At 41.9% G+C, this 221,059-nt stretch overlaps 5 protein-coding genes across 6 annotated transcripts in view; 1 reads left to right on the forward strand and 4 right to left on the reverse strand.

Annotated features, from left to right (window-relative positions):
• kcnh2b (potassium voltage-gated channel, subfamily H (eag-related), member 2b) overlaps positions 1–21,522 on the reverse strand; it is a 319,040-nt gene extending 297,518 nt beyond the window's left edge. Inside the window, exon 1 of one of the 2 annotated variants that reach the window (XM_031298279.2) lies at positions 20,698–21,522. In XM_031298279.2, coding sequence (XP_031154139.1) covers positions 20,698–20,773 — 76 coding nt within the window. In that variant the 5' untranslated portion in view covers positions 20,774–21,522. The remainder of the gene's footprint in view (positions 1–20,697) is intronic. The other variant, XM_031298278.2, reaches the window with a different exon arrangement.
• Positions 21,523–26,461: 4,939 nt separating this feature from the next.
• Positions 26,462–174,344, reverse strand: LOC116048944 (SCO-spondin-like). The gene is made up of 119 exons (XM_035998115.1): positions 173,976–174,344; positions 173,603–173,687; positions 170,398–170,607; positions 168,285–168,367; positions 162,627–162,797; positions 161,648–161,871; positions 161,195–161,297; positions 160,290–160,448; positions 159,803–159,888; positions 159,369–159,494; positions 158,172–158,328; positions 157,726–157,978; positions 157,466–157,607; positions 157,225–157,360; positions 156,425–156,597; positions 156,078–156,296; positions 154,723–154,888; positions 154,320–154,572; positions 151,056–151,266; positions 146,850–146,944; positions 146,509–146,765; positions 146,296–146,430; positions 144,851–145,053; positions 144,601–144,728; positions 143,424–143,533; positions 143,117–143,266; positions 140,746–140,839; positions 140,438–140,647; positions 139,476–139,681; positions 139,043–139,157; positions 138,727–138,848; positions 138,435–138,608; positions 138,116–138,349; positions 137,877–137,999; positions 137,469–137,566; positions 135,213–135,444; positions 134,940–135,092; positions 134,410–134,547; positions 134,103–134,285; positions 133,810–133,960; positions 133,459–133,618; positions 133,087–133,135; positions 132,227–132,331; positions 131,940–132,067; positions 130,944–131,064; positions 128,020–128,147; positions 127,767–127,908; positions 127,522–127,653; positions 127,137–127,311; positions 126,834–126,909; positions 126,408–126,429; positions 126,105–126,225; positions 125,728–125,941; positions 125,142–125,283; positions 124,787–124,963; positions 123,401–123,595; positions 123,192–123,269; positions 122,931–123,086; positions 122,479–122,637; positions 121,786–121,950; positions 121,502–121,693; positions 121,248–121,370; positions 120,360–120,489; positions 119,947–120,072; positions 119,457–119,548; positions 119,027–119,230; positions 118,250–118,420; positions 117,794–118,049; positions 117,561–117,607; positions 117,243–117,413; positions 116,955–117,089; positions 116,362–116,498; positions 116,186–116,280; positions 115,999–116,048; positions 115,487–115,657; positions 114,692–114,862; positions 114,473–114,552; positions 114,179–114,348; positions 114,019–114,065; positions 113,564–113,764; positions 112,480–112,650; positions 111,669–111,869; positions 111,452–111,563; positions 109,967–110,187; positions 108,918–109,070; positions 108,602–108,768; positions 108,148–108,293; positions 107,682–107,902; positions 106,947–106,982; positions 106,514–106,678; positions 103,796–104,008; positions 102,555–102,722; positions 102,119–102,256; positions 101,541–101,778; positions 101,180–101,332; positions 101,006–101,052; positions 100,543–100,713; positions 98,973–99,149; positions 93,657–93,812; positions 93,427–93,551; positions 92,411–92,550; positions 92,017–92,063; positions 91,686–91,928; positions 90,114–90,275; positions 89,696–89,812; positions 89,429–89,567; positions 88,993–89,189; positions 80,654–80,824; positions 80,197–80,324; positions 79,917–80,071; positions 78,580–78,626; positions 77,093–77,257; positions 75,693–75,904; positions 74,473–74,568; positions 69,892–69,952; positions 69,228–69,358; positions 67,414–67,564; positions 65,244–65,268; positions 26,462–26,608 (listed from the first exon to the last, which is right to left on the reverse strand). Exons 1-118 carry the CDS (start codon positions 174,169–174,171, stop codon positions 65,246–65,248), a joined length of 17,442 nt encoding a protein of 5,813 aa, XP_035854008.1. The 5' UTR covers positions 174,172–174,344; the 3' UTR covers positions 26,462–26,608; positions 65,244–65,245.
• Positions 32,175–44,458, reverse strand: LOC116048952 (SCO-spondin-like). The gene is made up of 6 exons (XM_031298282.2): positions 44,020–44,458; positions 43,068–43,279; positions 41,871–41,966; positions 33,409–33,469; positions 32,781–32,911; positions 32,175–32,237 (listed from the first exon to the last, which is right to left on the reverse strand). The coding sequence occupies exons 3-6, from the start codon at positions 41,937–41,939 to the stop codon at positions 32,175–32,177; spliced, it is 324 nt and encodes a 107-aa protein (XP_031154142.1). The 5' UTR covers positions 41,940–41,966; positions 43,068–43,279; positions 44,020–44,458.
• On the reverse strand, positions 46,185–53,863 carry LOC116048951 (SCO-spondin-like). Its single transcript, XM_035997967.1, has 5 exons — positions 53,848–53,863; positions 51,257–51,345; positions 50,801–50,934; positions 46,730–46,831; positions 46,185–46,490 (listed from the first exon to the last, which is right to left on the reverse strand). Exons 1-5 carry the CDS (start codon positions 53,861–53,863, stop codon positions 46,271–46,273), a joined length of 561 nt encoding a protein of 186 aa, XP_035853860.1. The 3' UTR covers positions 46,185–46,270.
• A 23,294-nt stretch (positions 174,345–197,638) lies between the features above and the next one.
• On the forward strand, positions 197,639–207,341 carry aoc1 (amine oxidase copper containing 1). Its single transcript, XM_031298275.2, has 5 exons — positions 197,639–197,817; positions 200,124–201,662; positions 202,495–202,783; positions 203,848–203,980; positions 206,852–207,341. The coding sequence occupies exons 2-5, from the start codon at positions 200,126–200,128 to the stop codon at positions 207,119–207,121; spliced, it is 2,229 nt and encodes a 742-aa protein (XP_031154135.1). The 5' UTR covers positions 197,639–197,817; positions 200,124–200,125; the 3' UTR covers positions 207,122–207,341.
• The last annotated feature ends 13,718 nt before the right edge of the window (positions 207,342–221,059 follow it).

Consider the following 221,059-nt stretch of genomic DNA (forward strand, 5'->3'; position numbering starts at 1 on the left):
GGATGGTTTTTCATATGTGGAGGAAATTAGGATGAGGCAAAACAAAGCACTACAGAGGGCAAGATTTCAGTAGGCTACTCTTCAATCAGTGCTAGTTTATTTCATTATCTGAGTGCCAGCTACCCTCAACAAGCCCCAGAAATCTGTAAAGCATAATATCTAATCAAAATATTACTATATTCATTGTTGTCAAACATTAAAAACCTGCACATGTGCCTGGCTGGAAGTTTGTTGGTTCCCACCTGTCCACATACAGTAGCATTGTCAACACTGCATAATTGCATTACATAATTAAATAGTATACACTGTTCATGATTACGTTAACTAATCAATCAGTGATATTCACAAGATACTCTTTCATTGTTAAAATGAACTAAAAGCTATGCATTGCAACATTCGTAATAAATGTGCACACACACACACACACACACCACAATGTCCAGTTGTACCCCCCCCAGCAGTCTCTGCTTTTGGTGACATTACTGACCACATCTTGCCTCTCCCTGCAATTTCCTTCTAATAAGCTTTTGAAGCAAGAGAGGAGGGAGCTGATGGAGAGGCTGATTAAAGACAATCTGCTGCTGCTCAGGAGGAAAATACCATTTGATATTCCCACAGACACACACACTCAGAGATTCATGAGACATAAATACATCCAAATACACACACACACACACACACACACACACACACACACACACACATTTGTTTGTAGACGCACGTACACGTTCACACAGACCCACCAACGCAGACTGAATAATTCACTAAGACCAGACCTTCGGGGTTCTGCAGTCTGCCAGTTTGTGTGTGTGTGCATGCGGTGTGTTTGCATGTGTGTGAGCGACTGTGTATCTGTGAGTGTGTGCATGTGCTTGGAATCTCCCTGAGTATACTGCGTAGGCGGAGGGAGGGAAGCCCATGTTTTAGAATCACAGGTCAACACACCAGTTCCCGCCTGCTAGATACAGAGACAGAGAGATAAAGAAAGCGCAAGTGAGATTAAGGAAAGGGGAGAGAAGGATGAATGAAGATATAAACTGGATGAAAGGACGAAATAGAGACAAATATTGAGAGAAAATTAGAAAATAGACAAAGAAGCAGATGTACTGTATGTGTTTGGTGGGTTTACAGTGGCAGGCTGAAGAGATTCTTTTGTCTCTACCCATTTCTGACTGAACAATTGCCATGGAAACTGAACATTTGACACATGCTAAATTCTCAAACACAGAGAGTTGACACTCACAATACATTCAGACTAAATGTAGTACCCTTTATATGCTAGAGTGTCTCTTAAACCAGCCAGCCAGTGTCCAAAAACATGAACACAGTTCAGTTTATTCTCAGAGTTTTGTAGTAATCAGAAATCAATAGTAGCATACAAACACTGATTTACTTGTAACTGATGTATAAAGTGTGAGGATCCATTTCAGTGTTTGCATCGACTAAATAAGAAAATCTTCCACCAAACCCTTGTTGATTCTGTTGTAGATTCCACGTATTCCATCTTTAGACAGTCCGTTTTTTCTCTAGTTGTACAATTGTACATAGAGATGCTTAGTCAGTATACCGAGTAACAACGTCCACTTGTATAACCATGTACACACCCAAATATACACCGATACATACACATTTCTGTCACCTTTCAAAGATTATTTTATTGGTCTTTTGCCTTTATTGAAAAGCTCATTGTAGGGAAGCAGACAGTCCATGAGTGGAGAGAGGGGTAAAATGTAACAAAGGTCCAATTAGGTTATGGGGTGCCCCACCTTTCTATCACTTTGACTAAATAATTTTGACCCAAGGTCCACTTACAAGCTTTTCCCACAGCTTTCAACTGCAATCAGCAAGTGGAGTTGCCTCAGTTGTCATCACATGACATAAGTGTGAAACGTATGTCATTTGATCATACGGTATATGAGAGGAGACATTGTCTCTGTTAAAGGCTCTTGGTTCTTGTTCAGGGTACGTGCCATTTAACCAATTCAATTCAATACAATTCAATTTTATTAGTATTAGTATCAAATCATAACAAGAGTTATCTCAAGACACTTTACAGATAGAGTAGGTCTAGACCACACTCTATAATTTACAAAGACCCAACAATTCCAGTAATTCCCCCAAGAGCAAGCATTTAGTGCGACAGTGGCGAGGAAAAACTCTGTTTTAGGAAGAAACCTTGGACAGACCCAGGCTCTTGGTAGGCGGTGTCTGACGGTGCCGGTTGGGGGTGTGATGAACAGTGGCAATAACAGTCACAATAAAGATAATGGAACAGTGACTAGAAATAGTAGTTGTAGTAGTTCATGGTGTAGCAGGGCACTGCAGAGCGTTACAGGACGTAGCAGGGCACTGCAGGGCAGAGCGTAGCAGGGTATAACAGGGCATATGTAGTGTCCCCTACACCACGGCAGTCTTTCTTTTGGTTTGTGGTAAGTGCTCTTTGCGACTTGAAGACTCTTGTAAGATCTTCTGACAGTCTAGACACATACAGGAGTCTCACTGGGAAGCTTCTATTGGTCCCTGTTGAACAGTGTCTATCCTGGTCATAAGTCAGGGCAGGATTCTCATCATCCAATCCTTAAACCCATTGGCCCGGTATGCCCACTGGAGACAACTAAAGTAACCCCATTCACTTATGAATACCAACAGAAGTGGTTGCAAGCTCCGGAAATAGCTAGAGAGGACCCTGAGTTAGTGTTTTTTTAAACTATTATTCCATCAGTTTGTATTATTATTTCATATGATTGAATAAGTTCATGTTATGTTGTTATGTTTATGTAAAGCAGCTTTTTCTCACCTTGCACTCCACCGCTTTAGACTGCAGTTGTATTTTTGCTTTCTCTATTGGTCCAGGCTATAGAGAGTTCCAGAGAAATGATGACTAGGATGAATAACACAGTCCATTGAGTCATACTGAATGAATTGTAAGGGGGTGTTTCTAGCTCAATGCTAGTATTTTCTTAGCAGCCGTCAGATCAAAAAGAAAACTCTTCAGAGGGAAAGTGATGTGTCATCATTTTAAAGTAAAGCCTTTTGTAAAATAGAAATACAAGTTCTAATTACACGTCAAAACCCATTTGCCATTAGGGAGCATATCTGGGCATTCCCACATTGCATGTAAGTAAGTTTCCACTTCTTTCGGTTAAATAAACTTAGCACAAAAAGTAAGGACATTTGTGTTTGGTAGATTATTTCTCTGTGGTGACAATGGTTTTTGGCAATACATCTTATACAGTTGGAAAGCCTGTTTAGTTCCCTTTCAAATGGTGCCCCATTTGTAAGGAACATGCATTTGTGGGATGAGCAGCAGCGCTGAGTATGTGGGTTGCGCCCATGAAAAATTTACCAAATCTTCTCTGCCAATGCCAAACAGCTTATTCTGCCATTGACTCGTTTGGTGGACTGGATGATTCTGCCTATGGCAGTTGGATCATAGGGTCAAAGTGTGGAGAAGACGTGGAGAACGCTATGCTGATTGCTGCACCGATAGAGTAACACCTTTTGGTGGAGGCAGTGTGATGGTGTGGGGCGGCATCTCCCTCACTGGAAAAACGAGGCTTGTCATCACTGGAGGCAATCTCAATGCAAAGAGATATAGAGATGAGATTCTGCAACCAGTGGCAATCCCATATCTCCACAGTCTGGGACCAAACTCTATTCTCCAAGATGACAACGCTCGCCCCCACAGGGCGGGGTTTATCAGAGACTACCTCCAGAATGTAGGAGTGGAGAGGATGGAATGGCCTGCCAGCAGTCCTGACCTCAACCCCATTGAACACTTGTGGGATCAGCTTGGGCGTGCTGTTCGTGCCAGAGTGACCAACACAACCACGTTGGCTGACTTGCGACAAATGCTGGGTGAAGAATGGGATGCCATCCCACAGCAGTGTGTAACCAGGCTGGTGACCAGCATGAGGAGGAGGTGCCAGGCTGTTGTGGCTGTGTACGGTTCTTCCACACGCTACTGAGGCTCCTGTTTGTTAAATGAATAAATTGTTAAATTGCCAATATGTCTTGTTTCTTCAAACTTCAATCATCCAATCCACCAAACACCAAACATGTCAATGGCAGAATAAGCTGTTTGGCATTGGCAGAGAAGATGTTTTCATTGGCGCAACCCACATACTCAGCGCTGCTGCTCGTCCCACAAATGCATGTTCCTTACAAATGGGGCACCATTTGAAAGGGAACTAAACAGGCTTTCCAACGGTATAAGATTTATTGCCAAAAAGCATTGTTACCACAGAGAAATAATCTACCAAACACAAATTTCCTTACTTTTTGTGCTAAATTGTGGAACAATGCTGGAGTTAAAAACTCTTCCAAAGGACCAAGTAAAATCTATGTATACCTTTCTAATAACCAATACCCACTGCTTTATGAGCCATGTGCCAGTGACTGATAGGATAATAGACACCTTTATTGATCCCCAGCTGGAAAATGAGTGCATCGTGGTTTAATGGTGTTCTTCATATAGTACTGTCACTGTAAACCAATCCAGCCTACAGCTGTCAGCTCACGGGTGGGACACATCTGTCTGAGTCCCTCCTGATTATCATCCAATAGTCATTCAAACTCGACTCCCATCTCTCTCCCAGTGCCAGAGAAATAATTAGAGGACATCTTTCATCTGGTTTGCTTGGCTTTGCAAAAGTGTTACAGTATTTCCCCAAAATGAAAATGCTGCCAAAGCACAACATGTCTTTCCAAAATGTACTCACATTTTTGTCCCATTAGAGATGCTGGCCACACACACTGTTAGCAAGACAGAAGTGTACACTGCTGGAGGAGAAGTGCTGATGTCATCAGTGTGAGACAGCTGACAGGCGGATGGGGGAGTCCTGTCATGTTTGGACAGCCATAGCATTTCATTTCATTTCATTTCATTATTCAGTCTACTTCGGGGCCGTTTTCTTAACAGTGTGTATAAATAATACATTTCCACCAATATGCTTTCATTTATTTACTGAACAGAAAAGTGTAGCTGGCACTTTGTATTCTGTGTCAGCCCATATCATGGGAGATAAACAGCATATATTTAGGCAAATACATGAGGAAAAATAGGGACAGATATGTTATAATAGACTCCACAACTACTAAGATCAAGATTTTAGTTTTATCATTTTTGCATTTAAACTTAATAGATATTTATTATTGATGCTAAATTGGGCTCACTTTTATCATACAGGTACTATTTAATATAAAATAGTTTTTCTTAAAATCAACATCCCTGTTTCCACAACCCCAGTTTTTGGTACTTGTAATGCCAGGTTATGATGAATGAAGTAGTTTGTACATGTTGTCCTTCTATTTCTGAAGGCAAAGATGTTTAGAGCTGTTCTGAATGGCCATGCAATCATAGTGTTGCACTCAGTTGTACACACAAAAAGTGACTGAAGTCATGGAAATAGAGAGAAGATCAGATCCTGCTTCCTTTCTCCTGACAAATTGCTGTGCAAAATGGCAGTGATTGTCAGATTGCCAGTTTGGAAGAGTAACAAGAATTTTTTGGATGCAGTGAACGACTTTGGAAAGGTGTGGGCGGAGTAGGTGTCAGACACAGTTCAACCATCTGACAAGCTCCTCAATTGAGGCTTACTGACACCTTACAGGACAGCATGACTACCCAACAACCTATATGCATCCTGGTGCGGTCAAGTCACATTAAATATTTGCAAATTAAAATCTGTTCAACTAGAAGCTGACTCTTGCGTGTATTTAGGAGCCAGACAGGAAGTGGGAGAATCTTTTTCAGTGAATGTGCTGACAGAGCAGCTTTCATTAAAACAAATGGGCCACCATGTGTGTATTCCTTACCCATGGTATCCATACTGTACATTACTTGAAACAATGATTAAATGGAAATAAAGACGTGGCTAGGAACAAATCCCATGCAAATGCAATCTGAAGGTCACCGGACGGAAAGCATGGATTCCCTCATTCCACACAACTTTGGATTCAGTCATGCCACCTGGCACTTTTCAGAGCGTACACACCGGTCCAGTCCCCCAACAGTCGTTAAGAGTGATAATCCTATAATCACCGCAATCCTTAATGGGCTGTTTTGCTCTGAAGTGTCTCAGGCTACAGTGTGTACAGCGTCTCCCTCTGCCTTAACGAGGTTATGCAGATTTATGCAAATTAGGTCTAATCCCTGGAACGCTGGGGTCTTTAAGTTGGTTAGCTGGCCTTTTCTGTGTGACCGCTCTTGGGGTGACAGAGGCGTCACGGTGAATGAGAGAGGGAGTCCGAACAGGTGAGAGGGAGACAAAGGGAGAATGGATGAGAAAGGTGTGATCAAGTTTTAGAAGAAACCGGAGGAGGGAGACTTGATGAATGGGAGGACGAGAGTGAAAGGGCAGCTGCCAGGAGATAAAGCAGTGACAAATAGAGGTACAGGCAAAGGGCTGAGAGGAGAAGGACAGCAAAATACTGGGAGCTGCCAAAGCAGCCGGACGGTCGCACGTGGCTGTTTTGCTTTTATACTCTGTCAACTTTGGATTTCAAAAGATAGGAGGTGATAAACAGGCACTCCCACCCACTTATTGATCCCAACGCCCATATTTGAAGGTGATAAATTAATTTTGGGTTTTGAATTTTGACTGTTTGAGATGATAAGGCAATAAGACTGGGTAACATTATAAGACAATGTCTAGTAACATTTCATAATTTTGTTTCTAAACAGCAGCAAATGTTTTTTCTCCCTGTTTCAATTACTTATCATAAACATGCATCAGTCATGCTCGCATCACATTCTGTTTTAGATTGCTGCAGCACTGTACTGTATCAAACAGCTGTAGGCTGGCTGGGTTGTGCACTGTCATCGTGCAATAAGTAGGTTACTGGGGTTATGCAATATGTTAGTGGTGCAATACATGGGCTGTTGGATTGTTCAATATGTCGTTATGTACTGCATAGGTTATGTGGAAATGTGTCATTTGTGAAATGAGTTGGCTATTTGAGTTGTGCATTATGTCATTTTGTGCAATACATAGGCTATTGGGGTTGTGCAATATGTTAGTTGTGCAATACGTAGGCTATTTGGGTTGTGCATTATGTCAGTGCACTGTCATTTTGTGCAATACGTACAGGGTTGTTCAATTAGAAACTGCCAATGAAAGGAGGAGTTAATGTGCTTACTATACCTGTCTAATGTATATGAGAGCATGTTTTGTGTTGCATGAACGTATGTGTTGAGAGATGCTTATTTTCTGTATTTTGTGTTGTCCTTGTAAAGCTGCGGAACAGACAGAGTCCAAAACTAATTTCCCTTTGGGGACAATAAAGTATATCTTATCTTATCTATCTTATCTGTTTTTGTGTGTGCAATAGATTGTGACATATACCGGTTTAGCTGTCTAAACTATCATTATACGTATTTACTGAAAGCTAAAACTAGACACAAATGGCCCACAAAGTAATGCATTAATCATTGTCTAATGTGAAAAAGTGTACTGCATTTTATTTTTATTTTGAATCATTTTCTTCTTTTGTGCTTTGTTTCAGGGAAGATGCGGCCCTTTTTATAGCTTTACATCAAAGTGTGAAATAAAGCTGGCAAGGTGCTGTTGATGCATTCAAACTTGTCTCATCTTTTCCAAGAAGAAACACAGCAGAGATGCACTGTTTGATACTTTAGTCTGTGGGGTACACATTTTTAGAAAGGTACAGTCAATTAGAAGCTGATGATGTGGAGGGAGATATAAGTCTACCAGAGATGCTTCTGAAGTGTGTATCATCTTCTGAGAAAACAGATCGGGAGCTTGTCTTTCCCTCGTGCAGGCACAAACAGCTCTGACTTTGAAAAAAACAGACTTTTAAAAGTGTTTTTGTAAAAGCTGGACTCAGAGCATCTGCAGATTTTCATAAATTCTCACAGGGGAGCCGGCTTTATCAAATTTAGAAAAAACCCAACTGCATTGACTGATGAACTTGATCATGATGCAATTACCAAGCAACTCACTGCAACCATTAAGGGAAAGAAATAAAGCATTTGGTCTCCATGTCTATTTTCTCTCCATGGCCAATACATTTTTCTGTCCTGATCTTTATCAATCATGTTACATTACATTAACCAAATATTATATGTATTAATGTTTGTACACTACCCAATGCACGTGATCTGCCTAATTTCTAGTACGTTTGGTCAATAACACGCTTTGATTAACATGTTTAGATGTAACTACATGTTTACAAGCTTCCTTTTCCAAATACAAGTTATACAAAACTTGATTATCACACATTGAATCAACAACTTATGTATGAATTGTGCTTCGAATGGTCTGCAAGAAAAACATTTAGCATGACAGGTCATTCAAACCAGGCACATAATAAATAACATTTCTTTTCATTGTGAATATTGCATTAAAAAACACATACTAAGTTGTGTGCTGTTTGCTGTTTATATTAGTTTAGACTGTGAGGTCAGATTTGTCATAACGTTATACTTGCAGACAGCTAGAGTCAATATAGATTCAGATGTGGCCTTTATCTGTGCAAATAAATGGTCAATCAAAATTTTGGTTTTGATATCAAACTGAACTCTGTGCACCTTGTACGTGAACCTAACTTCCAAAAACATTCCAATATACACGTTATGAAATAATACATAAATGTACTGTTTACTAAGTAAATGGATTGATTTTCTTGTAGGAGAGAGGACTTCACAACTGTTGCCCTAAAATGCAAATCCTAATGGATATGATTCCTACTGTAATATATACCAACCCTTCTACAGGATCACTGTGCACCATTGTCCTGGTGGTCAAGACAGATTAATAACTGCAGGATCATAAGTTAGATTCTTTCAGCAGCCTTATCAAAGCGTCCTTGACTAGAAGCTGAAACTGCTGTGTCTCAGGGCTCCAAGTCTGTCTTATCTTTATAGTTGGAATAATCAATCAGACAATCTAAAACTCCTACATAATGATAATGTCCTAGGTTTTGGACTAAATGTTCTCTCGTGGTGTGTGTGTGTGTGTGTGTGTGTGTGTGTGTGTGTGTGTGTGTGTGTGTGTGTGTGTATGTGTGTGTGTGTGTGTGTGTGCGTGCATGTGCGTGTCGTTTTAATTTCTCCATGAACTTTAAACACAAGGTACATAAATTGTGTGTTAGCTAAAATAATTAATTCAGTTAGCAAGGCCTGATAGAGGACTTCAAAAATAAACTAGTACATCTGGCAAAGTATGCAGACATTTGGTTAAAGAGGAATACACAAAGAGACAAACGGATAAATATAAAATCTACAAACAAATTGTACTGAGATTCAGTTCAGTGATACAGTATACTACTGTAAAAAAGAGGAGGCACTGAGACAGACAACCCGCTAAAAAGGGAAATTCAAGAAAATCATAATATCTTATTATATAATGACTAAGTATGATTTTTTTTTTTTATCCCAGGCAAATAATCTTGTCAAACACAACTTGGACATATTAGACAAGTTTCAATGTAACTTGCCTTGATTTTTCTTAGCAAGATATTCAATCTACAGTATTTTTTAGCAAATGTTGACAACAAACAAGTCTGAAAAGTAATTTGCATCACACTTACATCAAACCACTATTTAAATATAGCTTATCTTAATACATGTAGTACATGTTTTTCTGTAGATGTTAAATAGATTATTGGTTGAGTTGTACTTCAGGTTTGGATCACTGCACTAATAGTTTGCAACTTTTGTTTAACTGTAGCCACAATATCCTGTAATTACAAGATAATGCTAAATGCTAAAACATAATGTAACAAGAATAAAGTTTGCTGACATTGTAAACATTAACATGATGGGGTAAGCATTTTAAGGCCACAGTGTTTTATACTGACTAGTAAGCTTCTTTTAAGAAAGTCATTTTTGCTTGCCCCATTGACAGATTTTTAGACCAATCATATTTTTGTAGTTTACAGAAATATTTAGCTTGGTTGTTGAGGGTATTTTTATGGAAAGTTTGAACTCACAAGCACACACAGACCTCTTCTCTCTCAGCACCCCCCAGCAGGTGCCATGTTGCCCATTTGGATGCATGCCCATTTGAGATGTGAAGCCAGTTATGCATGGCAGAACAGAGGGCATCTGCTGGGCACCAGAGAGATGGAGAGGAGGAAGGACAGAGAGAGAGAGAGAGAGAGAGAGAGAGAGAGAAAAAAACACAGGTTGTCAAACGAGACAAAGAGCAGAAAGAAGGAGGGAATGAGGTGGGGAAGGAGGGCAGCGAAAGAGAAGAGTGTTTACAAGCTCCAAGATTTTACAAGTCTGTGTGTGCGCTCCTGTCTGTGTGCGCGTTCTTTTGTGTGTCTGCTTGGTAACGCTTGGGTGTATGAACGAGAGAAAGGGAAGAAGACAGGAGAAGAGACAGAGAGAGTGTGATTTCACACCAATAAGGTGCAATCATGAGGCATTGGCTCACTCCTGACCTCAGCACCAGTGTGGCTGTGTTGCTGTTTACACCCTCCGAGTGAAACAGATGGGGCAGAGAAATAAAGCTAAGCACCAGAGAAAAGCCTCACTACTGTACTGGTACACTATAGTAACTACTAGAGCCTTTGTATACAGTAGAAGATATTTGATACTGTTTGATTTTCTAAACATCTGGAGGATGACCATGAAGCTGTAGGGAAAGGGTTCCATATCACTGAGACACACCAAGAGTCAAATTTGACAAATCCAACAATTGAGCCGTCAGATGGAACCCTCAAATGTCTCCTCGCAGCCTAATCCATGTATGCAAGCCAAATGCTGTTGTGTGTGTGGAACATTTGCATGTACGCTGCAGCACTTACATGTCTTTTCACAGAAGCACAGACGTCATCTCTTCCTTCCTGCATTGGGAACATCGAGGCTCTGCGCCTTATGCAACTCTAAGCCAAGCTCATCAAAGCAAGGAAGCACAGAGCTCTAAAAGCTCAGTTTGACTGACACGAGCTGGAGAGGAAAATTACAGAACATTGAAGGCAATAGATCTTTTTGACGCTTTTGAAGTTGTTACACTTTATGTTTCTTTTCAAATTTGTATACATTTTGCTAATACATGATGTCGTTGGTGGTGGTATACTGTAATTCTATTACTGGAATGTTATTCTGTAGTCCTAGAACGTTTTACCATTGATACTTTGTAGTTCTTAGTTGGAGACTTTAATTCTTCTATACATTGGAACTCTTCAGTCTATTCTACATATTTCTACAGAAATAGTGCATTTGGGGCAGTGGTGCAGGAAAAAATCTGGGTGGGGAAAGTGAAAGAGCAGCGCTTGTCCCTCCCTCATTACCACCACTGAGGTGCCCTTGAGCAAGGCATTTAACCTCCAACGGCTCCAGTGGCCAGCAGATCAGACTGTGGTTGTACCGGGCAGCTTCCAGGTATGAATGTGTAACTGTGTGAATGTGATCAGGGTGTTCCTGCAAAAGAGAGGCTTCCTCTCAGTGAACCTTTTCCTGAATTAATAAAGGTAAAACAAAAAAAACTAAAAATAAATAAGGGATATAAGGGATATCTGCTGCCCCTACTCCTGAGGTCTCCTCAATTTCTCCTGTTGAGGTTCGGTCATGCCAGAATTCAAAATTGGCAACATTTTGTGGCAAAGTCAATTAATTTAAATTGAAGTAAATCTGTGCAAATTTTTTGTGTCGAGTTCAGCTTTGATGAAACTTGACACGCACATTTAAGGGAATGGAGAGCCAGGGTCCAAAATGGAGGAAGCTATTGTAGCCTTTTACTGTGTCCGTGTTCCATGCACCTTTATTGGTCCCTCCTTTGCTGGAGTACAAACTCCTCCACAAATAAGACATGGCTTACGAGACAAGAGTCAATGGTACAAATAGGTCTTTTGAATAAACTGTTAATGTATTGTCCCTTTAGCTAGTAAGTTAAGCTTGTAAACTGTTCCACTAGTCTAAGCCAAGACCTGAAACAGTGAAGCACTAGTTGTTTTTTTTAGCAAATGTCACTCAAACTGTTTGGAACTATTATCAGCTGTGGATTTTAACACATCTGGTGCATTAGGCAGTATTTCCAGCAGCAGGATGGTGTATGTTGGATCGACTCAAAATAAATGAAAGTCTTATTATCTGATACAGTGCATGTAATGAAGGAGCATGTCACCTAGTGCATCAGTGTGGCTCACTGATGTGTTTATAATAGTTTGTGGACAACAATGGAGCTCTATGGCAAAGAGGAATAATAAGATATATCAGGCTTTGGATACATACACAATACTTGTCACTAGGATGTTCTCTTCACATTTATTACTCCATCTAAGCCATGCTTCTAATACATTTTATAAATGTCTCAGTCTCGATATTAAAGGCTCAAAAGTCCCACCTGGTTTACTCTAACATATCAGTTAGCCTAAAAGTGGAACCAACCACTTGTCAGCTTAGTCTATATGATCAGAATTAGCTGGCAAGCACTTGAATTGCATTGTAATAGTTAACATTCAGTGTACTGCACGATATACTAAAAAAAAAAAAAGTAGAAGAACGCAGTTACCTGGAGATGACTTCTATTAAGACTATTCCTGTGTGTGTGTGTGTGTGTGTGTGTGTGTGTGTGTGTGTGTGTGTGTGCGTGCATGCGTGCGTGCATGCGTGTGTGTGTGTGTGTGTGTGTGTGTGTGTGTGTGTGTGTGTGTGCGTGCATGTGTGCATGTGTGTGTGTGTGTGTGTGTGTGTGTGTTTGTGTGTGTGCATGAGGGTGACTGTGTGTATGTGGGGGAGTCAGGGGGGCAGTTGCCATGGCGATGAAGTGTTGGTACTTCAGCTGTAGAATGGTAACATCCTCCCTGGAGGACAGTGGCTTTCAGGCTTGTAATTGGGCAAGTTTTCTCTAAGGAGCACAGACAACCACACATGACCCAAAAGGTTGCTATGACCTCATATTGAGGTTGAATCTGTTGTTTGTTGTTGTCAAGGAGGCACGCAATCTGTATGTGCAGTCTAATCTGTGTGGAGCAGCATGGCATGGAGGATCACTGTACAGTAAACAGAGAGGGTTACATGCACAAAGAGTCAGTGTAAAGTGAAAAAGACAGGTCTACAGTCAGGGGATAACTGTGCACAAAATACCTTAGCTGGAAACCATGGCATGCATGCTGCATCGACTGATCCAATTAGTTTTTGTTTTAAAAAGGTGAAATCTAATTTCTTTTAAAACGTCCAAATAGAAGTATTCAGAACAAATACAAAACAAGGCAACAGTAAACACTTTGTCCCCCATGAGTTATGCATTCTCTGTTTGGGCCACTAGCTATGAGTAGGACTACCTTTGGCCAATCAGTGCAATTTCAAAATGTGCCAACGTGGACAAATGAGATAGCCTGGCTCCGCCCTCCTACGTACTTACGCTGAATTTTCATTTCCCTTCAGTACTACGTCTGGGTTCGCGGTATAGTCTTGGGTTTTCTCCAGCCAAATTTTTGGCGGTCCAATCAGTGAAGACAGGGAGTGGCTGAGAACGATGACGTTGAAGCCGTGCTCTAGAGTTGTAGTTCCGTAATAGCGGCGGAGAAAGATGGGGGCGGAGAACGATGGGGGCAGAGAAAGATGGGGGCGGAGAAAGATGCGAGCGAAGCCATTCGGTCCGTTGTGGTAACACTGCCGAATATCCAGAAGTTAAAGCCCGAGCAAGAACAATCTTTGCTGAGTTGTGTTGGTGGCCATGATGTTGTGGCCCTCCTCCCCACGGGGTTCAGGAACAGTTTGATTTTCCAGCTCGCTCCGTTAGTGGTGAAGGAGTTGGCTAAGGCTACCGCTAGCGAAATATAAGCCGATCGTTGTTGGTCTCCCCTCACGACCAAACGTTAGCGATTGGTTATGGCAGATCCAGAGTGGCTCTGGGCAGATCCAATAGTTTTAAACTTCAAGTACCCACCTTCAAGGAAGTTAACACTTGTCAACGGAGAGAGGCCAGACTCTCTGTACAAATGAAATGGACCAGAGTCTGGTAGGACCAGGCTACAAATAAGAGGCAATTTTCGTGAAAATAGGATTATCTGATATTATGCGTATCATTTTGGATATGACACAATGGAGCTATAACAGATTATTCCATGAAATTTGATCAAAATCTAATCAGTAGCACATCTTTGACACTGAAGGCCTGGAGCCAATCACTCCCTGCCTTGAAGAGAAGAAAGACATGACAAAATGAAAACAGAGCATAAGAGATCAATGTTATATTATTAAGGATATTCTTTTCTATTTTCAGTCATCATTATGTGAACACATCTGTATCTGTAATGGATAACATAAGGCCTGATCATCCTTACTAAATAATCAAAGATTGTGCTGTGCCAGTGGACACATCAATAATCTCTATGAAAAACACCTTCAACCTCTTTTCTGTCTAATAATCATATAAACATCTGTATCCTGGGTATCCATTTTTAACAGCTACTGTACATTACTGTCCAGGCTGCATGTTACCTGCTTGATTTGTATGTATTCCCTGGTTGGATCAGTGTACTTTGTACTGCAAAGGTCTCTATATACTTTAGGGAGATCATATTCCATCATATGCATTATGTTTGATTCATAAAACATACACGTTGCATAATTCTATGTTATACGCTACAATGTATCTTGATGATTGACGAGTCTCAAATGAAGTTAAATCTGAAAACACTTATATCTTTAGCATTGTGATTGGTGGAGAGCTTGGTATTTGCCTGTATGTAAAGGTACAGCTTATAAATTTAAAGGCCAAAGGGAAATCCAGTTCATCCGACCTGAGATTTGTGCTTCTCTGTACACAATTCATAGTATATTTCCCTTTGTTTTCAATTATTCATTTTATTTAAAAAAAAAACAACGTACAGTAATGGACATAAATGTTACCATTTGATGTAGACCTATGTAAAAGAGTTTGCTTAAAGAAAATTTTCATCCGCAGTCCCTTAAACATACAATACGTAAGTTTCTGCTGCTAGGGGTCAATCAAAACAAGGATTTTTTGATGACGTTGTGAAGTTGCGTTGGATCATGGGAGTTGTTGTCGTCATTGTTAAACAACCACCATTGCCGATGAAAGTGTGTCTGTTCACGGACAAGTTCATTTATTGAAGTTGTATTCAACGCTTAGTAACGTTTATTCATGTCACCCTAATGAAGTAGTCACAGTGTTTCCCACATAACGTCAATCTAACTATATAGTAAAGTTTATTCATGTCATGTCATCCTAATGAATGAGTCGCAGTGTTTCCCACATAACGTCAATCTAACTATAAAAGCATGAATCTCTGTCTGTATGTGTGCGAGTGTCTCAGTCGGTCATTGGAAAATCCTGAGAAACGTTATCTGATCTACTTCACACTTGACGGGTGTATATCTGGGTACCCAGTGCAGTGAATTTGGTGCAGCTTGTAAACACGACACGTTCAACATTAATTAACTGTGAATAAAACGAAACTGTCGTACTGAAATCAGCCGCAAGTCGTCTGCAGCAGGCTACCGGTGACTATTTTGAAATGGATACCTCTGCTGTGTATTTCAAAAATGTGTGAGTTTGTCACATTAACTTACAACACTAATAATGTTACTGACGGGAAAATAACGTTACCTAAACTTACAATTTATGCTAATCAGGTTGCACAGAAAGAGCGCACAGATCACCTCGTTCTAAGGGAAAGCACATTTACAGTGCAAATCTGCAGGACCACAGCGTATTCAGCAGGAACCATTGTGTACACAGCCAGCGTACGTAACATGAAGTCATGCATCACAGCATATACACAATAAATATGTGTGTCCATCAGCTGAAAATAAAATTCACCAAAATGATCAAGAGCAGATGAATGAATGTGCAGTGTACTACCGTGTGGAAGCCCCCCCACCATGTTTAAAGTCCAATCAATAGATGAATTTACTGTATAAAATACATATTTTCTCAGTTTTAATGTGCAGCAACAACTCTGAAATTAGTAAGGATGTCTAAACAGCTGCTAGTGTCCACTGACCCTTCGCCACTAGTTCAATACCCACAGCCATTAGAGACCATGTCATCACAATCATCAGCAGGCTGTAGATGGCCCAAAAGCCTGCAACAATCAATAGACAACTATTCTGAAGATATGAGTCACAGGGAAAGCATTTGGAAATTTATCTGCCTCTCAGTTGTAGGTTTTGTTGCCGTGTAACACTGAAGCACTCCTCTCATAAACATCCACCACAAAGAGACGCTTCCTACTGCACGCTGAACCAATGTAAATCTGCTGTAAAGAAACATTTAAGATATGAACACGGTCGGCAGCGTTCCAATGAGCAGTAGAATATGTTCACCTTTGCAGAGTTATCCACGCTCATCAGGATGGAAAAATAAGTACTGCAGGATTAATGTCAATTACCCAACTCCAACGTCAATTATTCAACTTGGCTGCACTTATGTGGAGTCCATTCTCAGCACCTCTGTGTCAGGATAAAGGGTGGTTTCGCACCTGGTTTGAAGCTCTGCTGCTGCTGTGACTCTTGGGTGTTGCGAACGCAGCAAGACATCACTTGCTGTTCCAAAGCAGCCTTGCGAACAGCTTAACCCAAGAGCATATGGTAAGTGGTGGAAGGCAGACTGCATTTTTTAGCATTTAGAAAAGGGTATCTCAAGAGTTCAATCTTACGTGCTCCTAAGGGACTGTTCATTATTTATTTCAGGGGCCACCGGAGGAGTTTTGGGACCTTTAGTCAAAATAGACCTGACCCTCCCTTCACCAGCAATAGATTTTGGATGACTCTCCAAAATGATATGGAAAACAGAGATGACCCTCCCCAACAATTCATTGATGCCTTCTGTACTGCTTTGCACTTGGCAAAGATATACAGATAACCATTGTTTTTTTGTTTTTTTTTTACAACAATGAGATATGTGACTAAACCTCTGCATTCTCATCTTACACATCCCACTCCTCTGTTATGGTGTGGTGGCCATTTCAGTAGATTTACTCACTAACATTGTTGTGGAAACACAATAAGCATGGAAACTAAATGCACACTTCATGCATTACTGCATTATTTCAAATACTAAGTTACTCCTCTAGTAAACTAGTATTCACATGAAATAAAACAATAAAACATTGAGACCATTCAGCAAAGCACACTGGGTAATTCAACACTGGTTGCTATGGACTCGTCACTAGGCTTCATCACTCATTGTATATTTTAGCTATATAGGTAAAGCTGCCAAAACTGAACATTATTCAAAACTCCATTTCTCAGACGAGCGTCAATTTGGGAGCTCGCATGCTACCACTTCTTCCTTCTCAAATTGTTGTTTATGTATATATATATAATATCACCGGGACCGAATGGATATTTGAGTCGGGTATGGCTGCAGTCTGGAGACCTCCCGTCTCATGCCCTCCCGGCTTGGTGCAGTCCGCAAGCTTTGACTTTTCAAAATAAAAGCTTGCGTCTGGTTCGTTATGTTTTTGTACGGTGTTTTGGATGTTTTTGAACTAAACGGTACGGCAATCATGCTAATGAATAACATTATTTTTTCATCAGATGTCTTAGTTACAACACGATGGAGCTAGCAAAGCAGTTTTGTGTTTATATGTGCAAGCGGGATTTATTCAGTTTGGTAAATCCCACGGTCTCTAAGCTACAGTTAAAATTGTCTGGCTGACTAAACAGGGAGGGACCCATCTACTAGCAATAGGGGCCGAAACTGAGAGAGCGACATGGAGCTACATGGATAAATATGCATCAAACAAGCCACTTTGAAATGTTGCTGTTCTTACGAATACAAAAGTTGGGTGACCCTCACCCTAGACTAAAAAAAATTGGATGACCCTTCCCTCAACAAAGAATAAAAAGACATGACCCTCCCCTATTTTCCTCCGGTGGTCCATTCCATAAATACCGAACGGTCCCTAAGGGGAGCAATTGGCATTTAGATTCTTTAAAGGTCAAATGTGTGGGAATATCTCCCATCTAGCGTTGAGATCATATATCGCAGTCAACTCTCTCGTACCACGCAGTTCAAAGTACGTATTACAGCTACGGAAGCCTTCATGCTTCAAAAAGCCAGTCTCTTGCTCTTTTCAATATCCTTTCTCTTTTACTGGGTGAAGAAGAAGAAGACTCCTGTTCCTGAAATTTGGATTTTGAATACGTGTGGTCCTCCATGTTTCCTTCTTCAAACTTGCCGGGGCCGGGTAGTTACGATACCCATTAGCAGCATTAGCAGCACCTGTGAGTTTATCATGTGACAGCAAAAACGTGAAAGGCGGAGCAGTATGTCCTGTATGTCCCTTACCGGCTAACGTATTTAAAGACGGAGCATGAATATAAAGCATCTACCCCAGTTCATGTGAATGCAAATGTTAAATTTTAAAAAAGCTAAAAGGAATTGATGGTGGTGGTAAATATTCATGAAAAAGGACAAGTTTGCGAACGGGCAACACAGATTTTGATAATGAACTAAACACGTTACACACTGGGCCTTTAACAGGACATTTAAATCTACAATATGTGTATCTTGCATGAAAAGCTGAACTGACCAAATGTGAACTATTCACATAATCCACTTTTTCCTCACACCTAACAACTATCACATCCTTATTTTTTCATCAGCCCTGTGGTGAATTTCCGCAGGGAACGTGCTGTTGTGGCTGCTGAGGCACATTTGAAGTCGGGTCACACACATTCAGAGATGGAAAAAAAACATGAATGATTTGCATCAAAGATAACACCACCGCAGGAAAGTGAGGACGGATGAAGTCTGTGTATTTCAATATATAGACAGCTTTAAATTGCATGCTCATCATGGCCTCTATGAAAAATTTAGTAGCTTGGATATATTGTTTGTTTTTGTAGCTTATACCTTATTGTAGGATATGGATTTTTTCATTCAAGGGAGAAAGAAGAAAAAATGCATGTGCATACTGGAATAGTTTTTTTGAGATGTCCAATAGTTTCTGTATGAATACTATTTTACATATCCACATCAACTGAGCCAAAGATAATAGATCCCATGCCCATGGAAGCAAATTTACAGTGCAAACCTGCAGGACCACAGCGCATTCAGCAGGAACTACTGTCTACACAGCCAGCGTACTGTAGCAAGTAAGCAGCACGTTAGCAAGCAGCAGCTTCAAGTCTGTGTCTACTACACAGTATGTGTTCAGGCACAGTATCAAAGTAAGTTTTTATAAATAACCACTTACTGTATTTGCGGGTTGCTGCTTAAATCATTGAGACAAAACTTGACTGTAAAACAGCAATGGGTTTATTTCCCCAAAACTAATTTAGGGGTAAAAAAGCAGCACTAAAGACTCCCCTCATATCATCGTTTGGTGAATTTTATTTTTGACTGATGTACTGACAAAACTGCTGACACATTTAAATATGAAGTCATGCATCACAGCATATACACAATAAATATATGTGTGTCCATCAGCTGAAAATAAAGTTCACCAAAATGATCAAGAGCAAGATACTACATTTTTCCTAAATTTGTTGTGTGGAGACAAACATTTTACAGAGAACTCAACTGAATGTAAATGCAGGAAAAGTACAAACCAATTTATAAATGAAGTCCCAGATCTGGTTGATTAAATTGTCTCTGTCGTATATACATGTACAACAGGGTTTCTTACACAATACAATATGTCGAGTGGAAACGGTCTTGGTGTGATATGTGTGGTGACAACAGATGCCCATTGTTTGTTCCTTAATCATCTCCTCTGAGGCCGAGCATCAAGTATCAATAGAACATTATTTTAAAAGCAGTCCCATCCTGGAAAAGAAATGGCTCTGCCACGCTTACTCTACCATGAATTTGGTTTTTTCCTCCCTTCACTATGTTCCGCATGAGATGGTTTCTATCACATAATGTAAAGCTGAACAAACCCAGCCTCCAGTATGAATACTATTTTACATATCCACATCAACTGAGCCAAAGATAATAGATCCCATGCCCCCAAAAGCACCTACAGTCCATGTGTTATTTTGTTGCAGATTGCTTTTACTGACAAAATTTGTCAAGACAACAGTAGCATGAGACATGAGACAAAGCGAGACGATGTACAGAAACTAAACTAATCTGATTTGTTAAAGAGTTGTACTGGATGGCTGTGATTACACACTTACGGCCCACCACAAGAATCATTTCCTGGTTGCAGCTGCAGGGTTCAGATCCACAAATAACAGACTTCAGCAGTTCAAAACTACATAAGCTGTTGTTGTTTATTTGTTTTTTTAGGAAGCCTATTAAAAATTAGGCTTTTGGCTGAATCTGGCATTTTGTGTTTATTAATATGCACTGTACCTGTCAAATCAAATAAAAATAAAAGGTAAAGATAAAGATGTTTTGATCAGAAATTAATCTGGTGGAAAATAAACCCATCTAAAGTCAGTCTCACACTGATAGTATCATGTTCTTAGGGTTGATCTTTGAAAGGAAAAGTAATGTTTTCTGACATTTTACCTGGTTTCTGTTTATCAAATGTATCACACATGTTCTAATCTCCGCTGATGTAACATCTCTGCACCACCATGTGACTATTACCATGCATCAGCAAACATATTATTGAGGCTAATTCTGGAAAACAAAATGTCAACTGGAAGCCTACTGTTGCCTACATCATCAGGATGCCATTTTCAAAGCTTTTGAGTCAAAAAAAAAATGAATTATTACAAGTGGGCCTCAGTAAAAGAAAACAGAATGAATTGTTATATAGATTATCGTACAGAAGGTAAGCAAACAATGATCTTACTTTGACTGTCGAATTTCCTGATGATGGTGTCCAGGAAGGTGTTCTGCGGAGCCACATGGCCCCTCCGGACCGGCATCTTCGCTGCGGTAGCCCCTGGACTTTGAGAGACTTTGCAGGACTTTTAATAATCTCACACCGAAGCTGTGTTTCCAGTCCCCGCAGCCGAGCGCACAATGCTCACTGCGCTCACTGCATGGAGACTCAACACTGACAGGTTCAGTGGCAGTAATCCGGTGGCCAAAGTTTCCCCAAGTTGGTCAGAGAGACGGTAGATTATCGTGGCTCTCCAGGAGAAAGTGAGGAGAGGAGAGTTCTGAAAAGGAGGCGCGATGTACGCACGGCAGATCTGGGCCGTTTCCAGCCTCCAGTTTCCAGGTTAAGAGGAGCGAAGGTGTCTGTTTCTGTCCCCCGAGGGGAGGGCCGCCTGTCAGGTGATATTTCCTCCTGGTCTCACACTCGGTGGAGCACAGCAGACCTCTCATCCTGCACTACAGCCAGCTCCTGTGAAGCAGACTGGGCGAGCTTCCCGACGAGCGTCGTTGGAGCCATAGTTGGGGCGCTGGGCTGCGCGTTTTTATTTATTTATTTCTCATTCCACCTTCTCTCTCTGCCTCTAAATATCTGTGTTTTAACTGGAGGGAGAAGGAACACAATGATGATTAACAGGAAAAAGCAGAGCGCAGATCCGCAGCTTGACTCGTCCTTGATGTGTGTTTTTGGAGGTGTTCTCTGTATCTCTCCTCCTCCTCGCTGTGCGCTCTGGCTGATGACTTCAGCTCCACCGGCGTCTAGCTGCGCCTCTTTTAACCCTTTGCTCATCGGGAACTGCTCACACTTATGATGGATGAAGAAGTAGATGCGCTCCCAGCTACCCAAATACTCGCCGAAAAAAAACCCTTTGTAGCCTATTACACCCGATGTTCCCAAAGTGGGGCCATGGGTACTCTTGTGTGCTACGGGCCCCAGTATCAATAACGAATGTTATTATAAATTATTCACGTGTTAAAATTGGGGGGAAAAATGACACACAGGGTAAGCCCAACTACTTAAGCATTTATGATGGAGCTGGTATCAGATAAAAGAGGAACGTGCTCTGTGTGTTGCACCCATAGAGTCTATGGTTACACCCAAACCTCCCCGTGAACACGTATCAATAGATTAAAAATAACGTGACATTTACACGAACTGCCGTGAGACCTGGTTGGTACACCGCAGCTTTATCACCTGCTCTGAAAGGCTGCGGCCAAACGGCTGCTGGTAACAGGTGTTTAAAGGTCGGCTTTAGGCTGCATTACTGTCTTGCTGTATGGGAGGGACTCATTTGAGAGTGAGACATAAACACACGTGCGGCTGTCTGTCCCATTGTATGTGCACTGTTTCCCCACTAAGGAACATTTAGGCCACCTGAAGTGAAGCGTCTCTTTTTTATGGTGAAGAAGTGTGGCTGCTCCTGAATCAGTGACTTTCATGTAAATATGCCGAGGAACTGCACTTATGATGGTGCTGCTTCTTTGTGTTTCAGGGTTAGATGGGGATTCCCCACTCAGGCTGCTCAGCTACGTGACGTCACATTGCCGGGGTTCCCCCCTGCCGTCATGCTTGGGATGATGCCTTTACGTACTGTCGGATATTGTGGGTTAGGCTGAAGCGCACACGAATTATTGACCAGTTCTATTTAGTCAGTGCGTTTTATATGGTTATCTTTGTATCTATGTATAACTGTTTTTCAAACATTGAATCAAAGGACTGTAATGTGTAGTCTAGTCTTTGTGTAAGGAATGTACTGCAGTTAAGCCATGTGGTTTCTGCAACTACAATTTAAAACATAGTCAACGAAATTACAGGGAAATTACACTTGATTGTACAAATTATCTAACTAAATCCACATCATATATGTACTGTACACACACACACACACACACACACACACACACACACACACACACACACACACACACACACACACACACACATCTCACAACATACTGAAATGTCATCAAATGTATGCAAATCCATCCATTAAAAATGACTTAGATGATGAATGGCTTTCAATGAGGTCATACTGTTTTTCTTTTTCTTAATGTTGCAGAATGTTGAGATTATACTAATTCTGTACACACTGGCTTCACATTGGGATGCCTTTTGAATTTTGTTTGATTTGTGGAAAGATATGAGTGGATCTATTGTTACATCATGAGTTCAAGCACCGTGGAATTATTGTTATCATTTAATGATTAAAATAATGTAGGTCATACACTGTTTTCCAGGCTCCCCGTAGGCTTCTCCCTACTTTGAAAGATACTCGATAGATACTATAGATTGATGTATGCAGATGATAGTGATTCCTTGTCCATATAGTGCTGGCCTTCAACAGTTACTAAAGGTCTGCTCCCAATATGGCTCAGACTTTGACATTAAAAAGTACAATTCTAAGAAGAGTAATATTATTGACTGCTAGAAGCAGGGAGGACAATAAACTGTCATTTCCTGCTTTCTCTCTGTCTGGTACTGTCCTTAAAGTGTGTGATGAGGTCAAATACTTAGGGCACTACATAACTGATGACCTGTCTGATGATAGGGACATTCATAGACAGTACTGTATGATGTACGCACAAGCTAATATGCTGAATCGCAAATTTAGTATGTGTTCATTGTCTGTGAAGACCACACTTTTTAAAGCTTTTTGCACTGCCCACTTGTGGCGGCGCTATAAAAAAAGCAGTATGCAGAAACTCAATGTGGCACATAATGATGGCATGAGGCTGCTGCTTAAAATGCCTCGATGGAGCAGTGCAAACCAAATGTTTGTAAGTGTTGATGTATCCACCTGTCCTGCTGTACTCAGGAATCTCATGTACAGATGTATGTGTAGACTAACATTCAACAGCATCATTGCAACACCAGTGAACCCTGCAATAAGTGCAGTTAGGTTCACTTTGAGATTGTGGAACCATTGGCGTTTTAGTCTATATTCTAATATCTGAACACTCTTTTTGTATATTGTGGAACTCTGACTGTTGTAGTAATTTTTTTATTGTATGTGTTTTGTCTTGTATTTGTCTGTCTTTTGCTATGTTTTGTATTGTGCTATGGACCGTTTTTTTGTGTCCTGAGTAAAGAATATAGTTAAGTATAGCAAAAGTAGGTTTTTTAAATCAAACAAAAATGGATAACTTAGCCTATGTAGATGGAACTCATTTAATACATTCGTAAATACACCAGCAGTAAGTGAGACAGTGTGTGTGTGTGTGTGTGTGTGTGTGTGTGTGTGTGTGTTTTTTTTAACTTTAATTCAGGAATTAGATATATTATATGAATCCAAAAGTTGCTCTGATGATGTATGAAAAGATGTGTGCTACAGGCAGATGTTTTCTTTTTCTGACTACACTTGAAGGCAGCAGCAGACAGCTGTCCCTCTGCATGTCCAACAACATCATGCTTTCTCAGAGTTTTCCCTTTAAATCCATCAGAACTTGAGTGTTTTTGTATCCATCTCTGGGATGTAATAAGCCTCGACTGAGTAATAGATGCAGGCCTAAAGCAACACTGCTGCATTTATCAAAATGACCTGCACAGCAGCATAAATGCATTCATTTTTCCAGCGATCAGTGCTTTAATGATTGGTTAGACATGATGAATTGCAGCCTTGCAGTGGGACAAGGCCTGAGAAGCCATCTATCAAAATGTGACATTTTGGTATGAATTAAAAAATGCATCAGTTCCTGCTCTTATTACATCCAGCAGTATTTACTACAGCAGCTGAAACCAGAGGAAGCTTGCTGGTCAGCCTTCCTCTCTCAACTCCCTTATTTAGTCAGGAAAGGAGAGAGGGAGGAGGGGAGGACAGAGGAGGCAAGGAGGGGAAGAGGTGAGGGGAAGGAGGAAAAGAAAAAGGCAGACAGTTTCTTGTCATAGATAAGACAGATCCCAGCCTGGCCAACTCTTTTTCTATTTACACACACACACACACACACACACACACACACACACACACACACACACACACAAAGACAATTATAGTTATAGTTTCTTAAGGAGCTCTTAATGTGTTTAACCTTGCACAATAATTAAAATGTGTCTGAATAAAGGAAGTGAATAAGCTCAAGGCTTCACTTTGACACATCACAGCATTTCCAGGGAAATCAATATTTACATTTATTTTTTCAGAACATAATGTAAATCATAGAAAATGCCCACACCTTCATCTTTGGAAATAAATATTTAAAAAAACACGATTAATTTACGGCTGATTTATATCTGGTTCAACATCTGGGCTCAAACCGTAAGTGTGGAAGTTGGCTCCTATGGAAGGATGCTTGTGTCAAGGCCAGTGTCGTGAATATGTTACATTCTATTCTGTAAAAACTCTGAACAAAGCCTTAGTCATCTGTTTTAATTGCTATCATACATTTGTGTCATCATTTGTTACACTGTTTTCCTTTCTAAAGATGTATCTGTGTGAACCAACCTTGAATCAATCCTCCCTTCTTCTGGAGCACAGTGGCGGTTCTACACAGAGGCCTAGGGAGACCCATGCCTCTGAAGACATGTCCCTAGTAAAATAAACTTTAGAAACTTTATAAAGTAAATATCATTTGTTGATCATTGCCCTCCTTAGCCCCCCTTGTAAAATTTGTCTAGAACCGCCACTGTTCTGGAGCCTCCATTTTATCTATCTACGCTCACATCATCGAGTGAATGGAGCGATTGTTAGAAAATGTATATATTTTGTGTGTCTCATTAAACCTTTAGAACATTGTGAACTGAACCCTGCTTCGTGTCACTTTGTTCTTATAATTGCTTTCCGAATCAACTCACACATAACAGACAGACACAAACAATTCAAACTAAGTTGCGGCTGCTTTACTACAACTGGATGATGGAAACTTAGGTCACCCTATAACAAAATAAATATAGTATAATTCCTGATATTTGTCTTTTGTAAGGCTATTATGTACTATGACTTTGGAAATATGTATTATGAATATTCCCTTAGTACAGCAGGTGTTTTAATTTTACTTATACCCTCCAGAGCTTAAACAAAGTGTATACACTTACAGATACATGTTTATTACAAGCAAAGCTACTTATTGCTCTGTACTGGGAAAAAGTGATAAGCCAAACACAGTTGGTGCATTGTATGGTATTAAAATATCATAAACTTTTTAAGGCAAAGGCAAAGTTGAGTGTTGATGAGGAAATTTGGAACCATTTCATCTTTACTCACAAGTCAGTGTTTCTGATAAGGTCTTGGTTTTTCTATCTGGAATAAATTGGGTGTATGTAGCAGGAGAGAAGGATGGGGGAATGAGGGGAATCGGAGGGACTGGGAGTTTTGCAACATGCTGCTGCTTACTGTAAGTGCTGTTCAAAGATATACATGATGGATATTTTTTGGAACAATTGATAATAAAAAGACAGACAGCTGACAGTATTCTGCATGTGTAGAACATGTTTACTGACCAGTCCATTGGACCTGAACTGTGAACATCAACATGAAAAAAAGATTTCATCAAACAGTGATAGTAAACTCCAACTTAAAGAAAACTGCTGGCACATACAGTTGTTTTCATTTTCTTTAAACTTACAAACAACATATTTCAATGCATAATAGGTCTTAGTTGGATTGTATCATAGGTCCTTTAATATTACTGTACAGTAGAAAAAAAGCTGTACAGGTTGAAGAATAAAGGTTAACATTTCAGAACAGAAACTCTATGATCAGCAGTAGCATCCAGTCATATGATGAGAACAATGTGTACATCAACGTTTTTACAACAATCCTTCCAACGATCTGTCTGTCTGTCTGTCCTTCCCAAAATTCATGAACCATCACCCAGCTGGCTTTCAGTGTGGCGCTCCCACTCGGCTTGGTGTTCCTACTCGCCCTGACACACGCACACGCACACACACACACACAACACGTCTGGACAAGAAGTCCTGTGAGGAAGAGAAACAGTGAGACTGATGGAATCATAACTTCACTGCTTCCTCTGCAGGCTAAAAGACAGACCTCCGTGTCTCTAAAGCAGTTTATGTTCATTTGGAAATGTCTGTGAACAGCATGACTTAATGCACGTTGAATTTCATATTTGAACTGTATTTAAAAATGTAATATATTGAATATACTGGAAATGTATAGCAAGTTATTTGAAATGCATGCATAACTTTAAACCAAAATCCCAACAGCAGTCAGAAGATAGAGCATCAGATGAGAAATGAGGAAACTTGTTGTGCCAGTTCATATGCGCAAGTGTGTGTGAGAGCGGCCACACGCTATCCAAGATTGATCACTGTAACGACCAAATCCGTCAGACGTGATGTCTGCCGGAGTGTAGTGCTGGGAGGGGAACATGAGCTGGGGGGGATGTTCTGTATAGTATTTGGCTACACCCAATTAACTAATGCAATCAGCCATGTTGATGAATGGATTAGCACATAATTGCTTCAGAGGTGGGATCCGTGATTGAATTATTCATGCTGGGCAAAAGCAAACGTATGTTTCGCTAAGATTAGCAGTGTGTGTGTCCGCCTAGCGTTAATGGAAAGTGACGAAAGTGGGTGGGCATGGTATCATGTACTATTTCGGTTTGGTACACAAACCAGCACATGCTTATGTCTGCTTATGTCTGTTGACCTAAATGATGGCTAGTGCCGCAAGAAAAAAAAATACCACATGTACCTTAAGGCTGGTAAAACAACAGAGACAGTAAGCACATGCTGTATATTTAACACGGCTTGTTATCACTGAATCCAAATGGAGAAAGTCAAGTACTCTTAGTCAACTCTTTAAAGTTGGCAAAAGATGAAATGCAAATTTCATAGTTTGCATACAACCTAACAGACAGTGTATTATGTAACGGCACAACTTGACCTTAACAAGAAGTGTTACTACAGCGTCTGCAACACTACCTGCAGTAGTTTGATTTTCAGCTTATATATATCATATATATTTTCAGCTAACATAATATATTCGGTATACCAAGGCTAGGTATACCGAAGGGGGTACTTCTGCAGTCGCAAGGAGGTGCTTGGAAAGAATGCGTCATGCCCGGCTCCCAATCCTAGTCATGCCATAGCCAGTCATGTTTTCAGTTTTCTTTCACATCCACTTACTTTGCTCACTTCCTGTTTTATTTTGAAGTTCCCCCTGTGTTTGTGTTGCAAGTCACTTTCCTTCTGGTCTTTGTCCACCTTCCCACCTTGTGTGATCACCTTCAAAGCCCTAACGTCTTGCACCTGTGTCTAATATATGACACTAAGGGACTGTTCGTTACTCATTTAAGGGGCCACCGGAAGAGTTTTGGGACCTTCAGTCAAAATAGACCTGACCCTCCCTTCACCAGCAATACATTTCAGATGACCCTCCAAAATGATTAGAAGAAAAGGGATTACCCTCCCCAACAATTTATTGTACTGGTTTGCACTTAGCAAAGATGTACAGATTCCCATTGTTTTTTTACAGCCATGACATAGGTGACTAAACCTCTGCATTCTCATCTTACACATCCCACTCCTCTGTTATGGTGTGGTGGCCATTTCAGTAGATTTACTCACTAACATTGTTGTGGAAACACAATAAGCATGGAAACTAAATGCACACTTCCTGCATTACTGCATTACTTCAAATACTAAGTTACTCCTCTAGTAAACTAGTATTCATATGAAATAAAACAATAAAACATTGAGACCATTCAGCAAAGCACACTGGGTAATTCAACACTGGTTGCTATGGACTCGTCACTAGGCTTCCTCACTCATTGTATATTTTAGCATAGGTAAGCTTGCAGAAGCTGAACATTATCCAAAACTCCATTTCTCAGATGAGCGTCAATTTGGGAGCTTTCATGCTACCACTCCTTCCTTCTCAAATGCCTTGAAAAGGCTGTCGTTTGCACATTTTCACAAATAATCACCGGGACTGAAAGGATATACCTCCCGTCTCATGCCTTCCCGGGCTGCCGGCTGGTGCTGTCCGTGGTTTCGACTTTTCAAAATAAAAACTTGTGTCTGGTCAGCTATGTTTTTGTACGGTGTTTTGGATGTTTTTGAACTAAACAGTACGGCAATCATGCTAATGAATAAAATTATTTTTTCAGCTGATGTTTTAGTTACAACACGATGGAGCTAGCAAAGCAGTTTTGTGTTTATATGTGCGAGCGGGATTTATTCAGTTTGGGAAATCCCACGGTCTCTAAGCTACAGGTCTGGCTGACTAAACAAGGAGGGACCCATCTGCTAGTGATAGGGGCCGAGACTGAAAAGAGCTACATGGAGCTACATGGATAAATATACACCAAACAAGCCACTTTGAAATTTTGCTCTACTCATAAATACAAAAGTTGGGTGACCCTCCCCCGTAGACCAAAAAAAAATTGGATGACCCTCCCCTCAACAAAGAATAAAAGACATGACCCTCCCCTATTTTCCTTCGGTGGTCCATTCCATAAATACCGAACGGTCCCTAAAGGAGACTTTTAGCGTCAATAACAACGACAAAGGCACCTGACCAAGCGTCCGTATTTTACGAGATGGGAGTGAGAATCTGTTGCTAATTGTCTCCCCTCTCCCCTCAGGTGTATATATTCACTCCCTCACCCTTTGTTCTCTGCCAGTTCGTCTTATACCTTTGAGTTTAGCGTTACAGCCTTTTTACCCAGTGTGCTGCCTGTTTTTTGACCCGAGTCTGTGTTAGCGCTTTTTGGATATCGTTGCTAGATTTACCTTTTTGAATATTACTGCATGTCTGAGTCCTGCATCATGAGTTCCCTGTTTGCCCCGCCTGACAGATTGTGGAGTAGGTCAACTAATTTGAAAAAATTTGAAGAAAATTGTAATTTGATTAAAAAGTGTCTCCAGATATTTGTGTTTAGAAGGAACATAGACACACAAATAGGATTACAGATTGGTGTGATGCTGGTCTTAAGCATTTTCATTGTCCCAAGAACCAATAAACTCCCACTTACAACAGGCTGATAGCACCAGACACACCTTACATCAAACTAAATCAGTTGTAACACTTAAACACATGCTCTGCTGTGATTGAAAGTAGATTAAAAACTGGTTAGCAAGGGATGACAGACGTCAAAATAACTAAAGGTAACAGATTAATGGTTCAAGTGTTCAGCTTCTGGAACTGCAAATGGTAGTAGTGCAAATGCAACCTTAACCAAATCTACTGAAAAAAGAAAAAAAGTGACCAGGCTTAAATGCTGACAATTCCAGGGCCAGAAATATCCACTTTAACATCATCAATAGTGTTAAATCCCTTCACCTGAACCCATCTGGAACATGACAGGTGGTGTTGATGAAGGGGTACTACATGTTACAGGACTGTCAGACAGAAAAGGTTGGGAACCACTGAGCTAGTGTAACGTCCTACATCTACCTGCCCACTCATGTGCCACCTTCACTCCATTTCAGTGGGTTTCCACCTTTAACAGGCAGCACACTGACAAAACCAAAATGACCACTGCTCATTTTGAACACCTGCTGTGACATCACTGATTGGGGTGTGGCCTCAGGGTTCTGTTCTTCATACTTTAAGTGGATAACTGAACTAAATTGTTGATTTGACACACACAGGCATGGATTTCTAAGTTCTTTAAAGCTGGCTTAGTTGGTAATTGGAGCTGTTTAAATGTTTAGAAGAACCCAAACCTGAAAAGGTGCAGCAACACATTATAGGTCAATAGTTTAAGCAAGATGGTGTGCCTTTAATCTGAGATTTTGTCAGGTTTCATTGCACAGTAATAACATGTTTACGGTGTTCCTCAGCTTTAAATTAGCCACCGTGCTCATCAGCTCAGTTCTATGATCCCCACATCAGCATGGGAGTGCTGATAATGGTGCTGAATGTTTAGTCATGTTGCCGATATTTCAAATGAAAAACAAACTGTTATCACTTTATCCAGAGCTAGTTGCATTAGAATGATAAGAATCATGTTTGGCTTACATGCTGTTAGCCTATATTAGTTAAGCCACATTTGAAGGACATGTCCAGAGCAGCAGCCGTTTTCTGTCCTGTGTCATTTAGCCTGCTCAAAGGTGTTTTCTCTTATATTTCACTATCAGTAAAATGAAAATATCATATGAGAAAAGTTGTAAAATACATTCTGCAATACACTTCTAGATTTTTCAATCAAGTTCCCTGACTCTCCCTGTTGGGAACATGCCTAGCACTTCCCTGCCATTCCTCTGTATCTGCTGGAAGCCTGGAGTGTGTAAACGTGTGCGACGCACAAACGTTTTTACATATATTCAAACTCTGGCTTCTCACACTGACGTGAGAGATGAACATGCAAATCCATTCAGCCACATTCATTCATACAGCTCAAACACAATACAAGCACATAATTGAGAATGAGGTGGTAATTTGGTATTTTTCTAACTCTTGAAATACAAAACCCCAGCCTTGGTGTTTTGCATGACAGAAGGTAGCTTCTTGGGAGTTGTGCTTGTGTTTCCAATTAGTTTAGGAAGAGGAGAGAGATTGTGGAAGGGTACAGTGGCTGGTAGCAGAGAATGATAGGTAATAGGATAAGTAGGTGAGAGGAAGTCCAGGATCAAAAACACCTTCAAGCTCTCTGTAAAATAGTTATTAATGCTTCACACACTTTGAAAAGTCCACAGTGTGTGTGCATATGTGTGTGCCTGCATGCATCGAAGACTTCAGCTGGTGGTGGGAAAGAGCATGTGATTCTTGTGAATACATTCCTGCTTCCTCCAGTCCTGCTGATCAATCCAAACGGAACTTTTCTGCAACTGCCTAGTCACTGGTTGCCACAGTAACAGGAGGTACTGACATATGTGGCTGAGCAGATGTTTATTTTCACTAATCTAAATGACTCTATTTTTACAGTGATGTATGGATGCCAAGGGAGAACAATGTCACCATGGTGATGAGCTCGCTGTCTTGCAAGGATAAAAAAAAGAAAACAAGTGAAAGCAGGGAAGACAAAAGGAGAAAAAGAAACAGATACAATCACACAACAGAATCTACATGTGACCCCCACACAAGTCTCAAATACAAAACATCTATACGTAGATCACTGTTAATAATGTATTTTATTGGTCTGCCTTCACGTGTATTTAACTGTAGCCACAGCTGACAGAAGGCAAAACAATCAGTTTGAGACTGTTAGCTGTACTCTGCAAGTGTCTTAATGGCCTGTGTTTATCTATGACGAAGTTAGATTACAGCAGGTGTGACCAGCTGCATGGGGCCATGTGTGTGACTACATTTTGTTTTGAAAACACTCTTAACACCTTGATGCAATAATTCTGATTATTTTCTTGCATATTGTGAAATTGTTTTAATGGTTAGTGGTTTTGTTAGGATTTTTAAGGACAAAATAGTTTAACAGCTTGTTTGGCCCATCGTATCCACATGTTTATAATTTAATTCTGGCACACACTTTTTTAATTAAATGAATATTGCAGAAATGTCTAACTTTAGAGGTGGTTATTGCACTACATCAGGGGTCTCCATCCAGTAGCTCGCAAGCAGGTTTCCAGGAGCTCGCCAATAGGTTGACAAACTGAGACACAAAATTACCACAATATTAAAAGTGAGGTAGCGAACTTTGTGGGCCATAGATGTGTAAAGTGGTAATTTTTTCTTGACCCTGATGGGAATATTTTCAGTGATGTAGCTAACTTTGTGGGCTAAAGAAGTGTAAAATAGTCATGAACCTTGACGTGAAGTTAAGATTTTTCATAAGCTTTGGGTATTGCAATTTCAGTAAACAGTAGCTTCATTCAGCTTATGTGTGTTATGTAAATAGATGTAAGCAATGTGATACAAGTAGCTCTTGGCCACTTTTGTTATTGTAAAGTAGCCCTTAGATGAAGAAAAGTTGGAGACCCCTGCACTACATGATTAAACATTATTAGCTGTGCAGCCCAGATGGGCAATTTGCAAACAATTATAACCAACAGCTTCTTCTTTTCCAGTTCTGATCTCTTTTAGTCCACTTTGCTGCCTACACTGATGTTCACTGTGCTACCAGCTTTCACTCATGTTAAAGTCAATACTCGTCATGTTCAGAGAGCAATATCTTGTCTTTGTGTGTTCTCTGTACCTCCAGGATGACATCTGTCCTGGACAGACAGCGTCCCTGGCAGAAGCTGACCTCCACGTTGTCAAGCCGACAGTTTCCCTTGGTGATGTTCTTGACCTGCACATAGCGACGACACTCTGGCACGGGCTCGTCTGGTAGAAACACAGAGAGGAGGGAGGGAAAGGGGCGAAATGAGATTGGACAGAGCAAAGGGGGGAACAGAGGGCAAGGAAAAGGAGATTATGAGAAACCATCATTTTTGCATGAAAAAAAGGAGGAACAATAGAAGAGACTTAGCCAGAGACTTCCTTCCAGAGAGCACAGTGACATTTCCTCCACTGGGAGAGATACAGTATTAAAGCCCCAATGTGCTGTAGTTTAAGTAAGTAGTAGTTTTAGCCTCCTATAAAATGAACTATAGAACATTTAAATCCAAAGAAGGGGTTTGGAAGTCATGACATGGATTAAAGGGAACCCGTGTTCTCTGTTTGTTTGAGATTTGCATGTTTTACAACAAGTAGTATTTTAATTGTTCCATTTATGTTGCATTACCATAGATGAGCCTGGGTTTAGGATGACAATTGAGCCACTGAACAGTCTCTAAGTTGATTTGTGATGTGTTTTCCTGCATACTGTATGTTGTACTAACCTGGAAACTGCTTTCTACAGACTGGGCAGCAGCTGCCTGGCTCCTCCACCTTGACCTCGCCCTGAGAGAGAGATAACGTAAGTTATGGCCCATTCTTTTAATCAGTCTCAGACAGATGCAGACAGAAAACAGACATATGCAGTGATGAACATCCATCCATCCATCCATCTTCTTCCGCTTATCCGGTAACGGGTCGCGGGGGTAGCAGCTCCAGCAGGGGACCCCAAACTTCCCTTTCCCGAGCCACATTAACCAGCTTCGACTGGGGGATCCCGAGGCGTTCCCAGGCCAGGTTGGAGATATAATCCCTCCACCTAGTCCTGGGTCTTCCCCGAGGCCTCCTCCCAGCTGGACATGCCTGGAAAACCTCCCTAGGGAGGCGCCCAGGGGGCATCCTTACCAGATGCCCGAACCACCTCAACTGGCTCCTTTCGACGCGAAGGAGCAGCGGCTCTACTCCGACCTCCTCACGGATGACTGAGCTTCTCACCCTATCTCTAAGGGAGACGCCAGCCACCCTCCTGAGGAAACCCATTTCGGCCGCTTGTACCCTGGATCTCGTTCTTTCGGTCATGACCCAGCCTTCATGACCATAGGTGAGGGTAGGAACGAAAACTGACCGGTAGATTGAGAGCTTTGCCTTCTGGCTCAGCTCTCTTTTCGTCACAACGGTGCGATAAATTGAGTGTAATACCGCACCCGCTGCGCCAATTCTCCGACCAATCTCCCGCTCCATTGTTCCCTCACTCGCGAACAAGACTCCAAGGTACTTGAACTCCTTCACTTGGGGTAAAGACTCATTCCCTACCTGGAGAGGGCACTCCATCGGTATACTGCTGAGAACCATGGCCTCAGATTTAGAGGTGCTGATCCTCATCCCAGCCGCTTCACACTCGTCTGCGAACCGATCCAGTGAGTGCTGAAGGTCACAGGCCGACGATGCCATCAGGACCACATCATCTGCAAAAAGCAGCAATGAGATCCCCAGCTCACCAAACTGCAACCCCTCTCCACCCCGACTACGCCTCGATATCCTGTCCATAAATACTACAAACAGGATTGGTGACAAAGCGCAGCCCTGGCGGAGGCCAACTCTCACCTGAAACGAGTCCGACTTACTGCCGAGAACCCGGACACAGCTCTCGCTTTGGTCGTACAGAGATTGGATGGCCCTGAGAAGGGACCCCCTCACCCCATACTCCCGCAGCACCTCCCACAGTGTCTCCCGGGGGACCCGGTCATACGCCTTCTCCAGATCCACAAAGCACATGTAGACCGGTTGGGCATACTCCCAGGCTCCCTCCAGGATCCTTGCGAGAGTAAAGATCTGGTCCGTTGTTCCACGACCAGGACGGAATCCGCATTGTTCCTCTTCAACCTGAGGTTCGACTATCGACCGAACCCTCCTTTCCAGCACCTTGGAGTAGACTTTACCGGGGAGGCTGAGAAGTGTGATACCCCTGTAATTGGCACACACCCTCTGGTCCCCCTTTTTGAAAAGGGGAACCACCACCCCGGTCTGCCACTCCTTAGGCACCGTCCCCGACTTCCACGCAATGTTGAAGAGGCGTGTCAACCAAGACAACCCCTCCACACCCAGAGCTTTAAGCATTTCTGGACGGATCTCATCAATCCCTGGGGCTTTGCCACTGTGGAGTTGTTTAACTACCTCAGCAACTTCCACCAGGGAAATTGACGACAATCCCCCATCATCCTCCAGCTCTGCCTCTACCATAGAGGGCGTATTAGTCGGATTTAGGAGTTCCTCAAAGTGCTCCTTCCACCGCCCTATTACCTCCTCAGTTGAGGTCAGCAGCGTCCCATCCTTACTGTACACAGCTTGGATGGTTCCCCGCTTCCCCCTCCTGAGGTGGCGAACGGTTTTCCAGAAGCACCTTGGTGCCGACCGAAAGTCCTTCTCCATGTCTTCTCTGAACTTCTCCCACACCCGCTGCTTTGCCTCTTTCACGGCAGAGGCTGCAGCCCTTCGGGCCCTTCGGTACCTTGCAACTGCCTCCGGAGTCCCCTGGGATAACATATCCCAGAAAGACTCCTTCTTCAGTCGGACGGCTTCCCTGACCACCGGTGTCCGCCACGGTGTTCGTGGGTTGCCGCCCCTTGAGGCACCTAAGACCCTAAGACCACAGCTCCCCGCCGCAGCTTCAGCAATGGAAACTTTGAACATTGTCCACTCGGGTTCAATGCCCCCAGCCTCCACAGGGATGCACGAAAAGCTCCGCCGGAGGTGTGAGTTGAAAGTCTGTCGGACAGGGGCCTCCTCCAGACGTTCCCAGTTCACCCACACTACCCGTTTGGGTTTACCAGGTCTGTCCAGAGTCTTCCCCCACCCTCTGACCCAACTCACCACCAGATGGTGATCAGTTGACAGCTCTGCCCCTCTCTTCACCCGAGTGTCCAAAACATACGGCCTCAGATCAGATGAAACGATTATAAAATCGATCATTGACCTTTGGCCTAGGGTGCTCTGGTACCAAGTACACTTATGAGCATCCCTATGTTCGAACATGGTGTTCGTTATAGACAATCCATGACTAGCACAGAAGTCCAACAACAAACAACCACTCTGGTTTAGATCAGGGAGGCCGTTCCTCCCAATCACGCCTCTCCATGTGTCTCCATCATTGCCCACGTGCGCGTTGAAGTCCCCCAGCAGAACTATGGAGTCCCCTACTGGAGCCCCATACAGGACTCCATTCAAGGTCTCCAAGAAGGCCGAATACTCCGAGCTCTTGTTTGGTGCATACGCACAAACAACAGTCAGAGTTTTCCCCCCCACAACCCGCAGGCGTAGGGAGGCGACCCTCTCGTCCACCGGGGTAAACTCCAACGTAGCGGCGCTCAGCCGGGGGCTTGTGAGTATCCCCACACCCGCCCGGCGCCTCACACCCTGGGCAACTCCGGAGAAGAAAAGAGTCCAACCCCTATCCAGGAGTATGGTTCCAGAACCGAGACTGTGCGTAGAGGTAAGCCCCACCAGATCCAACTGGTAGCGCTCCACCTCCCGCACAAGTTCCGGTTCCTTCCCCCACAGAGAGGTGACGTTCCACGTCCCCAGAGCCAGCGTCTGCTGCCCGGGTCTGGTCCGTCGAGGCCCCTGACCTTCACTGCCACCCATGTGGCAGCGCACCCGACCCCAGCGGTTCCTCCCACAGGTGGTGGGCCCATGGGTTGGAGAGAGAGGTGCCACGTAGCTTTTTCGGGCTGTGCCCGGCCGGGCTCTGTGGCAAACCCGGCCACCAGGCGCTCGCTGACGGGCCCTCCATCTGGGCCTGGCTCCAGACGGGGGCCCCGGGCTTCCTCCGGGCAGGGTCACATCATCTCTACCTCGTTTTTTCATAGGGTTTTTGAACCATTCTTTGTCTGGCCCCTCACCTGAGACCACTTTGCCTTGGGAGACCCTACCAGGAGCACAAAGCTCCAGACAACACAGCCCTCAGGTTCATAGGGACACACAAACCTCTCCACCACGATAAGGTGATGGTTCCCGGAGAAGAGTGATGAACAAAACATCTCAAATAATCTCCCTTACCCTGTCAACACTCAGCCAATTTATTGGATGGAGTTATGTTTGGGCATAATCACTTGCATCATGCATTTTACTCAACATGTGACAATGAGCACACAATAGTATACAGTAGGTTTGGTTGATGTTGCTCAAAATTAACATGACACAAATTACATGGACAACATATGAATTGTGTCAAAATTTGTCTAAAAAAACAAAAAAGGTCATAACATCATCTCTGTGAGGCTGTACTCAAAAAGTGCTTACAATGACAATGCTAGAATTCTGATGTTATAATATAATAATGTTTACCATGGTCACTATCTTAGTTGAGCATAGGAGATGCTAATATTTGCTAATCAGCCAATGCTAGTGAAAATGTCATTACTGTTGGGCATAAACCAAATAAATTTGACCTGATGATAGCACTAGATGAGAAGTTATTAAAATGTATCTATTTCATGGTCATCCATCCAATGGTTTTTGAGACGTTTCACTAAAAAACTAAAATGTACAGTAAACTCATGGTGGTGCTAGATGAAAAGCCAGGGGATCACCAAATACCCTGGGACAATTGTCTGTATAAAATGTTGTTGTACTCCATCCAATAGTTGTTGAGATATTTCAGTTCAGGATGGGTCAAACAACACAGGACTTTCACCCGGGCGAGCGGGGATCACGTCCCGCGTGTGGCGTTTTGTTTCCCGTAGTCTTCCTAATCACAACCGTCCCGTTATTGTCGCGCGTCCCCAGCGGATGTCTCACGGGGTGTGAGGTGTCCTTTCCCTGTAGTGTTTTTCCTAAACCCAGCCTCCGCCACCCCGTTATTGTGGCGCGTCCCCAGCGGCCGTCTCCTGGCGTGTGAGGCGTCCTTTCCCCGTAGTCGTGGCCGCCTCCCGGCATATGAGGCGTCCTTTTCGGCCGTCTCCCGGCGTGTGAGGCGTCTTTTCCCCGTAGGGTATTTTGTGCTGGCCACCACGAAAAAAATGAGAAAAACGTCCCCGTGAACACGTATCAATAGATTAAAAATAAGGTGACATTTACAAAAACTGCCATGATACCGGGTTGTACAGTCTGACAGCAGGCTTCAGCACCCCCACCAACACCAGCCTCAGTTCATCCCTAATAACTTCACCCAACTATAAAATGCCTCTAACACACACAACACACACAACTGTTCACCCCGAGGACTTCTCCTTCCACTCTGCACTGCCGCCAGCCTTCCCTCAGGGATGGAGGGAGCCCACTCACTTAACTGGTGGGAGGTCACGAAGAGGACCATTTTAAGCCTTTAAGTCAAGAGACTGTATGCATGTATGCATCTGTGTGTGTGTGTGTGTGTGTGTGTGTGTGTGTGTGTGTGTGTGTGTGTGTGTGTGTGTGTGTGTGTGTGTGTCTGATGCAGCAAGGGGTAGAAATGGTGTGAAATGTGGATTCCTGGTTATTTCAAATGAAAGGGCACATGTCATTTAAAGTAAAGGGTAGTCAAATGTGTGTCGTCTACAGGTTGTGAGATAGACATCAGAGCTCTAATAATGTATCTGGTACAGAAAGAAAAATGAGCAGAAAACATCCTGATAACTTTAATCACCCGATATAATAACAAACCTTCAATCTATTACGTTAAAAAGGGCCAGCTGCAGGCATATTGGGAGATTTCATTTTCTTCAAAGCATTGTGGTTAAAGGGATTATTTGCTGATTTTCAACCAACTTAATAATATAATATTAATAACAATGGTCAACTTCCCTTCATCTTACCAGTGCCATGAACTCCCTACTCACAGGCCAGAGACAAACCTCCAAGTAGGCCTGCACGATAAATCGTTATAAAATCACGATCTCGATTCACCCTGTTCACGATTTAATTTTTAAAGGCATTTTTGGCCTTTATTTTGGTAGGACAGGTCTCGCACAGTTCAGGGCTTCACCCTCAGCCAATGACAAAGCGCCTTTTAGTCACGTGTTCGTGACTAAACGAGCGCGAAAGTTCGGAAATAAACCAAATGGATATTGATGAAAACCCAGGTACTAGTGCTGAGAATCAGCCAACCCCTCAGTCCCAAACTGAACTCGTTCCAAAAAAAGACTGCATTCGGTGGTGTGGAAGTATTTTGGATTCAAGCAGGACGACCAGGGTCAATCTGATGTGATTTGCTAGGCATGCTTTGCCCTCGTTGCAGCACCGCAAGGTAACACCACAAATCTTTACCAGCACCTCAAACGTCACCACAAAGTGCAATATGATGAAGCCGTACAAGGCAAGAGGTCCGAAAGACGTTTCAATTAGCCTATTTACAGCCATGTTCAGGGCCATATTCAGCGCAGTGCATTAAACTTCTATTTTTGATAACCTACTTGAATAGCCAGTTGAATGTTACTTCTATAAAAGGCAGGCAGTTAAAGAGTGTCCTAAGAAATCATTCTGTTTTTGATACTGTACTTAAATTGGCAATTGACAAACTCCATTTCTCTAGAGACTGAAGCTGTAGCTGCAGCATGTTGATTGACATGTTTTAATGATGTAAAGACATGTTCAAGGAGTTCAGATAGAGCCTGTATCAGGGCCATATTTAGTTCAATGTGTTATATGTCACTATTTTTGGTAGCCTACTGTACTTAAATGGCCAGTATGTTCTTAATTTTCTTTATTCATTGAAGCCTCTATGTTTACAGGCTTGGGGTGATGCGCGGTGATGCGTGAGGTGCCAAAAAAATCTATGTTTGGTACTGCCAATTTGTTTTGTTTTGTCATGGTTCATGTGTGCAATAAACATTACACTTCGTGAGAAAAAAATCGTGGCAGAGAATCGTGATATCAATTCTAAGCTAAAAAATCGTGATTCATATTTTTCCCTGAATCGTGCAGGCCTACCTCCGAGTGATGCGTTTGACCCAAAACAAGGTATTTCCTAGGGCCTATTGCTTGAACTTGAGACTGGATTTCCAGTAACAGCCGCCCCTCTCTATTTCTTAAACTCAGACCAAACTTTGATTAAACTGTAAAACTTAGCAGTGCTGATCACATATAAACCAAGGTTGGTAACTGTGTATTGTCAATTTCTTGCCTAACATATTTTCAGAAAATATTTCAGCTTACTGTTTAACTCTTATATGGGTTTGTTTTGTTATCAGCCGATGTTATCAGCCCAGTCAATATGGAAAAGCTTGACGTGCTTGCATTACCCCACCAGTGGGAGTGTTTAGTGGTACGGTGCAGTTTTCTACTTTTTGAGCGAAAGGGAATATCACAGCTTCTTTTTTCTGTTTTCTCTGGACATGTAGCACCAATTTCAATAAAACGTTTGTGTCATTCTTTATGCATAGACAGCTCAGTTTTATGAAAAGATGCTCTTTCCAGCAGTAAAATACTTCTTTAACTATAAGCTGAGTCATAAATGACAGAATGCACTGTCAGTAACCACTTCTCAGGCTGTCAGGAGAGGGAACACTGTGCATTAAATGACCTTTTCATATTGGCCGGAATAAGGAGTGCTTTCACTGAGGCATTTTATACAGACCTGGTGTGCTACAGATATAAATTTAGCTTACTGTGTCAAGGATAAAGTCATTAGTGGGTAGCCTTCTAATTAAAGGGTTATGTCACCTAAATTATATAAATTAATACATATTTTCTCACTTACCTCTTGTGGTATGTAGCTATGCAGACAGTTTTACTTTTATTCACCTAGATTTTAAGACAAGAGTATCAATGAAAGAAGATCCACATTAAAAAAAAAAGTTTTTTATACTAAACAAACACGGATGTCATCCAGTTCTGCATCTGATAGACATAAGAGGGCAACTTTGCACTTTTCATTAGAGCAATGTAAACATTCCTTTTGATTGTGGCATTCCACTGAGGCTGTCATCATGGTAATTAGAAAGATATTCATGATAACTGAAATAATTTTCAGACTTAAATATGTCAACAACTATTGAGTGAATTGCCATCAGATGTTGTCCAAACATTAACACTTCCCATCAGGGTGAACTGCATTCATTTTGGTGATCCAAACTTGTCCACTAGTGCCATAATTAGGTCATAATGTTTTTATGTGGTACCAAAAGTTCCACCTGTCTCAAAATGTATTTATATTTAATATGGAGTTCATGTTTTTCTTCATCTAGTTTCTACAGAGCACATACATAATTGAACACTTGGCTCATCATCTTTTTCAAGATGACCAGCTGTTAACCACTCATACAGTATGCACATGATTTAGCTTTATTTGTGAAATGAAGTCATTTTTTTCTGTGATGTGCTCTCACTAACAATGACAAGCATGCAACTGCTACCCATAATCCCTCATGCACGACAATCCAATTACCCAAACCATATGCAAAAAGTTAATTGATGAATATTTATAATCTAAAGAAGATGCTATACTTGACATATAATGCTCTTAAATCTGACTCAAAATTTCAACTGTAACTAAAAGGTTTCAGCATTGCAAAAAAGATGATATGATATGATACGCTTATAAGGAAACCAGGTTTCAGTATTTCATGGCAGGAAGAAGGGCACGGTAAAAGAAAAAGTGCAGGCTTGTGGGAGGATCGGACAGTCAGGTATTGATCTACTCCAGCCAGCGACTTGCAGAGAACATCCCACACATTCTTCATTCTTGAGACGCTGCATGAAGTGTCCCACCTCGGGGTAGGAGTGGTGGTTGAGTGGACAGATGTGTTTGTCTGAGAGACTGATCGTGCATCTGTATGTGAACCCTGATCTCTCTTTAAAGTAAAACTCATTCAGTCTGTTTGCCAGGTGCATAAACAGATGCACGATCAGTGATATTAAATTATTTATCAGCTGGTAGAGATTTTTAAGAGCAATGTTGCAAGCAAGACATCTTTCAAGCAATATATACAGGATTTCTGCCTTAATGCCTCAGATATCAATTTAGTACTGAGTGTCAGTGTGTGTGTCTTACCTCATCACAGTTGAGTGGCGGACATCTTAACTGGCACAGTTTCTTGCCGTTCACACAGCGACATGTCATACAGCCTTCATCCCACTCTGATCCGGCCTGGCTCACGCAAACAAAAACACACACAATGTTAATATTTACTTACTAGACTTTAGAAATGCAGGTAATATGAAGATCCCTCAACAGCCTGTTAGTCTGTTAGTTCAACTGTTCAGGTTTGACAAAGTGCAACTCGTCATTGCACAGGATAAAGCTCTGCCTGCACCTTTGTGCATCATTTAGGTTATGGTGGCCCTTTATGATGCTGTAATAATAAAAAAAAGAATACAGATTACATTATGTATTTTCTGTGTGTGTTAGCTATTGGAATCATTAACAGTGCCCGGTTTTTACCCGCACAAAGGCACCAACTAGGGAGTGCCTTTGTGGCTCACACTGAGACATTTGGCTTAATAGTCATGAGGTAGTTAATTAGAAAACCATAGAGGGTCTTTATATTGACATTAGTCATCACCAGCTGACAGACAGTGAGAGAGAAACAGTGTAGACAGGCGGAAAGAAAGAAAGAGACAGATAGGAAGAATGACTGAGAGGGGTAGATGAAGGAAGAGAAAGAAAGAAAGAGGAAGACTGAGGGAGAATGGGGATGAAAGCGAGGGATTGAACACAAATCCTGTAATGAAAGCACAAGAGGTACTAGTGAGGAAAAAAACAGTATGGGTATGGGAGGAGAAATAAAAAAACAAAGAGAGAATAAAAGGCCTGAAGAAGAACGATCAAGAGGGGGATGTGACCTCTTGTCAGTGTATGATTAACTCTTATAATCCTATAATATCCCTTCCTAAATAAATAATTTCTGGCAGGCTTGCCCAGTTGCGGTCCCAGTGCTGGCTTTTTACGCCACCTCCTACATAATTGATTAGGCTGAGAGTTGGAAAGGCACTGTGTTGTAATGTGGCCCATGGGGCCTGTCACTCATCTTCTAATAGGCCCTTCTTTATGAGTAAATAACACAATGAGAGTGAATTGGAGGGAACGTAAACACCATGGTAATGGTAAGGTTCAGATGCACGACACAATGAGGCAGACACAATGAGTACAAGCTGCCAAGTTAGCTGGGCAGCAGATATGTGTGTGTGTGTGTGTGTGTGTGTGTGTGTGTGTGTGTGTGTCTGTGTGTGTGTGTGTGTGTGTATGTACCTCCCGCAGGTTGCCCTGGTCATGGCAGGGACAGAGGGCGGGGATGACACAAACCCCCTCAGTGTTGCGGTAAAGCCCCTCCCCACACACGCAGCCCTCGACGGAGCGGCTGCAGTTGACAGGAGAGGAGGAGTAAATGTCTTGGCAGCTCCTCTCGCACAGCGGGACCTCCTCCGACGCGCTCCTCTTCCACTGCTCCCCGTCAGGACACGCTACAGGGGAAGAGGAGAGGGAAAGGAGTGAGATAAGTGTAAGAGGAGGGAAGATGAGACAGAAAGATGGTAGGATGGTATTCAATTCAATTTCATTTATAGTATCAAATCATAACAGTTAGAGTTATCTCGAGACACTTTACAGATAGAGTAGGTCTAGACCACACTCTATAATTTATAAAGGCCCAACAATTCTAGTAATTCCCCCAAGAGCCAGCATAGTGCGACAGTGCGACAGTGGCGAGGAAAAACTCCCTTTTAGGAAGAAACCTCGGCCAGATCTAGGCTCTTGGTAGGCGGTGTCTGACGGTGCCGGTATGGAGGATATATTTATTGATAATTCAAACTGAAAGTCCAAAGAGGAGGAGGATAAAAGGCCCTGCTGGTTAAATCATGAGAGATATAAACCTAATCTCTTATGAAGATATGAGGGGTTGCACTTTGCGACACTCTGCTCCCCATCATCTTTTTATCTCTTTCTCCCCCTGCTAGTTTAAGATGGTATCACCTGTTTACGAAACAAAACCCCAGTAATGGCCTTTGTAGGCTGTGACTGATGTGACTGTCGCTCAGTTATTTGAGCCAACTGTTGCAGCAGCTGCTACTAACTACAGATAGGTTGACATATCTATCATGGTCCTGACAGTTCAGTTGCTGATGCTTTCAATGCTAGAACCGAGGGGCCTATAAAGTGCAAGAAATGCATTCAGTAAGAACAGCTGTGACGGAGAATCACTCACCATCACAGAACTTGGAGGTACAGTTGAACACTCCTCTTTGGCACACACTGGAGAAATAAGAATCAGGTGAGTGAAATAATATGAGGGGAAACCAGCAAGGCTGATATTATTGAACACGGAGATACCAAAGCAAGCATCATATCACACAGCTGAGCCCATCAGAATATATCAAATGAGTATCATCACACTGTGAGGGAGATGAGATGACTTACAGCATGTCTGCTGCAGCCGGACTATCTATTACAGCAGATATTGTATCAAACCAGATTGTTGTTGACTGTATAGTTTGACAGAGACAGTGAAACTCAACTCTGCCAATGCTCTGTAACACTTTCAGAAATGGACTCTGAGATGATTTGAGTAGCATTTTTTTATATCAAAATATCATTGTCAAGTTACTTGGGATATCTTGGTACATTTATGATGAATAAATTAGACCGTGGTCAACTTGACAGTGGTACTGCTTGTACTAGGGTTTCTTAAAACAACACATTCCATAACGCCCTGAGCATTTTGTTACTTCTAACCTTTGGTCGAAGGCTTTCACTTTTACTTGAATACATATGTTGTTTTTATAGGAGTTTAAATTGTTCTACCATCTCCAAAGACATATTTAGGTTTTGTGCTGTAAAACTCTTTGATTGGAGATCAGGTAGATGGGTGCACAAAGTGTCTGACTTTTAGGCTGTGTTTTTGCATCCCATCTCCTACAAACAATTAATCTTCCCCAAAACCTTAACCAAGTGTTTTAATTGCCTTCCTTAACCAAACTAGAATCAGAAAACATATAAGGGTTACATATAGGTTGTTTCGGAAGGCCTTGACATAAAAGCTGTTTAGATGTTAGGACCTTTTTGGGTCAATCATAATGTTACATTCTTAACAATGATTACTATGATGATGACGTTTTTTAGTGACATACAAATGTTTCACATGGGCTTTAAATGTCTATCACTGACATATATTTATATATATTGAAAGTATCAAAATTATTGCAAAGTGATCGTTGTGTATGAGGGATGCATGCTAGATGCATGTTGCATCTTTCATGTATTATTATATAGTAATTGCTATCTTGGAAATAAAAATAATAAATAAACATTATAGTCACATACTGTACCAAGAGATTAAAAATAAAAGAACCAGACTCAAATCACTCAAATATGAAGAGACAAAACTAAGAATTAATTTCATGAATATGTGAGAATATGACCAGGTCTAAATCCTACAGGACAGTCTGGCTGCTCACAACACAGCTGACTGAAAACAATAGTTAAATCAGTGAATGAATGGATGAAACCGTGTGAATTACCATGTGTTGTAGAGGTGCTGAATGATAAAATGAAAAATAAAATTCTATCACAGCAATCCAACTACACGCAAACACAACCCCACATCCCCACACACACATGCGTGTTCAGACCAAGGTTATAATTGTTAATGAAAACGAACAAAATAACGAAAACTAGGTGGGAAAAAAACTGTTAACTGAAATAAAAATAAAAACGAGGCATTACAAAAAATGATTACTAACTAAAACCCACTTTAAAAACTAATTAAAACTAAACTGAATTTTAAGACAAAAAGTCACAACAAAATAAAAACACACATGATTACACATGATTAACAAACGATGAATTACATCATGTCTCATATATATTTCAATACACAAACATATGTGTGTGTTTTTTCTCTATGCACACTTTACAATATATGTCTTCAGAACAGACTGTCTCAGACACATTTGAGGTCACACCTTTGACTGCATAACACTATAAATAAACGAACTGAAAATATCACTCATTAAGCTTCTTATGAGTTGCATGGCAACCACTTAAGAAAAATTCAGGAGTTATATTGCTGGGTACAACCTGAGGCGGGCAGGAAAGATTGTAGCCAATCCCGGTCAACCCAGAAACAAACTGTTTGGACCCCTCCCCTCTGGCAGGAAGCTGCGGCCCATCAAAACCAAAACCACACACCATAAACACAATGCTTAACACAGACAATGCTTAATCTACTAAAACAGCTATTTTGTATATATTTGTCTCCGTTTCTCTTCTGTTCCTGTATTTATTGTTTATTCTTATTAATGCCCTCCATGGAGTCCATGGCTTATTATGTTTGTTTGTATGTATGCACCAATCACCAAACCAAATTCCTTGAAGGGTAACCACTGTGGCAATAAACTCCTTTCTGAGGGTCTAATTAGGATGATGTACAATTGTTGGGATATTGTCAAATGTGCATGTTAGTACTTGTTCCAAGTCAAACCTGGACATGATGGCAGATCACAGTTCTCTGTCTGCATGGTGTCATCACAAGAAGGACCGCCCTCTGTATCCTGGCAAAGGCGTATCCTTGTCATCTGGCCACGCCCACAGGAAGCTGAGCAGGAGCTCCATGGGTTCCATGGCTCATACACCGGACACTGAAGCTTGGTGCACACCAGAGTGCCGTTCTCACACACACTGCAGATGAAGGGGTGTTTCGAGAGGTGAGATAACAGCTGATCTCATGCTGGCAAAGTAAGCTATCTGATCCCTAGAATCAAGTATTACAGACCTGAACAGGCTGTAAAGTCTGCTCTTAATGTTAGACATCCTCTACTAATATTACAGTTCAATTTGGATGCCCTTTTCTACAAACTCAAAATTGTAATCTTGACATTTCACATCAAATAATAAAATTCACACAAATCTGTTCTCACCAGGTGTTACAGTCCATGGAAAACTCCTCTTTAGGCATGAACTCCAGCGTCCCGTTGCCTGATGGGATACCACAGCGACACTCTGTCACTGGCACAAACAACCTGAGAAATGAAAGAATAAAGTAGTATAATGAAAGACAGATTTAAAAAAAAAAATAGAGAACAGATATGTTGGTGGCCGATCCTAACGATCCTAAGTCTTCTAAGGTACTGTTCAAGTTAAAAGTCAAAGATCACCTGGGTGACAGGCTTCTTGGAGACACTGCACATGCTCCCATAAGTCAGTGCAGCTACGAGGACATTGATTGGCACAGCTCTCTTGGTAGGTCCCCCCCCCTATCCTCACAGCGCTCACCTAGGAAACAAGGAAAATCTTTCACACTTTTCATAAATAAAGTGATAAGAAAAGCTCACTGCATGTGTCACAGAAAGTGAGGTACTTTTTTGGCAATATAGGATCTGATCCACACCTCCTTACCTGTCTGGCCTCCTCCACAACTACACCCCTACCCATACTTTCCGTTCTTCCTCCTCAATGCTCCTCATCACACCTCCTGCTGTCTTCCATGGGGTCCAGAGCTTTCAGCTGTGCAGCCCCCCCGTCTCTGGTACTCACTCCCACAAGCCATCTGTAAAACTGACTTTCTCCCCACATTCAAATCCCGTCTAAAAACCTACCTCTTCAAACTGTCATACTTAATCATTTTAAATGCTGTTGTTGTTTATTGCTTGTATTTCTTTTGTTCTTTGCTGTCATTTTTGTAATCTTTTATTATTTGTACATGTAAGGTGTCCTTGGGTGTCGAGAAAGGCGGCCATGAATAAAATGAATTATTATTATTATTATTATTATTATTATTATTATTATTATTATTATTATTATTATTATTATTATTATTATTATTATTAATAATAATAATATAAACCCATAACATACTTTTTTGACCCACAGTGATTGACCTTTCTACTTACCTTTCTGTTAACTTCCTGTAATAGCTGTAATTGTTGTAATCACCATCCACGATAACAAAAGCGTATTTACTGTTTATGGACTCCTGTACAAGCATCCTTGAGCTGGGGGAATGTCTGATTTATATCTTAGAGATAAGAGTTTCTTCTATTTATTCATAGTAAATTAAAATATATATATATATATATATATATATATATATATATATATGTATATATATATATATATATATATATGTAGATGTCTTGTATATATCTGGACTAACTATGAAGAAGTACAAAACTTCAAACATTTGACATAAGGATCAAACTGTCCATTGGGCATGGTATTAATTCAGAGACAATTCCATTCATGTCCAAAAGGGAAGGGCCAGAGAAGCATTAAGGGATGATAGAGTTGAGTTCAGGATGAATCATTCATTGCACACACATAAACCCCAAATTCAACCAACCATACAGTGTGTATCCCCACAGACACATGTACAACAAACTATTCCTTGCTTCAAATCCATTTTCCATTTTCACTCCTTTGGGAAATAATGAATAGGGCAGCGGGGATGCACAATGCCATTTTGGATACTGATTGTCATTTCTTAAACTATCTACTGATGGTAACCATTATTCTCAGCTGGCAGCAGTACATTGACACACCATTAATATTTACAGGAATAACAATGAAATCCTGGTACCGCACTTTAGAGGTGTCCATGGGTTGTCTTCAATAGGCTCAACTACTGTATTGTATTGGGTCTTTACACGTCTCTCCAAGAAGTCAATCAGGCAGCTGCATCTCATTCAGAACACTTCTGTTAAAGCCCTCACTAAAACTAAGAAAGTGGAATCCCCCTATCCCACCCTGCACTGGCAGCTGCTGCCGTGGTCCTGCTCGACGCCCTGCACTGCTACAGCTATTATTTGTAGTCATAGTTCTATTATCTTTATTGTTACTATAAGTTCCATGGTGCATCATGCCAACTGCTATAATTATTATGAATCATATTTCTGTATATCTGTATCAGTGTCTCTGTGTCCCAACCTGCAGAGCCTGGGTCTGTCTGAGGTTTTTGCCTAAAAGGAAGTTTTTCCGTGGCACTGTCGCACCAAATGCTTGCTCGTGGGAAATTGTTGGGTCTTTGTAAATTATAGAGCATGGTCTAGACCTACTCTATCTGTAAAGTGTCCTGAGATAACTCCTGTTGTGATTTGACACCATAAATACAAATTAATTGAATTAAATTGAACACACCAGTCCAGTTCTTAGGTCTTGGCCATTGACTCTAAATATTACTGGACAATGCATCTGGTTCGGCGAAGTGCTGCAAATGCGGAAGTGCCTTAAACCTGCATTCTATCTGAATTCCAGCAGAGGTAGACACGTGCAGTTGCAAAAGGAGGTGGGTTTCTGTAGAAGTCTATGAGAAAGTGACCCACTTCTCACTTGATTTATTACCTCAGTAAACAGTCTCAATCACTAGTTTTAAGTCTTCTGCAACACAGAATGATGTTCATTTTTTTAATAATGATTCTCGTTGATTTTAAAATTGGCGATAAAGCAGGTGTTTTAGGGCGTGGCTATGATGTGATTGCCAGTGAAAGTGTGTAACGTAACGTGGCTCCTCCCTCTCGTCTAAAATCGTCACATCTGCAACCAGGATGGCTGCGCCCGTAACGGCAAACTCGACGACTTATAGCAGATCTCCACAAACCAATGGGTGACATCACACATGCGCTGTCCATTAATATTAAAAGTCTATGGTCTTGGCACTGGCGTCCTGTGTGTCAAACAATAATAATCTTTAACTGAATGGTTTAGGGCTAAAATACATCTGATCTGAAACTACAATTAAGACCTCTCTGGTCTTCTGGGACAGGTCTGCTTACTAGCCCCAGGGTCAAAACTAAACATAGAGAAGTTTGAGTTTGTAAGCACGTAATACCTGAAACAAACTCTCACATGACACTATTACATTAAATTCTGAGCTATTTAGTCGTATTTCTCACTGGAGTGTAATTGTAGTGTAATTTATTTCTTCAATTTGTTGCTGCTGTTTTATTTAATTTGAGCTTATATTTATCTTTTATTTTATTCTTTAAAAATCCATTTTAGATGTGTATATTGGCTCATGTATCTCATACAACTTGTCCTAACACATTTTTATGTCTTATGTAAACACTTTGGATTCCGTTTTTGTACAAATAAATTTACCTTGCATTGTATTCCACCCAAATTTTGGCATGCAAGTATTTCCCTCTCCTCCCAAGATAAAGCCATGCTAGAGTCACTTCCTCATAACTCACTCTCTCACCCGATCTGTGATTAATTTTCTCTATGGTGCCATGCTTGTCTAGTTTTGAGTAGTTCACTGCGTTTGAGTCTGCATACAATCTGTTGATGGGATCAAAGTATCAAACTGCTGCACTTTGGAGTTAAAGGAGCAACTGGAGCTTGACTGAGGAACTGACTGCATTTCTGGACTGAGATAAACGACTCATTCGGTTCCTCTGTGAATAACCATGTTATTGCCACTGATAACTCCTGCTTGGGAGGTGCTGTTCTGGAGGAAGGAAAAGGGCACACAGGGAGAACAGGGAGTCCACTCCGACCACTCGCTGATGATGACTGAAAGAAAGAAAAAGCAGGGTAACGGGATTATGGAACTACTCCACCAGGACCCCTATAAATGACTATCATTGTCCTGCGTTCTTACCTTCACACTCTCTAATGTCACACTGAAAAGTTCCACCATGGCAAAGGCTGGAGGACAGAACAGCCAACAAACAGATTATAATCACAATATGTCAAACTGAGTCATAGACATATATCCCAGACAAACAGAGAGAAAATAACAAGTGGATGAAAAGAGAAATTGCAGAGAATGAAGAGATGCAGCAGAGGCAGAAAGACCATGGTAGCTAATACCTAATACTGCATTTATCCAATTTTATGTACAAAACAAAACACAGTTATTTAGTATATAAGTGTTTTTCAAACTTTCTGTATTGTAAGAGTTAAAAACTAATTTGGTGTAACAGACAGACTGATACAGAAAACATAAGGCCCTCTGCCATAGCTCCATGGGTTTTTAACAGCCAGTGTCTAACCAGGTGCTGCAGCCTATGGTGACCGTGGCGCCCTGAGGGACAGTGACAGGTGTGGGTGGTTGTCCTGAAGCGTGGTGCTGCAGGTGGACGCAGCCACACTCCTCTGAAGGAACACAGCTACCGTTCTGCATGCCCTAGAAAGGAAAACACACAATTCACAAACCAGTCAAGTTGCTGTTTACATCCATGTCTGTCCAGACTCATATAATATACATAGGTAGTGAAGACTTTGAAGCAATAGGCCCAGGAAGACAGCTGTTTTCAGTTCTACTGAATGCTGCTATCAGACAGGATTTTTTGCCATCAATAAAACTGGAAGTTCCCAAAAACGGCCAAAAAACACTACAAAAGTTGTCCGTACAACTCCTATGAAAGGGATGTTTTAACAACAATATGTAACAGCATAATTGACTTCCTAAATTCATGCCAGTAGCAGCCAGGTGTACACTCCCTGACACCTAAACACAGATCTCCTTGGCCCTGCAGTGCACACTGCTTCTCACAGGGCGCACCACATGCTGAGTACACAAATGGGGCTTCACAATCTAAAAACATGAAGAAAAAACATGAAGTAGATTATGAACACTATCAATATGCACAAAATGAAACACACAGAAACAAACACACACACCAACATGGTTGTTTCAACAGGAGTGCACAGATGTCCCCTGGTGGCTGGGGAGAGAGCTACATGGTAGCGCTGCTGCCTATGAGACACACACGAGCACTGGGACCAAACACTCCACTGCGACATGGGACAGCCTGCAGAAGAAGACAAGTCAACCAATCTGTCACTAAATCACTGAGAATCTGTGAAGCAGCGCTCAACTCATGTGACTCAGAGTTGGTCCCAGTGAGTCTACTGCTAAGTTAATCAGTGTATAATGGATCTATTTATTAACCAAACATTAGGGTTATCCTCTTTTACAAGCAATATAAATATCTTTTTACTGGCATCAACTACTAAAGTACAGTTAAAGCAGAAACAAACAAAAATTAAATTAGCAACCATGACGATCTGACACTAACAACAACAAATGGTTCAATAATATGAAATCAATCATTGCATTAATCAATTGTTAAATTCAGCTAAGACCAGCGATGGAAAATATATCTTAACTATTGAATTATTGAATAGCAAACCAAAATAAATGTAGTCATCAAAATACATATAATCTCTAGCTCATATAAATTCAGAACAGTTACAGCATTCTATGACATTCATCCACAAACCAATCTTTCAGTCAGCACACACAAGGAAAGATTGTGGACTAATGTATTTAAAAACATTTGTTATTGATGTAAATATATGAATGAGATTCAAGTTTTTGGTACATATTGTCTAGCCTTAAAATAAATACATGATCTCACTTCCTGACATTTAAATTAATTGATTAATTAATTAATTGTAATACTAATTAATGTTAATTTGCTGTCTCCAACACACACTGCTCTTTTTTATGAATGTCTCATTGTGTAGCCTTAAGAGAAAGAGGTGCACACACACTAGATCCCCCCCAAAAAGATTGTTCATTAAGTACAATAATGACCTTTCAACATTCCGTCTTCAGTGATAATATTCAACATGTGACCAAGAGGGCCGATATATAGACTTCACCTGACTCAACCTAGGTGTGTGGAGCAAACCAGGTCCAACTCATTACTTATGTCAACATATCATGTACACATTTAATTATTCACATTATCATCTAGTGAGTTGGGTTACTCATGTGTACCATGTGTACCAGGGTCTGGTTTTTCCGGAAATTCAAAGACAGACTGTCATGGCGGCTTGTTCAGAATACGATCTCATATTGTACTAAAATAGTTCACTGAAACGTGTTTCTGAAAACATTTTAAGAGAGAAATAGGCCGTGCAGTTGTTGAATCTGTCTTCATTTCAGATCAACAAAGGTCAGTTTAAAAGGTTTTCGTCAGATTTTGAGAGACTCTAGTCACGCTCATTCCGCTCACCGTTTCCTGGTTAGCACTCCACCAATCAGATGGGTCATTTGAGTCTGACTGCCGGCAGTGCCCGCCCCACCGATTATAGATGTCAAATCGGCCAAAATGAAGTCTGACGGCCACTCGGACGGACGACGGCACGGAACACACCGAACAGACTCGAGTCACTGACCTCACCAGACTCTCCAACAGCCGATTATCGGCTTGGTGTGTCTCGGGCTTAAGTCTGAACAGGTTTATGACTATAGTACCATATGTTTTTCAGATCTTTCAGATAGGTTTTATTGACAATTTTAATCTGTTCTGGAAACGTGGTTCCCTGTTTAGCAGGGATGGGATTCATCCCAATAGACGCGGCAGCCAGATGCTATGCGAGAATCTGCGGCTCGCCGTGCAGATGCAAACCTTCAAATGACTGTTTGTACCCCGTAATCACATGCACAAGCGCACTTCCAAGTCAAATTCTCCCATAAGCTCTCACTCCTTTACAAATAACCCCAGTAACCCAAAGACCAGCTATATCATTCCAGTAAGAACCAATAATATCAATATTCAGAGGCACAGCGCTACATGCTCCTCTGCACTTCATTTTGAGCAACCATCCATTTATAACCCCATAGTCACGGTGTCTGTCCCCCGGCTGAGACCGATTAAATCAAACGCTAACAAAAGAGGTGCTATACTCAACAACCTAATCGGAATTAAAACAACCACTGCAAGGATAGAACAGAATAGGAAAATCAAATGTGGACTATTAAATATTAGATCTCTCTCGTCTAAAGCAATATTGGTAAACAAATTGATATCAGATAACCAAATTGATTTACTCTGCCTCACCGAAACCTGGCTGGGCCGTGAAGAATATGTTAGTCTAAATGAAGCCACTCCTCCCACTCATATTAATACTCAAACTCCGTGAGGCTCAGGCCGAGGAGGGGGGGGGAGTTGCAGCCATATTTGACTCAAACCTGTTAATTAATCCTAAACCTAAACTAAATTATAACTCGTTCGAAAGCCTTGTTCTTAATCTTCAACATCCAACATGGAAAACATTACAGCCAATTATATTTGTTGTTGTTTACCGAGCCCCAGGTCCATATTCAGAATTTTTTATCATGTGTAGTCCTTCAATCAGAAAAAGTACTTATTGTAGGTGATTTTAATATCCATGTGGACATTGACAGCAATAGCCTTAGTATTGCTTTCAACCACTGCTAGATTCAATTGGCTTTAGTCAGAGTGTGCATAAGGCCACACACTGTTTTAACCACACCCTCGACCTTGTGCTAGAATATGGCATCAAAATTGACAATTTAATAGTATTTCCGCAGAATCCTCTATTATCTGACCACTTTTTAATAACTTTTGAATTCCTACTACCAGACTATACGAAATTAAATAAAAGTTTCTACACTAGATGCCTATCTGACAGTGCTATAGCTAAATTTAAGGAAGACATTCCGACAGCACTTAATTCAATGTCATGCTTTAATATAACAGAGGACCGTTATGTTGGCTTTAGTCCCTCTCAAATTGATAACTTTGTAGACGGTGCTACGGCCTGCCTACGGACTACTTTAGACTCGGTTGTTCCTCTCAAAAAGAAGATGACGAAGCAAAGGAAACTAGCACCTTGGTATAACTCCCAAACTCGCAAATGAAAACAAATCTCACGAAAACTTTAAAGTAAATGGCGTTCCACCAAACTGGAAGAATCTCGTGTAGACTGGCAAGATAGTCTGAAAAATTACAGAAGGGCCCTCAGAAATGCCAGATCAGACTATTACTCAACACTAATAGAAGAAAATAAGAACAACCCAAGGTTTCTTTTCAGCACTGTAGCCAGGCTGACAGATAGTCATAGCTCTATTGAGCCATCTATTCCTATAGCTCTGAGTAGTGATGACTTCATGACCTTCTTTAATGATAAAATTATAACAATTAGAGATACAATTCATCACCTTCTGCCCACAGCTTCGAACAACTCACTATTGGGCGTAGGGGGGCTGGAGAGAACGATAAGACCTGATACATACTTAGACTGCTTTTTACCTATAGACCTCCAACAACTAATGTTAAGGGCCTCTTCAGCTAAGCCAACTACCTGTCTCTTGGACCCCATTCCAACGAGGCTACTTAAAGAAGCACTACCCGTGGTCAACACCACATTACTAGACACAATCAATATGCCTTCATTAACAGGTTATGTGCCACAGTCATTTAAAGTAGCTGTGATAAATCCTATTCTGAAAAAACCCACCCTCGATCCTGAGGTCCTAGCCAACTATAGTCCTATATCTAACCTTCCCTTTCTCTCCAAAATCCTTGAGAAGGTAGTCACTAATCAACTGTGTGACTTCCTACATAGGAATAGTCTATTTGAGGACTTTCAGTCAGGATTTAGAATGCATCATAGCACAGAGACGGCACTGGTGAAAATCACTAACGACCTTCTAACTGCTGCTGACAAAGGACTTGTCTCCATACTTGTCTTATTGGATCTTAGTGCTGCATTCGACACTATTGACCATACCATCCTCTTACAGAGACTGGAACACTTTGAACACTCTGAGCGATCCCAATTTGTTAATATTAACGATGAATCCTCCAAATACGCCAAAGTTAGCCATGGCGTACCTCAAGGCTCAGTGCTTGGACCAATCCTATTCTCCTTATATATGCTTCCTCTAGGCAATATTATTAGGAAACACTCAATTAACTTTCACTGTTACGCAGATGACACCCAACTATACCTGTCAATTAAGCCAGACGAAAGTGGTCAGTTAGCTAAACTTCAAGCGTGCATAAAGGATATAAAATCATGTATGACCTACAATTTTCTGATGTTAAACTCAAACAAAACGGAAGTTATTGTGCTGGGACCCAAGCACCTCTGAACTTCGCTATCTAAAGATATAGCTACCCTAGATGGCATTGCCCTGGCCTCCAGCACTACTGTTAGAAATCTAGGAGTCATTTTTGATCAGGATATATCCTTTAATGCCCACTTAAAACAAACCTCAAGAACAGCTTTTTTCCATCTTCGTAACATTGCCAAAATCAGGAACATCCTCTCGCAAAACGATGCTGAAAAACTAGTCCATGCATTCGTTACTTCCCGGCTGGACTACTGTAATTCTTTACTATCAGGCTGCTCAAATAAATCCCTCAAGACTCTCCAGCTGATCCAGAATGCTGCAGCACGTGTTCTGACAAGAACTAAGAAAAGGGATCATATTTCTCCTGTATTAGCTTCTCTGCATTGGCTTCCTGTAAAATCCAGGATTGAATTTAAAATCCTTCTCCTGACCTACAAAGCACTAAATGGTCAAGCACCATCATATCTAGAAGAGCTCTTAGTACCTTATTGTCCCACTAGAGCACTGCGCTCCCAGAACTCAGAGTTACTTGTGGTTCCTAGAGTCTCTAAAAGTAGAATGTGAGCCAGAGCCTTCAGCTATCAGGCTCCTCTCCTGTGGAACCAGCTCCCAATCCCACATTTAAGAATAAACTGAAAACCATCATCTTTGATAAAGCTTATAGTTAGGGAGTGAGGAGTTGCAGCATAGTAGAGTAGAGTAGAGGGAGGCAGGAAGTACAAGACCGTTCCGGCAGGGGAGAGTACGAGCCCGGTCCGGCCCCTCTCTTTAGCCTGCCTCTCTTAGTTATGCTATTATAACTCCAGACTGCTGCTGGGGAAGTTCCTTCCTTCCAAGGACACAATGAGCTGCTCTCTCTTCTCTCTTTTCACTTGTCTCCTTTTGTGTGCATCTTAGTCCCAGAAATGCTTGTTACTAACCTAGCTCTGGGGAGTTTTCTACCCGGAGTCCCTATGTTTCTTCTTCACCCAGAATATCGCCTTGGAATAGGGTGGCACCTAGACCGGGGTCTTGGGTGCAGCTGTCGCTATGGACTTACTACACCCTGCTACGCTCTGCGTTTCCCCGCAGTGTCCGACTGCGTCCTGCTGCGTCCAACCGCGTCCACCCAGGCTGCTGTGCCACACTACACCCCATAACGCCCTGCTGTGCCCTACTATGACATGAACTACTATGACTACCATTGTGGCCACTGTTTCACTATCTTTATTATGACTATTATTGCCACTATTCATCACAACCCCAACCGGTGCCGTCAGACACCGCCTACCAAGAGTCTGGGTCTGTCCCAGGTTTCTTCCTAACAAAAAAGGGAATTTTTCCTCGCCACTGTCGCAATAGCTACTGCTAATGCTTGTTCTTGAGGCAACCACTGTAATAGTTGGGGCTCCGTAAACTACAGAGTGTGGTCTAGACCTACTCTATCTTAAAGTGTCTCGAGATAACTCTTGTTATGATTTGATACTATAAATAAAATTGAATTGAATTAAATTGAATTGAATCTTAGTAAGACATAGCCTACCATATTAGTTATATTTACTAGGATCTTTCTTTCAGGGGGTTAAGCATTTGATTGCCCCCCAGTGATAGATGTGGAATTAATATCTCTGTTTCCTGTTGTAAATCATTTGATGTGTAGATATTGATGCAAGTGATGGGCTCAGCCTGGGATTCACATCTGAGTCTAGATATGAACCTTCTTGATCATGTTGAATATTATCTGATGAAGACATAATACCAAAACCTTGTTTGTTGGTTTGTTTGTCTGTCAACAGTATTACGGAAAACTACTAGCCAGATTTTCATTAAACTTGGTGGAAGGGTAAAAATTCACACTGCATTGACATTGTAAAATAGGCCATGGCTTTCTTAGGACATGGCCCTCTCAGAGAGCTGTTCTGGTTTGTCTTAATAAATCGTAGAAGTTAGGTACTTTATGAACTCGTTGTGTTGTCTTCACCAATTGCCTGCAAAACCCTGCAACTACATCCAATTGTTCTGTTGCAATAACTCAATTTACCAATAGGAATCTGTTCAAATCCCCCTGATTATCATGGTTTCTCATAACACAAATAATTGGCGTGGAGCAGGTCTGTGAGGTAGCAAGGAACCTGGTTATGGAGGGCTTTGTGGGTGAGGAGGAGGCCTTTAAACTGGATGCGTTAGGAAACAGGGAGCCAGTGGAGTTTCTGAAGGACGGGAGTGATGTGATCACAGGAATGGGTGTGGGTGAGGAGATGGGCAGCAGAGTTTTGGATGTATTGGAGTTTATTTAAGGCTTTTGCAGGTGAACCATAGAGGATGCTGTTGCAGTAGTCAACTCTGGAAGTGATGAAGGTAGGCTTGTCACGATAACAAATTTTGCTGGACGATAAATTTTCCCAGAAATGATTGCGATAAATGATAATATCGTCGTTCTGAGACCATTTTCATCTAATATAATGATAATGGCATAATAATGCAGGTACACCTTTTCAAAGTTCAATTAACTTTTATTTCTAAAGAATGTTTAACACTGGAACTGGAAGACATTTTAAATATCCACAATAAATGAACAAAAACAATAAATAAAATGGACTGAGAGTCTCTGTTAACAAATAATGCACTGGAATAAAAACAAACAATCAAAAAACAATAAATAAAATGGAAATTTTTCCAGCCGCGATAATTTCCATTTAAAAATTATCAAGCTCATTTTTATTTATCATGCGATTAATTGATTTATTGCATATTGCGTCAGGCCTAGATGAAGGCGTGAATCAAAGTTTCGGTGGCAGAGAAGGTGAGTGATGGGCGGAGACGGGCAATGTTTTTGAGGTGAAAGAAGGCAGTTCTTGTTATTTGGTTGATGTGATTTTCAAAAGTGAGGTTGCTGTCGAAGATGACTCCCAGGTTACAGATGTGTGGGGATGGAGACAGGGTGGAGTTGTTGACAGTGAGACCGAAGCTATGGGTGTTCTTTGTGAGGGATTTCGGGCAGATGAGTATCAAGTTGGATTTATTGTAGATGAGTTGGACGAAGTTGATTTGCATCCAGGTTTGAATATTGGTGAGGCAGTTAGTCAGGGTGGAGGATATAGTTGTGGTGATGGATTTGGTAGAGATGTAGATCTGGACATCATTGGCATAGCAGTGGAAGTGAAGACCATGTTTGCGTATGATATTTCCGAGTGGCAGGATGTAAAGGATGAAAAGGAGAGGACCAAGCACCGAAACTTGGGGGACGCCTTGTGATAGAGGAGCAATGGAGAAGGTGCAGTTGTTGATGTGTATGAACTGTTGTCTGTGCGGTGCCACTGATGTTGCAGTAGGTTTCCAGTCGGGACAGGAGGATGGAGTGGTTGATGGTGTCGAAGGCTGCAGTGAGGTCAAGCATGATAAGAATTGTGAGGTGGCCAGAGTCAGAGGAGAGGAGGAGGTCATTGGTGACTTTGAGGAGGGCTGTTTCAGTGCTGTTTTGTGAGTGGAATCCAGAAAATGGTTCAAACGGGTTATTGGAGGAGAGGTGGGTTTTAATTAGGGCAGTGACAACACGTTCCAGAATTTTTGATAGGAAGGGAAGGTTGGATATGGGTCGGAAGTTGGAAATAGTGTCTGGGTTCAGACCAGGTTTCTTGAGGATGGTGGTGACTGATGCAAGCTTGAGTGTTGTGGGGACTGATCCGGAACTGAGAGAGGAATTGATAATTGTAGTGATGAGCGGGGCGATGGATGGTAGACAGATCTTAATGAAAGCTGATGGGATGGGATCAAGGCTGCAGGTGGAGCTGTTCATACCTGTGGTAAAATATGAAAGCTCCACAGGGGACAGCAGAGAGAAATGAGAGAGTGACTGAGAGTATAGAGTGGGGTTGGCAGGTGTGGTGGTTGAAGGAGCAGGGGAGGTGGTCAAGTTGTTGTAAATTGGTGATTTTGGATTGAAAAAATGAGAGAAACGAGTTGCATTTGTCCACTGTGAAGGCTGTAGAAATGTTGTCAGGGGGGTTAAGAAGTTTGTTTATTGTAGAGAAGAGAGTCTTGGGTTGTTGGAGCCGGAGTGTATGAGCTGTGAGTGGTAGTAGGACCAGGCAGTGTTTAGGGCGTTTTTGTATTGGTGAAGGTAGTCTGTATATGCATGGAGGTGAACTGTTAAATCGGTTTTATTGTAGAGTCTTTCCAGCTGATGTTTGCGGGACTTCATTTGGTGAAGTTCAGGAGTGTACCAGGGGGCTGAGTGTGTGAAGGAGACAGTTTTAGTAATGATGGGAGCCAGTAGGTCGAGACAGGAGGACAGAGTGTTGTTGTAGTAGTCCACAAGGTGGGTTGGATCATCAGACACTGAGAGGGGGAGGCAGATATTGAATTGGAGAGAGAAGCTGAGAGAGCAGATGAATTTATGGATTTGAGGTTACTGAATGAGATTTTTCGCTTGTCTTTTGGGATAGGAATGGGGATGTTGATGTCCGTGATGATTGCAAAATGGTCTGAGATATGGAGGTTGACGCTGGAGAGATGATTTACTGTGAGACCAGTGGAGCAGACCAGTTCCAGGATATGACCATGCGTGTGGGTGGGGAAGTTAACATGTTGTGAGAAGTTGAAGCAGTTTAACAGTTCCAGAAATTCAGTTGCAGATTTGCAGTTGATGTTGTCGATGTGGAAGTTAAAATCTCCAAGGATGAGGACAGAGGGTGATATAGCACAGAGCTGGGTCAGGAAATGCAAAAACTCTGAGAGAAAGGTGGGGTTTGGCTTGGGGGGGTGGTAGATAACGGAAGTGACGAGAGGACTGGGACCAGAGAGTTTGAAGGTGAGATGTTCAAAAGACAGGGCGGCTGGGATGGAGATGGTGGTTATTTTAATGTCCTTTCTGTGAACAGTGGCAACGCCACCTCCCCGTCCCTCAGTGAGTGGTTTGTCTGTGTGAATGAATCCTGTTGGTGTGATCTGGTTGAGTGAGAAGTGGTCCAGGGGTTTGTGCCAGGTTTCAGTGATGCAGAGGAAGTCCAGTTTGTTGTCAGTGATGAATTCATTCAGGATGAGAGTTTTATTACTTAGCAATCGAGTGTTGAGCAGGGCTATTTTCAGATGACGTTTTGGGATTAGCTGGGAGGACTGGGGAAGGGGACCAGCGGTTGAGCAAATTGGCATGCTGTGAATTGCTGTGTTGACGTGATGACAAAAAACGGTTTCACCATAGTGAAGGGATGCAGTTGGACGATGAGAGGTGGTATGTGAATGGACAGCCAGAGCATTTGTTTGGAGGATGGGGTGGTGACGTATGAGGCCATGGGGGAACTGGTGAGGGTGATTGATCTGGGAGCTGCCATGGTGGGCGGAGAAGAAGAAGACTGCCGGGAGGTAGGGGCGTGTGGGGTGATTAGTTACGCATGTGGGGCAGACTGTACAGCGAGCTGTAGGTTGACTGCTAAAAACGAGCAACGTAGTCTGGTTGGGTGAACTCCATCAGGCCTATAAAAAGAGCCACGGTTCCAAAATAAATTAGAATTGTCAATGAAACCAAAGTTGTGGGCACAGGTGGACTGAAGCCAGGTGTTGAGACTGAGAAGCCGGCTAAAGCGCTCTGAGTCATGGGACAGTGTTGGTAAGGGACCACTGATTAAAACCAATTTTCCACAACTTTTTAAAAGGTTGAAAAGTTGATTAAAATCGTCTTTCGTCCGTTCAGATTCCCGACGAGCTGTGTCATTGTGGCCAATGTGGACTAGGACCCTGTACATACATTTGAATAAATGTAAAGTGAATACAACTTTGATACATAATACTCGTCTTTGAACATAATTTCTGCTTGAGTCATGTCTGATTCTCATTGCAAGGTGAAGACAGCAACTCCCATAATCCCATGCTGTTTCAAGATCACCATCAAAGTCAGGTGTCTTTTATTACAGTTTTTCTCAATTGCTAAAACACTAAAACCCATTGGCTGAACAAAGTTCTCAGTTGCCTGAACTCATTTAGCTAATTGTGCAGTCTGTTGTCAATACCTTAAACCATTTCACATGGTAAAACACAATTTGCAGATCTCACTTAGACTTTTCAGCAAACCTCTAAACACGTTCTCATTCTCAAAACACATTCTGCCCTCTAATGCATATGTCATCCATACTGGTCAACACAAGTAGCAACAATCAAATACACATAGAGAACACATGTCATGATTGAACACAACCACTCAAAATTGATTTCACTTGTTTCAAATGATGTGACACAACCAACATAAGCCAGCTCAGAGAGCAAACAGGTTGTTGAAGGTGGGAAGGAGAAAGTCTGAGAATGGATAGATGAAACAATGTGAGAGGACGAGTGCATCTGCGAGGTGTCAGCGCTGGATACGGCACACAAGAGGCTTCTTCCCCCGTTGCCTCAGGAGGGACAATATTGCTTGTGATGTCGACATGAAGTGCTCTGGCCTGACCCAGCCCAAAGACAAGAAGAAGCACATTGATCACATGTTTACTCCTTTGATTTTTGTCCCTTTTAGTATTGTATACTGTAGTACAGTGCATTGTAGGCTGTATACTTTACAATGAACAAATTGTATGGCCCTGAACATTGTGCTTTCCATTTGTTACTGTAACAGTACTGACTGCTCAATAGATTTTGACTGGTTGCAGGTTCATATCAACAAAGAATTACAAAAATTACAGTATCACAGAGACAAAGGACAAGTTTGTGAGATGCAGGGTACAGTACTGTAAAAATATGGGTACAAGGAGGAGGAAGAACAAAACAAATTGCAATGAGCAAAGTAAAGTAGTAATTTCTGATCAATTTTGAGCTACTATGATAGAACATGTTTTTGTTCATCTAAAGACAATGACGGAAAAATATGAAATTTGTTTTGAGATTAAAAATGTACTTCTCGCTGAGAACTATATGTTTTGAACAATGTGTTTTCTATTTTTTGGTGTATTGTTTACTGACTGCTGTATATCATTTTGATCACTTTGTTTATGATTTGAGAGCAGTGTTTGATTTTGAACACAGGTAAAACTGTTTTGAGGCAAAAGTTTCATTTTGCAAGAGGAGTCGGAGGTTTTGTAAATAGTGCTGGAAGATGAGGTTTTGTGTTTAATGTTTTCAGAAAATGGAGCAATTTTCAAAAATTGTGTTTTAGCAATTCAGAAAAACTGTATTGTTTTGATTGAGAGACCCCCTAGTGGCAGAAATGACATGCTGTGATGTCAATTAACACTGTCAACAATCATCAATTACTTCAAAATCTGTGAGCATAAGTCTATCCAGAACGTTATTAGATGATACCATAGCATCTTATGACCACCAACCCTGGTTTTGTGCAGGGGTCATTGGTTTATGTTTGCTCTTCCTCAAAGAATCTGTTCATCAGTTTTGGTCACTCACCATGATGGTAACTCACGAATGCTGACATTTTCTTCTGTTTGCACTTTTAAGTAGATAAACCCCACCTGTAATGTGTCGTATTCTAAAACTTCTCATGTAATATTTGCTCTCCTTTGTGCAGGACCTGGTAGCCTGGGTCACAGTGGGCTTCCTGCATGTGCCTCATTCAGAAGACATCCCCAACACGGCAACACCCGGCAACGCAGTGGGCTTCTTCCTCCGGCCCTTCAACTTCTTCAATGAAGACCCTTCGTTGTCTTCCAGAAGCACCATCATTGTCCGGCCGGGACAGGACGGCAAGCCCAAGATCCAGAGATGGACACCTGAGGTCGTAGGTCACTGTGTGACAGACAAGCCATTCTTTTATAATGGCACTCTTGCAGGAGTCTAGAGGTGTTTTTTGGGTTTCCCAAAAAGTGGTTTGGCTCTAAAACTATTTTTGCAAGGACCTCAGATTATATAACAATCAATTTATAATATATAAGGTCAGATTTATTCTTAATGTCTTACAATGTGACAGCCTTATGAGATTTTGTGCAATGTTTAAATTTGTGAAAGAAACTAAATCCATGTATTAAGAAAATAATAAAGAATTAGAGCATTTAAAAAAAGTTGATTTTGTGTTTTTTTGTCGTGGCTGGTTATATATAACAATATTTTTTTAATTATTTAGCTGCAGACTCTACACATTGCAAGTTGCATAAATCACACACATTGGTTATGCATTTCTCCCTGTATCCCTCCAATCTTTCCTGCTGTGTCAAATGAAGAAAAAACATGGATTTGTAACCCAAATCATTTATATGTAAAGTTAATGTTAATGTTAAAGTTACTGTACCACCATACCAAATCAAACTGCACATGTAACCTGGCAGGGGGAAGGGGAGCACGCGGGCCTTGAGAGTTCCTCTAATCCCATGTTGGGTCTCCATGGCTGAGGTTTAGCAGCAGCAAGCATCCAGGATGCAGGATGCTCTGTATCCGCCCTGCTTGTTGTAAACTGCTGTCCCTCACTATGCTCGTCTTGTCCCCATGGTGGGATTTTTTTCTCCTGCAAAGACAACAGGCCTTACAGAGCAAACAGTACAGAGAAATGTACAGAGAATCAATAACAGCTCATATAACTGTTCCTTTATGTATGCATTCCTAACATAGCAATGTCACCTAACAGTTCTCAACCAAAAGAATAAAGTAATAAAGTGCTACATAAATTAAAATGTTCTGATCATATTGCATGTTTTTGATTTAATATGTTTCTGTATTAAACAATGATTAATACACATGTTTATGTTAGCCAGCAAACTAAATATAACAAAAAGAAGGTTGATTTAGTTACTCATTGCTCTGAACTGGGAACAAGTGATAAGCCAAACACAGTTGGTGCATTGTATGGTATTAAAATATCATAAACTTTTTAAGGCAAAGGCAAAGTTGAGTGTTGATGAGGAAATTTGGAACCATTTCATCTTTACTCACAAGTCAGTGTTTCTGATAAGGTCTTGGTTTTTCTATCTGGAATAAATTGGGTGTATGTAACAGGAGAGAAGGATGGGGGAATGAGGGGAATCGGAGGGACTGGGAGTTTTGCAACATGCTGCTGCTTACTGTAAGTGCTGTTCAAAGATATACATGATGGATATTTTTTGGAACAATTGATAATAAAAAGACAGACAGCTGACAGTATTCTGCATGTGTAGAACATGTTTACTGACCAGTCCATTGGACCTGAACTGTGAACATCAACATGAAAAAAAGATTTCATCAAACAGTGATAGTAAACTCCAACTTAAAGAAAACTGCTGGCACATACAGTTGTTTTCATTTTCTTTAAACATACAAACAACATATTTCAATGCATAATAGGTCTTAGTTGGATTGTATCATAGGTCCTTTAATATTACTGTACAGTAGAAAAAAAGCTGTACAGGTTGAAGAATAAAGGTTAACATTTCAGAACAGAAACTCTATGATCAGCAGTAGCATCCAGTCATATGATGACTAAGGACTACAGAACAATGTGTACATCAACATTTTACAACAATCCATCCAACGATCTGTCCTTCCCAAAATTCATGAACCATCACACAGCTGGCTTTCAGTGTGGCGCTCCCACTCTTGGCTTGGCGTCCATACTCGCCCTGACACGCACGCACGCACGCACGCACGCACGCACACACACACACACACACACACACACACACACACACACACACACACACACACACACACACACACTTGCTCAGCGTCTGGACAAGTCACCTCCTGTGAAGAAGAGAAACAGAAAGATTAAAAACTGGTTAGCAAGGGATGACAGACGTCAAAATAACTAAAGGTAACAGATTAATGGTTCAAGTGTTCAGCTTCTGGAACTGCAAATGGTAGTAGTGCAAATGCAACCTTAACCAAATCTACTGAAAAAAGAAAAAAAGTGACCAGGCTTAAACGCTGACAATTCCAGGGCCATTGTAGAAATATCCACTTTAAAGGAGAATTCCGGTCGATTCCAACCTGTAGCTCTGTTGTTTAAATTTGGAGTGCTGTCAGTAGCGAGAAAAACGAAAACAATCAGTGCTGCCTACACCGTGTTATCCTCCTGCTAGAGTTAGCACCCAACAGGCTTAAACAGGGCAAGTTTTAAATGTGTTTTTAGCCTCTAAACATGTTTGAAATGTCATTACAAGTGCCTACCCATGTGAAGAGATTCCTACCGAGGGAACACAGCAAATTTGACTGGAATATTGGATTGTATGAGTTTGACAATCGACTAGTGTGAACTTGACCGGAAAACAGGAAATAAACAGAGGTATGTGCACTGGCTGGATTAACACAACTTTCATGCCTTTCTGTCACATCTACAGCAGTCAGATTCATTGTGTTCCCTCGGAAGGAATCTCTTCACATGGGTAGGCACTTGTAATGACATTTCGAGCATGTTTAGAGGCTTAAAACACATTTAAAACTTGCCCTGTTTAAGCCTGTTGGTTGCTAACGTTAGCAGGAGGATAACACGGTGTAGGCAGCACCGATTGGTTTCGTTCTTTTTGCTACTACCAGCACTCCAAATTTAAAAACAACAGAGCTACGGGTTGAAATTGACCGAAATTCTCCTTTAACATCATCAATAGTGTTAAATCCCTTCACCTGAACCCATCTGGAACATGACAGGTGGTGTTGATGAAGGGGTACTACATGTTACAGGACTGTCAGACAGAAAAGGTTGGGAACCACTGAGCTAGTGTAACGTCCTACATCTACCTGCCCACTCATGTGCCACCTTCACTCCATTTCAGTGGGTTTCCACCTTTAACAGGCAGCACACTGACAAAACCAAAATGACCACTGCTCATTTTGAACACCTGCTGTGACATCACTGATTGGGGTGTGGCCTCAGGGTTCTGTTCTTCATACTTTAAGTGGATAACTGAACTAAATTGTTGATTTGACACAGGCATGGATTTCTAAGTTCTTTTTTTTTTAAGATTATTTATTTGGGGTTTTTCTGCCTTTAATTTTTGACAGGACAGCTAGGTGAGAAAGGGGAGAGAGAGGGGGAAGACATGCAGGAAATTGTCACAGGTCAGATTCAAACCCTGGACCTCTGCATCAAGGCACAAACCTCTCAGTATATGTGCGCCTGCTCTACCACTGAGCCAACCTGGCCACGATTTCTAAGTTCTTTAAAGCTGGCTTAGTTGGTAATTGGAGCTGTTTAAATGTTTAGAAGAACCCAAACCTGAAAAGGTGCAGCAACACATTATAGGTCAATAGTTTAAGCAAGATGGTGTGCCTTTAATCTGAGATTTTGTCAGGTTTCATTGCACAGTAATAACATGTTTACGGTGTTCCTCAGCTTTAAATTAGCCACCGTGCTCATCAGCTCAGTTCTATGATCCCCACATCAGCATGGGAGTGCTGATAATGGTGCTGAATGTTTAGTCATGTTGCCGATATTTCAAATGAAAAACAAACTGTTATCACTTTATCCAGAGCTAGTTGCATTAGAATGATAAGAATCATGTTTGGCTTACATGCTGTTAGCCTATATTAGTTAAGCCACATTTGAAGGACATGTCCAGAGCAGCAGCCGTTTTCTGTCCTGTGTCATTTAGCCTGCTCAAAGGTGTTTTCTCTTATATTTCACTATCAGTAAAATGAAAATATCATATGAGAAAAGTTGTAAAATACATTCTGCAATACACTTCTAGATTTTTCAATCAAGTTCCCTGACTCTCCCTGTTGGGAACATGCCTAGCACTTCCCTGCCATTCCTCTGTATCTGCTGGGAGCCTGGAGTGTGTAAACGTGTGCGACGTACAAACATTTTTACATATATTCAAACTCTGGCTTCTCACCCTGATGTGAGAGATGAACATGCAAATCCATTCAGCCACATTCATTCTTCCCCACCTTGGCAGCTGGCGCATTCGCAGCTGTGTATGACAGGCAGGACGATCGGCTCGCTCTCTCCACTCTCACACTGAAGGCTGAGGAAACGGACTGGGTTGTCAGGGTCCAAACGGTAACTACAGCACTTGCAAACTGACTGGAGGTAGGGCTCCTGTAGAGAAGGAGGGAGGACAAGAGAGAGTGAAATGATGGAAGAGGAGGAGTGAAGCAAAAGGACGAGAAGAGGTGAAAGGAGAGCCAGAGGGATAAGATGGAGGGAGCCAATTAGGAGACGAGAATATGATGAGGAGAGGGTGAAATTAGAGGAGGAGGAGTTTAATAAAGGAGGGGACATGGTATCAGTAGGATTAATAGGAGAGAGGAGGCAGATGAAGAAATTAGAACCCCTGACCTATTAAATGACAAAATGAGAGAGTGTGGACTGAATAATACAGTATTAAGGACAAATAGATTATAACTTCAATATAGGGGGAGTATATCTACAACACAACAACAGGCAATAAAATATCATCTGAAAATATAAAATCACACCAGACTATAGTTTAAAGCTCCACATGGAAATATTTTCTATATTAACAATGAATCAAATCAAGACATGTAATGTGTAAGGGTCAGTGTAACGCTTATTAGTTCAATTTTCTAAGCACAAACGGACATTTGGAAAAACAGAAAAATGGGTTGAAATATCCAATTTTTCATTTTTTTTCCACCTTGACAAATTAAAAAAAATGGATCTTTAAACTGTTTTTCCACAGCCATTTTCCCCTGTTGCCATGGGAACGTTATGAAGTGACGTAATTACGCGACATGAACATCATCGAAAAGCTGCAAACCCCGCGATGAAGCCACGATGAAACCGCAATTTTTGCAAGTTCCTGCAATTTCATCGCATAAAATTGCATAAATATCCCGCATATTCCATCGCATTTTTTAAGAAAACTTGCCGCATAATCAAGTTTTTTTGCCCGCAACAATCACAAAAAAACTAATTCGCATTTTACTGGAAGGATTGTTTTAGTCCACTTTGCTGCCTGCATTGATGTTAACTGTGCTACCAGCTTTCACTCACGTTAAAGCCATCCATTGTGTAATGTTTTGATTTGATTCTTAGCAAAAAAAACTTTGTTCTTTCACAAATATGTGCTCATTCATGTGTAATTACTTCCACCAACTAATCAAAGTATTCTCATCTGCTCAGCCACATATGTCAGTACCTCCTGTTACTGTGGCAACCAGTGACTAGGCAGTTGCAGAAAAGTTCCGTTTGGATTGATCAGCAGGACTGGAGGATGCAGGAATGTATTCACAAGAATCACATGCTCTTTCCCACCACCAGCTGAAGTCCTCAATGCATGCAGGCACACACACATATGCACACACACTGTGGACTCAAAATTTGCGCTTTTAAACTCAGTGGCACCATGACGAATGCCAGGGGGAGATTACTCGATCTGCCGGCAGATTGAAAAGCCTGTTATAGACGGAGGATCACACTGATACTTTGCTAACATTAGCTTGCATTCGTTTGGGAACCTGATAGCTGATGTTAGCAATGAAATTGTACCAAAATAACGAAAATGTAAAACTATTATTACACTGGAAGGAACACTCACGGCCAAAGTTGTATTTCTTGGAATAATACGGCCACCGTAGGAGTTAAAATGCGCTCGGAATGGGAGGGGCTAGAAAGTAATATTCAGTTGGTTGTCATATACAATTTCACCGCTAGATGGGAGACATTCTTACACAATGTAGCTTTAAAGTCAATACTCTACTTCAGAGAGTAATATCTTGTCTTTGTGTGTTCTCTGTACCTCCAGGATGACATCTGTCCTGGACAGACAGCGTCCCCGGCAGAAGCTGACCTCCACGTTGTCAAGCCGACAGTTTCCCTTGGTGATGTTCTTGACCTGCACATAGCGACGACACTCTGGCACGGGCTCGTCTGGTAGAAACACAGAGAGGAGGGAGGGAAAGGGGCGAAATGAGATTGGACAGAGCAAAGGGGGGAACAGAGGGCAAGGAAAAGGAGATTATGAGAAACCATCATTTTTGCATGAAAAAAAGGAGGAACAATAGAAGAGACTTAGCCAGAGACTTCCTTCCAGAGAGCACAGTGACATTGCCATGCTCGCAGCATGTGACATTTCCTCCACTGGGAGAGATACAGTATTAAAGCCCCAATGTGCTGTAGTTTAAGTAAGTAGTAGTTTTAGCCTCCTATAAAATGAACTATAGAACATTTAAATCCAAAGAAGGAATAAAGGGAACCCTTGTGATTTTCTCTGTTTGTTTGATATTTGCATGTTTTACAACAAGTAGTATTTTAATTGTTCCATTTATGTTGCATTACCATAAGATGAAAAAGCATTACTCACTCATGGAAATGAGCCTGGGTTTAGGATGACAATTGAGCTACTGAACAGTCTCTAAGTTGATTTGTGATGTGTTTTCCTGCATACTGTATGTTGTACTAACCTGGAAACTGCTTTCTACAGACTGGACAGCAGCTGCCTGGCTCCTCCACCTTGACCTCGCCCTGAGAGAGAGATAACGTGAGTTATGGCCCATTCTTTTAATCAGTCTCAGACAGATGCAGACAGAAAACAGACATATGCAGTGATGAACAAAACATCTCAAATAATCTCCCTTACCCTGTCAACACTCAGCCAATTTATTGGATGGAGTTATGTTTTGGCATAATCACTTGCATCATACCCTGGAAATCAAGAGTTCTCGCGAGAGCACAATTTGAATTTGCTCAGCGAGTCACTCTGGCATTCAGTAAAGATGCTCATTAACTATGCCCTTGTAGCCAAGCTGCACAAATCACATCAGTATATCTGATATAGGTGGGCCAGAGGTGAGCTAAACAGATGACGACAGTTTAATCTACCAGTTAGCTCCGCTGGTAGCTAAGCGAATGGGGCTCTGGATATGTCACCCCGTGTATTGTTGTGATTGGTCGTTGTGTTATCCAAATGCGTGCGGTGAGATTTTTAAATGCATGCTTGGTGCCGCCCCTCGAGGTGGGCCATTTTCATTACTCAGACCCTTAATCTTTCGGATTTGGGTCTGGATTTCCAGGCTACTTGCATCATGCATTTCATTCAACATGTGACAATGAGAACACATAGTATAGAGTAGGGGTGGGTTATATGGCTCTAATATAATATCACATTATTTCAGGTTATAGATGATATGACAAATTACTGAAAAATATTTCAAGAGCATACAATTGTTTGTGGTTGATTTTTTATTGTTGTACTGTAATGTTGTACTTTTCTACAGAGGCTATAGTTTTTTCTTACATACTAAAGAACTGAGAAACTTTTTGTTTCAATTTTATATTTAAAGGCAAACTGTGACGTTTATGTTGATATATAACCCTGGTACTTCTGCTTGAGATGGTAAAATAAGTTTGTTGTATTGCCCCCTTTTGATGTTACATTCTTATTGCACCTCTTACATATTATGTAACGTAGTTTGTTGTACATCTGATATTTGGTAACCAAACCACTTCCACACTACTAAAAACGCTCCCCTTTTTGGAACTAACTCTCCCACCACCGTGGAGCCGGTAGCCACTTTGCTTTCAGCCATGTTTGTTGTTGCTGTACCTAATGGTATGACGTCATTACGTCATCCATGGACATGTTTAAAAAAGCTCCTCAAACACCACCTGTTCACCACAGCCTACAACCTCTGTTTCGTAATATACAGTACACATTTTTCGAAAGGACAACATCCAATCCTCGGGACCCAGTAATACATTCTCTAAAAGAGGAAAATAAAAATGATTTAAATAAAATATTAAAAATAAACCCAGGTGAAGCATTGCCACTCGGATGGTCTTGTTTTGCCAGACCATCCACACGCTGCGGAGCGGAGGAGGGTCTGGCTAGTCCACACAGCATTCAGGTATGGGAGAGAAATGTGCTCTGGTTTATTGGCATTTCTTTAAACCAATCACAATCGTCATGGGCGGCGCTAAGCTCCACACGAAACCGCTGCAAAATAGTCATGAGAGAGAAAACTCAGATTGGACAGATAGTCTAGCTAGCTGTCTGGATTTACCCTGCAGAGATCTGAGGAGCAGTTAACCATAGTCCTCACAAATCCACCGGAGTTTAAAATTACAACACAAAGAAAGTGTAAGTTAAAGGACATCCGGCCAAAATGGACGCACGGTGGAATTTCCGGCGGCAACAGAGCAATCCCGGAAGTTGAAGGTCGTGGATATAGACTAGGACCAAAGTGGTGGGCTGACCAACCTGCCCAAGAGCTAGCATGGCTAAAAACCAATATAGTATAAAATAGACATACCAATACAAAACCTTTGAGAATTGAGTGCGTTAAGACAGACTATTAAAAACATTAGTCCCAGCTCTCACCTCCCAGAGGACTGCTGGGATTCATTTAAGCCAGTTTAGTTACCAATTTAGACCAGGGTTGAGATCCAGCATAGAGATAGGAAAAGGACCAGATATATAAAAGTCAAAAAGGTTGACATAAAGACCAAGGACACAAAGGACGTGGACAGAGGGAGCGAAGCCACTGAGGAAGAGAGATCCAGAACAGTCCTGAGAAAAGCAGGGTGTCCTGTGGTGTCCCTGTCTGAGAATAGCTGCTGTTAGCATGCAGAGTCACACACACATACAGTCTGACAGCAGGCTTCAGCACCCCCACCAACACCAGCCTCAGTTCACCCCTAATAACTTCACCCAACTATAAAATGCCTCTAACACACACAACACACACACATGCTTCTCTTAACTGTTCACCCCGAGGACTTCTCCTTCCACTCTGCACTGCCGCCAGCCTTCCCTCAGGGATGGAGGGAGCCCACTCACTTAACTGGTGGGAGGTCACGAAGAGGACCATTTTAAGCCTTTAAGTCAGGAGACTGTATGCATGTATGCATCTGTGTGTGTGTGTGTGTGTGTGTGTGTGTGTGTGTGTGTGTCTCTGATGCAGCAGGGGTAGAAATGGTGTGAAATGTGGATTCCTGGTTATTTCAAATGAAAGGGCAGATGGCATTTAAAGTACTGTACAGGTTGTGAGATAGACATCAGAGCTCTAATAATGTATCTGGTACAGAAAGAAAAATGAGCAGAAAACATCCTGATAACTTTAATCACCCGATATAATAACAAACCTTCAATCTATTACGTTAAAAAGGGCCAGCTGGAGGCATATTGGGAGATTTCATTTTCTTCAAAGCATTGTGGTTAAAGGGATTATTTGCTGATTTTCAACCAACTTTGTGTCATAATAATATAATATTAATAACAATGGTCAACTTCCCTTCATCTTACCAGTGCCATGAACTCCCTACTCACGGGCCAGAGACAAACCTCCAAGTGACGCGTTTGACCCAAAACAAGGTATTTCCTAGGGCCTATTGCTTGAACTTGAGACTGGACTTCCACATACAGAAGGAGTACTGAAGTGGAGAAAGAGTAACAGTAATCTCTATTTCTTAAACTCAGACCAAACTCTGATTAAACTGTAAAACTTAGCAGTGCTGATCACATATAAACCAAGGTTGGTAACTGTGTATTGTCAATTTCTTGCCTAACATATTTTCAGAAAATATTTCAGCTTACTGTTTAACTCTTATATGGGTTTGTTTTGTTATCAGCCGATGTTATCAGCCCAGTCAATATGGAAAAGCTTGACGTGCTTGCATTACCCCACCAGTGGGAGTGTTTAGTGGTACGGTGCAGTTTTCTACTTTTTGAGCGAAAGGGAATATCACAGCTTCTTTTCTGTTTTCTCTGGTCATGTAGCACAAATTTAATTCAAATGTTGTGCCATTCTACTGCATAGAGAGTAGAATGTTAGCATGTTAGCATGCTGACAATAGCATTTAGCTCAAAGCACTGCTGTCTCTAAGCACAGCCTCACAGAGTTGCTAGTGTGCCTGCAGAATCATAGTCTTGTTAAAAGAGTTCATTTACCCTAATCACCCTTTAAATATGGCATAGAGTTGCAGCTGAGAAACAAGGAGAGAAGATGAATTGCAAAAGGACATTTGGGAGAAATTAGTTTCATCCCATAAAGAGCAGCCTGGTGGGATGCCACCAACAATGTTAATTTTAGCATTGTCATACCCTTCTCCTCTATTTCTATCCAAAGCAGGACTGGATAGAATCTGTTTGTATGTGGTACCAAAAGTTCCACCGGTCTCAAAATGTATTCATATATAATATGGAGTTTATTTTTTTCTTCATCTGCATCTAGTTTCTACAGAGCACATACATAATTTAACCACTCATGCATATATGCATATGATTGATCTTTATTTGCGAAAATGAAGTGATGTGCTCTCACTAACAATGACAAGCATGCACTGGTACCCATAATCCCTCATGCACGACAATCCAATTACTATCTAAAGAAGATGCTATACTTGACATATAATGCTCTTAAATCTGACTCAAAATTTCAACTGTAACTAAAAGTGTGCTTTACATAACATACACGGTGCCATTCATTTTACAGAACAGGCCAAAATGTTGATATGTTGTGTTGGAATGAAATTCAATAACGCTTAATAAGGAAACCAGGTTTCAGTATTTCATGGCAGGAAGAAGGGCACGGTAAAAGAAAAAGTGCAGGCTTGTGGGAGGATCGGACAGTCAGGTATTGATCTACTCCAGCCAGCGACTTGCAGAGAACATCCCACACATTCTTGAGGGAGCAAAGCATCTCTCGCTCCGAGTAATTGAGATGTTTTATGACCAACAGAGACGCTGCATGAAGTGTCCCACCTCGGGGTAGGAGTGGTGGTTGAGTGGACAGATGTGTTTGTCTGAGAGACTGATCGTGCATCTGTATGTGAACCCTGATCTCTCTTTAAAGTAAAACTCATTCAGTCTGTTTGCCAGGTGCATAAACAGATGCACGATCAGTGATATTAAATTATTTATCAGCTGGTAGAGATTTTTAAGAGCAATGTTGCAAGCAAGACATCTTTCAAGCAATATATACAGGATTTCTGCCTTAATGCCTCAGATATCAATTTAGTACTGAGTGTCAGTGTGTGTGTCTTACCTCATCACAGTTGAGTGGCGGACATCTTAACTGGCACAGTTTCTTGCCGTTCACACAGCGACATGTCATACAGCCTTCATCCCACTCTGATCCGGCCTGGCTCACGCAAACAAAAACACACACAATGTTAATATTTACTTACTAGACTTTAGAAATGCAGGTAATATGAAGATCCCTCAACAGCCTGTTAGTCTGTTAGTTCAACTGTTCAGGTTTGACAAAGTGCAACTCGTCATTGCACAGGATAAAGCTCTGCCTGCACCTTTGTGCATCATTTAGGTTATGGTGGCCCTTTATGATGCTGTAATAATAAAAAAAAAGAATACAGATTACATTATGTATTTTCTGTGTGTGTTAGCTATTGGAATCATTAACAGTGCCCGGTTTTTACCCGCACAAAGGCACCAACTAGGGAGTGCCTTTGTGGCTCACACTGAGACATTTGGCTTAATAGTCATGAGGTAGTTAATTAGAAAACCATAGAGGGTCTTTATATTGACATTAGTCATCACCAGCTGACAGACAGTGAGAGAGAAACAGTGTAGACAGGCGGAAAGAAAGAAAGAGACAGATAGGAAGAATGACTGAGAGGGGTAGATGAAGGAAGAGAAAGAAAGAAAGAGGAAGACTGAGGGAGAATGGGGATGAAAGCGAGGGATTGAACACAAATCCTGTAATGAAAGCACAAGAGGTACTAGTGAGGAAAAAAACAGTATGGGTATGGGAGGAGAAATAAAAAAACAAAGAGAGAATAAAAGGCCTGAAGAAGAACGATCAAGAGGGGGATGTGACCTCTTGTCAGTGTATGATTAACTCTTATAATCCTATAATATCCCTTCCTTAATAAATAATTTCTGGCAGGCTTGCCCAGTTGCGGTCCCAGTGCTGGCTTTTTACGCCACCTCCTACATAATTGATTAGGCTGAGAGTTGGAAAGGCACTGTGTTGTAATGTGGCCCATGGGGCCTGTCACTCATCTTCTAATATGATGAATATCTTCTTTATGAGTAAATAACACAATGAGAGTGAATTGGAGGGAACGTAAACACCATGGTAATGGTAAGGTTCAGATGCACGACACAATGAGGCAGACACAATGAGTACAAGCTGCCAAGTTAGCTGGGCAGCAGATATGTGTGTGTGTGTGTGTGTGTGTGTGTGTGTGTGTGTGTGTGTGTGTGTGTGTGTGTCTGTGTGTGTGTGTGTGTGTGTGTATGTACCTCCCGCAGGTTGCCCTGGTCATGGCAGGGACAGAGGGCGGGGATGACACAAACCCCCTCAGTGTTGCGGTAAAGCCCCTCCCCACACACGCAGCCCTCGACGGAGCGGCTGCAGTTGACAGGAGAGGAGGAGTAAATGTCTTGGCAGCTCCTCTCGCACAGCGGGACCTCCTCCGACGCGCTCCTCTTCCACTGCTCCCCGTCAGGACACGCTACAGGGGAAGAGGAGAGGGAAAGGAGTGAGATAAGTGTAAGAGGAGGGAAGATGAGACAGAAAGATGGTAGGATGGAGAGGGGAAATGGTGGAGAGAATTTAATGATACATTGGTGGGACAAAGGAATGTCGGGGAATCAAAAGGGGGTGGAGTCAGAAAATGAGTGCATTTGAAGGTACAGTATTACTCAGCATGCACTTTATTATGACAAATTATTGTCATTACATAATAAATGCTTGGTTCACACTACACAACTTTAGCCCTGAATTCCCACTCAGCAACAGTTTTTGAAGCTCCCTGACAAAAGTCCCAGGTCAGATGCAAATCAACGTTCTCGGTGCTCGAGCACACTGTGTCAACTGTACAACAACGCTTTGAGTTTGCCGATCTATGGATGACGAATTCCTGCTATGTAGCAGGCTAAATATCTGGACCTGTCAGGGAGTCAGTCGAAGAGCTACAGCCAATAAGAGCAAGGGGTCACATTTAACACTGGGAACTTTACTGTATGTGTTGCATTTGCAAAACAAAATGGACCAAAGTTGTTGTTGTTGTACCTAGAGGAAACAGGCTATAAATAGTAAAGATGTGTGGAAACAGGTTATAGACTCTAAACCTTATTTTGTTCTTGTTTTATCGTTGCAAATCAACAATATGTAGTGTGAAAACCACGACTTCAAGACTCCTTAAGACACGGCAAACTGTCAATTTACCCCCTATCTGCTTTTTCAAGACAATAGGTTCCACACTGCCATAAACAGGAGATGTTTTATTGTTCTTTATTAATGGTGTTATTCAACTTGTCAATGAAATTCATACTTATTAAAACCATTCCCACTTTTCCAACTATTCTCACTACTTCAACTTCTTCTTACAGATTTAAGCTATTAATCCAGTTTAGCTTTAGCAATTTAGCTATTCAGCATTCAAACGCATTTTCTGCAGGAAATGCATTTTGTAGTTTCTATCTTAAACTCTCACATAAGTCTCCTAAAATGACAGTTCTATTAGGCACTACATACACAGATTTTTCCATTCTATCTAGCATAAGCACTATAATTCTACAGTGAGCTGTAAGTACTTTTTTAATCAACTGTTACAATATTCATTTTTTAGCAGCTTAGTCACAATTGATTCCCCACAATGATCAATAAAACGTCCTTCATCTCCCCTCTTCTCACTCACCACAGTCAGGGGCCATGCAGGTTTTTGTGCGGTGGTCAGTGCCCTCACATGGGGCCCCTCCGTACTGGCTGGGCTGCAGGATGCTTCTGGTGGAGATCTGTTGCCCCGTACCACAGCTTGCTGAGCACGGACTCCACTGGGACCAGCTGGACCACTCACAGTCCACTGCAGGGGGAGAGGATGGGAGAAAAATATAAACACGCTTAGGTCAGTGTTAGTTTTACATGAATGTACTTGCAGCAGTAAAGCAGCATTTAGAAGTATGTGTCAACTGAGCGCTATTCCTCAGCTCGACCAAATAAAACTACAATTACAGATATTATGCCCACATTGTTTTGTTATTAAAGCCATTTGTTAACGGCAACATCTACTACTAATACTAATAATAATAATAATAATTGTTGTCTATTATTACAATTGGTCATGATAACATTTACTCATTAACTCCTTTGTAGAGATTTGGGAATCACCTACTCTGGCAAGAACAACCACCAACTGTATTCATGCACAAACAGCTGTTTCTATTCATGTGGGAATGTGGTCACTTTGGATTTAGCCTATGTGCACCCTAGAAGAGGAGTAGCAAATGTCAAAAGATGGTTCATGACAGCAAGTTTCCCCAATTAGTAATGATCAAAAACCAAGCATATACTTTGTAGTTTGAAATGGAATGACACCATCCAATCCAGGGAGAGTAACTGCTCCACAACTAATATCTAATGTGTTTTACTGGGGTAGTTTTTTGTACATTTACACTGATTACGATTTACTGTCAGATTCCTATAATACTATTGTACTGAAGTTTAAAATTCTGGTATCGTGACAACCTATGTGCCGTCATTACCACAATCACTTTTTGTTTTTCTAACAACATGATGAATGATAAACTGAAGTTCTATTGAAAGTTGAAGAAAGCAACACTCCTTAAACACTGAGTGTGTTTCCCATATTCACTATGGAGGTGTTACGTAAAATGTTCATCATGATCAACTGTTATATAACTCCCAGGTTGACAAATACCTGAATTACCCTTTAAACTCTGCTGTTAAACACTGCTCTCTGAGAAAAGGCGGATTTCACTATGACCAAATCCAGTAGAGAGAAGACAGGAGGAGGATAAAAGGCCCTGCTGGTCAAATCATGAGAGATATAAACCTAATCTCTTATGAAGATATGAGGGGTTGCACTTTGCGACACTCTGCTCCCCATCATCTTTTTATCTCTTTCTCCCCCTGCTAGTTTAAGATGGTATCACCTGTTTACGAAACAAAACCCCAGTAATGGCCTTTGTAGGCTGTGACTGATGTGACTGTCGCTCAGTTATTTGAGCCAACTGTTGCAGCAGCTGCTACTAACTACAGATAGGTTGACATATCTATCATGGTCCTGACAGTTCAGTTGCTGATGCTTTCAATGCTAGAACCGAGGGGCCTATAAAGTGCAAGAAATGCATTCAGTAAGAACAGCTGTGACGGAGAATCACTCACCATCACAGAACTTGGAGGTACAGTTGAACACTCCTCTTTGGCACACACTGGAGAAATAAGAATCAGGTGAGTGAAATAATATGAGGGGAAACCAGCAAGGCTGATATTATTGAACACGGAGATACCAAAGCAAGCATCATATCACACAGCTGAGCCCATCAGAATATATCAAATGAGTATCATCACACTGTGAGGGAGATGAGATGACTTACAGCATGTCTGCTGCAGCCGGACTATCTATTACAGCAGATATTGTATCAAACCAGATTGTTGTTGACTGTATAGTTTGACAGAGACAGTGAAACTCAACTCTGCCAATGCTCTGTAACACTTTCAGAAATGGACTCTGAGATGATTTGAGTAGCATTTTTTTATATCAAAATATCATTGTCAAGTTACTTGGGATATCTTGGTATATTTATGATGAATAAATTAGACCGTGGTCAACTTGACACAACACAACGGTACATTTTTCGGTACTTTCCCTCTGTAATAACAGACAAATAATTTCAGTTGTAAAAATAATTCCAAACCTATTTATCCTATTTACTTAGAACATTTTGTTATTTATTAAGAACATTTTAAACGCCACACAAAATAAAACTCCCTCCCAAACCCATCCCTAAAAACAATCTAATAATTATTAATTTCTTACACCGCACCATATCTTTTATTCTTGTATTTGCATCTTATTATTATTAATTATTATTATTTTAAGCTGTTTTTATTTTCTATCTCTTTTTAAACTGCTCTTTAATGTTTAATGTAAAGCTTTTTGAATTGCCTTGTTGCTAAAATGTGCTGTAGAAATAAAGTTGCCTTGCCTTACAACCTTAGCCTGTCAGTCAAACAACAGGGCATAGTGAACACTGTGGTGCCTGCCTGTCACAATCTTAACAATGATTACTATGATGATGACGTTTTTTAGTGACGTAGAAATGTTTCACATGGGCTTTAAATGTTTATCACTGACTGAAGGAATTACAGACTGAATATATTGATGAAAGTATCAAAATTATTGCAAAGTGATCGTTGTGTATGAGCGATGCATGCTAGATGCATGTTGCATCTTTCATTCATATTATATAACAATTCCTATCTTGGAACTAATAATAATAAATAAACATTACGGTCATATACTGTACCAAGAGATTAAAAATAAAAGAACCAGACTCATATCACTCAAATATGAAGAGACAAAACTAAGAATTCATTTCATGAATATGTGAGAATATGACCAGGTCTAAATCCTACAGGACAGTCTGGCTGCTCACAACACAGCTGACTGAAAAAAATAGTTAAATCAGTGAATGAATGGATGAAACCGTGTGAATTACCATGTGTTGCAGAGGTGCTGAATGACCGTTCCAGGTGGCAGCAGAGCTTCTGTGATCTGCTCAGTACTGACATTCCAGCGCTGGTCACCAGTCGGCAGGGACAGCGGTGAACAGGGACAGTCAGCGTGGGACACACAGGAGCCTTCATGCAACACCTATGAGGGAAACAGTGAGACTAGAAAAATCAGATCTTATCGGGGGTAAAATAAAATTCTATCACAGCAATCCAACTACATGCAAACACGACCCCACATCCCCACACACACATGCGTGTTCAGACCTGTTCAGGAGGGCAGTGGCACCCAGGGGTGCAGGCTCCAGGTAAACACTGAGTGTGTGGCCAAAGGTCCTCACAGGTATATGGACAGGAACCTGAACAGTTACTAAACACCTGCCCAGTAGGACACCCTGCAACACACATGATTACATATGATTAACAAACGATGAATTACATCATGTCTCATTTATATTTAAATACACAAACATATGTGTGTGTTTTTTCTCTATGCACACTTTACAATATATGTCTTCAGAACAGATTGACTCAGACACATTTGAGGTCACACCTTTGACTGTATAACACTAATAATAAACTAACTGCCAATATCACTCATTAAGCTTCTTATGAGTTGCATGGCAACCACTTAAGAAGAATTCAGGAGTTATATTGCTTGGTAGAAATAAAGTACATAAATGTGCTCAATTTCCAATTTCAATGATGTGTGTGTTTTTGTTACCAGGCAGGCAGCTTTTGGTGTTACAGATGGTGTGCTGTTCCAGTGGTCCAACACAGGGCATCCCACCAGGCTCGGGCTCTCTAAGGACTGTCTTGTTCCGCATTGACAAACCGCCGCCACACGTGGCGCTGCACTCACTCCAGGGTGACCACTCATTCAACAAACATTCCACTGGAGAAGAAAGGGAGGACACAGACAGTGGTGGAAGAAGTATTCAGATACTTTACTTAAGTAAAAATACTAATAACACACTGTAAAAATCCTGCATTGAAAGTATTATTTATGTAAAAGTATGTAAATATCGTCAGGAAAATGTACTTTAAAGTGCTCATATTATGCTCATTTTCAGGTTCATAATTGTATTTAAAGGTTTTATCAGAATAGGTTGACATGGTTTAATTTTCAGAAAACACCATATATTTGTTGTACTGCTCATTGCTGCAGCTCCTCTTTTCACCCTGTGTGTTGAGCTCTCTGTTTTAGCTACAGAGTGAGACTGTCATGGTTTTGGTTTTGAGTTTCTGTTCTTGTTTCTGTTTTGTTGTGTATTTGTTCTGTTTTCTGTTGTAGCCCATGTTTCCTCCCTTGTCTTGTCTTATTGTAGTTCCTGTCTTGTTTTCCCGTGTGTGCCTGTATGTTCTGTTTCCTGTTTTATTTTGATAGTCTGGTTTTCTGTCTTGTCTTGTCTATTTTACTTCCTGTGTTTCCCTCCCTGGTGATTACCCTTATGTGTTTCACCTGTTTGCCCAGCCTAGTGTCACCTGTCCCTTGTTAGTCCTCGTTACCTGGTTTATTTAGTCTCTGTGTTTTCTTTGTCTGTTGTCGGATCATTGTTTTTCTGTTGCTGTGTGTTCGTGTCTGGAGTTACCGTTCGTCTCTGATTTCCAGTTTTGCGATCCCGTTCTGCGTTCCTGGAATTTGTTTTTGCCTGTTGTTTTCTGGATTTTTGGTATGTACTTCATTTCATTTAATAAACCTTCTAAACTGCACTTGGGTCCAAACCTTTCCTGACAAACCGTGACAGAATGATCCGACCATGACGGACCCAGCGGAATATTTAGAGGATGAACTTTATGATTTGACCTACACTCTTATGTGTGCTTTTGGAGAGTGGAAGAGAGCACCTAGTTGGGAGGTGAAACAGGCAGCTCTTAGGTTAGCCCACCGTGAGGTATCCACTCGGCCCTGGCTCAGGAGCTCCTTGCCTGAGTGGATACAGGACTTCCTAGAGACCCCTTGCTGTGATCCTTCATCTCAAAATGCTAACAGGTTATCTTCTCTCCAGCCCTCTAGCAGTCAGCTACCTCCCTTGCCAGTTCCTCATTTTATTCCGAGCCAGTTAGCTACCACTAGCCTGCCTACTTCTCGGCCTGCTAGCATTGTGACTACAGGATCTCTGTTTTTTAACCAGCCTGCTCCTCTGTCCACTTTACCTAGTCCTGTCGTTTCTCTGCCTGATAGTGAGCCAGAGACTTATGTGACTGTTTTCCAGAACCTAGCTAAATGTGCTAGACAGACTGAGGAGGCCGAAGCCGCTAGATTATTAGCTGATAAGCTTCGGTCCAGTTCGCCTTTCTGCAGCTCCCCTGAGCAGTCTTTTGAAGGGTCCCGTCTGGCCATATTTTCTGGGAACCGTGGAGGCCGCAAGAGAGGACGTGGTCCACATGGTTCCCGACGTTATGCACGGGTTCAATCGCTCTCCAGTGGACTGGAGCCCGAGATGTCCAGCGGACCAGAGCCCATACTGTCCAGCGGACCTGAGTCCGTGCTGTTCAGCGGACCTGAGCCTGTGCTGTCCAGTGGTTCTGAGCCAGAGGTCTCCAGTGACCTCGAGTCCGTGCTGACCAGTGTTACTGTTCCTGAGTCTACTAGTTTTCCCGAGTCCAAGTTGACCATTGTTCCTGAGCTGACGTGCAGCCTTCCTGAACCTCTTCTGACGTGCAGCCTTCCAGAACCTCTGCTGACGTGCAGCCTTCCAGAACCTCTGCTGACGTGCAGCCTTCCATAACCTCCGCTGACGTGCAGCCTTCCAGAACCTCTGCTGACGTGCAGCCTTCCAGAACCTCTGCTGACGTGCAGCCTTCCAGAACCTCTGGATACATCCAGCCGTCCAGAGTCTCCGATGACCACTCTTCCAGTGCCAGAGTGGACCGGTGTTCCAGTGCCAGAGTGGACCGGTGTTCCAGTGCCAGAGTGGACCGGTGTTCCAGTGCCAGAGTGGACTGGTGTTCCAGTGCCAGAGTGGACCAGAGTTCCAGAGCCAGAGCCAGAGTGGACCAGAGTTCCAGAGCCAGAGCCAGAGCGGACCAGAGTTCCAGAGCCAGAGCGGACCAGAGTTCCAGAGCCAGAGCGGACCAGAGTTCCAGAGCCAGAGCCAGAGTGGACCAGAGTTCCAGAGCCAGAACTGGGTTTCGTCTTCGCGGCTGGCCTTCAGAGGGGTTTCGCCTTCGTGGACGGCCTCCAGAGGGAATTCGCCTTCGCCGCCGGCCTTCTGATGGGTTTCGCCTTCGCCGCCGGCGTTCTAATGGGTTTCGCCTTCGCGGATGGCCTCCAGAGGGGTTTCGCCTTCGTGGTCGGCCTCCTGAGGGGATTCGCCTTCGCCGCCGGCCTTCTGATGGGTTTTGTCTTCGCCGCCGGCGTTCTGATGGGTTTCGCCTTCGCGGATGGCCTCCAGAGGGGTTTCGCCTTCGTGGTCGGCCTCCTGAGGGGATTTGCCTTCGCGGCCGGCCTTCAGAGGGGTTTCGCCTTCGCCTCCGGCCTTCAAAAGGGATTCGCCTTCGCCTCCGGCCTTCAAAAGGGATTTGCCTTCGCTGCCGGCCTTCTAAAGGGATCCGCCTTTGCCATTGGCCTCCAGAGGGTCTTCACCTTCGCCGTCCTGCTCGGCCACCTGAGGGATTCTGCCTTCGCCGTCCTGCCCGGCCGCCAGAAGGGTTCTGCCTTCGTGGTCGGCCGCCTGAAGGGTTCTGCCTTTGCTGCCGGTCGTCAGAGGGGTCCCATCTGCACTGCGCCTCTCTGTTCCCTGTCCCGAGTGGCCTCTTTGTTCCCTGTCCCAAGTGGCCCTCTGATTCCCCGAGGCCTCACCGGCCCTCTGTTTCCCCTAGGCCTCACCGGCCTCTGTTTCCCCTAGGCCTCACTGGGCCTCTGTTTCCCCCAGACCTCTCTGGCCCTCTGTTTCCCCCAGGCCTCTTTGCCCACTAGTACCCTGTACCCTAGTGCCTAGCAGTTCTGTTCCCAGTTCCCTGGGATCCGCTGTCCTGTGTTTTCCTGGCCCCGGATGACTCTTGTGCCTGCCCTCGCCCTCCGGGGTTGATTTATTTTGTTCCTCCGTTTGTCCCTCCTCTGGTCCCCCTCCACCCGCCCTGGGTTGACCTTGTTGCTTCTTGTGTTTTGGACATCTGGGATCTGTCCCTTGGAGGGGGGGTACTGTCATGGTTTTGGTTTTGAGTTTCTGTTCTTGTTTCTGTTTTGTTGTGTATTTGTTCTGTTTTCTGTTGTAGCCCATGTTTCCTCCCTTGTCTTGTCTTATTGTAGTTCCTGTCTTGTTTTCCCGTGTGTGCCTGTATGTTCTGTTTCCTGTTTTATTTTGATAGTCTGGTTTTCTGTCTTCTTCTCCGGGAACCATCACCTTATCGTGGTGGAGAGGTTTGTGTGTCCCTATGAACCTGAGGGCTGTGTTGTCTGGAGCTTTGTGCTCCTGGTAGGGTCTCCCAAGGCAAAGTGGTCTCAGGTGAGGGGCCAGACAAAGAATGGTTCAAAAACCCTATGAAAAATGGGGCATTGAACCCGAGTGGACAATGTTCAAAGTTTCCATTGCTGAAGCTGCGGCGGGGAGCTGTGGTCTTAGGGTCTTAGGTGCCTCAAGGGGCGGCAACCCACGAACACCGTGGTGGACACCGGTGGTCAGGGAAGCCGTCCGACTGAAGAAGGAGTCTTTCTGGGATATGTTATCCCAGGGGACTCCGGAGGCAGTTGCAAGGTACCGAAGGGCCCGAAGGGCTGCAGCCTCTGCCGTGAAAGAGGCAAAGCAGCGGGTGTGGGAGAAGTTCGGAGAAGACATGGAGAAGGACTTTCGGTCGGCACCAAGGTGCTTCTGGAAAACCGTTCGCCACCTCAGGAGGGGGAAGCGGGGAACCATCCAAGCTGTGTACAGTAAGGATGGGACGCTGCTGACCTCAACTGAGGAGGTAATAGGGCGGTGGAAGGAGCACTTTGAGGAACTCCTAAATCCGACTAATACGCCCTCTATGGTAGAGGCAGAGCTGGAGGATGATGGGGGATTGTCGTCAATTTCCCTGGTGGAAGTTGCTGAGGTAGTTAAACAACTCCACAGTGGCAAAGCCCCAGGGATTGATGAGATCCGTCCAGAAATGCTTAAAGCTCTGGGCGTGGAGGGGTTGTCTTGGTTGACACGCCTCTTCAACATTGCGTGGAAGTCGGGGACGGTGCCTAAGGAGTGGCAGACCGGGGTGGTGGTTCCCCTTTTCAAAAAGGGGGACCAGAGGGTGTGTGCCAATTACAGGGGTATCACACTTCTCAGCCTCCCCGGTAAAGTCTACTCCAAGGTGCTGGAAAGGAGGGTTCGGTCGATAGTCGAACCTCAGGTTGAAGAGGAACAATGCGGATTCCGTCCTGGTCGTGGAACAACGGACCAGATCTTTACTCTCGCAAGGATCCTGGAGGGAGCCTGGGAGTATGCCCAACCGGTCTACATGTGCTTTGTGGATCTGGAGAAGGCGTATGACCGGGTCCCCCGGGAGACACTGTGGGAGGTGCTGCGGGAGTATGGGGTGAGGGGGTCCCTTCTCAGGGCCATCCAATCTCTGTACGACCAAAGCGAGAGCTGTGTCCGGGTTCTCGGCAGTAAGTCGGACTCGTTTCAGGTGAGAGTTGGCCTCCGCCAGGGCTGCGCTTTGTCACCAATCCTGTTTGTAGTATTTATGGACAGGATATCGAGGCGTAGTTGGGGTGGAGAGGGGTTGCAGTTTGGTGAGCTGGGGATCTCATCGCTGCTTTTTGCAGATGATTTGGTCCTGATGGCATCGTCGGCCTGTGACCTTCAGCACTCACTGGATCGGCGCAGCGGGTGCGGTATTACACTCAATTTATCGCACCGTTGTGACGAAAAGAGAGCTGAGCCAGAAGGCAAAGCTTTCAATCTACCGGTCAGTTTTCGTTCCTACCCTCACCTATGGTCATGAAGGCTGGGTCATGACCGAAAGAACGAGATCCAGGGTACAAGCGGCCGAAATGGGTTTCCTCAGGAGGGTGGCTGGCGTCTCCCTTAGAGATAGGGTGAGAAGCTCAGTCATCCGTGAGGAGCTCGGAGTAGAGCCGCTGCTCCTTCGCGTCGAAAGGAGCCAGTTGAGGTGGTTCGGGCATCTGGTAAGGATGCCCCCTGGGCGCCTCCCTAGAGAGGTTTTCCAGGCACGTCCAGCTGGGAGGAGGCCTCGGGGAAGACCCAGGACTAGGTGGAGGGATTATATCTCCAACCTGGCCTGGGAACGCCTCGGGATCCCCCAGTCGGAGCTGGTTAATGTGGCTCGGGAAAGGGAAGTTTGGGGTCCCCTGCTGGAGCTGCTACCCCCGCGACCCGTTACCGGATAAGCGGAAGAAGATGGATGGATGGTTTTCTGTCTTGTCTATTTTACTTCCTGTGTTTCCCTCCCTGGTGATTACCCTTATGTGTTTCACCTGTTTGCCCAGCCTAGTGTCACCTGTCCCTTGTTAGTCCTCGTTACCTGGTTTATTTAGTCTCTGTGTTTTCTTTGTCTGTTGTCGGATCATTGTTTTTCTGTTGCTGTGTGTTCGTGTCTGGAGTTACCGTTCATCTCTGATTTCCAGTTTTGCGATCCCGTTCTGTGTTCCTGGAATTTGTTTTTGCCTGTTTTCTGGATTTTTGGTATGTACTTCATTTCATTTAATAAACCTTCTAAACTGCACTTGGGTCCAAACCTTTCCTGACAAACCGTGACAGAGACATCTCACTTCTGTTCCATCTTTGTTGGGAGTCGCACATGCTCAGTAGCTAGGTGAGGACTACTAGCCAGTCAGAAGAAGAGTATGAGGGCGTGCCCTGACAGTACCTAGGTAAGGACTACTAGCCAGTCAGAAGCAGAGTATGAGGGCGTGCCCTGACAGTACCTAGGTAAGGACTACTAGCCAGTCAGAAGCAGAGTATGAGGGCATGCCCTGACATTTCCTAGGTAAGGACTACTAGCCAGTCAGAAGCAGAGTATGAGGTTGTGCCCTGACAGTACCTAGGTAAGGACTACTAGCCAGTCAGAAGCAGAGTATGAGGGCGTGCCCTGACAGTACCTAGGTAAGGACTACTAGCCAGTCAGAAGCAGAGTATGAGGGCGTGCCCTGACAGTAGCTAGGTAAGGACTACTAGCCAGTCAGAAGCAGAGTATGAGGGCGTGCCCTGACAGTAGCTAGGTAAGGACTACTAGCCAGTCAGAAGCAGAGTATGAGGGCGTGCCCTGACAGTAGCTAGGTAAGGACTACTAGCCAGTCAGAAGCAGAGTATGAGGGCGTGACCTGACAGTACCTAGGTAAGGACTACTAGCCAGTCAGAAGCAGAGTATGAGGGTGTGCCCTGACAGTACCTAGGTAAGGACTACTAGCCAGTCAGAAGCAGAGTATGAGGGCGTGCCCTGACAGTACCTAGGTAAGGACTACTAGCCAGTCAGAAGCAGAGTATGAGGGCGTGCCCTGACAGTAGCTAGGTAAGGACTACTAGCCAGTCAGAAGCAGAGTATGAGGGCGTGACCTGACAGTACCTAGGTAAGGACTACTAGCCAGTCAGAAGCAGAGTATGAGGGCGTGCCCTGACAGTACCTAGGTAAGGACTACTAGCCAGTCAGAAGCAGAGTATGAGAGCGTGTCATGCTAGCAGCTAGGCGAGCATTATAACGTGTGTTCCAAAGTGACCACGTTTGTCTCTGAAGTAAAGGCTGGACTACAATAGAGCTGTTTGGAGCAGTTTGTGAACAGTGTTTTCTGTTGGAGATGGTAAGTCCCTTTGGTGGGACTTTGTTTCACTTTGTAAACCTATAACATTTACAAAAAAGATATATAACACAACTAGGGTCTGGTATCGTTTGGGTTGAACCGTGCTTATTTTTAAAAAGATTTTTTAAAAATATGTATATATTTAAAAAAGAAAAAAGGAGCACAAAACGACAGTCGGCGACACGGCTTGTTTATTGCTAAGGCAATATGGTCAAAATTAAATAATTTATTAAAAATGTAATAACAATAACTTATAACAATAACTTATTTCACCAGTAAATTGCTGGTCAATGACAAAAACAACCACTAGATGGAAAAAGGGTATTTTACAATAACTTTGAATGCACCACGAGGCTGGCAAGGCGAGTTTCAAGTGAACGCACCGTCTCTGTTGTTTTTCAGACAACGGCAGCTGCTGGCTGTTACGTCTCGGTGTTGGAATCCTCTACAGTGAACTACAGTCACACCATTTAACGTTAACTGTCAGCATTTTAACCGCGTTTAATCCAGCTGCTAGCTAACGGTAGGCTAACGTTACCTGCTGCCAAGTGTATTATGTTAACTAGTGTCACATGCAGTGATGTTTCTGTTGCCTCTATCGTACGTTTCGGAGCATCAGAGAGCAGCGCTGGCATTTCAGTAGCACCGAAATGAGGCATCAAAATCCGCGTACTATTCGGTCCGGTAGATACCGGTCGTTAAGGCACCGGTGCCGTATAAGCACCGGGTTTCGGTACCCAACCCTAAACACAATAAAGGAAAGGGAAAAAGCCAAAAAGCATAATATGAGCACTTTAAGTATTAAAAGTAAAACTACTCAATGCAGAAAAATCCTTACATTTTAGAAACTGGAAACGATCCAAACTGTTCTGTCAATCAAATACATGTTTAATCAGCTAATAATCTCAGCTGTACTCGTAGGCCGTAATATTGTTGGTTTGTTTAATTTATGATAAAACATTGAATTTTATAAGCTACATGTGTTTTGTGTGCACAAATCTTAATATGTAAAGTAACTAGTAACTACAGATATCAGATGAATGTAGTGGAGTAAAAAGTACAATATTTCTCTCTGAAATGTAGCGGAGTAGAAGTAGAAAGTGGCATGAAAAGAAAAGACTCACGTAAAGTAGAAGTATCTCAAATTTGTACTTAAGTACAGTACTTGAGTAAATGTACTTAGTTACATTCCACCAATGGACACAGATGGACAAAACTTTCAGCCCTGTAAGTTAAATGTGCCCTTTTAACACTAGGTTGAACTAGGATGATGTACAAATGTTGGGATATTGTCAAATGTGCATGTTAGTACTTGTTCCAAGTCAAACCTGGACATGATGGCAGATCACAGTTCTCTGTCTGCGTGGTGTCATCACAAGAAGGACCGCCCTCTGTATCCTGGCAAAGGCGTATCCTTGTCATCTGGCCACGCCCACAGGAAGCTGAGCAGGAGCTCCATGGGTTCCATGGCTCATACACCGGACACTGAAGCTTGGTGCACACCAGAGTGCCGTTCTCACACACACTGCAGATGAAGGGGTGTTTCGAGAGGTGAGATAACAGCTAATCTCATGCTGGCAAAGTAAGCTATCTGATCCCTAGAATCAAGTATTACAGACCTGAACAGGCTGTAAAGTCTGCTCTTAATGTTAGACATCCTCTACTAATATTACAGTTCAATTTGGATGCCCTTTTCTACAAACTCAAAATTGTAATCTTGACATTTCACATCAAATAATAAAATTCACACAAATCTGTTCTCACCAGGTGTTACAGTCCAGGGAAAACTCCTCTTTAGGCATGAACTCCAGCGTCCCGTTGCCTGATGGGATACCACAGCGACACTCTGTAACTGACACACAGTGGCCGTCCTGCAACAACTGTCCCTCTGGACACCGACAGCCTGAGAAATTAAAGAATAAAGTAGCACAATGAAAGAGATTAAAAAATAGAGAATCTGATATGTTGGTGGCCGATCCAGTAATCAAATAGTCTTCTAAGCTACTGTTAAAGTTAAAAGTCAAAGATCACCTGGGTGACAGGCTTCTTGGAGACACTGCACATGCTCCCATAAGTCAGTGCAGCTACGAGGACATTGATTGGCACAGCTCTCTTGGTAGGTCCGCCCCCTATCCTCACAGCGCTCACCTAGGAAACAAGGAAAATCTTTCACACTTTTCATAAATAAAGAGATAAGCAAAGCTCACTGCATGTGTCTCAGAAAGTGATGGTATGTAAATATCTAATGGTGTCCTTGAGTGTCGAGAAAGGCAGCCATGAATAAAATGAATTATTATTATTATTATTATTATTATTATTATTATTATTATTATAAACCCATAACATAATATTTTGACCCACAGTTTGCTGATTGACCTTTCTGTTAACTTCCTTTGTGTTTGTGATGGCATGTCAAAGTCTAGTTAGTTTTAAAAAGGAGCAGTTGTACCTGGGCACAGTCCTGTGTTGCAGCTCTGGGTCTGTGTCTGTTGGCTTTTACAGTGGGGTCCTGGAAGAGAGGCCAGGGGCTGTCTGTAGCGCTGCCTGATGCCACCGCTGCAAGGCTCTGCACAGGCTGTCCAAGCGCTCCACACACTCCACTGACACAGATCTGGAAGGGTAGAATGATTATCATAACCACCATCAAGTCTGTTCTCATCCTAATTAAAATGACTGTAATTGTCATGATGACTGCTGTAATAGCTGTAATTGTTGTAATCACCATCCACGATAACAAAAGCGTAATTTACTGTTTATGGACTCCTGTACAAGCATCCTTGAGCTGGGGGAATGTCTGATTTATATCTTAGAGATAAGAGTTTCTTCTATTTATTCATAGTAAAGTAACACCTGTTTATCCTCACTGAGCAGATATCTGTAGAGGTATGGTATACTATATCTGGACTAACTATGAAGTACAAACATTTCTTAAACTATCTACTGATGGTAACTATTATTCTCAACTGGCAGCAGTAAATTGACACATAATTAATATTTAGAGGAATAACAATGAAATCCTGGTACCACACTTTAAAGTTTTTCCAGAGATTCCAAATAAAAAATGTGTATACAGGGTGTGACTTTCTGACATTTTTCCTAATCTGGTATTAACCTTACTTGCAGGATAGATACTACTTTGTTTCGATCTATAATTCCACCTCCACTTCCATCTGAGCGCATAAAAATTAGGTCCCCAAGGCTCCATTCCCAGGCCTCTTCTGTGCAACCTCTAACACTATCTCCCACTAGCTCAGATTGTGGAAAACAATATATCCTACCATAATTATGTGAAGGACACACATCTTTACATAACAATATCACCAAGTCATCAAGTGACTGTAAGAATATATCAAACATTTAAGCACTTTTAGAATAGGCTCTTACAAGAATAATAGACAGACATAGAATAGACTTACAAGTCTACAAGTTATGTCAAGCTGCATCTCATTCAGAACACTTCTGCTAAAGCTCTTACTAAGACTAAGAAAGTGGAATACATCAGTCCAGTTCTTAGGTCTTGGCACTGGCATCCAGTGTGTCAAATAATAATAATAATAATAATAATAATAATCTTTAACTGAATGGTTTAGGGCTAAAATACATCTGATCTGAAACTACAATTAAGACCTCTCTGGTCTTCTGGGACAGGTCTGCTTACTATCCCCAGGGTCAAAACTAAACATAGAGAAGTTTGAGTTTGTAAGCACGTAATACCTGAAGCAAACTCTCACAAGACACTACTTATAATATATATCATTAAATTCTAAATTATTTATTTATATTTCTCACTGGAGTGTAATTGTAATGTAATTTTTTTCTTCAGTTTGTTCTGTTTTATTTCATTTGAGCTTATATTTATCTTTTATTTTGTTCTTTAAAAATCCATTTTAGATGTGTCTTGTTATATTGGCTCATGTATCTCATACAACTTGTCCTAACACCTTTTTATGTCTTATGTAAACACTTTGGATTTCGTTGTTGTACAAATAAATCTTTCTCTCTTTCGGACGAACGCCATTACCTCTGCAGATGTTAGCATCTGGACAGACCCTCTCCTCTGCCATTGGTTCTGGACATTGGCTCTCCTCCTCCTCTCTAGAGACCGGAAGACCAGAATCCAGGTCCAAACAGGCTCGGAAACGCCTCTGGATGGAGACCATGTTATTGCCACTGATAACTCCTGCTTGGGAGGTGCTGTTCTGGAGGAAGGAAAAGGGCACACAGGGAGAACAGGGAGTCCACTCCGACCACTCGCTGATGATGACTGAAAGAAAGAAAAAGCAGGGTAACGGGATTATGGAACTACTCCACCAGGACACCTATAAATGACTATCATTGTCCTGCGTTCTTACCTTCACACTCTCTAATGTCACACTGAAAAGTTCCACCATGGCAAAGGCTGGAGGACAGAACAGCCAACAAACAGATTATAATCACAATATGTCAAACTGAGTCATAGACATATATCCCAGACAAACAGAGAGAAAATAACAAGTGGATGGAAAGAGAAATTGCAGAGAATGAAGAGATGCAGCAGAGGCAGAAAGACCATGGTAGCTAATACCTAATACTGCATTTATCCAATTTTATGTACAAAACAAAACACAGTTATTTAGTATATAAGTGTTTCTCAAACTTTCTGTATTGTAAGAGTTAAAAACTAATTTGGTGTAACAGACAGACTGATACAGAAAACATAAGGCCCTCTGCCATAGCTCCATGGGTTTTTAACAGCCAGTGTCTAACCAGGTGCTGCAGCCTATGGTGACCGTGGCGCCCTGAGGGACAGTGACAGGTGTGGGTAGTTGTCCTGAAGCGTGGTGCTGCAGGTGGACGCAGCCACACTCCTCTGAAGGAACACAGCTACCGTTCTGCTGCAGCATGCCCTAGAAAGGAAAACACACAATTCACAAACCAGTCAAGTTGCTGTTTACATCCATGTCTGTCCAGACTCATATAATATACATAGGTAGTGAAGACTTTGAAGCAATAGGCCCAGGAAGACAGCTGTTTTCAGTTCTACTGAATGCTGCTATCAGAGAGGATTTTGGCAATCAATCAAAACTGGAAGTTCCCAAAAACGGCCAAAAAACACTACAAAAGTTATCATCACAACATTAATAACAACAATATGTAGCACAGCAAAATTGACTTCCTAAATTTATGCCAGTATATTTTTGCTCAGATCTCATACAGACACACAGTCTAGCAAAATGCAACTATTTTTACATGCAAATTGTGATGTTGTCAGAATTATGTCCAAAAGGTTTGTCACTTGCTCTACATTGTAAATACAGAGTTTGTATTGAGGAGAAGGAGGAGAATGCTTTGACCGGACAGAATATATTTTGATTACTCTCTTCTACATCAAGTATATTCAGATGTAGAATTATTATCTAAATATAGCAGGTTAACTGCGAGGTACGTTTACCACTGGGACGTGTGAAACATGTCAAAAAACAGGACATAGCAAAACAAATTTGATAAGTTTCCTAAAACTTTTTTTTTGATTCACATTTGTCCTCAATGACCAGCAATCAAGAAGGTGCCTTTACCTTCACAGTATCAAGATTAGTCCCACCTGCCATGTTCATTTTCAGAAACCACAATCTCTGAGGACACTGAGGACCATTTTTCACATTTTGACATTATTATAATGATCCAATTCAGGTTTGCCTTATTGTGAGTAAAGGAGTGATTTGCACATTATGTTTATCCTATACATATTGTATAAAATAGACTGGGGCAAATGAAATATTCACCTGTGGGCAGTAGCAGCCAGGTGTACACTCCCTGACACCTAAACACAGATCTCCTTGGCCCTGCAGTGCACACTGCTTCTCACAGGGCGCACCACATGCTGAGTACACAAATGGGGCTTCACAATCTAAAAACATTAAGAAAAAACATGAAGTAGATTATGACCACTATCAATATGCACAAAATGAAACACACAGAAACAAACACACACACCAACATGGTTGTAACTCACCATCACATTGACTGAGACTGCATGTCCTGCTCTCTGTTTCAACAGGAGTGCACTGCTGTCCCCTGGTGGCTGGGGAGAGAGCTACACGGTAGCGCTGCTGCCTCTGTGACACACACGAGCACTGGGACCAAACACTCCACTGCGACATGGGACAGCCTGCAGAAGAAGACAAGTCAACCAATCTGTCACTAAATCACTGAGAATCTGTGAAGCAGCGCTCAACTCATGTGACTCAGAGTTGGTCCCAGTGAGTCTACTGCTAAGTTAATCAGTGTATAATGGATCTATTTATTAACCAAACATTATCCTCTTTTACAAGCAATATAAATATCTTTTTACTGGCATCAACTACTAAAGTACAGTTAAAGCAGAAACAAACAAAAATTAAATTAGCAACCATGACGATCTGACACTAACAACAACAAATCCATCCATCCATCTTCTTCCGCTTATCCGGTAACGGGTCGCGGGGGTAGCAGCTCCAGCAGGGGACCCCAAACTTCCCTTTCCCGAGCCACATTAACCAGCTCTGACTGGGGGATCCCGAGGCGTTCCCAGGCCAGGTTGGAGATATAATCCCTCCACCTAGTCCTGGGTCTTCCCCGAGGCCTCCTCCCAGCTGGACGTGCCTGGAACACCTCCCTAGGGAGGCGCCCAGGGGGCATCCTTACCAGATGCCCGAACCACCTCAACTGGCTCCTTTCGACGTGAAGGAGCAGCGGCTCTACTCCGAACTCCTCACGGATGACTGAGCTTCTCACCCTATCTCTAAGGGAGACGCCAGCCACCCTCCTGAGGAAACCCATTTCGGCCGCTTGTACCCTGGATCTCGTTCTTTCGGTCATGACCCAGCCTTCATGACCATAGGTGAGGGTAGGAACGAAAACTGACCGGTAGATTGAGAGCTTTGCCTTCTGGCTCAGCTCTCTTTTCGTCACAACGGTGCGATAGATTGAGTGTAATACCGCACCCGCTGCGCCGATTCTCCGACCAATCTCCCGCTCCATTGTCCCCTCACTCGCGAACAATACCCCAAGGTACTTGAACTCCTTCACTTGGGGTAAAGACTCATTCCCTACCTGGAGAAGGCACTCCATCGGTTTCCTGCTGAGAACCATGGCCTCAGATTTAGAGGTGCTGATCCTCATCCCAGCCGCTTCACACTCGGCTGCGAACCGATCCAGTGAGTGCTGAAGGTCACAGGCCGACGATGCCATCAGGACCACATCATCCCCAAAAAGCAGCGATGAGATCGCCAGCTCACCAAACTGCAACCCCTCTCCACCCCGACTACGCCTCGATATCCTGTCCATAAATACTACAAACAGGATTGGTGACAAAGCGCAGCCCTGGCGGAGGCCAACTCTCACCTGAAACGAGTCCGACTTACTGCCGAGAACCCGGACACAGCTCTCGCTTTGGTCGTACAGAGATTGGATGGCCCTGAGAAGGGACCCCCTCACCCCATACTCCCGCAGCACCTCCCACAGTGTCTCCCGGGGGACCCGGTCATACGCCTTCTCCAGATCCACAAAGCACATGTAGACCGGTTGGGCATACTCCCAGGCTCCCTCCAGGATCCTTGCGAGAGTAAAGATCTGGTCCGTTGTTCCACAACCAGGACGGAATCCGCATTGTTCCTCTTCAACCTGAGGTTCGACTATCGACCGAACCCTCCTTTCCAGCACCTTGGAGTAGACTTTACCGGGGAGGCTGAGAAGTGTGATACCCCTGTAATTGGCACACACCCTCTGGTCCCCCTTTTTGAAAAGGGGAACCACCACCCCGGTCTGCCACTCCTTAGGCACCGTCCCCGACTTCCACGCAATGTTGAAGAGGCGTGTCAACCAAGACAACCCCTCCACACCCAGAGCTTTAAGCATTTCTGGACGGATCTCATCAATCCCTGGGGCTTTGCCACTGTGGAGTTGTTTAACTACCTCAGCAACTTCCACCAGGGAAATTGACGACAATCCCCCATCATCCTCCAGCTCTGCCTCTACCATAGAGGGCGTATTAGTCGGATTTAGGAGTTCCTCAAAGTGCTCCTTCCACCGCCCTATTACCTCCTCAGTTGAGGTCAACAGCGTCCCATCCTTACTGTACACAGCTTGGATGGTTCCCTGCTTCCCCCTCCTGAGGTGGCGAACGGTTTTCCAGAAGCACCTTGGTGCCGACCGAAAGTCCTTCTCCATGTCTTCTCCGAACTTTTCCCACACCCGCTGCTTTGCCTCTTTCACGGCAGAGGCTGCAGCCCTTCGGGCCCTTCGGTACCTTGCAACTGCCTCCGGAGTCCTCTGGGATAACATATCCCGGAAAGACTCCTTCTTCAGTCGGACGGCTTCCCTGACCACCGGTGTCCACCACGGTGTTCGTGGGTTACCGCCCCTTGAGGCACCTAAGACCCTAAGACCACAGCTCCCCGCCGCAGCTTCAGCAATGGAAACTTTGAACATTGTCCACTCAGGTTCAATGCCCCCAGCCTCCACAGGGATGCACGAAAAGCTCCGCCGGAGGTGTGAGTTGAAAGTCTGTCGGACAGGGGCCTCCTCTAGACGTTCCCAATTTACCCGCACTACCCGTTTGGGCTTACCAGGTCTGTCCAGAGTCTTCCCACACCCTCTGACCCAACTCACCACCAGATGGTGATCAGTTGACAGTTCTGCCCCTCTCTTCACCCGAGTGTCCAAAACATACGGCCTCAGATCAGATGAAACGATTATAAAATCGATCATTGACCTTTGGCCTAGGGTGCTCTGGTACCAAGTACACTTATGAGCATCCCTATGTTCGAACATGGTGTTCGTTATAGACAATCCATGACTAGCACAGAAGTCCAACAACAAACAACCACTCTGGTTTAGATCAGGGAGGCCGTTCCTCCCAATCACGCCTCTCCATGTGTCTCCATCATTTCCCACGTGCGCGTTGAAGTCCTCCAGCAGAACTATGGAGTCCCCCACTGGAGCCCCATACAGGACTCCATTCAAGGTCTCCAAGAAGGCCGAATACTCCGAGCTCTTGTTTGGTGCATACGCACAAACAACAGTCAGAGTTTTCCCCCCCACAACCCGCAGGCGTAGGGAGGCGACCCTCTCGTCCACCGGGGTAAACTCCAACGTAGCGGCGCTCAGCCGGGGGCTTGTGAGTATCCCCACACCCGCCCGGCGCCTCACATCCTGGGCAACTCCGGAGAAGAAAAGAGTCCAACCCCTATCCAGGAGTATGGTTCCAGAACCGAGGCTGTGCGTAGAGGTAAGCCCCACCAGATCCAACTGGTAGCGCTCCACCTCCCGCACAAGTTCCGGCTCCTTCCCCCACAGAGAGGTGACGTTCCAAGTCCCCAGAGCCAGCGTCTGCTGCCCGGGTCTGGTCCGTCGAGGCCCCTGACCTTCACTGCCACCCATGTGGCAGCGCACCCGACCCCAGCGGTTCCTCCCACAGGTGGTGGGCCCATGGGTTGGAGAGAGAGGTGCCACGTAGCTTTTTCGGGCTGTGCCCGGCCGGGCTCTGTGGCAAACCCGGCCACCAGGCGCTCGCTGACGGGCCCTCCATCTGGGCCTGGCTCCAGACGGGGGCCCCGGGCTTCCTCCGGGCAGGGTCACTCCATCTCTACCTCGTTTTTTCATAGGGTTTTTGAACCATTCTTTGTCTGGCCCCTCCCCTGAGACCACTTTGCCTTGGGAGACCCTACCAGGAGCACAAAGCTCCAGACAACACAGCCCTCAGGTTCATAGGGACACACAAACCTCTCCACCACGATAAGGTTATGGTTCCAGGAGAGACAACAACAAATGGTTCAATAATATGAAATCAATCATTGCATTAATCAATTGTCAAATTCAGCTAAGACCAGGGATGGAAAATATATCTTAACTATTGAATTATTGAATAGCAAACCAAAATAAATGTAGTCATCAAAATACATATAATCTCTAGCTCATATAAATTCAGAACAGTTACAGCATTCTATGACATTCATCCACAAACCAATCTTTCAGTCAGCACACACAAGGAAAGATTGTGGACTAATGTATTTAAAAACATTTGTTATTGATGTAAATATATGAATGAGATTCAAGTTTTTGGTACATATTGTCTAGCCTTAAAATAAATACATGATCTCACTTCCTGACATTTAAATACAATATTAATTGTAATACTAATTAATGTTAATTTGCTGTCTGCAACACACACTGCTCTTTTTTATGAATGTCTCATTGTGTAGCCTTAAGAGAAAGAGGTGCACACACACAAACACACAAAGATTGTTCAAATAATGACCTTTCAACATTCCGTCTTCAGTGATAATATTCAACATGTGACCAAGAGGGTCGATATATAGACTTCACCTGACTCAACCTAGGTGTGTGGATCAAACCAGGTCCAACTCATTACTTATGTCAACATATCATGTACACATTTAATTATTCACATTAACATCTAGTGAGTTGGGTTACTCATGTGTACCACTGTTTGTTTATGTCTTGTAATTTATCATTAACTTGTTTATAGAAGAGGGACAGGTCCTCTCTTATCTGAACAGGTTTATGACTATAGTACCATATGTTTTCAGATCTTAATAAGACGTAGCCTACCATATTAGTTATATTTACTAGGATCTTTCTTTCAGGGGGTTAAGCATTTGATTGCCCCCCAGTGATAGATGTGGAATTAATATCTCTGTTTCCTGTTGTAAATCATTTGATGTGTAGATATTGATGCAAGTGATGGGCTCAGCCTGGGATTCACATCTGAGTCTAGATATGAACCTTCTTGATCATGTTGAATATTATCTGATGAAGACATAATACCGAAACCTTGTTTGTTGGTTTGTTTGTCTGTCAACAGTATTATGGAACTACTAGCCAGATTTTCATTAAACTTGGTGGAAGGGTAAAAATTCACACTGCAGTGACATTGTAAAATAGGCCATGGCTTTCTTCGGACATGGCCCTCTCAGAGAGCTGTTCTGGTTTGTCTTAATAAATCGTAGAAGTTAGGTACTTTATGAACTCGTTGTGTTGTCTTCACCAATTAAACCCTGCAACTACATCCAATTGTTCTGTTGCAATAACTCAATTTACCAATAGGAATCTGTTCAAATCCCCCTGATTATCATGGTATTCTCATAACACACATAAATAATTCATATCATCAGACAGAGCCACCACAAAGAGGACCACAGAATGAAATTACAATGAAAAATGATTTCATTGTACAGCACACAGAGGGCCTCCTGCTTTAGACTCTGACCAGCATCAGTTTACCAAGCTGGCCAGAACCAAGAGTAGCATTGTTGAGCTTTGTCTGTACCTGGACATGGCTGTTTGTAACACAGCTGGGTCTCCTCTCTGTTCCTCTCAGCCTCAATCTCAGTGGGACACGCTGCATCTCCTTCCTCCTCACACACACACACCCGCCGCCGTGACACAGAACCTGCGCCACAGCTCTGGGAACATGGTGACCAAGGCGACCAGGGGCAAAGGTCATCTGTAGGCAAGAGATTCAATATGATCAGGTCAAATGTGAACTGTATTTACCAACTTCATGATCCTGTTTTGCTGACATCCTCCTTCCAAGATTATATATACAGTTTAGTGGCGGCTGCTGGTCTTTCAAAGAGGGGAAGCTCATTTTCGGCCTACATCATAAAAATTGTCCATTTATTTATAATATTATAATATATAATAATATTATATTATATAATAATAATATAATAATTATTATAATCATAATTTATTTTATCCGTGAGATGGTTTCATCAAGAAGCATGGCCAGCAGTACATTTTCTTTGTCACAGCACTTCCAGTCAGCCAGCTAACTTTGTCATACCAGGAGAGCTGAAAAGACCTGTTACTTTGCCCTATCTTTTGCACTCTTTGCAATCTTAAGTGTTGATCTAAGACTGCTGTTTAATTCTAAGTTTCTCCTCGTAAGGAAGACTTTCAAATGGCTTTGCCAAAACCAGGTCGACAATATTAGCATTGTCTGCCATCATGTGCAGTTTGCTAGCTGGCTAGTTCACCCCTACAACACTAGCCTAGCCTACTGTATGAATGAGTGAACAAATGATCTAACAAAACAATATTAAACTCAAAGGAGGAAATGTGGGAATTAGGTTAAACTGAAACAAGGAATGTGGTGTATACTTGTATGAAATATATGATGAAAATTGGCTAGCAATTTCGGCAAGCAAATACCAAGAAATAGGTTGCAGCAGTTCATCTTTCAACTACACTTGCAAAATCCGCGATGGGACTGAGCTGTGAACTCGAACAGCTTCGGCGATTTTTTATAGTACAAAGTCGCTGTCAATCAAAAGGAGATGCAGTCTTTCAACAGACCCTCCAATCATCACGCAGAAGCCCGGAGTCCAGGCCAGCCCACTGCTCCATTGAACCCCAGAGACGCCGAGCGTCCGTGGGCGGGACATAATCGCAGCATTTATCCAATGACCGTCTAGTTTCGAAGCACTGAAAAAAACTGCTCAAAGCAGCCCCATTGAAGTCAATGGACGCCAGGCTTCAACAGGGAAATGCACTGAGACGCTATGGGAATGTATGAGAAGGAAATTGAGTCAGCTGATTCTGAATGAACTCGTCTTCGAGATTAACGTATTCTAACTCATTTTTAGTCAATAAAATGTTAACACAATAGTACATATTTGACCACATTTTAGGGGAAGCCGAGCTTCCCTCGCAGTCTTAAAGAAATCGCCTCTGATACAGTTCATACAGTATGTATCAATGTACTATAAATGGAAATTATGCATGTCTGTTTTTTGGTAATAAACAGAACCTTTAGATGGCTATGAATGAATACAAGTATGACTAAATATAATTAAATTAAATTATAACTATAATTGTGGCATTTCTAAACAAACCTAGACATGGAGGAGTGTGACAGTCCTGTGTTTCTCTGTCCGGCCCGCTGCAGTGAGTCCCGTTGTTACGTGGAGGAGGGTTGATGCAGGCGCGGGTTCGAACCTGTGCGCCCTGACCACAGGTCACTGAGCAGTCAGACCACACTGACCATGGGGTCCAACCACCATCCACTGGAGACAACACACAGGAATTGGTGATTCACTTATCTTACAAGGCATCTTAACAACATGCCAGTCAACGTTTTTACAACCGGACAAACATAAATACATATTACACAATGTAAGATTTTCCCTGTATTGTGATCCCTGTCACAGGTCAAATGGAATTGGTATATACTCTTTCATCAAAAATAAGCTAGCAATGTAAGCTGGGTACTTTGTTTGCATCAGTGTCCATGTTATTCTACCACACTGAAGCCTACTTCATTCACTCTTTGTCTTTAAAATTGTTGCAGTGACCCACCTCTGCAGTCAATGTCTTGGCAGATATTTCCCTCTGGGGTGCATGTGCTAGGAGGAAAAACAAATTAGAGAGTGTTTGAAAATGCAAACCCTTTGAATTGCCATTTCCATTTTCACTGCAAACCATCAACAAAATATTTTTTTCAAAATATTAGTTTGTGGGCATCCATCTCACCATTGTTTACACTCGCCCTGCAGCCAGGTGTCTCCCACTCTGAGCTCCTGGTTGTCATGGAGACAGAGAGGTGGGCAGGGTCCTGGGTTGCAGTTTTTATGCTGGACTTCTTCAAAATGGCAATTTGCTCCTTCAGTCTCTGGAATCAGAGACCTGACACAACAGTGGCATAAAACGGTGAGTTTGTGTTTCTGGTTTACTTTGAGTGAATATTTGTAATTACAAAGAAATTATAAAAATACAAAATTTCCCTGAGAGGGTGGGAATTATCGTTTTCAATTAAAGAACAAAAATGTACAAATAAAGATGTGATAATACTGTTAGTATAAACAGGTATTTGTGTTTCTTCCCTTTTCTTTACCTGTATCTGGTTCTCTGGCCCTGCCCACAGGACACGCTGCACAACGCCCAACTGGACCAGGAGCTCCAAACGCATGTGGCCTGGCAGCTGTTATTGGTGCAGAGGAGCTGTCCATCTGAGCAGCTGCAGTTGTTACAGTCCACCTGATGCCAGCTGCCCGCTGCCCAAATCTGCCCCAGTGAGTCCACACAGTCACACTGCCACAGCTGAACACACACTCCATCCTGCTGCAACTGGCCTGGACACGCATGCAAAAATATGTACTATGTTAATAAACAGACAGGGGTTTTGTTAGGGCCCAGTCTTACATTACTGCAGCTGATACATTCCACTAAAAACTCCACATGTACTTTAAATAGGGTTCCTCATCCACAAAAATACATATTTTGTCACCTAGCTGTATTAAGCTGCATGCAGACTGTTTTGGTTTTTTGATATCTGTCAAAGAAGTTTGCCTCCAAAACTAAACAGTTGAGGTTAGAAAAAAAAAAAATCAACCAGGGTAGAAAGACTGAGCACACACACACACACACACACACACACACACACACACACACACACACACACAGCCTAAGTACCTTTAGGACAGCGACATCCAGGTTGACATTCGGTGGTGTTGCCATGACACTCTATGCCCTGCTGGAGGTCTGAGCACCGCTGTGGACACTGGTTGGCACACGGCACAAACTCCTGGCCTGGGGGGCACCCTTTCTCATCTGACAATACACAAAGAGGTCATGAATTTTCCCATGATACTGCAGGCATTTCTTTTGCGTCGTGCGTGCCTCACCAAGGATGCTAATCACAGGCTTACCTAGAAAAATGGCCTTATGCTGAATAAATGATTCAGCATATGAAATGAATAATTTGTCTTTGCACAGGATGACCTCTCCTTGGGGTCATATAGCAATCTAAACTCTAAACTGAACAAGCCTGCGTCTGTGTCAGTGTGTGTGTGTGTGTGTGTGTGTGTGTGTGTGTGTGTGTGTGTGAGAACATGTAGGTCTGTCTCACCGCAGGGTTTGGTGTTGCAGGGTTTGACCTGGTTCTTCTCTCCTTCACACTTCTTCCCTCCGTTCTTGGGGGGAGGGCTGGAGCAGGAGCGAGTGCGTATGGAGCGCCCGCCTCCACAGCCTTTATCACAACGAGACCAGGGACTCCAGCGAGACCAACCTCCATCCACTACACACAAACAAATATGAACATAAGCACAAAATATGACACCAGTGTTTTTGCATGTTTATATACCATGTACTAGTAATCACAAAGACTTTACAATAAATGATCATTCCAGTAAATCACAACTTGATTCTTATTTTTTTGGCCAGAATTTCTATTGGTTAGAATGTACTCACCAAAGTAACTGACTGCAGCAATCGACTTGATGAATACAATGGTATATTTTTACGGATTGGAATGATGACCGAAAAAAAAGGACCTGGGTTGTGACAAAAAGGAATTCTTTTTCATCTTTTAATACATTTTTTAAGCAAATACGTTTTTATAAAAGGTGTGTATCCAAACTTTTAGGTAAGATAAGCCCAGACCCACAGCGGTCCAGAAGGGGCCACAAGGCTCCAGGTTCATCATGTGGCAGGTTGTAGTCATTTTATTAATTGAACATTAATTCACTAAAGCACAATATAAACTGAATTAATGTGAAGGAAAGACCGGCATTATTACCAAATATTAAAGGCTAATCCTTTAGGGCCCTGAGTTAAAAACTAGTTTTAAGGCCTTTGTTATTTATCATGTGTGCATGGGGCATGGTGTGGTTAATGTTATGACAAACTGATTAGCAATTACCAACTAACACAAAAACAATGCAGTGTATGGGAGGAATTTGAGGGTGAGGGGTCATTAGGGGCCCACAGCAACAACAAAAAAATCTCTTTGCAAAGTCTTTGCATAGTCACTCTAGGCATGGCCCGGTATACGATTCTGACAGTATAATAACCTTTAGCAAAAATATCACATTTCACAGTATTGCAATTACAGCTTTAAAATGTATTATTTTTTTAAATGTCTGGGTAAAAAAAAAAAAGTTTAATTAATTTTGTGCCAATGCAGTTGTAGGTGCAGACTGATTTCAAATGTACATTACTACAGAACAATATTGCAAATCTGATGACAATTATCACTGAAACAGTAAAGCTTGAAAATCAGTCAAAGACCATCAAAGACAATGTAACGTTTTCTGAAAGGGATGAATTAAAGATTGCAGATCGACTCTACGTGCTGATCAGTTGGCTGACCTCTGCAGGGCCTGATGTTACAGAAGCGATGCTCCAGGTTTCCTCCCAAGATGTCTTCACACCACGAGCCGTTGGTCCGGGGGCGGAGGAAGGCTCGGATCCTCTGCTGCTGACCCACTCCGCAGGACCGTGAACAGGAGCGCCACTCCCCCCACTCTGTCCACGAACAGTTCCTCCCCACACAGTCTGCCCCCACACACCCATCGTCTCCATCTGGGAACATATTACAAAAGATTTAAGACTGCTTGACAGAGTCATTGAATATAGTATTGTGATGCTTTGGTTTAATTGCTGGTATCTCATCTCCTTTACAATTTCAACCTTGTTGTTACAGTTTAATATACTTACAGATTTGTTCACGGTATTTACAAGAATATCACAATATGTATTCGTTAAATTGAAAACGGTACACAGAGCTCCTTTGAAACACAGTCACAACAAATGAGCAGTTTATTAAGTTTAAGTATATGTTTCAGTTTAGGCCAGAAACACGTATGAATCATAAGAATTGTACTACTGTTTACCCCCTCCCTGGAATAAAAACTTCAAACAGTAAACACTTCAGCTGCCTACTTTGTGGTTAGATTTGATTATGTACAAATATAACTTACACAATATTCTCAAACAAGATTGTGAAATAATACAGCTTTCCTATACTAATCTCTTCTGACGTCTGCATTGATCTATGAGTAAAACAATTAAGTCCTTTCAAGAATCTGTTCTGTCGTCTCTGAGATAAGCATGGTGAAAAAGTACAAACCAAGCCACAACAAAAACAGTCCCAAACAGCCAACCAACAGATGTTATAAAACTCTTTGTGTAGAGATTTTACTGAGGGAAAGCTGCTCTCACACACAGGCTCCTAGTATCTAAATAATTCATCCTCTGTTGTCTAATATAAGCCATTAGCATGGCAGTTTTCATCTTATCACAAATGTTGCCGTCTTTTTATAATAATGTTAATGAGCAGCAGCTTGCTTAATGCTCACACAGCCACTTCATTCACAACCAGGAACGACTATGCTCTACTATGAGCTACTGAAATATTGGTAATTGAGTTATTTTCTCAGAATATAACAGGATGAAAATGTAAGCAAGCAGATGGTTTGCGAAATGTATGTTTGACTGGTACAAGGAAAGACTTGGCAGCAGTCCTGGGCAGGGCCTGAAATTAACACCCGACCATGCGTTAAATGCGGGTGAATTTTGCCATTGGCGGGTAAAACTGTCAATCTACCTGCCACCTTGGCAGCCAATGAGAATTGAGTGATTCAGACTTGATTTTTTTGCCATTGTTGTTCTTTACATTTCAACCAAGTCGGCATTTGCTTGGATTTGAGCTAAAAATGTGGTAGCGCATTACTGGGGTGAAGAGGCCGGCTGAAACAAGCAACCAACAAAAAGATGAGGATGATTCAAAGAAAAGTAAAAGAAGACAGTGGACAGTCGCGACAACGGCAAGGTTCGTGAGGTGCTGATTTATGACGGCAGTACAGAACAAATGTACTGCTGTGACGGTCGTGTGTATGGCTCAGAGAAAGAGGTGGAGGAAGAGGAGTGTGTCTGCTCCTTTTTTATGGACTCAGAGGAGCAGTCGGTATATGATAACTGTCTCTGACAGGGGAAATCATTAAATAAAAAGATAAAAAAAAATATGTTTGATAAGAGTCATTAAATATATTGATTTCGTTAATAACTTGACAGCACTTAAATGTGTATTCTTAACAAGTTCAAGAACGATGCTTGTGCATTTCCTGTATTTCACCTTTATGAGGCTGGTAAAAAGCCTGTGTGGCTAGTGGATTTTAAAATCCACCTGCTACAGTGGCTGGTGGCCAAAAAAGTTAACTTCAGTCCCTGGTCCTGGGGCCAATCCCAATGTCCACACTCACTGACTTTGAGGTGTGCTCCAGGTAAGTCAGCGAGGGCCACTGGCAAATCCTCAAGTGCTTGAAGGCTCATCTTACAGACTTCTTAAGTCCTTTATGCACACTTTACTTTAGTCTGCATCTCTGCAGACTTTCTCTGAAGGAATTACCCACAAGTCATAGCATTGTGACGTTAAAAAATGGGGTTACCAGGGGATGCCCGGAAGCGTTAAAAAACAAAAAAGGCAAACAAGGACTGGCACATGGCTGTTCAGCCTAGCATATTATTTGTCTAAAGAAACACTACCACACCGACCAACATGCAAAAATATGTGTAATCAACCACCCGAACCTGACTCGCATACCTTACGCATTATAGTAGCAGAATTGTCAGGACTGAGGACTGAGACAAGGACAGAGACGAACTGAGCGCCGCGGCGCTGGTGATTTTAACGGTGTTGGTGTGTTTGAGAGGAGATACAGAGAGAGAGGACGAGAAGGTGATGCAAATAAAGAGACATTTTGGTAAAGTCCTTATTTTTAAAAGTACATTTTAGTCTCGTCGGTTTTCCTCGATATTGCATGTTGATATGGTTACAGTTAGTGTTTAATGACGTTGGTACCGTCTCATTATCATTATCTGGTGTAAGTCATGGAAAAACGGTTGTTGACTAACATATTTCATTATAGTTTTAACATATTTCATTATAGTTTTCGTACACAATATTAACACCAAGCACCACTAGGTGATGTCAGTTAAGTCTGTGAGGGTTCAGGGCCTTGGGGGGGACTTTGGCATTGGGTCATAGACTCGGACAGCAGCAGAGAGCGGTAATTGGAGTTGTGGTACCTGAACACTGGGGCAGGTTACAGGCCTTCTCTTGGTGAGAGCTTCCAGAGCAGGGAGGTCTGATACACTGTCGATAACGGGACTTCATGGCCGGGCTGAGAGCATCAGTGCAAGTCTTAGTGCAGGGACTCCATAATGACCATGGAGAGAAGCCAGCATCCTCATCTAAAGAAGATGGAGGAGGAATTAGGATGAAACAGAGAGAAGTCTTTAAATGATTGTTTTTGTCTTATGAGGGAAAAGATGGTATAAATGGATAAAGATGGATAAAATAAACATAACAAATCTCAATACCATTTACCATACAGACAAAACAATTGCCATTAGGGGCGAAGGAAGCAAAAAAAAGCAAAACAAAAAAGAAAAAAAGTAATTTAGTAAAAAATACTGTAACAACGGAGTAGACCTAGCTGGTATTAAACTTTGTATTTACCTGGTAAAACTGGTTCTTCTGTAGGACCAACAATCACTGCCAACAACAAGCAAAAATTCAAAATCAGTACAAGTTCCACCATTACTATTGTGCACAAACAAGCAGCTGGCAGTATATACTGTCTCTGTTATTCATAATGGCTGTGAATGAAGGATACAGAATAGCCCTTTATAATTAAATTAGATTTATGATTTCATTTAATAGATAGTCTCACGTACCATCTCCCTCACCTGTGATTGCTGGTCATTGTTAGCCTGGAAATCCAGACCCAAATCCGAAAGATTAAGGGTCTGGCACTGAATAATGAAAATGGCCCAATTCGCATGCATTTGAAAATCTCACTGCACGCAATTGGATAAGACTACGACCAATCACAACAATACACAGTGTGACGTATCCAGAGCCCCATATGCTTAGCTACCAGCGGAGCTAACTGGTAGATTAAACTGTCGTCATCTGTTTAGCTCGCCTCTGGCCCACCTATATCAAACACACCGAAGTGATTGGTGCAGCTCAGCTACAAGGGCATAGTTAATGAGCATCTTTACTGAATGCCAGAGTGACTCGCTGAGCAAATTCAAATTGTGCTCTCGCGAGAACTCTGGATTTCCAGGGTAGGTCATTGTAACAAATTGTCAATCTTCGATCATCCCTAAAACCTACATACCTTACACCCATGTACACCCATGTATACCTTACATACAGTACCTATTCTACCTAAACTAGCCTCTGTACCTGGGCAGTCAGGGGCCTGGCAGTAGGTGGTTTCCTGGCGTGGCCCCTGGCAGTCTCTTCCTCCATGGGCCGGTGCAGGCTGTGTGCAGCTCTTGTAGCGACTCTTCAGTCCAAGACCTCCACAGGACAGCGAGCAGGGGCTCCAGGGGCCCCAGGGTGACAGACCACCATCAACTGGGCAATGCTCCAAGGAACAGTTCCACCTGCCATGTTCACAGGTGCTACAGAACAGAGGGGAGGAACAGTGAGGTGTGGTGCCTAATAGTATGTGCTTTTAATTTCATATACAACCGGGGAGCTTCGTTTTGATCTTCAACTGAAATACCTTATTTACTCCTTTTTTAGACAATGTAGGAACCAACAGATACCCTCTAATTGTCCAGCAGTAAATGGCAGTGTGTGTAGTGGGGAGAGTGGGACTGTATGAAATATAGCATAGCCGCAAATATTCTGAGTTTCTGCTCACCAGGTGCTGCAGTCGTGGACCAGTGTGTCTCCCGATTGAAGTTCCACTCCCTCAGAGATGTTATGGAGGAGCAGAGATAAGACTGGTGAGACAGAAACACTCTGCAGAGAGGCCAGAAACTCTTTGTCCACCAGGCACGGACACTCCTGAAACACAGAATCACATTAAATGGAGAAAAACAAATATTCACAATATGAAAAACAAATATTACAAATATTAATATACAAATATTAAATAACAATTTCAATGGTACATTAATTTAATCACTGTAAGTCTGTTTGGAAACTTGCAGTGAGTACCTTTGGACTTAAATTCAGTAATGCTCACTTTACATTGCTTGGAAATGTATTAACTATCAACTTGTTGTCATTTCAATCATAAGTGTAAGTGTTGTTCAGATGCATAATATCAGTGTATCAGAATGCTAAAGTTGCCAAGATGACAGGGAACCCACCTGCAGGCAGACACTGTGGTGTTGGTAGGTGTGCAGGGGGCAGTGGCAGCCTTCCTCGCAGCCATCGGAGTAACAGCCCTCCCTGCCGCTGACCTGAGCGCAGCTGAATGGACAGCCTTCACCTCGTTCACACTCCCTGTACAACCTGCCAGGTGGGCAGCCCACTTCTGCACAATAATATAATGTCACCATTGAGACACAGATAAAAGATGCTCAGAAACAGTTTGAAAATGAGAACTTTTCTACCAGGTTACCGTGGATCTTACAATTAATCTAACTTTGATAGACAGATATTCTACAGGGAACCAGGACTCACCGAGGCAGACTTGGGTGTTGCAGGTCTTGCTCTGGCGGCTGGGGCCGCTGCAAGGTAGAGAGCTGCAGAGGCGCGAGCGGCTCTGTTGTCCTCCACCACAGCTGACCGAACACATAGACCACCGAGACCAGGGGATCCACGGGCCCACAGAGTCTGGAAGCAAAAACACACAGAAATGTGACATATTGGCATAAATAAACATAGTAAAGCACCTTCAATTTATTTCCAAAGATTGTATATCTATTTAGAAATACTCTTTATCATATTAACCATACTGTTATTAGTATTTTCAATATAGAAATGATAAGATTCTCTATTAATGCTAACATGTTCTCCATAATTTTAAAAGTCCCCCTCTAGACATGTTTTGAAATCACATCTGCTCTTTCTCCATTGGGAAATTCTGGATCTAGCCAGGCCCCCCAAGCTGAATGACCGGCGAAAGAGTAATGTGCGGAAGCACTTCGAAGGGGCCGCAAAGTCGGGGAGCGATCTGCAGCAAAATCGGCAACTAGCACATGTATTAGAATTGTAAGGGTAGTTAGCATTTTTTCATGTTGTTAGTTTATTATTGCCATTGGCTAACACAGCTATGATGACTGTACTGACAATGCTGCTCTGCGATAAAGGTTTCAGGTTTCTTTTACGGCTTTTGCTAATTTGACAGCGATTGGCTTTTGAATGTGTGACGTTCTAAATCTAGCTTGCCCGGGGTATGTTTGAATCTCAGATTTTAGTGACGTGCACAGACATCTCCCCCCTTCAGTAGAGAAATTAAAACATTTTAGGCATAAACATATAAATACAATCTACAGTTTCATTATTCATGTGTCACTGTATGGTTGGATATCTCATTTTGCAATACAGTAAATCATATGACATGAACATACAGTAGGCAAGGACTTGTTCAAATATCCAAGAGAATGAAAGCATGTTTCAAAGGGTAATGTAAGAAATTAACTCCTCTTTTAGATTTCAGTAAAGCTGAGAGAAGTTGTGTCTGCGTCTAACAGCTCAAGTTCTAAGTTAGCTTGGCCAGACAGGACTACCTGTACACAGGTGTATGTTGCAATCTTTCTGCTGTTCAGCGACTCCAAGGCAGCCTCTCCCACTGCTCTGAGGGGACGGGTTATCACACTGGCGTTTCCTGAGCTTGACTCCTCCTCCACAAGAGAGCGAGCACTCGGTCCAGGCCCCCCATTGGCTCCAGCCACCATCAACATAACAACCAGGGACTGACTGACACCGCAGAACCCCAGCCTTGCATGTACTGAGATGACGAAGTGAGAAGGATGACAAAACACAAAAAAGGAAAATAAAGACATTTATTTTCATGGCATTTTTGTTTTTGTACATTGAAGTGACTATATGTAAGTTTTACACGTTTCTGAAACTGTGTAATGTTCCATCTGATGATCATAAATGACCTGTAACAGCAAACGAGACTAACAGTGAAAAGAACGCTGGTTTTATGTAGTCTTTATTAATGTCTCTGCCAAGGTCTGATTTTTCCTGCGAAGTCAGAGAATGATTTACGGCAGGTAGACGGAGCTACAGTAACACATTCTGAAGGGTCACAGATTTCTTTGTAACACCAGAATAGCCTGTGTTAGTGTATCCAGCCAGGTAAAAGGTAGCAGGAGATTTCTTTACATAGGCCTAATTATATTTTTATATTTTAGAAGTTATCTGCTGTAGTTATGACTGATACTGGGGCAGGACCATCACAGGAAAGAAGGAAATTAAACAAAGAACAACTAAAAGCTAAAAGGGAAAGTGAAAGACGACGGGGGAAACCCCGAGTCACACTCGGTCGGGCTTTCAGCAGATGGAGAACATTACGGGATTATAAATGATTCAAATATGTTCCAGAATTAGCCCTCAGATATGTAATATGTCTATTTCAAATTAATAAAATAACTTTAGTCTGCATGATGTGGATGTACGTCAGTAGCCGACATTAAATGAGTGTTGAGTGTTATTCCTTTTAGTCCGTGTTTGTGTTCCCTACTATTTTCTTTTCCCTTGTCTCCCTGTACTTGTGTAAAGTGTCGGTGTGTTTCATGAAATGCGCTATATTAATCTAAGTTATTATTAGGTTGGTTGCTACAACAATCTCTTAATGCTTTGGCTGGTGACCCAGTGACAGTGATACCTGGTCTAGCTCACGATTCATCCAAAGTAGACTAAGTTACCGTAGCAACACTGGAAATACAACAATGCTTCTGTTACATATTCTATTATTGTAAATGATTAATTTTCTGTCTGAGCAAAATATTCATCGTGACTATATGACCTCCTGGTAACGCTAACTCAGTAATATACAGTGGCTAATACAGCACCGTAAAGAAAAGATCTTTATGACAGCAGGTGTGGTAAACACTAGCGCTTTAGTCCAAAGCGGCTGCTAGAATCAACACAAACTGAAAGTTACATGAAGCCACATTAAATTGAATTACATTCTATATAATATACAGTACATTCATTTTATTACAAGAATCTAAATGTTGTAGAGATATTCAGCTGTGCTGTACCAGTTTTTGCAGTCACTGATGATGATGTCTCCTGGATTTGCAAACTGCCAATCAGATCCACCGGGCCATGCCCATGATGCATTACTGGAATCTAGCCCGCTGAATGTCATCACTATATCAGAGACAAAAACATATCGATTAGATAATCTCTGCTAAGTTTAACACAGTTTACCAATACAATGTAAACACTTTTTATATTACAGATTGTGGATCTAACCATCAGCAGAGCTGTTATGATATTTGCAGCGACACTCCTTCCTGGCCACACACACTCCATCCTGCAGAACCCTGTCACCCGGACAACCACAGGTCTGTCTGCACCCAGGGGAGTCCAAGCACTCCGTGTCACCATGGAGATCTGAACAGGTGCGAGGACAGGGCTTCCCACAAGGCCATTCTTCTTGGCCTCCACCACAGTCTGCAGAATGCAGGAGGAGGTAGAGTTTAAAGAGAATTAACACAAGAGTGGAGTGATGGGTTTTATGGTTAAGTATGCTTTCACACAGTTTGTGACAATATAAAAGCAAACATGACATTAGCCAGACTAGATGGAAAAGATTTTGTATGTCAGTCTGATAAAATGAGTAGCTAGTGTTCTTGTGTGTGCAGTCCTGTTAGTGCATCGCAGCAGTGCAGGAGTCTGTCACCTTGCTGCTTGTCAGTAACTTTGTTCTCATTCTGTGGGAGTTGGTAATGCACAGGACCATGGGAGGACAGGGAGAGTTCATTCATCTTTCCTTTCAGGCAGCCATTTCATATTAACAGGCCTTTTGACTTAATTTTTTCATTAAATTCAAGGAAAACCGGCTTTTTTTCTCCCAGGCTTCAACACCAGGGATAGATATAGAAATGCTAATGGATGTTGCCTTGTGTTTTGTAAGGACTCTCTTAATTTCTTTCCCTATCTTCATCAGAGCTCAAATTTCTCTCTTCATTCCTCATTTTCATCCAGTAACCTCCCTTTGAAGTGGTGCATGCGTTTTTCAACATAAATACACAATTAATATACAATCCTTTACTATGTTGACCTGAGCAAATAGTGATGTTGTCATGGCAACCGCGGCTCTGCCGGCTTTCTCCGAGACAGGGCAGCCCCCCGAACCTAGCGGGAGGACTGTTACACTCTCTGGTGCGAGTGGTCGACCCGGCGCACCCATCACACTCTGACCACACTGACCAGGGACTCCACGAACCATGGACTAGAGGGACAGGAAGGAGAAGAAACAAAGAGAGCAATGAAGAAAGAGACACAAACACATTATGTGTGATAGCGGTTAGTTAAATTTGACTGCCTGTGGGAAAGGACATCAAAAGATGATAAAAAGAAAGAGACATATATATATATATATACAAATAATATAAGCAGGAAAGGATAAAAGGGAGGAGATATGAAGAATGAATCAAGACAAAAATAGGAGTGAAAGATATTAAAATGCCACTTTATCAAGTTACCATGCAAATAAACCTTGTATCTAAAAGGAGTGACTGACTGATGTTGTGTTCACACCGGCTGCGTAAATTTGCTTCACATTGTGTAACTCGGCTAAGTTTGGTTGCTTAAGTTGAAATATTTTAACTCACGCAGACACGAGAATAGCGTGAAATTTGTGTATTGCGTGGCGCCATTCGCTTCGCCCGCTGCGAATTTGCGTCTATGCATTGATTTTGTATGTACTGTAATTGTGCTGGGCAATTGTTAGAGATTTGGAACCTGTTTCTGTTCTCCAGTCACATTAAAGGTACCGTAGGTAGGATTGCGAAGATCCAGGAATTAGCCAAAAAATATGAACATCGACAATTTACAGTTAGACCCCCCTCCTCCCCCCCCCCATCCCCCCGGCCCTGATTGGTGCATCTGAACAGGGAGCTGTGGATTTTTGCAAATCGCCAGAGGAGCCGGATTTTTTGTTTTAATGACCTGCTTCATGTAGTTCTACTGTCTGGAACATAGGGTCAGTTTCAGCAAATATGACAGAAAGTTAGTTTTATAAGAGTTACCTACTGCACCTTTAAATACTAGTTTCCTGTGGCTAAATAATTCTATTCAAATTCTTAGTTTTGATCCATTAGCTAAGCTTAGGTTTTGTCATTAGGAACCAATGATAGTGGTACCAGGACAGAAGGTGATGACAGGGCAGGGCTGTCTCTGGATTTGAACTCCGACCCCATTGTGTATTTCCTGTTCTCCAGAGCAGGCCGCTCCTTCAGCTTTGGGCTCAGGACAGCCACAGCTCCTGTAGCGGGACACCGACTCCGATCCACAGGTCCTGGAGCATGGAGTCCACTCAGACCACTCACACCAGCCACCTGACACTGGAAACGCACAGAAAGAAATCTACATTGATGAACATCCCCAGACATAATATTCCTATGCTGATTTTCTTTTAATCATGAAGTCAGAAATAAAGACGTGCGAGTCTAGTGAGTTTATTGTTGTTAGTGAGTTTAAACTTAAGTCAAAGAAAGAAAGACTGCACACAAGCCAGTTAAAAGTCAAGTTTTATATGTCGTTTTTGATCATGCACAAGTTCCACTTTGTTTTAACACATACAGCTGGTCTAACTCACCTGGACAGGGGTATCTGGTACAGTTGAGCCTCCCACCCTCACAGGTGCTGAAACAAAAAGGAAATACCAGCATAATTATTTTCCTGTTCCTTCTTTGTGGATGTTTCTCTGTTAAATATAAATGTGGTGTATGTTCTCTTTGTCTGTGTTTTATTCTGACCAGTTGTTACATCCATCAGGGGCTACAGTGGTCTCCCCTGGTTCCAGCCTTTGTCCAGTGCTGAGGTCCATGCAGGGACAGTCTGCTTTCTCTACACACACTGTCCCGTTAGCAGACAGGACCTTTCCCTCTGTACAGTAGCACCCTGGCTCACATTGCCACTCACAGTACTGGAGCACAGGAAGAAAATGATCTTCATCACCAGAATTCTATATTTTAATCCACTAAGCATGAGTTAAAGTTAAACCAGTGGTAATGGGTGGAAACATGAGTTATGATCAGTGTGATACTCACAGCCAGGTCATCACAGGAGCGAGGGCAGGAGGGACCACAGCTACTGAAAACTGTGCCTGGGACCTGCGAACATGGCGGCACTAAAAACACACACATGATGACAAATTGTCAAAACACTGACATAGAATCGGCTGTATTGGGAACAAAACTCAAACTGCAGATGTAGACCAAACACATACTCACAGCCTCATCTACATTCTACACACTCTGTAAACGTACCTGGACAGTGGTCAGTGTTACAGGCTATGACCTCGGTTCCCAGCCCCTCACAGTAGTTCCCCTCACCCTCTGGACGGGGACTGTCACACTCTCTCCTCCGGCTGCGAACCCCCCCACCGCATGACTTGGTACACTCCGTCCAGTTACTCCACTGACTCCAGCCACCGTCACCTCGAAAGATCCAACACATCATGATGAAATAGTGAAAAAATTCAATCAATTAATTCTGTATAAATCACCCAGGAAGTGACAGCAGTTTACAAAACACATCAGTCACATCACTGGATGTACAGTATGTATCTGTCAAACATACACAAGTAAAGACTGGCTAAAGTTTACATGGCAGCGAAAACAAAAACTAAGTGATCCATCCACCCAAGTAATTATTTTGTTTTAATTTATAATTTTGTATTACATCAGTCTCAATATTTAAAGAACAGTTTTATAGAAGAAAAATGTGAAACTTAAACAAGTTCCAGTACAGTAAGCCCAATCTGAAATGTCAACTTGTAAAAATGATGTGACCAGTAGCTCTATACTGTGTGTTTACTGTCAATGGTTTATTGTTATGAATACCTTTGGTTTACAGAATGTTCAGTTTATATTTCCAGGCAAACGACTCATGATAGAAAAAATGTTGTGGTCTGACTGCACTAAAATTCGAAGTTGCCTGGATGCAATCCAGTCAAAATTCGCATACAGGCTACGTAAAAAGATGACTGGAAAATGTAATACCAATGCATTTAAATATGAACAGAATACCAGTCAATACAAATTAACACAATACAAACTCACGGTCACATGAAGCAAAGATACAGATTTGGTCTTCTCTGCTAGGGCCCAGACATGGCAGGCCACTGCCAGAACGCTGGGGGCTGGAACAGAACCGGTACCGAGACTGGAGACCTGCTCCACACGACGCCGAACACTGACCCCAGGGAGTCCACAATGACCACTGGCCATCAACTGGAGAGAGTGTGTGTTTGTACGTGAGGGAACAGAACAAGAAGGATACAGCGTGAAACAATGAGGTGAAAGGAAACAGCAGGAAAAATGACGTTATTTATAGTTATGATGTTATTTATATTACTTTAACAGTACATGCTGTTTTGCATTAGCTTCAGCTTCATTTTCAATCATAAGAGTTATTCACATTGTCTGTGACTATAATTCATCAAGCTAGAAAAGGTAAGTCGTAAGTAAATAGATGAATTAATGTGGACAGGATTTTAATGACTAATGGCTGATTATTAGCATGCAAACTACTGTTAGTGTTATAAAGAAAAATTCAATGAATTTTGGCCTACCATTGCAGCTGACTTGAGAGCAGTTTACCAGCCTCCCTGCTTCACATGTACTGAAAATATAAACACACACAAGTTAAATCATCATTTTATCTTTTCTTGATATACTGATGAATGGAAGCAGATTCTGGTGGAGTTAAACTCATTATGGCTCATAGAGCAATTAAAGAATAACATCAGTTTTCCTTACCAGTTGTTGCAGTTTGTGGGCACAATATCTCCTGGTTTGAACTGTTCTCCATCTAAGTCACAGCGACAGTTAGATTCCCGCACACACACACCATCCTGTAAATATGAAGGACCATTAACAATATGACCGTGGTGCCTGTATATACGTATGTGTTTGTGTTTAGCCACCCCACCCACCTGTTGGACAGTCCCGTTTGGACACTGGCAGCCTGGTGTGCAGTTCCTGCTAAGGTCCATTGTGAGATCTGTACATGACACCGCTCCCGTCACACACTGCTTCCACTGTTGGCCTGGAGGACACACCATGCCATCTCCTGACAGAGCAACAGTCCAAGCAGGGATCAATGAAAATCTTCTCAGTGCAATCAAAAACAAACAAATCTGAATGCATAAAAAAGTAAGAAGTCTATTTTTGATCTGGTTTTGTTAAAAAACTGGAGATCCAATGCTGCCCACTACAGATATAACAAAAGCTCCATGATGCCCAGAAATAACATAACATATTTTGACTAGCAAAAGCTTGAACCCAAAACAATATGTACAGTATCATCCGTTAATCTGGCAATGAAATCAACCTTTAAATACTGATGTTGACATAAATTATGCATTCTTATTGTTGTTTTCTTGTGCAAAAACATAAGTTAATGCAATACATGTGTGACAGAGGATGTATACTACATTCTGCTGTCTTCTTGAAAAGTACTTATACAACTTATACAAATCTGATATTAAACTTGACAATATTGTTAGAGGTGTAGGTCTTGCTGTACCACAGGGCTGTAGGTTACAGGCGCTGAACTGATGAGTGGTGCCGTGGATTCGGATGGGCCCGCGGGTTCGGCTCCTGTAACCTCCGCCACACGTCACTGAGCACTCTGACCACGCACTCCATGGCTCCTTTACACCTTTACACACATTACAACTATGTTAACTTCCTTATATTTGAATCTGTGCACAGAGGAGTTAAAAAGAAACAGGTAACTCATCTTTCACATTTCAAAACATGGATTCTGTACAGTATATAATAACATTAGCAACCAAGCAACCGTCCTCCTCACTATAGCAGGGTTCAATGCTGCAGGTATCGATCCCAACTCTGTCTCCTTTGCAGGGGTGACCCCCGAAAGCTGGAGGAGGATTGGTTTCTGAACGATACCGCCTTCTCACACCAACATCACATGTTCGACTGCAAGCGCTCCACTGGGTCCAGCTGCTCCAGCCACAGTCCACTGAGAGACACACACAGGATAAAAGGTGGAGAAAGACAGAGACAATGGGAGACAAATGAGGAGAGAAGAAAGGACTTAAAGACAGCAAGAGACAAGGAGGGAGACAAGTCAATGTACAATCAATTAATTAATAGTAAAGCCACTTACCAGGACAGGGAGCTGTTCTGCACTTCATTTCTCCATTAGTGCAGGTACTGTTTGAGACACACGATGCAAGAACAAGTGACGTTTGATTTAAAAAAAAATGGCAGTTCATTCCAACACCCAAAATATTAATCTAAACTTTTAGGCAAACTTTGATCATTCATTTATAGACAGAGGTGTCATTCTGTCTACTATTTTACAATAAGTATACATTTTGGACACAGGGTAAACAGTACCAGTTATTGCAGGCATCAACAGGCAGGGTGGCACCGGCTGGGTACAGTTCCCCCTGGTGGTAACACGGACACTGTGCCAGGGGAACACAGCTGCCATTGAGTAGGTAAAAGCCCAGGGCGCAGTAGCAGCCGTCGTAACAGGCGGTGGCACACTGCACCTTTGTGGAGGTTATGTCCAGGCACGCCCGCGGACATGCACCACCGTGAGCCTCACACTCTGCTGATGTCATGTACACCATGCCCTCTGGACACACACCTGTGATGGCTGAATATTGCACAAGCCCACACAGGCATTTATTCAATGTGGTGGATAAAAATAATGGGAAGCAAAAATATAATGCATCCAATACAAAAACATCACAAGCACAATTCGATTATAGAGTAATATTATTCACACATATGATTCCATGGCCCCCCATAGCTGAGTAATAAAAAAAAACGAACATGATGCAGTACCTGAGCAAGGGTGGGAGTTGCAGTCTCTTGTCTGCATTTGTGGCCCGGGGCAGCTGCTGCCCCCATGCTGTGGAGTGGGTGAATTGCAGAATCGCTCTCTTGCTTTGACGCCAGAGTTACACTCTGATGAACACTGAGACCAAGATGACCATGCTGACCAGCTGCCATTCACTGGAAGCATACAACAAAAATCTGCTTTTAACAGCAAAAACACACCGGACGCTGAAGCGCCGCAAAGCTAAATCCTCTGCACTCTCTCTCTTCTCTCGATCTCCACCCGTGAGTGTTTGGTTGTGTGTGTGTGTGTGTGTGTGTGTGTGTGTGTGTGTGTGTGTGTCACTCTGTTTGTCTGTCTGTCTGTCTGTCTGTCCGTCAGTCGGTCTCTCTCTCTGTGTGCCTGATCACCCATCTCACTCTAGACACGGCTGAGAAGTCAAGACAGCCAAAATCACCATAAACCTGGGTGTTTTATTTTGGATATTTGTTTTATTTTATAAAGTATCTGGCTGCGCTCGAGAAAGAAATAGAGGAGACGGCAAAACGATCACTGCAGACCGTGGGCCGGTGCGGCTGATCTGCTCCTGATTGCAGCTGGTATGACCTGACAGATTGGATAACATGGGCGGCAAAATGAAAATAGCTCCGCTTCACAGCGTTTCCATATCCAGTGTGTTTTCGCTGCTAGTCTTCTTACTAACACATCATTTGTGAAAAGTGGAAGGAACAGAAACATGATGGCAGTTGTAGTTTCTGTGTGTGCATCTACACCTGTAATACCTGGACAGTGTACAGTGTTACAAGGCTCTTGCTCCTCGCTGTCTCCATCGCAGGCAGAGTCCGTGTGTATGTTGTTGAAGGGTAGGACGGTGTGGTTGCAGCTGCGAAATCGTCTTCTGATTCCAACATCATCTACATGGTTGAAACATGTTTTACTGCACTCTGACCAGCTGGTCCAGTCACTCCTGACTCCATCTGGTAGAACTGCACAAGAGGAGGACAGAGTCATCATATACTGTAGGTAATAGGCGTGTCATTGATTTACAAGACTAGGATACTGGCCAGAGAGTGACTTGCATAAAGAATTTGAAGAAAGGCTTATACTGTAAGTGTTGCTCAAGAAATAAAAGCTTCTGTATAAAAAAGTTTAACCATCAAATGTGACTGCATTAGTGTTACTATAGTGTCCCTGGGGTGTGAGTTGGTATACCTGGGAGGCAGGGACTGGAACAGGGGCGGACCTCTGAAGAGTCCCCGGCACAGGGCTGGATTCTGACTGCTCCAGCTGGGTTCACTTGAGACCTGAAGAGAAAAAGTCAAGGCATAAAGAGTCCTGATTCAAATGTAATGGGTTGTGTGGGAGCAGTATAAAAACACAAGTCCATAACAAGTGCATTAAGACATAAACTTACAGTAACGATACCTAGTAAACTAGGTTGTTGCAGCATTACAATCATATAAACATACGCAAACCAATTTTTTTGACAACTTTAAATAAGATATATAATGCAAGCATGCATCTACAACATAATTTAGAGTGTACAAAATATAGCAAACAGACAAAATAAGTCAGATTAAGTACAGAATTATTGATAAAATTCAAAATAATCACACTTCTGTTTTGAAAATCTGTGTTTTGGAAAGTGGAATAAGGAGTGTCTAAGAGTGCCTTACAAATCTATTAATTTAAACAGGCTCACCTGTAGCGTTGCTGGAGCCCCGGTCCACAGGTTACATCACATGGTGACCATGACGACCAGGCCGACCAATTACAGGTCACAACACAAAGGGAGGCGTCACAGGTTACTTGTCCATCTTTGCAAACACTGTTGGCAAATATTTGCATTTTTTACATTCCAATTAGCAGCAGTCCAGTTGTCCAAGACATTTCTAGGAAGAACTTGAGTGTGATTTAAAATATTGCTTTCTATCAACTGGTAAATATGACGACTACTCGGTTTTATGACATGAAAAATAAACAAAAAATAATTTTGCATAGTAATGAGTGATTTATTTGGAAAGTTACATTTTAGTTAAATATAATAATAAAAAAAAATAACCAGTTCTGAAAACCAGGCTCGCTATAAAAGCAAAAAATGAATCTGTTTCTCACCAAGTGGTACATTGGTCCCAGCTGACGGTCTGTCCTGGCTGTAGTGTTCGACCATCCCAGAAACAGACACATTGGCTGGCATTCACACATCGCCCATCATGAAGATACAGACCATCAGGACAGCGACACCCTGGAGAAGACAAAATGTATGTCTTAATCAGCATTTCAGCTTCCAGTGAATGAGCCTGTGTGAGCTACTATCATTCTAGAAGCTTCAGTACAGGTTTGTGGCTTTGAAAAAAAAAAAAATCCTTATTGTCTATATATAATTTAATAAAACATATGAAAAAATGTCAACCCACTGAATCACATTTCATCATCATGACCTATTCATTTAGTCCTGCTTGAAATTTCCAGTAAATGATTAAATGCTGATATTTTCTCAAAGAAATGTAATTTAAATAGCAAGAGACCTGTATAATTTTGGCAACTAACCCAAAACACCCAAATCCATGATTAAAATATGACTTTGTTTATCTCAACAACTATCACAACAACAAAGCATACATGTATAAAAGAGGATTCTTTTGTCTTGTGTTATGTGCAATAATGGATACTGAACTGAACAAAAAGAATGTCAAAATCTAAATACTCTAAACTATTCATTCACTGTGACACTGGGTCTCAGAAACTTACCCAAAATGTTCTCAATTGCTCATATCTACATGACATTATAAAGAAAACAATGATGTCACCAGGTTTCAAAATAAACTTTTCCGTCCACCAGTCAAATGGCTAGTTAATGTTAAAATTTTACCAGCCACTCAATAAGTTACCATTGTATTTTGGCTGGTGAGTAAAGTGGATGGTGCTAGTTTTGAACACTGGATGCCATTCTACAGTCTTGACCCCCATCCCCTCCTGTGTGTGACACACAGTGTGTCTTACCCGGTATACATGCTGCAGTGCAGTTGCTGGTCAAGCTGAGATGTGAGCAGGTAGGAGGACAGGGCTCCACCCTCCCAGCATGGCAGTCTGCCTCAGTCACCAGCACCATGCTGTTGACGCAGCCTGAACAACCAATCAGGGAACAAACATAGTTTGGACAGTTTACAGACTCAATCATGCAGTAATGCAATAATCAATGTGGCAATAGTATTACACCAACAGCAGGATTTACTGTTTGACAGTGTATAAGCCACCTGTCTGTGTGCTGATGTCTTTGGTGCAGGGCTGGCTGTTGCAGCTCTGGCTCTGCAGGGTCATGCCCTTACAGTCCAGCCCACCGTTCTTGGGGGGAGGAGCAGAGCAGGTTCTGTTCCTCTGTCTGACACCACCTCCACACTGAGCGTCACACTCTGACCACTCTGTCCACTCTGACCAGTGACCATTCACTACAAAAGGAGACAGGAGAGAAACCAATAAATTACAGACAGGGTACTTATGAAGGATGGGTCCTATTTGACTTCAGGTTCAGAGGACACACCTGGACATGCTTTAGGGAAACAGGCTCGACTGTCGAACTGAGCTCCACCACAGGCCCCTCCGGGCAGAGCTTCCCTCAGTAGGTCCCTCTGCCGGAACAGGGAGCCTAGACCACAGGACACACTGCACGCACTCCACGCTGTCCACTGGGACATGATGCAGTCCACTAGAGGAGAGGAAAAAGGATGAAGCAAGAATATCAGAATTTCTCTGTTTTGTTTTGTCTTATTTAGAGATGGTACGATACCTTGCTTATTGGTCGATACCAAGTACTGATCCGATAACAGTGTGTCATATATTTTATTACGTTTTGACAGCTGTATACTACTATCCCTGTATAGATGTGATATGATTTCTAAACTTAAATTAATTAGACTTTTTGTGAAACATGAACAAAAACAAACAAATTCCATAGAATGTTCTTGTATTATCCAGTTTGACAGTTAGTAATAATACAAGAGTGGACTGGAGTTAGTCATAACGGAAAATTCCATAGAACTTTCTTGTATTATCCACTATCCAACGGAAAAAGAACATAAATTAACAACTTTTAAGCAGATTTTCTTCAGGGCTAAATTACATGGTATTGGATCGGTGCATAAACTCCAGTACTTTACGATATCGGAGGCTTTTTCCAATACTGGTATCAGTACATCTCTAGCCTTATTACCACTTTTGGTGTCTTATATCTTACCACAGTCTTTCTCATCTGATCCATCCGCACAGTCCTTCTGCAGGTCACATCTGCGGTCCAGGTGAACGCACTCACCACTGACACAAGAGAATTGCTTGTGAGAGCAGAGGCTGGGCACCTGGGGGCTCTGTGGAGTCACCGCTGGTCTGGCTGTGGTGCCTGATAAGACATGAGAATGCAATAACAGAACTTTATGCTTATATACACACATATATATATATATATTTTTTTTTTTTTTTTCTCTCCAGAAATTACACATTCATTATTATTTATTTCATTTTGTTTTATTTCACATCATATTTTCCATGTGTGTGAAGTCCATCATGAAACTATAAATCTTCAATAAGGTCCCAATATCAGCAATATCATCTTTTCTACATTTACAGTGTTTGTTGAATTGAAGTAATTCTATTTCCATTCTTCCTCTAGTCTGACAGGTTGTTGATGCATACCACAGCTTTCTTCATCAGACCCATCCAAACAGTCCGGTTTGCCGTCGCACACTTGTGCCGAGTCGACACAGCCTAAAGTCCGGCACACAAACTGACCCTCCATGCAAAGCACTCTGGGTAGGCCACCATCATGGGGGGTTGTAGCGATCAACGGGGCTGAAAATAAAAATAAAAGGTTACAATATATGTCTATTCGGTAAGTGTTAATCCATGGGTCTTGCCTGGTTGTAGCATAACTAGCAAGGCTGTTGTGTATCTCACCTTCTGTGGTTTGCAACCCAGGTCTTCCAGAATGGGTGGTTGTGGGGGGATGCAGTCCAGGTTGACCTGTGGTGGCTCCTGGGTAGAGGGATGGTCTGAATTGATCAAAAATGACTTGCAAACAGACATACCCAAAAATGGAAGGGGGAGACTAATAAAAACCCAACAACAATGAGTAGAGAGTAGATTTTATCATCAGCTGATTATACCTGTACTTGAAGTTGTAGTCTTCTGAAGTCCTGTTTGACTTGTGACCCCTGGGCTAGCCACGCCAGGAAGACCACCTTGGGACCTGGTGGTATGGAGGCCTGGGGCACCTGTTGTACTGTCACCATGGAAACCTGGTCTCCCTGTGGAACTGGTCTGGTTCTGCAGCCCTGGAGAGCCTTTGGTTGTAGCCATACCTTAAGAAGAAGATGAGATGAAAGAGACATAAACAAAGACACACAAGGATAAAGACAAATGAAACAAAAGTGAGTAAGGAAGGTGCTGTATATTTCTTGACGAAATCCTTGGTTTTTAACTTCCTTTTTATCACTTTAAATTTTGCACTTAATATATTTGAGGCTTTAATGTGGCTATATGTGAAAATTTTGCTCAGACAGAAAATCATTCATCTACAATAAGATAATACGTTACAGAAGCATTGTTGTATTTCCAGTGTTGCTACGGTAACTTAGTCTACTTTGGATGAATCGTGAGCTAAACCAGGTATCACTGTCACTGGGTCACCAGCCAAAGCATTAAGAGATTGTTGTAGCAACCAACCTAATAATAACTTTACACAAGTACAGGGGTACGAGGGAAAAGAAAAAAGTAGGGAACACAAACACGGATTAAAAGGAAAACGTCCGCGATAAATGGAAGGGGAGACATCACTTTAATTTAGGCCTCTGATGTACAACCACATTGTGCATTGTAAAGTTATTTTATGAATGAAATAGACATATTACATAGCTTTTAGTTGTTCTTTGTTTAATTTCCTTCTTTCCTGATAGTCCTGCACCAGTATCAGTCATAACTACAGCAGATAACTTCTAAAATATAAAAATATAATTAGGCCTATGTAAAGAAATCTCCTGCTACCTTTTACCTGGCTGGATACACTAACACAGGCTATTCTGGTGTTACAAAGAAACCTGTGACCCTTCAGAATGTGTTACTGTAGCTCCGTCTACCTGCCGTAAATCATTCTCTGACTTCGCAGGAAAAATCAGACCTTGGCAGAGACCTTAATAAAAACTATATAAAACTAGCGTTCTTTTCACTGTTAGTCTCGTTTGCTGTTACAGGTCATTTATGATCATCAGATGGAACATTACACAGTTTCAGAAATGTGTAAAAATGACATATAGTCACTTTAAGTTCATTTTATTCTCTTTGTTTTAAATGTGTTCTGTTTTTTTCTGCAAAGCACTTTGTAATTGTGTTTTCAAAGGTGCTATATAAATAAAGTGTATTATATTATTAATAAATTGTCAAATAAATTGTCACTTCAATCACTTAACCATATAGGAGATAAAAAAAATTGGTGGTGTGGGATGACTCAAAAGAAGATAAAAAATATGCATGACCGAATATGGCTGAGCCCTCACCACAGTTGATCTCGTCAGAGTGGTCCTTGCAGTCTGGTCGACCATCACAAAGCACAGAGACGGAGACGCACTCTTCACTGCGCTGGCATGCAAACTGGCCTGGCTTACATTTCGGCACAGTCACTTTCCCACCACCAGAGGGAGATGTGGTCACACTACTGGGGGTCACCAGCTCATCTACAAGAGCAGGAGGAAAGGTTGTTTCATATTAACAATGCTGGAAGTAGGCTGAACAGTCCAGCACTAGTTCTGTAAAACAAAGAACTTTTAGATGAGCTAGTATACAAAAGGATCTAAGTCCTGAGAATTATCAGTGATATCCTTTAGTTGTGCATTCAGACTTGAATTCCTTTACCTCCTCTGCAGCCGAGTATCTCCACACGTAGGTAGAAGGTGTGTCTGAACTCCACAGGGATGATGCGCAGGTAGCGAGCTCTGACCAGCCGACCGAGCCAGCGGGTCGCAGGGTTCCTGCCCACCATCCGCACCTCAAACACCTACACCACAATCAAGAGGACACTTCCACATGAGCGTGTAATGATTAGAAAGTCTATATCGACGCTATTAATTTCTGGGATTGTTTGGTCCCGCCGGAAAACGGTGTCCCCTCATTTAGGCCAGATGTCCATCCCCTTCCTCTGTCTTTGTGTTGGCATTCTAAACTCTGGTGGATTTGTGAGGACTATGGTTAACTGCTCCTCAGATCTCTGCAGGGTAAATCCAGACAGCTAGCTAGACTATCTGTCCAATCTGAGTTTTCTGTTGCACGACTAAAACTACTTCTGAATGCGAGTTTATGACTAGAATAACATGTCGATTTTTCTTTTTGTCTCGCATTTATGACCACATCCATTAAACATTTCATCATATGAGGATAAATGTACATACAGAAAACATCTGATGATAAATAAGACAATAAATGTCCACATTAGTAGAAATACCTTAGCAGGTCCACCAGGCTTGCCATCCTCAGTATAGTCTGTGAAGAGGCTGCTGTGCAGGGCGAAGGCCAGGCGATATTTAGTGAGGTAACCCAACATGCGTTCAGAGCCCTGGGTCACCATCCCTGATATCCATGTGGGTTCCAGGAAGTCCACCTGAAAATAAGGCTGGGGATCTGTAGGTAAGGGGCTCCATCCAGGATCCATGACCTGACTGCACAGATGAAAGATGATATGGTCTGTTATTTTTCTGGATGCTTTATATTTTATTCACATTAGGATCCAAAAGGTTTTAGGTGCATGCAAAAAAACTCATCAAATGTTCAGACTAGTATATGCTTTAGGGGTGTCAACCATACAAAGATCTGATCACTCACACGTTAGGGACGATGTTAAGTCGTCCACCATCAGCAGGGTTGTTCTCACGGTGCGAGGATGAGGTCAGCTGACCATATCGAATTCTCCCATCCTCCAGTCCAAGGGGAGAGGAGCAGATGCCTGCACAATAGGATGAATTTTAACACCATCCAACAGAGACAGTTTGGGAAACTGAACACTTCAAACACAACACAATAAAACATTTGGCATGCAGTGAGATTTGAATTTTTTTAATAAGAAATTAACAGAGGCTGCTGTTCTCCAAACACAAAAAATAAATCTAAACTGCATTTAACACTCACCACGATATCCTGGGCCACCATCCTGTAAATACATTGGAAAATAAATTGAGGGTGGATATTGATATATCTATATTAACACCTGTAATCTTTGGGTCTTGTCTAATTCTGTCTGCAAGCAGTTCAATTACTGCCCTGTCTTGTACCCCTTTTCAAAATAAATGTCTCAGGCATTAAATTATTAGTATACATTTCAGCTGTAACGTTTTTACATAACAAGTTTATAAAATGTATAATATTGACTGGAAAAATTTAAAATTTTCTAATACTTTAAACCACGTGTCAAACTCAAGGCCCCTTCACTAATCCATTTCTCTTACATTTGGATTACATTGAATCAGGAATTAAGGACATATTGAGGCATAAACATCAGTGACACAGAAATGAAGAATTTGAAGGAACTGATGATTAATTGAAGTGTTCTATTACCGTTGGTGTTACTGCAGGATAAGTGACAGCAGCCTTGGACGGAGTCCTAAGAGGAGCAGGGGTAGGCGTGTGTGGTCTGTAAATTAGCACACAACATGAAAGCATAGGAAATTCCGAAAGTCATTCTTGATTATTTTACAGCACCAAGAAAGAAGGAAAGAAGAGCTTGATAAACAGAGATAACATACAAAGCAAGAAGCAGAATGCAGGAGTGGAATAACAACATGATCTATCAAATTTCACAATTACTACAACTGTTATTACCACAGCTACAAATCATAATAATATCCTCTACTACAGTACTTGTCTGACTGGGTAGTGATGTAGGGATGGCAGCCAGTTTCATCCTCTCCTTTGGGACAGTGGGGGATCCCATCACAACGTTTTACTGCATCGATGCAGCCCCCTGGTGGGGGGCAGGAGAACTGACCAGCAGGGCAGCTGCGTGGACTGACGGCTGTAGGGGATGGCTGCGTACCTGCATGTGGAGAATGGTCAGACTACGTGAGAAGGATTTCTATATTCAGTTTTGGTATGTGTGACTTACAAAGCCCATTTTAGAAAACTAAAAAGCAGCAGGATCAAATGTTACACAAACAATTGGCAAAACCGTTAATAATAACACTTTACAGTTGCATGGTTCTTATACAATTAATGAAACCAAGGTGTGTTAGGTTGGCAAGCTCACCACAGTACATCTCATCTGATCCATCCCCACAGTCATTAACTCCATCACAAACACTTCCCAGTGGACCTGCTGGCACACAGCGACCATTTTTACACTGAAACTCCTTCTCTCTGCAGCCACCTATTGGGGAGACTGGGGAGGGAGTAGTGGGGGTATTCAATCAGAGGAGAGGAGAGCATTTTAGAATCACATTTGTAGACAAAGTCACGTAACACCAGCAAAGTAGCATTGAACTATCCACTAACCATCTCCACAGCCCATGATCTCAAGTCGAAGGTAGATGCCATTCTGAAAGTCGTGTGGCAGCAGGCGGACAAACTGCGCCAACACCATCCTGTCCAGTCGGCTCTGTGCCACCCCTTCATCATCATCATTACCATGAAAAACCTGAAGGGAAAATGGTGATACATCCATTTTATGATCTGAAAAAGCAACAGCAAGTGGCCTTCGATGTATATGATGGAAAGTTGCATGGACTTGGTGGGTTTGATGTCTAACCTTGGCTCTAGGCCGGGCATCAGTAACCAGTTCTTTATAAGTGTACCACTGTCTGCCATCCTGGCTGAACTGGAGGTAAAAGCTGGACACGAATGTGCCAAACATACCACCACCCTGGGTAAGCACACCTACAGGACGGTAGAGGGATAGAAAATTTTATTTTACTGATATACAGTAGGCTACATAATCTCACATAGGAATTGGATTGCGTTCTGGGGAAAACCTGGTCTGATTAGGAGAGACGGCATTCATTCCACTTTGGACAGAGCTGCTGTCATATCAAGAATTCTGACCTGAGTCTATTACCGGTCCTAAACCATGACAACCCAGAGTTGAAACCAGGAATCAGAGGTGCAGTGCTACACGCTTCTCTGCGCCTTCGTTGGAGCAGTTACCCACTCCTGGTTCCATAACCATGGTCTCATTCCCCCAAATCAAATCAATTAAATAAAAAGTAAACAAAAGATGAGCTGTACTCAAAAAACAAAAAAAAATGTAAACTACCACTTGAAGCCATCTTTGACTCAAGCCTATTAATTAATACTAAACTAAATTATAACTCGTTTGAAAGCCTTGTTCTAAATCTTTCACATCCAACCTGGAAAACATTACAGCCAATTCTATTTGTTGTTGTTTACCGCACTCCAGGTCCGCATTCTGAGTTTTTATCAAGTTTAGTCCTTAAATCAGACAAAGTACTTATTGTAGGTGATTTTAATATCCATGTGGACGTTGACAACGACAGCCTTAGTATTGAAATTATCTCACTTCTAGATTCAATTGGTTTCAGTCAGAGTGTGCATAAGGCCACTCACTGTTTTAACCACACCCTCGACCTTCTGCTGGCATATGGCATCAAAATTGAAGATTTAATAGTATTTCCACAGAATCCTTTATTATCAGACCATTCTTTAATAACTTTTTAATTCTTATTACCTGACTATACACCATAATAAAAGTTTCTACATTAGATGTCTATCTGGTAGTGCTATCGCTAAACTCGTGGAAGTAATTCCAACGACATTTAATTCAGTGCCATGGCTTAATATAACAGAGAACTTCTATGTTAACTTTAGTCCCTCCCAAATTGATAATTTTGTAGACTGTGCTATTGCCTGCCCTCAGACAACTTTAGACTCTGTTGCTCCTCTCAAAAAGAAGGTGATGAAACAAAGGAAACTAGCACCTTGGTATAACTCCCAAATCCATAAATTAAAACAAACCCGCGAAAACTTGAAAGTAAATGGCGTTCCACCAATCTGAAAGAATCTCATTTAGACTGGCAAGACAGTCTAAAAAATAAAGGAAGACCTTCAGAAATGCCAGAGCAGCCTATTACTCATTATTAATAGAAGAACATAGGAACAACCCAAGGTTTCTTTTCAGCACTGTAGCCAGGCTGACAGATAGTCATAGCTCTATTGAGCCATCTATTCCTATAGCTCTGAGTGTGACGACTTCATAATCTTCTTTAATGATAAAATTATAACAATTAGAGATAAAATTCATCACTTCCTGATCTCAACTTCTAACGGTTTATCTTTAAAAACACAGGACCCCTAAACACAGCTTTAAGACCTGACATATACTTAGACAGCTTTTCTCCTATTGACCTTCACCAATTAATGCAAAAGATTTCTTCAGCTAAGCCATCTACCTGTCTCTTAGACCCCATCCCAACTAGACTACTTAAAGAAGCGTTATCCGTGGTTAACACTTTGTTACTAGATATGATCAATGTCTTCATTAACAGGTCATGTACTGCAGTCATTTAAAGTAGCTGTGATAAAACCTCTTCTTAAAAAACCCACTCTCAATCCTGAGGTCTTAGCCAACTATAGACCTATATCTAATCTCCCCTTCCTCTACAAGATCCTTTAGAAGGTAGTCACTAATCAGTTATGTGACTTTCTACATAACAATAGTTTATTTGAGGATTTTCAGTCAGGATTTAGAATACATCATAACACAGAGACGGCAATGGTGAAAATTACAAATTACCTTCTAACTGCTTCAGACAAAGGACTTGGCTCCATACTTGTCTTACTAGATCTTAGTGATGCATTCAACACTAGTGACCATAGCATCCTGTTACAGAGACTGGAATCTTTTATTGGCATTAAAGGAATAGCGCTAAACTGGTTTGAGTCTAATCTATCAAATCGATTGTCGTTTGTTCATGTTAACGATGAATCCTCCAGACACTCTACAGTTATCCGTGGTGTTCCACAAGGCTCGGTACTTGGACCAATTCTATTCACCTTATATATACTTCCTCTAGGCCAGGGGTCATCAACAAAATTTTTCCAAGGGCCAGAATTTTTCTAAGCAGACACTCTGGGGGCCAGAGTCCTTATGTTTTCTAGCCTTGCAGTTTTCCTTGGATTGGGGTGGCACCTAAATCATGGTTGCAGCTGCTGTGGTCTTGCTCGACGCCCTGCTGTGCCCTACAACGCCCCACTACGCCCCACATCGCCCCGCTATGCCCTGAACTGCTACAACTACTTTTCTAGTCATAGTTCCACTATCTTTATTGTTACTATAACTGCCACTGTTCATCATTCCAACTGCTATAATTATTATGAATCAAATTTCTCCTCTGAATCAGTGTCTGTGTCCAAACCGGCAGCGACAGATGCCGCCCATAAAGAGCCTGGGTCTGGCCGAGGTTTCTGCCTAAAGGAAGTTTTTCCTCACCACTCGAGGTTTCTGCCTAAAAGGAATTTTTTCCAACTGCTTGGTCGTGGGAAATTGTTGGGTCTTTGTAAATTATAGTGTGGTCTAGACCTACTCTATCTGTAAAGTGTCTTGAGATAACTTTTATGATTTGATACTATAAATAAAATTGAAATTGAAATGAAAATTGATTTAGTAAACCAGCATTTCTATCTGTACTTGTACTATGGCACCTGCACGATGCTTACCAGTGATGTTGTATGGTTTTAGCAGGTCTAGCTGTAGGTATGGACTTTGTGTGTTGCTAGTGTGTCCCTCAGGGTTCCGCTGTGGTAGGTCCTTATATTCCTCAGGCTCTGGACTCCAGCCCTGCAGATACATGTTTTGCAGATTACATGTAATGTTAATGTTGCATGTTAAAGACTTGCAAGCGATACTTTCATTAGGACTGTTGTATAAATACAGAGTTGGTGATGTAAAGAGGAAAATACTGTGCATTGACAATATAACACCATGTCATTGAGTCTTTGTCAACCATAGTTATTTGGTTTTAAAGCACTTTCGCATTAATATGTGTCAAGTTGGATATACGGCTTAGTATATACAGCAACCAAAGTGTACAATAAATACAAATAAAACCATTGAAAATGATGATGCAGAAGAAACGAGATTGCAATTCATCTTGAGGTTGGACATAAATGTCTGTACCAAAGTTTATGGCAAGGTGTCAAAACCAAAAGTGTAATACTGCTGCTGACACAAGAGGTAAAGTCAGAGGATCACCAAGGACATTCAGATTCATCCCCAGGAGACCTTGAATGTCTGTGCCAAATGCCATGGTAAAAAAATAAATTGTAAATATTACAGTCTGGAGTGGTCTAGGTACTGACTGACCGACTAACCAACCAACCAACCAACCAACAATGCCATCCCTTGAGCCTTGAACCTTCAGGCCCAGGAGACCATGTTAGCAATGCAGTGGTCAGAGGCAGAAAGAGCACATGACGAGTGTGAAGAGCAGGCATGGTCAGTTAAAAAAAACACCAGAGACACAAAATAACACCCCAAATCCCAGAAAAAAGTACCATAATATGGGCACTTTAAAAACTCAGTTTAAATTTAGTACAAACATATTTTTTTGTAACTAGTGGGGATTTAGCAACGTGACTCGAAGACATTTCACCAGGATGAACAGTATAAAGTCGGGTCGTATTGTATAAATCTATCGGCAAAGTGTACTGTACCTGGAGGTCCCTATGGGGGTCCCACCCATGGAGGCGACCTGCCTCAGGGGGGTGACCAGTCTGCTGTGACGAGGCACTGAAACTGGAGGCTGGGAGAGTCTGAACACCCAGAGGAACCCAACACTCATCTAAACAGAGGAGGAGAGGAGTTGAGATTCCAAGAAAAAAATATGAGTGGAAATAGATAAACCCTTGAATAATAATCATAGATGCTTAATAAAAGCTTATATGCTCTATAGAGCTTATAAAGCTATATACCTGTGAAATGGCATGAGAAAAACACAAACCTCCAGGAGGAAGTGGATATGTTGGAACCAGAGGTGTAGGGTCTTCTGCTGGCTTGGTGGTCATAGTGACAGGGCTTATTGTCACAGGAATGTTGTCAATTCCTTCTACAGAGTAGTTGTAGAATAAAAAGATTAATGTCATAAAACACTCACTTTATTATCGCAATGTTTGCAAGAATGAACTGGACCTTATATCTGGAGTGGCTGCAATTCTCTTGTTAAGGAACTAAATGAGTAGGATCTTTATATAGATTTTGTTTTACTAATCCTCTCTTTTCATCTCATTTTCTTCATCTTCAAAAGCTCTTGGTGCATCTTTAAGTTTATACAAAAGTAAAAATACTACTACTACTACTACTACTACTACAGTTACAAATTCTGGCACAAAACCCTGAACAATTTCTATCAGGTTTGAGATGTTTGACTCCGCAGGTAGTGTTTGATATACTGTTGGGTCTCTTGTTTAGAGTTTTCTTTAGCAGGTACAGTAAATGGTAAAATGTGGGATATGTCTGTAGTCAGAAGAAGAGGGGAGCAAGGGTTCCTCTCTCTGCCCTGGATGAGCAGAGGATTTGAGCTTTTCTTGATACAAGCAACCTTAGAAAAAAGGACATGTGTATGGACAACAAGGAAAATAAAACACTCCCTCCAAGGGGGGGGGGGACAAATAAAAAAGGATTCTTTATATCATTTAATGGGATCAACGTCATCTCTGACATTAATGATCACTCAGTGGCAACATTAGTAACCATGGAATGCAGTAAGTTGTGTATAATGGGTGAATGGAAATACTTTCATTCATCATTAAACAGGAAGACATTTATTTAGTGTAGATAGCAGAACAACGGTTATGATTTTACCTTGGCAGTAACAACACCTGTCTCCCTCTCCAGGCACCAGACTTTGGCCCTGCACAAACAAAAGAACAATCACCATTTGACTCAATCGTACGTGTTGTAGAGTTGCTATGAGACACAATTATGTAGAGGAAAAGCAAAGGCTGCAGAGGAAGCAGAGCTGTGGACAATGGCGGGATAAATTTGGATTGGACTGTTTACATGAGATAAGATTAAAATACAGATGCCTTTAAGCACATATACTCACAAACTCAAATACATATGCAAATGTACCAATGTACTGCATCATATTTCTGTAAGACATGGGCACAGACTCAAGCATATACAGTAAGTGCAGTCACTTGAATAACAACACACACGCACTTATAATCTTACCTGTGGACATCCACTGACAGCGTATGGACAGTAGGGGGAACACTGCACTGTAAGGTTGGGCAGACAGTGACATAACTGGCAGTGGTTTGACCTCCATCTGTCTCCCACAGCATGGGACTGACCCTGGTACTCACACTCATCACAGGGGTCTGTCTGGCACCTACACACACACACACACACACACACACACACACACACACACGCACACAATGTATACATGAGTAATGGAATGCATGTGTGTTTGCTCATAAGTGCATGGTGTTAGACACTAAGACAGTAGTAGTAGTGGAAAAGTCAAGTAGTAGAAACATTAAAAGTAGTTAACAGTCCCATGAGGAAAGGGCTACATACCGGCGGGCTTTCCTGTAAATTCCTCTACACGTTCTCCCATCTCCATGCTTGATGGGGTTGTTTGGGCTGCGAAACGACCACTGGACACTCTGAACACCACAGGGCCCCAAACACTCTCCCCACTCAGACCATGATGACCAGCCACAGTCCACTGAAGTATTACAAAACTCACTGTGTAGGATTGCTCAGACTTTAAGGTAAGAACTATACCCAGTTTGTGGGCAAAAGTCAACTGTGGATTTGATGTTGATCTTGAAATGAAACAACATATTTTGTGTATTTGAAATACTCACCTGAACAGTCTGGGTTAGGCTGGCATCTCTGAGGCCTTCCTCTCTCACAAACACAAATCTCACAGTCCACCTTCATTTGCTGGCCGGGCCAGTAGCGCACACCTGCCACCTCACACACACACTCCTCTGGTAACACACATTGTTGCTTATGGCTCATCACCAGGCCCTCCGGACACCAACAACCTGGAGTTAGGGACAAGTTGATTGTGAGAAAAAGTCTTGTGAGAGAAATGTTGACAATTTTAAAATGGCAAGAAGCAACCATTTATTTTAGAGCACAAGATATTCCAGATTTCTTCTGACTGACCTGAGGAGCAGGGTGCTATTGAATCACAGGTCGTCCCACTGCTGATGTGGGCACAGGACACTGGGCAGGGAGCACAGCTGTGTCTCACCAGCCCAGTGGGACAGCTGGTGTTGGCACATCCATCGTCAGGACAACGCTCTGGAGTAGGACGGGGAAGAAAAGGAGAATAGTTCTTTTTTTTTAAATCGTTTATTCCTTCTTAGCATTCACACTTTCTTTACTACTCTTCAAATTGTTTTGTTCAATTTTTGCATTTTGAAACAGCACTATCATATGAAAAATACATTGCCAACATTTTAAGATTACATCAATTTCTATCAAGAGTTTCTTTTAATAATAATTTCTTTATTCATAAAAATTATACACAGATTGATTTGGTCAAAAAACATCTGTTCTTACTAAAACGGCTATATTTTACCTCTAGTGTCCTGTCCCTTATTATTGTCATTTCTATTCATTCTGAACAGTGTTTTTTAGCCAAGTCAGTATTATTTATTTCAGTTCAACGTTAGTTTACAGACAGCTCTTACTGATTTCCATGGGTAGGTTGGATGGTCCAGGGAGCTGGGAACAGTCTTGGCCTCCATAGCGAGGAGGGATGCAGCCTCTGTGTCTGACCTGCACTCCACCACATCCGCTGGAACAGTTCGACCAGCTCGACCATGGCAGCCACTGACCATCCACTGGAGAAGGGAAACAATTTAGAAACAAATACTGTACATATTATAAACTATGCATCAAGACTTTGAGAATGTTTATTTTTGAAAAAAAATTCTTCTTTTAGCTCATGTCCATCTCCTTACCAGGGCATGTTATGTTAAAGCACTGCTGCCTCTGGAAGTCCTGTCCCCGACAGTGGCGCAGTGGATCTCCTGGAGGGCAGGTTCTCTGCCTGCTCATGGAGCCTGTACCACAGGATGTGCTGCAGGGGCTCCACGGACCCCAGGAGCTCCAGCTTCTACAGTCCTGCTCATCAGTGGGGACTCCAAGTGGTGCTAGTGAGGAGTCTGGGCAATCTACCACACCATTACACACCTAGGTAATAGAGTGGGGTTAGTGAACAGGAATGTATGTGAGGGGGGAAGCCCATTGTTGCTGCTTTTATTCATTTTTAATGTAATATAATTTTAATGCCAACATTTCTTTAACTTAATGAAATAAATGGAATGTTTTCTATAGTGCATACTGATGATGACTAATCAAGATGACTGCTAATTAAAGGTCCCATGTTGTAAAACGTGAGATTTCCATGTCCTTTTTTTATTATAAATCAGGTTGAGTTGCTATATTAATACTGTGAAATCAAAACTCTCAATCCACAGAGAAATGCACACAGCCCGTATCCAGAAACTGTGCCGAGGACTGTAAGGTTGTGATGTCACAACTTCATATAGGTAGAAAGTGCTGCTATAGTGCCGTTACAGTCATTCCCTGGGTGCAATGACGGTGCAGACGCTGTGAGTGTGGATGCGGAAGATCCAAAAAAGCTGACCAATCAAAATAGGCTTTTTTGGGAGGGGGGCTTAAAGTGATGGTTCAGAGTAATTTCACCCTAGGGTCCTTTGCACCATGACCTCGAGCCAAACAACCCCCCATAAGCCTTTTTCCCTTGTTATAACATTGGTCGAGTTAGCGCTATCAGCTGGTTAGTTTAATGCAGGCGCTAATGGATCCAGGTTTGTATCTCGTAAATTACAACACCGAAAAGAGACAAAAAATATTTATTAATTTAATTTTTTAAAGGTAAGTGCTGTAGTACAACTAGCAGGAGACAAGTTATAATTGAGGTAAGTTTGGAGACACTACCTTATTTAATCATTAAATTAATTTCAGTGTTGTAATTTGTAGACGTCCCTAAGCACTCTTACTGCCCGGTAGCAGTAGCAGCAGAGAGCAGAAGCTAGCAGGCAAGTGTTATTTAAATAAACTCCTGGTGTACTTACAAACTTTCCAATCCATCGTTTTATGAGTATATATCCTATTTGTACTACTGTAGAAGTTTGGTATCATTTCGGGCATTATTAGTGGGGTAATTTACGAGATACAAACCTGGGTCCGTTAGTGTCTGCACTAAGCTAACCAGCTGATAACGCTAACTCGCCCAATGTTCGATCCAGTTTAAAAAAGCTTCTGGGGGGTTGTTTGGCTCGAGGTCATGGTGCAAAGGACCCTAGGGTGAAATTACTCCGAACCATCACTTTAAAGAGACAGGTGCGTAAAAGGTGCAGTAGGTAAGCCTTATAAAACTACCTTTCTGTCATATCTGCTGAAACTGACCTTATGTTCCAGTAGAACTACATGAGGCAGGTCATTTAAAAAAAAAACCTGTAGTGCGATTTGCAAAAATCCACCGCTCCCTGTTGAGATGCACCAATCAGGGCCAGGGGGGGTGTCTAACTGTGTGTGAATCACTGCTCATGCACACGCATTCATTCTCCCTTGTGGGGGGAGGGGCTTAGGAGACCGTTTGGGCTTTAGCAGAAAAGGGGGGAGGGACTGAGAAGTTGTCATTGTTCAAATTTTTTGGCTAAGTCCTGGATCTTCACAATCCTACCTACAGCACCTTTAAACGGATCGTTTCAGACAAAGGGTGAATACAGGTATATTCAGACAGACAGTATGAGAAAAATGGAAGCATTTAAACACGTTCTAGTAGAAACCCAAAATACAAATATGAACCTGAAAATGAGCATAATAGGTCCCCTTTAAACCATATAATCATATGTTTTTTGTTTTCTTATTTTTTAAAAGAAAATCATTTTAAGTAAAACATTTTTTTTTAAACAGCAATATGCAATAATTTTAGAAACTTTCTGGACAATATAAAACTGTCTAATTATTTCTAGGCCTTCACCGCCTGTGAGGAAATCCTGTCCAAATACACAAAAGTGCTAGTAGAAGATGATGCAATTATGCAATGCAACAACTGGAACTTCCTCTAACATTATGGTACAAAAGAGCATGTTATCATTTTTCTTACCTATTCAATCACCCACTACTAACTAAATATGTAAAGCTTGGCTTGCTGCTGGAGGATATCATGTCAGTCTTAGACATACCATGTTAAAGGGGACACAGGATCCATCCATACAGGTAAATTCCGGGCAGAGGACAGTGGTGTTCCTACTGTCAGGTGGCACTGGTGAGACGGTTTTATCTGGACAGAGCAAGATTTCAAAATTATTATTAAACATGTAGGAGATTACAAGATCTGTCACCATCAAATTTTGTGAATATGGTAGACTGGGATGTTCCCTGCCTTCAAATTTCCTTCCTTGATTTCTTCCTCTCTCTATGCTTCCCTTTCTTCATTTCTTCTTTGCTTTCCTTTTGTATTCCCTATCTTCCACTCTTTGAACACAACAATGAACATTTTGTAAGGTTATCTGTAGTCCATGCTCCATCTCTTCAATCTATCCTCGCTTCTATTCTCACCTCTCTCTTCTCCTTATCTCATGAGAACTCACCACACAATAACTCATCCTCGCCATGTGGACAGTCTGGAACGCCGTTGCACACTTGCGACACGTTCACACAGGTGCGGTTGTCACATAGGAAGCTGCCTGGACAGGGAGGTATTCGAGTAGAGCCTAGTATTCAGCGAGAATTATTGTCAGTGTCCATTAACCTGTTGCCTGTTGCCTGATGACATGAATTATTTTTGTTGTCATTTTGCACCTTTCCATTTGTATTAAAATTAACTTACCACAGTTGTCAATACTCTCGTCTGAGGCATCCCTGCAGTGTGGGGTTCCATCACAGAGCTGATGGTAGTCCACACACTGGTCCCCACTAAGACAAGGCACCTGGCCAGGGCCACAGGGGGCGTTACACTCATGCTCATCACTACCATCCATACAGTCTGTTTCCCCATCACAACGCCAGGCCTTAGGCACACACTGCCAACCAGTGGCACAGCTGAACTCATAGGACCTACAAGCTGGAGAAACAGGGGTGTATAAGAGAAACACTAGATACTGAAAGAATATCCTAAACTAAAATTTCTGAATCATGACTATCCTTACCTGGAGTTGGCATAGTTGGGGTGACAGGTGAGGGTGACGGTGTTATGATAACAGTGTAGCAGTTGGTTCTGTTCTCATCCTCTCCACTTGGACAGTCTGTTGTTCCATCACACAACTTTGTGGTGGCAACACATGTACCGTCACTACAGGCAAACTGGTCAGGAGCACAGGTCACTGCTAGTAACAAAAAGGATGACATTTGATCACGGATTTAAACCATGCAGAATGGCTTTGGGAAAAAACACATTTAACTTATAGCCAACACAATTAAATGCTGTATGAATATGTGTACCTTTACTTGGACAGATAGCTTCGTCTGTTCCAGAGGGGCAGTCTCTGTGTCCGTTACACACTCTGTTTGCAGGCACACACAGGTCCCCGGGGCACTGAAACTCCCCTGGTGCACACACACACCTATAAACAGCCAAAACATTTAGATTATGATTACCATTAGTCATTTATTTGATGTAACTTTCTTAAAATATTGTTCAGGGTCTCCGATATTGGTGACCTTCAGGACAAACTCTTCAAAGCATATTCATAAATGTGAGTCCATTTAACCATTGACACTCCCAAATACCAACGTTCAGCAGATCTAAAAAACACACCCCCTCTCATCACTGAGATCCCCACAGTCATCATGTCCATCACAGCGGTGGAGGTAGAGAATGCAACGTCCTCCGGCGCACAGGAATTCCCCCTCATCACACACCACTCCGCAGTCTGGACCAACAAAAGTACAGTTCATCACATAGTAACATACATTCCGTAGAGAAAAGTAATCATGCAAGTACGCCCACATGTAAAAACACAGAAAACAAGACACAATTTACTAAATTGTTTAAATAATGCTGTGCTTGATTAAATTTGCTGACGAAGTACCTTACATGATAAAGTCTGTGAATAACAGTACTTTGCTCATTAGATTTTTTGATAGAGCACCTTTCTTTGATAAAGTCATGTAGACAGTTTTTTGTTTGATAGTTTGTCAATAAAGCTGACTTTGTATAGTGTATATTGCTGGATAGAGTGATAGATTACCTTGCTCATCAGACCCATCAGCGAAACCACAGTCCAGCCGTCCGTCACACACACGGCTGGCTGGCAGGCACTTTCCATTGGCGCACTGAAACTCCCCCGGTGGGCACAGGGGGATGGGGGTGGCAGGTCCGCAGAACTCTTCATCTGATTGGTCACCACAGTCTGGGTGGCCATCACAACGCAGAGCCAGGTTCAAACATGGTCCGCTGTAGAGATTCGGGTCAATTCACTTTATTCACTACAGGGATTTCATTCTAGCAGCAAAGTGCAAAAAACATTTGGCAATCTGTTGGAAATTAACATGCTGATGTTTAGCATGTAATTTCACATTACCAAGTTAACATTCTGGGTTGTAACTTACATGTAATGTTAAGGTTAAAATAGTAGTGTGATAATATGCTAGCATGCCAACACTTAAATTCTAAACTTTGTTCAACATGCCTGAGCAGAGCCTTTAAAGCCACAGTTAGTAACTTTAAAAAAAAATTGTCACATTTGCAAACTGTCACTATATTTTGATAGTATGGATCAAGATTCTGTTACTGCATTGCCTGTTTTTCGTCTCAAATGTTTTCAGAAACATATACTTAGTGGGCGCCCAGATAGCTCAGTTGTAGATGGCGCCCATATATAGAGGTTTACTCCTCGATGCAGTGGGCCTGGGTTCGACTCTGGCCTGCGGCCCTTTGCTGCATGTCATTCCCCCGTTTCTCTCCCCTTTCATGTCTTCAGCTGTCCTATCAAAATAAAGGCCTAAAATGCCCAAAAAATAATCTTTAAAAAACATATATTTAGTGTACTGTTTAGCTGTTAAATGAGGAAGTTTGCTCCAGACGTTCAGCATAACTTCATGGTTGATTCATCATCGTATTTGATCTTAATTCCCTAGTTACTAGTCTTCCTTAATATATCCACACGTAGAAACTGTGCATGGTGATAAACTAAAGTGAGTTTGGATTCACCTTGGTGTGCTGCTACAGCGGAATTGGTCTGGAGAGCAGGTGGCTGGGCAGATCTCATCTGAACCGTCGCCGCAGTCATTCTCGTTGTCACACACCCACTGGGAGGGGATGCAGCGCCCCCCTGCACAGGTAAACTCTGATTCCAGACAGGGTGGGGGGGCAGGAGGGCAAGCCACACCTTTACACTGCCACACACCATCCTCACAGGAACTGGACACACAAAGGCAAAGAAACCCCTCTGACTTCAATTTTGATTGTTATAGGAAAGGGAGTGGAATATACATTCATAAGCATTTAATTTGACTGACCAGTTTTGGCAGTGTTGAGTGATGGTAGTTCCAGGTGGAAACATGGAGCCCTCCCACTCACATGGACATTTAATGGGAGCTACACAGCTGTCGCCTGTAAAACAGAAAACACTGACAATTCTTCTAGAGCTTTGCCAGTTGTAAGGCAAGAAAGTTAGTCCTGAGGGTGACTCAAAACAAAAAGAATAATGGGCTCATTAAAATCAAGAGACTTTCTTTTATGCCATCTTGTTTGCAAATTTGACATTTTGCTATGAGGGTAGAATGGTGGCAATGTTCATGGTGTGTCCAAAACAAAAAAGGTTCATCTGCTAGGAAGCATGGAAGTGTTCAGTGGATTCTGATCCATTATGTTTTGATGTTCTGGCCTATTGGTGGTGCCAGAGAAAATATCAAGGAGTCACCAAAATTCATCCTCTGGAAATTATGTATATACACATTGACAATTTCAAGGAAAACCTACTTTTAGTTTTGCAGATACCTTGTCATGGTCTAAGGCCGCGATCAGACTGCCTGCGTCGGCCATCAGACAGTCCGGCAAAAACGCAGGTCTATCCATTCATTTTGAAAGGGTGTAGTGCGTTTAGGTAAAAAAAAATGCAGCGGACCTGGGGGGAAAAGTTGAAACTGACTCAACTTTTGGATGCAACCCCACGTTACGCTGCGCTGGCCAATCATGTAATTGGAGATCAGACTTGTCGGTGTGTTTTGAGCTATGGTTTGAGGCGGTGTAAGAATCTCATACAGTATAGTCTCGCTTTCTCCACAGCGCTGCGGAGGAAGGTCTGGCTAGTCCACACAGCATTCTGCAATGGGAGAAAAACGTGCTCTGGTTTATTGGCATTTCTTTAAACTAGGGCTATCAAACGATTCCTTTTTTTTAAATCGCAATTAATCGTTGAATTTCTATAGTTAATTGCGATTAATCGCATATATTATCACATGATTAAAATTCTATTATTTTGCATTTCAGAACAGTTTTTAAGTACATATTAACAATGGAAAGCAATTCTTACCAGTGTATCTTGATTGGGAATCAAATTAATGCAAAGAAAGTGACTTTATGAACTTTACTTTAAGATTTGTATTTGTAATTATTTATTTAATGTAAACTAAAGAAAAATGTGTGAATCTGTCATTATTGCACAATTCCTCCAAGTACCTAACTAAAAAACAGTAACTGACTGTAGTCATTTTTTTGGATTTGGTTTCATCCACAGGTCGGCAAGTAGCACTCTCCAAAATAGTGCTTTGCCTGAGTGGGTAGCATGCTAGTGGGTAGCATCAACCTGAGTCACGTTAATTAGCTCGTAGGTGGTAGCTCAAGCTTGACGTGCTTCTGTGATATTTTAATTCGGCTTTACACAATGTGCATGTGGCTTTCGACTTGTCTACGAGCCATCCGGGAGTTTTGGAAAATAAAAAGCGACATTCAGAACTGTGTTGCTGCTGTCTTTCTCCATCATGCCTGCAGCCTGCAGCAGGAGGAAGTATCGCAGCTTGATGATGAGTAATGGTGCTGCAAAGGGTCAAAATAGTAGCCTGTTAGGCACGACGCGAAGCCGAGTGAAGTGTAAAATAAATTAATAAATGAACGCGTTATGCTCGGCCCTTAATCGCATCGCGATTAACGCGTTAATGCTGACAGCCCTACTTTAAACAAATCACAATCGTCTTGGGCGGTGCTAAGCGCCGGACGGAGCCACGGTGCTGCTGCTAAATAGCCTCGGGAAGGAACTTGTTTTGGTGGAACGTGTACATTCAAAAGTATTTTTAGGCGTGCAAGAGAAAACTCAGATTGGACAGATAGTCTAGCTAGCTGTCTGGATTTACCCTGCAGAGATCTGAGGAGCAGTTAACCATAGTCCTCACAAATATACTGGTAAATTTCAAATTCCAACAAAAAGAAAGCGGAAGGTAACGGGCATCCAGCCGAAAGGAGTGACATCCGGTGGAATTTCCGACAGCAACGGAGCAATCCTGGAAGTGGAACATCATGGCTATATACTACTTACAGGAAACAGGAAACATCACTGCCTTTATCGCTGCTATAAGAAACACTGAGGGTAAAAAACGAAACACAAGCACCAAACCTCCTGGGAGTTTGTGTAATAGCTGAATGTTTCCTGCAACAACAAATCACTCTCTATATCTCACTCGTCTATTTTCTTTCTCTCTCTCTCCTTTGAAACAAAGCTGCCTTCAAGTGCAGTCGGAAATGTTGATATCTATAAATAATCTGATGGAAAACCGTAACCGTGAAATATAAAGTCTATTTGTGCTTTGTTGGGGTTTTAAAGAACATAACAGGACGTCAAACAAATTGGCCATTTCATTGACAATCAGGATTAGTTTGGTAAATCTGGCTTACCGTGTCGGACCGTGCTAGCAGGGCAGAAGCAGCCCTCCACACAGGACAAGGCGCCACACTGGGTGTGTGGACTCTGCTGAACACTGGGACATGATGGAGCGCAAGCCGGACCACAGGGATCATACACCATCCCATTCTCACATTGCAGAGCTGCAGTGAATAAAGGAAACAGAGACTATAAAATAAAAAATACAGCAAGACCGGGTTAGAAAACAAAGGTTACAGAAAAACAGGAGTAAAGGTGCACGTGCTGAAGATTGACTGTGTGAGTGTGGGCGTGTGTGGGCATTGCGAGTCTTTGACATACGACAGAGCTCTTGGGACCTCCAGCGGATGTAAACCCCTCTGCGGTTACACTCTTCAGCATAGGCAGCAATGGCTGTACAGAGACACTCACAGTCCCCACCTGAGTCACAGCTACAACACACACACACACAAATGAATGATGTTTGATGATAAAATATGAACATTACATACTTTCTATTCAAGATAACCCTGTACACTTTTAACCACCAGAAGCAATGTTTTGATGCTCAAATATATAACTGTTTGTGTACAAGCACACTTATGAAGAAGCACATATGAAGAAGCACATGCATGCTCATGCACGAGAAGATGGAGAAAAACACATTTCTGCTGATTGAAGGGCAGTTATGCATATTCCCAGTTGGTGGCAGAAATGGACCACAAATGTTACCAATATATTAATAAACAGAAGAAGAGGCATCCCATTTTGAAACTTAACAAAGTATGTTTTAAAACATTAGAAAACAAATTAATTCAACATGTTTTTTAGAATTTTAAAAAGGTACACATCTCTTCCGACTACACCTCGGATAAACATGAATATATATATATATATATTTCTTGAAGCTGCACTTTCATATGGCTCTTTGTAGTTTTGCTTATTTAAAGCTAATGTACTTGCACTTACTACTTGTTGTCTGGAGTTTGCACCTTCAGGGTTGAAAGCACTTAATTGGAAGTCGCTTTGGATAAAAGCATCAGCTAAATGACATGTAATGTAATGTAATAATGTGTAGGATCTTCCTAAAAACAATGTATAGACCCGTACAACAATAATCCCTCTTATGACGTACTAGAAGTGTTTAAAGGTGTCTGTATCTGGAGAGACCCTGCCCTCTGCCAGTATTTGCTCTTTTCTTATTATTTTGTTGTACGTGGGACGTTTATGGGCGTCAGCAGAGAGCCTACAGGCCCCAAGTGGGCGTGTATCCCCCAGCAAATAACAGTGTGCAGGGTCTGATACCGACGCACAAGTCACCCAGAGGAGACCTTTGCTTTGCGCTGTCGGTCGGTGTGTCTGTTTATCTGACACACACACACACACACATGAAAGAAAGCCATTTATTTCCACTGAAGCATCATGCATAGAGCACAGATACTGTACATAGTAGAGTCCATATTTTCAAAAGATAATTTCGAGAAACTGTAGTAGGGTGTAGATTAGCACTGTCACTCACCCACAAGCATCAAAGACACACCAGTCATAATACTGCTGGAAGGGCACTTCAGGGTGGCACTGAGAAAAGAGCTCCTGAGTCAGTACGGCACACCTCTTTCTGGCCCAGGTCACCCTGTGGGGGTTCAGCTGAACAACACAAGGAGAGAGAAGTTAGTTTTCTTTGGCATGTGTGTGTATGAGAAAGAGGGAGCAAAAGATAGTTCATCATCAAAACTGAGTTTGCAACAATGTGTCTGTATTGAACTTACAGCACAAGGGTCTCGGAGGTCCTGGTCTGCCACGTCAGGGCAGGAGGGGCTGACCTTCCAGGAGTTACCAAACAGCTCTGCTGTAGACTCCACAATACCCTGCCGTGTAGTAAAGTCATTCTCGGTGTCCCCATCAAAGTTACCGCACAGGCCCCCGACCCGACCCCGCAGGTGGGCTTCCAGACGCACATATACACGCATACCTGAAGACAACATGTGGAATGCCAACAACATTACCACTGATTTGTTAACGTTAACGTATTTAACGTCAAGTTAAATAACCTCAAAGCATTTACAGCCTCAGACATATGCTTGGAGAACTATTTGTCTCTCCAATACATTTCTACAATAAAAATGGCTTATCTATAGAAAATTTATATTTTGGCAATAATAAGAAAGCCATATAAGGATTAATGAATAAGTAAAAAAAATAAAATGCCTCACAGTTGTATGCCTCCGCCACCAACCAATCAAGTTGCAGTTTACATCCATGTGATTTTAATACAATATGTAGTGAAGGAATTTGATAAAAAGGTATTAGCGTATTTTTTTTGGCGAAATTTAAGTTTTCAATATATTTAACTTATACCATTCCAGTGAATAATTTCCAGTGAGAAACATGCTGTCTTAATTTTTTGCAGACGAGTACAGAGGGCTGATAGTGAGCTTTGTCACGTTGTGCGACGACAATCACCTGAAGCGCAATATCAGCAAACCCAATGAGCTGCTGGTGAACTACCAGAGGAACAGGATAAAACACAACGTCGTAGGCATGACAGTAGACAATGCTACAAATTCTAAAATGTGGATGCTTCACACACATCTTCAACCTGGCAGCACAGAAGAGCTATACAATTGACATCGTTTCAATGTGGGCCCTCAAGATTAGTGTCACTAATTCAGTTTCCGACCAAATGTGAAATATGATCACGGTCAATCTCCCTTCTATTCCTGAGTTATGGCGTTGAATAATGACTAGAAAAGTGTTTTTGCAGAACATTGTGATATCACAGTGAAGTTCACCTTTGACCTTTTGGATATAAACTGTCATCACTTCATAATTTTTGCCATTTGTGTGAAATGTTGTCATAATTTGCATATGAATTCTTGAGTTATGGCCATTCATGTGTTTTGTAATGTTACAGTGACCTTGAACTTTGACCTTAGACCAGCAAATTCTAATCAGTTCATCCTTGAGTACAGGTGGATGTCTGTGCCAAATTTGAAAAAAAACTCCCTCAAGGCCTTGAGATATCCCATTAGCAAAAATGGGATGGACATTCGGACGGACGAGCAGACCGAAGGCATAATGCTTCCGGCCATGGCGCGGAGGCATAAAAACAACATCCACAAACAAATGACTAGAAAGACACATGACACTGAGCATGAAAAGGTTTAGTGAGAGATGATTTAAGGTTGTAGAAGTTGATGTGTGTGTATCTTACCTCCATCCCATAGCAGAGTGACCCCCAGTTGGGAGGAAAGGGAGACAAACAGGCCGACTCTTTCCAAAGTCAGACCACTGCCATTGTAAGACTTTGGCAGACTAACTGGCATCCCATTTACTGTCACAGCTTTACCTGAAGGAGAGAGACAATACAGCTTACCTCCTATTACTTCCTACCATCATCTTCTGTTTCCCCTATCACACCACCTACCTCTCAGCAGATGTATGACGGTATTTCCCAGGCTGAGGGTGACCGACTTTGTACAGGTGACGCCAGTGCTCCCACATGGCACATTTTCTGCAATTACACTGAACAAACCACTGCTCTCCCTTGCCAGCACGTATTGGCAGTCGCCCAGGAAAGAGTAACAGCGGCCGTCGAATGTCACATAGTGCGGGTCACCTGTTGCCACACACACACCGGCACAGGCGGACTTGCTGCAGTGCCAGCGGCGCTCCTTACAAACACTGCAGGAATGAATGAAGTATAGTTAAGATACTGTAATTAAATGTTAAAGGGGTGTGGTGCAATGAGATAACTGCATATATTACCATGTGTTACAGTCTTTGGTGATGGTGTCGTTGCTGTAATAAAGTTGACCATTATGGTGACATGGGCACTCATCTGGCAGAACACATTGATCCCCCTGAGGTAAACCGGGGAAGACATGATGTGCATTAGTCAAAACACAGCCATAAGGGGTCATCACATTAGGGGTCTATCATCTGTGTTCACTAATTAATCAGACACAAATCAACCCTATATAATGTCTTATCCATGGTGTTCAACAGCAATGGTGCGATAAATGAGCTGACATTCAGGCATACTGTAGTCCCAACTCATTTCTTGTGTAATCTTGAGGGTTTGCATGAGACAAAATTCATTCCCCTAGACATGTGTCCGTTTGGCTGTAATACTCTAGCCTCGTAAGACCTTCCTGATCTGGGGAGCTCCAGTTTTCCACTCGCAGATCAGTCTGGCATCTTGAGATAGAGAAAACTTGCAGCCATTCGCCAAACGACCGACCAATCAGCGTTGGTTTTGAGGCGGGTTTAGGTTAGAGATGTTCCGATACCAATACCAGAACCGGTATCGGCTCCGATACTGCCTGAAACGCTGGTATCGGTAAGTACTGGAGTTTATGCACCAATCCGATACCACGCAATAAAGCCCTAAAGAAAATCTACGTTAAAGTAGTTTATTTATGTTCTTTTTCCATTATAACTGACTGTCAAACTGCATAATAAAAGAAAGTTCTGTGGCATTCATTGTTTGTGTTTGTTCATGTTTCACAAAGAGTTTAACCTGAGCCAGACCGACAACAAAGATAGAAATCATATCACATCCATACAGGGATACTAGTATACAGTTGTTAAAACATAATCAAATATATGACACACTGGTATCAGATCAGTACTCGGTATCGGCCGATACACAAGTTCAGGTATCAGAATCGGTATCGGGAAGCAAAAAATGGTATCAGACCATCTCTAGTTTAGGTGTGACGCAACGAGAAGCGACTGTTCAGTCTAAACAACATGGCGGCTTCCACGGAAGAGATGAGCGTAGCTATCGCGCAAGTTTTATCCGAATTAGAAAGTATTCCTTCATTGAAAGAAGAGCAAAAAACGAGGCTTTTCTCGGAGGAAAATATGTTTTTGCTCTTCTCCCGACTGGTTTCGGCAAGAGTTTGATATATCAACTGGCTCTGCTAGTCGTGAAGAAAATTAGCCTTGTGAGACCGTCCTGATCTCGCGAGCTATCTGGCGGAGTCAGGTTAGTGATAGACAGATGGTTTATCCAATCAGCTAACTACTAGCTAGTAGTATTTTCGCCCCTTCCCAAAAGTTCTTCAACGGAAAGTTCCCAGATGGATATGCCGAGCAAATGCGAAGCAATCCATCTGGCCGAGTCAGGTTAGTAATACTCCTCCTGCAGCGTGAAACGCCCCCTAAAAAACTACATTTAAGCTTATGATGTAATGACACATGTCATAATTAACAAAGCTAAATGGACCAGAAAAATTTAAACTGAAGGTACAAAAGTATTTACTTCTATTTAACTCAAAAGAATCCTGTGCATTCAGTACAATGATAGTTGACATCCAAATATACCTGTCAGTTATTACTCAAAATATAACCTTTCAAACACTTAACGTTATAGTGTAAACCTGCTCTTTTATTATTATAACAGTAGATTAAATGTCACTGATGGAAGGTGTCACTTGTATTGTTATAGACAAACCAAAACCCTGCAGAGAAATTATCACCACTAACATCATAAATCACGCTGTGATAAGACAGTAGTCAGTTTACGTTAGCGTCTAGCGCCTTAAGTCGCCTTAAGTCGCCTTAAGTCGCCTAGTCTTTTAGCTTAGGCTAGGGTGACCAGACGTCCCCGGTTTCGGTGACCTGTCCCCGGCTGGAGCTGTCCCCAGAAATGTCCCCGGTTTTCCCTGTGACTGACAGACCCGAAATTGGAATGAAATAGTGGTGCACCCTACACACACAGGCTCAAGACAGCCAGAGCAAGCCTCAGAGCTCAGATATGTTCTAGAATGCCCATTTTACGATTTTACGGCCCATTTTTTTGTTTTAAAAAAGGATCTTACTCTTTAACAGAAATCCTTTCCATAATGTTGTCAGACACTTAGAATATTAATTTGAGCCTGTCAGCGGCAAAACGACCACTTTTATAACGTAAACAAGCTGGACAATTGACATCCTATTAACTTACATTGTAGCATGTTTCTGCAGCGACCTCGTTTAATACTGGACCAATGTCAAAGGAAAATATTTCCTCAATAGTTTTAATTGTATCTGATACTCAATGAGCTGTTGCAGAAACATGCCCAGCCTGAAGCAATAAAGCAGAAGCTGTCAGATAAATGTAGTGCAGTAAATATTACAACATTTCCCTCTGAGGTGAGACTCAGCCAAAGGGCCAAAATTATAATGTATTCTCATGTAAACTATTTAGTCAGCACAGATATTTTTGTTAATTGCTTAGCCAGTGTATCCCACCATAATGGTTATTATATTGCCAGATACCAGAAATTTACAAATGAACACAATATAATAAATAAAAAAATAATGAATACATATTTCTACTGGTATGCTTCCTAGTGACATTAATGGAAAAATATGAAGAAAAAACTATTCCACCTGTGTGTGCATGGTTATAATTCTGAAGTGCAAAATAGTTCAGGCTACAGCACAAATATTTCCATCTATATGTAACGGAGCAGAATATACTTGGTTTAATTATGGCAAAAGTGGGGGCAACAGGAACAGTTGCAACAGAAGCAACACGAATTTAGTGTTTTGGTGTGTTTTGATGTGGCCTGCATTGTTGTAAAAACTTAATTTGAATTATGTTGGGCACTTATCATTCTTTTTCTGCCAGTTACAGATAGGCCTAGTTTAATCTGGCTGGTGGAGCCTGCTAACAGACCATGCAACTGTAAGTACTCTTAATACTCCACAGATAGTTCATAATGGATTAGAGAAGAGAAAACAAGATGTTTTACATTTTCCTTACAGGAGGATGATGAAGACACATTGTCAGCTGCCACAATGGAAGATACAGAGAGGCCTATTGAGGTATACACCTTACATCTAACAGTCTAACTGATGGTGTACCTTGATAAAACTTGCACCTTATTTTTTACACTTTACACAAAGCAATGCTGGGGATTACGAGGAAAAGGGGCTATCCAATTCCACAGCCTAACTTGGCTCTCTAAGATGTTTAGCATTTTCCCATGACTTACAATAAAATTAAAAAGGCCTGGCACTGTGAAATTCTTTGTGTATATATATATATATATATATAGATAGATATATATATATATATAGTTCCCTGTAAAACAGCTGTACAAGGTGTACTTGGAGAAAAAGATTTTTTTTAAAAGGTGATCTTGCTGCAGATGAAAAAGACAGAATTTGAAATACAACTGCTAGAACATCAGTTAAAGGAGGGTGAGGTGGATGATTTTACTTGTTTCAACAACATGACAAATATTAAGTACTGCATTTGTACTTGTAGGATAGCCTATATATTCATAAAAAGACTTCATAAAAAAGTCACACTTTTTTTAACACAAGGAGGTAGATTATAGACTATATAGACTATAACACATTGGGTTATAAGGGGGAAAGAAACTCTGGGTTAGTTGGAAAAAAAAACTGCTAGCGAGCAGGTTAGGATCAGAGTATGTTGCCATAGTAACTGACTCAGAGTTAAGCTGAACTGGCTTTGTGAAACTGCAAATCCAGAGTTTGCGTCAACTAACTCTGAGTTTTCACGCTTTTTGAAATGGGGCCCCAATGTAACGCGAATGTCTGTTGAATGTGTGAGCAACTGTTTGTTTACTACTTTAATGGCTTTATCTGTCTAGTGATAGTATGTCAATTTTGTGTTTTCAGCTTCTCTGCTGCCACACGTGGCTAAATGAAAGAATACATGCAGGTTTGATCAAATAACTAGGAACTTTTTCATTGAAGATATTTAGGTTTAGCTTTACCAGTTGCTGGCTCCTGGTATTGTGCGTATGCTAGCTCACTGTATGGTTTACTCGAAAACTGCAATTGAACAGAGCCTTGTTAAATGTATTAACTACACCTGTGCTTTGCCTACTATGGCAAGTCAAAATGTCTTCTGTGAAAAAGGTTTGTAGTCAACATTTGATATCTTTCACAAAAACATATCATTCATCCCATATCCGATTAGAGACCAAAATTTAAGTTTTCACTCACTAGTAGCACAGTTCCTCGGGGACAGACACAGCCAGACAGGGGCTCTCTGCAGCTCGGCAGTGGAACACTGGACTCCGACTGTTGGCCAGGAGGGTCCAGGCTGGAGCAGGTGAGGAGGCAGGAGCGTGGAGAGTAGACCAGAGAGCCTGGACACTGGTTCACCTCCTCACAGTGCTCCTCAGTGCAGTTAAACTGCCCTTGCTCACACACACTGTGAAGGGAGAGGAGAAAGAGAGCAGAATAAGAGCTGTCATTGACTGAAAGAAATTAATTGTATGTCAGGTGGCATGAAAGGCTATTAAAGCTTAATGACTGTTTTAGCAAAAATCATGTTTGTATTTCAACAGTAGTGGATAAATAAAACAAAGTTGAGCATGATACTGAATCTCTGCTGCCTCAAGAAGAGTTCACTTTGGATCATTCAAGTTTCACTTTACACGTATTACATTCTAAAAAGCAGATGTAACTGTATGTGGATCTACATTGGCTTTTGCACTATATATATTCACTGAGTACCAATACTTATCAGTCTGGTGTACACTTGCGTAGACTTGTTGACTCTGCTGCTATTCATCACAACAGTGTCACTTCATCAGCACCACTCACTTTATCAAGTCATTTTGTCTCCAAATACTCTTATATAGTCTCTATTTTTCCTTCTATTTTATAGTAGTTTATGTGCCTCTTTTATTTATTTCTGTTACTTTCTATACTATCTGTATTAATTTCTGTTGTACTGCTGCAACAACCGAATTGCCCCACTGGTGATCAATAAAGGTTTATCTTATCTCATCTAAAATGACATAAGACAGCAAAAAAATGTACTATGAGGTGTGATGAAAACCATTTCACTGGAGTCAACAGCCAAGGCTTGTCATTGAAGTTTCCTCATAGCAATGAATCAGGTCAAGGGACAGTGACAGCCAATCTCAGCAGTTTCAACACAGTGAAAATGAGTAATGCAAAGAGAAAAAATTAATAAGTAACTTTCTAACACTACTACTTTGTTAGTAAGTTATTGAGTGATGATCAATGTGGTTAGTGAAAAGATGCAATGACATCAACCTTTCCTGTATCCGGGAGCAGGAGCAGAGAGGTTTCATCAGAGTTCTTGCACCATAGGGACTCACTGAGGGATATCATGCTCTCATATACCTATACAGTTTTCCGTTTAAGTCATTCAAACACACATTATTATATAGGGGTGGCAGTAGCTCAGTCCGTAGGGACTTGGGTTGGGAACCGGAGGGTCGCTGGTTGAAGTTCCAGTACGGACCAAAGTACAGAGTGTGGATTGGTAGCTGGAGAGATGCCAGTTCACCTCCTGGGCACTGCCAGGTGCTCTTGAGCAAGGCACCGTACCCCCCCAAACGCTCAGGGCGCTGGTCCAGCACTGGCAGCCCACTCACTCTGACATCTCTCCATTTGTGCATGAATAGGTCCTGAGCATGTGTGTGTGTATTTCAGGCCTGTGTGTAGTGATTTCTAACAAACAGAGTGTAAATTGTAATTTCCCCACTGGGGATCAATAAACAGTATAAATTATATTAAATTATTCACACTCAGTGCAAGGCAATTCTTTAAATAGGGGATACGCTTAAAGCTACTAAGTGTAGACGTTTTATGTGATTATAGCATTCGATTTTACATTACATTACATGTCATTTAGCTGACGCTTTTATCCAAAGCGACTTACAATTGCTACATATCAGAGGTCGCACACCTCTGGATCAGTGTGTCTTGTTCAGGGACACATTGGTTGATGGATCGCAGTGGGAATCGAACCCAGAACTCCCATATCAAAGGCATGTGTCATATCCACTCCGCCATCACCACAAAACACCTAGAAAATACATCCTAACAGGGCAATGGAATGAAATTCAAAAATTCATAATAAAAAAACTATCATGTACCTTTGGGTTAGAGTTATTATAAAACAATAGTACACAAACAGACAGTGATACCTAACCTTCCACATTGTCCACAAACTCAAACAGTGACAGATTTGTTAATAGTTAGCAGACTAACTGGACCTTCTATAAAACGGTCTATTTCAATGACTTATGACTTTACAGCACTTGATCTGAGTAGATTTAGTCTCCCCATGGGATCAAAGCTCATTCAAAAGTACCAGAACCATACTCATTAAACTGTGCATTTATTATATTGTAGCTGTGCTCTACTGACAATAGGGGAAACATGCTTACACCCTCTGATTCTTTATCACAGTTACCTCAAGATAAAAGCAGCACGTAGATAGACATGAAAGTTTTTATGACATGCTGTAAAAATATCATCTTTGCAGTTGATTTCAGTAAGAGCTTGCACTAAGTTAACCTCTACCATGATGTTTACTTTCGACAAGTTTAGTATGTCTGCTTCCTTTAGTTGCAAGAGTACTACATCTGTGCAGTGATGTTAATATTTAACCTAAGTGAAATTCTGCCATTACGAGTCAAAGAAGGTTCTGTGAAATAAGCGAATCTAAGTAGCAACTAGAAAACTTGAAATTGTGGTTTGGTTTAGTTTTTTCTGTTGCCTTCTATTTTTTTATTCAAAACCGGATTCAACAAATGTTTCAAACCTAAGACATGCAGTGTCAGTCAAAAAAAAGTGACTAAGACGAGTAAGAAGTAGGGGTGGGACAAAAAATCAATATGGCAATATATCATTGTCCTTTGTGCAATATGAGGATCGATACGCTGGGGCCAAATATTGATATTTAAATAAATAAAATAAGGCATGCTAAATAGATTCCCTGCTCCCAGTGTCGCTTATTCATGGCTCCTAGAGGTGGTGTTTAATAGATAAATGAGGGAAACATGAACAGAAGTTAACTGGCCAAAGAGAAAGAGGTTTTCAACGGGATGGCGGACATCAGTTGAGGAAAATAAAAGACGTTTAAATCCAAAGTCTGGATCCATAGTTGCTCTTTAGTTCTGTAATCCTAATTTACAGACTGAAAAACTTGTGCTTGCAATGAATAAAGAGAGACAACCTGCACTCAACCTTTTCACAGGCATTTTGTATTCATAGTAAGACCAATATCATGATGTATCATTTAAGGATTGTCTAGCAATATATTGATTATCGCAGAATTGCTGTATCGTGATATTATCGTATGTAGTATCATGAGCCGTGTATCATTTCGTGAGGTACCCTCTGATTCCCACTCCTAGTAAGAAATTGAGTATTTTAGCTAGGAAGAACCTGATTTGAACACATTTGTGAAACCTCAGCCACAAGCTGTTCCCTTCTACATACCAGGTGTTACAGTTGTTTTGAATAACAGCTCCAGCCTGGTACGTCTTGTCTCCTTGCACACAGGGGCACATAGTGATGGGTACACACTGGCCCTGGTGGTCCTGCACTAGTCCTGGTTGGCACTGGCAACCTGGAACACACATCCTAAGACCCGTTCCACCACCACCAGCATCGCAGCTCAAGTGGTCTGAACAGGAGACCCCACAGGCACGACCACATTCCTGGTACACCTGACCCCCCGAACACTGGACCGCTGGGAAGACAAGAGAGGAGGAAAGATTTTGAAAAAAGGTAAAACTGCTTGGTACAGTTTGCGATTTTTTTTGTATGAACATTTCTACAAACTCCATACAGTATTACCATTGTAACCTGTAACCACTTAACCAATGGCCTCCCAACTTACGACAGAAGGTGTGATTGCGCCAGTTGACGACGACGCCCTCCTGTGCACAATGTCGGGCGTAGGCAGTGAGGATGGTGCAGTGACTGGTCCTCTGTGGAACACAGCCACAAACCTCCCACAGACAGAGACGGAAATAGGGCTCCCTCTCCACCACGTCATGACACATCTACAAAATCAGAGGGGGAGGTGCATGTGTGAATAAGGGAGAGGGAGACAGATTAAGATGAACTCACTCCTAAAACATTCAACCTTTATTTATCCTCGAGAGATCATTGAGGGGCGACCCTCATTTTCAATGTCATCGCGTCAGATTACAAAGACAAAAATAGAACAACAATCATAAGAAATATAGAAAGACAATAAAACATTCGGAATTGGAAAATTATTTGATAAATAAATTAGGATAATAGGGATGCAAAAGAAAATACAATTATTTAAAGCAGTAACAAGTACAAATTTGCAGGTTTAAAACCAGATTTCTAAATTGTCCAAAAGGCGTTGGGTACACTTAAACTAAAAGCAGTTTTTCCAAGTTCAGAGCGAGCTTGTGGAACATGAAGTAGAAGCCAGTCAGCAGAGTGAGTCTGATAAGGTCTGTAAGATGTCACTTTTCCAACAAGAGCCTTATAGATAAAGAGATACCAGTGAGTTTCACTCTCATATAAAATACAATGATGTGTACCAAAGGCATGAATCTCAAGGCGGAGTGATAGCCCGAGTCCAGAGATTTAAGAGTTGAAGATGATGCATGTCTATAAATCACATCACCATAGTTCAAGACATCAATGTGAAATTTGAAGGAGAGCTTTTTGTCAATCCAGATGCCAAGATATTTATATTCTGTGACTCTCTCAATCGGAGGTCCATTCATAGTGGAAATATTAAGGTTAGAATAATCTATAGCTCTGGATCTGGAAGAAAGCATAAACCTTTTTTTTAATCAACATTTAGTACAAGTCTTAGTTCTTTAAGAGCCTCTTGCAGAATATTAAAGGAACGCTGTATGTTTTCAATTTCTAGATGAACAGAATCAGCAACATAATACAGCACTGTGTCATCCGCATACAGATGGGCATGACAGTTTACCAAAGATGAGATTGTATTATTGATATACATGGTGAAAAGAACTGGACCTCAAATTGAGCCCTGTGGAACACCTTTTGTTACTGATAAAAAAAACTCAGAATTGTAGCTTCCCAGTTTAACAGATTGCTGTCTCTCTGATAGGTAGTTTTTAAACCATTTACACGCATTAATATTATTAATGCCAATATTATGCAACCACTGCAAGAGCAGGCAATGATCTACAGTGTCAAAAGCTTTGGAGAGATCAACACACTCCGTGCAAAGTATACCTGAAAGACGGGGCTGTGTATGACGGAGCACACTGTCTCTGCGTACTGTTTCCTCTGGGTGTATGTGGTGCAGGGGTCAGGTGGAGCTCCATAAGGTAGAGTACAGTGCTCTGTTGTGAATTTGCTTGTAAACAATGACACACTGTTCTCCACGTCGCCTTCAGGGGTGGTAAAGTCATCATGCTGGTTCCAGTTGAGCGTTCCACACAGGCCACGCACCTTAAATACAGCATTTCAAACTCTTAGCTGAAAGAAATAACTCAATGGCACAAGTGCAAGTTCTCTAGTTAAAAAGAACCACTTTGGGACTCAATAAGTGAAAGAACCATATGAGGTGTGAGGGTCACCTTATCTGCGAAGCCAGGTTGCAGGGTGATGAGGGCCAAAGGTCCATCTAGGTACCAGAGCAGCTGGGCTCCAAAAGTCTGGATGAGGAGAAATGAAGAGGAGACCCTACGCACAACCAGGTCCCCCGTCACCACAGGCAACGGTTTGCTCAGGCCATTCAATGTCACTGTACCTGGAAGCAACAATACCAACTATAAGTAATCAGAAGGCAGTGAACACATTCAAAAATAATGAAAAGGCTAATTTTAAAAGTCCTTGCCAGTAGCTTTTATTTATCAAATGAAATGTTTTTTTCATAAGAAGTTAAAGCGTGTGTGAAATTTGAAAAGGTTTCTGACTTTAGTAGATAGGTTGTACGTTTACCCTAAGAACAATTTAAAAAGAGAGCATACAGTAAGAGTGAAACCAAAACAGTAAAGTTATGTTATGTGATTTAAAATCAAAATATTTAACAGGAAGACTGTATAAAGGCTCCATAGAACTGAGGGGACCTGCAGAGTTGAGTTTCTGTGAGTGTGTCACTAGACATAAGTTATTTGAGCCATTATTCCTGAAAAAAAAAAATTGTTTGTGAAACTTCAAATTTGACAACACCTTCTCCCACCCACAGATCTGATCCATTTACTAAAAATGAATCGGCTGAGAACAACATGGAGACTCTTCACCGGAATTATTTCATTTCTCTACGAACAGACAGTAATGCTATCACAATTACTTTTACAATTCATGTAAAATGATCATGTAACTCTAAAGTGCTGACAGGCATAAGTAGTCAGGTCGCAGCGTATAACTAACTCACCAATGTCTGTGATGGTGACTGTGGTGCGGAGTGCTGTGACTGACACCTCCCTTAGACAACCCAGGCCTCCTCCTCCTCCTCCGGCTGCACACTTCCCACAGCGCACACTTACCACCAGCTTCCTATCAACAAAGTCCTAAACACACACAGAACATCAGCACAAAGGAGAAGTGGCTGTCACACACAAATGCATCTCATAGTGTATATAACTGTGTGCATGGTTGCATGTTATGTATATTACCTCCACAGCAATAAAGGGACAGTCTCCTCCCTGTAGTGAATACTTCTTTTTGTCAAAGGTGGTCACCTGTAGCGCCCCCATTAAGCTGCACTGAGCTGCGCACTTCTCCCCAGTGCACTGCCACTGGCCTGCTCTGCACACACTGGGAGTAAATAAGTAGACAGAAGGATTTAGAGTCAGAAAGAAAAGAATGGGAATAGGTGAAAGAGAAATATAGGGGGAAAAGGGACTTAGGAAACACACAAACGGTCAGCCCTTACCAAGTGTTGCATCTCTGCTGTATTCTGTCCTCTGGCTGGTAGGTGCGTCTGCGATGGAAACAGGGACAATTGTCTCTTTTCAGACAGAGTCCCTGGTGAAGGTAGAGGCCCGGTGGACACTCACAGCCCCCCACACACTCCTCCCTGCACTGGCCCATGGATGCAGCAGGCCCGGGGTGCTGGGGAGACAAACAGCTAGGGGGACAGAGGGACACACAGTCCGAAAACACCTGATCTCTAGGACAGACACGACCTGGAAAGACAGAGGAAAAAGAGGATTAAACAGAGTTAAAGGACCATGCCAGCTGCTGCATGTTTTAGCATCATGTGTACTTTACATTCCTGCTGCCAGTCTCTTAAAGACAACTGTGATTGCTTACATTGTATTATTAATATTGCTTTGCGCACACAGTCCACAAGATACTAATATGGTTATATTTCATTACCACATAGGGTGGCTGTCCTCCATGTTATGATGACGTGTTGCTGAGCACACTCTCGGACATAGCTGGCCATGGTGTCACACACTGCCGAATCTCTCTCTTTGGGTGGCAGGCTACAGTACAGATAGAGACAGGTGTCTATGTACACTGCTGGGTCCACCTGAAAGACACAAAGACTCAAACTGATCACTTCTAGGTTATTTATGGTACACTTGCATCAAATTTTGCATGCAAAAAAAGAAAAGAAAATTTTACTGAACTAGGAGTTTTCAAGGTCGGAAATGTAAGTATTCCTGCACATGCAGGCTTTAATCGACAGAGATACACACACAGTATTGATTACTATTATGTGGACTTACTGAGAGGCAGACAGTAAGAGGATGGATTATTTGTTTGTGTGCAACAGTCATATGCATTAATAATCCTTCCTTACAAAATACATGCATACAAACAGGTTATGCAAAGATGCATATTATGCACTACAATATGATACCATACAAATAACGAGTGTACCAATAATGGGTGGCAAGTAAAGACAGTGTGAGGTAGGCTATAGAGAAATCCCATAAATAATTAACCAGAATTTTATTAAACTTTAATTTCAGTGTAAGATAAGGCCAGATAAACAGACAAGATATTCTAGATAGACCTTTTACGGCTTTGGAAAAGGTGTCTGGCATTGCAAAATTAGATGCAGAAAAAGCCTTTTACAGGCTGGAATGGCCATTCATTTTCCAAATCCTCTCCAGATTCACTTTTGGCACTTTATTTATTAACTGGATTAAGGCACTATGCTTTAAGCCCCAAGCCAAGATCAGCTGCAATGGTATTACAACACCCATGTAACACCCAAAATAAAGATAAACTACATAATATAAATAAAGATAAAGCCAGAGAGATTTCAAACATATTTCTAGACAATTCTAAATTTAGGTTGAACTAAAACTAGTAATTCATTCTGCAACTGACACTCAGCTGTTACTTAATGCTTTACATGTAGTCATTACAGTTCAATAGTCAGTAAGAAAGTCCCATGGCTCACAGCAATCTAACCCATTTCTGCTCTAACAGTTAACACCTGGTCAATTGTTTACTTTCAGGAGCATTTTGATTTACAGCTAACTACAAAAAAGCATAACTAAAAGGACTACCATGGAATGAAAAAAAACAGTTGATAAGTAAGTATCAAGTGTGTCTGACCCGGATGCGGCAGTGTGTGAAGGGGTTTTCCAGTAGTCGGTGACACACTGACTCTGCCCGGCTGCGTAGGGAAGGGTCTCCTGAGACGTCACAGCTGTGACCGAGCTCAGCCGCATCGCTGCAGCCCTGCGGGAAGCATGGGACACGGAGAAGCTCAATTACAGAGGACACATACAGTAGAAATATCACAGAACTCGGAATTTAAACCAATAACAGCTGGTGAACCATTCATCTCCTACAACCAGATGGTTTGTTGTTGTTTTGCTTTTTGTTGGCAGCAGAACCATCAAAATGCTGTGTTTGGTTGTAAGTGTGTATTCAGAGAGCACATATATCTCAACCTGGTGTCTCATAAATAAAATGAATAGTGGTAACAAAAAGCCATAATGTTGCAACAACAGTGAAAGACTCCTTTAATGCATTCAGTGTAGTACCTCATTCTGCTCATCAGGAACTTTCCATGAGTTTCCGAAGCTGGCGGCGTACTGGGACACAGTTCCATCCATTGTGGTGAAATCATCTATAGCATGACACAAATTGGTTACTAATGCATTGCAAAGGTGTGTGAACATTAAAACATCGAAGAATTAGGGTTAGCTAAGTTAAATCATGAGAAAATGGGGAACAAATAACCCTGGGTCAGAGACAGTAAAAAACAGTACCTGTGTGTGTGTGTGTGTGTGTGTGTGTGTGTGTGTGTGTGTGTGTGTGTGTGTGTGTGTGTGTGTGTGTGTGTGTGTGTGTGTGTGGGGTGCACAAGCTGTAACTGAATAAGCCTGGTTGCTGTTAACCCAAAGTTCAAATTCACATTGGAAAGGGTCAATTTACCTAAATTAAAAAGCTATATATAATATATTAACATTGTATATAATATTGTTTTGTGTACGTTTGCATCTATTGTATCTGTTCCACTTTCCGCACCGTCAGCATTGTTGTTGTAGACTCCACAGAGACCCCTGGTGGCTGCCAGGTGCTCGGCGGTCACTGTCAGGTAGACTGTGTTGGTCTGGTCAAACTTCACTCTCACTCCCAGGCCGCTCTCCACAAACACAAAGTCCCCCAGCCAATGAACACTCACTCCTGTAAGAAGTAAAACAATAACCAAAAAAATGTGTTGTGTTGCAAGTTTCTACTTTGTAGTGCTATATAATCAACAGCATTTCATTTTTGTAAGTTCAGTGAATAGTATTTCTAGTGGAGTTGAAGAAAGCAAACAACCAGTATGCACAGCCATCCATTCAGCCAGCCAGCCATCCATCCATCCATATGTTGATATACAGTATATATATATATATATATATATATATATATATATATATATATATATATATATATATATATATATATCAAGAGGAATCAGGATATATTGTAAAAATGCAGCTAATTATTGCATATACATGTACACCCAACATCATGGACATTTAACAATGTATGTAAATAGAAAACAAACAGGATTCACATAAAACACTGTACTCTTGAATATATGAGGAACTTTTTTTGTTACACATCATATGTATTTTGTTAATTTTTTTATAATCTATAATATATGTATTGGCCTACCTTCCAATAAGATGTGTTAAATAAAAAAAAAAAGAGTATTATATAAACTTTTCAAATGATCCTATAAGATACTTACATTTAAATTTCAATTTATTAAGAACCAAAATGTTGATTTAAGTACACTCAGTTTAGTTGGTTCAGTGCAGATACAAATTTGTCAGAGCGTAGGGGGGGAATTTATTTTACTTAATTTATTTAACCTAGTCTCATGTTGCCCAGTTAACAAGAAATGGAACTAAAAAAAGAGCTTTCCTGAAATAGTTTACCGTTCTGGAAGAGTGGTTCTCCATTTTGAACAGTGAGGTTGTTCAGCACTAAGCCCTTTTGATGAATTGAAACCAAATCTAGACCCAGCATCATCCTCAAAGCCTGAAAGCAGAGGGCCACATACACATTACTATGTACACACACACACACACACACACACACACACACACACACATACATTACAAGTTATAAGCAGACAATTCCATTATTACTTTTCTAAAAAACTGCCCATATTATTGCACATTACCAAATCATAAGCAAAGCCAGACTGTCTATCATTGGCACCCAGCTAAGCTCCACAATGTCACTATCATTTTTTATGCATATTCACTGCTGCTATATTATGGCTACTTGTGGAAAAATTCTAGTAAAAAGGTCAAGGATTTGTGACTAATAATACCGCTTCATCAACTTCTTGAGCCGTGGAATCTGCTTTCTTTTCTGTTTCATACCTTACTGCAGTTCCCTGTACCGTCACAGACTGTTCTGATGTAGACTGCCCAGGTGCCATCAGTAGATGAGGCCAGCAGGTAAGTGCAGCTGCCCTGGAAGTGGAAGTGTTTCCTATCAAAAGTCTGGTAGTGGGCTCCACCCCAGGACATGCAGGTGGCTGAGCTCTGAGGCACCCTGACGCTACCCAGCAGACCACCCCGCACCAGTGGGGAGGACTGGGAGTCTGTGGAGGAGGGAGAAGTAATCTTTGTAAGTTATGTGATGGTGTCATATGAAATACAAGCAGTGAGCATCTGCAGTCTTCTCAGTGCATTAACGCAAAATACTACTAAAGAAGAGAGATTTTAAGAATTAAGAGAAATTAATTCATATGCCATTAATCAATGCTTAAACAACATCAAAAACAGGTACGCAGGTCCAGTATGTGCAGTGGTGGAATGTAACTAAGTACATTTACTCAAGTACTGTATTTAAGTACAAATTTGAGGTACTTGTATTTTACTTGAGTCTTTTATTTCTACTTCTACTCCGCTACATTTCAGAGGGAAATATTGTACTTTTACTCCACTACATACATCTGACAGCTTTAGTTACTTTACAAATTAAGATTTTTGCATAAAATCTGATATTTTATTATAAATTAAACTACCCAACAATATACAGGCCTACAAGTACGGCTGAAAGGACTAGCTGATTAAAAACAGAACTTTTTTGATCGTTTCTAGGTTCTAAAATGGGAGGATTTTTCTGCATTGAGCACTACTCAAATAAATACTAAATACTTTAAGTAAATGTACCTGATAATACTTACATACTTTTACTTCAGTAACATTTTCAATGCAGGACTTTTACTTGTAACAGAGTATTTCTACAGTGTGGTATTAGTACTTTTACTTAAGTAAAGGATCTGAATACTTCTTCCACCACTGAGTATGTGTATGTGCATTTGTGTGCAGATGTGCATGGATGCTCTCTGACCAGGGACAAGAGTGTAGGTGCAAGACAAGCAGGTCCAGTCGGAGGCATTCCTCCAGCTCAGCCCCCACAGGCTGCTGCAGCACTGCTCCATGGGCATGAGAGAGGAGTTCTGAACGCCAGGGAACTTCTCACAACTCCACGTAGAGTAACACTGGCCACGCACACCCACACCTGGGGGGTAGAGAACAGAGAGAAAAATGTTATAAAAAGGATGGAAATGGAGAGGAAATGGGTTAGAGAGAAGAAGGATGAAAAAAAAATTAGAAAAGAAAATGGGACTGGAATACTGTTGTGGCAAAATATGATAAATCTGGTTTTTAATTGAATTATGGGGACATATACAACGTGTATCAATGTCATATAGATAGGAGACATCAATGTGTCTGCCTGGTGGGAGTCACAGACTTTCTCTCTCCCGGTGCTTCCCACGGCTGCCGGCTACACATAGACTCTCCCCCCTTGTGCAGCTCCTCTCAGTAGAGGCTACACAGCCGCAGACAGAAAGACTGGTGCGGAGCCCCTGCCCATGCCTTAAGCATGAACTTAAGAGACAGCAACCTCAGCTAAAAATAAGCTAAATCAGCACTATGACTTCAACAAGTGGAAATTCCCCAAAATAGGAGGGTCTTAGACTCAAAGGCAGCCAATTGAATTGTTATACCGCATGTCCTGAAGGTGGTCATTGGAAGGTTTTTCCGGGGGATAGTCAGTCTTGGCATAATATAAGACGCTGCAGAACAAAGAAATCTTTAGCAAGATATGTCCGGACCTTGCTTGGGCTTTCCTGTGTGTTGATTTACTTTCGTGCACATTAAAGCTCTTTTTCTCATCTGACTCCGTCAACTTCTGCGTATATCCTTTTACGACTTTTTTAATCTTGTTGTATTTTAAACAAAAAAGAAGAGCAATCGCAAAGTTACAGCAAGCGTTGGAGTCTGCGCCGTTATCTGGCCTTGAGCCGCGGACATTTAAAATTTACTTCTACAATATCCTGGTGTTAGTCTCGCTTTGCCAGACCCTCCTCCAAAGTGCACTGAAGGAAGGTCTGTATATAGAATGGACCACCAGATCCCATTGCTCTGGACGGAGACCAGGGAAGGATATTAGAAGCACTTTTCCGGTGATGGCTGAGTGTTACTGAGCAGCCTCCAACTGAGAAAGTTGGAAGTCTTCTGGTAGCTGTGCCAAGAGAAATCTCAATCATTCCCAATCTAGCAGAGACGGAGAGCGTAGGTATATGTAAGGCATAGTATAAGTATATGTAACATAGGCACAGGCTAATTATTGATCACTAAAATGATAGTTAACATTAGTAATTAAACTTAAACAGCTAATGGAAGTCCAAACTGCCTGAGAGCTTCTCCTGTACTATACGGTAATTCCTCTACTATGCGACAGTAAGTCTCGTGGTTATGACACAATCGTTAGCCTATTTTTATAAAAACGTCTGCTACGGAACCATAACGTGAGGTACAAGGTAATGGAGCCTTTTATACATTGTCGTGTTTCTTTAGAAATAAACAATGGACAAATAGTCTTTAAACTCTTCAGATGTAAAGTTATTCTCTGTCAAAGTGACGCCAAAATGAATGGCAGTCAATGGGATGCTAACGGGGGTGAGTGCTTATTAGCATCAAAATGGCGCCATAGGAGGTACGTGTTGTGAGTAGAAGCTTACCCCCTTGGCTAGTCCACACAGCATTCCTGGATGGGAGGAAAACGTGCTCTGGTTTATTGGCATGTCTTTAAACCAATCGCAATCGTCATGGGCGGTGTTAAGCTCCGCACAGAGCCACTGTAAAATAGTCGTGCAACAGAAAACTCAGATTGGACAGATAGTCTAGCTTAGTCATTCCCAAACTGTGGTCCGCGGACCACTAGTGGTCCATGAGGGTACTGCAGGTGGTCCGTGGAAAAGCAAAATAAAATATAAAATAATAGTTTTTTAACCTTCATTTTACCAGTAAATTCCCATAAACAACTTTTTTTTATTTTTAACCAGGAGTAGGCCTACTTTGTTTTTATTAAATGTGTATAGGGCCAGAGGCAAAGAATGTTGTCATGATCACATCACACGCATAGCATACGGCCTACATTAAAATGATGTACACATTAATGCTTCCATGTAATTTCATCAATTCAAATATTTCCTTTCTACCGTTACACCATATAATTCATGACTATTAAACTGATATTATTTATATATAATAATAATATATATAATTAAAAATACAAAACTTTTATCAGCAAAATGTTCTTATCAAAAGTACTAATTATGCAGAAGGGCCATTTTCAATAGTGTTATATCATTATAATTTAACCTGTAACTGATGCAATAACATTTAAGCAATATTTCAGTGCCATATCTGGCCAAGGTTCATCTAATTTATAAACCTTTTAAAACATTTCATTGACTTTGGGGTAGAACTCTATGACAGTGTATCATATTTCATAATCTAAAGATATATTTTCTATGTAAAACAATCTGTAGTAATAATGATCAAATATATGGTTGTAGAGAATAAAGTTTAGATCATCCTCTGATGTGGAGTGGAAGTATTAAGTGGCATGAAATGGTACAAGTAGCCTATCCCTCAAAATTGTACTTAAGTATATAATACAATACTTAAGTAAATGTACATAGCTAATTTTCATCAATAGAAATCAATATTAGGATCCTACTATTTTTTTATAGGCTGTTAATACCATACGGCTAGTGTATGCACAATCGCAAGTCACAATTTTAAACAGAAATGCATCTAATCAAACTGCATGTGAAATAAGTGCTAATTATTAAATTGCTGCATTATAATAATATGGATAACATGACATGTGGAAGGTAATAGTAATTACTGCTGTATGTCTGTTCATCTCTTACCTCCTACAGTTTTACTTGCATTTAAATAAAATAAAAAAGCTGTTGTAGATAAAAATCGTGCATGAGTCAAACACAAAAAAGGTCAAATGTATCAGATTGAGAAATACAAGTTGGCTAAATTCCATTGAAATGTATCTCACTTACTGTAAGAACTAGTTGAGTCAGAATTATGACTTATAATACTTATATACTATAATTATAGTACTATAATTACTGAAGGGGAACAGTGTTTGTGCAGTTTAAAAAGGGCTCGCCCAACAACACCCATCCGGATTCAACTCCCAGTCACAGAGCTTCAAGATTATCTTGAACACAACTGGATCTGGTTTTTGTAACAACACAAACAACTTCCAGTCCGTCTAAGCACCTGAAATAAAGCCACACTTGGTTCTTTTTCGAGGCAAGAACAGCTTTACATACATACATCACCTTGCAGTAATCTATACACAGCACAACATTCAAGAGTCTGATGCTGACAGAGCATCTGCCCGGATGGGTAAAAACAATCCATCACGTCAAACTGTGGTTTGGGCCATGCAAAGAGTTCAAAAAGGTTATTGAGAAGTGGTCTGTATAGAACAGAGGACACTAGCCAAGCCAACATAGACTTCATAATGTTACCAACATTTTCTCCTCAGACCCAGGCTCTTGGTGGGCAGCCATCTGCTGCTGCCAGTTGGGACACAGAGACAAATACAGATATACAGATATAGGGAATTAAGATTCATAATAGTTAAACCAGTTGGTATGATGAACGGTGGCAATTATAGTAACAACAAAGATAATGGAACTATGACTAGAAATAATAGTTGTAGCAGTTCAGGGCGTAGCAGGGTGTTGTGGGGCATAGTAGGGCATAGCAGTGTGTTTACATATGTACCGTCTTCCCCTGCCACCCTGCCAAGATCTCTCGCTACCCCTTGCCACCTCATGTAAAATTTTCTAGATCCACCAGTGGTGCTCGGGCCCTAATGAATAAGGCCTATTATTATTTTAATTTCCAGTTAGTTTCTTGATCTCGCGTTTCTGAAATGTTTTGCGGATGTGCTGTTAAGTGGACAATTTCACATAGCCTACTTTTTGAGGACTTGTAAAACTCTGAAGATTAATAATCCCCTAAATTCGCCAAAGGTTTTGAAGTTTTGACTATATCCAAGTGTTCTTATTACTGTATAGATTTAATACTTCATTGCTATGGAAATAAGCCTGTTGTTCAAATGAACCTGATTATGCCCGCTCAGGCGCTTGAGTAAATAAATAAATTAAATATGTGGCAGCCGTTGTGTGCAGAACTTTCTTTTCTTTAAACTTTTCTTTTAACAAGCCTGTACTGATGTGATGACCAGTTATAGTTTTAGTGCTAGTAGATCTATTAAGAGGTGCAGATTAATTCAGGTAGGACTATATAATATTTTATTATGTGTATTATATAAAAATATATTATATATTATTATATATATATATATAATTTATATAAAATTTTTGATTACAAATAGTGGTCCACACACACAAAAAGTTTGAAAACCCCTGGTCTAGCTAGCTGTCTGGATTTACCCTGCAGAAATCTGAGGAGCAGTTAACCATAGTCCTCACAAATCCACCAGAGGTTAGAACGCCAACACAAAGACAGAGGAATGGAATGGAAAAGACATGCATCCAGCGGAATTTCCTGCGGCACCGGAGCAATCCCGGAAGTGGAACGTCATGGATATAGACTATTCTGGTGTAGTCACTGTCTTTAGATCTTTAAAATACATGGGAAATAGTGTTTTATTAAATCCAGATTAGCTGGTAAATGAAGTTTAGAATCTTGAAAGAAACCTGTGGAAAAGTCATTGGTAGGTTGTTTTCTATCCTAATTTGGTAATTCAAAGTAGTTACAGTGATTTGTAATAAATTTCTTATTTTGTCGTTAAATAAAAATAAGCCTAAACTGTGGGATGAACAACAACCTTTGATTACATGGGAATAAAGAAACACGATAAGATATGTAAGAATGTCATACACTGCTATACTTCTTTGAGTATTAGATTTAGTACTTCATTTGAAATGACGATGTCACATAGTCGTCCTCAGTCCACATTCCACCCTTCAGCCACATTCTCACCTCCCCAGCACCCTGCATTTCCATCCATCCTGACTTTGTCTCTCTTTCACCTGCTCACCCGTTTCCACTTTTTCTCATCAGCTCTGCAGTATAACTGATTTATGTCCACACATTCCCTGCCAGATTGTCAATGTTGCTTCATGTCTTGCTTTCCAGCTATCTGAACCTGTACGGTTACCTGTACCTAAATCCAGAACCTGTCCCTGTAACCTACAGTAAATCATGTAACCGTGGAACCTGTACCTGTACCTGAACCTAACCACAATCTGTATCTGTATCTATTTACTTACCTGCACCCTTTTCCTGACCCATTCCTGTTTACCCATGGACTCTCTGTTACATCAAAATCTAATAAAATAATATAAATTCAAGTCAGTTTGCTTTCTAAGTTGCACACACCATACAAAAGTTATTTTTTTAATGATATGTAGATAATGATTTCATATTTTGTTAAGTACAGTACATTTACATACAGTACCAGTCAAAGGTTTGGACACACTTTCCCATTCACTTGAATGTGAGGTGGTAAAGTGTGTCCAAACTTTTGACTGGTACTATATATTTCCAATTTATCACCAACTTTGTGGTATTTTTGCATTGTATTTCACATGTAAACTAAGCATGATGCAGGCATACTGTACAGGCATCTGATTGGTTAGTTTCTTGTTCTCACCTTCAGAGCAGCGTGGTCCGCCCCAGCCCTCACAACATGCCCTCACTGTTTTGTTCACCATCTGGTTCTCCATCTCTGGGGGCCTTAGAACAACAGACACATCAGGTGAAGAGTCAATAGGTACACAATACTGAATTGCTGTGAATTACAGGTATTATGGACCAGCTTCCCATACAGATTCAGCATGTTACCCTTTAAAGCCAGTTAATTGGATACTGTTGTATGTTCAAAAGTACATCATCTACCCCAGCTGACCAAACGTGTACACCTTTAAAGAAAAACACATAACATTAGGCAATGTTTTAAGAAATGTCTCACTTTTGTGAAGGCAATAACCAGGGCAACACAGAATCTGCAGACGCAGAATTCGGCAGAATTTTCCGCAGATTTTAAACAAATTAAAATAAATTAAAATAGAATGTTAACACATCTCCACCCCAAGCAGAAAAAACTGTCTGCGAAATTCTGCAGAATTGGATCATTATATATAACTATTCAATAACTCCTGCACTGGGTTCATTGTTAAGTTGGTTTCCCCAGGAGAGTGTAACATACACATATCATTTATGTTCCAGCTATTCCCCCTTAATCATGCCCACACCCACCATACCCAAAGGTGCCCTTACCAACCAAAACATGATCCGTCACCACATTCCCACCACAACACATTAATACTAGAGGAAATGTGATCTGGGAAATGTTTCATGCTGGCTTTTTTATCTGATCTAGAGATGTTCTCATACCAATACCCGTATTGGAAATGCCTCCGATACTGCCTAAAACGCTGGTATTGGTGAGTATGCGCATCTATGCACCGATCCAATACAGCGTAATTTAGCCCAAGAAAGATAAAGTAGTTTCTTCATGTACTTTTTCTGTACTGTCAAGGTAGACAACAAAAGAAAGTTAAACAATCATATCACGGTGGTGGCCGGGTTGGGTCAGTGGCAGAGCAGGCGCACATATACTGAGAGGTTTATGCCTCGACGCAGAGGTCCAGGGTTTGACTCTGACCTGTGACAAATTTCCTGCATGTCTTCCCCCTCTCTCTCCCCTTTCATATCTCAACACGTTCTCACACTCGTCTCGTAAAATATGGACGCTTGGTCAGGTGCCTTTGTCATTCTTATTGACGCTAAAAGTCTCCTTTAGCGCTTTAAGTAAATGCGCTTGATCGGGACTATTGCCGTCCCTTTAGCGCCATCCCTTTAGCGCCGTCCCTTTAGCGCCGTCCCTTTAGCGCTTTAAAACAATCATATCACATCCATACATGGTTAGTAGTGTACAACTGTTAAAAAACAAATATATATATTAGGGCTGTCAAACGATTATTTAATTTTTTTTTAATCGCGATTAATCGCTGAAGTTCTATAGTTAATCGCGATTAATCGCATATTTTATCACATGATTAAAATTCTATTATTTTGCATTTCAGAACAGTTTTTAAGTACATATTAACAATGGAAAGCATTTTTTACCAGTGTATCTTGATTGGGAATCAAATGAATGCAAAGAAAGTTACTTTATGAACTTGATTTTAAGATTTGTAATTATTTATACTGTAAACAAAAGAAAAATATGTGAATCTGTCATTATTGCACAATTCCTCCAAGTAACTAAAAAATTAAAAATCCCTATCCTTACTAGAGTCAATATAGTGTGTAGTAACTCCTAAATAGGGCTGTCAAACGATTAATGTCTTTTATTTTCTCTAAATTTCTGCGATTAATGCAATTAATGCAATTAATGCGATTAATGCGATTAATGCGATTAAAAAATGAATGGCATCGTGGCGGCCCTTAATCGCATCGCGATTAACACGTTAATGCTGACAGCCCTAATATATATATATATATATATGTATATAAAACGTTTTTGTGTCTGATCGGTACTCGGTATCGGCCATGCACAGGTTCAGGTAGCGGAATGAGTATCAGTATCAGGAAGAAAAAAATTTAATCATAACATCTCTAATATAATCGACACCAGCCATACTTCCATTATGCTTTTGAACTTAAGAACTGAGAACACTCTCTGTTTACCAGAAACTCTTCAAACATGAAAGATGAAGAGACATACCAACAGACTGACAATTACTTAACTTTTCACTTACTTGTACAAGAAACAGGATGCGTTTAGACCCTGTTGTATGTAGTAGAGTGCGATGCCATCATCACCGCCGTGTTTGATGCGCATCCTGTCCACATCTAGCCTCCAGCCCTGGGTGTTGTACTGATACACCTGTGAACAGCTCACTTCAAGCTGCAGGCGTGGGGAAAGGACTCGCTCCACTCTCTCCTCCACCGTGTGTTCACACCAGTGTCTGAAGCACAATGCATAGATTTAATGTCCTCTCTAATACTTAATTTTCAAGTGAACTGTTGTCCACATTGGTACTTGCATAAAGTTTAATTCAAGGTCCTGAATTCTGAGGGCCAAGAAGAAACTTCTGCTCACTACTTGCATAAAAGATCATTATTATGAAACACATACTAAGACAGCAACAGACAAAGTTATGAGGTATGTGTTGATTGATAGTGCAATTGTAATTAGGTTGTAATTAGGTTCCTTTATAAAAAGACACGGAATTAGAATAAAAATATCATCAGTAACCATGTTCTTATGTAATTTGATGGCATGCAACAGATAAAAAAAATGCCTTACTGATACACAGAACATGTTATGTGGAAGTGGAAGCTTATACTGTAAATGTAATTTGTTTTTTCTATAATGTGTTTTAACAGAATAATAGAGTTAAGCGTTACAATATTGTCTCATTTGCTGCAACTGCTCATTACTTCAATACACTCCAGTCTATGAAGACACATTCATTCATTTACATTAGTCAAAAACAAAATCCTAAGCACTATTAAAACCTTGACAGCTTTACCTTCAGTATAGAGCCTGATGTGTTTTGGACTATCTACTCTAACGAGTATTTCTACTGAAACTGGTTGGTCGGGGGGTTAGGGCCTTGTGCTTGGAGAAGCATTATTTTAATATGAACTTACTATGATTTACACAGTATGCACTCAGACAGGTGAGTCTTGCTCATTACCGTTGTCACATTTTATCTTTCTCACCTTCCTCATCTCTACAGTGTACTCTATAGCAGGGATCTTCAACAGGGGGTCCGTGATCCCTAGAGGGTCCTCAGAGTCAATGCCTCTAAATTATTGTTATGTTTTGTAATTTTTTTTCAAAAATTAAAAAGTCCTAAAATGAATCCAACATATTATTATACTGATGATAGGCTTACTGGCCTATTGGTAAGGATGCCACTAACGCCATCCCTAGATACAGTATAAGGATTCACAGTGCTACATGTACTCATAAGTGCTCATAAGTTTATGAACCCATGCTAAAGTTGACTAAAAAGAGGAATACAAAAATCATCTTTTGGAAATTGATCTTAATGCCTTAATTTAACAAATGAGGAAAAAATCCAACCTTTAAGGAGATCAATTTTCTTTGTCAATGAATAATGTATCGTAAATAAATAAATGTTTTTCCTTAAAATACAGGGGGCATAAGTAAGTACACCCCTATGTTAAATTCCCATAGAGGCAGGCAGATATTTATTTTTAAAAGGCCAGTTATTTCATGGATCCAGGATACTATGCATCCTGATAAAGTTCCCTTGGCCCCCACATCATCACATACCCTTCACCATACCCCCACATCATCACATACCCTCCACCATACCCCACATCATCACATACCCTTCACCATACCCCCACATCATCACATACCCTCCACCATACCCCCACATCATCACATACCCTTCACCATACCCCACATCATCACATACCCTCCACCATACCCCCACATCATCACATACCCTTCACCATACCCCCACATCATCACATACCCTCCACCATACCCCCACATCATCACATACCCTTCACCATACCCCCACATCATCACATACCCTTCACCATACCCCCACATCATCACATACCCTTCACCATACCCCCACATCATCACATACCCTTCACCATACCCCCACATCATCACATACCCTTCACCATACCCCCACATCATCACATACCCTTCACCATACCCCCACATCATCACATACCCTTCACCATACCTAGAGATTGGCATGGTTTTATTTCAGTTAGCCTAATAGCTGGTTTGATTTGTTTTGAGAGATGATCTTATGGAAAGTACCCCATGCCAATCTCTAGGTATGGTGAAGGGTATGTGATGATGTGGGGGTATGGTGAAGGGTATGTGATGATGTGGGGGTATTTTAATTCCAAAGGCCAAGGGAACTTTATCAGGATGCATAGTATCCTGGATCCATGAAATAACTAATACATACAAATAAAAATCTGCCTGCCTCTATGGGAATTTAACATAGGGGTGTACTTACTTATGCCCCCTGTATTTTAAGGAAGAACATTTATTTATTTACGATACATTATTCATTCACAAAGAAAATTGATCTCCTTAAAGGTTGGATTTTTCCTCATTTTTTAAATTAAGGCGTTAAGATCAATTTCCAAAAGCTGATTTTTTTATTCCTCTTTTTAGTATGTGTAACATTAAAACATGATTTATAAAATCATGTTAAAAATGATTAGGCCATTTTAATAGCTTAGTATTCCATGCAAAAATACATGTATAAAGGTTTTAGGTGGCCCCACAGGTTTTTGTAGGCCCAGTTTAATATGCAACTTCATTTTATACAATATATGTAGTAGAGGGTCCTTGCTCCGTCTCTCTGTCAGTTGAGGGATCCTTGGATTGAAAAACATTGAAGACCCCTGTTCTATAGAGATCTTCAACAGGGCGTACGTGACCCCTAGGGGGTCCTCAGAGTTACTGCAGAGGGGGCGCCAAATTATTGTTTTTTGAGGTTTTTTTTTAATCCAACGTATTATTAGCAAAGATAAATTATTTTCAAAAAGACTAATTTCACTTACACAATGTGTTTGATAGACTTACTTGCCTACAGATAGCCACTAAGATAGCCATCCACAGATTCAGTTACTGTCCATTCCACATGTATGTTTAACATGACAACATGATGTATAAATATATGAATACGTCAATAATTATTACTTTAAGATTAGTATTGTACGCACCATAAAAAAGTAGGCTATATGTGTAAAGGCTTTAGGCCGCCCTACACATTATTGTTGGCCCGGTGCAACTGCATTTTATGCACAATCTATGAAGTAGGGGGTCCCTGCTCTGTCTGTCTTTCAGCTAAGGGGTCCTTGGTCTCAAAAACAGTGAAGACCCCTGCCCCAGTAAACAGTCTACAGAATGGGCTTAACCCAGCTTTGACTGGTCTGAATCATGCTTACCCCATTCCCATCACTATCTGCAGTCCAAGGAGAGTCAGTAGCAGAGTCCCCATGGTCCTCTGCTGAATGTTTGTACTCAGAATTCCTGTAAAAAAAAGTTTGCAGTCAAGTCTTTTATTCATAATTTCTAATTAAATATCATTTTTGTCTTTAAGGAAATAAAGTCACCATAATTAGCAGCTGAAGACATTCTTCAGTCAGGCAGGTTCACACACAGCCTAATGAGCAGCCTATAGACTTTTACCAATCAATCCGATGTTGTTGCTGTATTTCATTGTGAGTGATCAACCCTATCCATCTTAAATTCCTTGAAATGTTTACACATTTTTATAATCTTATTGTCCTGCTACAATAAACAAAAAGGTCCACTTACCTTTTGGGAATCCCTTGCCATAAAATGTCCTTGCGGAGCCCGAGATGCAGGGTTTTAAATGTGGGGTAGGGGGAGCGGGGGGGTGACTCATGGGGGTGTACAGTAGCATGTGAACCTGCTGCCATTGGATAAAAGTGGCAAAGTCACAGCTGGGAGGACAGGCATTGGTCAGCGGACCTGTGACGGCCGGGCACATCCACTGACCTCGCCCCGTCAAACAGGGCAGTGTAGGGTGCAGGGGATGGCGGGGCTGCGGAGCCTCAGCCACCTAATAAAGAGATGTTTATCACAGCCTAATCTTGTAAAGAGAGGCGTTTAAGGGAAGGATGATGATGAGGGCATTTATTCAATGAAGCGTGCCATCTCGGGCTGACCCGAATGCTAAGCTTTACCGTTGCCATGGTTACCGACGTCCAAACCAGCCTTCCAGTTCTTTGGTGTTGTTTTCATAAGTTGTGTCTATATGAAGTATGTTGCCTCGTCGAATAGTGTACAACAGCCGCCATGTCCCCTCGGGCTTCCCCCGTCCAAGTGGATCAATGACCGGACACATATTGCTTATCTGGACATACAGTAGGCTACATATTTGACTGAATCACTATCGCTAGGCTAAGTGTTGTCTGTAAATAACCAACCCGATATTAATAACCAACTGTTTGGTCGTTAGTCTGTGATTTAGTTGGAGACGACAGTCTGATGCTGATACTGTTAAGCAGCATCCCAGTCAAGCTAACGTTAGCTACATCCCCACTGGTAACTGCCTGAGTTACCATACTGGTTTTCAAAGTAGGGTCCGGGGACCAGGGGCACCGCCAGGAATTTTGGGCCCCATGACAAAAAATCTAATTGGGCCCCCCAGCTGTTGTCACCACATCTCTAGGACCTAACTGTCCCATCAAAAGCTTTACATAACTCCAATTAAAGGCTTGCAACTGTCTTGCTTCTTGTAGTTGAATCCAGTTAATATTTTCTGTATCTTACATGCAGGCTCAGGTAAGCTACTCACTGTTTCCAACTGTTGTCATCCAGTACAGACAGTAGGCCTAGGTTGTTGTTTTTTTATTTTATTTCATAATGATCATTATGTGAGAAAATAATTGTTATTAATGTGTTTGAATTTCTGTCAGTAATAAATATTTAATTTTCTTTTTTGTAATGGTAAAAAGAGCAAGAGAGACAGAGAAATCCCCACAGACTCCCTGCTATGATGCTAACAGACATGTCATTGACCACAATGTTCTCACCTTCTTCACTGGGACAGGGAGGGGCACAGTTAGGGGGAGACTGGGGTGCTGCTGACTCATCTGTTGTTAAGTCTGCTAAAAGGGGCGGGGACAATGATTTCATATGAATATCTTGCTGAACGTTTCCCTGCGCTGATTAAATGGTGATTAAATGTAGGCTAACACTAGTCTGTAGCTGGCTAGCTTATTTCACTATGGACAACCACAACAGGTTGTAGGCTACCCACCTTTCTTGGGGAAAAACTGGGTTACAGTTTGACACCCTTTCCTTGACCGACCACCTCAGGGGGGGTGGTCGGTCAATATGGATGTTTGCTTTTTGGTCAATGGGATATTTAACATCTTACTGCCAAAACAAGTACAAACAAAGAGATCATTCATTTTACTATTATATTTGAATTATATATACTGAATGATGATGGTTTAATAATTTTATATTAGTTTTTACCTATTTTTTGGGGCCCCTGTCAGTCATGGGCCCTTGGAATTGTCCTAACTTTCCCCCCCTATATGGCGCCCCTGCCGGGGACCCCCAGGGGTCTTTGAAGGGGTTACAGGGGCCCCCCAGCAAAAAGGTGGCTATTTTCTATATATTTGCATCCATAAGTAACAGTGACAAAATGTATGACTATTTTGGTCATGGATTACTAATTTTCAGTTAAAAAAAACGACAAAGAAAAAAAACATTTTCTCAAAATGTAATATAAAACATACCTTGCTATTGCTAATTATATTATTGCTAAATGTAGCTACATGATGCATATAAGATTAAACTACTAAGCAGTATTTAAAGCAGTTAAAATCAGCTCCACCTCAAATAACCAGGCTACAACATTGAAATTACTCTGACACATGAATAATACCGATCAGGGCTGGACTGGCCATCTAGCATACCGGGCATTTTCCCGGTGGACCAACGCACTTTTGGGCCGAATCACCGATATAATTTATAGACTTTTTTATTTTTGGGCCGTGTCGGCCCATAAAGAACTGACAGCGGCCCATGGTTCATTTTCTTTATTGGCACTGGCCTGACCCAATCAAATCCAGGAACCCCTTTCCCCACTCCCAGCTGCAAATTTACGAATCCCACTATGGCCGCGCCTCCACACAAGCACACACACACACGAGCTGTAATAGTTATGCTTATGCTGGAAGTTTAGCATCCAGGTTAAAATGGACAAATCACCACCAAAGCACAAGGGAGGTGCAGAGAAATTACATAAGAAAAAGATTAAGAATCTACATGCCTCAAAATGTGCCAACATTTCTGACATGTTTGGGAATTGGGGCTGTAGTAGCTGCCTCAACATCAGCATTACCTGAAGTAGAGTAAGGAGGAGAGGTGGCTGGCTATACAGAGAAGCAGAAACAACATCATGACAAGGGAAGAAGCCGAGGAGGAGAGTGACCATGACAGGGCCATGGGAGCGAGTGAGGAAAAGATGGACGAGAGAGTAGCCTAGTTGATGACGTGGTAAGGAGTAGGCAAATTAACAGGGACTCTAGGAAGGAGGAAGGGAGGGAAGCTGTGTTTGTGTGTGTGTGTGTGTGTGTGTGTGTGTGTGTGTGTGTGTGTGTGTGTGTGTGTGTGTGTGTGTGTGTGTGTGTGTGTGCGCAACAAGCAGTTGGGCTGTAACATTAAAGGTAGTGGCTGTCAGGTAACTTAACTGCTTAAGCTTACATTGAAAATGCTAGCGGTTGGCCTGTTGGGTAGCTGACAGTCTGGGTGATCTATAAAATCAGTGTTGATACAAGCATCAGTGTTCCTTGAATTGCTTTATTAGCTTCTCTTGTATTGGTGCTCTTTTCCAGGGCATATACTACTCTCAGCTTTATTGTAGCTTTTGGGAAGGGTTGTTGTTGTTGTAGTATTTAGCAGACACTTTTGTCCAAAGCAACAAAATATGAATCTTACAATAGTTAAAATGAACAGTAAACGTTTTTTAAAAGTTGCTAAGCCAATATTAAGCAAAATAGTAATAATAACAATAATGGCAATACAATATCAAATATCAATAATAAATAAATAAAAATACCATAAATATACAAACCTAACTATCTACTCTAAGAATTAATTCATTATTTAAGTGTAAGATCAACAGATAAGTCTTGAGACCCCTCTTGAAGGATCCAAAACTATCATATGAACGCAGAACACCTGGCAACTCATATCATAGAATGCACTCATATTTTAGGAGGACCACCTGGGCCAAAAATGCCAGGGCCAATTTTTTGTCCCAGTCCAGCCCTGATACTGATAATATAAAAAAAAATGGACCATTCTGCTGTCTATTATGTACTTTTACTTTTGATACCTTAAAGGTCCAATATGTAATATATTTACTGTATTAAATAAAAAAAATACCACAATATATCATTAGCTATTAAGGAAACATGTTAAAATCCAATTTCCTCTGACAACAATGCTACAGCCAGTATTTTCTCCTTTTTTTTCATATCGGGACCGAATGTCTGTTTTTATTTGGCCTGTGTGCGGTTGCCAACTGGCCATTTTGAAACCCAGACTGCCAGACATTAAACACAAACATGCAAAAACAACATGCTGCAGCTATGATATAGCAGCAAACAAACTGGATTCATTCTACCCAACCTAAAAAACCCTTTAAGAGTTGCATGACCAGAGAAGATGATGCATTTAAAAGATGGAGGAAGCCAAGTTGGCTAATTTCCTCCAGATCAGGCAAGTACAGGCAAGCATTGAGCTTTACCCTAATTTATCACTGCTACTAGTAGGGATGGGCATTTACAGTCATTTCAAAGTTTGTGTACTCGCATTAATTTATATAGAGTACTCAAGTTAGTTACTCCAACAGGTTCTCACACCCATCTTTGTCGTTCTTATTGACGCTAAAAGTTGCTAAAAGTTGCTTTAAGTAAATGCGCTTGGTCGGAACTATTTACCCTTTGCACATGACGTCACAAAAAACCCTATGAAAAAAACAAGGTAGCGATAGACTGACCCTGCCCGGAGGAAGATCGGGGCCCCCGTCTGGAGCCAGGCCCAGATGGAGGGCCCAGATGGAGGGCCCGTCAGCGAGCGTCTGGTGGCCGGGTTTGCCACGGAGCCTGGCCGGGCACAGCCCGAAAAAGCTACATGGCGCCTATCTCTCCAACCCATGGGCCCACCACCTGTGGGAGGAACCGCTGGGGTCGGGTGCGCTGCCACATGGGTGGCAGCGAAGGTCAGGGGCCTCGACGGACCAGACCCGGGCAGCAGACGCTGGCTCTGGGGACGTGGAACGTCACCTCTCTGTGGGGGAAGGAGCCGGAACTGGTGCGGGAGGTGGAGCTCACAAGCCCCCGGCTGAGCGCCGCTACATTGGAGTTTACCCCGGTGGACGAGAGGGTCGCCTCCCTACGCCTGCGGGTTGTGGGGGGGAAAACTCTGACTGTTGTTTGTGCGTATGCACCAAACAAGAGCTCAGAGTATTCGGCCTTCTTGGAGACCTTGAATGGAGTCCTGCATGGGGCTCCAGTGGGGGACTCCATAGTTCTGCTGGGGGACTTCAACGCGCACGTGGGCAATGATGGAGACACATGGAGAGGCGTGATTGGGAGGAACGGCCTCCCTGATCTAAACCAGAGTGGTTGTTTGTTGTTGGACTTCTGTGCTAGTCATGGATTGTCTATAACGAACACCATGTTCGAACATAGGGATGCTCATAAGTGTACTCGGTACCAGAGCACCCGAGGCCAAAGGTCAATGATCGATTTTATAATCGTTTCATCTGATCTGAGGCCGTATGTTTTGGACACTCGGGTGAAGAGAGGGGCAGAGCTGTCAACCGATCACCATCTGGTGGTGAGTTGGGTCAGGGGGTGGGGGAAGACTCTGGACAGACCTGGTAAGCCCAAACGGGTAGTGCGGGTAAATTGGGAACGTCTGGAGGAGGCCCCTGTCCGACAGACGGCAGGGGTTTGGGTGGGGACGGAGTCTGATCTGATAAATGACACATAAATTCGTACATATAAAAAATGTTTATTTAATTCAGTATTTATTTGTGTGTGTGTGTGTGTGTGTGTGTGTGTGTGTGTGTGTGTGTGTGTGTGTGTGTGCAATAATTAATACTATGCATTGCCTGGATAAAACATAATGAAATAGCCTAGGCCAAAGGTTTTCACAGTGGGGACCGGGAGGTTGTGTAGTAAAAATAAAAGGAAAGAAAAAACAAAAAATATTCCAAATTATTATGGGTATTGTTATAAAAGTATTATGGGTAGGCCTATTATAAAATGGGTATCTTTATAAAAATATAAAACTGCCAGAGTAGCCCTGCAGCCAATTCAACATGTAGCTATAATAATAATAATAATAATAATAATAATAATAATAATAGGCACAAAAGCTACCCAGTGTTTCTTCTATGTTGATTTCTGCTGCCACAGTATCAGAAATAGGGCAGACGCACAACAGGATTTCTGCTATGTACAGGGGCGGACTGGTACAAAAATTCAGCCCTGGCACTGCAGCCACACCAGCCCACATTAAAACGCCCATGCAGCCACGGACACGTGCATTCACTAATTACATTTGTGTACAGATGGTGAAATAATATAAGCAGTACCTTATGTAACATATTTTTAAACATTTAATGTAACTGGCAAACAATGCTTACTACTTTTTAAAGAGCACACGTTTATAACAAATTTACACATACTGCCTATAACACTGATAAAGTGTTGAAATTGCTTAAATGTTTCAATTCGATCAAGGATTGGCTCGCAAACAACTTCCTACAGCTCAATGAAAATAAGACCGAAGTCCTTATTGTTGCTCTGGACACTTTAGCTTCCAAGATTAGTCAGCTGCTGGGCTCCTTGTCCTCAGCTGTTCAGTCCAAACTGAAAAATCTTGGTGTTATATTTGATAATAACATGTTCTTGGATCAACATATTACATCTCTGACCCGCACATGTTTCTTTCAATTAAGAAATATTGCCAAATTTAGAGGAGCTGTTTCACATTCTGAGCTTGAGATGATCATTCATGCTTTTATTTCATCTCGGCTTGATTACTGCAACTCTATTTTCACCTGTCTCAGCAAATCGTCCCAGGACCGTCTACAAATAGTCCAGAATTCTGCTGCAAGGCTGCTGACCAGGTCTAGCAGGATGTCGCACATCACTCCGATCTTATACTCATTACATTGGCTTCCGATTAACTTCAGGATCAAATTTAGTTGATTGAATTTAAGTTTTGGTTCTGACTTATAAAGCTTTGCATGGTCAGGCTCCAGTGTATATCTCGGACCTGCTCCATTCGTACACTACGAACAGGCCCCTCAGGTCTTCTAACCAGGGATTACTGGTTGTCCCACGCACCCATTTAAAAACTAGAGGTGACTGTTCCTTTGAAGCGGTGGCTCCAAACCTGTGGAATTCCTATTGTCTTGTGTCCTGCAGTCTGTTGAAGCTTTTAAAAAGCAGCTGAAGACGCACTTGTTTAAATTTGCTTTTGATTCATGTATATAAAAATGTATATATATATATATATATATATATATATATATATATATATATATATATATATATATATATATATATATATATATATATATATATATATATATATATATATATATATATATTTAATGATTGTTTTTAGTCTTTTAGTCTTTTTAGTTTTACAACTTACTATGTTTTGTACAAATGTTTATCATGTGAAGCACTTTGTGACTTTGTCTGTGAAAGATGCTATATCTGTCAAGGTTAGCGAGGATGGTGGACCCAAATGCAGAGAGCAGGCGAAGGAGTAATGAGCACGAGGATTTATTAAACACAAAAACAGGAGCAAACCAAAGGCGGTCCAAAAATGGAGCAGGCAGAAAACAACAGAACAGGCTACGACGTGCTGACAGGAACAAAACCAGACACAAACAATGATCCGATGAGAGACAAGGGAAAACAGAGAGGCTAAATACACAAGGTAACGAGGGAACGAGAGGCAGGTGACACAACAGGTGGAACAAATCAAAAAAGGCGGGAAACAAACAAAGACAGGAAGAAAGTTAGACAAGACAAGGGAGACAAGACCGACTACAAAATAAAACAGGAAACCAAGCAAAACAGAGAAACAAGACTACACAATAAAACAGAACAAATACCAAAACCCTGACAGTACCCCCTCCCAAGGGACAGATCCCAGATGTCGAAACGGGTCTAGAGAACAGAGAGTCACTGAGGCACAGGGAACAGAGAGCATAGAGGGCACTCAGGGGAAACAGAGGGCCGTAGAGGCCCGGGGGAAAACTGGGGGGCCACTCGGGGAAGGGAACAGGAAGGCCCCAGGACAGGGACAGAGAGGCCTCGGCAACAGGGGACAGAGAGGCCTCGGCAACAGGGGACAGAGAGCAGCAACGAAGGCAGAAGCCTTCAGGCGGCCGAACAGGTTGGCGAAGGTAGAGTCCCTCAGGCGGCCAAGCAGGACAGCGAGGGCTCCGAGGCGGCTGTCGACGAGGGTAAAACCCCTCTGGAGGGCAGCGGCGAAGACCAATCCCCTCAGGAGGCCGTCCGCGACGGCGAAACCCATCAGAAGGCCGGCGGTGAAGGCGAATCCCTTCTGAAGACTGGCGGCGAAGGCGAAGCCTCTCTGAAGGCCAGCGACGAAGGCGAATCCCCTCTGGAGGGCGACAGCGAAAGCAGAATCCTTCTGGAGGCCGGCGGCGAAGGCGAAACCCCTCTGGAGGCCTTCTGCGAGGGCGAATCCCTTCTGAAGACCGGCGGCGAAGGCGAAGCCTCTCTGAAGGACGGCGACGAAGGCGAAACCCCTCTGGAGGGCGACAGCGAAAGCAGAATCCTTCTGGAGGCCGTCTGCGAGGGCGAATCCCTTCTGAAGACCGGCGGCGAAGGCGAATCCCCTCTGGTGGCCAGACAGGCTCAGCAGATGAAGGGGCAGCTGGGCTGGAGACAGGCGACGGGTCAGCTGGGCTGGAGACAGGTGACGGGTCAGCTGGGTCAGGGTCTGCCAACAAGGTAACAGGATCAGTAACAGACAACAAGACAACAGGGTCAGGAGTCGGCAACTCCGCCGACAGGGTAACTGGAGCATTAGTCGGCCGGACCACCGACAAAACACGGGGAGCAGGAGTCGGCCGAACCGCCGACAACACACGGGGAGCAGGAGTTGGCCTGACCGCCGACAGGACACGAGGGGCAGGAGTCGGCCTGACCGCCGACAGGACACGAGGGGCAGGAGTCGGCCTGACCGCCACAGGCAAAGTCTCATGGGGGCAGAACAAAAGCAAAGTCACTAGGGAGGTCTCTGGGACTCCAGAGACCAACAAAGCCTCAGGGGCAGTCTCTTGGACGCCGGAGACCGGCAAGGCCTCTGGCTTGCCCGTAGACGTGGACTCCGGGAGAGCTGTCGACATGGACTCTGGAGGAGCTGTCGACGTAGACTCTGGGAGAGTGGTCATCGAAGACTCTGGACGACTGGAAGACTCTAGCAGAGCGGTCATCGAAGAGTCTGGACGACTGGAAGACTCCAGCAGAGCGGTCAACGGAGACTCTGGAAGGCTGCACGTCAGCAGCGGTTCTGGGCGGCTGCACGTCAGCGGCGGTTCTGGAAGGCTGCACGTCAGCGGCGGTTCTGGAAGGCTGCACGTCAGCGGCGGTTCTGGAAGGGCGGTCATCGATGACTCTTGAAGAGCGGTCATTGAAGACTCTGGACGACTGGAAGACTCTAGCAGAGCGGTCATCAAAGACTCTAGACGACTGGAAGACTCTAGCAGAGCGGTCATCGAAGACTCTGGACGGCTGCACGTCAGCGGAGATTCTGGAAGGCTGCACGTCAGCAGAGGTTCTGGGCAGCTGCTAGCCAGCTGGGGATCTGGGGAGCAGCTAGCCAGCTGGGGACCTAAGAGGCTGCTAGCCAGCCGAAGCTTGGGGCGGCTGCTAACCAGCCGGGATTCTGGGAAGCTGCTAGCCAGCCGGGAATCAGGAAAACTGCTAGTCAGCTGGGGATAAGGAAGGCTGCTAGTCAGCCGTGGATTAGGAGGACTGCTAGCCAGCCGGGGATCAGGAAGGCTGCTAGCCAGCCGGGGATCCAGGATCAAGGACAACCTGGGGACACTAGGGAACTCGGAAACATTAGGAAACTCTGGAACTCTAGGAAACTCGGAAACACTAGGAAACTCGGGGAAACTAGGAAGCTTGGGGACACTAGGAAGGCTGCTAGCAAGCCTGGGATCTGGGAGAGTGCTAACTAGCCTGGACTCAGGAGGGCTGCCAGCTAGCTTGGGCTCAAGGGGGCTGCTAGCCAGCCAGGGCTCAAGAAGGCTGCTAGCTAGCCTGGATTCAGAAGAGCTGCTAACTAGCCTGGGCTCAGGAAGGTTGCTAGCTAGCTTGAATTCAGGGGGTTTGCTAGCTAGCCTGGATTTAGGAAGGTTGCTAGCTAGCCGGGGCTCAGGGAGGTTGCTAGCTAGCCTGGATTCTGGGGAGATGCTAGCTAGCGGGGAATCAGGGAGGTTGCTACCTAGCCTGGATTCAGGGGGTTTGCTAGCTAGCCTGGATTTAGGAAGGTTGCTAGCTAGCCTGGATTTAGGGAGGTTGCTAGCTAGCCGGGGCTCAGGGAGGTTGCTAGCTAGCCTGGATTCAGGGGGCCTGCTAGCTAGCCTGGGCTCAGAAAGGCTACTAGCTAGCCCGGAGTCAGGAGAGCTGCACGTCAGCCCGGAGTCAGGAGAGCTGCACGTCAGCCCGGAGTCAGGAGAGCTGCACGTACGCCCGGGATCAGGAGAGCTGCACGTCAACCCAGGGTCAGGAGAGCTGCACGCCAGCCCGGGAACAGAAGGGTTGCACGTCAGCTCGGGAACAGAAGGGTTGCATGTCAGCTCAGGCTCAGATACACAGGTTAGCTCAGGCTCAGGTACACAGGTCGGCTGAGGCTCAGGACAAAAAACAGGCATGGAGACGGGGAGGCGAAACTCCTGTGCTGTGGCCTGCCAACGTACCTCCATAAGGTGCCTAGCGAAGGCGGGGTCCTCCTCATGGAGGGAGCGGTAAAACCCAATCAAAAGTTTTCCATCCGAGTCCAGTGGATGAAAAACTGGCTTGAATTCTGCTGGGTCCATAGTTGGTCGGATCATTCTGTCAAGGTTAGCGAGGATGGTGGACCCAAATGCAGAGAGCAGGCGAAGGAGTAATGAGCACGAGGATTTATTAAACACAAAAACAGGAGCAAACCAAAGGCGGTCCAAAAATGGAGCAGGCAGAAAACAACAGAACAGGCTACGACGTGCTGACAGGAACAAAACCAGACACAAACAATGATCCGATGAGAGACAAGGGAAAACAGAGAGGCTAAATACACAAGGTAACGAGGGAACGAGAGGCAGGTGACACAACAGGTGGAACAAATCAAAAAAGGCGGGAAACAAACAAAGACAGGAAGAAAGTTAGACAAGACAAGGGAGACAAGACCGACTACAAAATAAAACAGGAAACCAAGCAAAACAGAGAAACAAGACTACACAATAAAACAGAACAAATACCAAAACCCTGACAATATCAAGTAAACTTATTATTATTATTATTATTATTTATGCCGTTTGTATGCTGTTACTGTCATTCTCTACAGTATGTTCTTTGTTGTCACGTCTGTCTGTTCGATTGCCGTATTTCTCTCTGTTGACACTGTACATATTGTCTGTCTGGTTCTCCATCTTTTCATCTGTTAATTAAAATGTTTTATATGGCTGTCTGTGATTATACTTCAGGGTTTTTCCTTGCTCAGAATTGGTCTTTGGGGGAACACATTAAGCAGGGGGGTCTGGGGGTCCTCCTCCAGGAAATTATGAGGGTAAAAGACTTCAATTCCTGCATTCTGATACATTTTTAGGCACCAATTTATGGTAAAATGTCAATATTTATTGCAAGGAAATCACAAAATTCTGGTGGCAGGTAACAATTGAAAATACAAAATATAATGGAATATTATTATATTCAGTAGTCCAGTAAGGGGGCTTTCACATCTGGGACATGGGCCGGATACGACAACACTTAACCCCAAAGTCCAGTTGTTTAATTAGCATGAACAGGGCTTCATGGTAACTTTTTTTCCCCAAGGAGCACGTTTTGCTCCCAAGTTGAAAAATGTAAGATTGACTTAGGCTACTTAATCAGTGATGTTGAATATAGCCTACAGTGTAACGGACCACCACAGTTCATACATACATTATTTATTAATTGCAGAGTTTAACCTACATAGTGTAAAACTACTACGTGAATGGGGCACAGCGAAAGACGGAGCAGAGCGACGCTGCTTGTTCAGGGTTTTCATGTGTACTCCTATAGGCCTACACTTTGCATCAGGCGTTAAAACCAACTGTACCCAATTAGACTACTATTTAACGCGATAACGAGACGTTTTTAACTGGGAATTACTCAATTTAATACTGATGCCGTCAGACGGCCGCGCGGACAGACAGCAGTCGGAGTTCCGGCGGAGCTCTGTGCCCGTCAGCAGCGGCTTCTCACTGCGCAGCCGGTCCCCCAGTGCAGCATGATCACCAGGAGGGTCCGGTACAGCCTGAACCCTGCAAACAGAGATCCCGTTTGAAGGTGACGTGCTTGATTTTGACTGAACGTCCCAATTTAAGTAACCTCTGATTGGGTCGGTCGGCCCATCTCGGGACCAGGCTGGCCGTTGGCGACTGGCCAAATACTTAATATTACACAACAATACATTTGACCGGCCCACATAAAAAAAAAAATGGTCCGGCCCCTCTGGCATTTGCCAGAGTTGCCAGATGCAGAGGGGCCGGACCATTTTTTTTTAATGTGGGCCGGTCAGATTTTTTTTTTAATATACAAATAAATTATCTTTACAGGCAGACAGCACAGAGGTCGGCCTGTAAAAATCTGAGAGTTTTTATCACTTGCACGATTTCACTATGGTTATAATAATAATTATATTAATAAAAATAATAATAAATATTAAGCATTTGGCCAGTCAGCAACGGCCGGCATGGTCCCGAGATGGGCCGACTGACCCAATCAGAAGTTACTCAAATTGGGACGTTCAGTCAAAATCAAGCAGATCACCTGCAAACGGGATCTCTGTTTGCAGGGTTCAGGCTGTACCGGTGTTACACCGAAATCTGTGACCCATCGAGGTCGGTGTCCCCCTACCTCAACCTGAACCAAACCCTTGTCCCTAACCTTAACCACCGAGGGGGGCGCTACGCTTTTAACAGGAGGGACACAGATCACGACGGGTCACAGATTTCGGTGCAACACCGGACTCTCCCGGTGATCATGCTGCTCTGGGGGATCGGCTGCGCAGCGAGAATCTGCTGCTGACGGGCGCCGGAGCTCCGACTGCTGTCTGTCCGCGCGGCCGTCTGACTGCATCAGTATTAAATACCGGTTAAAAACATCTCGTTGTCGCGTTAAATAGTAGTCTAATTCGGTGTTTTGGTACAGTTGGTTTTAACACCTGATGCCAAGTGTAGGCCTATAGGAGTAGGCTACACATGAAAACCCTGAACAAGCAGCGTCGTTCTGCTCCGTCTTTCTGCTGTGCCCCATTCACTTACTGTTTAGTTTTACACTATGTAGGTTAAACTCTATAATGAATCCGTGGTTCACATGTATGCATGAACTGTGGTGGTCCATTACACTGTAGGCTATATTCAACGTCACTGATACTTTTTGATCAATAGAATGTAGAAAACATTACACTTCACAACGTTTTGTATCCATAACATGATTGTGTTATTGTACAATTTAGGAGTAATAGCAGTAGCCAATGTAAGTCAACCCTACATTTTTCAACTTGGGAGCAAAATGTGCTCCTTTGGGAACAAAGTGACCATAAAGCCCTGTTCATGCTAATTAAACAACTGGACTTTGGGGTCATGTCCCAGATGTGAAAGCACCCTTACTGGACTACTGAATATAATAATCTATTATATTTTGTATTTTAAATTGTTACCTGCCACCAGAATTTTGTGATTTCCTTGCCATAAATATAGACATTTTTACCATAAATTGGTGCCTAAAAATGTATCAGAATGCAGGAATAAAAGTATTTTATCCTCAAAATTTCCAAAAGGCCAATTCTGAGCAAGGAAAAACCCTAAAGTATAATCACAGACAGCCATAACAACATTTTAAAATTGCAGAGTTAGAGAGTTAAAACAGATGAAAAGCTGGAGAACCAGACAGACAATATGTACAGTGTCAACAGAGAGAAATACGGACAATCAAACAGACAGACAGTGACAACAAAGAACATACTGTAGAGAATGACAGTAACAGCATACAAACGGCATAAACAGACAGTATGTGTACATTTGTTATAAACATGTGCTCTTTAAAAAGTAGTAAGCATTGTTTGCCAGTTACATTAAATGTTTAAAAATCTGTTACATAAGGTACTGCCTATATTATTTCACCATCTGTACACAAATGTAATTAGTGAATGCACGTGTCCGTGGGTGGGGCTGCATGGGCGAGGTAATGTGGGCTGGTGTGGCTACAGTGCCAGGGCTGAAATTTTGTCCCAGTCCTCCCCTGTATCTGTGCAAGATGGCCAAGAGCATTGGAATATTAAATAAAACTAGATACATCTTGAACCAGAAAATACTACATACTCTGTACTGTACACTAATTTCAACATATCTGTTCTATTGTGTGGAAGTTTGGGGAAATACCTACAAGAGTTCCTTATGAAAGATTTGCATATTGCAAACAAGAGCAATTAACAGGGACGTCACACCGACACACACAGATGAATAGTGAAGGAAGATTGATTCAACGTAGTGAAATACAGAATGCACTGTAAAAAAAAAAAATCTAAATCTAATTATTTTTTAGAGGGGGGGGGGGGGGGGGGGGGGTTAGGAACATTTTAGGGTAGCTTTAGCCCCCCTAAAATAGGCCTAACATTGTCCATGGCAATCAGGATAATAAATCATGTGGGGTATCATGAGCACACTAATCATCTGTTTTTGAAATCACAATCTTTGAAATTTATGAACATTTCCAAATTTAAAACTGCACAACTTATGTTTAAAGTACAAGTGTATTACTAAATGATTTACCAGATGACATACAGACAATGTTTAAGGATAAAGACGGGGGATATCAAACCTAACACGTGTATGTCAGTTTGTCGGGTGACCATGAGGAATGGACACACAAAAAATCAAACAAAGCCATAATACATAATATTATACAGTTCAAAAGATGAAAGAAACAACACTTGACCAATACAGAAAGGAGGAGACATGTGTCATAGTAATTTCAATGTTGTAGCCTAGTTATTTGAGGTGGAGCTGATTTTAACTGCTTTAAATACTGCTTAGTAGTTTAATCTGTAACTATGCATCATATGTTTATGTAGCTACATTTAGCAGTAAGATAATTACCAATAGAAGGGTATGTTTATATTAAATCTTGAAACGTAACTGTTTTTTTCTTTGTCGTTTTTTTAACTGAAAATTAGTAATCCATGACCAATTAAGTCTACTGCTAACTTACAACACTAACAACAGTACCGTCGTCAAAATACCTGTATGGAAATGAACACCTCTGCTGAAGTGTTAAATTTGTTAACGATCATATGACACAAGACAACGTCTCTCTCTCTCTCTCTCTCTCTCTCTCTCTCTCTCTCTCTCTCTCTCTCTCTCTAGCCTACACTGTAAGTCAGTAGTAGGCTATACAGGGGAGTTGCATATTAAGTGGTTTGGGGTCCTTCTGTAAGTAATTTTGGGGTACAATTTGGTTTTGAAGAATTCTACAAGCAGCACTAACAAAGGCCAAGCAATCAGCCTGTTCCAAACAGGCACATTTTCAACGGGCGCTGTACTAGTTACTGTAAATTCATCTTAATCCAATATCAGACTATTTGGATAATCTACCTACTAATTAGATCCAGCAAGTTAAAATAACATCTACAAGAACGTGTAAATGTCTGAGACCGTAGATAGCTTGGTCAGTAGGTCCCATTTGTGCTTTGCTGAAAGGATTGTGTTTTATCTTTTTTTGTGTGAACGTGCTGAAATTTTAAGCACAATAAAGCGCCATGTTGACAGGATCTTGAAAGATAAGGCCTAAGTGGAAAATAACCAGAATTACACTGGAACGAGCTTAGAGGAAGGGTTGATGCAAGTACTACTGATAAAATGCTTGTGCAGGGCTCTGTTTTCTTCGGAACACTGAAAGGTGTGTCTGCTCATGTCTATGCATTATATTATTAGGGATTGCAAAATATGCAGGGAAATGAGATGAGCCTAATGCTTGTTCTCTCCATATTAGGAAAAAGAAATGCCACTGATATGTGAAGGAATAATCTGACAATAATCACTGACAATAATCATGCTAATCTCATGTGTTAGACTAAAGGTTGGGTGAAGAGGCATAAAGCATCTCATCACATATTTAAGAATGTCTGAGTCAACACAGAATGTTTCAGCTTGCCCGTTAGTTAAAATATAATTAAAAGGAATATCTGGAGGATGAATCATAGCTCCACCTTGGATACAGAAACCGGTTGCTGGGGGGATGACCTGCCCAGAGAGGAGCGGCTGGCATGATAAAAACTGTAGGCAGATTTAGGAACGGTGTTCACATTCTAGGTGAGACTGGATGAACCGGAGCCCCGTACAGCATGTGTATTTGTATGTATATGCATATGTATGTATATGTATATATAGTTACATGCTGTATGTGTATATGTATTTTTAGTTTTGTTTGAAATAAAAATAAATGAAATGAAATGAAATATTGCAGCCTTGTAAAGAAGCCCTTGATGACCAATCATGAAACAGAAAAATGGGGAAAAAAACACGATTCAGTGATTGTGAGATCGAGGTGCTCCTAACAGAGGTAGAACACCGAAACAAAATCCTGTTTGGAAGCCTTAACCCTTGTGTGGTGTTCATATTTTTGTTACACAGCCTTAATACTTAACAGATTTAGCTCAATTACCAATGATATATACATCATTTATGGTTCATATTTGCCATTTACCTCTGTGAGATCACATTTATGATCATATGATCATTTTTGTTTTTTGTGAGAAAACAAGGAAATTCAATTATTATAAATATTAATTATAAGGCACAGACACACATACAGACACACACACACACACACACACACACACGCACACACACACACACGCACACACACACACGCACACACACACACACACACACACACACACACACACACACACACACACACAGTTAGGAGGAGGACACAGTTAAGTTTCATAGCACCTACAATTATTACACTCGGGTCCAGTAGACCCGAACACCTCATATGTAATAGTTATGTGTAGGGGGGGTGTACCGTGTGCAGTCATTGAAAACAAGTTATTTTTTATGTTCTTCACAGAAAATGAGCCAAGGCCAATGAGTTTGAGTTAGAAGAAATAATAAATAGTATAATATGTCTTTATTATTAAAATTTAGAGTGTGCTCACATCAACAGATTCTCACTCCCATCTCGTAAAATACAGACGTTTGGTCAGGTGCCTTTGTCGTTCTTATTGACGCTAAAAGTCTCCTTTAGCGTCAGCTGCACGGTGTGGGAGGATCCCCTTCCTCTCCCCGTTGTACGGGGCGCATTTCACGGGGAGAGGCAGGGGAGAGCACGGTGTGGGAGTATCCCCTGCCTCTCCCCATTGCTGGCAGCACCTTGCCGGGCGCCGCGACCGGCTCTGGGTCGGCTTGGAAAGAACGGGATTGTTGGGTTCAGGAAAACAAAAACTGGGTTGGGTTCATAAAACGGGGATACCATCAGAGTTCACTAAAACACAGTCTACAAAACCTTTGGATCATTACACACGATCTCACGCATGGTCAAAAGGTTGTGGAAAACTGGGCACATTTTTACGCATGGAAAATCTTTATAAATCCCAACTTTTGCAAGGAAACTTTTTCTTGTGTAACAGGTTTTATAAATGAGGCCCCAGGGGTTTATTAATTCATTAAAATGAATTAATGTATCATTGAGGTGAATAAATGTCATATGCACATTTAAGGAGGTTACTTCCCCAACAAAGGACACATAAGGAGTAGTAAATGATGCCTAGGCTACATGTGTGCTGACTCAGATATAATTAGAAAAGTTGATCTACAGGACAATAAATAGATGAAAGCAATACAGAATGCCTGAGAGCCTTACTGCATTATATTCCATTATGTTTTTATATTTGGATTGTAATCTATGTTTCCCTTTACATAAAGATATTTCCAGCATAAATTGATTCAGAAAAAGGTAGAAATAGGTGCATAAAAATTCACCTGAATGCAGGAAATTAAGTGCTTAATGCTCAAAATTTTCAGGGGGTGGACCCCCAGACCCCCAACATTATAAGTTGTGCCTGCTCGTCTCAGAGGAAGTGTAATGTCAACAGCACCGTGAAAGGTGTCTGCATGAAGTTTTGAAAAACTGTAATCACACCTGAAACCGCTTTATCGGCATTGCCGTGACTCACTGTGACTTCAACGGTCTTTGGTGTTTTTTGCCCCCAACGTCTCCTCCCAGGCAGCGCGGCAATGGTTACATTTAGGGTTAAGGTTAGGGCTAGCGGGCTTGAAGGCGCCGTTGGAGGCAAAAAACACCTTTGAGCGACTTCAACAAAACTGCAGAGCCGACATAGTTTACTCCGTCCGCACCACAACGTGTGTGCTCTCTGTCAATATGTAGAGAGGACAGATAATCTTGCGCTTACTCTCAGGTACCAAAATTTGGCACGTTTGATTTTACGTGAACCAATACTCGGTAGTACCGACGTGATTCAGTCAGTACCGGTAAAAGTACAGGGTTCGGTACCCAACCCTATTACTTGCCCTTTGAACTTTTGTACTAGAGGTGAAGTGAGAAGACCACTCAATGTTCTTAGAGAAACCTGGGGGCCGCTGAGCAGTCCACAGCCAATCCCGGTCTTTCATTATGTCATGAAAATGAAGGAAAAGATGGAGCAGATGACAACTCTGGTATGGGCCAACATGGAGGTAGCACAGAGAAGGCAAAAGACTCATTTGATAAGAAGGCAAAGGATAGAGTTTTCCAGCCAGGGCAAGATGTCCTGCTGCTTCTTCCAACCACAGACAACAAGCTGCTGGCCAAGTGGCAGGGGCCCTTTAATGTTCTCCCCGAAAGATGGGTCCTGCAAAGTTTGTGCCCGTTGTTTGAGTATGTTTTTTTGTTTTGTTAAAGGTCCCATGGCATGAACATTTCACTTTATGAGGTTTTTTAACATTAATGTGAGTTCCCCTAGCCTGCCTATGGTCCCCCAGTGGCTAGAAATGGTGATAGGTGTAAACCGAGCCCTGGGTATCCTGCTCTGCCTTTGAGAAAATGAAAGCTCAGATGGGCCAATCTGGAATCTTCCCTTTGTGACGTCATAAGGAGAAAGGTTACCTCCCCTTTCTCTGCTTTGCCCGCCCAGAGAATTTGGCCCACCCATGAGAAAGAGAGAGACATCATGGCTTGCAAACAAGCAAAGCATGGCAGTTGGTAAAGGCCACACCCCCACCCTCCACCTTGCCCCCCCTCTCTCCTCCTCAACAGCATTTAGCTGCTAGCTACAGACACAGAAATGGCACGAACTAAGGAAAGCTCATTGTAGTCAGCTGCAAATATGGCTTGACCACAAAAAAATTCTAACAAAAGATTTCTCAGTGGTTTACAGTAGTATCAGATGTACTTAAAAACATACTAAAAGTTTACCAAAGTTTGACTCCAACAAAGGCCCCATTTTCAAAATGGCTGCTGTCAGGTCCTTAAAATGACCATTACTCCTTTGTATTCCTCCCAGACCAGGAATACTGGTGCCTGATACATGTTTTGGCCATCTAATATTCTAATTAACATATTTTCATGATAGATAAGTGATTAAAAGTACAATTTTATATTAAAGCAATTGGTTACAAAAATAAGGGTGAACACAATTACATACAATTTAATAATACAATTTCCCTTAAGTAATTGTATATTTCTCCTCCTTCTCATATCGTTTGAATAAATTCATTAGAACTGTGTGGTACTGTAAAATTAGTCAAAATAGGGCTTCCACGTGAAGGCTCAGTACCGCTTACCCCTTTTATTTTTTGTGTTTTATTTTTTTTACAGATTTTTAAAATATTTTTTATAATGCGTTTTGGTTTTTTTGCCTTTTGTTTATAATACTTTTTTAATACTTTTGTTATTTATACATATCTTTTTCTATTTTCTTCAGTTGTTTCCTCTTATTCTGGTTTATTTTTTATACTTTTTTGCACTGTGACCTTCCCATTAGTCGTCACACTCTTCCTCCCATAGAGGTTGATAATAGTGATTCTCACAATTCCCAACTTGACATGGTCCACAAGCAGGCATGCATGGTAGTCCATATTAGAGCTGTAATCAGGCCTTAAAAGTTTGGCCCGAAAAGGACCGAGCCCGACAGAATTCGGCCCAAGCCCGACAAGTATATTTTGATTGACCGCTTTTTAAAAGCCCAAACCCGTTTACAGCCCGACTGAACAAAAGGCCATCTATCAGCAGTGATTAGAGTACATGTCGGAGAATAGCGCGGACACGCGCTTCACACAGCGAGCGGGCACACGCAACACTAGACAGAAAGGGGAGAGAAAGAAAAAAGAGACTACGCCGCACGCACACAGCTCTTTTGTCTTTCGTCAAGAATGAGTCATTTATACATTCTCCTGGAGCACAAGCCCGAGCCCGGCCCGAGCCCATGTAAAATGATAGAAATTAAGACCAAACCCGACCGAACCCGTCAGTCCCATCGGGTTCGGTCGAGGCAGCAGTCTTACTGGTCATAACTGGCAGGAACCGGTTGTCCACCAGTTTCCATCCCCAATCCACTGTGTTCATGTCACCTTCCTTTCCAGTCCACACCATGATCTGGAAGTAAACTCTTTGGCAGTGGTATTTGGTTGAGGACTCAGTTGGAGGCAGACGTTATGGGGTAACAAATGATTTGGCGGTAACGATTTTCTTGCTAAAAAGGTTGTAGCGCAAAAAGGCAAGTGAATCGGTACTCTTTCCGCCAAACAACACTGCCATTGCCTTGGTCCCATGGTCCTCTATGACATTCCTTGCTTGTTGTGGGAACAGAAACACATTTGCACAGGACTGGATGGTTGATTCACCATTCACAAGTTTCTGGAATGCTTTCTGGAATTTGCCAACACTAAAAGTGCGGGAAGTTGTATCACATCCTGTGAAGGCATGAATAAACAGCAACTGGGAACACAAGTCACTACCAGGACTTGTTTCATCTCACTGATGTTGTACACTTTAGTAGCTTAGTAGCTTTGAATGACAATAGAGGCCTCTATTGTTCGTCCCAGCATAGTAGAGCAGAAGAATGAGTAAGTCTGTACCCTCCCCTATCAAGGTTTTGGGCTGATGTTCTGAGGCCTTGACTGCAGCTTTGACAATGTCCACGTCTGCATCACCTGATGCGGTCATAAGATTGATAAGTCCTTGTTTGTTGCAAGATCTGGAAAGGAAATCATCCTTTCTTCCCACAAACTCAGTCTCTGCATTGAAGTTAACGATGGGGTGAGTGTTTTCACCACGTCTCTGATGTGTATTGTCTTTGATGGAAGGACCTTCGGTGTAACCAGTGGTGGAGGGAGTACTGAATCTCAGTACTTAAGTAAAAGTACAAATAACCAGAGACAGTTTGCACCTTGGTCAGTGAGGGCGCTGTGTCTAGCGACCCGTGATTTACAAACGGGTGGTTCAGTTATTTTGATGCTGAGCTTCGACAGTATCCATACTGTCCACTACCACAAACAAGGCCTGGCTTTTAAAAAAAGTTCTTATCCTAACCAGCATAAAACGGAAATATGTTGTTAGAATCTAAATGCGGTTGGTTTTATTCCTGGATGTATTTTAAGACGGTTTTATTTTCCATAACCATAGAAGCGTAAGCAAATAAAGTGTGTGAAGCAGCGAAAATGGGGAGGAGATGTGAAGAGGTCCAGCCAAATAAATAAGATATGAACGCGTCTTACGCAGCCTGGCAGAGGAGTAAACGACGCTGTGGAGAGAAATAGATGGCAACTATGATTTAACAACGGGAATAATTAAAAAAAAAAAAAAAACATTTTCACTTTTACCGGAGGCTGTATTACCGAGGGTCAGCAGCGCTGCACCCGGGCTCTGGAGCACCGGAACCGGCTTGGAAGCCGATGAAGGATCAGTCCCATATATACAGTATCAATGGCAACCAAACTTCACTGGTGAGACATAGTGTGACGGTCAGGAAGACGTTTTGGCAGGGAGAAAAACTGATCAGAAAATGTAACGGAACGTTGTAGAAATGTAGTGGAGTACAAAGTATAGATAATTGCTGCAAAATGTATGCACTATTGATTCTACTTAAGTAAAGTACAGATACCTGAAAAATGTACTTAAGTACAAAGTATTTGTACTTCGTTACATTCCACCACAGGCTATAACCATCAAAAACGACTGTTGTGTGGAATCCAGGACAGTTTTGTTAGATTTCTTGCTTAAGAACTCAGTGACTGCCTGCTCTAGTTGGGGCTTGGTGGCTTTACAGAAGATTTACTTGCCTACGAACAGGGCTGCAGGACATGAGCAGAGCTCATAGCTCATTACCTCGTCCAGTGAAAACTATCCTGGATGGAATTGAGGATAGTTTTGTTAGATTTCTTGAGAACTCAGTAACTGCCTGTGCTAGTTGGGGCTTGTTGGCTTTATTCATTACATCTTCCAGTGAAAATTGAGTTTTCGACATGATCAGGAACCGTTGGAACAACAAAGCAGGATCAATGGTTCGATCTTGGGCAACTTTGATGGTGGTCATCTGCAGGGGTTTTTGCCCGGTCTTTCCGTTTGAAGGATATTCCAAAACGGGTTTTCCAATCATCTTTTCAATGATCTCATTGCCAACAGTCTCAAACTCATGCACATTCACCTCCTCTTTGGCAACAACACCAGTTAGAATGTTTCTCAGAGATGGGTCTGGAGAGAATGGTGTGCTTTTCCTTGGTCTTTTCTAGATCAGAGGGATCTCTTTTCATCCTTGCTTCTGAGGATTCTCGGTGCTGCTCGCTGGTCGTGTAGGTGAGGTCATTGAATTCCTGCATGGCGTTGTTGTATTCAGATGTGATGGGTGTAGACATGGTCCACAATGCTCGCATTTCTTCAGTCATTCCACCTCCATGGGTCAAGCCTCTACTGCTTTTCAAGGATCACATCAATGTCTGCTCGATGACAAGGTCAGAGCTACCCAGCCTGCCCAGTACTGGTTAAATAACTTTTACATTTAATGTCAAGTCTGTTTTTAAGCAAAAAAATGGTATGTCCAAAAACACATACTGAGTAGGAGTTACATGACATAGGCTAAACCGTTTACATCTCTGGTTCACCCCAAACAACCTTACAGTAATCTCACAAAATCATGTATTCCATAAGTATGTAATCGTGTCAGTGCAAATTAGACAAGTCCAATGGATTCATAGACCCAGACAACATGGGGTTACACACCAAGATTACTTGGCTGGGTCAAATATTGAAGGACTTAGGATTTTTTAAGGGTGTCCTGCCCATCTTGAAAATTACACCTTTCTAGTAGTCAAACTTTGGTAAACTTTTAGTATGTTATTAAGGACACCTAATACTACAAAAACCAGCTGAGAAACCTTTTGTTAGAATTTTTTTAGGGTTATGTTTTTTTTTTCATATATGCAGCCGCCTACTGTGGGACTGCCGCTAGTGGCTGTAATTCTGCACCAAGGCTGAATTTCGGGAAAGAGACTTCAGATACAGTATTAGGGGACCACTAAGGTCTATATAAAAGAGACTTCAGATACAGTATTAGAGGACCAGTAAGGCCTATATAAAAGAGACTTCAGATACAGTATTAGGGGACCAGTAAGGCCTATATAAAACAGACTTCAGATACAGTATTAGAGGACCAGTAAGGCCTATATAAAACAGACTTCAGATACAGTATTAGGGGACCACTAAGGCCTATATAAAAGAGACTTCAGATACAGTATTAGGGGACCACTAAGGCCTATATAAAACAGACTTCAGATACAGTATTAGAGGACCAGTAAGGCCTAGATAAAAGCATCCAAAAAGCAACATGTCATAGGACCTTTAATAAACACACCAGTTTTTGCACTTAGATAGCTTTCTGTCCAGCTTTTTCAAAACTCCCCACCCCCCGAATTAGCCTTGGCATGAAGGTAGTCTTGGCAGAAACACTGATCACCTCCCCAAAAAGGTTTTTAAACAAACCTGACATCTGCTCACTCACTTTAAATCAGATATGAAAACTTTTGTTTGACACTTCCTTTTATTAAAAAATGTCTTTGGTTTATTCACAACTTGCACTGCACTGCACTGCCAAATAAACCTGCCTTCTGCAGCTGTTATTTCATCATATTTACAACCTGCTGTTGACCAATCATCAGCCTCCGTCAATGCAAAGTAGGTGGTTAAATATTAGCTGCAGTACAGTGATTCCTGTTTCCATTAGAAAGGTTTCTTCAATTGCTGAAGCAGGAGGACCTGACTGATCACCCTTGTTATACAAAGCACGTGAAGCAGGAGGACGACTACAGGTACAGTAGCTTGGTCCATTTCTTTGTTCCTGAATCAAAAGTGCATGTTTTTTTAACTCCAAAGTTATTAACATTATTACATAAATGCTATTGTGTAAAAATGTTATAAATGCTAATTAGTTCTGAAGCATGTGACAAATTGCTTTTAGAACTTTATGGGAATATTGGAATTAGATGAATAGTATCTTGGAAGTTCATGTCAAAACAGTGCAGGAAGACAAGCAAAGAGCATAGAGATAGACCATGTTGACTGTGAGTTCTTATAACAGAGGCTCATACATACCGTTTGTGTTCCTGTGGAGAAGTAGAGGAGAGACTGATATAATGAAAGCAAATAGAGTGAAAAGTGTCAAAATAACAATTGCTTATCCAGCTGTGAAGAGAAGAAATGGGAGAAAGAAAAATGACCTAATGTTCTTGGAATTTTGCAGGACAGAGATTACTCTAGCTTTTGATTCTTTAGGCCAGAGATCTTCAACAAGGGGTCTGCAGCCCCTATGGGGTCTTCAGAGTTACAACAGGGGTCCAAATTATTGTTTGATCATTTTTGGAAAGTTTTTTTTCTTCCATGTCTGAAAATATACAATAACATAAATCCAACATATTATTAGCAAAGATGAATCGACCTATTCATGAAAACAAAACAACATTGATGATAGGTTTACTATAGGTAAGGAAGCCACTATGGTAGCCATCCACAGACTCAGTTAAGCTTAGGGATTTACTGTGACTTCCATATGTTTAACATCAAAACATGATTTATAAATAATACATGAATATCTATACTGTACATCAATTTTCATCCATCTGGCCCAGTTTAATATGCAACTAAATTTGATACAATATGTAGTAGGGGGTCCCTGCTCCGTCTCTCTTTCAGCTAAGGGGGTGTTGAAAAAAAATGATAGGTCCGCGGTTCAAGGCCAGATTTATAGGCATCCTTAGGGACTGTTTGTTATTTATTTAAGGGGTCACCGGAGGAGTTTTGAGATCTTTAGTCAAAATAGACCTGACCCTCCCTTCGGCAGCAATACATTTTGGATGACCCTCCAAAATGATATGGAACAAAAGGGATGACCCTCCCCAACAATTTATTGATGCCTTCTGTACTGGTCTGCACTTGGCATAGTTGTACAGCCATGACATAATGTGACTAAACCTCTGCATTATCATCTTACGCATCACACTCCTCTGTTATGGTGGCTATTTCAGTAGATTTTCTCACTAACATTAGCGTCAATTTGGGAGCTTGCATGCTACCACTCCTTCATCTCGCTGTTTGCACAATTTCACAAATAATCACCGGGACTAAAGGATATTTGAGTAGGGTATGGCTGCAGCCTGGGGCCCTCCTGTCCCATGCCCAGGCTGGTGCTGTCCGGGGTGCGTTCTTCGACTTTTCAAAATAAAAGCTTGCGTCTGGTCCGCTATGTTCTCGTACGGTGTTTTGGATGTTTTTAACCTAAACAGTACGGCAATCAGGCTAATGAATACAATTATTTTTTCAGCAGATGTCTTAGTTACAACACGGTGGAGCTAGCAAAGCAGTTTTGTGTTTATATGTGTGGGCAGGATTTATTCAGTTTGGGAAATCCCACGGTCTCTAAAGCTACAGCTCAAATTGTCTGGCTGACTAAACAGGGAGGGACCCATCTACTAGCAATAGGGGCCGAAACTGAGAGAGCTACATGGAGCTACATGGATAAATATGTATCAAACAAGCCACTTTGAAATGTTGCTGTTTTCATGAATACAAAAATTGGGTGACCCTCACCCTAGACTAAAAAAAATCTTTTTACCTTTGAGTCTAAGACCCTCCTTTTGGGGAATTTCCACTTGTTGGAGGCATATTGCTGATTCAGCTTATTTTTAGCTGAAGTTACGTTTTCTAAAGTTCATCTTTGGGGCATGGCCTCCTCGCCAGTCTTTATGTCTGCAGCTGTGTAGTGCGACTGAGTGCTTGCACGAAGGGGGGAGAGTCTATGTGTAGCAGTGAGGAAGACAGCCGAGGGAAGCACTAGGAGAGAGAGAGTCTGTGACTCTCACCAGGCAGATACATTGAAATCTCCTATCTATATCACATTGATACACGTATGTGTCACAACAGGGGCCATGGTCTAAAAGCATAGTAGACCCCTGCTTTAGGATATAAAATAGTTTGAATAGAGTGTAAATTAAATTCCTTCTTTCCGAAACTCCCTAAATCAAACTGTTAAAAATATGCATGAATTCTCGTAACATAAATCTAATTCTTCTTTTTCATCCACTAAATTCATGTTTGATATTGTTTTGTCATTATATTACAGCCATGAGGCTTTTCTGTCTACTGCAGCTGGTCTACTTGGCTGGTTGTAGTGCATCTACATCAAGAGATTGGGCTCATCATGGCGCTCCTATGTTTGCCGACCTCACAGTACGTGAGATGAAAGCTGTTCGGGCCTACCTGCATGGTATTCAAGAGTTGGAGCTCACTGATGCTCGTAGCAAGACTCTGATGAAAAACAGCATCCTCCTGATAGAACTCCATCTGCCAAGAAAGCATGAAGCCCTGAGAGCTCTGGACCGTGGACAGGCCAAACCCCCACGTCAAGCGCGTGTGATCATCCAGTTCGGGAACCAAACCAACCCCAACATCACTGAGTACATTGTCAGTCCTCTGCCGACCCCAAAGACCCACGAAGTCAAGACTTTCAAGGGTGATAGGCCTGTCCGCTTTGAGTCAAGGCCTATTTCTACAGTAGAGTATGACCATATTGATGATTTCCTCGAGAAGATTGCGATTAAAGCTCACAAGCTCCTGTTTGAGACCACAGGAGGGTTTTCCTACACTAACTGCTCTGACCGCTGCCTGACGTTCTCAGACATAGCTCCCCGTGGGCTGGATCCAGGTGAGAGGAGAAGCTGGATCATGTTGCAGAAGTTTGTGGAGGGGTATTTCATCCACCCAGTTGGGTTCGAAGTTCTGATCAACCACCATGATCTGGATCCAGAAAAGTGGACTGTTGAGAAGGTCTGGTACAACAGCATGTACTTTGACAGTGTTGAGGAACTGATAGAAAAATATGAATCAGGAGGTGTGGAGAAGATCAAACTGCCCGATCATGATGACAAGGACCTCTACTCCACCTACATCCCCCGGGGCCACAGCAACACTCGCACTAATATCCATGGTCCGAAGCTTGTGGAGCCTCAGGGACCTCGCTATGAAGTTGACCGCAACTTTGTTGAATATGCCGGATGGTCTTTCGCCTACCGAGTCCGCTCATCCGCTGGGCTTCAAGTCTTTGATCTTCGTTTTAATGGAGAAAGGATTGCTTATGAGATCAGCCTCCAAGAAGCTATTGCCTTCTATTCTGGTGATACTCCCGCTGCCATGCAAACAAAGTACATCGATGCTGGTTGGGCAATGGGCACCTTATCCTACGAGCTGGCGCCTGGAATCGACTGTCCAGAAATTGCCACCTTTGTGGACCTTTACCACTACTATGACACCGACAAACCTGTGCGCCACAAAAATGCACTCTGTATCTTTGAGATGACCACTGCTACGCCTTTAAGAAGGCATTTTAACTCTGACTTCAAGGGTGGATACAACTTCTATGGAGGGCTGGATAACACGGTGCTGGTGTTGCGGACAACCTCAACGGTTTACAACTATGATTACATCTGGGACTTCCTCTTCTACCAGAATGGGGTGATGGAGGTAAAGGTCAGCGCTACCGGATACATCCATGCCACTTTCTTTACACCTAACGGACTTCACTATGGTACCAAGGTGTACAACTATGTGCTGGGTAACCTGCACACACACCTCATCCATTATAAAGTGGACCTGGATATTGCTGGTGAGTATTATGTTATAATTGTAAAGCAGTATCTCTTTATTGACCTATGACTTAAAAAAAAAAAGTCAGTGGAAAACCCGGTATCCTATGAATTACAGCAATATGGAATGATTCTGCACCTCACGAATTATGTCCCAGACCGGACCTGTCACACCCTACAATTAACATTTGCTTTTTATTTACTGTAACAACCACAATCTTTCCCCAACCTGAACCAAATGTTTTAGTAGCAAGTAGTAACCATATCTTAACCATTATTTATTTTCCATAACCACAATTATTTCCCATACTCTAGTTGCTGTGCACAAATGTTGAAAGTGAGTATGACATTAATTGTTGCAAATGGTCATAAAAAAACTAGGGAAAAACACTGATAATAGGGTTTGGAAACCATCACACAATATTTCTGTGAAGAATACAATGGGTTACAAGTATGCTCCCAGTGTGGTCTTCAAAGTGACTAATTATTCCGTTTACATCAATCCTAATAATTGTTTAGTGAGTTTTTGTAAGCTGAGGGCTGTGAAATGAGGTAGGACAGAAACTTAGCTTTGAGACTTTTATTGTTGCCAGTCCAGATAAAAATGTTTTTCTGGACTTTACCCAGTCATAAACAGACAAAGACGTGGCTTAGCCTATCAAGCCTGTGAGACTCTTCTGTTGAAATGTGTGGTCAAGGCTATCTGAGATCAAGGCAATCTGCAATACATAATTCAATAACTTAATCCTAGCAATGGAGACTTCTGATGCAAACGTAAATGTTCTGTATATTGTCTCAAATTATGCCCTGACATCTAACTTCACTTGACAACTCTTTGCCTTCACGACACAGGGCGAGAGAACAGCTTTGAGACGATGGATCTGAAATTTGTCAACTTCACCAATCCCTGGAGCCCAAAGCATTTCATCGTCCAGCCCAAACTCCACAGAACAGAGCACAAGACCGAGCGATCTGCCGCTTTCCGCTTTGGCAAAAAGTTCCCCCGTTATGTGCATTTTTACAATGCCAATGAGAAAAATAAATGGGGACACCAGAAGGGATACCGGATTCAGTTTAACTCACATGCCCACAGTGTCCTTCCAAGAGGCTGGAGAGAGGAAAATGGCATTAGTTGGGCAAGGTAATACAAATGTTTATCCCTATATAGCTAGAAAAAATACATGATGTAGGAGTAAAATATTTAAACCCAATATGCCATATTTTTATTGTTGCCACCATTCCAGATGGCTTGTTGTACATCTTATACTTCCCCCAAATTCAGTCATAATTGGTATGTTTAGACACATTGGGATATCCGGTAAGTTTCAGGTTCTGTGCATTTGAGCATTTCTGGATTTGGAGGGAGTTAGAAATCAGTTTAAAACAGAGTTAGAGAGAGTCAACAGAGGTGCAGCAACATTTAGTTGAATATTGTCATTTGTTACCTAATAGTAGACTATCACTGCTGGGCTATCAAAGTAAATAGTTAGGAAATATTTTAACATTATTAGGGTTACTGGTACAAAGTAAACAAACATTAAAGTTCACTTTATTTATCAGCTCTTCAGTGAACTACGGTAGCTTGCCAGCTCTCCAATATGTGACTTATTGTTATCAACAGAGCCAAGTTAGATACTAACAACCATCAGAGTGTATTTTCTGTAGTGTTTGAAGAGGATGTGGATTGTAATGTCAGTGGGACATATTCACATGATGAGTAACTCACTGCCTGTTGCCATGGCTTGAGTCGTCACCCCTGTTGAGGTCAGACCATTACCTGTTGCCAGACACTCAGTCAGTGGGCTTTGGAGATTAACTCTCTGTTAGTAGCTACAGTTTAGCACACAGCTGCTGAGGGTTCAGATGTTTTCGGCCATGTAATCTGATCAGCCATATGCATGGCAAGTGATGTCACATCCTTTCCTCTCCATCTCTGTCTTGTGTCAGAGACTGTTCCCTCTTTCTGATTGTTTCCTGTTTCTTGTTAGAATAATGTGGTACCCCTCACCGCTCAGATATCAACAGATTTAAATGCCCCAGTGTCGTACTACTTGTGGCAGCAGTGGCTACTGTTGCAGCTAGTTATGGTGTCGTTTTAAGTTGCCTCAGGAAAACTGCTAGTGTTCCCAAACACCAAGTGGGAGATTACTATGCTAAATGGTAGAATAACCTGGCAAACTGAACAAAAAAATTGTCTCTCCGCAGGTATCCTCTGGCTGTGACTCGCCATAAAGATAGTGAAGCCACCAGCAGCAGCATATACACCCAGTGTGACCCATGGGAACCTGTTGTGTCCTTTGAGGACTACATCCGCAACAATGAAGACATAGTCAACCAGGTACAGTAGTACATTAATATTAGACACACATCTACATCACCTGTTAATGTCTATGTCACACATCTCCACAAGAAGAAGACAAGTCAATAGGAACAGTAGTTTCTGTCCACAATGCTCATGAAGGACATTTGATTGATTTCAATGTTCTTGAAATGAACGTAAGCAAACCTATTTTCCAAGATGTCCTTTAACCCATTTCAACTGGTATAATAACAATATAATATCTGACATTTCTGCATTATAATGTCTAAAAACAATTAGGCCTATGTTATATATTTAGTTTCTTTTGGCCATAAAAGCCCAAATTTGGTGGCATCTGGCACATTTTAATGCCACTATTCCATCATATTTACAGATCTTAATTATTGCATATTTTTATGAGTTTGCCTCCCTGATTGTAAATGTGGTGAATTATTGTAAAGGGAAATTAGGCTTCTTGTGTTTTAGCCCACACAGTTTGTAAATAGCTATTTATATTTCAAACCATGCCTATTCCTGACTGATCAGAACTTGAATGTGAAATATGAATCATTAGACTTTATTTATTAGCATCCCCTGCACCCCTACTTCCAACATCTAATTCTCTCAAGTGTTTTGCCAGTAGTTCAGTTTTACTATTGTTCCTAACTGACCAGCAATAGAAATTATAACAAATGGTAAAATTGATAAATTACAAATTCATCCACATAAAATAAATTGTTTTATGTAGATACAAAACAAAGATTCCAAAAATAAAAAATAAAATTCGGCCCCTAACGAGTTCACTGAACAGCAGTGCTCAAAGTACATACTGTACACATACAGTGGATAGCAGAACGTGAGCTGGAGCATAAGATAAGATAAGAATCTTTATTGTCATTGCACATCAAGTATACAATGAAATTGAAATCGAAAAGGCCACTAACAGTTTCTCCTCCAGATGGTTCCTTCTGAGTATCCTTAGGAAGTGGAGTCGTGTCAGGCCTTTTTTACCACCGCGGATGTGTTGGCAGAGAGGTCCTCGGCTATATATGTCCCGAGGAATTTGTAGGAGGACACCCGCTGAACACAGTCCCCGTTGATGCTCAGTGGGGATGGTTCCCCCTTGTGTATCCTGAAGTCTTTGACCATGTCCTTAGTTTTGCTGGTGTTGAGCAGCAGGTTGTGTTCAGAGCACCAACCTGCCAGCCTGTTGACCTCGTCCCTGTATGCAGTCTCTTCCCCTCCACTGATGAGGCCGATAACCGTAGTGTCATCCGCAAATTTAATTTTAATTAAATTTAATGATGGTATTGGAGGGGTGGATGGGTTTGCAGTCATACGTGTACAGGGAATACAGAAGAGGGCTCAGCACACAGCTCTGGGGGGAGCCTGTGCTGAGGGTTGTTGTTGGCGGGGTGGTCTTCCACTTAGCAGTTTTGATGCCTCTCCGCAGCTCTGCCCTCGCCACGCTGTACTGTTCTTTGTCACCTGACTTGAAGGCAGAGTTCAGGGTTCTCAGGAGTGTCCGGACATCCGATGTCATCCATGGTTTTTGGTTGGGGTATATATATTTATGTAGAACAGAACAGTCTCTGTGTGCTCCTGTAGATCGAGATGATCCAATATGCTCCACTCAGTGCGCTCAAAGCAATCTTGAAGCTGAGAGAGTGCTCTTTCAGGCCATATTTTAATATTCTTTGTGGCAGGTTTGGATTTCTTCCTGAGGGGGGTGTATGCAGGGACCAGGAACAGTGAGAGATGGTCTGACATGCCCAGGTGTGGGAGGGGTACTGCCCTGTAGGCTTGCTTCAGGTTGGAATAAACATGGTCTAATGTGTTCTTCCCTCTGGTGAAGCACTGTACGTACTGTACAAAGTTAGGGAGCACAGTCTTAAGGCAAGCTTGGTTGAAGTCTCCAGCCACAATAAAGGCTCCATCTGGATGGGCCTGCATTTGTTTGTTTATGGTGGCGTGGTAGCTGGGGTGTAGGTGTGTTTTATCTCACTCACACACACTCGTACACACAAAAACATCCATGCCATTACGAAAACCATACACCGAAACCGAGAGCTGAGAGCTGCTGCGTCCGTGTGCGTCGCCATCTCGCTTTCCTATGGAAACGTAATCTGAAGGTCTGGGTCCCCTCCACCCCTACCACCACAAATAGGCTCTAATTATGTGGCAATTTATTAAAAATGAAATTACATAACATAAATAAACATGAATGAATGTAAAGTGAATAAAACATTGTTACACACTACTTGTCTTTGAACATAATTTCAGATTGAGTCATGTCAGATAGATTCTCATCTCAATGGTGGTTGTTAATGAAGACAACTCCCATAAGTCTGGTGTCTTTTATTATTGTTTTGATTGAGAGACCCTAGTATCAGAAATGACATGCTCTGCATTTAAAGCCATTCTTTTTTTTCAAACACTAATGTCAATTAACACTTCATTACTTCAAAATCTGTGAGCATAAGTCTATCCAGAACGTTATTAGATGATACAATAGCATCTTATGATCACCAACCCCGGTAACAGTTCAATCACCATATTGTTATATGGTTTTCGAGATTTGTGGGATTCTCGATGATTCAAGCTAAATGCCCCCTTTTGTACTGGTGCATGAGTCACAATCCACTAATGGACAGCATCCTTTGTGATGTTTCAAATGGATTCCTAAAACTGTGGTTTACATTGCGGGGGTGGGGGTATTTTAGAGGTTACGTCATTGGTTTATGTTTGCTTTTCCTCAAAGAATCTGTTCATCAGTTTTGGTCACTCACCATGATGGTAACTCACGAATGCTGACATTTTCTTCTGTTTGCACTTTTAAGTAGATAAACCCCACCTGTAATGTGTCGTATTCTAAAACTTCTCATGTAATATTTGCTCTCCTTTGTGCAGGACCTGGTAGCCTGGGTGACAGTGGGCTTCCTGCATGTGCCTCATTCAGAAGACATCCCCAACACGGCAACACCCGGCAACGCCGTGGGCTTCTTCCTCCGGCCCTTCAACTTCTTCAATGAAGACCCTTCGTTGTCTTCCAGAAGCACCATCATTGTCCGGCCGGGACAGGACGGCAAGCCCAAGATCCAGAGATGGACACCTGAGGTCGTAGGTCACTGTGTGACAGACAAGCCATTCTTTTATAATGGCACTCTTGCACGAGTCTAGAGGTGTTTTTTGGGTTTCCCAAAAAGTGGTTTGGCTCTAAAACAATTTTTGCAAGGACCTCAGATTATATAACAATCAATTTATAATATATAAGGTCAGATTTATTCTTAATGTCTTACAATGTGACAGCCTTATGAGATTTTGTGCAATGTTTAAATTTGTGAAAGAAACTAAATCCATGTATTAAGAAAATAATAAAGAATTAGAGCATTTAAAAAAAGTTGATTTTGTGTTTTTTTGTCGTGGCTAGTTATATATAACAATATTTTTTTAATTATTTAGCTGCAGACTCTACACATTGCAAGTTGCATAAATCACACACATTGGTTATGCATTTCTCCCTGTATCCCTCCAATATTTCCTGCTGTGTCAAATGAAGAAAAAACATGGATTTGTAACCCAAATCATTTATATGTAAAGTTAATGTTAATGTTAAAGTTACTGTACCACCATACCAAATCAAACTACACATGTAACCTGGCAGGGGGAAGGGGAGCATGCGGGCCTTGAGAGTTCCTCTAATCCCATGTTGGGTCTCCATGGCTGAGGTTTAGCAGCAGCAAGCATCCAGGATGCAGGATGCTCTGTATCCGCCCTGCTTGTTGTAAACTGCTGTCCCTCACTATGCTCGTCTTGTCCCCATGGTGGGATTTTTTTCTCCTGCAAAGACAACAGGCCTTACAGAGCAAACAGCCTGAGTCCGGATCCTTCCCCGCAAACAGTCCAGGATACCACCTGGTTGCCCCATCGCCCCTGGAAACCTAACTTTACATACAATGTGACACAATGTACAGAGAATCAATAACAGCTCATGTAACTGTTCCTTTATGCATGCATTCCTAACATAGCAATGTCACCTAACAGTTCTCAACCAAAAGATTTAATAAAGTACCAAATAAACCAAAATGTCCTGATCATATTGTATGTTTTTGATTGAATATGTTTCTGTATTAAACAATGATTAATAAACATGTTTATGTTAGCCAGCAAACTAAATATAACAGCCAAAAAGAAGATTGATTTTGCAGTGGCAGTCAGGTTGTTTGAAGAGTAAATGAGTGTTTTTTTTGGAGTAGGGAAAGGGAATCCAGCCAGCAACTGTCGTCAGGATTTTCCCAATCTAAAACCCCTTTTAATAAGTGTGTGCCGATGTTTTACAGTGTGCATGGTAAAAGAGTGATAGTATGAGAGCTATGCACGCATGAGTGAATGGACAGTGCTAGTAGAGAAGACAAAAAACAATGTGAATTGGGTAACAAGCATTCCAATAGCTATTCCCATGGCAATGATGGGCTTGACACCACAACAGACAAACTACAGGAACACAGTTTATTTATTCTAAAGTGACATGTAGTTCACAGTTACATGTACAAAACACAATAACAATGTGACATTTCATTTCACTCATGGCCTTAAATCATTCTCTGGGTTCTGTAAAATGGGAATCTGACTTATAAGACAGCACAGAATGTCTCTACATGTTCAGCAAGAGAGTGGACCACAAATTATAGTATCATGATAATATAGGGTCTAGACTTAAAGATACCAATAAAGAACATTTCGAAAGGCTATCAGCCAAAGAACACAAACAATGTGACAAACAATATTCTGATATTTCCACATGAAATATTTCTAGATTAGCCTGTAGAGGATGAGAAAAGGTATTTTTTGGGCCTGAATAAAAAGCCTGGAAGCTTAAATGGTGCTTTGTTGCCATCTAGCGGTTCCTTGGATAATTGTTGGATCATCAATTGACGCTAGACACATGCCATGAATGTGCTTTAAAGATTTCCATTATATTTCTTATGATTTTTCAGTTACTTCTTTTCTCATTTTTTTCCTGGTTGTCTTTTCATTTCATAAATTTTACTAACACAACATATCAGACACACTCACAGACACACATTAGACTTATCACGGCACGCATCAATTGTAAATTAGGAAAGAGTGCTTCTAACTTGTACGCTCCTGACGGATGGAACTTCAGGATTCTCTCATCTTAGAGCAACTCATTTCCATTTGATAATTTTTGAGATCGTTTTTTATTTCTTTTTTATTTGTGCTGTAATCAGGGCGTCATTGGCCTCTCTGAATAAATGTAGGTTATAAATGGACACTCAACCAATGTTACACATGGCGACTGCTTTATTTATCACATGGAGGCTCTGAAAACAGTTGTATGATGTCTTCTATGGCTTTGGAGAGACTTTTGTCAAGTCTGAGAAACTACTAATTAATGATGTTATCATGGTTTAATCAACTTGGGCTTGAGACTACAGATGTATTAGGGAAAGTCTGTGTTTCATACAGGGGTTTTGACAAGAGGTTTACCAGACAGAATGAATAAATGAAATCAGTTAAAACATGTCAGTGTCAGTCATGTGTCCACACACTGTGGAGAATGAAGGTGAAAACAGAACACAGACAGAAAACCAAAACCCACCAAACACACTGCAGGCATAACAAAATGAAGAAATAAAACAAAACACATTTTCACACACACCAGATTGTCACGGAGAGGAAGTCACGGCAGGCAGGGGCGTGACAAAACATGCAATTGTTTTTACTTCACATTGATATTGTATAATAATAATAATAGTAAGTATAATATATAATACTGTATGGAAAAAAGTGTAAGCCTCCTTGTTCATACTTCTTCCAGTTTAGTGCATCCTTTTTAATGCCCTAATTAGTTTATGTGGTCACACACAACCTGTGAAGATTATGACTTGTGAGTATTACACTCTACAAAGCATTTTAGCATACAGACTTCAAAGCATCCTTCTTTCCTTTCCTCCTTCCTTCCTTCCTGTCTAAGTTCATCTTTCCCCTTCTATTTCCAGTTGTGTGACTTTGCTCTAATCATCCATCTGTTATCATCAAGAGATGATTAAACCCATTCATTTAAGCCTTTGTGTGAATCCCACAGTGTCACTTGAATATGAAAATGTCACATACGTTTGAATGATCAGATGTTTCAATACATCCTGTTCGAGATCCTCAAAGTCCCAGCTATGAATGTGATGTGATAATGATTCAGAAAAACAGCAGAGTATTTCCAGTGGTGCATAAAAGAAAGACGTGACAGTAAACACATTTGTACAGAGGGAATGTATTACTGGACCAGATGTCCGACAGCTGAGGTAAGCTTAAGCCTTTATTTCCTGCCTTTCAACTCACTGTCATCATATTACAACATGCTAATTGTAAAATGATATTATAAAACTTCTTCTATACGTCAGAACATAATGTTGTTGAAGGAGTTGTGGTTTGGTAGGAGACTTCATTTATATAAGACTCTGTAATTGTAAAAATGTTCAAAACGAGACTGAGTTGATTTTGGGTATCATTTGACTGTAAATCCTGCACTTTTTATTCTGGCATAATTCACGATAATATATCAGACAAACAGTTTGTTTATTTATTAAAGCTGCACTAATACATTTTTTTTTTAAATTATTATTAATGGATCAAATGATGAAGTGAAAAGGATTTGTATTGGTCATAGTGACAAAGCACAGAGAATTATCACTCAACACTGCAGTTGCCCTAAATTTCACAGAGCTTTTAGCATTAAACTCATTTATTTAGATTAGATTTAGCTAGATTTAGGCCTGCAACTTTACTGTTTTGGTTCATTCTCACCCATCTTCTCACCTTGTTGTAAGGTCTGTGGTGCTGAAGGGGGGGGGGGATTAGGGAGCCCAATTTGGAAAATGTTTTCCCCTGTCTATATTCCCTGACAAGGCCTGCAGGGAACATTGCGCTACTGTGCAATAGTCACAGTTCAGACACTGTAACCAGCGGCCAGGATTTCACGTCAATTCCCTCACTTAAAGCAACACCGAAGCAGTTTTCCTCTTCGGTCCCCCTACAGGTTGGAAGTGGAATTGTCCATTACCATTACCATTACCATTATTTTTATGTCTCATTTGAACTACAGATCCGCTACCCGATTTGGCAAACTTGTGCATAGTGCGGTTATAGCCGATAGAGGGCCGCAAAGCGAATGCAGAAGTGCCGTTCACCCTGTTACAAGTTGATGAACCACTGAAACGATTTTGGAAACATTATTTTAAGGTACAAAATAATCTTTGGTGTTGTTTTAAAGCTATAGTGCGTAGTTTCTGTCTCCCCCATGAGGAATTCTAAGTAATGACAACAACACTGTAAAATAGTTGCGCACTATAGCTTTAACTGTATTCATTTATCAAGCAGGAGTGCACATATAATATAAACTGAAAATATCTTTATAATAAGACTGTCCCTCATCAAGAAAGAATGTGTGCAAGTGCATGTTTGCGTGTGTGTGTGTGTGTGTGTGTGTGTGTGTGTGTGTGTGTGTGTGTGTGTGCGTGTGCATGCATGCGTGCATCTGTAGATGGGTGCATGGTGGTGTGTGTCCCCGATGGTATGCCAACCATCCCATTCCTCTTTGTCCACTTCTCAAAATAGCCCCCCAACAGCAGCTGAGACAAAACTTCAGACAGACAGCCGCACAAAACAAAAAGAGAGATAGAAGAGGGATAGAGAAAACGCATATCCAATGAGGATATTAGCTGGTCTCATATCATCTGCCACCAGAGCTTAAATATACCAGGATAGCCAGTGACTTGCTACTGCATGTTTTGCTTTGGTTGATTTGGATGTTTTTTTATTCATGTTTCACATGATGCTTTTAGGAAATACTCTCAACCCTGAACTAGTGTCCAAAGGTCAACAGTAGAAGAGTGGAACTGTGTTGGCTAATATATAGGTCTACTTTTCCTCTCGATAAGCAGGATTCCACACATTTCTAAGGAGGACATGCAATCTATAAATCTGCCCTGACACCTGCTTATTTTAGTTTAGATAAAAATGTCCTGTCACTGAAATAAGTATGCTGGTCTCATTGCTGTAAATGTGCTAGTGAGTCATCAATCTGAACATGTATCAGGTCAACCAAGGTCATGGTTCTTTAAATGGTTGTTTAGATACAGCTCTGGTCTCCTCTTACAGTGCCTCTCTCTCAAAACTTAAATAGATAGAATTGGGAAAATAAGAATTCTGTGTATCTGATGGATTTACAGTACCCTATATCCCCAGAAAAGTTACATCTATGTTAGTATAGCCTTATAATAAACAATAAACAAAAACATATTTTTTTCATTTCATTTTATTTAAGGTAAGGAAAGGTTATTTTCAATTATGTTGAATGAACAATACTAAAGCTAGTTTATAAAGACAGTACCGTTCGCGTATACAGGCAGGCGCCCTTCTTGGGAAAACAGTCCCGACCAGTCGAACCACGAACGCCGTGCTTGAGCTATGTTACTGGTTACTGGTTGCGTGTTCATCGTTCGACTGATTGTGACTTTTTTTTTTTTTTTTTATAAACTATCTTTTTAATAAACTGTCTGTACACTTACAAAGTTCTCAATGCTTCGGTTTACATGTAGGTATGTTTGAGAAATCGGGGTATTGCCTTAACCCAAATATAATCATTTTTTTAAACTGCATGTAAACGCAGAATGAGATTCAGTTAACATTAATGTTATTGATATGTCAAACAAATGAGAGCTGACTGTCAAACATGACACTAATGTTTCGGGCAACAGAAGATGGAGATACTGTAGTGTTGTCGATGGTTAGATTAAGATTGCTCACTTTATTTATGGTTGAGACAGTGCCAATCAGAATAGATCACAAATAAATACATTTACATAAATACATCAACATAAATAAGGATCAACAGTGTTTGTGTCTATTTATTTATTTACATTAATTTCTCTGGCCACCTTAGCGAGGGAGGCGAATCTGCCTGACATTCACAAGTTTGGTTTCCATTTACCTATTTAGATGCGCATTTTGAAGTCGCATTAGAAAAGCTGGATGGAAATGGCAAAATTCAATAAAATTTCCTCAATTGCGCAAAAAGTTTTAATGCTCGCTTGAGGTTGTTTTTGCCTTTATAAAAAAAGTTGATTCGCTTAATAGGATATGGAAATGCTTTTGACGAAAACAGTCTGACGTAGCAAGCATTTAACTCACAGGACTGATTAGCTGTTTCCGTTGTCAGCGTCTGCCCAGATATTTTTCTATAACTTGTCTTAGTCTCTGGACAGCATGAAACACTGCCAATACTCGCCGACATAAAAGACCAGTCAAAACTCAAGTCCTGAAGACCCCCATCCATTTTTCTGTCGTAGATCGGTTAGATGGCCATGGTGACTTGTTTTGTTTCCAGTTAGCAACCTCTACTTCTTCTACTCTGTTTACTGGTGGATTTCAGCCATGTGTAGCCCTAGTGACAACTTTTGACCAAACTACGCTGTAGCCTAGTTTATTACTGGTTTATACCCCTAACCAGTTGATGAAAAAGCACCTAATTTGCATTTCAAAAGTTTCCTTAAAATTTGCTTGACAATTGAATAGGAACAACTAATGACAGACTGTGACCTAGGGCTGGGCAATATATCGATATTATATCGATATCATGATATAAAACTAGATATGGTCTTAGATTTTGGATATCGTAATAGGGCTTAAGTGTTGTCTTTTCCTGTTTTTTAAAGGCTACATTAGAGTAAAGTGATGTCATTTTCTGAACTTACGAGATTGTTCTAGCTGTTCTATTATTTGCCTTTACCCACTTAGTCATTATATTCACATTATTGACGATTATTTATCTAAAATCTAATTGTGAGGATATTTTGTCAAAGCACCAATTGTCAACCCTATACTGTATATATATATATATATATATAATATTGTCACAATATTGACCAAAAGGTATTTGGTCAAGAATATCGTGATATCCGATTTTCTCCATATCGCCCAGCCCTACTGGGAACCTAGATCAATACATGTAGATACGCTCAATACATTCAAAACACACTAACGCTAACGTTAGCAATCAAACAATCATAGATAGCTAAAACGTTTGCCGGATCCGGATCCCTTGGTGTTATGCCGTAAACCGTTTAAATCTGAGCATGCGCAACTCACATCTGCACTCAACTAACATCGGGTAGTGACAGGGTCCACACCGGAGAGAAGCCACACAGGTGTGAACAATGTGGGAAGAGTTTCAGTTGCACAAGTCACTACAAGAGACACCTGCTTGTCCACACTGGAGAGAAGCCATTCCAGTGTGACCACTGTGGAAAACAATTTACTGAGTCTAGTGATTATAACAGACACCTGCGTAGCCACACTGGTGAGAAACTCTATCGATGTGAACAATGTGGAAAGAGATACTCTCATTTAAGCAATTGAGCTTTTAAATCACGATTTAAAACTCACTTTTATTCATTGGCCTTTAAACCTGCTTGATTCTTGTATTCTGCATTTTCTTTTTCCAGTTTGTTACTTGTTTTAAATGTTCGTTTAGTTACTTGTGTGTTTATAACATTGACATATATAAAATGGACCAACAGATCCCGTGTCTCTGGACAGAGACCAGTGAAGGATATTAGAAACACTTTTCTGGTGATGGCTGAGCGTTACTGAGCAGCCTCCAACTGAGCTTGAAGACGTAGATGTGACGTGAGCAACCTGTCTGAAAGTTGGAAGTCTTCTGGTAGCTGTGCCAAGAGAAATCTCAATCATTCCCAATCTAGCAGAGACGGAGAGCGTAGGTATATGTAAGGAGATAACATAGACACAGGCTAATTATTGATCACTAAAATGATAGTTAACATTAGTAATTAAACTTAAACAGCTAATGGAAGTCCAAACTCCCTGTGAGTTTCTCCTGCACTGTACGGTAATTTCTCTACTGGGCGTCAGTGAGTTGCGTGGTTATGACACAATTGTTAGCCTATTTTTATAAAAACGTCTGCTACGGAGCCATAACGTGAGGTACAAGGTAATGGAGCCTTTTATACATTGTCGTGTTTCTTTAGAAATAAACAATGGACAAATAGAGTCTTTAAACTCTTCAGATGTAAAGTTATTCTCTGTCAAAGTGACAGTCAATGGAATGCTAACGGGAGGTGATGGCTTGGTAGCATCAAAATGGTGACATAGGAGCTACGCGTTCCGAGGAGAAGCTTACCCCCTTGGTTTATAATCTGTCCTAAATCATGTCAATGTCCAGAACTTTGGTCAACCTGGTTGTTTTAAATGTGCTTTACAAATAAAGTTGGATTGGATTGGATAGGCAACCCACCATGAGTGCATGAGTGCCTTGTGCGTCGATCTACTTCTGTGTTAATACATTACATTCTTTTTGTAAAATAAAATGTCCTCAAAACTCCAAGATGTTTATTACTTCAGTGTGCTATTCATAATAACTGTGATGTGACATTAAATGTAATAAGTGGATTTTGAACTCCTCTCTTAAATCTACTACTCAAATAGGAGCAAGTTAGAAGTTTTTCTAATGTTTGCTCTACACTCGACGTTCGAGTCATCGCTGTCACAGCAAATTGCATATCCGCCCCAGTCTCCTCTTGCAAAAAACCCCAACTCAGCTCCACCTTTTTTTAAAGTGGAAAAAGTAGGAAAGATGAACTTCAACTACAATCCCCACAACATTTACAAGCAGTTTGATATAAGGAGCACATATAAAGTATGTGAATATGTGATAAAAACACACTTTTCGCTTGCGACGTGTGAAAAATTTGATTATTGTTGCAGAAAAAAAGAACAGTATTGATCAAATCCAAAACAAAAACAATAGGTTTGGTGCTGGACCCATAACAATTATTGATAATAATAGTAAATGAATCCATTGAGTGCATCCAGAGAAATGTTTTTGATCACTGATGAATCAATTCTACTTTTATTTTACGTTTTTTTTTTTTCAGCATCATGGCAGTTCTGTCGTCAGCCAGGCAACTTAAAATGTTTTAGCTGCCTGGCTGTCACTGACTGCAGACTCACTTATCTGTGATTTACCTGCACATTGTAAAGGCAGTTGCTGAGTCCAGATGTAAAGGGTACTCAAATTCTCTGCGTCTCTCTGCACACACACACACACACACACACACACACACACACACACAGTGTCCCTTATGAATAGTGCATCCCATGAGATCTTGTTACAAACAGCGTGCCATCTGCAAACTGTTTGCGAAAAATAAGTCCTCTTAACATCTCCATCCTCTTCTGTAATCACTACCTCTCAGCTTCAGTATGTCATCCCCTGTGGGCTGGGTTTTCAGCCAGTCAACCTGTGATTCACAATCATAGCTGTTACACACATTATGTTCTGTGGCACACATTCAAAGTTATGGTTTTGCAGGCTTTAAAGCTATAGTGCGCAACTATTTTATATTGATGAACATCCGTTACATTCAAGCCATTGCCAAATGAGTTGATACAAAGCTAATGAAGACTATCAGCTCCACACAACTCTCTGGATTTCTCAGTATGGCTATGTTTACAAAATGGTGTAGTCCCGTGACTTTCGCACGCAGCAGCTCGAGTGATGCGTTTTACATCACCGCTGAGAAAGGACAACAGCTTTGGAGACAAAAAGGACATCAAAATGACAAGATAATTACCTCTTCTGAAGGGTCCATCATGTTTTTTCAATCCTCCATGTTAGCAACTGTGTGGAGGAGGGGTGGGGGGTGCGATCACAGTGTTGTTGTCATTACATCTCCACCAAAACCGACATGGAGCCAGGCTGCTATCTGACAACATAACGACCACACTGAAAGTTAAGTATTGACATTCTGTTGAAAATATCACAGATTCATGCCCCCCAGGTATTGATCCTAATGGCACTTTACAAGTGAATGAATCTGAAAATGTTTTCTGCAGGGTAACATGTAGTACTAGTACTATTCCAGTTATAATCAACAATAGACCATACAAAGTGTTGAATCCCCTAAGTAATAAGAAGTTGACTACAAACATAGTCAATTTAGCATCCAGTTCACGTCAGCCACAACCTGCCCCAAAAAACGAGACAGTGTCTGTAACTCGACTCAGATCAGTTAAATCACAGGTAACCAAAAGAGGGGCAATACTTAACAACCTAAATGGAATTACAACTACCACTGCAATGATAGAACAGGATAGGAAAATTAGATGCGGTCTACTAAATATCAGATCTCTGTCTTCTAAAGCAATACTAGTAAACAAATTGATATCCGATAATCAAATTGATCTATTCTGTCTAACTGAAACCTGGCTGGGCCATGAAGAGTATGTCAGTCTAAATGAAGCCACTCCTCCCACTCATATTAATACTCAAATTCCTAGAGGCTCAGGCCGAGGGGGGGGGGGAGTTGCAGCCATATTTGACTCAAACCTGTTAATTAATCCTAAACCTAAACTAAATTATAACTCTTTTGAAAATCTCGTTCTTAATCTTCAGCATCCAACATGGAAAACAGTACAGCCTATTATATTTGTTGTTGTTTACCGAGCACCAGGTCCATATTCTGAATTTTTATCTGAATTCTCAGAGTTTTTATCATGTGTAGTCCTAAAATCAGACAAAGTACTTATTGTAGGTGATTTTAATATACATGTGGACGTTGACAGCAATAGCCTTAGTACTGCTTTCAACTCACTACTAGATTCAATTGGTTTCAGTCAGAGGGTGCATGAGGCCACGCACTGTTTTAACCACACCCTTGACCCTTGACCTTGATATGGCATCAAAATTGAAGACGTAATAGTATTCCCGCAAAATCCTTTATTATCAGACCACTTCTTAATAACTTTCGAATTCTTACTACCCGATTATACGAAATTAGATAAAAGCTTCTACTCTAGAAGCCTATCTGACAGTGCTATAGCTAAATTCAAGGAAGATATTCCAACAGCACTAAACTAATTACCGTGCCGTAATATAGCAGAGGATCTTTATGTAAACTTTAGTCCCTCTCAAATTGATAATTTCGTAGACGGTGCTACGGCCTGCCTACGGACTACTTTAGACTCTGTTGCTCCCCTTAAAAAGAAGACGATGAAGCAAAGGAAACTAGCGCCTTGGTATAACTCCCAAACTCGTAAATTAAAGCAAATCTCGCGCAAACTTGAAAGTAAATGGCGTTCCACCAAATTGGAAGAATCTCGTTTAGACTGGCAAGACAGTCTGAAAACCTATAGGAAGACCCTAAGAAAGGCCAGATCAGACTACTATTCATCACTAATAGAAGAAAATAAGAACAACCCAAGGTTTCTTTTCAGCACTGTAGCCAGGCTGACAGATAGCCACAGCTCTATTGAGCCATCTATTCCTATAGCTCTTAGTAGTGACGACTTCATGAGTTTCTTTAACGATAAAATTATAACAATTAGAGATACTATTCATCACCTCTTGCCCCCAACCTCTAATGGGTCACCTTTAACTGACAGACTGCTAGAAAGAACGACTAGACCTGACATATACTTAGATTGCTTTTATCCTATAAACCCTCAACAATTAATGCTAAAGGTCTCTTCAGCAAAGCCATCTACCTGTCTCTTGGACCCCATCCCTACGAGGCTACTTAAAGAAGCGTTACCCGTGGTTAACACTTCATTGCTAGATATGATAAATATGTCTTTATTGACAGGTTATGTACCGCAGTCATTTAAAGTAGCTGTGATAAAACCTCTACTGAAAAAACCCACCCTCGATCCTGAGGTCTTAGCCAACTATAGACCTATATCTAACCTTCCCTTTCTCTCCAAGATCCTTGAGAAAGTAGTCGCTAATCAGTTATGTGATTTTCTACATAGCAATAGCTTATTTGAGGACTTTCAGTCAGGATTTAGAATGCATCATAGCACAGAGACGGCACTGGTGAAAATTACTAACGACCTTCTAACTGCATCAGACAAAGGACTTGTCTCCGTACTTGTCTTATTAGATCTTAGTGCTGCATTCGACACTATTGACCATATCATCCTCTTACAGAGACTGGAACATTTAGTTGGCATTAAAGGAATCGCACTAAACTGGTTTAAGTCCTACTTCTCTGATCGATCACAATTTGTTAATGTTAACAATAAACCCTCCAATTACACTAAAATTAACCATGGCGTTCCTCAAGGCTCAGTGCTTGGACCAATTCTATTCTCCTTATATATGCTTCCTCTAGGCAATATTATTAGGAAACACTCAATTAACTTTCACTGTTATGCGGATGACACCCAATTATATCTGTCAATCAAGCCAGACGAAACCAGCCAGCTAGCTAAACTTCAAGCTTGCATTAAAGATATAAAATCATGGATGGCCTACAATTTCCTGATGTTAAACTCAAACAAAACCAAAGTTATTGTGCTGGGCCCGAAACACCTACGAACCTCATTAGCCGAAGATATAATTACTCTGGATGGCATTGCCCTGGCCTCCAGTACTACTGTCAGAAATCTAGGAGTTATTTTTGATCAGGATCTATCCTTTAACACCCATCTAAAACTAACCTCTAGAACAGCCTTTTTTCACCTTCGTAACATTGCTAAAATTAGGAACATCCTGTCTCAAAACGATGCAGAAAAACTAGTCCATGCATTCGTTACTTCCAGACTGGACTACTGTAATTCCTTATTATCAGGATGCTCAAATAAGTCCCTTAGGACTCTCCAGCTGATCCAGAATGCTGCAGCGCGTGTTCTGACAAGAACTAAGAAAAGAGATCATATTTCTCCTGTATTAGCTTGTCTCCATTGGCTTCCTGTAAAATCCAGGATTGAATTTAAAATCCTTCTTCTGACCTATAAAGCTCTAAATGGTCAAGCTCCTTCATATCTTGAGGACCTCTTAATACCTTATTGTCCCACTAGAGCACTACGCTCCCAGAATGCAGAGTTACTTGTGGTTCCTAGAGTCTCTAAAAGTAGAATGGGAGCCAGAGCCTTCAGCTATCAGGCTCCTCTCCTGTGGAACCAGCTCCCAGTCTGGGTTCGGGGGGCAGACACCGTCACCACATTTAAGACTAAACTGAAAACTCTCCTCTTTGATAAAGCTTATAGTTAGGGAGTGAGGAGTTGCAGTGAATGCCTAGACCGGCGGGGCAGGGTGTATAGCTACAGACACAGCACCTCTGCTTTTCTCTGCTTCTCTTTACAGTCATCAGATTTACCTATCGTATAATCAATAATATAGTGCCTCTCCTAGTTATGCTGTTATAATTCTAGACTGCCGAGGAAGTTCCTTCTTATGACACACTCTTTTCTTTTGTTTCCTTTTATGCACATCCTGTCCCAGAAGTGCTTGTTACCAACCTAGCTCTGGGGAGTTTACTCCCTGGAGTCCTCATGTTTCTTCTTCACCCAGAACATCGCTTCGGATTAGGGCGACACCAAGACCTGGGTCTTGAGTGCAGCTGTGGCTATGGACCTGCTACACCCTGCTACGCTCTGCGATTCCCTGCAATCCCCGGCTACGTCCTGCTGCGTCCACCGCGTCCACCCATGCTCTGCTGTGCCACGCTACATCCTGTACCGTCATAACCCCAACCGTCAGACACCGCCCACCAAGAGTCTGGGTCTGCCGAGGTTTCTTCCTAAAAGGGAGTTTTTCCTCGCCACTGTCGCAATAGCCACTGCTAATGCTTGCTCTTGGGGGAACTATTGGAATTGTTGGGGCTTTATAGAGTGTGGTCTAGACCTACTCTATCTGTAAAGTGTCTCGAGATAACTCTTGTTATGATTTGATACTATAAATAAAATTGAATTGAATTGAATTGAACTTAGAATTCCTCACGGGGGCGACAGAAACTATGCACTATAGCTTAAACTACCTTTACATACTGTGCATTTAAAAAGGAAAATAAATCATCTATCAAAGGCAACGCCTTCAAATGTCTTGCTTTGTTTGACCAAATGATATGCAATTTAAAAAGATATATGAAACATATATATTAAAATGTCCTTATATATGCTCACAACTACATTACAGTGTTGTAAACAATATATGATTTGTTTTATACTGCTTATTAATGTGTAAAAAAAAAATTTATTATTGTTTTTGTATTGCTGCATTTTCTGGTTCATCGTATCAGA

This window comes from Sander lucioperca, chromosome 23 (genome assembly GCF_008315115.2).
Source record: "Sander lucioperca isolate FBNREF2018 chromosome 23, SLUC_FBN_1.2, whole genome shotgun sequence".
Taxonomy (NCBI): Eukaryota; Metazoa; Chordata; class Actinopteri; order Perciformes; family Percidae; genus Sander; species Sander lucioperca.

Coding starts and splice junctions, on each gene's coding strand:
- LOC116048952 (XM_031298282.2), bottom strand. CDS start 41,939: ATGACATGTCGCTGTGTGAACGGCAAGAAACTGTGCCAGTTAAGATGT. Junction 33,470..41,870: donor CGCCACTCAACTGTGATGAG/GTAAGACACACA, acceptor TCTCTCTCTCAG/GGCGAGGTCAAGGTGGAGGA. Junction 32,238..32,780: donor GGACAGATGTCATCCTGGAG/GTACAGAGAACA, acceptor TTTGTGTCTCAG/TTTGTCAACCTATTGGCGAG.
- LOC116048951 (XM_035997967.1), bottom strand. Junction 46,832..50,800: donor ACCATAGGCTGCAGCACCTG/GTTAGACACTGG, acceptor TTCATTTCTCAG/GTTGTTTGTGCCAGTGACAG. Junction 46,491..46,729: donor TCCATGGACTGTAACACCTG/GTGAGAACAGAT, acceptor CTTCATCTGCAG/TGTGTGTGAGAACGGCACTC.
- LOC116048944 (XM_035998115.1), bottom strand. CDS start 174,171: ATGTGCCCGGCCGTCACAGGTCCGCTGACCAATGCCTGTCCTCCCAGC. Junction 159,495..159,802: donor TTCCTGATGAGCAGAATGAG/GTACTACACTGA, acceptor TGCTTCCCGCAG/GGCTGCAGCGATGCGGCTGA. Junction 156,598..157,224: donor AGTCACCATCACAGACATTG/GTGAGTTAGTTA, acceptor TGTTGCTTCCAG/GTACAGTGACATTGAATGGC.
- aoc1 (XM_031298275.2), top strand. CDS start 200,126: ATGAGGCTTTTCTGTCTACTGCAGCTGGTCTACTTGGCTGGTTGTAGT. Junction 201,663..202,494: donor AGTGGACCTGGATATTGCTG/GTGAGTATTATG, acceptor TTCACGACACAG/GGCGAGAGAACAGCTTTGAG. Junction 202,784..203,847: donor AATGGCATTAGTTGGGCAAG/GTAATACAAATG, acceptor GTCTCTCCGCAG/GTATCCTCTGGCTGTGACTC.